Below are 288,358 nucleotides of genomic sequence, written 5' to 3' on the forward strand. Positions count from 1 at the left end.
AGAATGACCATTAGTGCCCATTTACCACAAGACAGACTTATAGGATTCACTATGAAAAGTCTTCTGCAAGTTGTATTTTGCCTGGTGCGGTGTAAAGGTCACTCATAGTATGACGTGTCAGTACTCAGAAGCTCTCTTGTGTTGCTTGGCAGGCACCAGGATGCTCTCTGTATTATATGGATGTCACTATGATGCTCTCTCTATTATATGACGGTCTCTAGGATGCAATCTTAATATTGCACAAAGATGTCCTCTGTATTTTTTGGTGCTCACTAGGATGTTCTAAGTTTTGGGTACAGATAGACAGATGCAATGTGATTTTTATTTTTCGTTTAAACAGATAGGAAACACTTTAACCCCACCTATTTTGTGTTGGCTCCGTTCATAGTTGATTCGGTCCAGTCTATATTTCACAAGTTTTTTTCCAGTAAGTTTAAATTCCCCAACTGCTCCTGACCATAAGTGCTTATTGCAACAAAGAAAATGTTATCAACACAAAATATTTATTTTATATACATGTAAAAGTAACAAATTTAGTTTATCTAGTTCAAATGAGAAATATGCAAATAGATTCCATTATATTAAATGCAACAAAAATAAAACTATAAAATCACTTATAAAACTTGGAAACAATTTAATCCATACAAATATATAAATAGTTGGAAAAACATTTACAAACTTAATAACTATTAATGTTCATTGTGCACTGCTTGACGAAGTCCTGCGCATAAATTGGGCTCAAGTTGGAGGCTGCATGGAAGAGTAATTATGATCATCTAGTGGCTGAGTCCCTGGAAAGCTGGATGTCGATAGAGGAGGTGAAGGGAAGGACCTCTCTACAGAATCAGGTGTTGTCGTCACAGTCTCAATCAATAGGTTGACTTTCCTATGTTGCTCCTCTAAGAGTGCCATCAGTCTCACCTGTCCTTGGAGGAGACTGTCTACCTTATGCTCCAGTCTGCTGTAACAGGGACAGTGATTATCGCACTGCTTCAAGCCTGCAAAATGACAAAAATCATGAGTCTAGAATCAAAAGGTCCTATATACTAAGTCATAGGTTGTGCTTTGTGTAAAACCAAGGGGAATACCCCGTCAATTCAGACTTTAGAACACAACTGAACATGGGTCCACAATCAATGTTTTTTCCCCCAGAAGTATAGAAACCCCGGATTTACTTTACTTTCGAACCCTTCGCAAAGCCGCCCAATTAATGGACCTGTCTCTGGCAGATTAGTCTGAGGCAAGCACTGCAAAGATTACCAGGGATTCCAGCCCTGGGCTGACCAGTCTGGAGCTGTTTTAACATTATGGCAGGAGGACCCCACACTGTATATCTATCTCCTATAGTGTCACCAGTCCAGGCTTGTTAAGCGTAGTGCCGGTTATTGAGAGATAGTGTGGACCCAACGCAGTTTGTGCAGCATATTTTTCGATAGTAGCCTAGGTAAATAAGCCTGGGGCTGGTTATTTTTTAGGATGACCCAACACCGTTTTTGCTTTTTATTTAACTCATTTTTATACTGTTAACTAAATCAAAGCCTGTACAGATCACAGCGATCTGTGTAGAAATCTATGAAGTGCTTAAAACCCGCCGCTGATTGACGCCGGATTTTCACTGGATACGGGCTTCAAATTTGATGTGCGACTCTGGCACATTTTCAATGTCATTCAAATCCGATGCATAGCAAATAATTTAACTTTAGACACAAAACCACCATGGATGACCATCTGGTTTGAAATGACAGCAAAACTGAGGCTTAGTAAATTTAGCCCAAATTGTTCATTACCAATCAGTCTATAATTTAGCAGGCTGACCTCTAATTCATTAATTTTGTTGTCCACACTCTTAAGAATGTAGGAATGTGATGAAATCAATATATCCTGTTTTGCCAGATCAGTCATTTTATGTATTTATTTATTTATTTATTTTGCTGACAAATGAATTTTTAGGAAATTGCTACAATAACAGTATTGCAACAATAACGTTTCTGTCAGCAATAGCATGAATAATATACTGAGATAAACAAACTGACTCATCAACAATCTTGATGGTGATACAGTATGTTGAAACACAGCAGGTGCAGGGTGCTGCAATGAAATATTATGCTACATTTTAATCGGTGTATGGAATTTCTGTGATTTTCAATACAATGGAACAAAACACAGATTTGTGTGCAAACAAAGGAATCAGAAATTTGCCAAAGACAAGAATCAGTTGTTGTACCTAGCAGACTGTTACAGACTATTTGGTAAACTCGTGTGATTGGCCAATGAACCTACTTAAATCATATTTTATGCACAGTTACATGAGTAAGGATAACACGTCCTGTTTAATCCATTTTTTTATTTTCACTCCTCACCATTTATGTTTGTCTAATCTTTTCATTAAACATTATCTCTTGATATTGTTACAGATAACAAACATAGAAATTAAATGGGACCGCACCGCCCATTAGGTAACTATACATTTAAGGGCCCCCTTCACTAGAACGAAAATGCCCGACTTCATCTGGTTTCGACCTTTCAGGCAGATAAATCGGATGAAAAGTGGCAAATCGGATGTGTTTTACATCCGATCCGATGTCACGTGAGCATTGGATCAGAGCCCCTAGGTCGTTAATGCTGCACTCGTGAGATGTCGGATCCCGCAGGCATGGGCGGAATCACATACGATACATCGTATGCAAAAGGACCGTATGCGATTCAAAGAAAATCGCATCCAACTTTAGCCTCAGACATGTCGCTGTAGTGTATGGGGTCCTTTAGATCTTGACTTTCTCTGATCTATGCGTTTCGGTATGAGCACAATATAGATTATACTATCAAACCCATCTAGATTGTGAGCTAGTGCAATTTTTGTTTCTCTCTTTGGGTGAGATGTACTATGCCTTGGGGAGTGAGAAAGTGGAGAGTGATAAAGTACCAGCCAATCAGCTTTTAACTGTCATTCTTCAAATACAGCCTGTAACATGGCAGTTAAGAGCTGATTTGTGGGTTCTTTCATTCTCCAAAGCTTAGTACATCTCCCCCTTTATGTTTTGTGTGCCAACACAGCTGACATTTTAATATCCACTTTGTGTGTTAACCAAACTTATACATGACTACCAGCTAACACAGCTTATATTTCAACTACTTTAAAATTGTCAAAAGGGTTCTAGGTGCCACATAGAACCTTGTGGCATAATTATTTATCAATCATGAGTGACTATGATGGAATCAGAGCTGCGTGACCTAGTGTGTGCACTATGCAGATGCAGGCAGCAACATTAGGAGAATCTACGTCTATTTTCTGCCAAAATTGGACATTATGGTGCTCACGCTGAATGGGGCGTATAAGCCAACTTGCTTAGAATTAAACAGGCAAAAATAAGTGCATGCCTACACCCGTATGCAGATTTTGGAACATCTGAGACTTGTGCATCTTTACACTTGGGAGAGGCTGAAAGGGATGGGAATGAGAGGTCCGCACTTTCCATATACAGTAAATTCACATAATTGCAACTGGATCTTTAATATTATAATGTTCAATAACTAGGCTGAAACTTGGTCAAATAACATTACAAGGTCTAGTACGGATTTAATCAGCTGGGATCAGTGGTGCAAGTGGGCGGGTACGGGTGGGTACGGCGTACCCGTAAGAATTTAGCCGTGGGTACGCCGTACCCACACCGACGGGCCGCCGCTCCTCGCACCGCCGCTGATGTGAGGGAAGGAGAGCGCAGCCTGTGCCTCTCCTTCCCCTCAGTCTCCGGCGGCTGTCATAGTTTAATTCAGCGCCGATCCGTGAGCCAATCAGAGCTCGCGGTGCGAGCTCTGATTGGCTCACGGATCGGCGCTGAATTAAACTGTGAGACACCCGCCGGAGACTGAGGGGAAGGAGAGGCACAGGCTGCGCTCTCCTTCCCTCACACAGGACGGCAGCGGCCAGCGGCAGCGGTGAGCAGGGAAGGGGGGGGGGGGGTTATACCTGGCACTGGGGGATATCTGGCACTGGGGGGGCATTTCTATCTGGCACTGGGGGATATCTGGCACTGGGGGGCATATATACCTGGCACTGGGGGGCATATATACCTGGCACTGGGGGATATCTGGCACTGGGGGGCATATATACCTGGCACTGGGGGATATCTGGCACTGGGGGGCATATATACCTGGCACTGGGGGATATCTGGCACTGGGGGGCATATATACCTGGCACTGGGGGATATCTGGCACTGGGGGGCATATATACCTGGCACTGGGGGGCATATATACCTGGCACTGGGGGATATCTGGCACTGGGGGGCATATATACCTGGCACTGGGGGATATCTGGCACTGGGAGGCATAAAGCCTGGCACTGGGGGATATCTGGCACTGGGGGGCATATATACCTGGCACTGGGGGGCATATATACCTGGCACTGGGGGATATCTGGCACTGGGGGGCATATATACCTGGCACTGGGGGATATCTGGCACAGGGGGGCATGTATACCTGGCACTGGGGGATATCTGGCACAGGGGGGCATGTATACCTGGCACTGGGGGATATCTGGCACAGGGGGGCATGTATACCTGGCACTGGGGGATATCTGGCACTGGGGGGGCATGTATACCTGGCACTGGGGGATATCTGGCACTGGGGGCATATCTGGCACTGTAGGGGCATTTCTGTATCTGGCACGGGGGGCAATGTATATCTGACACAGTGGGGGCATTTGTGTATCTGGCACTGTGGGGCAATGTGTATCTGGCACTGTGGGGCAATGTATATCTGGCACTGTGGGGCAACGTGTATCTGACACTGCGAGGCAACGTATATCTGGCACTCTGGGGGCATTTCTGTATCTGGCACTGTGGGGCAATGTGTATCTGGCACTGTTAGTCAATGTGTATCTGGCACTGTGGGGCAATGTATATCTGTCACTGTGGGGCAATGTGTATCTGACACTGCGAGGCAATGTATATCTGGCACTCTGGGGGCATTTCTGTATCTGGCACTGTGGGGCAATGTGTATCTGGCACTGTGGGGCAATGTATATCTGGCACTGTGGGGCAATGTATATCTGGCACTGTGGGGCAACGTGTATCTGACACTGCGAGGCAACGTATATCTGGCACTCTGGGGGCATTTCTGTATCTGGCACTGTGGGGCAATGTGTATCTGGCACTGTTAGTCAATGTGTATCTGGCACTGTGGGGCAATGTATATCTGTCACTGTGGGGCAATGTGTATCTGACACTGCGAGGCAATGTATATCTGGCACTCTGGGGGCATTTCTGTATCTGGCACTGTGGGGCAATGTGTATCTGGCACTGTGGGGCAATGTATATCTGGCACTGTGGGGCAATGTATATCTGGCACTGTGGGGCAACGTGTATCTGACACTGCGAGGCAATGTATATCTGGCACTCTGGGGGCATTTCTGTATCTGGCACTGTGGGGCAATGTATATCTGTCACTGTGGGGCAATGTGTATCTGGCACTGTGGGGCAATGTATATCTGGCACTGTGGGGCAACGTGTATCTGGCACTATTGGGGTCATACGTGTATCTGCCCCTCCCCCATATGTGTATCACGCCCCCATTTCCATTGGCCACGCCCCATGTGGCATTTGGCCACACCCATTTTTTTGCGCGCGCGCCTTCGGCGCGCGCACACAGTACCCGTAGGACATTTTTTCTACTTGCACCACTGGCTGGGATGTACTATAAGAGTAGCCAGGGATACAGTAAATGGCAGTGTGCGAATACCCCTCTACCTTAATTCCTCTCTGGAACCACCCCATCTACATGGAGCACTGCGGGACTCCCACACAATAAAGCAATCATCCAGATCTCAGGAGGTAAACAATATCAGTTACTAAACAGTGAGGTTTTGCCGGCAAGGATTATTTAAGCAAGAAAAATAAGTAGTTTTACTGTATGTGTAAACTTGGTTAGGCTAACAAAGTACAAATTTGTCATTGAGATACTGCATTATTGGTTGAGTGTCACGGGCACTGGAGGTAGGAGCTGGGACTTACCCGTCCGGGTGTTATGGACGGGTCCTGCCTGCGGCAGCTGGTGGTATGTAAGTGCGGGCAGCATCAGTGGGAGGTTCGGCGGCCAGGAGGGGGGTCAGCGGGCCGCAGGGGTGTAGTGCTGTGTGTGCTCTAGCAGCTCCGGGGTCTGAGCTGCGCCATCTTGGATGCGTCTCACATGATCAGTGTGACCAATCCAGTGGCAGCTTATCCAGCTAGCTCCGATAGCTAATCCCAGGTGAGGGTAGGGTATTTCTGGGTCCTGCTCTGCGCAGTCAGACACCAGTGCAACGTCTGATGCAGCTAGCCTGCATGCTAGTGCTCTGTGTTCCCAGAATCTAGAGTTCTGCTCTTAGAACTCGGTTCCTGCTCGTATTTCTCAGCTCTGTTGTAGGCTTTCACCCCGCGTGCTTACGCACCCCCAGACCTCTGCTGTCACTCCAATTCTCATTTAGCTGGCGTAACTGCCCATTACAGCGCCTGTCTAACCGCCTCCGCTAACCGTGTCAGGCCATGGCCACCTGGTGTCGCCCAGGATCACGGTATACCAGCTCCAGTACCGCCTCTAACTCGCAAGGCCAAGGACGAACCCCAGGTGAAATGCACCGCCTAGTGCTATCTTCTTATATTCTTCCCCACTCACAATCCACCCTATTCCTGAGTACTGTCTCACTTCATGCGAAGGAACTTTATTCAGCCAGCTCGCTAACAGCCCGGAGAGTCCGCCTCTCAACCCGAACCCACCTCGGAAATCACCAGCTTCAGCTAGTAAAACCGTGACGGTGAGATTGGAATGATTAAATAAGAATATGCATGAAAGGTATAAAACACGTGCAGTATGTTCTTAGCATTAGTTATGTTTAACATGTGGAACATTTAAAAGATGTAAACTAGGGATACCATCCAAACTATTGCTATTTATGGGGCTGATGCAGTTACTAGCAAACAGGGGCGTAAATTGCTCCCAAGCCTATAGCTGCGCATTTGCTAAGCTGCACACATTGTAATATGCATACACTCCACAGCAGCCTAGGTACTACAAGTCATCATTATCAGTATGCACTAGCGGCTGTCCTATAGCAGATGCAAAAGAAACGCCTCCTAACAGGCGCACATGAGCATAATTCCTGACCTGCATCAGCCACATTAGGGGCACGCTCTCACTGAACTTTGCTATGTCACAAAGCAAAGCTTCTTCTCGACTCTAGTTCTGACTCTATGGTCATAAGGTTAGATGCAAGCCAAACACATAGGGGCCTGCATGAGCACATGTGTGTCATTTCCATTCTGGGCATGTGTAATGTGAACATGAAAATTCCTCAATCCCCTCCGTCCCCCTCCAGTAATGAGCATAGGCACGTAACTGATGTTATTCATTGGGATCAGTATGATATTCCGGCTGTCAGGAGACCGACGTTGGGATCCCGACAGCCAGAATCCTGGCAGCGAGCGCAGCGTGGCCCCTCGCGTGCTCGCTGTGCTTGCCATGCTTCGGGCCCGGTGGCGACCTTCGGGTGCCACAGGGTTATATTCCCCATCGGGTGGTGGCGTTAGACCACCACCCGAGTGGGGATTCCGACCACCGGTATTTCACTGGCTGTCGGGATCCCAGCGTTGGCCTCCTGACAGCCAGGATCCTGACAACTGGCAAATGTACTGCCTTCCCTTTCGTCATATCATTTACAGGCTGGCTGTACTGGTAGGTACAGATGGCATCCTCCAACTACCATTGGCGCCCACGCTACTCCCCTGCTACTAATGGGTGCCAGTGCGGACACCCTGCACAGATGTGTGCATGCCACCTGAAATACAGGTAGCATCATAAGTGATAAATGTGTATCACCAAAGACAGCGTATGCACCAAATCAGTAGTCAAAACAATTAAGAACAATTTAATAATAAATTTCAGCAACATATAGAAAACAACATGAATATTTCAAGAGTTGGACAACTCTGAAATCCCCCTGCAGCACCACAGGAGAGATACCCTGGCCCTGGGGGACAGGGTGATCATCTGATGAATCTGTAGATGTGACCCGGACCACTTGTCCAGAAGGTCCCACTGAAAGGTTCTCGCATGGAACCTGCCGAATGGAATGGCCTCGTAAGTCGCCACCATCTTTCCCAGAACTTGAGTGCAGTGATGCACCGACACCCTCGTTGGCTTCAATAGTTCCCTGACCAAAGACATGAGTTCTTGGGGCTTTTCCATCGGAAGATAAACCCTTTTCTGGTCTGTATCCAGAATCATGCATAAGAAGGGCAAACGAGTCGTTGGAATCAACTGTGACTTCGGGATATTGAGAATCCAGCCGTGCTGTTGCAACACCCTCAGGGAGAGTGATACGCTGTTCAGCAACTGTTCTCTCGATCTCGCTTTTATTAGGAGATCGTCCAAGTATGGGATAAATGTGACACCCTGCTTGCGCAGGAGTACCATCATTTCCGCCAGTACCTTGGTGAAAATCCTCGGGGCCATGGAAAGCCCAAACGGCAACGTCTGAAATTGGTAATGACAATCCTGTACAGCAAACCTCAGGAACGCCTGATGAGGTGGATATATGGGGACATGAAGGTATGCATCCTGTATGTCCAGGGACACCATATAATCCCCCCTTCCAGGCTGGCGATGACCGCTCTGAGCGACTCCATCTTGAACTTGAACCTTTTTAAGTATATGTTTAAGGATTTTAAATTCAAAATGGGCCTGACCGAACCGTCCGGTTTCGGGACTACAAACAGGGTTGAGTAATACCCCATCCCCTGCTGCAGCAGGGGGACTTTGACCACCACTTGTTGAAGACACAATTTTTGAATAGCTTTTAACACTGTCTCCCTCTCTGGGGGAGAAGCCGGCAGGGCCGATTTGAAAAACCGGCGAGGAGGCACCTCTTCGAATTCCAGCTTGTAACCCTGGGAAACAATTTCTATTGCCCAGGGATCCACCTGTGATTGAACCCAGATGTGGCTGAAAAATCGAAGACGTGCCCCCACTGGGGCGAACTCCCTCAGCGGAGCCCCAGCATCATGCGGTGGATTTTGTAGAGGCCGGGGAGGACTTCTGCTCCTGGGAACTAGCTGTGGCTGGCAGCTTTTTCCCCTTGCCCTTACCTCTGGCAAGAAAGGAAGATCCCTGCACTCTCTTGGGTTTATGCGAACGAAAGGACTGCATCTGATAATTTTAGCGTTTTCTTAGGCTGTGAGGAAACATAAGGCAAAAAAGTTGATTTACCTGCCGTAGCCGTGGAAACTAGGTCCGTGAGACCTTCCCCAAATAATTCCTCACCCTTGTAAGGTAAAACCTCCATATGCCTCTTCGAGTTGGCATCGCCCGTCCATTGTCGGGTCCATAGGGTTCGCCTAGCCGAAATCGCCATAGCGTTGGCCCTGGAACCCAGTAGGCCAATGTCTCTCTGAGCATCTCTCATATATAGGACAGCATCTTTAATATGACCCAGGGTCAATAAAATGGTTTCCTTATCCAGCGAATCTATATCAGCAGATAAGGTATCTGTCCACGCCACTACAGCGCTACAAACCCAAGCCGACGCTATCGCCGGTCTGAGTAAGGTACCAGTATGTGTGTAAATAGACTTCAAGGTAGTCTCCTGCCTGCGATCAGCAGGATCCTTGAGGGTTGCCGTATCTTGAGATGGCAGCGCTACCTTTTTGGATAAGCGTGTCAACGCTTTGTCCACCCTTGGGGAGGATTCCCACCGTATCCTGTCCTTAGTCGGGAAAGGATACGCCATAAGAATCCTTTTGGGAATCTGCAGTTTTTTATCTGGAGATTTCCAAGCCTTTTCAAATAATTCGTTCAGCTCAAGAGATGGAGGAAAGGTTACCTCAGGTTTCTTTTCTTTAAACATGTGGACCCTCGTGTCAGGGACAGAGGGTTCATCTGTGATATGCAACACCTCTTTTATAGCAATAATCATATAATGAATACTTTTAGCCAATTTTGGCTGCAACTTTGCATCATCGTAGTCGACACTGGAATCAGAATCCGTGTCGGTATCCATGTCTATTATTTGGGATAGTGGGCGCTTTTGAGACCCAGGTGGTCTTTGTGGCATAGTGAAAGGCAGGGCTAAACTCCCTGTACCTTCCCTGGACTCAGCTTTGTCCAACCTTTTGTGCAATAAATTCACATTTGCATTTAAAATATTCCACATACCCAAACAGTCAGGTGTCGGCGTTGCCGACGGAGACACCACACTCATTTGCTCCACCTCCTCCCTAGAAGAGCCTTCCGCTTCAGACATGCCGACACACGCGTACCGACACACCACACACCCAGGGAATTCTCTATCTGGAGACAGTTCCCCCACAAGGCCCTTTGGAGAGACAGAGAGAGAGTATGCCAGCACACACCCAGCGCCAATGACCCAGGAAAAAAATTACCCAGATAGCGCTCTATTTCTCATATATATATATAACACTGTGCCAAATTATGTGCCCCCCCCCCCCCCCCCTTCTTTCAAACCCTCTGTCACCATGTTCAGCAGGGGAGAGTCCGGAGAGCTAGCTTCTCAGCGGTGTGCTGTGGAGAAAATGGCGCTGGTGAGTGCTGAGGATCAAGCTCCGCCCCCTCAGCGGCGGGCTTCGGTCCCGCTCGATTTCTTTTAAAACTGGCGGGGGATGTCTGAATATACAGTGCAGAGCCCATATATGTCCCTATATTGCCAGAACAGAGGTTTAAATTGCTGCCCAGGGCGCTCCCCCTGCGCCCTGTACCCTTACAGTGCCTGCCGTGTGTGTGTTGTGTGGGAGCAATGGCGCGCAGCGTTACCGCTGCGCGTTACCTCTATGAAGATCTGAAGTCTTCTGCCGCCTTTGAAGTCTTCTTCTTATACTCACCCGGCTTCTATCTTCCGTCTCTGTGAGGAGGACGGCGGCGCGGCTCTGGGACGAACAGCTAGGAGAGACCTGCGTTCCGACTCCCTCTGGAGCTAATGGTGTCCAGTAGCCTAAGAAGCAGAGCCTAGCAGTTAAGTAGGTCTGCTTCTCTCTCCTCAGTCCCTCGATGCAGGGAGCCTGTTGCCAGCAGGCTCCCTGAAAATAAAAAAACCTAACAAAAATTATTTCTTTCAGGAAACTCAGGAGAGCTCCCTGTAATGCACCCAGTCTCCACTGGGCACAGTTTCAAACTGAGGTCTGGAGGAGGGGCATAGAGGGAGGAGCCAGTGCACACCCATATCTAAAGTTCTTTTTAGTGCCCATGTCTCCTGCGGAGCCCGTCTATCCCCATGGTCCTTACGGAATCCCCAGCATCCTCTAGGACGTAAGAGAAATATTCTGTTGACAGATGAAACCAAACTTGAGTTTGGAAGGAACACATGTGTGGTAAAAAAAGGCACAGCACACCAACATCAAAAACTCATCCCAACTGTGAAGTATGGTGGAGGGGGCATCATGGTATGGGACTGCTTTGCTGCCTCAGGGCCTGGACAGATTGCTATCATCGACGGAAAAATTAATTCCCAAGTTTATCAATACACTTTGCAGGAGAATCTGTCCACCAATTGAAGCTCAACAGAAGATGGGTGATGCAACAGGACAGCAACCCAAAGCACAGAAGTAGATCAACAACAGAATGGCTTCAACAGAAGAAAATACACCTTCTGGAGTGGCCCGGTCAGAGTCCTGACCTCAATACAATTGAGATGCTGTGGCATGACCTCAAGAGAGAGATTCACACCAGACAACCCAAGAATATTGCTGAACTGAAACAGTTTTGTAAAGAGGAATGGTCCAAAATTCCCCCTGACCGTTGTGCAGATCTGATATGCAACTATAGGAAATGTTTGGTCGAGGTTATTGCTGCCAAAGGAAGGTCAACCAGTTATTAAATCCAAGGGTTCACATACTTTGTCCACCCTGCACTGTGAATGTTTACATGGTATGTTCAATAAAAACATGAGAACATATAATTGTTTGTGTGGTATTAGTTTCAGCAGACTGTGTTTGTCTATTGTTGTGACTTAGATGAAGGTCAGAACACATTTTATGACCAATTTATGCAGAAATCCAGGAAATTCCAAAGGGTTCACATACTTTTTCTTGCAACTGTATCACATTAAATGTCATTTGTTTCTTAGGAAACAGCATCAATCTGCTTATGCTTAAGGGGATTATCAGTTCTAATTAACTATATTATACTATTTTATATTTATAAAACTTGCGCCTGACTCCATTATTTTTTAGCATCACAAGTATGTAGCTACAGATCACTATTGTTACACAAACACTACAGTTTGAGAGTGCAGAAGCAAGTTCACAGGATCGCTAGCAATGACATAGTGAACTGTGCTAGGACAGACCCCTTTATAAAATGATCAGAGGCATTCATAAGAGCCTCCGCGGCCCACACATGCAAAGATGCATTCCCTGGGCACCAAGGCACCATGCCGATGAGTAAACCTCAGTTTGTTCTCGCAGCAAAAATAGGATTTTAATACCTACCGTTAAATCCTTTTCTCTTAGTCCGTAGAGGATGCTGGGGTCATCATAGAACCATGGGGTATAGACGGGATCCGCAGGAGACATGGGCACTTTAAGACTTTGAAAGGGTGTGAACTGGCTCTTCCCTCAATGCCCCTCCTCCAGACTCCAGTTATAGGAACAGTGCCCAGGGAGACGGACATTTCGAGGAAAGGATATATTGTTAAACTAAGGTGAGATTCATACCAGCTCACACCTCAAGCATGCCGCACAATGTGGCATTCAACAGAACACAAGCCAACGGCATGAACACTTGCAGCAACATGCTGACAATAACGTAACACAACATGTGTGTAACCACAACTAATAACTGCAGATACAGTACGCACTGGGACGGGCTCCCAGCATCCTCTACGGACTAAGAGAAAAGAATTTACTGGTAGGTATTAAAATCCTATTTTCTCATACGTCCTAGAGGATCCAGGGGTCATCATAGAACCATGGGGTTATACCAAAGCTCTAGAATGGGCGGGAGAGTGTGGATGACTCTGCAGCACCGATTGACCAAACTTAAGGTCTTCATCGGCCAAGGTGTCAAACTTGTAGAACTTTCCAAATGTGTTTGACCCTGCCCAAGTAGCTTCTCGGCAAAGTTGCAATGCCGAGACCCCCCGGGCAGCCGCCCAGGATGAGCCCACCTTTCTAGTAGAATGGGCTTTCACCGATTCCGGTAACGGCAATCCAGCCGTGGAATGAGCGTGCTGAATCGTGTTACAGATCCAGCGTGCAATGGTCTGCTTGGAAGCAGGACACCCAACCTTGTTGGGAGCATACAGGACAAACAGAGCCTCTGTTTTCCTAATCTGAGCCGTTCTGGCGACATAAATCTTCAAAGCTCTGACCACATCCAGAGATTTTGACTCAGCGAAGGCATCATTAGCCACAGGCACCACAATAGGTTGGTTCATGTGGAAAGAGGAAACCACCTTCGGTAGAAATTGTTGACGTGTCCTCAATTCAGCTCTATTCTCATGGAAGATCAAATAAGGGCTCTTGTGAGACAAGGCCGCTAACTCAGACACCCGCCTTGCAGATGCCAAGGCCAACAGGATGACCACTTTCCAAGTGAGGCATTTCAACTCCACCTTCCGTAAAGGTTCAAACCAATGTGATTGAAGGAACTGCAACACCACATTAAGATCCCATGGTGCCACAAATGGAGGTTGGATGTGCAACACGCCTTTCACGAAAGCCTGAACTTCTGGAAGGAAGGCCAATTGTTTCTGAAAGAAAACCGATAAGGCCGAAATCTGTACCTTAATTGAGCCCAACTTTAGGCCCACATCCACACCTGCTTGTAGAAAATGGATAAAACGTCCTAGTCGAAACTCTTCCGTAGGAGCCCCCTTGGATTCACACCAAGAAACATATTTTCTCCAAATACGGTGGTAATGTTTAGACGTTACCCCTTTTCCGGCCTGAATAAGTGTGGGAATGACTTCACTGGGAATACCCTTACGGGCTAGGATTTTGCGCTCAACCGCCATGCCATCAAGCGTAGCCGCGGTAAGTCCTGATACACGCACGGCCCCTGTTGTAACAGGTCCTCGCGCAGAGGAAGAGGCCAGGGTTCTCCTATGAGTAATTCCTGTAGATCTGGATACCAAGCCCTCCTTGGCCAGTCTGGGACAATGAGGATCGCCCAGATCTTTGTTCTTATGATCTTTAGAACCTTTGGAATGAGAGGAAGTGGAGGGAATACATACACCGACTGAAACTCCCACGGTGTTACCAGTGCATCCACCGATACTGCTTGAGGGTCCCTTGACCTGGAATAATATCTCTGAAGCTTCTTGTTGAGACGAGATGCCATCATGTCTACTTGAGGAACTCCCCAACGACTTGTCACCACTGCGAAGACTTCTTGGTGGAGGCCCCACTCTCCTGGATGGAGATCGTGTCTGCTGAGGAAGTCTGCTTCCCAGTTGTCCACTCCTGGAATGAAGATCGCTGACAGAGCGCTTGTATGCTTTTCCGCCCAGCGGCAACATCCTTGTGGCTTCTGCCATTGCCGCTCTGCTTTCCGTTCCACCCTGACGGTTTATGGGGGTAATTCCAAGTTGATCGCAGCAGGAAATTTTTTAGCAATTGGGCAAAACCATGTGCACTGCAGGGGGGGGGGGGGCAGATATAACATTTGCAGAGAGAGTTAGATTTGGGTGTGGTGTGTTCAATCTACAATCTAATTTGCAGTGTAAAAATAAAGCAGCTAGTATTGATCCAGCACAGAAATAAAATAACCCACCCAAATCTAACTCTCTCTGCAAATGAAATATCTGCCACACCTGCACTGCACATGGGGGGTCATTCCGAGTTGTTCGCTCGGTAAATTTCTTCGCATCGCAGCGTTTTTCCGCTTAGTGCGCATGCGCAATGTTCGCACTAGTAAATTTGCTATGCAGTTAGGATTTTTACTCACGGCTTTTTCTTCGTTCTGGTGATCGTAATGTGATTGACAGGAAGTGGGTGTTTCTGGGCGGAAACTGGCCGTTTTATGGGAGTGTGTGAAAAAACGCTACTGTATCTGTGAAAAACGCGGGAGTGGCCGGAGAAACGGAGGAGTGTCTGGGCGAACGCTGGGTGTGTTTGTGACATCAAACCAGGAACGACAAGCACTGAACTGATCGCAGATGCCGAGTAAGTCTGGAGCTACTCAGAAACTGCTAAGAGAGGTGTAATCGCAATATTGCGAATACGTCGAAAGCAATTTTAAGAAGCTAAGATTCACTCCCAGTAGGCGGCGGCTTAGCGTGAGTAAATCTGCTAAAAGCAGCTTGCGAGCGAACAACTCGGAATGAGGGCCATGGTTTTGCCCAATTGCTAACTTTCTTGCTGCTGCGATCAACTCAGAATTACCCCAAATGTACGCTACTGCTGTTACATTGTCCGACTGGATCAGTACAGGCAGATCTCGAAGATGTTACGCTTGCAGAAGGCCGTTGTAAATGGCCCTTAACTCCAGAACATTTATGTGGAGACAAGTTTCCTGACTTGACCATCTTCCTTGGAAGTTTTCTCCCAATGTGACTGCCCCCCAGCCTCGGAGGCTTGCATCCGTGGTCACCAGGATCCAGTCCTGTATCCCGAACCTGCTGCCCTCTAGGAGGCGAGAGCTGTGCAGCCACCACATGAGTGATATCCTGGTCTTGGAAGACAGGATTATCCTCCGGTGCATGTGTAGGTGGGACTCGGACCACTTGTCCAACAGGTCCCACTGGAACACTGGCATGGAACCTGCCAAATTGAATGGCCTCGTAGGCCGCAACCATCTTACCCAGCAACCTAATGCATTGATGGATTGACACTCTTGCTGGTTTCAGAATTTGTTTGACCAGACTCTGAAGTTCCAGAGCCTTGTCCACTGGAAGAAAGACTCTCTGTAGTTCTGTGTCCAATATCATTCCCAAAAACGACAACCGCGTCGTCGGAATCAACTGTGATTTTGGCAAATTTAGGAGCCAACCATGTTGCTGAAGAACTGTCAAGGAGAGTGCAACGTTTTGCACCAACTGGTCCCTGGATCTCGCCTTTATCAGGAGATCGTCCAAGTATGGGATAATTGAGACTCCTTGCTTGTGAAGGAGAACCATCATCTCCGCCATCACTTTGGTGAAAATCCTCGGAGCCCTGGACAGACCAAACAACAACGTTTGAAATTGGTAATGACAATCCTGAATTGCAAACCTCAGGTAAGCCTGATGCGGAGGATAAATGGGAACATGTAAGTAGGCATCTTTTATGTCCACCGACACCATAAAATCCCCTTCCTCCAGACTGGAGATCACTGCTCGGAGAGACTCCATCTTGAATTTGAATTTCTTTAGGTAGAAATTTAGGGATTTCAGGTTTAGGATTGGTCTGACCGAGCCATCCGGCTTCGGGACCACAAACAAGCTCGAATAAAAGCCTTCTCTCTGTTGTGACTGGGGAACCCTGACGATAACTTGATTTTGACACAACTTTTGTATTGTGTCGCAAACTACCTCCCTGTCCAGAAGAGAAGCTGGTAAGGCCGATTTGAAAAAACGGCGAGGGGGAACGTCTTGAAACTCCAGCTTGTACCCTTGGGATACTATTTGTAAAACCCATGGGTCTAGGTCCGAACGAACCCAAAACTGACTGAAGAGTTTGAGATGTGCCCCCACCGGTGCGGACTCCCGCATAGGAGCCCCAACGTCATGGGTGGAATTGGCAGAAGCCTGGGATGACTGGTGATCGTTTACGTCTTCCCCTTTCTCTAGTAGCAAGGAAGGAAGAACCTCGGCCCTTTCTGTATTTATTGGGCCGAAAGTACTGCATCTGATAGTGATGCGGTTTCTTTTGTTGTGGAGGAACATAAGGTAAAAAGGATGACTTACCCGCGGTAGCTGTAGACACCAAATCATCAAGGCCGTCACCAAATAAGGCCTTACCTTTATATGGTAGAGATTCCATACTTTTCTTGGAATCAGCATCAGCATTCCATTGGTGTATCCACAACGCTCGTCTAGCTGAGACTGCCATGGCATTGGCCTTAGATCCCAAAAGACCAATATCTCTCGCAGCTTCCTTAAGGTATGCTGCAACGTCCTTGATATAACCCAGGGTCAAGAGAATGCTATCCCTATCTAGGGTATCTATTTCAGAAGACAAGTTGTCTGCCCACTTTTCGATAGCACTACTTACCCACGCAGACGCAATGACCGGTCTGAGTAGCATACCTGTGGTTGCATAAATGGACTTGAACGCAGTTTCCTGTTTACAATCCGCAGGATCCTTAAGGGCCGCCGTGTCAGGTGACGGGAGAGCCACCTTTTTAGACAAACGTGACAGGGCCTTGTCCACGGTGGGGGGTGACTCCCACTTTTCCCTATCCGCCGAGGGAAACGGATAAGCTACCGTAATTCTTTTGGGAATCTGAAATTTTTGTCAGGAGCTTCCCAGAGTTTTTCAAATAGCGTGTTCAGTTCATGAAGGGGAGGAAACGTTACCTCAGGTTTCCTTTCCTTATACATACAGACCCTTTTATCAGGGACAGCAGGGTCCTCAGTGATATGTAGTACCTCTTTAACTGCCACAATCATGTACTGAATGCTTTTTGCCAATTTTGGATCTAATCTGGAATCGCTATAGTCGACACTGGAATCAGAATCTGTGTCGGTATCAGTGGCTGCCAATTGAGCCAGCGTACGTTTCTGTGACCCTGAGGGGACCTGACTTTGCAATAACATATCTTCTACAGATTTCTTCCATGCCTGGGTCTGAGACTCAGACTTATCTAGCCTCTTACTAATAAGCAGTGGTTAAAGTGGGGCGGAACGGGGCGGAACTGCGTTCCGACACTTCTAATTGAAGGCGGAACCAGTTCCGCCTCCGCCCGGCCACCAAAAAGTGAAAGCTTCAGGACCCTGCTTTACTTTAAAGTTAATATCTGCATAAGCATCTTCCAGCCAATCTCTCCTCCAGCTTCAGAGCCAATCACGGCTCGTGGACCGCCAGCCAATGAGAAGCTGCAAAGTGGCAGTTTTTCATTGGCTGAAGGTCAGGCGATCCGTGATTGCTTCGAAAGAGCGGCCCCTTTTGAATAGCAGGCAGTGCGCCAGGCAGCCGATCTGTGACAGTAATGTCAGGACTGTCTGGCGGCGCTGCCAATAGCCGCGTCATGATGCTCCAGGCTCCGACGAGGAGGGGATGTGGAGAACGAGTACGAGCGGGGAGATTAGAGCAGCAGGGGTTGAGATAGCGGGGCCAGGAGGATCATGAAAAAGCCAGAGGCAAGATGGGCCGAGGGGATGATTAGAGGAGCAGGGAGTGAGATAGGTGGGGGGATGAGGAGAGGAGCAGAAGTGAGAGCAGGGGATAATGAGAGTAGCAGGGAGTGAGATAGGTGGGGGGATGAGGAGAGGAGCAGAAGTGAGACAGCAGGAGATAATGAGAGGAGCAGAAGTGAGACGGCAGGGGATTATGAGAGGAGCAGGAGTGAGACGGCAGGGGATTATGAGAGGAGCAGGGGATGAGATGGCAGGTGATGATGAGAGGAGCAGAAGTGAGACGGCAGGGGATGATGAGAGGAACAGGGAGTGAGACGGCGGGGGATGATGAGAGGAGCAGGAGTGAGACAGCAGGGGATAATGAGAGGAGCAGGAGTGAGACAGCAGGGGATAATGAGAGGAGCAGGAGTGAGACAGCAGGGGATAATGAGAGGAGCAGGAGTGAGACAGCAGGGGATGATGAGGAGCAGGAGTGAGACGGCAGGGGATTATGAGAGGAGCAGGGGATGAGATGGCAGGTGATGAGAGGAGCAGGAGTGAGACGGCAGGGGATAATGAGAGGAGCAGGAGTGAGACGGCAGGGGATAATGAGAGGAGCAGGAGTGAGACGGCAGGGGATGAGGAGAGGAGCAGAAGTGAGACGGCAGGGGATGATGAGAGGAGCAGGAGTGAGACAGCAGGGGATAATGAGAGGAGCAGGAGTGAGACAGCAGGGGATAATGAGAGGAGCAGGAGTGAGACAGCAGGGGATAATGAGAGGAGCAGGAGTGAGACAGCAGGGGATGATGAGAGGAGCAGAAGTGAGACGGCAGGGGATGATGAGAGGAGTAGGAGTGAGACGCAGGGGATGATGAGAGGAGCAGGAGTGAGACGGCAGGGGATAATGAGAGGAGCAGGAGTGAGACAGCAGGGGATAATGAGAGGAGCAGGAGTGAGACGGCAGGGGATAATGAGAGGAGCAGGAGTGAGACAGCAGGGGATGATGAGAGAAACAGAAGTGAGATGGCAGGGGATGATGAGAGGAGCAGAAGTGAGATGGCAGGGGATGATGAGAGGAGCAGAAGTGAGATGGCAGGGGATGATGAGAGGAGCAGGAGTGAGACGGCAGGGGATGATGAGAGGAGCAGGGGGTGAGATGGCAGGGGATGATGAGAGGAGCAGGAGTGAGACGGCAGGGGATGATGAGAAGAGCAGGAGTGAGACGGCAGGGGATGATGAGAGGAGCAGGGGGTGAGATTGGGGTGGGGGTGGTGAGAGAAGCAGGGTGTGAGATGGGAGAGTAAGAGAAGCTGGGGCTGAGATGGGGAATGAGAGGAGCATAGAGTGAGAGGCTCGGGGGGAGAGATGGGAGAGTGAGAGGCACAGGGGTGAGATAGAAGCAGTGGCGGAAAGGGTAGTAGGGAGTGAGAGGTGTAGGGGTTAAGTAAAGGAAAGAAAGATTCAGGTGATCAGACAGAAAGGGAATTCGGGTTGTCTAGGATGAAGATATGGACACAAGGAGAGTGACAAAGGAAACAAGAAAGCAGAAAGGACACATGGAAGACACAGAGGTGAGCAAAGGTTGTACATATCCTGATACATTGCGCATTTCTACATTTAAACACATTATAAAAATACCTATAGATTCAGTGGGGCACTTTTACTACTGTGGGCATTGTGTGTGTAAAAGGCACTAATATGTGGGGCAATGTGAATTAGATTGTGCTACTGTGAGGCGTTATTTTAAATTGGTACTATTGTGTGGCCACGCCCATTCCTAGTGAGGTCACACCCCTTTGTTGCAGCGTGCGCCTTTGGAGCGCGAGTGATGAGTTCCCCCACCTCTCCAGGACCACTTTAAGCCCTGCTAATAAGAGCCACATTAGCATTCAAGGCGTTCAACACATTTACCCGATCCGGCGTCGGCGGTGCCGACAGGGCCACCCCCGCAGCCGTTTGTGTCCCTAAAACAGCCTCCTCCTGGGAAGAGCCTTCAGCCTCAGACATGTCAACACACGTGCACCAAACACCCACAGACACACCGGATATATAGGGGACAGACCCACAGTAAAGCATGTCAGAGAGACACAGAGGGGATTTGCCAGCTCACACCCCAGCGCCCAATCAGCGGTTCTGAAGCGCCCAATAAACGCCCCAGACCTATAGCGCTTTTTATATAAAGTATATTGCACCAAATTTAGCCAGTGCCCCTCTCCCCCCCCTCCCCGTTTTGCACCCTGATACTTGTCAGTGTGAAGGAAGGACCAGCGTCTCTGCAGCCTGATGGAGAGAAAATGGCGCAGCGTGAGCTGTGAGGAGGAAGCTCCGCCCCCTTAATGGCGCGCTTCCGTCCCGCTTCTTGTATGATTATACTGGCGGGGGTTTTGGGACAGTGCCTCGGCACTAATGTCCCCTCTTGCAAGATGTCCACTGAGGATTTATTAGCTGCCCAGGGTGCCCCCCCGCACGCTGTAGTGCTGTATGTATGTGGGAGCTTGGCGCGCAGCGTCCGCGCGCTGCCGTACCTCAGATAAATGCCGTCACTGAAGTCTTCTTTTCTTCATCTACTCACCTGTCTTCTGACTTCTGGCTCTGTAAGGGGGTGACGGCAGGGTGCGGGAGTGAGCATCTAGGCGTACCCAGCGATCAGCACCCTCAGGAGCTATTGGTGTCCTGTAGCCAGAAGCAGCGCCCTTGAACTCACTGGAAGTGGGTCATACTCCTCTCCCCTAAGTCCCACGAGGGAGGAGCCAGTTCACACCCTTTCAAAGTCTTAAAGTGCCCATGTCTCCTGCGGATCCCGTCTATACCCCATGGTTCTATGATGACCCCAGCATCCTCTAGGACGTATGAGAAATATGGTTAAATCTCTCAGAGGCATACGGCTTTCCCCAATTTTCAAAATAGCAGATCTGCACAGGGAAAGTCATACATCCAGCAGCAGACAGAGCACACGGCCGGACAATTACTGATGCTTTTTTACTATTTAAATTAAACGTAATAGTGAATGTTTTTTCTCTGGCAAAACAAAACTTTCTCTTCTTTTATGAGCTGGTTGGATGTAAGTGTATTGGATGTGTTTGTAAGAGCATGCTGGCACTTGTGGTTCTCCAGTGCCGCAGCTTGTATCAATGAGCCCATGTGCTTGAATTAAGCCTTAGGTGCAGGCCCACCATCAGGGTAAGTACTAACAGCTGCATATCAGGAAAATCCCAAAAGAACTGCAGTATTGGAGATGCTCTGATCATCTAGCCATCATAATTTGGCCCTAGTCAAAGAGGGAATGTAAAAAAATAATAATAATAATAAATACCTGAGCTGCTTTGCTTTTCATCCACTTCATTCAAATATTTCTGAGTCTGGAAAATGTAAATTGTTAAGAAGAAAATCTACATTAAATTGCTTCCATTGTAGCAGGCTAAGGTCAGTTATTTTTGAATATCATTATTTCTGATTTTCAAGTATTCTGGTTATGAGGTTTGGGCAAGAGGTGAAGGTTTATAACATAAAAGTTAAACTAGTCTTATGTTGGGCATGAACTGTTCAACTATTGTCCGGATCAGCCAATAATCATCTGCTTGGATCAATAATTGAACAGTGTATTGCTGCAGTAATTATTGGTCTGTCAGACATGCAATGTCGTCCAGCATGTCCGAAGATCCAATAATGGGTGGTCTGATTTCAACTGTCTGACATGCTGAAAGCATCCAATATCGTTGCCAAAATTTGACAATTATGGGAATGATATTAGGTGTTGTCTCCATATCAGATAATTGGTCTGTCAGTCTAACATTTTAATCTGTAGGTTTTAAATCTATGGTTTTGAAGCAGAAAAATTATTCATGCAATCATGTTAATAAATGTTTTATGTATTAAGGAGCCTACTTATGAAACACTGACAGCCCTTACATCCTGCAAAAACTGTAGTTTCCGTATCGCTTTTACGGGTTTGGTATGATTTACGGGCGCTCGGGATGCTGAATGTCAGTATAGTGACATTGGCATCCCGAGTAGTGGAATGCCCGCAGGGAGGCGAGCGCAACTAAGCCCCTTGCAGTGTCGCTGCACTCGCCACACTGCAGGTTCGGTGGCGAGCGAAAAATCTATTCTCCCTCAATGGGTGTCATCGACACCCATAGCGGGGGAATCACCTACCTCGCTGGTATACCAGCGGCGGAATGGTGCCCCCATCAGGATATAGGCGTCTGTATTGTGACCGCCGAGATCCCGACGTTCGGTGTGCCAACCGCATACCACTTTTTACCATGAGATACTGGAAATCTTTCCTGCATTCACTACTAAACGGATTGCAAGAGCCCTCCCCATAGTTCTCTAGGGGGACAGCAAAATGGGGCCATTTAAAATCTGCGAAAAAAGCTTAGGCTTTCTGAATATGGGGCCCGATTCAGACCAGATTTCTGCTGTGCATTTTTGCACAGTAGGCGATTATCGAACTACTGCGCATGCGTATGCACCGCTATGCACACGCGCATCACCAAATAGCGACAGGATGGTGTGAAAATTTCAATCGCACAGGTATTTGCAAGGTGACTGACAGGAATCGGACGTTTGTGGGTTGTAACTGCCCATTTTCTGGGAGTGTCAGGAAAAACATAGGCGTTCCCAAGCGTTTTCAGGGTGAGTGTGTGACGTCAGCTCCGGCCTCGATCTGTCTGATTTCTTTGCACTGGAGGAGTAAGTATTGAGCTACGCACAGACTGCACACACTGCACAGAATGGAAAAAACATTAGATGGCGAGTGGGATCTGAACGGATTTGCAGCTGTCTGCTGACTGAGGGGAATTTTTGCACAGCGTACACATGCACACACTTGCATGGGGCGAATTTTCACTCCTCCTGGGCGGCGACTATCTGATCGCAGGACAGTGTAATTTGCAGCACAGCGATCAGGTCTGAATTAGGCCCACTGTGTTAGCAGCTCTCACCATTAGTTAAAGCCCAGCCAGAGAAGGATCTTGTGTTCCTTGCCAGCAGGCTGAACTCTCCTCCCTGTAAATGGTTTCTGATACGCATGCACCATTAATAAGCCAGAAGACTAGCTATCACTATAGACTATTCACTGCTACAGTCTCTTATCAGTTGCGCTGTAACAGCATGAGTTTATTAATAAATTGGTCTATTTCTTCATAAATAGGGCCTTAGGACGAACAGACTGGGAAGTATAATAGGAACCTTACCGCTTCAGAAGAAGGACCAGGTCTTGGAGAGTTTTCAGATGTGACTTGATCTGCACATATAAAATCATGTTATTCCTATGAGGTTAATAAGTTAGCAAGGGATAGAAAGAGTTGCATGCAATGGGGCTTATGTAATAGCCTGCGAGCTGCAGGCTGTGCGGCAATTCCAGGCGAGTTTGTTCGTATTTTTAAGCTGAAATCATTTAAAAGGCAGATCCAGGTTGGTTTTGCCTTTTAAACGCCGCCTTAAAAATACGGGCAGACTCACCGTAATTCCCGCATAGCCTGCAGCTTGCAGGCTATTACATAAGGCCCCCATGTATTCCTTATACATATATGTGCCAACACAAACACTTTTCAATGTTGAAACGTTTGAAATATTTATATATAGATTGATTTGGGTTTTTTTATTTGAACTTTTTTTTTTATCCAGTATTTAGCTTACAAAGCCCACGTCTGGTCACGAATGTGCATATCCCTTGAAACTGGCCTGGTGAGCGGTAAGCTCATTGGTTACAGGCAAGTATTGTCAAAGCAGATAAATATCACTATCTTAGAAATGGAACTCAAGTGTAAACGCAGAATACATTTATGTTTCATAACGACCTTATACAGTAGATCATTTTATACAATATTTAACAATGTTATGCATTAAACAAAGTTTGTGTACATTAAACCATCAGAAAACAAATGTGTCACTGTCTCAGTTTTGCTAAAAAAATTCTGCATTTCTGAATATTTAGGTACAGTATTTTGGAATTTTCGATATGGGAGACTTAACCTGTATTTCTAGACCAATGGATATCAATGGAAGTTGACAATGACGGGACTGCACTGTCATGGCTACATTTCAGAACATGGGGGCACATGTATGAAGCCTGGAGAAGTGATAAAGTGGATGGAGATAAAGTACCAGCCAATCAGCTCCTAACTGTCAAGTTACAGGCTGGGTTTGAAAAAATGACAGGAGCTGACTGGCTGGTGCTTTATTACTTCTCCAGGCTTAATACATCTGCCTCATGATTTTTAGGGAACACAATGATATGGGAGACATGCTATGACAAGGTTGTGTATGATATTGGGGAGGATTGATGAGGATACAAAGGAACTGATGACATGAAGATTAAGATGGGACTGCTGTCAGTGTCTAAATAAATATAATATTGTTATGCAATTCACAATTTGGACACCGAAAACAATGGCACACTACCAGTTGGAAGGCCCAGAACAATGAATGACACAGTGACAGTTGAAAGGCCCATAACAATAAACAATGACACATTGACAGTTGGAAGGCCCAGACCAATGACACACTGACAGTTGGAAGGCCCAGACCAATGACACACTGACAGTTGGAAGGCCCAGACCAATGACACACTGACAGTTGGAAGGCCCAGACCAATGACACACTGACAGTTGGAAGGCCCAGACCAATGGCACACTACCAGTTGGAAAACCCAGAACAATGACACATGACAGTTGGAAGGACCATAACAATGACACACTGACAGCTGGAAGGCCCAGACCAATGACACACTGGCAGCTGGAAGGCCCAGACCAATGACACACTGACAGTTGGAAGGCCCAGACCAATGACACCCTGACAGCTGGAAGGCCAAGACCAATGGCACCCTGACAGCTGTAAGGCCAAGACCAATGACACACTGACAGCTGAAAGGCCAAGACCAATGGCACACTGACAGTTGGAAAACCCAGAACAATGACACAGTGGCAGCTGGCAGGCCCAGACCAATGACACCCTGACAGCTGGAAGGCCCACACCAATGACACACTGACAGTTGGGAGGCCCAGACCAATGGCACACTACCAATTGGAAAACCCAGAACAATGACACAGTGACAGTTGGAAGGACCGTAACAATGAACAATGACACACTGCCAGTTGGAAGGCCCAGACCAATGACACACTGACAGTTGGAAGGCCCAGACCAATGACACACTGACAGCTGGAAGGCCAAGACCAATGACACACTGACAGTTGGAAGGCCCAGACCAATGACACACTGACAGTTGGAAGGCCCTGACCAATGACACCCTGACAGCTGGAAGGCCAAGACCAATGACACACTGACAGTTGGAAGGCCCAGACCAATGACACACTGACAGTGGGAAGGCCCAGACCAATAACACACTGACAGTAGGAAGGCCCAGACCAATGACACACTGACAGTTGGAAGGCCCAGACCAATGACACACTGACAGTTGGAAGGCCCTGACCAATGACACCCTGACAGCTGGAACGCCAAGACCAATGACACACTGACAGTTGGAAGGCCCAGACCAATGACACACTGACAGTTGGGAGGCCCTGACCAATGACACCCTGACAGCTGGAAGGCCAAGACCAATGACACACTGACAGTTGGAAGGCCCAGACCAATGACACACTGACAGTTGGAAGGCCCAGACCAATGACACACTGACAGATGCAAGGCCAAGACCAATGACACACTGACAGTTGGAAGGCCTAGACCAATGACACACTGACAGTTGGAAGGCCCAGACCAATGACACACTGACAGTTGGAAGGCCCAGACCAATGACACACTGACAGTTGGAAGGCCCTGACCAATGACACCCTGACAGCTGGAAGGCCCAGACCAATGACACACTGACAGTTGGAAGGCCCAGACCAATGACACACTGACAGTTGGAAGGCCCAGACCAATGACACCCTGACAGTTGGAAGGCCAAGACCAATGGAACACTGACAGTTGGAAGGCCCAGACCAATGACACACTGACAGTTGGAAGGCCCAGATCAATGACACACTGACAGTTGGAAGGCCCAGACCAATGACACACTGACAGTTGGAAGGCCCAGACCAATGACACAGTGACAGTTGGAAGGCCCAGACCAATGACACACTGACAGTTGGAAGGCCCATAACAATGAACAATGACATACTGACAGTTGGAAGGCTAAGAACAATGGCACACTGACAGCTGGAAGGCCCAGACCAATGATACACTGACAGTTGGTAGGCCCAGACCAATGATACACTGACAGTTGGTAGGCCCAGACCAGTGACACACTGACAATTGGAAGGCCCAGAACAATGACACACTGACAGTTGGAAGGCCCAGACCAATGACACACTGACAGATGGAAGGCCAAGACCAATGACACACTGACAGTTGGAAGGCCCAGACCAATGACACACTGACAGTTGGAAGGCCCATAACAATGAACAATGACATACTGACAGTTGGAAGGCTAAGAACAATGGCACACTGACAGCTGGAAGGCCCAGACCAATGATACACTGACAGTTGGTAGGCCCAGACCAATGATACACTGACAGTTGGTAGGCCCAGACCAGTGACACACTGACAATTGGAAGGCCCAGAATAATGACACACTGATAGTTGGAAGGCCCAGACCAATGACACACTGACAATTGGAAGACCCATAACAATGAACAATGACACACTGACAGTTGGAAGACCCAGACCAACGGCACACTGACAGTTGGAAGGCCCAGAACAATGAACAGTGACAGTTGGAAGGCCTAGACCAATGACACAGTGACAGTTGGAAGGCCCAGACCAATGACACACTGACAGTTGGAAGGCCCAGACCAATGACACAGTGACAGTTGGAAGGCCCAGACCAATGACACACTGACAGTTGGAAGGCCCATAACAATGAACAATGACATACTGACAGTTGGAAGGCTAAGAACAATGGCACACTGACAGCTGGAAGGCCCAGACCAATGATACACTGACAGTTGGTAGGCCCAGACCAATGATACACTGACAGTTGGTAGGCCCAGACCAGTGACACACTGACAATTGGAAGGCCCAGAACAATGACACACTGACAGTTGGAAGGCCCAGACCAATGACACACTGACAGATGGAAGGCCAAGACCAATGACACACTGACAGTTGGAAGGCCCAGACCAATGACACACTGACAGTTGGAAGGCCCATAACAATGAACAATGACATACTGACAGTTGGAAGGCTAAGAACAATGGCACACTGACAGCTGGAAGGCCCAGACCAATGATACACTGACAGTTGGTAGGCCCAGACCAATGATACACTGACAGTTGGTAGGCCCAGACCAGTGACACACTGACAATTGGAAGGCCCAGAATAATGACACACTGATAGTTGGAAGGCCCAGACCAATGACACACTGACAATTGGAAGACCCATAACAATGAACAATGACACACTGACAGTTGGAAGACCCAGACCAACGGCACACTGACACTTGGAAGGCCCAAAACAATGACACAGTGACAGTCGGAAGGCCCAGAACAATGACACAGTGACACATTGACAGTTGGAAGGCTAAGAACAATGGCACACTGACAGTTTGAAGGCCCAGACCAATGACACACTGACAGTTGGAAGGCCCAGAACAATGAACAGTGACAGTTGGAAGGCCCAGACCAATGAACAGTGACAGTTGGAAGGCCCAGACCAATGACACACTGACAGTTGGAAGGCCCAGACCAATGACACACTGACAGTCGGAAGGCCCAGACCAATGACACACTGACAGTTGGAAGGCCCAGACCAATGACAAACTGACAGTTGGAAGGCCCAGACCAATGACACCCTGACAGATGGAAGGCCAAGACCAATGACACACTGACAGTTGGAAGGCCCAGACCAATGACACACTGACAGTTGGAAGGCCCAGACCAATGACACACTGACAGTTGGAAGGCCCTGACCAATGACACCCTGACAGCTGGAGGGCCCATAACAATGACACACTGACAGTTGGAAGGCCCAGACCAATGACACCCTGACAGCTGGAAGGCCAAGACCAATGACACACTGACAGTTGGAAGGCCCAGACCAATGACACACTGACTGACAGTTGGAAGGCCCAGACCAATGACACAGTGACAGTTGGAAGGCCCAGACTAATGACACAGTGACAGTTGGAAGGCCCAGACCAATGACACAGTGACAGTTGGAAGGCCCATAACAATGAACAATGACATACTGACAGTTGGAAGGCTAAGAACAATGGCACACTGACAGCTGGAAGGCCCAGACCAATGACACACAGAGTTGGAAGGCCCAGACCAATGATACACTGACAGTTGGTAGGCCCAGACCAATGATACACTGACAGTTGGTAGGCCCAGACCAGTGACACACTGACAATTGGAAGGCCCAGAATAATGACACACTGATAGTTGGAAGGCCCAGACCAATGACACACTGACAATTGGAAGACCCATAACAATGAACAATGACACACTGACAGTTGGAAGACCCAGACCAACGGCACACTGACACTTGGAAGGCCCAAAACAATGACACAGTGACAGTTGGAAGGCCCAGAACAATGACACAGTGACACATTGACAGTTGGAAGGCTAAGAACAATGGCACACTGACAGTTTGAAGGCCCAGACCAATGACACACTGACAGTTGGAAGGCCCAGAACAATGAACAGTGACAGTTGGAAGGCCCAGACCAATGAACAGTGACAGTTGGAAGGCCCAGACCAATGACACACTGACAGTTGGAAGGCCCAGACCAATGACACACTGACAGTCGGAAGGCCCAGACCAATGACACACTGACAGTTGGAAGGCCCAGACCAATGACAAACTGACAGTTGGAAGGCCCAGACCAATGACACCCTGACAGATGGAAGGCCAAGACCAATGACACACTGACAGTTGGAAGGCCCAGACCAATGACACACTGACAGTTGGAAGGCCCAGACCAATGACACACTGACAGTTGGAAGGCCCTGACCAATGACACCCTGACAGCTGGAGGGCCCATAACAATGACACACTGACAGTTGGAAGGCCCAGACCAATGACACCCTGACAGCTGGAAGGCCAAGACCAATGACACACTGACAGTTGGAAGGCCCAGACCAATGACACACTGACAGTTGGAAGGCCCAGACCAATGACACAGTGACAGTTGGAAGGCCCAGACTAATGACACAGTGACAGTTGGAAGGCCCAGACCAATGACACAGTGACAGTTGGAAGGCCCATAACAATGAACAATGACATACTGACAGTTGGAAGGCTAAGAACAATGGCACACTGACAGCTGGAAGGCCCAGACCAATGACACACAGAGTTGGAAGGCCCAGACCAATGATACACTGACAGTTGGTAGGCCCAGACCAGTGACACACTAACAATTGGAAGACCCATAACAATGAACAATGACACACTGACAGTTGGAAGGCCCAGACCAACGACACACTGACAGTTGGAAGACCCAGACCAACGGCACACTGACAGTTGGAAGGCCCAAAACAATGACACAGTGACAGTTGGAAGGCCCAGAACAATGACACAGTAACACATTGACAGTTGGAAGGCTAAGAACAATGGAAAACTGACAGTTTGAGGCCCAGACCAATGACACACTGACAGTTGGAAGGCCCAGAACAATGACACACTAACAGTTGGAAGGCCCAGACCAATGACACACTGACAGTTGGAAGGCCCTGACCAATGACACCCTGACAGATGGAAGGCCAAGACCAATGACACACTGACAGTTGGAAGGCCCAGACCAATGACACACTGACAGTTGGAAGGCCCAGACCAATGACACACTGACAGCTGGAAGGCCAAGACCAATGACACACTGACAGTTGGAAGGCCCAGACCAATCACACACAGAGTTGGAAGGCCCAGACCAATGCTACACTGACAGTTGGAAGGCCCAGACCAATGACACACTGACAGTTGGAAGGCCCAGAACAATGAACAGTGACAGTTGGAAGGCCTAGAAAAAATGACACAGTGACAGTTTGACAGTTGGAAGGCCCTGACCAATGACACACTGACAGCTGGAAGGCCCAGACCAATGACACACTGACAGTTGGAAGGCCCAGAACAATGACACACTGACAGTTGGAAGGCCCAGACCAATGACACCCTGACAGCTGGAAGGCCCAGACCAATGACACACTGACAGTTGGAAGGCCCAGACCAATGACACACTGACAGTTGGAAGGCCCAGACCAATGACACACTGACACTTGGAAGGCCCAGACCAATGACACACTGACAGTTGGAAGGCCCAGACCAATGACACACTGACAGCTGGAAGGCCAAGACCAATGACACACTGACAGTTGGAAGGCCCAGACCAATCACACACAGAGTTGGAAGGCCCAGACCAATGCTACACTGACAGTTGGAAAGCCCAGACCAATGACACACTGACAGTTGGAAGGCCCAGACCAATGACACACTGACAGTTGGAAGGCCCAGAACAATGAACAGTGACAGTTGGAAGGCCTAGAAAAAATGACACAGTGACAGTTGGAAGACCCAGACCAACGGCACACTGACAGTTGGAAGGCCCAAAACAATGACACAGTGACAGTTGGAAGGCCCAGAACAATGACACAGTGACACATTGACAGTTGGAAGGCTAAGAACAATGGCACACTGACAGTTTGAAGGCCCAGACCAATGACACACTGACAGTTGGAAGGCCCAGAACAATGAACAGTGACAGTTGGAAGGCCCAGAACAATGACACAGTGACAGTTGGAAGGCCCATAACAATGAACAATGACATACTGACAGAAATAGCAAAAGACGGGATAACTTGAAAGATGATGTCGTTAACTTCCGAGCTTCACACCAAGCTATATAGGCACGCCAAATTCTGTAATAATGAGCTGCCGTAACTGGCTTCCTAGCTCGTAGCATGGTTGGTATAACCGATTCTGGAATGCCCTCTCGTCTTAAGAGGGCGGTCTCAACAGCCACCCCGTCAAACGCAGCCGTGGTAAATCGGGGTAAAGGAATGGACCCTGTTGTAACAGGTCCGGATGAAGTGGGAGTGGCCAAGGATCGTCTGTGAGTAGTCCGCAGAGATCAGAGAACCAAGCTCTCCGAGGCCAATGAGGCGCCACTAGTATGACTGTGGCGGACTCTCTTTTGATCCGTTTTAGCAACAGAGGGAGTAGCGGAAACGGTGGAAACAGATACACGAGGCTGTACGGCCACGCGATTGTGAGAGCATCCACCCCCACTGCCTTTGGATCTCGCGTTCTGGACACATACTGGGGTGTTTGGTGATTGTGGCGAGATGCCATCAGGTCCACTTGAGGGTAACCCCACCTCTGGACCAACATGTGAAACACTTCTGGATTTAATGCCCATTCTCCTGGATGAAAATCCAGACGGCTGAGATAATCCGCCTTCCAGTTGTCCACTCCCGGAATGAACACTGCCGACAATATCACTTGGTGATGCTCGGCCCAATTGAGGATTCGAGCTACTTCCCGCATTGCCATGCGGCTTCTCGTTCCTCCTTGTTTGTTGATGTACGCGACCGTTGTCGCGTTGTCTGACTGCACCTGGACAGTCTGAGACCGAATCATGTGCACTGCTTGTCGTAGCGCATTGTAAATTGCCCGGAGTTCCAGGACATTTATAGACAGCAATCTTTCGTGATCCGCCCAGAGACCCCGGAGCTGACAATTTTGAACTACAGCTCCCCAACCTCTGAGACTCGCGTCCGTCGTTAGAATTATCCAATTCCAGGCGCCGAACCGTTTCCCTGCGGTTAGATTGTGTACTTTGAGCCACCAGAGTAGAGATACCCTGGCCCGTGGCGACAACCTCACCCTGTGGTGAATCTGCAGATGCGAGCCCGACCACTGTGCGAGCACATCCAGTTGAAAAGGACGTGAGTGAAATCTTCCGAACTGAAGCGCTTCGAAAGCCGCCACCATTGTGCCTAAGAGGCGAATGCACAAATGTACCGAGACTGTGCGTGGCTTGAGCACTAATTGTACCAGATGACGAATAATCTGTACTTTCTGTTCTGGCAGGTAAATTCTTTGATTTACCGTATCGAGAATCATACCTAGGAATTGAAGTCGTTGAGACGGAATTAGATGTGATTTCTTGAAGTTGACAATCCAACCGTGCTGAACTAGTACATTGTACGTTAGCAACGCATGTTGGAGGAGCATCTGTTGAGACGGAGCTTTGATGAGCAGATCGTCCAAGTACGGAACTATTATCACTCCCAGGGATCTGAGCTATCATCACAGACATCACTTTGGTGAATACCCGAGGCGCTGACGAGGGGCCAAACGGTAGAGCCTGAAACTGGTAATGGTTCTGCCATATCGCAAAACGCAAGAACCTCTGATGAGGTGGCCAAATCGGAATGTGTAAGTACGTATCCTTGAGATCTAGCACAATCATGAATTCCTGTGGCTCTAAACCTGCAATTACTGACCGCAGAGATTCCATCTTGAATCTGTAGTAAGTGACATACTGATTGAGACCCTTTAGGTTCAATATTGGCCTGACGGAGCCATCCGGCTTTGGTACCACAAACAGACTGGAATAATAACCCTGACCTTGTTGTTGTACAGGGACCGGAATCCAAACTGCTGAATCCAGCAGGGACTGAATGGCAATTTGCAGAACCGCCCTCTTGTCGTCCGACAGAGGTAGGCCTGTTTTGAAAAACCGCAGTGGCGGGAGAAAGTCGAACTCTATTTTGTAACCTTTTAACACTAAATTGCGGATCCACCCATCGGTGGATGTCTGAAACCATGCCAAATGGAACGTCTGAAGGCGTGCTCCCACAATTGGAGATCCGAGATGGGCTGGGAGCCCGTCATGCCACTGGCTTGTCGGTGACCTTAGCGTCCTGACGACTGGTGTTGGTTTGTTGGAAACCACGTCCTCGACCTCGTCTACCAGGCGTGGTTGTTCCTCTACCACGGCCTCGAAAGGGCTGAGGTCTAAAGGATTTGAACGCCGGAGTATTTCCGTCTAGGTACCGTTGGAGGCAATGGTAGGAAAACAGATTTTCCTCCAGTGGCCTCAGAAATCCATTTGTCCAATTCAGTACCAAACAAGTTCTCGCCACCGTAAGGTAACGCCTCTATACCTCTTTTGACCTCTGCCTCCGCTTGCCAAGAACGCAGCCAGAGTGCTCGTCGTACTGTAACTAGCGACGATGAAATGCGAGAAGTGAGCTGACAGACGTCAGTAGAAGCTGTACATAGATACTCAGCAGCTTCACAAATTTGATCAGCAAGAAGTATAAGGTGATCGTCATGTAGGGCAGACTTGAGTTCTGTTATCCATACAATTAGCGCCTTTGTGACCCAAATGCCAACCAACCCAGGTCTAAGCAACACTCCTGCTGCTATATACATGGACTTTAGCATAGCTTCTATTTTACGGTCTGAAGGGTCTTTAAGCGTAGTAGCCGTTGGTACTGGTATGGTTAATTTCTTTGTAAGTTTTGACACAGACGAATCCACCATTGGCGGATTCTCCCATGTACATGTCACAGACTCTGGAAACGGGTAACTAGACTTAAATCTGCAAGGTATAGAAAACAGTTTATCTGGATTCTTTCGTGTTTCTACTAACATCTTATTAAGAGATTCCGAAACAGGAAAACACATTGGAGATCTCTTTCGTTTAGTAAAGACGACTTCATCATTTGTCAGAGGCTCCCCATTTCTGTAAACTTCAGAGACTGACGCACCGCTCTGATGAGATTATCAATGCCTGGGCTGTCAAAATCTTCACTATCTGACTGCTGGTCTACTTCGCCCTCCTCACCCTCATCTTGCGCAGTGAGGTCTGGCATAGAATCGTCAGAATGCAACATAGCAGAAACTGGTAGATCATAAGACAAATGAAATTTATCCCTTCTACCCAAAATGGATTTGGACTTTTGGCAAGGCTGAGACGCCTCCGGTAGTTCTGGCGGTCTCAGACGAGACTCAGATCTTGCCGCTTCCCGCTCTTGTCGAGCGGCGGCCAATTCTGATTGCAATCCAGCCATGACATCTGTTAGCATAGCCCATGGAGGGTCCGGAAATGAAACCGGCTTTGAAACCGGAGCGGAAATTGTATTCGTTGCTGAATTCACAAAACATACTGTACATGTGGTAGATCCATCCGGTAACACACTGTTACAGACTTTGCAGTGAAACTGCTTTTTAGTTTTTGCTGGTGCCTTACTCATTATGCAGACAGACAATACAATACACAAAAACAGACAACTTGCACGACTCAGTAAAAGTGTACTAAGGTGTGTCTATATATATATATATCTGGCCAAGTGCAGTACACATGGCCAGTACTACATGAAATCTGATCCCAAATTCCCACTAACACCCCTGCGCCTCCGGTGGAGTAGAGATGTAGGACAGGAACGTTCTGGAATCACAAACAGGAAGAACAGGAAGCATGGTTAAAATGGCCCCCATGCCATGCTTACACCTATAATCACAGTACAGGTTATAAATTGTAAAAAACATATATCTCCTGGGAATAATTTGTTTAATAACAAATCCTGTTAATAAAGGCTTAATAGCCTATGCTGTCTTATAACCCATGCAGCGTTTCATACTGCTGCTGCTATGGGTTTTCTCCCCCCCCCCCCCCCCCCCGTGCAGCTGCGTGTGCTGTGAGACTTCTCCCCCCCCCCCCCCCCTGTGCTCCTTGTACCACTGTCTAGTACACGGAGCAAGGGAACGTACAAATAACCGGGGCGTGCTGTAGAGGGAGCCGGGGAGCGCGCTCCATAGAGCCGTGAAGCGGCGTGCAGCCGGCGCGGCTCTGAGCGGCAGGACTAAGCGGCTTAACAGCAATCAGCGGCGGCGGGCGGCTTACATAGCGGCGGGCGGCGCTTCACAAAACAGAGTCCCCCAACATACCTGGACGCCTGTGGTGAGGGATATGACGGGGCTTCTCTGCAAGCTCCGTACAGCCTTTTCTGCAGGTAGTCTGCACTTGGCTGTGAGGGTGCTCTGTAGTGAGGACCGACACGCAAGAGCTGCTTGTAGCAGCTTCCACTATCCCGGACCCTCGCCTTTTGGAAGGGGGGAAGGGATGTGGATAAAGTGAAAAATAAAAATAAAAAATAAAATAAAAATAAAAATATATTTAAAATAAGTGTGGAAGCTCCACACAAGCCTGTTGCTACGTCGAGCACAGAAAAAACACAGAGGTACTCTGGGATACGGAGGGGTGGAGAGTTCTAAATTTAAATATTCAGTGCCCTGTTCCTGCGGAAGCTGTCCATATCCCAAGAGTACTCCAGTGACCCCTAGTAGATGAAAAAGAAATTAGCTCGGTGTTGCTGCCAAGAGCCTGCGTGTAGGTCGGCTGGGCGTCATAATTCTGCAGTACATTATTATACATAGATTACAGTATATTCGTGTGTGCCCATGTGTTACATGCATTGTGTTATCCCCCTTATGTACCACACAGTGAGCTGCTCCTGTCTATACATACAGTGTCACTGAGCACAGCAGCGTCACTTCCAGGGCCTGCCAGGAAGGGGGTGTTAGGTTAAGCACCACCAGGGCGAGGTTAGGGTCAGGCACTAAGGGGGAGGTAACGGGTAGGCTGCAGAAACGAAGGGTTAGGGGAGAGGGGAGAACAGTTTACCTCCCCTCTGTCGGGATTTACACTATCTGAATGCTGGCATTGGTATTCTGACCGCCAGCCGGGATATCATAACAATTCCGTATATACAGATGGGTCCACGGTTATCTTGGCTAGTTTGCTAGGCACAACATGGTTTATTAACATAAACCCTTCATCTATTGTTCTCAGCTGCAATACAATACAGAGAACAATACAGCAGGGGATTAAGTCATTACAGCAGGGGATTAAGTCCGACTGGCCAGTCTCAGTTAATCCTATTAAAGGTCAAGATAAACATGGACCCATCTGTACATATGTATATTCCCCACAATGTTACTGTGTCCTCAGAAGGCCAGGCCATTACGTAAATTGTAGGATTATTTGGAGCATTTCACAACAACGATCTGCCAGTGTACGGACTAAAAGATCAATTGGCCAATGTCTTCGCAACAGATATATCTTTAGATAGTAATGATGGTTGGTTAGTGTGTATGAACAACCACCATCGGCAGATATATCTGCAGATTGGTTGATCTGCAGATACTGTATATTTTTAAGTGTGTACCCATCCTGACAGTTGGAAGGCCCAGAAAAATAGCACACTGACATTCTGAAGGCTCAAAACAGTGATACACTCACAACTGGAAGTATCCGATAAATGACATGCAATGACAACTGAGACACCCACAACATGGCATGCTGACAGTTGGGACACCCAGAACTTGGCATGCTGACATTTTGGACCACCAGAACTTGGTATGCGGACAGTTGGGACACCCAGAACTTGGCATGCTGACATTTTGGACAACCAGAACTTGGTATGCGGACAGTTGGGACACCCAGAACTTAGCATGCTGACAGTTGGGACACCCAGAAAAATGGATTGATCTGGGTCATCCAACTGCCACTGTGTCATTGTGCCAGAATAAATGCACACTGTTGGAAGGTCCAGAACGGTCAGTGTGTAGAACAACGGCACACTAACAGTTGGAAGGCCCAGAACAGTAGCACACTGACAGTTGGAAGACCCAGAACTGTCAGTGTGCAGAAAAATGGTACACTAACAGTTGGAAGGCCTAGAACAATGGCACACTGGTAGTTCAAAGGTCCAGAACAATGGCACACTGACTGTTGGAAGGCCCTAACATTGATACACTCACTGTTGGAAGTCTCAGAATGGGATGTAGTCAGCAGTGTAGATGCTGGCGGTCAGGTGACCGAAGCCAGAATCCTGATACCACTCGGAATCCTGGCGCAGGAATCCTGACCAACCAGCATCCCGATAGTAAGTATTAGGGTGAGGGTAGGCACCGGGGAAGAGGGTTAGGCACCACAGCCGTAGCCGCCGCCCCCCGGGGCTTAGCCATAGCTGTCACCCCTTGTAATTAGCCGTAGACGCCAGCACAGGGGCAGGTGTTAAATTAATTACCCCTTCTCCTGTGGGCATTTTAAAAAAACTGGATGCCACAGTTGGTCCTGTCGGCACCGACATCCCAAACGTCGGCTTTTCATATTACATTCCTCAGAACAATGACAGTTGGGATACACAGAATATTGCATGCTGAGAGTTGGGAAACCTTGAAAAATGGGCACACTGACAGCTGGAAGTCACAGAACAATGGCAGAGATCTCCCAAAACTTGTTAGCTACTATAAGGTTGATGCTTGCAATATGTTTCATGTTATTTATCAGCAATTGCTGTATGTCCTAAAGGGATTTAGATTTTTTGCCAGTGTCATTAAACTCACTTACCGTCTTTGCTGTGTGACAGAGCACTTTTGGCAGACCTTAAGGGACTTTTAATCTAAAACAAAGAATATAAAGTATGATGGTCATAAGTAAAGAATATTTTTCAAATGGGCTAATCACTCGCTAGTTCCTCTACTGCTTTGGTGAAACGTGACAAGTGAAGAGTGGTGGTGATATAGCATGTGAGACAAGGTGTGAAGCACTTGTTTTGCACAAAGCACAACTAAATTCATAAAACACTGCTGTCTAGACTGACTATACTGTAAGTGTGAAATTTAGGTAGGTGTGAGGTTTGCAGTGAAGGGAATAGCTCTGTGTTTTATACCCGCACATTAAACCCGTAAAATGTGGAATCTAACGGGTTTCCCTGTATGTTAAATGCTGAAGGGTGCATTTACTGTAGAATTTGCCCTTGCAGTTCCTGACGCTGCAAGAAAAAAATCCTGCCTCTAGGGATTAGAGTGCGGTATTCCCGCAGCTAATTGGATTGGGCGGCGCTAAATCTGTTCCTAACTGCATCTCCCCCCCTTCCCCCCAAAGAGTTTATTTGGATATGGTTGGAGGCTTATAGAACTTACTATCAACACTCCTTTAAAAAGAGAGAACACAGTATAAGAATTTAAACAAGTGACTCTAGGGGGCACATTTTCCAAGCGGCACTTTTCAAAGCCACCGCGTCTTTGGTTGTTATGGCAATATTATTGCCTCTTTAAACATTTTTCTATTTCAAATCCAATTTTTTTTTTTTTATTACATACTTATGTAAGCTTTAACTGTAAAATGTTACACTGTGTATTTGCCCAATGCAGAAACTGATTGCCATTATAAAATCGGAATGTAGTCCTAATGTCAACACTGAACATGTCTGCATGTGCAGAATGTCAACTTGGTCAGAATGTCAACATTCTGCACGGACCGAAAGCGGAGGGTTAGAGTTAGGCTACGGGAGGATAGGGTTAGGCACTAGGGTAAGAGTTAGGGGTCAGCCATATGTAGCGCCAGAAGCATTGCAAGTTCTGTGCAAGTCATCCTGATGTCATCCCTGGCCCAGGAAGACATTGATGGAGCCACCGGACCTGCCATACCAGTTAAGTCACCAACAGACCACCAGGGATGTTTCCATCAATGTCGGCATGACAAGCATTATGAATGTTGACATCATGCATGTCAATAAAATATACCACACTCTATAAAATTGCCTGTTTTGCTAGGTCTTAAAACACCACCTGGCATGACCCTGCATCAGTGGTCTCCCACCTATGGTTAATTGCTTAGCTTGGTGCAAGTGATTTTGTTCTGTGTGAAATATACGTTATGGTAAGAACTTACCGTTGATAACGGTATTTCTCCTAAGTCCACAGGATAACAATGGGATATGATGGAGCGACAGCGGATTGGCACCAAACGATCAAAGCTTTCCGGCCTCCCAGGAGGCAACGGGCCCATCCATATATCCTGCCCCCTGGCTCAGGCAAATCAGTTGTATTCCAAAGCACAAGACAGGAGCATCATCTAGAGCCCTAATCAGGCGAGAAGAACACGCATGCACACCCTTCCATACAAGAAGGAAGTGGTTAGTAAGTAGAAGGATCCTTAAATCAGGTGCGTCAGGGTGGGATCCCTGTAGAACATGTGGACTTAGGAGAAATTCCGTTATCAACGGTAAGTTGTTACCATAAAACGTATATTTCTCCGGCAGGGACCACAGGTTATCCACAGGATAATAATGGGATTTCCCAAAGCAATTTCGTGGTGGAGACGCTCCTGATTGGACAGGAGAACCTTGCGCCCGATTTCAGCGTCATGAGAGGCAAAAGTATCCAAGGCATAATGTCTAATGAATGTGTTAATGGAAGACCATGTGGCTGCATTACATATCTGTTCTGCTGAAGCACCATGTTGTGCTGCCCATGAAGGACCTACCTTACGAGTAAAGTGAGCAGAGACATTTGCCGGAACAGAGAGATCAGCTTGAGAGTATGCTTCTGAAATCGTCATTCGAAGCCATCTTGCCAGCGGCTGTTTAGTAGCAGGCCATCCACTCTTGTGAAATCCGTAGAGAATGAAGAGAGAATCGGTCTTTCTGATGGCACTGGTACGATCCACGTAGATCCTTAATGCCCGGACCACGTCCAGCGACGAATCTTCCGCAGAAAGTCCCGATACCTGAAAAGCCGGGACTACAATTTCTTCATTAAAGGTGGAATTTAGACACCCCCTTAGAAAGAGACCCAGACCTAATTGTAAGAACTGCTTTATCTGGATAAAAAAAAATCAGAAAAGGAGAACGACATGACAGTGCTCCTAAATCTGACACTCTTCTAGCTGATGCCATAGTCAGTAGAAAGAGAACTTTAGCTGTCAATCATTTAAGATCCACTTTATTGAGTGGTTCAAACAGCGCAACTTGCAAAGCTTTGAGGACTAGACTTAAGTCCCAAGATGCTGTAGGAGGAACAAAAGGAGGTTGAATGCACAGCATTCCCTGGAAAAAAGTACGCACATCCTGTAAATTGGCAATTTTCTTTTGGAACCATACAGTCAATGCTGATACTTGAACTCTCATGGAAGCCACCTTCAAACCCTTATCCATTCCTGCCTGAAGGAAAGCTAAGACCCTGGAAACTCTGAAGTATTTCGGGTCCATACTTCTCTCACTGCACCAATGAATATAGGCCTGCCATATTCTGTGATAAATACGAGCTGAGGAGGGTTTCCTTGCTCTGAGCATTGTTTGAATTACCTGTTGTGAGAATCCTCTTAACTTCAGGATAGAGGTTTCAAGAGCCACGCCGTCAAAGACAGTCGATCCAGATGTCGGTGATAACACGGACCATGCATTAGTAGATCTGGACGTTGAAGGAGCATCCATCAACATTCTCTGCAGATCTGTATACCAATGCCTTCTGGGCCAAGCCGGAGCTATTAGAATCACGGCACCCTTTGCTTGCTTTATTTTCCTCACCACCCTGGGTAACAGGTTGATCGGAGGAAACAGATATGCCAGATGAAATTCCCATTTCACTGACAAGGAATCCACAAAGATCGCTTTGGGATCCTTTGTTCTTGACCCATATGCGGGCACTTTGTTGTTCAGACGGGACGCCATGAGATCTATCTCTGGCAATCCCCACTTGTCTACTAGAGTCTGAAAAACGTCCGGGAGTAGAGTCCATTCGCTTGCCTGAAAGGCGTATCGACTGAGAAAATCCGCTTCCCAGTTTAGGACTCCTGGAACGCATACTGCGGACAAGGCTGGGAGATGGAGTTCTGCCCACTTTAGAATGTGACTTACCTCCTTCATTGCTGTTTGGCTGCGGGTTCCTCGATGGTTGAGGTACGCTACTGCTGTTGCATTGTCCGAGCGGATCTGCACTGGTTTTCCTTGAAGAGTGTCCTTTGCCTGAATCAGTGCCATGCATATGGGCCGAAGTTCTAACAGGTTTATTGGCAGGCAACTTTCTTCTGTGGTCCAATGTCCCTGGAATCATAATTTTCCAGACACTGCTCCCCAGCCCTGAAGACTGGCATCTGTTGTCAGGATCTCCCAATCTGATATCCAAAAGGGTCTCCCCTTGTCTAGATGGGCTGTCTGTAGCCACCAGACTAATGACTTTCTTACCTTTACTGGAAGTATCATCGTCTGTTTCTTTATTGTCTGATGTACTCCATTCCATCTGGCCAGAATCAGACACTGCAGAGGCCTCGAGTGGAATTGCGCATACTCCACCATGTTGAATGTTGACACCATCAAACCCATCACTCGCATTGCTGCGTGAATTGATACTGTTTGACTGTTTAACAACTCCTGAATCTTTGACTGTACCTCGGATATCTTGTTCCGAGGTAAAAATACCTTCTGCAGACTTGAATCCAGTACAGCCCCCAAGTGAGTCATACGTTGTGACGGATCCAGAGACGACTTTGCCCAATTTATGAGCCACCCTTTCCTCTGCAGACATGTTATTGTCTGTTGAAGATGGCACAGGAGCAATTCCTGTGATTGTGCCAGGATTAAAAGGTCGTCGAGGTATGGAAAAATTCTTATCCCCTGCTTGCGGAGATCAGCTGCTATGACCACCATAATCTTGGTAAATACTTTTCGAGCTGTGGATAACACAAAGGGTAGGGCCTGGAACTGAAAATGCTGCTGGAGGATAGCGAACCTGAGATAACACTGATGAGACAGTGCTATAGGAACATGTTGGTAAGCATCCTGAATATCCAGGAATACCATATAATCCCCTGGTTCCATGGCCAAAACTATGGAGCGTAAAGTCTCCATGTGGAATTTCAGCACCCAAATATATTTGTTTAGCATTTTGAGATTGAGAATGGGCCGAAATTAACCATTTGGCTTCTGGACCAAAAATAGGATGGAGTTAAAACCCTGCCCCAGTTGTGCCGGGGGTACTGGAATGATTATTCCTGGCTGAAGCAATTTCTGAACTGCTTCTTGCAAAGCCCTGGCCTTTGTCTCTACCCGAGATGGGTTGGTCCAGAAGAACCTTAGAGGAGGATGCTTCTTGAAGGGAAAAACATAACCTAGAGATATCGCTTCCTGCACCCAGGCATCTGCTGTAGATTGTCGCCAGATCTGTGCAAACTGAAGGAGGAGTCGGCACCCCACCCTGGGATCCCCCAGGTGGAAGCCCGCACCATCATGCTGATGGCTTATCATATGGTTTGGAAGCTGTCCCTCTGGTAGCCCAATGCTTTTTTGATTTCCCAAACTTATTGTATTGGGACTGTTTGCGATCACTTTTTCCCTTTGGTTTTCCTTGAGCCCGAAAGGGCCGGAAGCTTGGGCCCCTAGGTCTGGGGTTATATGTGGAAGGAAACTTGACCTTCTTGGAGTCTGCTTCTGACTCCAGAATATCTGTCAATTCTTTACCAAACAGAATATTTCCCGAAAAAGGCAAAGATTCCAAAACTTTCTTGGATTCTGAATCAGCTTTCCAAGTACGTAACCAAACTGCTCTGCGAGCAGCTATCGTTGAGGCTAATGCCCTAGAAGCAATAGTACCCATATCTAGTGCAGCTTCTTCTAAGAATACTGCTGCTTGTTTAATATGGGCTAAATAGGATGTTTGCTCTCTAGAAGCTGATTAAAAATCACCTTCCAATGCCTCAGCCGAGGCAGCCACTGCCTTTGCTATCCAAGCAGAAGCCATGGCTGGCCTTATGACTGCTCCAGACAGGGAAAATATGGTTTTTAGAAAACCATCCACTCTCCTATCTGTGACATCATTTAAAGATGTTGATGGCAAAGGCAATATAGATTTTCGCACTAATCGAATCACGTGCGTATCTACCTTAGGAGCTACCTCCCTTTTTAAACAGTCCCCGGATGGAAAAGGATAATTAGAATCCCATTTTTTGGGAATTCTATATTTTTTGTTGGGTGTTGACCAAGCCTCTTCCATAATTTCCGTCAGTTGGTCTGACCCTGGAAACTCAGTCTTAACTGTCTTGGGACGTTTAAACACAGGTGCCTTGGTTTTTAACACAGGCTCTGCTGAATCTTCTAAGGACAGAATGACCTTCATTGCTCTAATTCATTCAGCTACATCCACTGAGCTGAGAGCTTCTTCCTCCTCTTCGTATACTGAAGTAGAATAAATAGAGCTTTCATCATCCGATGAATCATCATGTGTAGCCTGTGAAGGTGAAGATTTACTTACCATCGGTTTATCAGCTCGTTTCATTTGAGAAGCTGCTGGGGGAAATGATATACCGTAGGTAGGAAGCTGCATGTATGGGTACCCTATACCTGGTACCGAAGCTGTAGGAATTATCCGTTCAGCTATACTGGACGGTTCCATCTGTACCTGATGTTGTACAGGGATCTGCCTTGTGTTCTGCTGAAAAGCAAAACAATTTGCACATAAACTATCTTGAACCAGATCCTGAGAGGATAATACAGTTTTGCAAGACAAACATGATATGAGTGTTGCCGTGAGTGTACCTTCGTCACCTTTGCCGCTCTTAGACATGATAATTAATCAGCACTTTCACAGTGTACTACACAATTTGTGACTGTAATCACTTTAACCTTCTAAAGTGATATCAATCTGACCCTACCCATGCACCAGCATTGAGGATCAGAAGAAACAACTGACAAACATATATTAAAGTCAGCAATCACACTAGCAGTCAGTCACGTTATATATTAGTCATATGAGCATATCATCAGCTACAAACACTTTTTAAAGTATGTAGGCGAACATTTACTGAATCCTGTATAAACAGATCTAACATATTCAGACGCAATGCGAAGAAAACCAAGTAAATGTACACAGACTTATATGCAATAGGCACTTAACTATTCGTACTTGACAAAGTAGATAGAAACTCAGTGCTGTATAGCCCGTGCTCAGAGTGGGATACAGGGAGACTCAACTCGCTTTCAGTGATTGATCAATACGTTAGCGAACGCTGAGTGAATCCAGACACTACTAGTGTACACTGCCGCTCCAGGAACCTATAGAGGACACAGACACTCACTGAACACAGACGCACCGGTCTTATGATAACGTTCAGTGAATACAGACGCAGTGATCACACAGCCGACTATGATGCGACCGGATCTCCCGTGGAAGCGCTTAGTGAACACTGACGCAGCGGCCTATACTGCGACCGAGTCCCCACTGGTAGCGTCTGAGACGGAAGCGAGGAAACAGTTTATGGCGGGAGACTCAACGGAAACTGGTCATGAACCGGGGGGAGGAGCGACCAGGAGAGCGTCTGACTCCCCACCGCTGACATCAACCCTAGGGATCACGGCCTCATGCTATTCCTGGTGCCTCTGATCCCTAAGGCCTAGCGCTGGAGCACCCGTGGTGGCGGCGCGTCAGCTACTGTTTGGTAGTCTCCTCCCAAAACAGCGCGGCTGTGTCCGTATTCCATCTACTAAGCAGAATCGATGCCTTATCTTCCTTCCGTCCTCTGGCCACAGCCTGGTAACGTCTGATGGACCTGCTAGTATATCCGACCCAGACGCCTGCCGAAACAGCACTGTACTCGTGGGAAAGCGCGGTCGCGACTCGGCGGAGAGTTGTTGGAGCGACTCTTTCCAATATGCGTATAAGACGCTGTTTGGAAAGATCACTCAAAAAAAACGTAAGACTATAAAAATAAAATAAGAAAGCTTTAGCAGCCCTCTGACCATGGTCCGGCTCCTGCTGCACCAAACAATAAAACGATTTGCCTGAGCCAGGGAGCGGGATATATGGATGGGCCCGTTGCATCCTGGTAGGCCGGAAAGCTTTGATCGTTTGGTGCCAATCCGCTGTCGCTCCATCATATCCCACTGTTATCCTGTGGATAACCTGTGGACCCTGACGGAGAAAGTTCCTTTATTTTAGTCTAATGCAAGGAAACACAGATCACGTGAAATATGTGGATTTCTATATAGTTTTACACATACAAATAGGCACAACAATGAATATTTTACATTTGTAACCTGTGTCCATGACATAACGTGTGTTAAGCATACATGCTGTAATAAGCTACTTTAAATGGCCACATACCTGCATTGCAATGTTGCTGAAGTTGAACTTCTTAGCAAGAGCCCCTGGAAAAAAAAAATTAAATGTACACACTGAAATAGTACAGAAAAATACAGACAGAAAAAGTGCAAGAAAATATTTGCAGTAAAGTCTTTTGTAAAGTCTCCAATATCTGCAACAGTCACTCCACTGGCAACAGCAAAGCAGCCCCCGATGCATTCCCGAGCTTGGCCCTGGTCTGTAACGTCATCTGAATATGGCGTTAGCGTAAAAGTTACAGTAGAGCAAATTGTACCAGAGAGGGTGTGCCACTGCTTTGCTTCTTGGGGTCATGGCCAGGGTCACCATAAGGAGAGCACAGCCAGTACTCCTGTACCAGGCCCGGACAGCGCAGGGGGCTTGGCCACCTGCAGAGTTAATTGTATTATCATTATACTTATACAGGACAGTGAAAGCTGATAGCGCTGGCCGGAGAGTTCTATGAATGACTAAGCTGTGTGAGGAGTCATTTAAACTTCCCCCAGCCATTGCGCACAGGACTCCAGGAGCTAGCACTGTCGGATGCAAGATTCCAGATCTTGTAATCGGCACTGAAGGTCAGGACATTTTTCATGCACACATCCCACTACCCAGGAAGAATGCTCCAGACGCAGCACAGTAAGTAGTACACCCTCAATGTCTGTCCCTGTCTCCCCAGTGTTTGTCTCTACACTATTCAGCTTAGTATGTTACCTCTGCCCCCCTTCCCTCCATATTCTGCCTTGCACCTCTATAAGTGCCTCTATCCCCTCCTCTCCCTATGAATGCCTCTTGCTCCACCCCACATTTATGTGCCTCTGCCTCCTACTCCACACCCCATTTGTGCTTCTGACACTCTCCCCTCATTCCCCTCGAGTGCATCTGAATCCTTCCATCCCTAGGGAGCCTCCCTCCCCTCCACATGATTACCTCTGAACCCTTCCCTTTAAACAGAGAAACACAGAATTTTATGGCAGATAAGAACCACTTGGCCCATCTAGTCGCCCCCTTTTTTTTATCCTTTAAGTAATCTCAACCCTTTTTGAACCTTAATTCTTTGTAAGGATATTCATATTCGAATCCCAAGCATGTTTAAATTGCTCTACAGTCTTAGCCTCGACCACCTCTGATGGGAGGCTATTCCACTTGTCCACTACCCTTTCTGTGAAGTAATTTTTCCTTAAATTTTCCCTGAACCTGCCTCCCTCCAGTTTCCACTTTCAATGTGTGCCTCTGTCCCTCCTCCCCATGAGTGTCTCTGTCCCTCATCCTCTCCACATCTGTGCCTCTGACTCCTGTCAATTTCTTTTTTTCTTGGTCACGTTATCCCACCTTTCTCCCAATCCCATCTGTTCCACCTTCTTCTCCTATCTGCCCCCAACATTCACTTTCCTCTTATGCCATGCCTCCCCCCCCCCCCGTATCTTACACTTCTCCCCTCTCCCTTATCTTACACTTCTACACCCTATATGTCTTTCCATCCTCATCTTCTGACTGCTGTACATACTGTAGTACCGTACCATGGTGTTGGCTGTCAATCTGAAGAGGTGTGGATGAAGGAAAGCACAAACAAGTTCAACGCCACATATCTGAATCTAAGGGTGGCATGTAAGTACAGTTCTCATTTGTTAAATAACTCAGCACTCCACGCTACACTTTTGCACCCTCCGTGCCTTGGGAGGTGGGATGGAAGAGGGCTCCCTGCATGATCCACTTGTACTGGGCCCCATGATTCAGGATGGCAGCCCTGGTCATGGCAAGCCTAGGTCGCACAATTTTGTAACTGCCCCCCTCACTTGGCATTCCTGAGTTAAAGCAGTGTAAATAAAGGCTATGGGGGTAATTCAAGATGACTTACTGCAGAGATTGCTAGATGCCATTGCATTTCTGCTAAACTTTTCAACTGGTTTTATTTTACAGGATTTTAGCCTGGCAGATGTGCAAAAAATCAAGATGGACAACCAAAGGTCAACAATCATATTTAGGTACTGTAGGTGATTTGGCATATAGAAAAAAAGCACTTATTTAGATAAACAAAAGTAAAGTAGTCAAGGAAAGCAAATAGCTTTTACTTCCAAGGTATGGGAAGGGCTGGTTCAAGGTGATGCTAGCTTAGATTGTTAATAAATAGATGTACAGTATTGTAATATGTAGAATTTAGGTGTTTGCATTGCACCTACCTGTTGTAATTTACTCCTAAGAATGTCCAGTAGATTCTGGAATTTCCGTGAGCTCTCCCTAATTCCCACGAGAGAAGCAACCCCTTCTAGGATCTTATCCTACTACATAGAGATGTGGGCACGCATTGATGATGCAATTTCTTGCAAATTGCTCATCATGAACCTGCCCTTTTTAGTGTGACAATATTGAAGTCATTATACAGCAGGGGCAGTGACATGATGAAGCAGATCTCACTGACACACTACTTGCACTTGCCACTTGGACCTCCTCTTTTCGACATCCCAGAGGGAAGGTCTAAAACTCTGCAAGTATGCCTAAGCATTATCCAGTGTCGGACTGGGGCATGAAGGGCCCACCAGTGGAAAGCAGTGTTAGGGACCCAAGTATAAAGGGTGTGGCCAGCCACCAGAGGGGGTGTGGCCATCTGACAGTACATGTATGATTATGTATTGTAGTGAATACACCCTAATCCCGGAAATGCAGTATAATGTAACATACTGTATGTATAATTTAGCACAATATGTTGACCCTATTTATATATGCCACCTTAACGCACTGTACATGTTATAGGGGACCCTGGTACTGACCTGCCAGTGTCTATTATTTATTTATTACCAGTTATTTATATAGCGCACACATATTCCGCAGCGCTGTACAGAGAATATTTTGCCCATTCACATCAGTCCCTGCCCCAGTGAAGCTTACACTCTATATTCCCTACCACATGTAAACGCACACATTCACGCTAAGGTTAATTTTGTTGGGATCCAATTAACCTACCAGTATATTTTTGGATTGTGGGAGGAAACCGGAGTACCCGGAGGAAACCCACGCAAGTACGGGGATAATATACAAACTCCACACAGTTAGGGCCATGGTGGGAATCGAACCCATGACCTCAGTGCTGTGAGGCAGTAATGCTAACCATTACACCATCCGTACTGCCCCTCTATAACTCAGTAAGCACTGCATTTTGTCTACTACTGATAAAATACATGCCATTATAAAAAAAATTAAACTAAGCTCTTTTATTGGGATGACTTCTATGTAGAGCTACAATGCCATTCAAATCACTGGCAGGAACTGTGTTCATTATCCTAAATCCATAGCCAACAAGAGGATGAAACAGGGGTGTGTCGTGACCACCTACTTTGATTGGCGGGGGGTGAATCTTGGTAAAGTTCTATGGAAGTGAACTAAGCACCAATGTTCATCAGTGATGACGATCTACCAGGTAAATTACCCTCTAATAGAGTAACAGTATATAATATGAGTGCACTATCTGGAACCTCATCTCCTAAGGAGGTGGTGGGCACTCAGGCATTGGGGCGCACTTGGGATTTACCTTGCACATTTATGGGCCAGTCTGACCCTGGTATCACCTAAGTACTACAGTAAAGTATACAATTTCTATTATGGCTAGGTATGTCACACCAAATATGGATAATTCCATGTATGAGCAAGAAGCTCCTGAAACAGTTACATATCTATATACCAGTCCCTTCTCAAATCCAGTCCTCGGTATACACTAACAGAGCATGTTTTCCAGGTATCCTTACAGAATCACAAGTGAAATAATTAGAACGACCTGTGGGCCTTGTACAATGTCAGTCGGAAGTGGCGTCGGAATGAAGGGGGAGGGGGGGACAAGGGGGCATGCCCCCTTCCCCAAATACGACAGGTGCAGGCGCAGGTGAGGGGGGAGCGCTTACCTCCGATACCTGTGGTGACCTTTTTAAAAAAAAAAGTCTGCTGGTGCACAGCCGCAGCGTGCTAAGCTGTGCGCTGCCCAAGCCGGCTCTTCACTGATGCATTACTGGGAGGGGGCATGGCCATGCTGAGACTGCCTCCTCCCAGTAATGCATAAGTGAAGAGCCGGCTTGTCCAACACACAGCATAGCACACTGCAGCTGTGCGGCAGCAGACTTAAAAAAAAAAAAACAAGTCACCACAGGTATCGGAGGTAAGCGCTGGGGGGAGCGCCAATATGCATGTTTTTCTGCGCCCCCCCCCCCTCCCCTCCCCCACCTCAAAACATTCTGGTGCCCCTGTCAGTCGGTAATGAAAATACCTGTGGTCCAGCATGGAAATTTGGTAAATGTGCACTGTTGGTGAGTCCCACGGACTGGATTTGAGAAGCACTGTTATATACTGGACAATTCAGGGCAGTCTAAGGTGTGACCTACTTGAGAACATAAAAAAATCTTCACAAACCTGTTACAAGTTTTGCTGACATATCTGATATCGTCTCTGGACTGAGAAAATATGAAAGTCGTGCTTCTTTATCTGTTTCTGGTGCACTGACATCAGGACATGTAAAAGCTTGAGGTAGATCTTCCAAAGATGTGTCATCTATGCCATTGAGACTTGTGGTTGGTTGTTCAACATGTACATCTTGGGCAATAGGAGAGACTAACAGGCATGTTCCTGATGCAACACCATATATGTTTTGTGCAAGAGGAGAGACTGATGGGCATGTTCTTGATGTGCCAACATGTACATCTTGTGCAAGGGAAGTGACTAATGGACCTGTTCCTGATGTGTCACCATATACATCTTGTGCAAGAGGAGAGACTGATGGATATGTTTCTGATGTGCCACTATATACGTCTTGTGCAAGAGGAGTGAATGATGGACATGTTCCCGATGTGCCACCACCTACATCTTTTGCAAGAAGAGAGACTGATGGATATGTTTCTGATGTGGCACCACATACATCTTGTGCTAGAGGAGAGACTGATGGGCAGGTTCCTGATGTACCCAAAAGTCCATATTGTGCAACAGGAGAAACTGAAGCATATGTTCCTGATATGCCGACATGTCCATACTGTGCAAGAGGAGAGACTGATAGACTTGTTCCTGATGTGCCACCATATACGTCTTGTGCAAGAGGAGAGGCTGATGGATATCTTTCTGATATGACTTGTGTATTGGAGATCTTAGTTGATTGTTCATTTAAAAGCGTCAATTGGCGTATCAGCTGTACAGCAAAAGGTGTGAAAACATTAGGATAAACCCCAGCCTTTTCATCGGTTGAGCTATTATAGTTGATGTAGCCCATAGGTTCTGTATGTGATGACTTATTAAAAAAGTTCTCCGGCTTTATCACCGGTATATCTTCACCATCAAAAGAACCTACAAGCTGTGCCACATACGTATTTTCACTATATGAAGAATCTATAGGTTGTGTGGCTGGCCTATCTTTACCACTGATAGAGATTATTGGTTGTGCTGTTGACTCGTTACCATCACAATAATCTATAGACTGTACAGCTGGTCCATCTAAATAATGATCAGCACTTGTGGATCCATCAAGTGAACTCATATGGGATCTGCCATTTGTATTAGTGGTGTTTGGGGGCCGTGTGATTAATCTTCTTCTCAGACGTGAAAGAATTTTTATTTTTTCTTGTTTTTCTCTTATATTACGAAAGGCAATAGTCTCTTTAACTGAACAGCCAACAGTTTGCTCTTCTAAGCACTGTTTTATTACAGGAGACGTTCTTGAAGGACTTGAAATGACTGTGTCGACAGGAACATTAGTAGCAGGCTGCTCCTCTGGACTCATTTCTAATAACGGATCAAAAGACGGTGCTTCGTCTGTGACTACTGTATTTCCAGTCATTTTATCGTCTTCTTCCATGTCTTCTTTCTGAAAGAAATTTAATTCCACTAAGAATATTTCTGTATGCTTCAAACCCAAATTTATGAAGTTTAGAAATCTATATATATAAGCAATACTAAACCTCAATAATTACCTGGAAAAAAAACCCAAGCTTTAATTTAAGCAGAATAAAAAAATTAAAATAAAAGCTAAATGTCTTAGTTAATAATGTGGTACTCATGTTAGAAAGGTTTACATGTTATTTCTCAAACTTGCATGAAAAATGTTAACAAGCAGTCACTTATATTTAATACATATTACAAATGTTTATAGGATAAGGCCCAAATGTACAGTAATAGCGGATGAATTGCAGGCTAAAGCAAGATGTTGATGATTTACCTGGTAGATATAGAGCAGCAATTTTTTTAAAAGGCAAAACGAGTTTTAAAATACCGGCTAAACCGCTAAAATCTCACTTCTGTCCAAGAATAAGCATTAAATTAAAGAAAACGTTAATTTGTAATAAAGTAGAGTTCTAATATGATGCCCAAAAATAAGATTTTACTCACCGGTAAATCTATTTCTCGTAGTCCGTAGTGGATGCTGGGGACTCCGTAAGGACCATGGGGAACAGACGGCTCCGCAGGAGACTGGGCACTCTAAAGAAAGATCTAGGACTATCTGGTGTGCACTGGCTCCTCCCCCTATGACCCTCCTCCAAGCCTCAGTTAGGAACTGTGCCCGGAAGAGCTGACACAATAAGGAAGGATTTTGAATCCCGGGTAAGCCACACCAATCACACCATATAACACGTGATAGGAACCCCGGTTAACAGTATGATAACAATTGGAGCCTCTGAAGAGATGGCTCACAACAAAACCCGATTTTTGTAACAATAACTATGTACAAATATTGCAGACAATCCGCACTTGGGATGGGCGCCCAGCATCCACTACGGACTACGAGAAATAGATTTACCGGTGAGTAAAATCTTATTTTCTCTGACGTCCTAGTGGATGCTGGGGACTCCGTAAGGACCATGGGGATTATACCAAAGCTCCCAAACGGGCGGGAGAGTGCGGATGACTCTGCAGCACCAAATGAGAGAACTCCAGGTCCTCCTCAGCCAGGGAATCAATTTTGTAGAATTTAGCAAACGTGTTTGCCCCTGACCAAGTAGCTGCTCGGCAAAGTTGTAAAGCCGAGACCCCTCGGGCAGCCGCCCAAGATGAGCCCACCTTCCTTGTGGAATGGGCTTTTATTGATTTAGGCTGCGGTAATCCTACCGCAGAATGCGCCAGCTGAATAGTGCTACAAATCCAGCGCGCAATAGACTGCTTAGAAGCAGGAGCACCCAGCTTGTTGGGTGCATACAGGATAAACAGCGAGTCAGTTTTTCTGACTCCAGCCGTCCTGGAAACATAAATTTTCAGGGCCCTGACTACGTCCAGCAACTTGGAATCCTCCAAGTCCCTAGTAGCCGCAGGCAACACAATAGGTTGGTTCAAGTGAAAAGCTGAGACCACCTTCGGGAGAAACTGAGGACGAGTCCTCAATTCTGCCCTATCCATCTGGAAAATCAGATAAGGGCTTTTTCAAGACAAAGCCGCCAATTCTGAAACCCGCCTGGCCGAAGCCAGGGCCAACAGTATGACCACTTTCCACGTGAGATATTTTAATTCCACAGTCTTGAGTGGTTCGAACCAATGTGATTTCAGGAATGCCAAAACCACATTGAGATCCCAAGGTGCCACTGGGGGCACAAAAGGAGGCTGAATATGCAGAACTCCTTTGACAAAAGTCTGAACTTCAGGCAGTGAAGCCAGTTCTTTCTGGAAGAAAATCGACAGAGCCGAAATCTGGACCTTGATGGACCCCAATTTGAGGCCCAAACGTCACCCCTGCTTGCAGGAAGTGTAGGAATCGACCCAGTTGAAATTCCTCCTTCGGGGCCTTCATGGCCTCACACCAAGCAACATATTTCCGCCAAATGCGGTAATAATGTCTTGCGGTGACATCCTTCCTGGCTTTGATCAGGGTAGGGATGACTTCCTCCGGAATACCCTTTTGCTTTAGGATCCGGTGTTCAACCGCCATGCCGTCAAACGCAGCCGCGGTAAGTCTTGGAACAGACAGGGTCCCTGCTGCAGCAGGTCTTGTCTGAGCGGCAGAGGCCAAGGGTCCTCTGCCAGCATCTCTTGACGTTCCGGGTACCAAGCTCTTCTTGGCCAATCTGGAACCACGAGTATGGTTTTCACTCCTCGCATTCTTATTATTCTCAGTACCTAGGGTATGAGAGGTAGAGGAGGAAACACCTAAACTGACTGGTACACCCACGGTGTCACTAGAGCGTCCACAGCGATCGCTTGAGGGTCCCTTGACCTGGCGCAATATCTTTTCAACTTTTTGTTGAGGCGGGACGCCATCATGTCCACCCGTGGTCATCCCCAACGGTTTACCCGCATTTGGAAAACTTCTGGAAGAAGTCCCCATTCTCCCGGGTGTAGGTCGCCCATCGGAGAATCCTTGTGGCTTCTGCCATCGCCATCCTGCTTCTTGTGCCGCCCTGTCTGTTTACATGGGCGACCGCCGTGATGTTGTCTGATTGGATCAGTACCGGCTGGTTCTGAAGCAGGGGCCTTGCTTGGCTTAGGGCATTGTAAATGGCCCTTAGCTCCAGAATATTTATGTGAAGCGAAATCTCCTTGGAAATTTCTTCCCTGTGTGACTGCACCCCAGCCCCGAAGGCTGGCCTCCGTGGTCACCAGGACCCAGTCCTGTATTCCGAATCTGCGGCCCTCTAGTAGATGAGCCCTCTGCAGCCACCACAGCAGCGACACCCTGTTTCTTGCCGACAGGGTTATCCGCTGTTGTATCTGTAGATGGGACCCGGACCATTTGTCCCACAGGTCCCACTGGAACGTCCTTGCGTGGAACCTTCCGAATGGAATTATGCTTCGTACGAAGCTACCATTTTTTCCAGGACTCGTGTGCTTCCACTGGAAGAAACACTCTTTTCTGGTCCGTGTCCAGAATCATTCCCAGGAACAGAAGACGTGTCGTCGGGACCAGCTGTGACTTTGGAATATTGAGAATCCAGTCGTGCTGTTGTAGCACTTCCCGAGAGAGTGCTACCCCCACTACCAACTGTTCTTTGGACCTCGCCTTTATCAGGAGATCGTCCAAGTACGGGATAATAAAAACTTCCTTCTTGCGAAGGAGTATCATCATTTCGGCCATTACCTTGGTAAAGACCTTCGGTGCCGTGGACAACTCCAACGGCCGCGTCTGGAACTGATAGTGACAGTCCTGTACCACACATCTGAGGTACTCCTGGTGAGGAGGGTAAATGGGGACATGCAGGTACGCATCCTTGATGTCCAGGGAGACCCTGTAATCCCCCTCGTCCAGGCTCGTAATAACCGCCCTGAGCGATTCCATCTTGAACTTGAATCTTCTGATATAAAAGTTCAAGTATTTTAATTTTAAGATGGGTCTCACCGAACCGTTCTGTTTCGGTACCACAACCATTGTGGAATAGTAACCCCTTCCTTGCTGAAGGAGGGTCACCTTGACAATCACTTGTTGTGATTATAGTGTTGAATAGCCACCAACACCGCCTCCCTGGCAGAGGGAGGTGCCGGTAAGGCAGATTTTAGGAAACGGCGGGGGGAAGAACGTCTCGAACTCCAGCCTGTACCCCTGAGATACTACTTGAAGGACCCAGGGATCCATGAGACAGAGCCCACTGGGCGCTGAAATTTCTGAGACGGGCCCCCACCGTACCCGGGTCCGCCTGAGCAGCCCCAGCGTCATGCTGTGGACTTACCGGACGCAGGGAGGACTTCTGCTCTTGGGAACTAGCTGTGTGCTGCAGCTTTTTCCTCTACCTTTGCCTCTCGGCAGAAAGGATGAGCCTCTAGCCCTCTTGCTTTTCTGGGGCCGAAAGGACTGTACTTGATGATACGGTGCTTTCTTTTGTTGTGGGGTAGCCTGTGGCAAAAAAGTCGATTTCCCAGCAGTAGCTGTGGAAACGAGGTCTGAAAGACCATCCCCAAACAGTTTTACCCCCTTATAGGGCATAACTTCCATGTGCCGATTCGAGTCGGCATCGCCTGACCATTGCCGAGTCCATAACCCCCGTCTGGCGGCAATGGGCCTAGCGCTTATTTTTGATGCCAGCCGGCAAATATCCCTCTGTGCATCACGCATGTATAAGACCACGTCTTTTATATGCTCTATTGTCAGCAACATATTGTTCCGACAGGGAATCTGACCACGCAGCGGGAGCACTGCACATCCATGCCGAAGCAATGGCTGGTCGCAATATAATGCCCGAGTGTGTGACTATATCTTTCAGGGTAACCCCCTGCTTTTTATCAGCAGGTTCCTTCAGGGCGGCCGTATCCGGAGACGGTAGTGCCACCTTTTCTGATAAGCGTGTAAGCGCTGTATCTACCCTATGGGGTGTTTCCCAACGTGACCTATCCTCTGGCGGGAAAGGGTATGCTGCCAATAACCGTTTAGAAATTATCAATTTCTTATCGGGGGAAGACCACGCTTCCTCACACACCTCATTTAATTTCTCAGATGCAGGAAAAACTACTGGTAGTTTTCTCTCACCAAACATAATACCCTTTTATGTGGTACCTGGGGTATTATCATAAATGTGTAATACATTTTTCATTGCCTCAATCATGTAACGGGTGGACCTATTTTGAGGGTACACTAGTCTCATCGTCGTCGATACTGGAGTCGGTATCCGTGTCGACATCTGTTTCTGCCATCTGAGGTAGCGGGCGTTTTTAGAGCCCCCCATGACATTTGAGACGCTGGAACAGGCACAAGCTGAGTAGCCGGCTGTTCTGTGTCGTCGACCTTTTGTGTAAGGAGTTGACACTTTCACGTAATCCTTCCATAATTCCAACCACACCGGTGTCGATCCCGCAGGGGGTGACATCACATTTACAGGCATTCGCTCCGCCTCCACCTCATTATCCTCCTCATACATGTCGACACAGCCGTACCGACACACAGCACACACACAGGGAATGCTCTGACAGAGGACAGGACCCCACAAAGCCCTTTGGGGAGACAGAGGGAGAGTATGCCAGCACACACCAGGGCGCTATATATCACAGGGATATCACATATAAAGAGTGTTTTCCCTTATAGCTGCCTATATATATTGTATACTGCGCCTAAATTGTGCCCCCCCTCTCTTTTTAACCCTTTCTGTAGTGTATTGACTGCAGGGGAGAGCCAGGGAGCTTCCCTCCAACGGAGCTGTGAGGGAAAATGGCGCCAGTGTGCTGAAGGAGATAGCTCCGCCCCTTTTTCGCGGACTTTCTCCCGCATTTTTATGGATTCTGGCAGGGGTTAAAAAGCACCTATATAGCCTCTGGGGCTATATATGGTGCCAGTTTGCCAGCCAAGGTGTCAGTATTGCTGCTCAGGGCGCCCCCCCCCAGCGCCCTGCACCCATCAGTGACCGGAGTGTGAGGTGTGCATGAGGAGCAATGGCGCACAGCTGCAGTGCTGTGCGCTACCTTGGAGAAGACAGAAGTCTTCAGCCGCCGATTTTCCGGACCACCTTCTTGCTTCTGGCTCTGTAAGGGGGACGGCGGCGCGGCTCCGGGAACGGACGACGAGGTCGGGTCCTGTGTTCGATCCCTCTGGAGCTAATGGTGTCCAGTAGCCTAAGAAGCCCAAGCTACCACCACTTAGGTAGGTTCGCTTCTTCTCCCCTTAGTCCCTCGATGCAGTGAGCCTGTTGCCAGCAGGTCTCACTAAAAATAAAAAACCTAACAAACACTTTCTTCCTAGGAGCTCAGGAGAGCCCCTAGTGTGCATCCAGCTCAGCCGGGCACAGAAATCTAACTGAGGCTTGGAGGAGGGTCATAGGGGGAGGAGCCAGTGCACACCAGATAGTCCTAAATCTTTCTTTAGAGTGCCCAGTCTCCTGCGGAGCCGTCTATTCCCCATGGTCCTTACGGAGTCCCCAGCATCCACTAGGACGTCAGAGAAATACAATTAGACCAAGCACTTGGAGATTAAATATCTCCTAGACATGCATTTTTAAACGGCGATCGGATCAGATACCAAATGTATTTATTTATTACCAGATTAATTATATAGTGCACACATAGGGGGCTATCCAGAGAAGGACGCAGCCGCTGCGTTCGCATGCAGCGGCCATGTCCATCGGATCTGCGTGGCCAGTCACCATGCGGCCACATCCCGGAAAGATGTGTCTGGACCGTTTTTAGGGCAGCTGTGCAACGTCGCATGTAACCTCTTCGGAAAAAAAATGGCGCTGGAGCGCCTGCCAGCGCAGCCAGGCTGTACAGGCAGGGGTTGTCCTCAAATCAATGCGTTCGCAAATTAAAATGTGCGGGCGCAACACTCATGCTGGACAGCCTTGCCCTGTGCTGTAGGAGCTCACAGGGCTCACTACAGCCATGTCCCCTGATATTTACCCTCCTCTTCCACAGTCAAAATAGCAGTGTAGTTACTGATTGCCCAGACAGTTGCTGATTTTCACTTCACAAAGCTCAATGCTTTGTGTACAGAACTCTATTGTATGCAGACAGTGCTCAGTGCTCACTGCAGTGCAGCACTTCCTTCTCTCATGGTCCTTTCCCTAGTAATAGTGACGGGTTCACTACGGCTGGCCGGCGGTCGGGCTCCCGGCGACCAGCATACCGGCGCCGGGAGGCCGACCGCCGGCTTACCAACAGTGTGGCGAGCGCAAATGAGCCCCTTGCGGGCTCGCTGCGCTCGCCACGCTACGGGCACGGTGGCGCTGAGCGCGCCACACTATTTTATTCTCCCTCTATGGGGGTCGTGGACCCCCACGAGGGAAAATAAGTGTCGGTATGCCGGCTGTCGGGCTCCCGGCGCCGGTATACTGAGCGCCGGGAGCCCGACCGCCGGCATATAGAAGACCACCCAATAGTGACGATGCTCAAAAGGAACGTCCATCTCCTGCTGGTACCTCCTCAAGAACTGTTAACAAAATTTGTTTTAATGTTTATTATTAAATTATTGTTAAATAATTTTAGATAAGTCCTAATTAAATTTAAAGTTTTAGAGTTCAAATTCATTAATTTGAAAAAAAAAATCACATATTATACTGCATCTAAAAAAGACATTTAAATATGTGTTTTAAACAGATGTCCTTTACCTAATTAAATCATTAAAAAAAATCTACAATTTAGTAGAGATGAGCGGGTTCGGTTCCTCGGAATCCGAACCCGCCCGAACTTCATGTTTTTTTACACGGGTCCGAGCGACTCGGATCTTCCCGCCTTGCTCGGTTAACCCGAGCGCGCCCGAACGTCATCATGACGCTGTCGGATTCTCGCGAGACTCGGATTCTATATAAGGAGCCGCGCGTCGCCGCCATTTTCACACGTGCATTGAGATTGATAGGGAGAGGACGTGGCTGGCGTCCTCTCCATTTAGATTAGAAGAGAGAGAGTGAGATTGATTTGAGACAGAGACACTTGATTTACTGGAGCTTAGGAGTACTGTAGAGAGTGCAGAGTTTAGTAGTGACTGACCACAGTGACAACCAGACAGTGCAGTTTTATTTAATATAATCCGTTCTCTGCCTGAAAAAAACGATACACAGTGACTCAGTCACATACCATATCTGTGTGCACTGCTCAGCCCAGTGTGCTGCATCATCTATGTATATATCTGACTGTGCTCACACAGCTTATAATTGTGGGGGAGACTGGGGAGCAGTGCCAGTTATAGGTTATAGCAGGAGCCAAGAGTACATATTATTAAAATTAAACAGTGCACACTTTTGCTGCAGGAGTGCCACTGCCAGTGTGACTGACCAGTGACCTGACCACACTGACCACCAGTATAGTTAGTAGTATACTATATTGTGATTGCCTGAAAAAGTTAAACACTCGTCGTGTGACTTGTGTGGTGTTTTTTTTTTTATTCTATAAAAAACTCATTCTGCTGACAGACAGTGTCCAGCAGGTCCGTCATTATATAATATATACCTGTCCGGCTGCAGTAGTGATATATATATATTTTTTATATCATTATTTATCATCCAGTCGCAGCAGACACAGTACGGTAGTTCACGGCTGTAGCTACCTCTGTGTCGGCACTCGGCAGTCCATCCATAATTGTATACCACCTACCCGTGGTTTTTTTTTCTTTCTTCTTTATACATACATACTACATCTCTTTATCAACCAGTCTATATTAGCAGCAGACACAGTACAGTAGTCCACGGCTGTAGCTACCTCTGTGTCGGCACTCGGCAGTCCATCCATAATTGTATACCACCTACCCGTGGTTTTTTTTTCTTTCTTCTTTATACATACATACTACATCTCTTTATCAACCAGTCTATATTAGCAGCAGACACAGTACAGTACGGTAGTCCACGGCTGTAGCTACCTCTGTGTCGGCACTCGGCAGTCCGTCCATAATTGTATACCACCTACCCGTGGTTTTTTTTTCTTTCTTCTTTATACATACATACTACATCTCTTTATCAACCAGTCTATATTAGCAGCAGACACAGTACAGTAGTCCACGGCTGTAGCTACCTCTGTGTCGGCACTCGGCAGTCCATCCATAATTGTATACCACCTACCCGTGGTTTTTTTTTCTTTCTTCTTTATACATACATACTACATCTCTTTATCAACCAGTCTATATTAGCAGCAGACACAGTACAGTACGGTAGTCCACGGCTGTAGCTACCTCTGTGTCGGCACTTGGCAGTCCGTCCATAATTGTATACCACCTACCCGTGGTTTTTTTTCTTTCTTCTTTATACATACATACTACATCTCTTTATCAACCAGTCTATATTAGCAGCAGACACAGTACAGTAGTCCACGGCTGTAGCTACCTCTGTGTCGGCACTCGGCAGTCCATCCATAATTGTATACCACCTACCCGTGGTTTTTTTTTCTTTCTTCTTTATACATACATACTACATCTCTTTATCAACCAGTCTATATTAGCAGCAGACACAGTACAGTAGTCCACGGCTGTAGCTACCTCTGTGTCGGCACTCGGCAGTCCATCCATAATTGTATACCACCTACCCGTGGTTTTTTTCTCTCTTTCTTCTTTATACATACTACAACTCATTATCAACCAGTCTATATTAGCAGCAGACACAGTACGGTAGTCCACGGCTGTAGCTACCTGTGTCGGCACTCGGCAGTCCGTCCATAATTGTATACCACCTACCCGTGGTTTTTTTTTCTTTCTTCTTTATACATACTACATCTCATTATCAACCAGTCTATATTAGCAGCAGACACAGTACGGTAGTCCACGGCTGTAGCTACCTCTGTGTCGGCACTCGGCAGTCCATCCATAATTGTATACCACCTACCCGTGGTTTTTTTTTCTTTCTTCTTTATACATACTACATCTCATTATCATCCAGTCTATATTAGCAGCAGACACAGTACAGTACGGTAGTCCACGGCTGTAGCTACCTCTGTGTCGGCACTCGGCAGTCCGTCCATAATTGTATACCACCTACCCGTGTTTTTTTTCTTTCTTTCTTCTTTATACATACTACATCTCATTATCAACCAGTCTATATTAGCAGCAGACACAGTACGGTAGTCCACGGCTGTAGCTACCTCTGTGTCGGCACTCGGCAGTCCATCCATAATTGTATACCACCTACCCGTGGTTTTTTTTTCTTTCTTCTTTATACATACATACTACATCTCATTATCATCCAGTCTATATTAGCAGCAGACACAGTACAGTACAATAGTCCACGTCTGTAGCTACCTCTGTGTCGGCACTCGGCAGTCCATCCATAATTGTATACTAGTATCCATCCATCTCCATTGTTTACCTGAGGTGCCTTTTAGTTGTGCCTATTAAAATATGGAGAACAAAAATGTTGAGGTTCCAAAATTAGGGAAAGATCAAGATCCACTTCCACCTCGTGCTGAAGCTGCTGCCACTAGTCATGGCCGAGACGATGAAATGCCAGCAACGTCGTCTGCCAAGGCCGATGCCCAATGTCATAGTACAGAGCATGTCAAATCCAAAACACCAAATATCAGTAAAAAAAGGACTCCAAAACCTAAAATAAAATTGTCGGAGGAGAAGCGTAAACTTGCCAATATGCCATTTACCACACGGAGTGGCAAGGAACGGCTGAGGCCCTGGCCTATGTTCATGGCTAGTGGTTCAGCTTCACATGAGGATGGAAGCACTCAGCCTCTCGCTAGAAAACTGAAAAGACTCAAGCTGGCAAAAGCACCGCAAAGAACTGTGCGTTCTTCGAAATCCCAAATCCACAAGGAGAGTCCAATTGTGTCGGTTGCGATGCCTGACCTTCCCAACACTGGACGTGAAGAGCATGCGCCTTCCACCATTTGCACGCCCCCTGCAAGTGCTGGAAGGAGCACCCGCAGTCCAGTTCCTGATAGTCAGATTGAAGATGTCAGTGTTGAAGTACACCAGGATGAGGAGGATATGGGTGTTGCTGGCGCTGGGGAGGAAATTGACCAGGAGGATTCTGATGGTGAGGTGGTTTGTTTAAGTCAGGCACCCGGGGAGACACCTGTTGTCCGTGGGAGGAATATGGCCGTTGACATGCCTGGTGAAAATACCAAAAAAATCAGCTCTTCGGTGTGGAAGTATTTCACCAGAAATGCGGACAACATTTGTCAAGCCGTGTGTTCCCTTTGTCAAGCTGTAATAAGTAGGGGTAAGGACGTTAACCACCTCGGAACATCCTCCCTTATACGTCACCTGCAGCGCATTCATAATAAGTCAGTGACAAGTTCAAAAACTTTGGGCGACAGCGGAAGCAGTCCACTGACCAGTAAATCCCTTCCTCTTGTAACCAAGCTCACGCAAACCACCCCACCAACTCCCTCAGTGTCAATTTCCTCCTTCCCCAGGAATGCCAATAGTCCTGCAGGCCATGTCACTGGCAATTCTGACGAGTCCTCTCCTGCCTGGGATTCCTCCGATGCATCCTTGCGTGTAACGCCTACTGCTGCTGGCGCTGCTGTTGTTGCTGCTGGGAGTCGATGGTCATCCCAGAGGGGAAGTCGTAAGCCCACTTGTACTACTTCCAGTAAGCAATTGACTGTCCAACAGTCCTTTGCGAGGAAGATGAAATATCACAGCAGTCATCCTGCTGCAAAGCGGATAACTGAGGCCTTGACAACTATGTTGGTGTTAGACGTGCGTCCGGTATCCGCCGTTAGTTCACAGGGAACTAGACAATTTATTGAGGCAGTGTGCCCCCGTTACCAAATACCATCTAGGTTCCACTTCTCTAGGCAGGCGATACCGAGAATGTACACGGACGTCAGAAAAAGACTCACCAGTGTCCTAAAAAATGCAGTTGTACCCAATGTCCACTTAACCACGGACATGTGGACAAGTGGAGCAGGGCAGGGTCAGGACTATATGACTGTGACAGCCCACTGGGTAGATGTATGGACTCCCGCCGCAAGAACAGCAGCGGCGGCACCAGTAGCAGCATCTCGCAAACGCCAACTCTTTCCTAGGCAGGCTACGCTTTGTATCACCGCTTTCCAGAATACGCACACAGCTAAAAACTTCTTACGGCAACTGAGGAAGATCATCGCAGAATGGCTTACCCCAATTGGACTCTCCTGTGGATTTGTGGCATCGGACAACGCCAACAATATTGTGTGTGCATTAAATATGGGCAAATTCCAGCACGTCCCATGTTTTGCACATACCTTGAATTTGGTGGTGCAGAATTTTTTAAAAAACGACAGGGGCGTGCAAGAGATGCTGTCGGTGGCCAGAAGAATTGCGGGACACTTTCGGCGTACAGGCACCACGTACAGAAGACTGGAGCACCACCAAAAACTACTGAACCTGCCCTGCCATCATCTGAAGCAAGAAGTGGTAACGAGGTGGAATTCAACCCTCTATATGCTTCAGAGGTTGGAGGAGCAGCAAAAGGCCATTCAAGCCTATACAATTGAGCACGATATAGGAGGTGGAATGCACCTGTCTCAAGTGCAGTGGAGAATGATTTCAACGTTGTGCAAGGTTCTGATGCCCTTTGAACTTGCCACACGTGAAGTCAGTTCAGACACTGCCAGCCTGAGTCAGGTCATTCCCCTCATCAAGCTTTTGCAGAAGAAGCTGGAGACATTGAAGGAGGAGCTAACACGGAGCGATTCCGCTAGGCATGTGGGACTTGTGGATGGAGCCCTTAATTCGCTTAACAAGGATTCACGGGTGGTCAATCTGTTGAAATCAGAGCACTACATTTTGGCCACCGTGCTCGATCCTAGATTTAAAACCTACCTTGGATCTCTCTTTCCGGCAGACACAAGTCTGCTGGGGTTGAAAGACCTGCTGGTGAGAAAATTGTCAAGTCAAGCGGAACGCGACCTGTCAACATCTCCTCCTTCACATTCTCCCGCAACTGGGGGTGCGAGGAAAAGGCTCAGAATTCCGAGCCCACCCGCTGGCGGTGATGCAGGGCAGTCTGGAGCGACTGCTGATGCTGACATCTGGTCCGGACTGAAGGACCTGACAACGATTACGGACATGTCGTCTACTGTCACTGCATATGATTCTCTCAACATTGAAAGAATGGTGGAGGATTATATGAGTGACCGCATCCAAGTAGGCACGTCACACAGTCCGTACTTATACTGGCAGGAAAAAGAGGCAATTTGGAGGCCCTTGCACAAACTGGCTTTATTCTACCTAAGTTGCCCTCCCACAAGTGTGTACTCCGAAAGAGTGTTTAGTGCCGCCGCTCACCTTGTCAGCAATCGGCGTACGAGGTTACATCCAGAAAATGTGGAGAAGATGATGTTCATTAAAATGAATTATAATCAATTCCTCCGCGGAGACATTGACCAGCAGCAATTGCCTCCACAAAGTACACAGGGAGCTGAGATGGTGGATTCCAGTGGGGACGAATTGATAATCTGTGAGGAGGGGGATGTACACGGTGATATATCGGAGGATGATGAGGAGGTGGACATCTTGCCTCTGTAGAGCCAGTTTGTGCAAGGAGAGATTAATTGCTTCTTTTTTGGGGGGGGGTCCAAACCAACCGGTCATATCAGTCACAGTCGTGTGGCAGACCCTGTCACTGAAATGATGGGTTGGTTAAAGTGTGCATGTCCTGTTTATACAACATAAGGGTGGGTGGGAGGGCCCAAGGACAATTCCATCTTGCACCTCTTTTTTCTTTTATTTTTCTTTGCGTCATGTGCTGTTTGGGGAGGGTTTTTTGGAAGGGCCATCCTGCGTGACACTGCAGTGCCACTCCTAGATGGGCCCGGTGTTTGTGTCGGCCACTAGGGTCGCTTATCTTACTCACACAGTCAGCTACCTCATTGCGCCTCTTTTTTTCTTTGCGTCATGTGCTGTTTGGGGAGGGTTTTTTGGAAGGGCCATCCTGCGTGACACTGCAGTGCCACTCCTAGATGGGCCCGGTGTTTGTGTCGGCCACTAGGGTCGCTTATCTTACTCACACAGTCAGCTACCTCATTGCGCCTCTTTTTTTCTTTGCGTCATGTGCTGTTTGGGGAGGGTTTTTTGGAAGGGCCATCCTGCGTGACACTGCAGTGCCACTCCTAGATGGGCCCGGTGTTTGTGTCGGCCACTAGGGTCGCTTATCTTACTCACACAGTCAGCTACCTCATTGCGCCTCTTTTTTTCTTTGAGTCATGTGCTGTTTGGGGAGGGTTTTTTGGAAGGGCCATCCTGCGTGACACTGCAGTGCCACTCCTAGATGGGCCCGGTGTTTGTGTCGGCCACTAGGGTCGCTTATCTTACTCACACAGTCAGCTACCTCATTGCGCCTCTTTTTTTCTTTGCGTCATGTGCTGTTTGGGGAGGGTTTTTTGGAAGGGACATCCTGCGTGACACTGCAGTGCCACTCCTAGATGGGCCCGGTGTTTGTGTCGGCCACTAGGGTCGCTTATCTTACTCACACAGTCAGCTACCTCATTGCGCCTCTTTTTTTCTTTGCGTCATGTGCTGTTTGGGGAGGGTTTTTTGGAAGGGACATCCTGCGTGACACTGCAGTGCCACTCCTAGATGGGCTCGGTGTTTGTGTCGGCCACTAGGGTCGCTTATCTTACTCACACAGCGACCTCGGTGCAAATTTTAGGACTAAAAATAATATTGTGAGGTGTGAGGTATTCAGAATAGACTGAAAATGAGTGTAAATTATGGTTTTTGAGGTTAATAATACTTTGGGATCAAAATGACCCCCAAATTCTATGATTTAAGCAGTTTTTTAGGGTTTTTTGAAAAAAACACCCGAATCCGACAAAAAAAATTCGGTGAGGTTTTGCCAAAACGCGGTCGAACCCAAAACCAAAACACAAAACCCGAAAAATTTCCGGCGCTCATCTCTACAATTTAGGAGCAATTTGTAGAAAAAATATTAGCTCATTGCGTGATTAAAGGGTGTGTTATTAAACATATCTCCAAGCAGACACATTTCACACACTGTACTGAGATGCACATATTTTAAAATACTTGCAACTTACAATAAACATGTAATGTGCGCATTTCATGCGACACGCAGTTTAAGGGAAGAGTTTTAGATCCAAAAAAAGCACAACTCTACATGAGGCCTAAAGCTGCAGGAAATAAGTAGTAATCAGGAAGGGGTCAGTATGATTAACCGACAGACACAATACCGACGGTCATAATCCCGGCAGGCATTGATATACAGTTAGAATACCGACACGGTCAAAATACCGACATTCTTGGTGCTGAATTGTTTAAAATGCCGACATAGGGGGTAATTCCAAGTTGATCGCAGCAGGATTTTTGATAGCAATTGGGCAAAACCATGTGCACTGCAGGGGAGGCAGATATAACATGTGCAGAAAGAGTTAGATTTGGGTGGGTAATTTTATTTCTGTGCAGGATAAATACTGGCTGCTTTATTTTTACACTGCAAATTAGATTGCAGATTGAACACACCCCACCCAAATTTAACGCTCTCTGCACATGTTATATCTGCCTCCCCTGTGTCACGATCCAGGTAATTCCTTATTAGTATTTACCTTCCAAATGCCTCCTGAGACTGTCCCAGTGTCCCAAGCCTACGCCTCTTTTTTTCTTTGCGTCATGTGCTGTTTGGGGAGGGTTTTTTGGAAGGGCCATCCTGCGTGACACTGCAGTGCCACTCCTAGATGGGCCCGGTGTTTGTGTCGGCCACTAGGGTCGCTTATCTTACTCACACAGTCAGCTACCTCATTGCGCCTCTTTTTTTCTTTGCGTCATGTGCTGTTTGGGGAGGGTTTTTTGGAAGGGCCATCCTGCGTGACACTGCAGTGCCACTCCTAGATGGGCCCGGTGTTTGTGTCGGCCACTAGGGTCGCTTATCTTACTCACACAGTCAGCTACCTCATTGCGCCTCTTTTTTTCTTTGCGTCATGTGCTGTTTGGGGAGGGTTTTTTGGAAGGGACATCCTGCGTGACACTGCAGTGCCACTCCTAGATGGGCCCGGTGTTTGTGTCGGCCACTAGGGTCGCTTATCTTACTCACACAGCTACCTCATTGCGCCTCTTTTTTTCTTTGCGTCATGTGCTGTTTGGGGAGGGTTTTTTGGAAGGGACATCCTGCGTGACACTGCAGTGCCACTCCTAGATGGGCTCGGTGTTTGTGTCGGCCACTAGGGTCGCTTATCTTACTCACACAGCGACCTCGGTGCAAATTTTAGGACTAAAAATAATATTGTGAGGTGTGAGGTATTCAGAATAGACTGAAAATGAGTGTAAATTATGGTTTTTGAGGTTAATAATACTTTGGGATCAAAATGACCCCCAAATTCTATGATTTAAGCAGTTTTTTAGGGTTTTTTGAAAAAAACACCCGAATCCGACAAAAAAAATTCGGTGAGGTTTTGCCAAAACGCGGTCGAACCCAAAACCAAAACACAAAACCCGAAAAATTTCCGGCGCTCATCTCTACAATTTAGGAGCAATTTGTAGAAAAAATATTAGCTCATTGCGTGATTAAAGGGTGTGTTATTAAACATATCTCCAAGCAGACACATTTCACACACTGTACTGAGATGCACATATTTTAAAATACTTGCAACTTACAATAAACATGTAATGTGCGCATTTCATGCGACACGCAGTTTAAGGGAAGAGTTTTAGATCCAAAAAAAGCACAACTCTACATGAGGCCTAAAGCTGCAGGAAATAAGTAGTAATCAGGAAGGGGTCAGTATGATTAACCGACAGACACAATACCGACGGTCATAATCCCGGCAGGCATTGATATACAGTTAGAATACCGACACGGTCAAAATACCGACATTCTTGGTGCTGAATTGTTTAAAATGCCGACATAGGGGGTAATTCCAAGTTGATCGCAGCAGGATTTTTGATAGCAATTGGGCAAAACCATGTGCACTGCAGGGGAGGCAGATATAACATGTGCAGAAAGAGTTAGATTTGGGTGGGTAATTTTATTTCTGTGCAGGATAAATACTGGCTGCTTTATTTTTACACTGCAAATTAGATTGCAGATTGAACACACCCCACCCAAATTTAACGCTCTCTGCACATGTTATATCTGCCTCCCCTGTGTCACGATCCAGGTAATTCCTTATTAGTATTTACCTTCCAAATGCCTCCTGAGACTGTCCCAGTGTCCCAAGCCTGCATTCCATCTGCACTGTCTGTGTGCAGCATGCTGCATCTCATTGTCATCTGTGATTCCAGCATACAAGCTTCACTACAGATTTTCTCCTGCAATTCCATTCTGCAGATCAGCCTGACTTCCCTGGTGATTACACTCTGCCTGTGTAACCCGACTCTCCAGTGTTAACCCCTACAGCCTACTTTGGATTCTTGTGTTTGAACTTTTGCTTTGCAGTAATCATCCTTCATTCTTCAGTTCCTGCGTACTCCAGTTTCATTCCTCATCTTCCAGTGAACCCCAGCCTCATTTATTGTTTACAGGACTTTCTTCCATATTCCAGGTTACTGGCCTTCACCGATTGTGAACTTAATTAACACGTGTGACTTTATATTATTCTTTTGCACGTTATTTGACTTTTTATTTAATAAAAGCACTTAAGGAATTCCCAGTTGTCGTGGTCACGCCCTCGGGCATTCTTTGCTGCTGTCAATACGTATGTCCAGGAGTCACATAGCTCCTCCTAAATTTAAGTACCCGTCAGCCCCTACAACTGAGGCTCCCAGTCACGGTCCCCAGCCCTCAGTTGTGACACCCTGCAGTGCACATGGTTTTGCCCAATTGCTAACAAAAATCCTGCTGCGATCAACTTGGAATTACCCCCATAGTCAGAATACAGCCATTTGAAATGCCAACATGTTAAAATATCATCCTAAGCTTTTCTGGGGGGGGGGGGCAGTCAATGTCGACATAGGTCAACACACTCAGCTCGGCACACTATTATATTCCCCCTCCAGGTCCACTGGGATGGCAAAGTATGAACAAGTCTGTTTTGAGGCAAAAATTCCTTAAAAACGCATGTCGGCATTTTGACATATCGACATTTCAAATGTCAATATTCTGGCTATGTGTCGGCATTTTGAACATATCTGCATAATGAATGTTGGTATTTTGACCGTGTCGGTATTTTGACTATAGGCCAATGGCTATCGGGATTATGAACGTCGGGTATTGTGTTCGTCAGTAAATCAAGTGCTACCCATCAGGACCAGCCTGACTTGAGGGATTCCATGGGTAATAGATTTAACCTTATCAACTAAAAATGAGAAAATAACTCCTATTTACATCTGAGTGATAGGCTTTTTCGGGGAATTGCAAGTGAGCAAGGATTTCTTATTTTGTGGCTTGTTCTGTTACACTGTGTAATTAAAGCCCTGAAGCCAATTGAATCCACCTTAATTTTATACATTGAAGGACTGTGTGATTTTGCCAATCGCAAGAGAAACCATTAGCAAGAGCAAGGAGTCTTTGTCACAGTATGCAATCAGATGTTAATACCTGCAGATCAGTGCTTCTCTCTGATATTTGCTTCCTGTCCTTTTCTGGAAGTCCACCTATGAAAATGCATTAATAATGAAACAAAATGAATAGTAAAAGTATAGTACATAGGGGTTGATGTATCAATCATGAAAAGAGCGAAGTGGATCTTAAAACACCCACTTTTGTTTAAATAAGTTATATATATGCAGCTAGTCTTTGTTACTTGTCTCATAATTTTGGGAATAATGATTGTGGAATTCTGCGGATATATTATCAAAACTACCACTTGAGCGTGGGTGGGGAGGTGGACCTCCTGTGTACCGGGAGAACTGCTTTAGCAGCGCTATTGAAGTATGTAAGTAGTAATTTCTTGTAGTTGGGCCCTGTAATCAAATGCAAGGACCAAAAGGAATGATCTGTAGCAGGTGGGCCTTTCAGAAAGAATTTAAGTGAGTAATAAATTGGAGAACGAGGTCAGGAAGTAATATTTTCTTTCCACGTGCACTACAGGTGCTATCAAGCTATGTATGCCATGGCATGCTAGCAATTATGGTTCTGACAGATTGGGCATGACAGAGCAAGCTGGGGCCTGTAGTTCTCCACTAAATAAGAATATTAATATATATTTTTTTTAAATTCAGTAAAAACTTAGGTGATGGGGAGTGATATCAGAACATAACAACCAGAACTAAACATGAAATACTGTACTCACTGAGGACATAAGTCTCAAATCTTTTTGGACTCAATAAGGATTCACTAGATTCCGAACTACTTCTAGATGGGCTGAAAAAAAATAATAGTTATTTTAGTACTGAGTGTTTCTCAATGTCCTTACCTTACTCAGATAAAATAACAATACCATATTATACAGTAAATATATCATTTAGTTTTCAGTTTATCTATAGCAGAAATGTAAAAAGGTTTCTTTCCCAGGGCCGTACTGACGGTGGTGCCCCCCCATGTTGCTAAGCCACGAACGTGGCAAGGTTGCCGACTTGACAGTATCACAAAGTGTCTAATTCCCAGCTTCTTACTCCTGCCCCACCTCTTCTGTGATGTAATGATGTTATGTGCACTGGGGCGGTGAACAGACCAGGGTGCAGATGTGCCCTGGTACAGCAGTATTCTTTGTATTAATCTGATAAAACAACAAGCTCTGCGGTATTATCTGCACTGGATACAGCTGTGAGTATAGAAGGAAGCCAGAAGGAATGGAAGCAAAGTATTTTGTTGTAGAACATATGCAGGTCGACCCCTTGAAAGCTGGTTATGACTTATCTTGTTAATCTAATTCTTGTCTAACCCGTACAAACATGGAACTACAAGAAGAGCTCATAGTGCTTCAGGATTGCCACTATGGGGTATATGCAATTCCGGACGAATTGCGTCTTTTTTTCTCCCGTTTTTAAATTCGACACAATTCGACCGTCGAATCCCGGCCGGCGGGTGCCGAAATTCTACATATTCAATTAAAAACGGATTCGACAGTCCCGCTGTCGAAAAACGAACCAATTGACGGATAAGTGCGTCCTGGATTCGACTTTTCGGACGGCCCTAAAATGGTTAAAAAACCCTAAAAAAATTGCGTGGGGTCCCCCCTCCTAAGCATAACCAGCCTCGGGCTCTTTGAGCCGGTCCTGGTTGTAAAAATACGGGGGGGAAATTGACAGGGGATCCCCCGTATTTTTAGAACCAGCACCGGGCTCTGCGTCCGGTCCTGGTGCAAAAAATAGGGGGGACAAAAAGCGTAGGGGTCCCCCGTATTTTTAACACCAGCACCGGGCTCCACTAGCTGGAGAGATAATGCCACAGCCGGGGGACACTTTTATACCGGTCCCTGCGGCCGTGGCATTAAATCCCCAACTAGTCACCCCTGGCCGGGGTACCCTGGAGGAGTGGGGACCCCTTAAATCAAGCCCCCCCCCCCCTCCAGCCACCAAGGGCCAGCGGTGAAGCCCGAGGCTGTCCCCCCCATCCATGGGCTGCGGATGGGGGGCTGATAGCCTTGTGTAAAATAAAAGAATATTGTTTTTTGCAGAAGAACTACAAGTCCCAGCAAGCTTCCCCCGCAAGCTGGTACTTGGAGAACCACAAGTACCAGGAATGCGGGGGTAAAATGGGCCCGCTGGTACCTGTAGTTCTTCTGCAAAGAAAATACCCAAATAAAAACAGGACACGCACACGGTGTACCTGAAAATTTTATTTTCAGGTACACCGTGGATTCTACTTGGAGAAGTGGACAGAGGTCGGCGTGTGAACATAGGTAAGTATGTGTGTGTCGGCATGTATGTAATAAAGTTTTATTTTCACGGTGTGCGTGTCCTGTTTTTATTTGGGTATTTTTTTTTTCAGAAGAACTACAGGTACCAGCGGGCCAGTTCCCCCCCCCCCCCCCCGCACGCTGGTACTTGTGGTTCTCCAAGTACCAGCTTGCGGGGGAGGCTTGCTGGGACTTGTAGTTCTGCTGCAAAAAACAATATTCTTTTATTTGTCACAAGGCTATCAGCCCCCCATCCGCAGCCCATGGATGGGGGGGACAGCCTCGGGCTTCACCGCTGGTCCTTGGGTGGCGGGAGGGGGGGACCCCTTGATTTAAGGGGTCCCCACTCCTCCAGGGTACCCCGGCCAGGGGTGACTAGTTGGGGATTTAATGCCACGGCCGCAGGGACCGGTATAAAAGTGTCCCCCGGCTGTGGCATTATCTCTCCAGCTAGTGGAGCCCGGTGCTGGTGTTAAAAATACAGGGGACCCCTATGTCTTTTGTCCCCCGTATTTTTTGCACCAGGACCGGACGCAGAGTCCGGTGCTGGTTCTAAAAATACGGGGGATCCCCTGTCAATTTCCCCCCCGTATTTTTACAACCAGGACCGGCTCAAAGAGCCCGAGGCTTGTTATGCTAGGAGGGGGGACCCCACGCATTTTTTTTTCAGGATTTTAACCCATTCCCACCCCTTCCCACTGAAAACCATGCTCTCTCTATTAGTCAGTTAAAAAAAAAAAATCTTTTAAAAAATATATAAATAATACTTGTGTCTCCTAATAGACAAACCAAGTACATAATCCCTTCTAATATAAATAGATATGCTATTAGCAATAAAAAAACACAAAAAAACATGTTTTTAATTTTTTTTATTAGATTCTGCCAGCAAAGTGAGGCGGAATGAAATTGACGAAATTACTGTCGAAAAGCACTGTTGTCGAATCGACATTCTTCAATTGAATGTACTTTTGTCGAAAAGCCGCATTTTTACCACTGCAGACATGTCGAATTTTAAAAATGTCGAATTGCAAAAAGTCGAATCTGAAACGTCCGTTTTTTTGTCGAAAAGTACTGTATTGCATTGTCGAATCCAATTCGACATTTTTTTTTGTCGAAATTGCCCCGTTTTTCGACTTTTGCGGCAATTCGACCGCAATTGCATATACCCCTACATCCTTCTGAAATAAAGCAGCAACCTAGAAACTGTCCTGAGCGTAGTACTGGCATCAGACAACGGCCACTGTCGGGATCAACATTTGTCAACTGGCAATTATGGCTGTCAGTGCACTTGCACAATAACCAAGTAAAACTTACCATCTATAAGGAGATTGATGGAGGCCTTCCTACAAATGTAAAAGGAAAATACTTACTTTATATTCATAATAACTCTATATTTTACTTATGACACTCGGGGATCATACAGTAAGTGGGAATACACAGAAATACAAAGCAAATATATTATGGGTGGAATTCAATTGTTTGAAATGTCTGTTGGGTGTCTGTTTTTTCCTGTCTATTAGATAGGACAAAACAGACTCCCAACTGACTTTTCAAACAATTGAATACCCCCCTATAACTCCAAAAGTATGGCGTTTCATGTAAGCTTGTTATCTACATTCCCGCCAACTACTGTTCTCTGCTTACTGCCATATTATGGATACAAACAATTATCACATACATAAGAGGATCAGAAAAGTAGAAGTGGATAGTGGGAAACTTTCCTGCAAGTTACTTGTAAATATACAGTAAAGGAGAACATCACAACATCAATCATCTATTTACAGGTATTGATAAAGTAAGTAGGTTGATGATTGTGCATTAATAACATTTTTTACTATTTACTTACTTTTATTTGTTGAGAAGACTGACTCGTGATAGACTCATCACAGCGTTTCTCGGGTGTCTTTTCTAAAAGTCAGTTAGGAATTAAAAGTTTTCATATATTTCTCATGAAAGCACATTGTACAACATGAAACAGTTTTAATCCTTACAATACACTTGACCATTTTTGTAGATGAGTAGTTGGTGGGCCCATATTTTTGTCCAAAAATATGGCAAGCACCTCAAGTTTATTATTATAATTTAGTTTATTATAACTATTCAGTTCAGTGTTTAGTATTTAGAGTGTGCAAAAAGTATTTATAATAGACCAATAGATCGGTATATTATAAGAACGGGCGCTTGAACAGAGCTGTGTTTCTAAAAGCTGCTGCTATAATAGGTGATAGTCAGTCACCACATGAAAAAACACCAAAGAATATAAAAACAGCGCTACCAGGTGCTGATATTAAATCATTAAAAATATTTAATACAAATAAATTAATAACATATAAACAAATTGAATAAAATAAGCCTCATGAGCCAGTATTATGACCAAACAGTGGATTTATCCATGGACTCTTATTAAGGCCAAATAGTTGTAAGTGTTCCAATGCTTTTGAGATATCGTATCCTGTATGGATATACGTATGATAGTTACCAGATCCCAAGTGGAAAGGCAGGGTATTCCACCTAGCGCGGTACTGATGGTGCTGTCCTGCGCAAAAGTGAATGGTGGTTCTCCCTTTATATTGCTGTATGTCCACAGTTGCGGATCGGTCTCCAGACGGGTGAGCGTGAGATGGATCAAGGCTCTAAAGACCACTGCGGGTCCAATCAAACGTCGGAGTCCAATTTTAGAGAAAAGCAATGGATGGAAGATTCCATAGACTCACTGGCCTTGGCGGTGTCCTGGTCATAGACTGGCAACCTAACGCGTTTCACTGTCTGTTTGGCAGCTTTATCAAAGGTAGTGTACTAGAGGCTCACTTCCCCTTATATAGGGGATTTAATGAGAGAATACTCAGCACCTGGACCAACATTAATTGCATACATTTGTTTAAAACAATCTCAAATTGTCTAAATAGCAGCAGGAGAACAGACTAAATAATACATATATCTTTTATTCAAAAAACGAAGTTCACAAATAACTTAAAAAAGACTTTTATTATTTTTCATAATCAAACTCACGATCATGTGATCTTAGTCAGATGACCGCTCTAACCCTTATCATAGGCTGTAAACCACCAACTGGAGACGTTGCTATAACAACCATGTAAACATGGTTCGGGCCGTCGGGTAACTATGACCATATTAGGACTTCCGGCAACGTCATATTTCCGGTCACATGTTATAAACACGTGAGCGGACGCGTTGCCATGGTTACAATACAATGCTTATTTCCACTCTCGTGCTTGGATGTCTCGCGGTATAGTCATTCCGGTCACGTGTTTACAATCACGTGATCGGACCAAACCATACGACCTTGTTAAACAACTCTTTATTTACACCACAAAACTACGAATACCCAATATTATGTCTCCCATTCTATAAGTCTAGTACTCTTATCAGACGGGGACCTTTAACATACATGAAAATAAATAACAAATATATAGATAACCGAATGGCAGTAAAGGCATTGGTGAGGGTAGTTCTTCTCCCTCTTATACGGCTTCCGATGGTATCGTCCGACTGATCAAACTAAGCCTTAAAAAAGTTTTATCTATAAATATAATTCATGAAAAACAATAAAACAATAAAGGAAAAACATTTTACATCTTACAATACAGGTGTGCTTTTTCTTTTGCTTTTAAATATTATTGAGACGAAAAAATTATATATAAACAAATAAATAAACACTATGACAAGGATAAACAGCATAACCCCAATCTATGAATATAAATAATGTGAAAACACACTAAACTAATGTGTTTTTATTCATATTGAGAACATATTCCCAGAAGCGATGGCTCATAGAACCGAATTCAATTCCATTGCTTCGTTAAGTCCTTGGGGATGAAGGGAACTGAGTTTAAATATCCAATAGACCTCTTGTCTACAAAGGGTTTTGAACCTGTCGCCTCCTCGTTTTGTTTTTAAGATCTGTTTTTAAGTGTTTAGTATTTAGAGTGTGCACCTGCATTTTGTCTTCTTTCTGTGTGGAACTACAAGTCTCAGCATGGTAGTGCCTCTCATTTTAGAATTAGGGTGTGCCATCCACGGCCCCCCTTCCATAGAGCCAACTAATTGCATGATGTTTTACAATGTTCCTTAAAATCGCCAGAATTTATTGGGGCATGGATTCAACAAGGTGAGAAAGTGAAAAGTAGGGTGCTAAGATGCCGGCTCTTGTGTCCCATAGTTGTCATACATTTGCTTGAGGCAGATCCCTGCTCTGAATATCTCATTCCATTTAACTACACAGAAACTGGATTGAGATCTGTTCGCTCCGAAATCCACTTCAACAGCCTTGTGGCATACAGAGTTATCCTACAGAATGTGACTACTTGCAGCAGTGACGTGTGGTGAGGTCAGGGCCTGGGGAGGCACTGCAGCTAAACTCGCCCCCCCCCCCCCCCCCAAAAAAAAAAAAGGGCAGTCCCCCCCACACCACTAAAACCAGCACCAGGCAGAACCAGCCAGGGGGGATAATGCCATAGCAGGGGAAACACTCAGTGTGGGGTCCCCCTGCCATGCTATGCCCCGCACCCCTGGTGGCGGTGGGTGCGGGGTTCATTGTATGTTCTGTTCTTTACAGGTGGCCTACAGATCCCAGCAAGCCTGCCCCAGCATGCTGTCACTTGGAGAACCACAAGTGCCAGCATGCCCGAACATATAGGGCCCGCTGGCACCTGTAGTCCACCTGCAAAGAATAGTAATATTGTTCTTTACAGGTGGCCTACAGGTCCCAGCAAGCCTGCCCCAGCATGCTGGCACTTGGAGAACCACAAGTGCCAGCATGCCCGGACATAAAGGGCCCGCTGGCACCTGTAGTCCACCTGTAAAGAAAATATTTTAAAAAAAACACAACACATTCTTTAAAAAATCCTTTATTAAACTGGGTCTTCACCTGGGGGCAGCGGCCTTTAAGCTCTTTTGCATGGCCGCCGCCTTCCCAGGGCTTCCGGCGTCTTCACCTGGGAGGGCGCCACCTCCCCAGGACTTCTGTGGTCTTCCTCCGGCGTCTTCACCTGGTGGGCTGCGGCTGCTAAGCTCTTTTGCATAGCCGCCGCCCATCCAGGACTTCCACGACGTCTTCACCTGGGAGGCGGCGGCCTTTAAGCTCTTTTGCATGGCCGCCGCCTTCCCAGGACTTCCAGCATCTTCACCTGGTGGGCGGCGGCTGCTAAGCTCTTTTGCATAGCCGCCGCCCATCCAGGACTTCCACGGCGTCTTCAGGAGCTCTTCTCCGCTCCTCCTCCGCCGTCGGACTGACAGCCGCTGCCTCGCGCTGACTTATATAAGTCAGCGGGAGGGGGCGGGGCGATGACGCGGCGAGCCATGATTGGCTCGCGGTGGCCATCTTGAATTTCAAAAATGACGCTGAGGCGCCATTTTTGAAATGGGTACCGCTTCCGCTGCCAAAACTCTGCTACCGCCGCCGCTACCGCCGCCCGCCTCTCCGCATCCCGTACCTCCGCATCCCGTACCTCCGCCGCCCGGCCCGCCGCTTCCCGTACCTCCGCCGCCGCACCTCCGCAGGTAACGATGCCGCCCCATACAGTGATTGACAGCGGATCCAGTGACGGATCCGCTGGCCAATCACTGTGGCCTCACTCACAGGGACGTGCTTTCATAGGTTGAAAGCACGTCCCTGTAGGAAAGCGGCACCACTAATGGTGCCGCTTTCCCATGTTATTTCAATGGGCTTTTCCAGCCCATTGCTAGGGCCCGCCTGTGCCCGCCCCCCGCTCCCCATACTTTTCCTAATCACTACGGGAGGCACCACGATCGGTGCCTCCCAAAGTGATTTTAACATATATAATGATAGGTAAAATAATAAAGAAGATACTTATGTGTCATAAGTATCTTCTTTGTATTATTTTACTCATTAATGACAGGGGAGGCACTGCCTCCCCTGCCTGCACGTCCCTGACTTGCAGATGGGCAAGTAACTGTCATAGAGGAATGCACATGACAGACAAAGCTGTTCAGCCTGATTAATAAGCACTGCCAGCAAATATTAAGCTGTCAATAAATTAGCAGTCAACATGTATATATAGATCTACGATGAAGTCTATGTCACAAATGAAATGCATCTTTTCTACACCTGGATCCTTTGTTGGACAGATAAGAACATATTTTTATAGCGTTTGATATTTACTAGTGTCTCCTGTATGGATGTCTGTGTTAATACATTTTATGTCTAAAATTTGAAACACTTGTGGGCAGAGCCGGCCCTAACCAATATGATGCCCTAGGCAAGATTTTGGCTGGTGCCCCCTAGCACCGCCACTAGTTCTGTAGGAGATGCCTGGCATGAGTCATCTGGCAGCTCTGCTAACGTCTGGCGCCTTTTGTTTCTGAAAATGCATCTTATTTGCATTACTATGTGGGTAGGATGCGCAAGCAGCTTCTGCTGATTAAAATAATATGCAGCATGCCTATATTCTGTGTGCGACTGCGGCTGTATCTGCATACGAAATGCCACATTACAGTGATTTCCAGGAATACACTGCAACGTAGCATTTCGTATGCGGATACAGCCGCAGTCACACACAGAATATAGGCATGCCGCATATCATTTTAATCAGCAGAAGCTGCTGGTGCCCCTAAGCATACCAAATGCCCTAGGCATTTGCTTAGTTTACCTATGCCTAAGGCCAGCTCTGCTTGTGGGAAGCGGCCTGTAAGACTTTTTAAATGGCCGCAACACAAAAGGACTTCCTTTGGCGTCTTATCTTCGGAAGCTCTTACTTGCTCCCCCTCCATCATTGGACTGACACCCGCAGCCTCACGCTAATATTAGCTGACAAAAGGGGGCGGGGCAATAATGCACCTCACCGCGGCTATTTTTAAAGCGGGAAGCGCTGCCATAGCACATCCGCTGCCAAACTCTGCACTAACTGCTGGTGGGAACTGGATCTTCCAGGATCCAGCCCAGCTGTCATACCTGCTTTGCCCCACCACCACACCTACCAGAGCTGTGTCACAACGGGTCCCACAGCATCAGCGGACGGTCGCAATCAGCACTGGCTATCACCACGCTGATGTGCAGGACTGCTGGGACCGGTAATCAATCACCTGCTCCGGTCTGAGCAGCATACACACTTGTATATTGGTCGGCGGTCAGGTCTCCAGGATTTTAAGAATTTTTAAAATCCAAGACCCTGACAGGCGTCCAGGATCGGGTGTATGTGTCGGCAAGCGGAGGGTACACACTTGTCCAATGCCGGACAAACCGTTCGGTCAACAGTATGATATGCTGAGGATCAGACAAGTGTGAACGTAGCCTAAGTGATTATGAAGTAGTGACAGCTCTGATGGGGGAATTACTTGACTTCATACAACATATTAACAACGACAGGAAGCTCACTTTTACCACCTACAGCCAATAGAAAGTAGACTTTATTGATCTAAGAATCTACATAGACAACAACTAGTTTGAACCCAAAACATTCCACAAAAGTGTCGATGTCAATAGCTGCACACTCTCATCTAGCGGACACCACTCCAACTGGCTCACCAATATCACACTAGGACAGAGGTTCTCAAACTCGGTCCTCAGGACCCCACACAGTGCATGTTTTGCAGGTAACCCAGCAAGTGCACAGGTGTATTCATTACTCACTGACACATTTTAAAAGGTCCACAGGTGAAGCTAATTGTTCCACTTGTGATTCTGTGAGGAGACCTGCAAAACATGCACTGTGTGGGGTCCTGAGGACCGAGTTTGAGAACCTGTGCACTAGGACAATTCAAGTCACAGACTATTCTGAACAAGTTCAAAGGCAAAGCGCAATGTCAGAGACAAAGCATTTAAAGATACAGTACAGAATAAATTAACAGAGAGGACCTACATACTTATAATACCAACAGGAAACCAAACAAGGAACAGAGCGAAGATGTCTATTTCATAACATACAGTACTGTGCAAAAGCTTTAGGCAGGTGTGGAAAAAATGCTGCAAAGTAAGAAATGCTTTCAAAAATAGAGGCGTTAATAGTTTATTTTTATCAATTAACAAAATGCAAAGTGAATGAACAGAAGAGAACTCTAAATCAAAATCAATATTTGGTGTGACCACCATTTGCCTTCAAAACAGCATCAATTCTTTTAGGTACACTTGCATACAGTTTTTGAAGGAACTCGTCATGGAGGTTGTTTCAAACATCTTGGAGAACTAACCACAGATCTTTTGTGGATGTAGGCTTGCTCAAATCCTTCTGTCTCTAAATGATGTTGAGATCAGGACTCTATGGGTGCCATAACACCACTTTCAGTACTCCTTGTTCTTCTTAACGCTGAAGATAGTTCTTAATGACATTGGCTGTATGTTTGAGGTTGTTGTCCTGCTGCAGAATAAGTTTGGAGCCAATCAGACGCCTCCCTGATGGTATTACATGATGGATAAGTACCTGCCTGTATTTCTCAGCATTGAGGACACCATTAATCCTGACCAAATCCCAAACTCCATTTGCTGAAATGCAGACCCAAACTTGCAAGGAACTTCCACCATGCTTCATTGTTGCCTGCAGACACTCATTATTGTACCTCTCTCCAGCCCTTCAGCGAACAAACTGCTTTCTGATACAGCCAAATATTTTGCATTTTGTCTCATCAGTCCAGAGCACCAGCTGCCATTTTTCTGCACCCTAATTTCTATGTTTTCATGCATAGTTGAGTCGATTGGTCTTGTTTCCGTGTCAAAGGTATGGCTTTCTGGCTGCAATTCTTCCAGGAAGACCACTTCTGGACAGATTTCTCCGAACAGTAGATGGGCGTACCTGGGTCCCACTGGTTTCTGCCAGTTCTAAGCTGATGGCACTGTTAGACATCTTCCGATTTCATCTGATGCACTAAGTTTCTTTGGTCGACCACTGTGTCTACATTGCCTGTTTGTTTGTGCTTCAATGCTGAGAAATACAGGCAGGTACTTATCTATCATGTAATACCATCAGATAGGAGTCTGATTGACTCCAAATTTAAAGAAGAACAAGGAGTCCTGGTAGCGATGATATGGCCCCACAGAGCCCTGATCTAATCATCATGATTTGGAAGTAAAGCAAAAAAAAAAGAAGAAAAATAAAGAAACTGCTCCTGGGCCAAACCATGTTGCCCTGTAGGTGGGGCAGATGTAAAATGTGCATAGAGATATAGATTTGGATGGGATGTGTCTAAACTGAAATCTAAAGCTGTGTAAAAATAAAGCTCTGTGGGCTTCATGCAAAAGCAGCCAGTATTTACCGTGCACAGAAAATATATAAATGTATTTGCTCCCCTTGCATTGCAATATTGATTGTTCCAGATACAAAGTTACTGGCTTTTTATTGCTTTACGTCAAAATCAGGCCCATAGACATAATTAGTCAAAAATCATAAACCACCGACCACACACATACAAACACATATCAGTACACAAAATCTGGGTTCCACTACTATGGTCAATACATAAGATGCAAAAGACAGAAAAGACTAAGGCCGGGTACCCGTCAGAACGATGTGTTCAAAGCTGATACATGGTATTGACCATACACACCAGAATGATTTAATGAACGATTGAACAATCGCTCCTTCTGTCCTTCATTAAACTGCACATAGTGTTGCATGCAATATCTTCTGCAGCACAAAATGTCTTTCAGATTTGTCTGGAAACAATATATTGTGACGTTATCGGTATAGTGTGTACTCACCCTTTCCATCGTCAGTTACTGGAAATATACATAAACTAAAACAACAAGATCCGTGTGCGACTGAGTCTGTATCTGGAGTATAGTACCACAAGCTATACCTTATAAAAGAAGTTCCCAAAAGAAGCCCTCATCTCTTCATCCTACGGTTATAATAGATGTCTGATGCCGCAAACTGCAATGTGTATTCCAATAGGATACATCTGATTGGGTGGTCTTCAGTTTGCCGACTGACGGGATCCCGGCGCACAGTATACCGGCGCCAGAATCCCGACAGCCGGCATTCCGACACTTATTCTCCCTTGTGGGGGTCCACGACCCCCCTGGAGGGAGAATAAAATAGCGTGGCGGCTCATTTGCACTCGCCACACTGTCGGTAAGCCGGCGGTCGGGCTCCCGGGGCCGGTATTCTGGTCGCCGGGAGCCCGACCGCCAGCATACCATACTACACCCATCTGATTTACCTCTTCCACTCATTAAAAAGAGGTCTCCAAATAGGACTGTGTCAGTACAGGTCTACCAACACCTTCAGGGTCATTTTCCCCCAAGTGCCTGCTCCCCATGACTGCTGTAACCAGACCATCATCACTTTTCTTTTGTACCAGACTGAACTCTAGAACCCATGTTACTGGCACTCCATCTATAATATATGTCTCTTACACAGAAACATAGAATTTGACGGCAGATAAGAACCACTTGGCCCATAGAAGATACGGTAAAACATAATATTATACTGCATGTTACTGACATGTGTGGTCTGTCCCCACTACATCTATCTGTACACATGTAATTCTCTATTATCAGTGACTGCATCATTTTGTTGTTGTGTTTTTGTTCCATTGTCTAAGTGCACACATTTTGTATTTATCACAAAAAAGGCTTGAAATAAAAAGTTTGAAACCAAACTAATTCATTTTAGCAATCCACAATGAGCTACGAAGTAAATGCTTACGGCTCTGTGAGATATTGCAGCCATCAAAAACGGGTAGATCTGAATCATCAGAATCAGAATCGCTTCTCAGCACCCTCTGTCTGCAGAAAGGAGATCAGGGTTTGATATTAGCACCTCTGCATTTTAACTGGAAGTATGGTGACCTGTGATATATTATAGAAACCTGTCACTTCCAAACAACTGTATAAAACGGTTTCAGTATGATATCCCGGCGGTCAGGAGACTGACGCTGGGATCCCGCCAGCCGGAATACCGGCGGAGAGCACAGCATGTCCCCTTGTGGGCTTGCTGCGCTCGCCAAGCTTCAGGCCCGGTGGATGCCTTTGGTCACCACATGGTTATATTCCCCCTCGGGGGTGGCGTGGACCACCACCCGAGTGGGGATTCTGGCCGGCGGGATTCCGACCGCCGGCATTTCACCGGGTGTTTGGATTCCGGCATCGGTAACATGACAGCCAGGATCCCGACAGCCGGCAAACTAAATGCGTCCGGTATAAAACACACTTAGGTCACATGATACTCCCTCTCACACCTTCTACAAACACGCTTCCACATACAGTATCTACCTGTGGAGTTACAATATCTCACTATCAGCTGCTGAATAAACACTCTCAGTGACTATGGGGCTGATTCTGAGTCAGACGCCTCTGTGGCTGCTTTTCCCTATGGTCGTGGCATTGAATGTACTTTCATAAGCTAGTACAACAATACTCCATTACCTTACCTGTACACACGACTCAGAAGAGCACAGAGATGTGCATACACATACACAACGCTCCCATCAGAAATTGACGCTTCGTGGAACTTGATACTCACAGATCAAGCACCACCCAGAGACACGTACTTCACGTTAGTCTCCATTTGCACAAGATGTGCCACATACGCATCTACTTGTAACTTCGGACACATCATGCAATGTGTTTTGCGATTTAAGGTAGGTCCACACCTGGCGGATATTGGCACGTTATGTAGTTTCTAGCCGGAATAGATATTGTGCATATCGGGCAATGGGGGTCATTCCGAGTTGTTCTCTCGTTGACGATTTTCGCTATGCTGCGATTTGTTGCTAACTGAGCATGCGCATGGTACACAGAGCGCATGCGCTAAGTTATTTAACACAAAACTTAGTAGATTTGCTGGTGTTCGAGCGACGATTTTCAGTCGCACTGCTGATCGGTAAATGATTGACAGGAAAGGGGCATTTCTGGGTGGTAACTGAGCGTTTTCCGGGAGTGTGCTAAAAAACGCAGGCGTGTCAGGGGAAAAAGGCGGGAGTGTCTGGAGAAACGGGGGAGTGGCTGGCCGAACGCAGGGCGTGTTTGTGACGTCAAACCAAGAACTAAATGGACTGAGCTGATCGCAATCTGTGAGTAGGTCTGGAGCTACTCAGAAACTGCAAAGAATTATTTAGTAGCAGTTTTGCTAACCTTTCGTTCGCAATTCTGCTATGCTAAGATACACTCCCAGAGGGCGGCGGCCTAGCGTGTGCAATGCTGCTAAAAGCAGCTAGCGAGCGAACAACTCAGAATGAGGGCCAATGTGTATGCCCGATTGGGCGTTCCCAAATGTTGCATGCATTATGTTCTGGTCGGTCGTGTTGTACAGCCAACCGGAAGATATCGCATGTGACGCGGTGCACTGTAATGAGGGCAGTACAGTGATCGTTCCGTCCTTCATTACATTGTTCTGATATGTACCGCAGATGCGATAGGTCGATCCATCGGCCGGCATATTGGCCAGGTACACGTTTCTGATGTGTAGCCGGCATTAGAGAGATGCGTCAGTGTTCACAGATGCGTCTGACTCACAATCACTGCCTCTATATCCTAACTGCATTTATTACTTTCTGGCCATTAGAAAAGGAAAACTCACCGAGCGGATGCAGATGTTCCAGGTACTTCCTAAACATAAAGACACATTGATAGTTACTATTATTATAAGACATGAAGATCACAGTAGTCTTAAAACCATGCCCAGTAACAAGATTTCACATGCAGGTATTTGCACTAGCCACGGCTATGGGGGTATTTCAGATCTGACCGCTGCTGTTCGTTTTTGCACAGCGTGCGATCAGATCTGAACTACGTAAGCGTGTGAGCCGCAATAAACCGGCGCATCACACAAAAGCACCGGGCATCGGTGCCTAGCGATGGAATGGTGCGAAAAATCCGAAAGCACAGGAGTTTGCAAGAAGACTGACAGGAAGAGGCCGATTGTGGGGGACAACTGACCGTTTTACAGGAGTGTCCGGAAAAAGAAGGCGGAATCAGGCGTTTTTAGGGAGGGTGTCTGACGTCAGCTCCGGCCCAGATCAGCAGGAAACAATCACAGCAGCTAAGTCCTGTGCTGTGCAGAAACGTGCAGCTCTACTACAAAAGCGAACGCACACCTGCGCAGACCTAATACCCTCCCCCTGTAGGCGGCGACTTTATGATGGCAGGGCAGCAAAAAACGCAGCCCAGCGATTAGATCTGAATTAGGCCCTATGTTACTAAAAGCAGTAGCTACAACTCTGGGCGGGTACATTTCAAAAGCAGAGATTTGGTAAAAATAGGATTTTAATTACCTACCAGTAAATCCCTTTCTCGTAGTCCGTAGAGGATACTGGGGTTTCATTTAGTACCATGGGGTATAGACGGGTCCACTAGGAGCCATGGGCACTTTAAGAATTTGATAGTGTGGGCTGGCTCCTCCCTCTATGCCCCTCCTACCAGACTCAGTCTAGGAAACTGTGCCCGAGGAGACAGACATACTTTGAGAGAAGGCTAGATAAAGATAGTGGTGAGATTCCGAACCAGCACACACAACAAGAGGAAAGCCATGCTAACCCAACCTTAAACAGGAACAGCAACAGCTGTACCAACAATACTTAACCAAGTAACAGTGCAGGAAGAACGAAGCACCGGGCGGCACCCAGTATCCTCTATGGACTACAAGAAAAGGATTTACCGGTAGGTAATTAAAATCCTATTTTCTCTTACGTCCTAGAGGATACTGGGGTTCCATTTAGTACCATGGGGATGTACCAAAGCTCCCAAACCGGGTGGGAGAGTGCTGATGTTCTTGCAGAACTGATTGACCAAACTGAAGGTCCGCAGAGGTCAAATTATCGAACTTGTAGAACTTAGCAAACGTGTACGAACCTGACCAAGAAGCTGCTCAGCAGAGCTGTAAAGCCGAGAAAACCCCAGGCAGCCACCCAGGAAGAACACATGACCTAGTAGAGTAGGCCTGTACAGATTTCGGAACCGGCAAACCTGCCGTGGAATAAGCATTCTGGATTGTGAACCTGATCCAGCATGCAATTGTCTGCTTTGAAGTAGGACACCCAATTTTACTGGGATCACATAGAACGAACAGCGAGTCGGATTTCCTGTGACGAGCTGTTCTCTTTACATACACCTTCAAAGCCCTCACAACATCCAAAGACTTTGAAATAGCAGAGGTGTCCATAACAGCCAAAACCACAATAGGTTGGTTGATGTGAAAAGCGGACACCACCTTAGGAAGATATTGCTGACAAGTTCTGAGTTCAGCTCTGTCCTCATGAAAAATTAAGTAGGGACTCTTGTGAGACAACGCCCCTAGCTCCGACACATGTCTTGCTGAAGCCAAGGCCAACAGTGTGACGGTACTTTACGTCAACCTCCTGTAACGGTTCAAACCAGTCCGATTGAAGGAACTGCAGCACCAATTTGAGATCCCAAGGTGCCGTGGGAGGCACAAAGGGAGGTTGGATTTCCTGTGACGAGCTGTTCTCTTTACATACACCTTCAAAGCCCTCACAACATCCAAAGACTTTGAAATAGCAGAGGTGTCCATAACAGCTGGAACCACACCTTTGATAACATGTGATGTGGAAGCTTTATACTCCAATATCCCACATGATTTGGGTTTGGAGGCGGTGAAATATTACCTTGATACAGATGAGGAAATGTCCGACTCCCTGCGTGGTTTTATTTTAAATTCAATAGATTTCATTTTAAAGCACAATCATTTTTTGTTTCACAATAAAATATATTTACAGACACGGGGGACTGCGATGGGGATGAGATTCGCGCCGAGCTTCGCCAACCTGTACATGGGGGGGTTTGAGGAGGAACATGTGTGGGGGGGGGGCGGATTCGGTGCGAGTCTCGTCCTCTACGGCAGATTTATAGATGATTTATTTATTATTTGGGAGGGTGATGCACTTTCGATAGACACTTATTTCCAGAAGATAAATCAGAATGAATATGGTTTGAAATTCACATGCAATCAAAGTAAAACAAGGTTGAGTTTTTTGGATATTGCACTATCAGTGGAGGGGGGACAAATTTCAACGGAAACGTATATTAAACCGGTAGATCAGAGTAGATATTTAAATTATAGAAGTTCTCATGCTAAAGTATGGAAAATCAATATTCCAAAAGGGCAGCTAATCAGAATTAAACGTAACTGCTCTAATCGGGAGTCATTCGAGAGACAAGCTGGTCTTTTATGTGGGTCCTTTTTGGAGCAGGGCTACCCAGAAGAAATTCTGCAGAAAGCTCTAAGGGAAGTGGAAATGTTGGGGAGAGAGGAGTTGCTTGCTATGGATAAAATAAGTTTACAGCATGTACCAAAAAAGGGAAAGAAGGAAGATAGATCATCCCTATTTATAACAAAATATAACAACTATTCATCTGACATTAAAAAGATAATTAAAAAGAACTCAGAACTTTTGAAGCTAGATGCAGTATTAAGTAAGACCGTGGATCTTAATGGGAAGGTGGTGTTCAGGAAATCAGATAATTTAAAACAGAGGCTAACAAGGAGTCATTTTAACCCAAAGAAGACCGAGGTAGGACAGACAGGAAGTAACTGGATACCCACAAGACCGATAGGCTTTCATAAATGTGGCACTGATAAATGTACTACTTGTCTACATACAAATAGGAAAATCACTGAATTTAGTTCAAATAAAAATGGAGAAAAATTTCAGATAAAAAGTTTTATTAACTGTAGATCAAAGTTTGTTATATACGTTGTGCAGTGTGGTTGTGGGAAACAATATGTGGGGCGTACGACACGTATGCTCCATACGAGATTTATGGAGCATTGGAGGAATATAAATAAGAATGTAAGAACGCATCCCCTGTCCAACCACATTGCACAATGTAGTATATGTACACTTGGTAATGTAAAAATAATAGGTATCGAACAAGTGAAGATTACTGTACGTGGGAGGGGATAGGTTCAATACTCTCTGTCGAAACAAGGCTTTTTGGATTTTCAGATTGGGGACCATGTGTCCTGACGGTCTGAACGACACGGTCGAATTGAATCACATCAGTTAAACCGGGGTTAAATGGGACTATGGTGGTCTGTGAGAACTCTTTTATAGTTGAGATGGGAGGGACTAGTTTAGTGATTGACATATAAATTAATAACTGAAAATTAAATCAAACTAGATATGACTTGTTTGTTTGTGAGAATTTATTAACAGTTGGTTTTGGGTAGGTATTGATTAATAATCTTTTCTAAAAAATGATTATAGGAATGAAAAAAGTAATTAATAAGTAAAGTACATAGTTATTAAATAGGTTGTTCAGGGGGATAGGTAACGAAGTGAAGACCTCTAGGTGGGGTCGAGTTTTAGATCTATACCCCGAATTAATTGTCTAATTATGTATTTACTACGGAAGGTGCGTGGTCCAATTAATTAATTTTATTGGCTGTTATTTATTCCTACAATAAGATTCTGAATCGGATCACTGAATGTGTAAAAATAAAATAAGGGATAAAGCAAAAGGAAAAAATCAATATAATTAATAATGCAAATAAAAATAAAAATAAACATAAAAATATATTATATATATATATATACTTCTCTATATAGGATCCCGGATTTAACAGGTAAATGGAGTTAATAGATTGAATATAACCATTGCCCCTTTTTAGATGGTTTAAATACATAGATCCATGGAAGTTATAACCTGATTTATATATCCATCCGTATATTTAGATAGGTAATATGACTTATGAATTTGGTATTTACGGTATAAAAATAGGAAGCTCTAAGAGCCATATAGACTATGGCGTGTATATGTCTCATAGGAAAGTATTGTGTTTTTTCAAATGTAATCTTAGCTAAATATTGCTCTGCTCCCAGATAAAGGGTTGTGGTATACTATATTGTGTATATATTACTAATGAGTTCTGAGTCCGCTGAGTCCCAATACAAGCACTACGTGTCCAAATAACTGAGGTAAATAGCTGTGTGATATTAATGGAGCACAAATAGCCGTTACTGATGGGCTGTGATCTGATCGAGCCACACACAGCTGGGTATTATTAAGTTCAGAAACACTGATGTGAACAATAAGAGAACGAGATGTGGAGCGCATGAAAGATGCGCCGACGCACTGGAGAAATCACTGGGATAAAAAGGAGCAGGGCGGCGGATGTCCGACATCAGACTGAGGAAGCTGCCGATGCCAGTAGGCAGTGAAACGCATCTCTGTATCTTACCTGCCAGCGACAACTCAATCTACCACTTGAGTCCAGCATCAGGAGGAATTTGGACGTATCTCCGGATAAGGCTCGTCTTGAAAGGTTAATTGGCACCAGAGCCGGGAGAACTACAAAAACGGAACCCTGAAGGCGCAGTGGTAATCAAAATATAACATGGCCATGTTTTACAAAATTCGTGATGATATTCATTAATTTTACTGCTCAAAGCACTTTACATGACTAATCTATTGCTGCTAACTAGATCAGCGTCAATTTAAAGGGAGCCAAAAAGCGGCTGAATATTGGCCCTCATTCCGAGTCGTTCGCTCTGTATTTTTCATCGCATCGCAGTGAAATTCCGCTTAGTGCGCATGCGCAATATTCGCACTGCGACTGCGCCAAGTATCTTTGCTATGAAGAAAGTATTTTTACTCACGGCTTTTTCATCGCTCCGGCGATCGTAATGTGATTGACAGGAAATGGGTGTTACTGGGCGGAAACACGGCGTTTTATGGGCGTGTGGCTGAAAACGCTACCGTTTCCGGAAAAAACGCAGGAGTGGCCGGAGAAACGGGGGAGTGTCTGGGCGAACGCTGGGTGTGTTTATGACGTCAAACCAGGAACGACAAGCACTGAACTGAACGCAGATGCCGAGTAAGTCTGAAGCTACTCTGAAACTGCTAAGTAGTTTGTAATCGCAATATTGCGAATACATCGGTCGCAATTTTAAGAAGCTAAGATACACTCCCAGTAGGCGTAGGCTTAGCGTGAGCAACTCTGCTAAATTCGCCTTGCGACCGATCAACTCGGAATGAGGGCCATTATACGTATTATGTGCTATTGAAAGCAAACCCTATTCTATATATTTTCTATCTGATTCAGTGCTATAACATCTACCCTATGACTAAATCACTAAGGAAAGGATACAGCATTAAACCGAGTGAAAACAAGTAACCAAACAACGGACTCAGCTGTTGTAGCTTTGTAGCAATTAAGTGAAACACTACGATTTATTGTAACTATTGTATCTCTTTTGCACTAAGAGGGTTAGTTTAACCAATGTATGGAGCAATGCATTGAATTATTTTATTGTATGTATCATGAATTATTAACTTATGTTAATGTGGTTTTAGTCTTTTATTTCTGCATGCAAATTTGTTGCTGAGGCAAGGGAAAGATATTTTATTATTCTACATTTTGGTACTATAAGGGTACTATTGGAGAATTATTATTGAGATAAAGCTAATTAATAAATTTATTATTATAATAAGAAGTCTGCAAGCGCTGTCTGTATTTTTTCTTTTTCTAGTCTCTTTATACCACGTGTAGGGGGTTGGGAAATCCCCCTGTGTATAGTGAGCTGCATGCAGACTTGGGACATATACATTTAATTAATTGAATTAGCGCCAGGGGGGCTACTTTATTGTAGGTGTTTTTGTATTGGGAACCACAATAGGTTGGTTGATGTGAAAAGCGGACATCACCTTAGGAAGATATTGCTGACAAGTTCTGAGTTCAGCTCTGTCCTCATGAAAAATTAAGTAGGGACTCTTGTGAGACAACGCCCCTAGCTCCGACACACGTCTTGCTGAAGCCAAGGCCAACAGTGTGACGGTACTTTACGTCAACCTCCTGTAACGGTTCAGACCAGTCCGATTGGAGGAAATGCAGCACCAATTTGAGATCCCAAGGTGCCGTGGGAGGCACAAAGGGAGTTTGGATGCGCAGAACACCTTTCAAAAAGGTCTGGAACTCAGGGAGAGAAGCCAATTGTTTTTGAAAGAAAATGGACAAGGCTGAAATCTGGACTTTTATGGAGCCCAGACATAGGCCAACATCCACACCTGCCTGCAGAAAAAGCAGGAAACGACCCAAGTGAAATTCCACCGCAGAATATTTTCTGCCCTCACACCAAGAGACGTATTTCTTCTGGGTGTGGTATGGTATGCCGGCGGCCGGGCTCCCGGCGACCAGCATACCGGCGCCGGAAGCCCGACCGCTGGCATAACGACAGCGTGGCGAGCGCAAATGAGCCACTTGCGGGCTCGGTGGCGCTACGCATGCCACGCTATTTGTTCTCCCTCCAGGGAAGCCGTGGACCCCCACGAGGGAGAAAAACAATTGGTATGCCGGCTGTCGGGATTCTGGCGCCGGTATACTGTGCGCCGGAATCCTGACAGTCGGCAACCTGAAGACCACACGTTTCTTCCAAATACGGTGGTAATGTTTAGACGTTACCCCCTTCCTGGCCGTCAAACGTAGCTGTGATAAGTCCTGACAGTTGCAGAAGATCCTTGTGAAAAGGTAGAGGCCACGGATCGTCGAGGAGTATATGCAGGAGGTACGCGGACCAGGCCCTTCTTGGTCAGTCTGGAGCAATGAGAATTGCCTGAACCTTTTCCCTTTTATTCTTTTCAGAATTCTTGGGATCAGAGGAAGTGGAGGAAACACATACACCATCTGATAGACCCAAGGAGTCATCAGAACATCCACCACCACTGCCTGTGGGTCTCTCAACCTAGAACAACACTGCTTGAGCTTCTTGTTGAGACAAGAGGCCATCATGTCGATGTGTGGACATCCCCACCGACGTGTCAAGCACCTGAACACATCTGGGTGAAGGCCCCACTCCCCCGGGTGCAGGTCGTGTCTGCTGAGGAAGTCTGCTTCCCAGTTGTCTACTCCCGGAATGAAGACCGCTGACAACGCCACAGCGTTTTTTTCTGCTCAGAGGAGAATTCTTGACACCTCTGACATTGCTGCTCTACTTTTTGTTCCGCCCTGTCGGTTTATGTACGTCACTGCCGTCACATTGTCCGACTGGACCTGAATGGCCTGATCCTTAAGAAGATATATGAGGCCTGAAGAAGGGCGTTGTATATGGCCCCGAGTTCCAGAATGTTGACTGGAAGGGTGACTTCCTGTCTTGACCATCTTCCTTCAAACTGCACCCCCTGGGTGACTGCTCCCAAACCTCTGAGGCTTGCGTTCAGGGTTAACAGGATCCATTCCTGAATTCCGAACCTTCGACCCTCGATGAGATGAGAAATCTCTAGCTACCACAGAAGGAAGATCCTGGCTTTTGGCGACAGACGGATCCTCTGGTGTGTGTGAAGATGCGATCCGGACCATTTGTCCAACAGATCGAGCTGGAAGGGTCTTGCGTGAAACCTTACGCATTGAAGCGCCTCGTAAGAGGCCACCATTTTCCCCAGAAGTCGAATGCATAGATGCACGGATAACCGGGTTGGCTTCAGGACATCCTGAACCATTGACTGGATTAGCAAAGCCTTTTCCAACGGAAGAAACACTTTCTGCGACTCAGTGTCCAGTATCATTCCCAGGAATGGAAGCCTCCGTGTTAGCTCTAGGTGAGATTTCGGAAGGTTCAGAATCCACCCATGATCCTGGAGAAGGATCATTGGTTGAGAGGCCAATGTCTTCCAGCAACCTCTCCGTGGACGGTGCCTTTATCAGAAGATCATCCAGGAACGGAATTATGCACACTCCCTGATTGCAAAGAAGATCATCATCTCTGCCATCACTTTGGTGATTACCCTCGGTGCCATGGAGAGACCAAATGGCAGGGCCTGAAACTGGTAGTGACAGTCCTGTAGTGCAAACTGTAGATAAGCCTGATGAAGCATCCAGATCGGAATGTGAAGGTACGCATCCTTGATATCCAGAGACACAAGGAATTCCCCTTCCTCCAGACCTGAGATCACCGCTCTGAGACTCAATCTTGAACTTGAACACTCTTAAGAACGGATTCAAGGACTTGAGGTTCAGAAATGGTCGTACTGAACCGTCCGGTTTCCGTACTACAAACAAGTTGGAATAGTATTCCTAGTTGTGCAGATGAGGTGGAATTGGAACAATGACTTGAGTCTGTACCAGTTTTTGGATGCCTGCTGTAAAGTTATACTTGCCTCTTGTGAAGCTGGTAAGCCTGATTTGAATAATCTGTGAGGTGGGAGGTCTTGGAACCCAGGGATGCCGGCACGAACTTGACCAGATGTGACTGAAGAATTTTAGTCAGGCTCCCACCTGACAGCTCTCTAGGCCTCGCGGTCCACCGTCATGCTGAAGGCTTTGAGGAAGCAGAGCCTGAGCTCTGTTCCCGAGCACCTGCAGTTGCTGGTTTGAGTGGTTTACCTCTTGCACCTCTGGAAGATGTAGAAGCGCCTCTGGATTTTCCCTTAAACTTGGCCGTCCGAAATACTGTGAATTTGAAGCTGAATAAGCTTTCCTGGCTGGGGGAGCTGCGGAAGGAAGATACGTAGACTTACCCGCAGTAGCTGTGGAGATCCATTTGTCTAGTTCGTCTCCAAACAAGGCTCCTGCTGTGAATGGCAGGCCTTCCACGCCTTTCCTGGAGTCCGCATCAGCAGTCCACTGGCGTAGCCACAAGCACCTGCGTGCTGATACTGCCATAGCGGTGCCGTGTGCATTGAGCAAACCAATCTGTTTTATGGCCTCCACCATACAGTTCTCAGAGTCCTGTATATGCTGCAGGAGTAAAAGAACATCCACCCTAGACAAGGAATCTAACCCCTCAATTAGGTTAAATTACCTGACCATTTAGCAATGGCTTTTGTGATCCACGCAATGCAATTGTGGGTCTTTGGGCCACCCCAGCAGCTGTGTACAATGATTTGAGTGTAGTCTCAATTTTACGATCAGCCATATCTTTTATGGAGGCTGCACCACGGACAGGCATTCCAATTTTACGTGGCAGCCTGATGCGTCCACGATCGTGGATTTTCCCATTTTTTCCTATCCTCTAGTCTAGTGGAAAAGGAAAAGATGAGAGCAACCTTTTAGGGATTTTAAATTTCTTATCAGGATTAACCCACGGTTCTTCATACAGGGTATTCAATTCCTTTGACGCAGGAAAGATAAGAATCCTCACACTCCTCTGACACCTTATCAGGAATTTGCAGAAAAACTCTGATAGCTTCTATAAGAGCCTCTATTCCCTGTGACATAGCAGCATCACCCCCCCCCCCCTCCAAATCCACCTCACCCTCCTCCATGTCTGACTCATCAGCGTCAGAGTCAAACTGCAGGATATGGGCCAGAGATTGTGTTTGCCGACAAATGGAAGGGGATTGAGACGCTGGTTTGGAGTCTCTATTCATAAACTTATCCACAGTCTGTCTTAAGTATTGCGTCTCTTTCTCATTGCGGAATAGCTTTGTAGAAATATTTGAGATCATTCCCTTAATGGAAGTAATCCAATCCGGTTCAGCCCAGCTATTCTGGGAGGGTTCACTGCCTTGAGTACCCAGCAGTGAGCCCCCTGGTGAAGAGGAACACTCCGCTGTACAAGAAACACACTCTTTGCCTGACATAATGTAAATGTGACAGCACACACACACACACACACACACACACACACACACAGGAAAAGGTTAAGCACAATTAACCCACAAAGAGCCCTTCAGGGAGACACAGAGTTATTTGGAGCAAGCCTCCACCTCTCACTTATCGCTAATGCCAAGCTTAGTCGGGTCGCAGACTAAGTATCCTGATAGGGGTACTGGTACCGTTGAGGTAATCTGGAGTCTCTCCGGAAGAGCTGTGCGTCCCTGTCAGTCAGCGTCTGTGTCCACTGCAGAGGGAAAATGGCACTGGTGAGCTGCTGGATCCTCTCATAGTGAAGGCCCGCCCCTTCAATGGCGCGGCCTTCCCGCTTTTTTTATACTGGTTAAGGTAATCTGGTGCTTAAAATGGAAAGAAAACCATTTTAAGGCTATTTTTGTCAGTGTGGGTACTGTGTACAGTATACTGAGACGCAGCTGTGTACTGTGTCTGGAGAGAAATTCCGCCCCGATTAGAAACCGTGCATCTCCATACCCTCATACCACCATATTGGCTTAGTACTCACCACTCTTCTTTCTTCTGGCTCTGTTAGGGGTGGCGGCGTGCTGCGGGAATGTGGTAGGGCTTGTGAATAGATCCCTCAGGAGCTCAGTGTCCTGTCAGTGGGAAACGGAACCATTAACCCTTCAAGAGGTTGGGCCATCCCCCCCTCCTCCCCACCTAAGTCCCACGAAGCAGGCAGGCTGGTGCCAACCAGCCCTGCCTGAAAATAACAAACATATAAAATAAATGCAGAAAACTCTTCAGGAGCTTCCATAAGCGTCACCGGCTCCTCCAGGTACATTTTCTAAACTGAGTCTGGTAGGAGGGGCATAGAGGGAGGAGCCAGCCCACACTATCAAATTCTTAAAGTACTCATGCCTCCTAGTGGACCCGTCTATACCCTATGGTACTAAATGGAACCCCAGTATCCTCTAGGACCTAAGAGAAACTGTTATTTTGGCAGATTAAAAAAAAAATATGACTTTTTATTTTTTTTAAGTCAAAACTACTGTAAATGTACTGGCAAAACAGCGCTGAGAAACCCAACAGCTGCAAATTGGTCTCCAGACTTTTTACATGTTGAGGACACAAATCCATCAAATTTATTAGGCTGCGGTTTCCCAAACCACTTGAGAACCTGCTGGGAAATCCTGCCAAACAAACCAGGTGTCTAGCAGGAAAGAAAGCTGACACTGCACACAACTGGCCTGTTACCTAAAGGCTGATGATGATAGCCATATATAGATGGAAGCAAAGGAGGGAGCGCTATGAGAGTCTAATAGTTAAATTTATTAAAACAATGTTTCAAATGCCACATAGCTCATAATGGATATAAAAAGGTAAATACATTTATTTAATAAAATAAACAAGACATTGCAGCTGCAATATAACACCTGAATTGATAGAATTGTTATAAATAATCACTTTTAAGAACCAGTGTTGCGGTGAATGAGGCTACTGGCCTGGAATCACTGGTGTTTATAGTGACTTATTTTTAAGTACCGACCTCATCATCTGTCATTTGTGTAACTGCTGAATAATTTGCCAGGACAGTATCTGACTGTTTCCTCCTTTTGACATCCTGCATGACTCCTGCAAAACAATGTGCAATATAAATTATAGAAATCCATAAGGAGCATTCTCCATAACCCAGAAGGGCGTTTGTTTGTAAATGAGTCTTTGGGCGGTAACCTATTAGCTGCGGTAATTTACGAAAGCGAATTACCACACCCAGGTTTATCCAATTAGCCCCAATGCCGGCACTTACCTGGGATTTTGTTCCACCTGACGAAACCATATCCATGATAATTATGCATTTTGTTGAAAATCATGGCTGCGAAAATACATAAGTCCGTGACTTTTCACAAGTTCCAATATGTTTTTGCACAAAAAAAGGAAAACTTTTTGTGCTGAAAAAAATGGGAGCTAATTGGATAGCCCCCCCAAAAAAATTGGCGCAATATAAAAAATTGCAAAACCCCCTTCTACAGTATGTTACTGATAAATCACAGGTAACTGCAGATACAACACAAACAGCACATTTCATTTTGCTCAACTTCTCATAATCATCGTCATCACACCATTTTGTATTTAACTCAATAATCTAAATACAATCCAACAAAAGTCTATTAACACTTGAATAATAAATCCATTACTTACTGTATAAAATAAAAATTATAATATTTATTCTTTATGTCTCAGCAAGACCCCATAATTAAATATTGCTACAGTCTCAACAGCATGTTGGGTAACAAAGAATGGAGATAAAAGAATATACAGTAATGTGACACAGCAGAATTTTACAGTCCTGAGGTGGCAGTGACTTGGGGCTGGACATTGCTATCAGTGTGCTTCCATTTGTGCCATTCAGATTTGCCTTTTTTATATTTGACAGAACATTGGGGCAGATGTATTAAGCCTGTAGTAGGGATAAAGAAGTGATAAGTGCAAGATGACAACGCACCAGACAGTCAGCTCCTGTCATTTTTCAAATCCGTAATGGTGCATTTATCACTTCTTTATCCCTTCTCCAGGTTACTACATCTGCCCCATTATATGTATATTATTATTTTTATTTTCTTTAAAGATGAGTTGTTAATGAGCAGTGTACTTTAGGAGAAAAACTGAAAACTTGAGCAAAAGCACTAGTAGGCAGCACCTTCCGACACAGTACACACTGGGGAAACGGGCATATCTGTGCAACAATATACTCTGCAAATCTGCATTCTATGAGGATTATAAATTACCTTAATGGTGTAGTTGTTCATATTCCATACCTACAGCTAATTAAGTAATGCAGCTGATAAAACAATTGCAAAATCTATATCCATAAAAATATAGAAACTAACGGACATCTCACCAGCACTATATTCTGTTTTCATTTTCTTCCTATATCAAAAGAAATAAAAAAATATTAATAATACCAAGTGTAATGTCTCATAAGATTCTAAGTTAAAAAATGTTACTATTACATAACTAAAACCCAGAGACATAGGGTGGCATATTGTCAATTATCTCCTGGGGAAAAAATATTTTCTGAATCCATTAGTGTGGCAAAGTACATGTATGATTGTAGCCAGAACACTAAGGTACTGATAGTAAGGGATTCTTTTTAAATTGGGACCAAGAAATTAATATGATTTATATGAACAAGTGCTGCTGAATGTACGTATGTAAGGACAATGCCCTAAACCAAAGAATATGAGGTATACATATCGTAACCACAGAATATTTATAATTTGCTGTCATATTATATCACCTAATAGTTGAAAGATTAAAAGTACTTGAAAACACATTAATGTTGCTCACAAGCATTTATTAAACCAAAGCCATTGTTGAAATGCTTCGTTAAGAGCTTAAGGGGTATATGCAATTGCGGTCGAATTGCCGCAAATGTCGAAAAACGGGGCATTTTCAACAAAACAAAAAAAATCAGTTGAATTGGATTCGACAATGCAATACAGTACTTTTTCGACAAAAAACCTGCCGTTTCAGATTCGACTTTTTGCAATTCGACATTTGTCAAATTCGACATGTCTGCAATGGTAAAAATGCGGCTTTTCAACAAAAGTATATTCAACTGAAGAATGTTGATTCGACAACAGTGCTTTTCGACAGTCTTTTCGTCAATTTCATTCCGCCTCATTTTGCTGTCGTGATCTAATAAAAATTTTTAAAAACATGTTTTTTTTTGGTGTTTTTTTTGATTGCTAATAGCATATCTATTTATATTAGAAGGGATTATCTACTTGGTTTGTCTATTTATGAGCCACAAGTATTATTTAATAGATCTACACTGGATTGTTGTGAGTATAATTTTATTTACAGGTACCCCGTGGACTCTACGTGGACAAGGGGACTGACACTTCGTGTCAACATAGGTAAGTATGTGTGTATGTAGGTGTGCATGTATGTAATAAAGTTATACTGTCACGGTGTGTGTGTACTGTTTTTATTTGGGTATTTTTTTGTAGTAGAACTACAGGTACCAGCGGGCCCATCCCTCCCCCCCCCCGCATGCTAGTACTTGTGGTTCTCTAAGTACCAGCTTGCGGGGGAGGCTTGCTGGGACTTGTAGTTCTGCTACAAAAAACAATATTCTTTTTTATGACACAAGGCTATCAGCCCATCCGCCGCCCTTGGATGGGGGGGCAGCCTCGGGCTTCACCCCTGGCCCTTGGGTGGCTGGAGGGGGGGGACCCCTTGATTTAAGGGGTCCCCACTCCTCCAGGGTAACCCGGCCAGGGGTGACTAGTTGAGGATTTAATGCCAGGGCCGCAGGGACCTATATAAAAGTGTCCCCCGGCTGTGGCATTATCTCTCTGACTAGTGGAGCCCGGTGCTGGTGTGAAAAATATGGGGGACCCCTACGTGTTTTGTCCCCCGTATTTTTGGCACCAGGACCAGGCGCAGAGCCCAGTGCTGGTTGTTAAAATAGGCGGGAACTCCTGTCATTTTTCCCCCCGTATTTTTACAACCAGGACCGGCTCAAAGAGCCCGAGGCTGGTTATGCTTAGGAGGGGGGACCCCACGCATTTTTTTTTCAAGATTATTGAACACTTTTGTGCCGTCCATGAAGTCGAATCCAGGACGCACACTATCGTCAATTGGTCCGTTTTTCGACAGCGGGACTGTCGAATCCGTTTTTTATTGAATATGTCGAATTCGGATCCCGGCGGGAGGGTTTGTGACTGTCGAATTGTGTCGAATTAAAAAACGGCAATTGCATACACCCCTCTATTTAGTAAATATAATTGGCATCATTGATATGGGATTCAGTAAAAGGGGGTACACTCGGAGAGATCCTTGCTTAAATTCTAAGCAATGTGACTAGATTGCTTAAAAATTAAGCACGGATCTCTCCGTGTGTATGCCCATCGCTGACTCTAGATTGCCAAATCTAGTTAGACCGCTCATTTCACCGCTGGGTGAAATGAGCGCCCGCCTCCCGCTCAAGACACATCGCGCTGAATTTGAAGGTTAGTAAATCAGGGGATCTTATGTTCGTCTATAATACCCCTTTCACATCGCACAAATAACCCGGTATCGACCAGGTATATTGCCGGGTCGTCGCGGGTCACTGTGCGATGTGAAAGGGGCTGCGACGAATTCCCTGACTTGGTAATTCAACCCGGGTAATAAGAAGGTTGAATACTGGGTCAGTGGCAGTGTGAACAGGTTGCCGGGTCGATGCGACCCGTTCACTACACAGCTCATCTCCCAGCGCCGCCTTCGCCCCCCGCCGCTATGGCAACCCGAACCAGCATATTGCCGGTTTGGGAAGCCAGATCTTAGGGTTCAATGCCGGATCCCACCCGGGAAGGACCAGTTTCCAATTCCCAGGTCGGATCCGGCATTGGAGATGTGAAAGGGGCTTATGAAAGTACCAATGTTTTGCCTATATTCAATTTTACCTTTAGTAAATCTCCAAATGCAAAAACAAATGCAAAATCACCCGAAACCCAATATTGAACATTAGTAAATATACCCCCTTGTATCAACTTATAACTTTGAGTATTGATACCTTTTCTATGAATACTTGTGCTTTCTTCCATTAAAAAAAGCACTGGACACAATCATCGTGGAAAACGTATCAATTAAGGGTCATCTGCCCATGAATGCCACAGTAAGATGTTTCCATTTCTCCAATTCTGTTTTGAGTTTCTTACTCATCTGCAAAGTATTGCTGACGAAGAGCTGTGAAAGATAGCTAGGGATTCTGGTGGTCATTCCGAGTTGATCGCTAGCTGCATTTGTTCGCAGCGCAGCGATCAGGCTAAAAAATGGTAGTTCTGCACATGCGTATGCGGCGCAATGCGCACGTTCGTCGTACGGGCACAACGAACGATGTAGTTTTGTACAGGGTCTAGCGAAGCATTTCAGTCACATTGCTTGCCGCAGAGTGATTGACATGAAGTGGGCGTTTCTGGGTGTCAACTGACCATTTTCAGGGAGTGTTTGTAAAAATTCAGGCATGGCTGGGCGAACGCAGGGCTTGTTCATGACGTCAAAACAGGAACTGAACAGTCTGAAGTGATCGCAAGTGCTGAGTAGGTTTTGAGCTACTCTGAAAGTGCACAAAAAAAAGCATTGTAGCCGCTCTGCGATACATTCGTTCGCACTCCTGCTAAGCTAAAATACACTCCCAGAGGGTGGCGGCATAGCATTTGCACGGCTGCTAAAAACTGCTAGCGAGCGATCAACTCGGAATGACCCCCTGAGTCTTAAATATTTTAATTGATGTTGTGGCCCACTTACAGGGAAAGGTGTGCGTTTCCACCCTCTCCTTATCGCTGGTAGTAGTGCCAGTGGTTCTGTTTTGTTAGATTTAACTGTAATTCTAATATCCTCCACACTTCGCCAGTGAAATGAGTTGGGCTCCTAAAGCCATTGAGAATGTAAAAATGGGTACAAAGTATAGCATATGTACTTGTTCTGATCTTGTTAATGATAATTTGCTAGATTTGTTCCCCAACGAAAAAGATTTCTCTCTCTAAACGAGTTTGGGTTCCCTCTGAACTCAGCGCTTTAGGTGCTTTGTATCTTCTTTTATTACACATGTCCACATACACCTATCATCACATTGCGCCAAATAGAACTGTTTAGCACGCCACGGACTTTGTGACTTAGCCACGCAAAAACAATAAACCTGTGTGCCTAGTACACTATATGCTAAGATAGCTGGCCACATGCGTGGTCCATGTATGGTCGCAATGTTGTATCTGAGCTTGCGACGTTGGTCGCAGTGCTGGGATTGAAGCTATATGCAGGAGGCGACTCTTCTACTGGAGACATCTCCTGTATGTCCCTTCTTCAGATCGGATGGGAATACAATGCTGCTTATATGCAGTATTGCATTTTCGTCCATCTCTGAATCAGGCCCTAATTCCTTTGCGACAAATAAACCAATCCTCAGTACCTAGTACGCTAAGGGCCTGATTCTGATTTGGGAATAAAGTAAGAAAGAGCAAGTAAATGTGCACCTGGGCAAAACCATGTTGCACTGCAGGTGAGTCAGACTGAAAAATGTGCAGAGAGATTTAGATAACAGGGGAACGTGTCCAAACTCAAATCTAAATTGCAGTGTAAAAATAAAGCTGTCCAACATTTGTTGGCTACATGCAAAAGTAGCCAATATTTACCCTGCATGCAAAAACAATGTATGTGTTTGCACCCCTTACAGTGCAACATGGTCTGCTCAAGTACAAAGTTACTTGCTCTTTCTTACATTATTCCCAGCATCACTCCCTACTGTATATGCGAACTAAGGGGGTTAATTCAGACCTGATCGCTCATCTGCGAATTTGCAGAGGTCTGCGATCAGATAGTCGCCGCCCAGACAGAGTTATAACCTGCCCTGTGCAAGTCTGCGTTCGGCATGCGAAAAATAAGATTTTACTTACCGATAAATCTATTTCTCGTAGTCCGTAGTGGATGCTGGGGACTCCGTCAGGACCATGGGGAATAGCGGCTCCGCAGGAGACAGGGCACAAAAGCAAGCTTTTAGGATCACATGGTGTGTACTGGCTCCTCCCCCTATGACCCTCCTCCAAGCCTCAGTTAGGTACTGTGCCCGGACGAGCGTACACAATAAGGAAGGATCTTGAATCCCGGGTAAGACCCAAACCAGCCACACCAATCACACCGTACAACTTGTGATCTGAACCCAGTTAACAGTATGATAACAATGAAGTAGCCTCTAAAAAAGATGGCTCACAACAATAATAACCCGATTTTTGTAACAATAACTATGTACAAGTAATGCAGACAATCCGCACTTGGGATGGGCGCCCAGCATCCACTACGGACTACGAGAAATAGATTTATCGGTAAGTAAAATCTTATTTTCTCTAACGTCCTAGTGGATGCTGGGGACTCCGTCAGGACCATGGGGATTATACCAAAGCTCCCAAACGGGCGGGAGAGTGCGGGTGACTCTGCAGCACCGAATGAGAGAACTCCAGGTCCTCCTCAGCCAGGGTATCAAATTTGTAGAATTTTACAAACGTGTTCCCCCCTGACCACGTAGCTGCTCGGCAAAATTTTAAAGCCGAGACCCCCTCGGGCATCCGCCCAAGATGAGCCCACCTTCCTTGTGGAATGGGCATTGACAGATTTTGGCTGTGGCAGGCCTGCCACAGACTGTGCAAGCTGAATTGTACTACAAATCCAACGAGCAATAGTCTGCTTAGAAGCAGGAGCACCCATCTTTTGGGGTGCATACAATATAAACAGCAAGTCAGACTTTCTGACTCCAGCCGTCCTGGAAATATATATATATATATATATCTATTTTTAGGGCCCCGACAACGTCTAGCAACTTGGAGTCCTCCAAGTCCCTAGTAGCCGCAGGCACCACAATATGTTGTTTCACGCGAAACGCTGACACCACCTTAGGAAGAAACTGGGGACGAGTCCGCAGTTCTGCCCTGTCCGATATGGAAAACAAATATGAGCTTTTTTTAAGACAAAGCCCCCAATTCTGACAATCGCCTGGCCGAGGCCAGGGCCACAACATGGTCCCTTTCCATGTGAGATATTTCAAATCCACAGATTTGATCTGTTCAAACCAATATGATTTGAGGAATCCCAACACTACGTTGAGATCCCACGGTGCCACTGGAGGCACACAAGGGGCTGTATATGCAATACTCCCTTGACAAACGTCTGGACTTCAGGAACTGAAGCCAATTTTTTCTGGAAGAAAATCTACAGGGCCGAAACTTGAACCTTAATGGACCCCAATTTGAGGCTCATAGACACTCCTGTTTTCAGGAAGTGCAGGAATCGACCTAGTTGAAATTTTTTCGTGGGGCCTTCCTGGCCTCACCCACGCAACATATTTTCACCACATGTGGTGATAACGTTGTGCGGTCACCTCCTTCCTGGCTTTGACCAGGGTAGGTATGACCTCTTCCGGAATGCCAGTCGCGGTAAGTCTTGGAACAGACAAGGTCCCTGCTGGAGCAGGTCCTTTCTTAGAGGCAGATGCCACGGTTCCTCTTGGAACAGACATGGTTCTTGCTGAAAGCAAATCCCATCTTAGCTCCCGAGGCCATTAGTCCTCTGTGAGCATCTCTTGAAGTTCCGGGTACCAAGTCCCTCTTGGCCAATCCGGAGCCACGAGTATAGTTCTTACTCCTCTACGTCTTATAATTCTCAATACCTTGGTTATGAGAAGCAGAAGAGGGAACACATACACCGACTGTTACACCCACGGTGTTACCAGGACGTCCACAGCTATCGCCTGAAGGTCTCGTGACCTGGCGCAATACCTGTCCCGTTTTTTGTTCGGGCGGGACGCCATCATTTCCACCTTTGGTCTTTCCCAACGGTTCACAATCATGCGGAAAACTTCCCGATGAAGTTCCCACTCTCCCGGGTGGAGGTCGTGCCTGCTGAGGAAGTCTGCTTCCCAGTCGTCCACTCCCGGAATGAACACTGCTGACAGTGCTATCACATGATTTTCCGTCTAGCGAAAAATCCTTGCAGTTTTGACCACTGCCCTCCTGCTTCTTGTGCCGCCCTATCTGTTTACGTGGGCGACTGCCGTGATGTTATCCCACTGGATCAATACCGGCTGACCTTGAAGCAGAGGCCTTGCTAAGCTTATAGCATTACAAATTTGCTCTTAGCTCCAGTATATTTATGTGGAGAGAATTCTCCAGACTTGATCACACTCCCTGGAAATTTTTTCCCTGTGTGACTGCTCCCCAGCCTCTCAGGCTGGCCTCCGTGGTTACCAGCATCCAATCCTGAATGCCGAATCTGCGGCCCTCTAGAAGATGAGCACTCTGTAATCACCACAGGAGAGACACCCTTGTCCTTGGATATAGGGTTATCCGCTGATGCATCTGAAGATGCGATCCGGACCATTTGTCCAGCAGATCCCACTGAAGAGTTCTTGCGTGAAATCTGCCGAATGGAAGCGCTTCGTAATAAGCCACCATTTTTTACCAGGACTCTTGTGCAATGATGCACTGACACTTTTCCTGGTTTTAGGAGGATCCCGATTAGCTCGGATAACTCCCTGGCTTTCTCCTCTGGGAGAAACACCCTTTTCCTGGACTGTGTCCAGAATCATCCCTAGGACCAGCAGACGTGTCGTCGGAACAACTGCGGTTTTGGAATATTTAGAATCCACCCGTGCTGTCGTAGAACTACTTGAGATAGTGCTACTCCGACCTCCAACTGTTCTCTGGACCTTGTTCTTATCAGGAGGTCGTCCATTTTCTTTGAAGACGAATCCTCATTTCGGTCATTACCTTGGTAAAGACCCGGGGTGCCTTGGACACTCCAACGGCATCATCTGAAACTGATAGTGACAGTTCTGTACCACGAACCTGAGGTACCCTTGGTGAGAAAAGCAAATTTTGGGACATGGAGGTAAGCATCCCTGATGTCCCGGGACACCATATAGTCCCCTTGTTCCCAGTTCGCTATCACTGCTCTGAGTGACTCCATCTGGATTTGAACCTTTGTAAGTGTTCAAATTTTTCAGATTTAGAATCGGTCTCACCTAGCCTTCTGGCTTCAGTACCACCCTATAGTGTGGAACAATACCCCTTTCCTTGTTGTAGGAGGGGTAATTTTATTATCACCTGCTGGGAATACAGCTTGTGAATTGTTTTCAATACTGCCTCCCTGTCGGAGGGGGACATTGGTACAGCAGACTACAGGAACCTGCGAGGGGGGAAACGCCTCGACATTCCAATCTGTGCCCCTTTGATACTACTTGTAGGATCCAGGGGTCCTGTACGGTCCCAGCGTCATGCTGAGAACTTAGTAGAAGCGGTGGAGGGCTTCTGTTACTGGGAATGGACTGCCTGCTGCAGTCTTCTTCCCTTTCCTCTATCCCTGGGCAGATATCTTATAGGGACGAAAAGACTGAGGCTGAAAAGACGGTGTCTTTTTCTGCAGAGATGTGACTTCGGGTAAAAAACGGTGGATCTTCCAGCAGTTGCCGTGGCCACCAGGTCCCATGGACCGACCCCAAATAACTCCTCCCCTTTTATACGGCAATACATCTTTGTGCCGTTTGGAATCTGCATCCCCTGACCACTGTCGTGTCCATAAACATCTTCTTGCAGATATGGACATCGCATTTACTCTTGATGCCAGAGTGCAAATATCCCTCTGCGCATCTCGTATATATAGAAATGCATCCTTTAAATGCTCTATAGTCAATAAAATACTGTCCCTGTCAAGGGTATCAATATTTTTAGTCAGCGAATCCGACCAAGCCACCTCAGCTCTGCACATCCAGGCTGAGGCGATCGCTGGTCACAGTATAACACCAGCATGTGTGTGTATACTTTTTAGGATATTTTTCTGATAAGCATGTGAGCGCCTTATCCACCCTGAGGGGTGTTTCCCAATGCGCCTTAACTTCTGGCGGGAAAGGGTATACCGCCAATAATTTTCTATCGGGGGAAACCCACGCATCATCACACACTTCATTTAATTTATCTGATTCAGGAAAAACTACAGGTAGTTTTTTCACCTCACACATAATACCCTTCTTTGTGGTACTTGGAGTATCAGAAATATGTAACACCTCCTTCATTGCCCTTAACGTGTGGCCCTAAAGGAAAATACGTTTGTTTCTTCACCGTCGACACTGAAATCAGTGTCCGTGTCTGGGTCTATGTCGACCGACTGAGGTAATGGGCGTTTTTACAAGCCCTTGACGGTGTCTGAGACGCCTGGACCGGTACTAATTTGTTCGCCGGCCGTCTCATGTCGTCAACCCACTTGCAGCGTGTTGACCTTATCACGTAATTCCATAAGTAAGCCATCCATTCCGGTGTCGACTCCCTAGAGAGTGACATCACCATTACAGGCAATTTGCTCCGCCTCCTCACCAACATTTTCCTCATACATGTCGACACACACGTACCGACATACAGCACACACATAGGGAATGCTCTGATAGAGGACAGGACCCACTAGCCCTTTGGGGAGACAGAGGGAGAGTTTGCCAGCACACACCAAAATGCTATAATTATACAGGGACAACCCTTATATAAGTGTTCCTCCCATATAGCATTTAATATATATGTATATCGCCAAATCAGTGCCCCCCCTCTCTGTTTTAACCCTGTTTCTGTAGTGCAGTGCAGGGGAGAGCCTGGGAGCCTTCCCCTCAGTCTTTCTGTGAGGGAAAATGGCGCTGTGTGCTGAGGAGAATAGGCCCCGCCCCCTTTTCGGCGGGCTTCTTCTCCGGAGATTGTGAAGTCTGGCAGGGGTTAAATACATCCATATAGCCTCAAGGGCTATATGTGATGTATTTTTCGCCATACAGGTATTCTACATTGCTGCCAGGGCGCCCCCCCCCCGCGCCCTGCACCCTCCGTGATCGCTGTGGGAAGTGTGCTGACAGACAATGGCGCACAGCTGCAGTGCTGTGCGCTACCTGAGGAAGACTGAAAAGTCTTCTGCCGCCTGGTTCCGGACCTCTTCAATCTTCAGCATCTGCAAGGGGGTCGGCGGCGCGGCTCCGGGACGAACCCCAGGGCGAGACCTGTGTTCCGACTCCCTCTGAAGCTAATGGTGTCCAGTAGCCTAAGAATCCAATCCATCCTGCACGCAGGTGAGTTGAAATTCTCTCCCCTAAGTCCCTCGATGCAGTGAGCCTGTTGCCAGCAGGACTCACTGAAAATAAAGAACCTAAAAACTTTTTCTAAGCAACTCTTTAAGAGAGCCACCTAGATTGCACCCTTCTCGGACGGGCACAAAAACCTAACTGAGGCTTGGAGGAGGGTCATAGGGGGAGGAGCCAGTACACACCATGTGATCCTAAAAGCTTGCTTTTGTGCCCTGTCTCCTGCGGAGCCGCTATTCCCCATGGTCCTGACGGAGTCCCCAGCATCCACTAGGACGTTAGAGAAATCTTGGTGATTGCCGGTCAGCTGCAAATCCATTCGCAACTCACTCACCATGAAATGATTTTTCCAGTCTGTGCGAAGCCCAGGAAGTACTCCTACAGTGCGATGAGAACAGGCTGATCAGCGCCGGAGCTGACGTCACACACGCTCCCTGAAAACGATTGGCCATGCCTGCGTTTTTCCTGACACTCACAGAAAACGGCCAGTTACCACGCCCAAATGCCCGCATACTGTCAATCAACCTGGTTACGCCTAGCGATCCAAAAAGTTGCTGGATTTTTTTGCTGTTTGGCCTTGCGCATGAGTACTACGATCTGTAAGCATGCGCAGTCTAGCGATAATTGGCCGGCTTGTAAATTCGCACAAAAGCATTCAGGTTTGAATAACCCCCTAAGGCCCTTATTCAGGTGGCATCGCTACTTTCCGAAAATCGCTCGTTTGCAAACTGTACATGCGTTGCGGCTGCATGGCGCATGCTTACAAATTCACAGTGTGATCGCATCCCTGAACGATGCGATTACACTATGATTGACAGCGGTGGCTGTTTAGTGAAGCAGCATTTCGGTGTTGCAAAGGAGTGGCCCGGCCAACGCAGGCTTGGTGAGACCATTTTCGAGGCTCTGATGAAGAAAATGGTGGTGGACTGCCTGCTGCATATGCCCGGGGTCATCATGAATTCTGGATTCAGCGATGCGATCGTAACTGTTTTGCAATCGCATCGCTGGACGCCCGTAAGCATGCAGGGTGGCCTTAACCTGCGCGGTCCCCAGCATGCTATAGTAGCAGTTGTAGAATCTGCAACTGAACCTGAATAGGGTCTAAGACACAAAATTGAGGAAAAATAGCAAAATGGAGGAAAAAGTGTACAGCGTGGGAATCACGCAAGGCATGGTTTTGCCTTGTAAGCAATTGCCCCTTTAAAAAAAAAAAAGGTCCAAGTTCAGCCGGCATCCCGCACGGCCGCAGAACACGGTTGTCATTACATACCGCCCAGAATCTGAGATAACAATTTCCTATGATGTTTTTTGTAGCCCTATGTAGCAGAGCCGTAACTAGACATTTTGGTGCCCTGTTCCAGAAAGAGAAATGGTGCGCAATCCCCCCCTTCCCCATCCATACTTAAAATTGGGCCAGTGCCTATGTGCTGTGGGCTGAGCACACTCAGCACACACCTAGTTATGGCCCTGCTGACACACACCGCTACCATCATGTACTAAATAGCCTCCCCCCCTGCAGTGCAGCACCACCACACTACACTACAGCACATTTGCCACACATACAGTGCATCTTGTTACAGAAGCCTTGCCGGGGAACTGAAGAAGAGTGCATTGCGGGACAGCTCTCAGAGTCCCAGAGGAACGGACCGCATGCTGCCGCTGCAGGAAGCTTCTCTATCTGCGCTCTCACTGAGGAGATACGAGAAGCAGCTGTCACGTCACATGGCTTGGCTTCAAAGGATAACAAAAACCTGCCAGCGGCGATGGATCAGCAGGGGGAATCCGTTGCCTCGCAGGAGGGAGGGGGAGGCGTTGCAGAGGATTCACTGCGGCTGAAGAAGGGGCAGCCGGGAGAGGCATGCAGCAGTGTATGTAACACTGTGTATCACACTGTGAGCTGCTGGCATGCCCCAGCCCCTCTATCTCTGTGAATAGACACTGTATGCGCATGCGCACAGCGTCTATTCACCACTGTTCTACAGCAGAGCAGTGATTGGCAGAAGCTTCCCAAAAAATTGGGACAGTTGGTAATATTATATATATATATATATATATATATATATATATACACACACACACACACACACACACACACACATACATACATATACACACACACAAACACATACCTCCCAACTGTCCCGATTTTCGCAGGACAGTCTCGTTTTTTGAGGACTGTCCCGCTGTCCCACCCGCGGGCCGCAGTGTCCCGCGGTGGTGGCGGGAAGGGGGGGCAGTTGGTAGGTTCTGTGTCTCGCTGCCCTGCTTAGCAGAGCAGCGGTGAATAGAGGCTGTGCGTCTATTCACTGGAGTCAGAGGGAGAGGGGGCATGCCAGCGGCTCACAGAGCGCTGGGCATGCCCCATAGTGATGAAAGCGGGGGCATGGCTCACGATTGTGGGTCCTCCGTGAAGCCACGCCCACTTTCTTAGGACACACCCCTTTTCGGGCTTCGCCGCACGTGTGTCCCTCTTTGAAGAAATGAAAAATTGGGAGGTATGCAAACATATAATGGAAATTGATTAATTCAGCCTGTTAGATAAAGAACTTTATATCCTTATAAAATATAAGTGGTGATTAAGGGGGACATGTACTAAGCAGTTATAAAAGTGGAGAAGTGAGCCAGTGAAGAAATTTACCATGGCAACTAATCAGCTGCTCCATACAATTCTATAGTATGCAAATTAGAAATGTCACGGCAATGCTGATTGGTTGCCATGGGTAACTTCTCCACTGGCTCACTTCTCCACGTTTATCACTGCTTAGTACATGTCCTCCTTAGTCTAGAAATCCCTTTCACTTATATTTTCCCTTTTCCTATGTATTGAGGCACTCTGTACAACATTGCCTTATAGTTAATTTTCTACTCTAGTCTCATTTTTTTTTAAACTAGAAATTCATGCAAATCCTGTTATAATTGATGTATAACATGTATATGTAAGATAGCTGTAACTTGGTAGCTTTGCTGCTAGTTACTGTAACATCACACCTAGCCTGTGACATCACTAGCCTGTGACATCACAATGCTTCATCCTGTAACATTCTATCTACAGCTACTGAAGTTTCCAGTTACCATGCAGGAAGACAGGTAGGAGGAGGTGAGTTCTACATATTAGGATATGATGGAGGGTATCAGTTTGGCAGGTCGACCCTACTTAGGACGTCAGTCACTAGGTCGATCACTATTGGCCAACATGGACAAATGGTCGACACATGGAAAGTTCGACATGGCTTTTTATTAAAAAATTATTTTTTTACTTTTTCATACTTTACCATCCACGTGGACTATTTGTCCATGTCGACCATGTCAATGTCGACCAATAGTGGTTGACCTAATGACTGTCGACCTTAACATGGTTGACCATTCATACCGGAACCATGATGGAGGGGGGTAAGGAAGACAGAGTGCTGTATAGTCAACTGAAAGGCAAGACAAGATACACAGAACAGGGAATATAGGTACAAGGACACATAATTAGGAGAAGCTCAGGAAGGATGGACATATTTAGGAATATAAATGTAGCGTTACAGAAATAAAGAGGGCAGTATGGAGGATAAGCACACATACAGGGGATGCAGATAAGTCTCTACGAGGCAGGATCTTGAATTGGGATGAAAAACTAAATACAATTGCTAAATGACAAAGTATGTTTGGATTTAAGGAAAATTGGAAAAGTGGTTGACTCATGGACATTTTATTGTACTTCTATTTCTATTATACTTAAACTAGTACTATGCTAAAGTATAGTCTTTTGTGTTTTTTCATCATTTGGCAAAGTTCTGGCAAAGAGATTTGCAGAGTGTCAGGTGACCGGCAAAGAGATCTGCAAAGTGTCAGTTGAAGATGACGGGAGGGGTCGCACAGACAGCAAGGACTGGAGGATAACATGCACAAGGTAAGTTACCATACTTGTGTAATTGTGTGTGTGGTGAGGGGTATTGAGAGCACAGTACAAAACAGAGACTATGGTGGGGGGGGAGACATGCAGAAAGGGGCAGCTCAGTATAGGACATACAGATGGTGTGGGGGCAGGGGTGGTGCTAGGGTGTTCGTCAACCCCCTGCAAACTATAACTTTGAGCCCTCCAGTCTTAGTTACTGTAGGTCGCGAGTAGAGTGGGTTAGGCACGGGGGTGGTTATGCTACAGGGGAGGGAGGGTTAGGTTTAGGCAGCGGGGACGGAGGTTAGGATTAGGCACCTTCGCGGGAGGGCTAGAGTTAGGCACAAAGGGGCGAGGTTAGTGTTAGGCTGCGGACAGGGAGAGTTAAGGGGTGGGGAGAACGCCCTTTACTCACCCCTGTCGGTCTTTTTTGAACTGGGATCCCAGCATCAGTATTATGACCACCAGGATCCCGTGCGTAGGGATACCATACTGACACCTCTTAATGCCCAGAGGGAAGGGCGATCTTGAGGCCATGGTTCCCCAGAGGTTTTCCCCAAGGGGGTTTTTCCTCTCCTGAGTGCTGAAGGATGACTCTTCGTGAGTCCAGAGGTGTAGCTTTTATGCCATAATCAATCCCATGCCCATCCCTGCAATGTATAAGAAGCAAAATAATCGCTAATGCAATCACTTTACTTCTGGGTTTAGACCCCAGCTGCGCTACATCACACGTGCATTCATCAGACTGCGTACGTGAGAGCAGACAGTAATACAGAGGGATCCCAAGGATCCTTCTCCTGGGAAGAATTGCATAATGTAGCCCACGGTATACGAACGAGATGCTGGGCCAAGCTCAGAAATGCTTTACATTCTGGAGCTTGGTGAGATTCGCAGTTTAGCAAATGCAGTAGAAACTTTTGGTTAGAGATGAGCGCCTGAAATTTTTCGGGTTTTGTGTTTTGGTTTTGGGTTCGGTTCCGCGGCCGTGTTTTGGGTTCGAACGCGTTTTGGCAAAACCTCACCGAATTTTTTTTGTCGGATTCGGGTGTGTTTTGGATTCGGGTGTTTTTTTCCAAAAACACTAAAAAACAGCTTAAATCATAGAATTTGGGGGTCATTTTGATCCCAAAGTATTATTAACCTCAAAAACCATAATTTACACTCATTTTCAGTCTATTCTGAATACCTCACACCTCACAATATTATTTTTAGTCCTAAAATTTGCACCGAGGTCGCTGTGTGAGTAAGATAAGCGACCCTAGTGGCCGACACAAACACCGGGCCCATCTAGGAGTGGCACTGCAGTGTCACGCAGGATGTCCCTTCCAAAAAACCCTCCCCAAACAGCACATGACGCAAAGAAAAAAAGAGGCGCAATGAGGTAGCTGTGTGAGTAAGATTAGCGACCCTAGTGGCCGACACAAACACCGGGCCCATCTAGGAGTGGCACTGCAGTGTCACGCAGGATGGCCCTTCCAAAAAACCCTCCCCAAACAGCACATGACGCAAAGAAAAAAAGAGGCGCAATGAGGTAGCTGTGTGAGTAAGATTAGCGACCCTAGTGGCCGACACAAACACCGGGCCCATCTAGGAGTGGCACTGCAGTGTCACGCAGGATGTCCCTTCCAAAAAACCCTCCCCAATCAGCACATGATGCAAAGAAAAAGAAAAGAAAAAAGAGGTGCAAGATGGAATTGTCCTTGGGCCCTCCCACCCACCCTTATGTTGTATAAACAAAACAGGACATGCACACTTTAACCAACCCATCATTTCAGTGACAGGGTCTGCCACACGACTGTGACTGATATGACGGGTTGGTTTGGACCCCCCCCAAAAAAGAAGCAATTAATCTCTCCTTGCACAAACTGGCTCTACAGAGGCAAGATGTCCACCTCATCTTCACCCTCCGATATATCACCGTGTACATCCCCCTCCTCACAGATTATCAATTCGTCCCCACTGGAATCCACCATCTCAGCTCCCTGTGTACTTTGTGGAGGCAATTGCTGCTGGTCAATGTCTCCGCGGAGGAATTGATTATAATTCATTTTAATGAACATCATCTTCTCCACATTTTCTGGATGTAACCTCGTACGCCGATTGCTGACAAGGTGAGCGGCGGCACTAAACACTCTTTCGGAGTACACACTTGTGGGAGGGCAACTTAGGTAGAATAAAGCCAGTTTGTGCAAGGGCCTCCAAATTGCCTCTTTTTCCTGCCAGTATAAGTACGGACTGTGTGACGTGCCTACTTGGATGCGGTCACTCATATAATCCTCCACCATTCTATCAATGTTGAGAGAATCATATGCAGTGACAGTAGACGACATGTCCGTAATCGTTGTCAGGTCCTTCAGTCCGGACCAGATGTCAGCATCAGCAGTCGCTCCAGACTGCCCTGCATCACCGCCAGCGGGTGGGCTCGGAATTCTGAGCCTTTTCCTCGCACCCCCAGTTGCGGGAGAATGTGAAGGAGGAGATGTTGACAGGTCGCGTTCCGCTTGACTTGACAATTTTGTCACCAGCAGGTCTTTCAACCCCAGCAGACCTGTGTCTGCCGGAAAGAGAGATCCAAGGTAGGCTTTAAATCTAGGATCGAGCACGGTGGCCAAAATGTAGTGCTCTGATTTCAACAGATTGACCACCCGTGAATCCTTGTTAAGCGAATTAAGGGCTGCATCCACAAGTCCCACATGCCTAGCGGAATCGCTCCGTGTTAGCTCCTCCTTCAATGCCTCCAGCTTCTTCTGCAAAAGCCTGATGAGGGGAATGACCTGACTCAGGCTGGCAGTGTCTGAACTGACTTCACGTGTGGCAAGTTCAAAGGGCATCAGAACCTTGCACAACGTTGAAATCATTCTCCACTGCACTTGAGACAGGTGCATTCCACCTACTATATCGTGCTCAATTGTATAGGCTTGAATGGCCTTTTGCTGCTCCTCCAACCTCTGAAGCATATAGAGGGTTGAATTCCACCTCGTTACCACTTCTTGCTTCAGATGATGGCAGGGCAGGTTCAGTAGTTTTTGGTGGTGCTCCAGTCTTCTGTACGTGGTGCCTGTACGCCGAAAGTGTCCCGCAATTTTTCTGGCCACCGACAGCATCTCTTGCACGCCCCTGTCGTTTTTTTAAAAATTCTCCACCACCAAATTCAAGGTATGTGCAAAACATGGGACGTGCTGGAATTTGCCCATATTTAATGCACACACAATATTGCTGGCGTTGTCCGATGCCACAAATCCACAGGAGAGTCCAATTGGGGTAAGCCATTCCGCGATGATCTTCCTCAGTTGCCGTAAGAGGTTTTCAGCTGTGTGCGTATTCTGGAAAGCGGTGATACAAAGCGTAGCCTGCCTAGGAAAGAGTTGGCGTTTGCGAGATGCTGCTACTGGTGCCGCCGCTGCTGTTCTTGCGGCGGGAGTCCATACATCTACCCAGTGGGCTGTCACAGTCATATAGTCCTGACCCTGCCCTGCTCCACTTGTCCACATGTCCGTGGTTAAGTGGACATTGGGTACAACTGCATTTTTTAGGACACTGGTGAGTCTTTTTCTGACGTCCGTGTACATTCTCGGTATCGCCTGCCTAGAGAAGTGGAACCTAGATGGTATTTGGTAACGGGGGCACACTGCCTCAATAAATTGTCTAGTTCCCTGTGAACTAACGGCGGATACCGGACGCACGTCTAACACCAACATAGTTGTCAAGGACTCAGTTATCCGCTTTGCAGTAGGATGACTGCTGTGATATTTCATCTTCCTCGCAAAGGACTGTTGAACAGTCAATTGCTTACTGGAAGTAGTACAAGTGGGCTTACGACTTCCCCTCTGGGATGACCATCGACTCCCAGCGGCAACAACAGCAGCGCCAGCAGCAGTAGGCGTTACACGCAAGGATGCATCGGAGGAATCCCAGGCAGGAGAGGACTCGTCAGAATTGCCAGTGACATGGCCTGCAGGACTATTGGCATTCCTGGGGAAGGAGGAAATTGACACTGAGGGAGTTGGTGGGGTGGTTTGCGTGAGCTTGGTTACAAGAGGAAGGGATTTACTGGTCAGTGGACTGCTTCCGCTGTCACCCAAAGTTTTTGAACTTGTCACTGACTTATTATGAATGCGCTGCAGGTGACGTATAAGGGAGGATGTTCCGAGGTGGTTAACGTCCTTACCCCTACTTATTACAGCTTGACAAAGGGAACACACGGCTTGACACCTGTTGTCCGCATTTCTGGTGAAATACCTCCACACCGAAGAGCTGATTTTTTTGGTATTTTCACCTGGCATGTCAACGGCCATATTCCTCCCACGGACAACAGGTGTCTCCCCGGGTGCCTGACTTAAACAAACCACCTCACCATCAGAATCCTCCTGGTCAATTTCCTCCCCAGCGCCAGCAACACCCATATCCTCCTCATCCTGGTGTACTTCAACACTGACATCTTCAATCTGACTATCAGGAACTGGACTGCGGGTGCTCCTTCCAGCACTTGCAGGGGGCGTGCAAATGGTGGAAGGCGCATGCTCTTCACGTCCAGTGTTGGGAAGGTCAGGCATCGCAACCGACACAATTGGACTCTCCTTGTGGATTTGGGATTTCAAAGAACGCACAGTTCTTTGCGGTGCTTTTGCCAGCTTGAGTCTTTTCAGTTTTCTAGCGAGAGGCTGAGTGCTTCCATCCTCATGTGAAGCTGAACCACTAGCCATGAACATAGGCCAGGGCCTCAGCCGTTCCTTGCCACTCCGTGTGGTAAATGGCATATTGGCAAGTTTACGCTTCTCCTCCGACAATTTTATTTTAGGTTTTGGAGTCCTTTTTTTACTGATATTTGGTGTTTTGGTTTTGACATGCTCTGTACTATGCCATTGGGCATCGGCCTTGGCAGACGACGTTGCTGGCATTTCATCGTCTCGGCCATGACTAGTGGCAGCAGCTTCAGCACGAGGTGGAAGTGGATCTTGATCTTTCCCTAATTTTGGAACCTCAACATTTTTGTTCTCCATATTTTAATAGGCACAACTAAAAGGCACCTCAGGTAAACAATGGAGATGGATGGATTGGATACTAGTATACAATTATGGACGGGCTGCCGAGTGCCGACACAGAGGTAGCCACAGCCGTGAACTACCGCACTGTACTGTGTCTGCTGCTAATATATAGACTGGTTGATAAAGAGATATTATACTCGTAACTAGTATGTATGTATAAAGAAAGAAAAAAAAACACGGTTAGGTGGTATATACAATTATGGACGGGCTGCCGAGTGCCGACACAGAGGTAGCCACAGCCGTGAACTACCGCACTGTACTGTGTCTGCTGCTAATATATAGACTGGTTGATAAAGAGATAGTATACTCGTAACTAGTATGTATGTATAAAGAAAGAAAAAAAAACCACGGTTAGGTGGTATATACAATTATGGACGGGCTGCCGAGTGCCGACACAGAGGTAGCCACAGCCGTGAACTACCGCACTGTACTGTGTCTGCTGCTAATATATAGACTGGTTGATAAAGAGATAGTATACTCGTAACTAGTATGTATGTATAAAGAAAGAAAAAAAAACCACGGTTAGGTGGTATATACAATTATGGACGGGCTGCCGAGTGCCGACACAGAGGTAGCCACAGCCGTGAACTACCGCACTGTACTGTGTCTGCTGCTAATATATAGACTGGTTGATAAAGAGATAGTATACTCGTAACTAGTATGTATGTATAAAGAAAGAAAAAAAAACCACGGTTAGGTGGTATATACAATTATGGACGGGCTGCCGAGTGCCGACACAGAGGTAGCCACAGCCGTGAACTACCGCACTGTACTGTGTCTGCTGCTAATATATAGACTGGTTGATAAAGAGATAGTATACTCGTAACTAGTATGTATGTATAAAGAAAGAAAAAAAAACCACGGTTAGGTGGTATATACAATTATGGACGGGCTGCCGAGTGCCGACACAGAGGTAGCCACAGCCGTGAACTACCGCACTGTACTGTGTCTGCTGCTAATATATAGACTGGTTGATAAAGAGATAGTATACTCGTAACTAGTATGTATGTATAAAGAAAGAAAAAAAAACCACGGTTAGGTGGTATATACAATTATGGACGGGCTGCCGAGTGCCGACACAGAGGTAGCCACAGCCGTGAACTACCGCACTGTACTGTGTCTGCTGCTAATATATAGACTGGTTGATAAAGAGATAGTATACTCGTAACTAGTATGTATGTATAAAGAAAGAAAAAAAAACCACGGTTAGGTGGTATATACAATTATGGACGGGCTGCCGAGTGCCGACACAGAGGTAGCCACAGCCGTGAACTACCGCACTGTACTGTGTCTGCTGCTAATATATAGACTGGTTGATAAAGAGATAGTATACTCGTAACTAGTATGTATGTATAAAGAAAGAAAAAAAAACCACGGTTAGGTCACTGGTATATACAATTATGGACGGGCTGCCGAGTGCCGACACAGAGGTAGCCACAGCCGTGAACTACCGCACTGTACTGTGTCTGCTGCTAATATAGACTGGTTGATAAAGAGATAGTATACTACTAATATTATATACTGGTGGTCAGGTCACTGGTCACTAGTCACACTGGCAGTGGCACTCCTGCAGCAAAAGTGTGCACTGTTTAATTTTAATATAATATTATGTACTCCTGGCTCCTGCTATAACCTATAACTGGCACTGCAGTAGTGCTCCCCAGTCTCCCCCACAATTATAAGCTGTGTGAGCTGAGCAGTCAGACAGATATATAATATATATAGATGATGCAGCACACTGGCCTGAGCCTGAGCAGTGCACACAGATATGGTATGTGACTGAGTCACTGTGTGCTGTGTATCGCTTTTTTCAGGCAGAGAACGGATTATAAATAAAAGTGGTGGTCACTGGTCACTATCAGCAAAACTCTGCACTGTACACTACTGAGTACTCCTAATGCTCCCCAAAATTAGTAAATCAAGTGTCTCTCTAATCTATTCTAATTCTAAACGGAGAGGACGCCAGCCACGTCCTCTCCCTATCAATCTCAATGCACGTGTGAAAATGGCGGCGACGCGCGGCTCCTTATATAGAATCCGAGTCTCGCGATAGAATCCGAGCCTCGCGAGAATCCGACAGCGTCATGATGACGTTCGGGCGCGCTCGGGTTAACCGAGCAAGGCGGGAAGATCCGAGTCGCTCGGACCCGTGAAAAAAAACATGAAGTTCTGGCGGGTTCGGATTCAGAGAAACCGAACCCGCTCATCTCTACTTTTGGTGGCTGCTTTTGTGATCAAAATAGGAGGAACGCAACAGATATCTCCAATATCCATTGCAGTCCCCAATACATTCATTCAGGGCCTGTATAATATTTGTGGGCAGCCACCAAAACTGACTATTTTCGGAGATGTCTCGATTTATCATTCATATTTCTCTTATGCCAGACAGGGATGGATTGGGAACGTAAAGTGGCCCTGGAAAAATATGAAAAGTGGCCTCGTGTAGATTGGAGTAAGTCAGCTATAAGCGGGGCCCAACACAAACTGTGGAATAGCAAATTGTTAGCATTAGCCACAATGGGGGTCATTCAGAGTTGATCGCTCGCTAGCAACTTTTTGCTGTGTTGCGATCAGATAGTCGTCACAAACTTTTTAGAAGGTTTGCTACATCTCTCCCTTGCCCATCAGGGCACATATCGGGCACTTATGGTAGTGCCCAAATCTCAGGTACTCTCTCGCTCTCCCATGTTGTAATGCCGGTAGGACATGATGTGCCGTTGGAGCCCCTGAACTGCATGGCCCTGTCTGGCTCAGATTAGGCCAAAGATAAAAGAAAAATGTCATGTTACAGAACAGTGTTATTAGCTAATAGGGGGACATATTTGGTTATACATATAGAGCCTGATTCTGAGATTTACATAAATCTCTGATGTTTAATGAGCTGCGCATGAGTGGGCACCGCACTGCACATGTGCAGATCTGGTCATTACTAGATGTCATATGTGCACGCAGATGATCTTGTGCTGCCGCTTCAGATGCAGCAGCACATTAAAGAATCCTGGGCTACTTTTTTACTTAATAAACCTCATGTAGCTTTTACATTATTCTGCACAACTGCAGAGGTGCCATTAGCATCCACCTCTGAATCAGCCCCATAATTATATAGAGGCAGGGGCGTAACTAGAACTTTGTGGGCCCCATAGCAACATTTTTAAGGGGCCCCCCCAACTCAGGTCTACAGAGAGAGAATGGCAGCAAGGACACAGAGAGAGGGTGCCGGCAAAGACATAGGGAAAAGGATAGGCAGCAAGAATGTAGGGACAGATAGAGAGGAAGCAGGGACATTAAGATAGATAGAGGGTCAGCAGGGACGTAGGGAGATGCAGTTGGGACGAAGAGAGGCAGCAGGAACATAGAGACAGAGAGAGTGGCAGCAGAGACACAGAGACAATGGCAGCAGGGACACAGAGATAGAGTGGCAGCAGGGACACAGAGAGTGCCGGCAAAGACAGAGGGACAGAGATAGGCAGCAGAGACTTAGGGACAGAAAGAGGAAGCAGGGACATAGAAACAAAGAAGGCAGCAAGGACATAGGGACAGAGAGAGGGAGCATGGACAGATAGAGAAGCAGCATGGACATAGGGACAGATACTGTAGAGAGGAAGCAGGGATGTAGGGACAGATAGAGAGGCAGCAGAGACAGATAGAGAGGCAGCAGGGATGTAGGGACATAGATAGACAGCAGAGAGTTAAGGACAGAGTGAGAGGCAGCAGGGACATAGGGACAGAGAGAGAGGCAGCAGGGGCGTAAAAAGAGAGAGGCAGCAGAGACGTAGAGACAGACAGAGATAGAGAGAGAGAGAGAGAGAGAGAGAGGCAGCAGGGGCGTAGGGACAGATAGAGCTAATTGCAATATGCAATAAAATTAAAAAAAAGCGCACGCAGGGCCTGATGATTCACCCAGTAGGTGCTGTGTTTGGGGTAGTGCGTGGGTGGGGGTCCGTAGCCACCGTGGGTGGGGGAGGAGCGGTTGATGGGGGAGGGGGTCCGGAGCCACCGCGGGTGCAGGAGGGTGTGTGGGGGGGTGCTGCGGATGGGTCCCGTAGTTACTGCGAGTGGGGAAGGGGCGGGTAATGCTTCTCCTCCTGGAAGCAGCTAAGCTGCTGTTCTCCCTATTCCCCTTCTAAGCGGAACCGATGCCTTACCTTCTCCCCATGCTCCGGCCACAGCATGGTAACGTCTGCTGGACCTGCTAGTATATCCGACACAGACGTCCGCCGAAAGAGCACTGTACGCGTGGGTAAGCGTTGTCGCGACCCAGCGGAGAGTTGTTGGAGCGACTCTTTCTAAGGTACATATAAGACGCTGTTTAGAAAGATCACAAAAAAATAGTAAGACTATAAAAATAAATTAAGAAAGCTTAGGGCTGATAAAAACCAGCAGCCCTCTGACCATGGTCCGGCTCCTGCCGCACCAAACAAAAACTGATTTGCCTAAGCAAGGAGGCGGGGATATGTGGACGGTCCCGTTGCATGCTGGGAGGCCGGAAAATCTTTGACCGATTGGTGCAAATCTGCTGTTGCTTCATCATATCCCATTGTTATCCTCTGGATAACCTGTGGACCCTGCCGGAGAAACACACTGTTGCCCTGGAGATGGGAACTGTTTACGGTCACATGATCTAGAGGAGATCTATGATTGGAGAGAGACCAGATTCAGCCTACTTTTTTAGTACGGGGAAGTGAAGGGATTGGATATTATGGGCATATAAGGATTGTTTGGATGGACTAGCAACACTCATTACCTTTAAAAAGACCTCAGAGGTGGTTGAAACACGTTAGTGGGATAAGGCGACTGGGGAGTGCAAGGAGGACATTACCTTAAGGAACAGAGTGCCTCGAGTCTACCCGGAATACCGCATGGTGATATATCATCCTCCCTATGCCCTTTTGGAACGGATTAAAACCCAGTTCCAAGATTTCTGGTAATTACCCATTTGCAATCACTGCCTGTCTGATCCCATTCTTCAGTGTTGTGTACATGTAAGTTTGGACTTATTTTATTGTATGATGTGTGCTTTTTTAATCATAAAAAAACGTATTATCATTATGCTATGAATTTTTTCACTCTTTCTTGTACTGAAAAAATATGTGACATCATTGAAAGAGGCATTTGGCACAGTACTGATGAAATTTCTATTGGAAATAAACAAAATATATATATATATATATATATATATATATATATTATATATACAGGTTGAGTATCCCATATCCAAATATTCCGAAATACGGACTTTTCTGAGTGAGAGTGAGATAGTGAAACCTTTGTTTTTTGATGGCTCAATGTACACAAACTTTGTTTAATACACAAAGTTATTAAAAATATTGTATTAAATTACCTTCAGGCTGTGTGTATAAGGTGTATATGAAACATAAATGAATTGTGTGAATGTACACACACTTTGTTTAATGCACAAAGTTATAAAAAATATTAGCTAAATTGACCTTCAGACTGTGTGTATAAGGTGTATATGTAACATAAATGCATTCTGTGCTTAGATTTAGGTCCCATCACCATGATATCTCATTATGGTATGTAATTATTCCAAAATACGGAAAAATCCGATATCCAAAATACCTCTGGTCCCAAGGATTTTGGATAAGGGATACTCAACCTGTATTTATAGAGAGAGATATATATATATATATATATATATATATATATGTGTGTATGTATGTAGGAATAGGGGTAACAGCGACCGACAGTGTTAAAAAATGTTGTTTAGTTGGAAAGAAGGCTTAAAAGTATGGGGAGAGTGATTATACAACTAGAAGATATAAAAAATTCTTTATTACTTTATAAAGATTGAGGCAAATCCACTTTTTAAAAAATATATATAACAATTTTTATTCTAAGAATAGAGGTAGAGACCAACAAAATATGTATGTATGTATGTATGTATGTATGTATGTATGTATGTATATATGTATGTATTCTAGGACAAAGATACTCCCGCACCAGATTTCACCCATAAAAAAATCACACAGGGAATATTAATGGCGTGACAATCTATGTTGGTAAATCAAGTGTTCCAACATAACGAACATATACATGGTGCTGCTTGTTGATTGTATATTATGTACTACAGGTTGAGTATCCCATATCCAAATATTCCGAAATACGGAATATTCCGAAATACGGACTTTTTTGAGTGAGACTGAGATAGTGAAACCTTTGTTTTTTTGATGGCTCAATGTACACAAACTTTGTTTAATACACAAAGTTATTCAAAATATTGTATTAAATGACCTTCAGGCTGTGTGCATAAGTTGTATATGAAACATAAATGAATTGTGTGAATGTACACACACTTTGTTTAATGCACAAAGTTATAAAAATGATTGGCTAAAATTACCTTCAGTCTGTGTGTATAAGGGGTATATGTAACATAAATGCATTCTGTGCTTAGACTTGGGTTCCATCACCATGATATCTCATTATGGTATGCAATTATTCCAAAATACGGAAAAATCCGATATCCAAAATTCCTCTGGTCCCAAGCATTTTGGATAAGGGATACTCAACCTGTAATTTAAAAAAAAGAGAAGTCAATCAACTTGAATAGCAGCACTCTTCCCTTTCAACAAAAGTTTCTATTCTTCTTTAATGAAAGAAACCAAAATTTTTTATACTTTATTATTAAAATTAAGGTTACGAGACCCATATGTGATGTACATGTATTTATTATTACCACATATGATGTATTACGTCCTTTTAGAGAGGGACATATATAAGTGAAATAGAAAATCAATAGAGACAGAATAACGTGTAAGATATTGTAACAGTCAGCAATAGTCTTGAGTGATTATCTCACTACTTCTTCTATCATAGGTGTTGGTTAAAATTACAGAATAAAGACAACACACAAGCATTTTCTTTTAATAAAATGTATTCACGTAAAAAGTAAAAAAAAAATATTTTTCCTTCTTACACGTTATTCTGTCTCTATTGATTTATATTTCACTTATATATGTCCCTCTCTAAAAGGACGTAATACATCATATGTGGTAATAATAAATACATGTACATCACATATGGGTATCGTAACCTTAATTGTAATAATAAAGTATAAAAAATGTTGGTTTCTTTCATTAAAGAAGAATAGAAACTTTTGTTGAAAGGGAAGAGTGCTGCTATTCAAGTTGATTGACTTCTCTTTTTTTAAAATATGTATGTATATGTATATATATTTTATATATATATATATATATATATATATATATATAATGCCAGCACTCTCTCCTAAAGAAGATAGATGCCCGGGTGCCTCCAAACAGGTCTTACAGCCGCATGTACAGATATAGGTGACAGTGGCACTCACAGGACTTTCATATACCAGAAAAAAGGACGGACACAGTGGTCTCTAATCCATCAACGTTTGGGGTAATTTAATACCTTCGTCAGGAACAACATAATAACCGTGCAATACAAGTTTAAATACCCTCTTACCTCTCCCAGTGCATCCCCGCCATTGTCCCGGCCGCCGGGTCCTCTGACGGCACTTCTTGTACGCCCGGCTGCTCGGGCGGTAGCCTAGCAACAAAAAAAAACAGTGACAACTAACATACATAGCAAGAACACTGATGGCAATACAATTTCAGCTTAGTAATGCATAGTTCTGGAAAGGATGCTCCGGACACCACATGCTGTATTTGTAATGATCAGTTAGGGAGCAACCATGAACATATATAAATTACTATAATCCACATTAATCTAAATAATTTAGTGTACTACCAAAGGAGCACAATTATATCAAGCACTGTAAAAAATATTAGTAACTGCACTGGAACCGCTAGATGGTCCTCTAAATCTGATAATCAAACTTACACAAAAAAGTGTATTCAATATATATCTAAAAAAAGGAAACTAGGGCTAATATTCCCCAATTACAGGAAACTATTAAGTGGCAAATGCTCGTTCAAGCCCCTAGGCGCAATGGTGTTCAACCGGTGTATCCACTGCGATTCTCTTTGTAACAGGGCTTTGCCTCTGTCTCCCCCTCTCTACCTTACGGGGACAGAATATCACCCCATTTGTTCAGCAGTACAACACCTCCAGTATTGCTATCACCAAGGCAGTAAAAAGTCTATGGCCGATAGTGACCTTGAATCCTGAACTGACTACGCTCAGTAATCCAAACTGATGCCTAGCTATGTAAGGAATCGAAATTTAAAAGATTGGCTGGTCAAAAATTATATATCTGCAGTTAAACCAAGTGGTCCAGCTAATTTTCTGACGAGGAAACATGGATGCTATCGTTGTACTGGCTGCACTACGTGCAGTTTTCTGGAGTATGGCAGTTCGTTTTCTCACCCGCATACTGGTGAGCGCATTGCCATATCACAGGTGCTGACATGCAGCAGTACCTATGCTATATACATCATCCGCTGTCCTTCTCCTTCTCTATGTTGGGAAGATCACAAGACAGTTCGAAGAACGTATGGCACTCCATAGGTCAGCCATACGCCAGGTTTTGGAAGGGGGTAATAGTGGCCAGAATCAACCTGTGGCTCGACACTTTAAGTCCCAGAATCATGGATTGGCTACTTTGAGATACAAGATCATAGATTCTGTCCCCAAAAGGTTTGCGCCTAGGGGCTTAAACGAGCATTTGCCACTTGTTTCCTGCAATTGGGGAATATTAGCCCTAGTCTCCATAATATATATATATATATATATATATATATATATATATATATGTACATACATACACGCTCACACACACACACATATATATATATATATATATATATATATATATATATATATACACACATACACACACACACATACATATACACTGAATACACTTTTTTGTGTAAGTTTATTTATCGGATTTAGAGGACCATCTAGCGCAGGGGTGGGGAACCTTTTTTCTACCAAGGGCCATTTGGATATTTACAAAATCCTTCGGGGACCATACAAAAATCATCAACTTAAAAATTAGCCTGCCCCCAGTAGTTATGCCCCCAGTCAGTAGTTATGCCCCCAGTATATACCCCAGCATTTATGCCCCAGTAAGTATGCCTCCAGCACATACTGTATGCCCCATTAGATATGGCCCCAGTCAGTTGTTATGTCCTATTAGATATGCCCACAGTCAGTTGCTATGCCCCATTAGATATGCCCCCTAGTAGCGCCGCTTACACACACACACACATTAAAAGGAAAAAAAAACCACAATACTCAACAGCCCTGCTCCTGCTTCCGGACCGTTGCTCTCCACCTGGCCGCCCTCTCCCATAGTTCTGAGGAGCGACGTCATGACATCTCTCCCATAGCACCGCACATGCTCACTGCCAGAGCCGGAGCTCAGGAGTGAGCTCCTGCCTCCGGCTGCTGCTGAAGGGAAGAGGCTGGGCGCCCACTAGTAACAAAATCTCAGCAGGCGCTCGGCATCGCCCTTGGTTAAGTGATCCTGGCCGGGCCAGATCAAGTGGCTCTGCGGGCCTTATACGGCCCGCGGGCCTGAGGTTCCCCACCCCTGATCTAGCGGTTCCAGTGCAGTTACTAATATTTTTTACAGTGCTTGATAGCTTGATATAATTGTGCTCCTTTGGTAGTACACTAAATTATTTAGATTAATGTGGATTATAGTAATTTATATATGTTCATGGTTGCTCCCTAACTGATCATTACAAATACAGCATGTGGTGTCCGCAGCATCCTTTCCAGAACTATGCATTACTAAGCTGAAATTGTATTGCCATCAGTGTTCTTGCTATGTATGTTAGTTGTCACAGTTTTTTTTGTTGCTAGGCTACCGCCCGAGCAGCCGGGCGCACAAGAAGTGTCGTCAGAGGACCCGGCGGCCGGGACAATGGCGGGGATGCACTGGGAGAGGTAAGAGGGTATTTATACTTCTATTGCACGGTTATTATGTTGATCCTGACGAAGGTATTAAATTACCGAAACGTTGATGGATTAGAGACCACTGTGTCCGTCCTTTTTTCTGGTATATGAAAGTCCTGTGAATGCCACCTTCACTATATATGCATATATATACACACACACACACACACACACACACACACACACACACACACACACACATATATATACACATATATATATATATATATATACATACATACATACATACACACACACTGCTCAAAAAAATAAAGGGAACACTAAAATAACACATCCTAGATCTGAATGAATGAAATATTCTTATTAAATACTTTGTTCTTTACATAGTTGAATGTGCTGACAACAAAATCACACAAAAATTATCAATGGAAATCAAATTTATTAACCCATGGAGGTCTGGATTTGGAGTCGCATTCAAAATCAAAGTGGAAAAACACACTACAGGCTAATCCAACTTTGATGTAATGTCCTTAAAACAAGTCAAAATGAGGCTCAGTAGTGTGTGTGGCCTCCACGTGCCTGTATGACCTCCCTACAACGCCTGGGCATGCTCCTGATGAGGTGGCGGATGGTCTCCTGAGGGATCTCCTCCCAGACCTAGACTATAGCATCCGCCAACTCCTGGACAGTCTGTGGTGCAACGTGGCGTTGGTGGATGGAGCGAGACATGATGTCCCAGATGTGCTCAATTGGATTCAGGTCTGGGGAGCGGGCGAGCCAGTCCATAGCATCAATGCCTTCGTCTTGCAGGAACTGCTGACACACTCCAGCCACATGAGGTCTAGCATTGTCTTGCATTAGGAGGAACCCAGGGCCAACCACACCAGCATATGGTCTCACAAGGGGTCTGAGGATCTCATCTCGGTACCTAATGGCAGTCAGGCTACCTCTGGCGAGCACATGGAGGGCTGTGCGGCCCCCCAAAGAAATGCCACCCCACACCATTACTGACCCACTGCCAAACCGGTCATACTGGAGGATGTTGCAGGCAGCAGAACGTTCTCCTTGGCATTTCCAAACTCTGTCACGTCTGTCACATGTGCTCAGTGAGAAACTGCTTTCATCTGTGAAGAGCACAGGGCGCCAGTGGCGAATTTGCCAATCTTGGTGTTCTCTGGCAAATGCCAAACGTCCTGCACGGTGTTGGGCTGTAAGCACAACCCCCACCTGTGGACGTCGGGCCCTCATACCACCCTCATGGAGTCTGTTTCTGATCGTTTGAGTAGACACATGCACATTTGTGGCTTGCTGGAGGTCATTTTGCAGGGCTCTGGCAGTGCTCCTCCTGTTCCTCCTTGCACAAAGGCGGAGGTAGCGGTACTGCTGCTGGGTTGTTGCCCTCCTACGGCCTCCTCCACGTCTCCTGATGTACTGGCCTGTCTCCTGGCAGCGCCTCCATGCTCTGGACACTACGCTGACAGACACAGCAAACCTTCTTGCCACAGCTCGCATTGATGTGCCATCCTGGATGAGCTGCACTACCTGAGCCACTTGTGTGGGTTGTAGACTCCGTCTCATGCTACCACTAGAGTGAAAGCACCGCCAGCTTTCAAAAGTGACCAAAACATCAGCTAGAAAGCATAGGAGCTGAGAAGTGGTCTGTGGTCACCACCTGCAGAACAACTCCTTTATTGGGGGTGTCTTGCTAATTGCCTGTACTTCCCACCTGTTGTCTATTCCATTTGCACAACAGCATGTGAAATTGATTGTCAATCAGTGTTGCTTCCTAAGTGGACAGTTTGATTTCACAGAAGTGTGATTGACGTGGAATTACATTGTGTTAAGTGCTCCCTTTATTTTTTTGAGCAGTGTATATACACACATACACACACACACACACACACACACACACCGGAGTTTTTTCATCATGGGTGCAATGTGTGCGGTGCACACGGGCCCCTGGATCAAAGGGGGCCCACACTGCACACATTGTTTTATACTTACCTTGCCAGAGTCCCGCAACAGGTGCTGCAGCGGATTCGAATCCCAGGCACATCGGCATCCCAAAATATTATAAAGGACAGTGTGGCTGAACAACAAGGAGCTATCAAGTCAAGTCCATGAATGCTGTATAGCAGACACGTCAAGCTCAAATGATCTTCTGGGCCGAATTATCAAGGTCCAAGTCTTGTGTGGGCCACAAGAAAGATATTTATATATACGTATCCTTGAGAAAGGGAATGCCGCCCGAAACTCATTGGTTAACATACATTAGAGACACCAGCCACAGCCCCCGGAGGAAACAAGTCCAATATTTGCCGCCGACGGGCATACGGGAGAAGCTGCAAGAAGGGAACCAGCTGGTAACTGCTTATTATACAAGCATCCAGGATTTACCGCCGACAGGTGCACAGGAGTAGCCGTAAGAGGGAACCAGCCGGGAACCGCTGACTATACAGGTACTCCCACTCATCCACCAACAGTAATACATTGGAACCCTTAAAGCTTTTAATCTGTGGACTGTCTAATCATCACACTTAAAAGAGCTGTTAGAGGTATTTTCTATCAATTTCTTTCCCACAGGTTTGCGTTCACATACAAACAAGCGCTCTGCTATTAATAGGGACACCACTGGGTTGCCAGAAGCGGGGCCGGGTGATATAAGAGGCCGGGCAGGTGAACAGAGCCGCACCGTGCTGCAGGTGAGATGCTGGGCGGGAGGTGATGGAGTTTCTCTCCTGCTCGCCGAGTTGTGTGTGCTGGGGGCCATGCCGCTGGCCTGTGCCGGGAGCCTCCTCCTCAGCCTGCTGCCCCACTCCAGCCGACTCCCTTGCTCGCTCTCTGCTGCTTTACGGAGCCCGATCCTACCCACGGTGCTGCTGCTGCCACCACCGCTGGGGCTGGGGGGTGGCGGCTGCTGAGCCGGCCCCTGGTCATCCTATGGGGCTTGGACAAGGTGGGCTACATCCCGGCGCTAATCTAGTCAGCGTTCTGGCTCAATTCCCTGACAATGGACTACATAAGGACCCATGGCCAGGGGCCGCGAATTTAACACCCTTGCTGTACAGGTATTAACGACAGAATGGGTAGGGGTAGGAGACAGGAGCGGTCAGGAGATGCTGGGCTTCAAAAAGGGGAAAGCTGCAAGTGAAAGTAATTAAAACAGGTAATTAACAAGTGCTGCCAACAGCGCCCCCTACCCTGCAGCGCTATGAGTGGTGCCCCTTCTGCACACACCTAGTTACGGCCCGCTATGTAATAAGTAGTGTATTAGATGTATAACATGGATGTAAATGGAAAGTATATGGTCTCTATTGGGTTTTGATATTGCCATAGGCCTGTGAGGAAATCTGTGGGTGCTTACTCTGTTAATTTGAAATGTCTATTAATGAGTTTCTTGTGCCTCTTCACATTATATGACCTTATTCTGCCCATCTGTTTCGTTTGCTTTGTTATTCTGCAACAAAAAAAAAAAAAACCTATTAGAAACCATTGGTGCATATAAGATAGACATGGTGAATGTTTCAATGTCAATAGTAGTTATATGAAAAACATTTTTTTCCACTTTCTTGATCACAAATACCACATTCAGATCACAAATGCCGGATCCCACCCGGTAAGAGAAACGTGTCCTTACCGGGTGGGATCCGGCATTTGCTCTGCTATGGTGGCTTTCCGACCCGGCAATATACCGGGTCGGTTGCCATAGCAGCAGTGGGGCGCAGCAGCAGCTGGGCGGGGTTGGAGGCGGCGCTGGGAGATGAGCTCATCTCCTGCGCCGCCTCTCCCTATGCTGTGAATGGGAACCGTGTCGCATCGACGCGGCTCCCATTCACACTGCACCTGACCCGGTATTCAACCCGGGTATAATCCTACTTTTATACCGGGTTGAATTACCGGGTCAGGCGACCCGCTAATTCCGGCAGAGTGCTTTCACATCGCACACTGACCCGTGTCGACACGGCAATATGCCATGCCGATACCGGGTTATTTGTGCGATGTGAAAGGGGTAAAAGGGTGTTGTGTACAATAGGCCTTATTCAGGTCTGTTAGCTAACCAAAAAACACACTAGTGGGCACTGCAGGCGGAGCAGATTAACGGGATCTGGTCTCTAGGTCGACAAGACTCAGGTCAACAGTGTCTAGGTCGACAGCAAGTAGGTCGACATGGTTTCTAGGTCGACAGGTACTCTAGGTTGACATGTTCGAGGTCGACATGACAAAAGGTTCACATGAGTTTTTCACTTTTTTTTCTTTTTAACTTTTTCATACTTTACAATCCACGTGGACTACAGTTAGGAACGGTAACCTGTGCCGAGCGCAGCGGTAGCAGAGCGAGCCATGCAAGGGGACACGGTGCACCAATTGGGTTTCCCTGTCACTCTACGAAGAAAACAATTTTTTTTTTTTTAAATTCGTGTCGACCGAGTACATGTTGACCTAGAGTCCCTGTCGACCAACTTACTGTCGACCTAAGTCTATTCTATCTAACATACCACACCCAATGTAACATGTGCAGAGAGATTTAGATATGGGTGTGGTGTGTTCACACAGTGTGCTTTTTTGGTTTGATAACAAACCTGAATAACCCCCAATATACTGCATATGTTTACTAAATACATTTGACTCTACTTTATTTACTTTATATACTTTATTTTGTGTTATAAGATGCTTATATGTATTGGTTTAACTATATTTTTCAATACACTGGGTTATACTTTGCGCCTATAGACTTTTGTAATAAAGTACAGGTTGAGTATCCCATATCCAAATATTCCGAAATACGGAATATTCCGAAATACGGACTTTTTTGAGTGAGATTGAGATAGTGAAACCTTTGTTTTCTGATGGCTCAGTGTACACAAACTTTGTTTAATACTCAAAGTTATTAAAAATATTGTATTAAATGACCTTCAGGCTGTGTGTATAAGGTGTATATGAAACATAAATGAATTGTGTGAATGTACACACACTTTGTTTAATGCACAAAGTTATAAAAAATATTGGCTAAAATTACCTTCAGGCTGTGTGTATAAGGTGTATATGTAACATAAATGCATTCTGTGCTTAGACTTGGGTCCCATCGCCATGATATCTCATTATGGTATGCAATTATTCCAAAATACGGAAAAATCCCATATCCAAAATTCCTCTGGTCCCAAGCATTTTGGATAAGGGATACTCAACCTGTATTATTATTATTATCCTTGATTTATATGGTGCCACAAGGGATCCGTAGCACCAGCTACATATAAACAAATGAGCAAAACAAGACAATATAGGACAAGTACAGTGTATATATACACAGCTACATCAGCAGATAACACTGAAATTAGTATCAGGGTGGCAGAAAACCGAGGGATTTGGTGCAGTCAAATGGAGTATGGAGTAGAAGATGGTTTAAGTAAAAGAAGGAAAGGCACATGAGGGAAGAGCCGTGGCATCACTAGGTGGGTGCGGGCCACATCCGGGTGTTACCCGCAGAGGGTTGGTTGACATCAAAGTGCTGACTCCTGCTCAGTGACATGAGCAGAATACTGAACTGTAGCATTACGTGCAGCACCCAGCTCCTGTCACAGTGTAAGAACCGACACTGCAGCCACAGAAGTCTCCAAGGGCAGCCCGCATTTCCCGGACCACCTGCTCGTGACAGCTTACATTCTAAAGGAAAGGGGCAGACAGACAGGGGTGACACAGATGGGGTAGACAGTTAGTGTGGAACAGAGGTTTAGGATGAGCGTTGTATGGGTTTGGTGAAAAAGTGGGTCTTGAGAGCCCGTTTAAAGTTTTGGAAAGAGTCTGATAGGGAGAGGTAGAGAATTCCAGAGATAGGGAGCAGCACGTGAAAAATCTTGGAGGTAGGAGTTGCAGGAAGTAATCAGTACTTTGATTTGAAAAAAATTTAAAGAACTTAATTCATATTTTCAAAGAAATAATATTTGTCAAAAGCCAAGTAGGTGACAAATGCACAAATGTGTATACAAGACACCAAGTGGACAATTGAACTGGTTTAACTTTTCTTATGCTGCTGTAATATTTCTTTGAGTGTTGTGTTGAAAGCTTCAGTAGTCCATGAACCCAATTTTGTCCTTGTGTTATCCCATACAGTATCAGTAAAGCTGGGTACACACTAGACGATGTGTATCCAGCCAGACATCGGCAGCGACAGGACCTGGCAGGGGAGCTGGCACTTTTGTTTTACCATGGAAAAGACAAACGTTACCTTCCCGAATTGGTCTTTCCATATTTCCTTTCTTTGTATTTCTTTATGGTTTTCTTTATGGTTTTCTTAAACAAAAAAAAAGAAAAAGGAAAATGTTTTACATAGTTCAATTCTTGGACAAGATAAGAGTGAATGTAGATACTAACATCCAGACCGATCTTCATATTTTTGTGATGTGTTAGTAAAGCTGGGTATACTATTGTATATAAATGTAGATTAAATATAGCTTTCAGCGTAATTAGAATGCACATCATCAGCAAATCCCTCATCACCAGTTACACGTAGACCAGTTCAGCTCATCCAATCAATGCCGTCTATCAGTACATGTGTCTGCATCAGGGGATTTTACCTCTGGCCAATGGGCACCACATTATATTCATGTTATGACTACAACACCTCTGTAATGGCTGCTCAGTAACGCTGTCAATGCAGGGAGTCAGCAGCACAGACAGGTACCGTTGTTATGTTGGGCCCGATTCAGACCTGGTCGCTGTTGTGCGAATTTGCACAGCAGCCGATTATCGAATGACTGCGCATGCGTATGCACCGCAATGTGCAGGCGCGTCGCCAAACGGCAATAGGATGGTGCGCAAAGTTTGATGCAAGGCGTTCGCAAGGTGGATTGACAGGAAGAGGTCGTTTGTGGGTGGTAACTGCCCGTTTCAGGGAGTGTCAGGAAAAACGCAGGCGTTCCCAAACATTTTCAGGGCGGGTGTGTGACATTAGCTCCGGACCCGATCAGCCTGTTTGTATCGCACTGTAGGAGTAAGTCCTGGGCTACGCACAGACTGGAAAAATCATTAGATGGTGAGTGAGTTGGGAACGGATTTGCAGATATCCGCTGTCTGGTGGAGATTTCTCATGGCATACACGTATCCGCACACTTGCCCGGGGCGGGTTTTCACTCTCCCTGGGCGGCTACTATCTGATCGCAATCAGGTCTGAATTAGGCCCGTTATTAGGTGCAGCAGGAGAACCTGACAGCTCAAGGACAGACCAGCCTTGACAATACTGATTGGCCCTATAATGGACATTACAGGCCAGCACGTGTCTGCGATCAACATCCAAAATGCCCCTGAATTGCAGCCTGGCAGTCTTCCCTCACAGGCCTGGAGGACTGAGAGGATGAAAACCCAGGGTTAGGTGCCATCAAAGGGAGTATGGAGTATAAGATAGTGTAAGCAAGAAAAGGAAAGGCACATGAGGAAAAAAGTCCATGCTCTTGCGAGCTTACAATCTAAATAGTGAAGGGCTAACAGACCGGGGTGACACAGAAGGGGTAGACAGTGAGCACAGACAAGAGAGAGGTACTGAATGTGTGGTTTGAAGGAGAGGGAGAAGTCAAGGATTACTCCAAGACATCGCACTTGGGGGCTAGAGGAGATAGTTGTGCCATCAATGGATAATGAAATTTCATGGGAGGTGAGGTTATGCGGGAGGAAGGGAAGATGATCAGCTCAGTCTTAGACATATTAAGTTTAAGAAAGTGCTGGGACATCCAGGAGGAGATAGCAGAGAGACAGTTGGAGATACGAGTGAGGAGAGCAGGGGAGAGGTCAGGGGAGGAAAGGTAGATTTGAGTATCATCAGCGCAGAGATGATATTTTAAGTAAAAAAAACTAATGAGCACACCTAATGAGAATGTGTGGAGAGAAAAGGAGAGACCCCAGAACAGAACCTTGGGGGACACCTACTGGTAGAGGAAGTTGGGGCGAGGTGGAGTCATGAGAGGAGACAGAGAAGGAACGGTCAGAAAGGTAGGAGGACAGCCAGGAGAGAGCAGTATCACGCAAACCAAGGGACTAAAGAATTTGCAGGAAAAGAGGGTGGTCTACAGTGTCAAAAGCAGTAGAGAGGTCAAGGAGAATAATCAGAGAGTAGTTACCCCTGAATTTAGCAGCAAGGAGGTCATTGCAGACTTTCGTGAGGGCAGTTTCAGTGGAGTGCAGAGGATGGAAACCAGACTGGAAAGGTTCAAGAAGTGAGTGGGAAGAAAGAAAGACAGTGAGGCGGTTGTAGACAATACGCTCAAGGAGTTTGGAGGCAAAAGGGAGAAGAGAGATGGGTCGGTAATTGGAGAGATTGGTTGGATCAAGGGTAGGTTTTTTAAGAATACGGGAGACAAGCGCATGCTTGAAGGCAGAAGGGACAGTGCCTGATGAGAGTGAGAGATTGAGTAGATGGGCAGGATAGGAACAGGCAGAAGAAGACAGGAAGCGGAAAAGGCGGGAGGGAATAGGGTCAAGTAGGGAGGTGGAGGGGGGTGAGGACCGGTTGAGGACCATGACTTCCTCTCCAGATACAGGGAAGAAAGATGTCAGAGTTGGTAGGAGGAAAGGAGAGGGGGGTTGCTCAGGTTCTGGTGGGATGTTATGTCCTGTCAAATGGAGTCAATTTTGGATGTGAAGTAGGTAGCAAAGTCAAGAGCAGAAAGTGAAGAGGGAAGTTGAGGCGGGGGTGGGCAGAGGAGCAAGTTGACAGTGGCAAAGAGGCGCCGGGGATTTGAGGATTGGGAGGAGATTAGGTTTTTGAAGTAAGATTGTTTAGAGAGAGTAAAGGAAGCAAAGTAGGATGAGAGCATAAATTTGTAGTGGAGGAAGTCTGCCTTAGAGCGTGATTTCCTCCACTCAAATTAAACCATTTAATTCTCACGTAGTTATTTACGTTCTTTATTGAACCCAAAATCCTGCAAGCCCCATGCTACATGCAAATGTGTGAAGTTATTATTTGAATATCAACAACTATAGGTTGAAGCGGAGGGCTTACTGGTGACAGACCACTGATCTCACCTTGTTGGTGGTAGTTCAGTTGTGTTATTAGCTGTAAGGGTATCTGGTCTTTAGGTCGACCTCACTTAGGTTTACAGTCCTAAGTCGACCAATATTGGTCATTAGGTCAACATGGCCAGTAGGTCGACACATAAAAAGGGTCGACATGAGTTTTAAAAAAAATAAAAAAATTTAAAAACTTTCTTACTTTACGATCCATGTGGACTACGATTGAGAATAGTAACCTGCCCGAAGCATGGCGAGCGAAACAAGCCATGCGAGGGGACACGGTGCACTAAACCTCCAAATACGCATGTCGACCTTTTCTGCGTTGACCTCATGACACACAAGACACAGCAAAAACTCTAATCCATGCTCTCATTGGGGGTCATTGCGAGTTGATCTCTCGCTAGCAACTTTTTGCAGCGCTACGATCAGGTTAAATCTCGGCAAAACTGCGCATGCACCGCATTGCGCAGACGCGTCGTACGGGTACAAAGAGGATCGGTGCTGTGCAATGGATTTAACAAAGAATCCATTCACACAGCCGATCGCAAGGTGATTGACAGAAAGCAGGCGTTTGTGGGTGTCCACTGACCGTTTTCTGGGAGTGTTTGCAAAAACACAGGCATGTCCAAGCGTTTACAGGGCGTGTGTCGGACGTCAATTCCGCGACCAAAAAGACTGAAGTAATCGCAGCGGCTGAGTAAGTCCAGAGCTACTCAAACTGCAAAAAACGTTTTTGTGCCGTCAGCTGCAAAAGTGTTCGCACACTCGCAAAGCTAAAATACACTCCCCCATAGGCGGCGACTATCTGATCACAGCGCTGCAAAAAGTTGCTAGCGAGCGATCAACTCGGAAAGATCCCTTTATCTCCCGCATTGATTATTGTAACAGTCTCCTTACTGGTCTTCCCAAACACAGGCTAATCTTCCTCGCTAGACGTTCATCGTCTGCACATCCGCTCTGTCAGTCCCCCATTGGTTACCGTTATTCTACCAAATTAAAATAAGATTTTACTTACCGGTAAATCTATTTCTCGTAGTCCGTAGAGGATGCTGGGGACTCCATAAGGACCATGGGGAATAGACGGGCTCCGCAGGAGATAGGGCACTTTAAGAAGGCTTTGGACTCTGGGTGTGCACTGGCTCCTCCCTCTATGCCCCTCCTCCAGACCTCAGTTAGGGAAACTGTGCCCAGAGGAGATGGACAGTACGAGGAAGGATTTTTGTAAATCTAAGGGCGAGATTCATACCAGCCACACCAATCACACCGTATAACTTGTAATAAACTTACCCATTTAACAGTATGAACAACAACATAGCCACGGTACCACCGAAAACTATAACATAACCCTTATGTAAGCAATAACTATATACAAGTATTGCAGAAGAAGTCCGCACTTGGGACGGGCGCCCAGCATCCTCTACGGACTACGAGAAATAGATTTACCGGTAACTAAAATCTTATTTTCTCTAACGTCCTAGAGGATGCTGGGGACTCCATAAGGACCATGGGGATTATACCAAAGCTCCCAAACGGGCGGGAGAGTGCGGATGACTCTGCAGCACCGATTGAGCAAACAGCAGGTCCTCCTCAGCCAGGGTATCAAACTTATAGAACTTTGCAAAGGTGTTTGTACCCGACCAAGTAGCTGCTCGGCACAACTGTAATGCCGAGACCCCTCGGGCAGCCGCCCAAGAAGAGCCCACTTTCCTAGTGGAGTGGGCCTTAACCGATTTCGGTAACGGCAATCCTGCCATAGAATGCGCCTGCTGAATCGTATTACAGATCCAGCGAGCAATAGTCTGCTTTGAAGCAGGAGCGCCAACCTTGTTGGCCGCATACAGAACGAACAAATCTTCAGTCTTCCTGATTCTAGCCGTTCTGGTCACATAAATCTTCAAAGCCCTGACTACATCCAGGGACTCGGAATCATCCAAGTCCCATGTAGCCACAGGCACAACAATAGGTTGGTTCACATGAAAAGAGGAGACCACTTTTGGCAGAAAGTGAGGGCGAGTCCTCAACTCTGCCCTATCCACGTGAAAAACCAAGTATGGGCTTTTATGTGATAAAGCCGCCAATTCGGAAACACGTCTTGCCGAAGCTAACGCCAACAACATGACCACTTTCCACGTGAGGTATTTCAACTCCACAGTTTTGAGTGGTTCAAACCAAGGTGACTTGAGGTACCGTAACACCACATTAAGATCCCAAGGCGCCGCCGGAGGCACAAAAGGAGGCTGAATATGCAGCACTCACTTCACAAACGTCTGTACTTCAGGAATAGAGGCCAATTCTCTTTGAAAGAAAATGGATAAGGCCGAAAATCTGGACCTTTATGGACCCTAGTTTTAGGCCCAAAGTCACTCCTGTTTGAAGGAAGTGGAGTAGACGGCCCAAATGGAACTCCTCCGTAGGAGCGGCTCTGGCCTCACACCAAGAAACATATTTCCGCCATATACGGTGATAATGTTTTAACGTCACGTCATTCCTAGCCTTGATCAGGGTAGGAATGACCTCCTCCGGAATCCCTTTTTCCGCTAGGATCCGGCGTTCAACCGCCATGCCGTCAAACGCAGCCGCGGTAAGTCTTGGAACAGACAGGGCCCCTGCCGCAGCAGGTCCTGCCTTAGAGGAAGAGGCCACGGATCCCCTGCGAGCAACATTGCAGCTCCGGATACCAAGTCCTCCGTGGCCAATCAGGAACAATGAGTATAGTTCTGACCCTGCTTCTTCGTATTATTCTCAACACCTTGGGTATGAGAGGAAGAGGAGGAAACACATAGACCGATCTGAACACCCAAGGTGTCACCAGAGCATCTACCGCTACCGCCTGAGGGTCCCTTGACCTGGCGCAATACCGCTTTAGCTTTTTGTTGAGACGGGATGCCATCATGTTGATTTGAGGCAGTCCCCAACGATCCGTGATCTGTGCGAAGACTTCTTGATTAAGTCCCCACTCTCCCGGATGCAGGTCATGCCTGCTGAGGAAGTCCGCCTCCCAGTTGTCCACCCCCGGGATGAACACCGCTGACAGCGCGCTTACATGGCCTTCCGCCCAGCGTAGAATCCTGGTCGCTTCTGCCATGGCCATTCTGCTCCTTGTTCCGCCTTGGCGGTTTATATGAGCCACTGCCGTTCCATTGTCTGACTGAATCAGAACCGGTTTTCTCCGAAGCAATTCCTCCGCTTGACACAGGGCGTTGTATATGGCCCTCAACTCCAGGACGTTGATGTGGAGACAAGACTCTAGGCTTGACCAGAGACCTTGGAAATTTCTTCCCAGTGTCACTGCTCCCCAGCCTCGGAGGCTTGCATCCGTGGTCACCAGAACCCAGTCCTGAATGCCGAACCTGCGACCTTCTAGTAGGTGAGCACTGTTCAGCCACCACAGGAGAGATACCCTGGTCCTGGGAGACAATGTGATCTTTTGATGCATTTGTAGATGGGACCCGGACCACTTGTCCAAAAGGTCCCATTGAAAGGTCCTCGTATGGAACCTGCCGAAAGGGATGGCCTCGTAGGAAGCCACCATCTTCCCCAGTACCCGCGTGCAATGATGCACTGAAACCTTTTTTGGTTTTAATAGGTTCCTGACCATGGCTATGAGTTCCTGAACCTTTTCGATCGGAAGAAAAACCTTTTTCTGGTCTGTGTCTAGAATCAGCCCCAAAAAGGTCAGACGCGTTGTAGGGACTAGCTGGGACTTCGGTATATTGAGAATCCAGCCGTGTAACTGCAACGTCTTCATGGACAGAGACACGCTGTCCAGCAACCTCTCCCGAGATCTTGGCTTTATGAGGAGATCGTCCAAGTATGGGATAATTGTGACCCCCTGCCTGCGCAGGAGCACCATCATTTCCACCATTAACTTGGTGAAAATTCTCGGGGACGTGGAAAGCCCAAACGGCAACGTCTGAAATTGGTAGTGACAGTCCTGCACTGCAAATCTCAGGAACGCCTGCTGCCGGGGGAATATCGGAACATGAAGGTAAGCATCCTTTATGTCCAGGGACACCATCCAATCCCCCCCCTCCAGGCTGGCGATGACCGCCATGAGTGATTCCATTTTGAACGTGAACCTCTTCAAGTACAGGTTCAGAGATTTCAGGTTTAAAATGGGTCTGACCGAACCGTCCGGTTTCGGGACCACAAACAGGGTTGAGTAATATCCCTCTCCTTGCTGGAGATGAGGAACTGTGACAATCACCTATTGAATATACAATTTTTGGATTGCTGTCAACACTAGCTCCCCTCTCTGACGGGGAAGCCGGCAGAGCCGATTTGAAAAATCGGCGAGGAGGCAAGTCTTCGAATTCCAGCCTGTACCCCTGGGAAACAATCTCTAATGCCTAGGGATCCACCTGCGAGTGAACTCAGACGTGGCTGAAAAATCGAAGACGAGCCCCCACCAGATCTGCCTCCCCCCGGAAAGCCCCAGCGTAATGCGGTGGACTTTGCCGACGCGGGGGAGGACTTCTGCTCTTGGGAACTAGCTGTGTGCAGCTTTTTTCCCCTACCTTTCCCTCTGGCAACAAATGATGATCCACGTACCTTCTTGTTTTTATTGGAACGAAAGGACTGCATTTGATAATGAGGTGCCTTTTTTGTATGTTGCGGGGGGACATAAGGTAAGAAATTTGACTTACCAGCCGTAGCCGTAGAGACCAGATCCGAGAGGCCGTCTCCAAACAACTCCACCCCCTTGTAAGGCAAGGACTCCATATGCCGCTTTGAATCGGCATCTCCCGTCCACTGTCGGGTCCACAAGAGCCGCCTAGCAGAAATAGACATAGCATTTATTCTGGAGCTTAATAAACAAATGTCTCTCTGAGCATCCCTCATATACAAGGCAGCATCTCTGATATGCTCTATGGTCATTTGAATGGCGTCCCTATCTAAGGTGTCAATTTCCGTAGATAAGGAATCTGCCCATGCTACAACCACACTACAAACCCAGGCCGACGCCATAGCCGGTCGAGCAATAGTACCGGAATGATTGTAAATGTGCTTTAAGGTAATTTCCTGCCTGCGATCAGCAGGTTCCTTGAGGGAAGCAGTATCCTGAGAAGCCAGTGCCACCTTTTTGGACAAACGTGTCAGCGCCTTGTCAACTTTTGGCGAAGATTCCCAGTGTATCCTATCAGTTTGTGGAAAAGGATACGCCATGAGAATCCTTTTGGGAACTTGTGGTCTCCTATCCGAAGATTCCCAAGCCTTTTCGCACAAGTCACTTAATTCAAATGAGGATGGGAAAGTGACTTCAGGCTTTTTCCCTTTATACATGTGTACCCTCGTGTCAGGTACAGGGGGTTCCTCAGTAATATGCAAAACCTCTTTAATGGCCATAATCATGTACCGTATACCCTTAGCCATCTTTGGCTGTAATTTTGCATCTTCATAGTCGACACTAGAGTCAGTATCTGTGTCATCGATCTGGGATATGGTGCGCTTCTGAGACCCCGAAGGACCTGGCGCCCCAGGGACAGGCATGGACTGGCTACCTGACTGATCCCTAGCTTCTGCTTTGTCTAATCTTTTATGCAATAGATTGACATTTGCATTCAAGACATTCAGCATATCCACCCATTCCGGTGTCGGCGTTGCCGATGGCGACCTGACATTCAAGCACTCCCCCTCCACATTAAGCGAGCCTTCCTCGTCAAACATGTCGACACACGCGTACCGACACTTCACACACACACAGGGAACCCCTTTCCTGAAGATAGTATCCCTGTCAAGGCCCTTTGGAGAGACAGAGAGAGAGTAAGCCAGCACACACCCCAGCGCAATAACCCTGGAGACCAACACAAATTGTTTTTCCCCAGCAGCGCTGTATAATATGTAAACCGCCAATTATGTCCCCCCCTCTCTTTTAAGCACCCTTTCACCGTGTGTAAGCAGGGAAGAGTCCGGGGAGCTTCCTCAGAGCAGTGCTGTGGAGAGAAAATGGCGCTGGTGAGTGCTGAGGGAGAAGCCCCGCCCCCTCAGGAGCCAGTGCACACCCAGAGTCCAAAACTTTTTTAAAGTGCCCTATCTCCTGCGGAGCCCGTCTATTCCCCATGGTCCTTACGGAGTCCCCAGCATCCTCTAGGACGTTAGAGAAATATAAAATACTCTTACATACATACATACATACATACATATATACAAGGCTGTTAACCAAACTGCACCAACATACATCTCTTCACTCATATTAAAATATCTCCATACCCGACCTCTCCGCTTTGCACAAGATCTGCGTCTCCCATCCACACGTATTATTTCTTCCCACTCAAAATTACAGGACTTTGGGGCTAATTCAGTAAGGATTGCAAATTCTGCAAATTAGCAGAATTTGTAATCCTTTTGTTAGCATGCTGGGGGCCGTCCAGCACGCTGACCACTGCCTCCAACCCCCTTCAACACGCCCCCGTTTGTGCCGCACCGCCCCTCGTTTGACAGGCTACGCCCCCGCAATGCTCCATCTCTGTCCTGGAAACGAAGAGTTTATGCAAGCGCCCGCCTCTGCCTGATTGACAGGCAGAGGCGATCGCATTTTTTTCTAATTTTTTGCGGTTGGATCGCACAATGTGATCCAACCTGAATGACCCCCTTTATCTGGGCTTCAACCACTCTGTGGAATGACCTCCCACACACAATAAGACTCACCTCTAGTCTGCAAACCTTTAAACGTTCCCTGAAAACTCACCTCTTCAGACAAGCCTATCAAATTCCAGACTCACCCACATAACCTTCAGTGTTTCCCTATCTAATTACATCCTCTCTGTGCAGTACACACAACCTAACATATCTTGTCTTTCTTTACTCTCACACCCTCCTGACACTTGGCCAACATGGGGGGTAATTCAGTTTTGATCGTAGATGTGCTAAATTTAGCACATCTACGATCATTTACTCAGACATGCGGGGGGGACGCCCAGCACAAGCTAATCCACCCCGCATGTCTGGCTCTGCCCCCTCCCCCAGCAAGGGTGCAAAAGCTTTCACCTGGCGAGTAGCTCCCTGCCTGTGCAACTCCTGCCCCCACAATGATCCGGACACACCTGTGTTGTCCGGACCGCGCCCTGCCAATAGCGTTTGAACACCACTGGCATGCCCCCTCCTGCCCCGCCTGTCAATCAGGTAGAGGCGATCGCATCCCAGAGATGCTGTTAGCATCTTACTGGGCTCTTGAGGTGTGCATGCACTTCACAGCAGCGATCCAGTCTGAATTACCCCCATTGCTGGGTGATCATATACAACCCATTAAGAATGTAGCAATCTTGTGGACCATTATGCAATGGGTAGCACCTATCCTGTGTATCAATGCCTATTTCCATATAGATAGTAAGCTTGCGAGCAGGGCCTTCCTACCTCTATGTCTGTTTTTGCCCAGTTTTGTTCTTTTACTGTTGTTCTAATTTTCTAATTATAAAGTGCAACAGAATATGCTGCGCTATATAAGAAACTGTTAATAAATAAATAAATAAATGACTGTGTCGACCTTTTCCAGGTGTCGACCTAGTCACTGTCGACCAATAGTGGTCGTCCTAATGACTGTCGACCTAGTTAAGGTTGACCCAATAATCCACACCCAGCCGTAAGTGCCAACACAACCAATACCATGGACAGCGGTTCCTCATAGGTGAACAGAGCATCAGGCTCATATAGCTCTAATGCAGGAGGATCAGTGTGTGGGATCCCTGGAACAGCTGCAACTAGTAGTACGCTATGAGTAGTAGACTAGTAGGATTCAGTATGAATTACCGGCGACCGTGATGCCAGCCGTCAGTATATAGACAGCGGCATCCCATGGAGCGGGGTGAGCACTGGAAAGCCCCTTGCGGGCTTGCTGCACTCGCCACGCTGCGGGCACGGTGGCTTGCAACAGGTTATATTCTTCCTCTATAGGTGTCGCGGACACCCACAGAGGGAGAATAGCCTGTGGTGCGCCTGTATTCCGGCAGCTGGATTTCACCACTGGCCGGGCTTCTGGCGTCGGGATCCCGACTAGCGGTATTTTAACTGCTTCCCGGCTAGTATTAGGCTCTGACAGGCTGGTCTGGTTGCAGTATAATTGGGGGATCCTGCAAATTGGGACCCTCCTGTCATAGCGGGGACACAGCATAAGCGGGTTTAGCATGAGCCTGAATTAACGAAGTGAATATGAGTCACAAAAAAACACCTAGGGGAATCCAGGCCCATGCTAGCAGTACTGGGGATGATCCCATCAATCCTGAGAAGTGGATGCTGGGGTAGTTATTGCAAGCAGTAAAATCAAATGCCTTTAAATATGTGGCAATACTGGCGTATGCCAATCCAGACTATAATCTACTTGGGTATGCCAGCGCTTAAGCACAGCGGGCCATTAAGAACTACGACATCCAGAGCTCGATGTTACCTGTAATGGAACATAGTAAAAGTACTAAAAAAAAAAAAATCATAACACTCACATCATATTAAAAGTACTTCACTTTAAATAAACATGCCCCAATCCCTCGTTCACCATTTTATTATAACCCGAACTCCTAAGGGATGCACTTTATCCTAGCAAAGGTGGGGAGCGTGGGTGCATTTCTCCTAGCAAATTCAGCCCTGTGCTTAATAGTCTGGGCTGTGTCCCACTATGACACGAGGGTACCCCAGATGTGTGCATCTCTGTTAAGGGCCCCATACACTAATGCGACCTCATGTCGCAGGTGACCCCGGCAGCCTCCCGGACGGCAGGATCGCATAAGATACATATGCGGTCCTTTTGATTACGATGTATCTTGTGCGATCCCAGCCAAGCCTGCGGGGTCCGACATATCGTGAGTGCAGCACAGTCAATCTAGGGGATCCGATCCGATACTCACGGGACCGCGCATCGGATCGGATTGAATGTAAAACACATCCGAAATGCCCGATTTCATCCGATATATCAGCCCGAATGGCTGAAATCGGGCATTATCTTTCTAGTGTATTGGGCCCTTTATAGTATGACTAGCCCAGCTTATCGTAGCCTGGCGCTGGTTGAGACTTTTGCAAACTATTCATCCTCTTGCATTAGCAGTAACAAGACTATGAGAGCTAAGGCTTAGACAACTTTTGTTGGTGGGGTGTATGCTGTTATTGTTTTACGACTGATTTAACACTGCAAAGATCAGTGATAATTCTAATCATGAACAAAGATCTTTGCACCAGTACTTCAGCACCCACAATAATCAAGCCTCCTCCATCTGTGTCCAGGTCTACCTCACTCACATGTACTGCCCTTACTGTATAGCCTCTCTGTGTAAAAAGTGCATCTTTGCACATAACTATTTATTTGGTATGTATGTGCAGTATGGAAATGTAGATTTTGTGCAAATTAAGACAGACGTACTTCCAAATTTACATAAGGCCCATGCTATGTAAAAAAAATAAAAAAATAAAAATGAAATGAGGCTAAACACCAGTGCTAATTTAATGTCTACATGGACCTGCTGAAATTTATGAAAGGTCTATTGTGTGCCACTGCAGGCGGAGTGACTATTGATGAGGGGGCATGACCAGTGTGGTGTGGGTGAGGTCTATATAGGGGTGTGGCCTGTGCTGTGGGTGTGACTATCTCCATGGAAGTCATAGCTAGCACCTACCTTCAACCACTTTATAATGGAGCTATAACAAGTAAAAGCTTGTGACCACCATATAATACAAAGAGCATCAGTGACCGCCATATAATACAGAAAAAGTTACAATCACCAAATTATAATACAGCGAGCATCGCAGTGACTGCCATATAATGCAGAAAGCATTACAATGACCTCCATATAATACACCAAGCATTCAAGTGACCTCCATACACTACAAAGAACTTTGCAATGAGTGCCACATAATATAGGGAACTCCAATGACCACCATAAAATGCAGAGGACATCACAGCTAGGTGGTGTGACATAGGGCAGTGTGGGATAAGACTGAGGGCAGATGACTCTGAGGAGACAGGAGTGTGCGGATAGGAGCGGAGGTCTGAGGCACAGGCAGTCTGGAATATTGCTAGACTGGGTGCTACTATGGGTGTGAGCAGGTTTATGAATGAAGGGACAGGGTGTAGGGGTAAGGTGAGGGTCTCTGGATGAAGGGACAGGGTGTATGGATGAGGTGACATTCATTGGATGGAGGGACAGGGTGTAGGAGTAATGTTATGTAGATGCAGAGACAGGGTGTATGTAGGCAGGGCTGTAACAAGGGGTGTGTGAGCGGTGAAGCCGCACAGAGCACAGGATCCTGTGGGCAGCCATCTCGCTGTCCCACAGTAGCTGCATTTGGCTTGCAGGGTGCTTGGAACCGCACCCTGCAACCACTAGCGCTATTGCTGTGCTCTACTTACCAGAGCCAGCAGCAGTGTCGGCAGCCCCACCCGTAGTGGTTAATGGTGGGATCAATGACAGACAGACACATATGACATGTATCCCTATAAACCCTACAGGCCATAAAATAAATATCGGTAAGCTTACACTGTACAAGAGGTGACGGGATGGTCAGCTGCATTTTATTTTCTATTTTTGAAAAATGTTTCCCTGTGATGTCAGGCCTGCCATCACTGGCCTTTATAAGTGTTCATATTAGAATAATATTGTCTGCTCAAGATATGTCTGTAAAATTTATAACCAGGCCTGAGTCATGTGTGTAAAGACGATACTCTGTGCAGGTAACACGATACTCTATGGGGGAAATTTACTAAGCTCCCGATTTTGACCGAGATGGCGTTTTTTCATCAAAGTGTCATCTCGGTAATTTACTAAGCACTAATCACGGCAGTGATGAGGGCATTCGTAATTTTTTGCAAGTTCAGGTAAAAAATTACAAATGAATACACCATCGGTCAAAACGCGGCTGTTTAAGTATGAATCTCGGTCATTTACTAAGAAGTGCAAAGCAAAAAACAAACAAACACTGCCGTGAAAAATTACAACTCGTAAAAAAGTGCTAAAAAAAAACAGACCTACTTTTTTTTTCCGTGATTGGATAGGCATGCAGGGATCCATGAGATCCGTGCATGTATATCAGTGGGAAGGGGTGGGAAAGTTGTTATTTTATTAAAAAAAATTGGTGGGGTCCCCCCTCCTAAGCATAACCAGCCTCGGGCTCTTTGAGCCGATCCTGGTTGCAGAAATATGGGAAAAAAAATGACAGGGGTTCCCCCATATTTAAGCAACCAGCATCGGGCTCTGCGCCTGGTCCTGGTCCCAAAAATACGGGGGACAAAAAGAGTAGGGGTCCCCCGTATTTTTAAAACCAGCACCGGGCTCCACTAGCTGGACAGATAATGCCACAGCCGGGGGTCACTTTTATATAGTGCCCTGCGGCCGTGGCATCAAAAATCCAACTAGTCACTCCTGGCCGGGGTACCCTGGGGGAGTGGGGACCCCTTCAATCAAGGGCCCCCCCCCCCCCAGCCACCCAAGGGCCAGGGGTGAAGCCCGAGGCTGTCCCCCCCCATCCAATGGGCTGCGGATGGGGAGGCTGATAGCCTTTGTTGTAAAAGAAAAGATATTGTTTTTAGTAGCAGTACTACAAGGCCCAGCAAGCCTCCCCCGCATGCTGGTACTTGGAGAACCACAAGTACCAGCATGCGACGGAAAAACGGGCCCGCTGGTACCTGTAGTACTACTACTAAAAAAATACCCAAAAAAAGACAAGACACACACACCGTGAAAGTATAATTTTATTACATACATACACACATACATACATACATACTTACCTTAAGTTCCCACGCAGGTCGGTCCTCTTCTCCAGTAGAATCCAAGGGGTACCTGTTGAAGAAATTATACTCACGAGATCCAGGGGTCCAGGCTCCTTGGGAAATCCAGGGGTAATCCACGTACTTGACAAAAAAAAAAAAACGGTGTCCCGACCACGAACTGAAAGGGGACCCATGTTTGCACATGGGTCACCTTTCCACGAATGCCAGAAAGCCACTCTGACTTCTGTCTAAGTGGGTTTCTTCAGCCAATCAGGGAGCGCCACGTTGTAGCACTCTCCTGATCAGCTGTGTGGTCCTGTCCTCACTGACAGGCAGCACACGGCAGTGTTACAATGTAGCGCCTATGCGCTACATTGTAACCAATGATGGGAACTTTCTGCCCTGCGGTTGACCTAAAGTGACGTCACCGCTGAGCAGAAAGTTCCCATCATTGGTTACAATGTAGCGCATAGGCGCTACATTGTAACACTGCCGTGTGCTGCCTGTCAGTGAGGACAGGACCACACAGCTGATCAGGAGAGTGCTACAACGTGGCGCTCCCTGATTGGCTGAAGAAACCCACTTAGACAGAAGTCAGAGTGGCTTTCTGGCATTCGTGGAAAGGTGACCCATGTGCAAACATGGGTCCCCTTTCAGTTCGTGGTCGGGACACCGTTTTGTTTTTTTTGTCAAGTACGTGGATTACCCATGGATTTCCCGAGGAGCCTGGACCCCTGGATCTCGTGAGTATAATTTCTTCAACAGGTACCCCTTGGATTCTACTGGAGAAGAGGACCGACCTGCGTGGGAACTTAAGGTAAGTATGTATGTATGTGTGTATGTATGTAATAAAATTATACTTTCACGGTGTGTGTGTCTTGTCTTTTTTTGGGTATTTTTTTAGTAGTAGTACTACAGGTACCAGCGGGCCCGTTTTTCCGTCGCATGCTGGTACTTGTGGTTCTCCAAGTACCAGCATGCGGGGGAGGCTTGCTGGGCCTTGTAGTACTGCTACTAAAAACAATATCTTTTCTTTTACAACAAAGGCTATCAGCCTCCCCATCCGCAGCCCATTGGATGGGGGGGGACAGCCTCGGGCTTCACCCCTGGCCCTTGGGTGGCTGGGGGGGGGGGACCCCTTGATTGAAGGGGTCCCCACTCCCCCAGGGTACCCCGGCCAGGGGTGACTAGTTGGATTTTTGATGCCACGGCCGCAGGGCACTATATAAAAGTGACCCCCGGCTGTGGCATTATCTGTCCAGCTAGTGGAGCCCGGTGCTGGTTTTAAAAATACGGGGGACCCCTACTCTTTTTGTCCCCCGTATTTTTGGGACCAGGACCAGGCGCAGAGCCCGATGCTGGTTGCTTAAATATGGGGGAACCCCTGTCATTTTTTCCCCCATATTTCTGCAACCAGGATCGGCTCAAAGAGCCCGAGGCTGGTTATGCTTAGGAGGGGGGACCCCACGCATTTTTTTAAATTATTTTACAGTGTTTAATTAAAAAATAAAATAAAAATAAACCCCAGCACGGATCACACAGATCCGGCCGAGATTGATTGTAAAAAAAGTCGGCAGTGTTTTGCTAATCACTGCCGTAAAAATAGGTAAAAAACCACGAATGACATCGACATCGGAAGAAAAGAAAAACCCGAATACGACAGCTTAGTAAATCCATCGTAATCAATTCAAAAAGTTGCAATTTTACACTGTCGATGTCATTCGTGATTGAACTTGGACATGAATTTGGAAAATACGAATCTTAGTAAATGTACCCCTATGTAGGGAACACGATACTCTATGCAGGGAACGTCATATGGGGGTAGTTACCTACTTACAACACTTCTATAAATTGAGCAAAATTGACAATGAAGACATTGTATACCCCTTGCTGTGGATGGAGCTGTTCTCTTTCTTGGGTGATAAATAGAATAAAATCCTCCTTTCCGCATGTTCTCTCTTTGGTGATAAAAATAATAGTTTGAAAAAAATGGATCCCATTCCCAAGAAACTCTACATTGTGCCCCACTGCTCCCTATACTACCACCAACACAAATCTTACAAGCTTACTTCTCTCATAACGTTAGCTGGGCTAAAGATGTGGTACTGGTGCTGACACAAATAGGACTAGATAGATATACGTGGCTGAGCAAGGATATTACTGACAGAGAAATGTATGAGTGCAGGATTGCTTCTTAAATAGTGTAATCATTATGGAGAAGCAGAGACAACTGGAGAGCAGTATACAATAACAACGCAACGTTATAAACAGACATACCAAGCACCAGGAAGAAACATGCAGCAAGAACGGACATATGCATCTGCTGCACATTGGAACCGATTCAGTAAGGATTGCAAATTCTGCTAAGTAGAAGAATTTGCAATCCTTTTGATTGCATGCTGGGGGCCGCCTATCACAGGGCAAGGCCGCCCAGCATGCTATCCGCCCAGTAGGCCCTGCGTATGCGCCCACATCCTTTTTGTAATTTTTGTGGTTGATAGGGCCCATTGTGCCAAAAACTCCACAAAACTAGCTAAAAGTACGGACAGAGGTTGATTGGAAACACGTAGGTTTAGTAAATGTGGTCTATTGTTTTCCCAACAGGCTATTCTGATTGATAAAAATAAACTTTTTAAAATAGCTGGAGATGTGTAATAGCACATTTCTCCTACCTGCCCCGTTTCTCTGTGAAATTCCTCAGGTGTGCCGGATTGTTCACTAGTGTCAGAGTCTTCATCCAATTGGCTGTCTAAGGGTGAAACACAAGTTTTAGTGCTTTCAAAAACGATGGGCCTGATTCAGAGGCGGACCCAATGCAACGTTTGCGGATCTCAGCAATGTTTTTTGGACTGTGTACGTGTCACATTGGCTCAGCACACGCGAGACGATTGATTAGCGACGTCAGTCTAGCTTGTCAACTGCAGGCGTGTCCCACCCAGTAACTGTAAAATCATTCCCAGCTGTACTGGCCACGGCGTCTTAGTTCTGACGGTCATTCTGAACAACCAATAAGGTTGCTCAGAAGTCTGATGTTACGACCAGTTGAGACTTTTATACGTAAGTCTCTGTACAAATACCTGCCGCTGCAGCATTAGCATATTTCTGAAGATCCGCTGAGTATGGGATTACAGTAGCGATGGCACTTGCATCCACCTCTCAATCAGCCCTTTTTTCAGTAAAGCAAACGTTAACATTTTTTTTAAATCTTTTTAGATTATTTTACGTTTGGAAAAGCAGGAATACATAACAATTGATGGGAAAAGCGTATAGTCCAGTATATCTACTGCATTGGGCAGAAATCCAGGATAATAATTCCGCTTATGCTCTTTAATAAATAGAAACTATTTGCATGTTTATGACCAACACACGAACTGCGGCTTTTTTGACTATTGGGGTATATGCAATTGCGGTCGAATTGCCGCAAATGTCGAAAAACGGGGCATTTTCGACACAAAAAAATGATTCGACAATGCAATACAGTACTTTTCGACAAAAAAACGGCCGTTTCAAATTCGACTTTTTGCAATTCGACAGTTGTCAAATTCGACATGTCTGCAATGGTAAAAATGCGGCTTTTCGACAAAAGTGTATTCAATTGAAGAATGTCGATTCGACAACAGTGCTTTTCGACAGTCATTTTGTCAATTTTTTTTTTTTGTGTTTTTATGCTAATAGCATATCTATCTATATTAGTAGGGATTATGTACTTGGTTTGTCTATTAGGAGCCACAAGTATTATTTATATATTTTTTAAAAGAATATATATTTTTTTTAACTGACTAAAATAATATGGAGAGATCAGAGCATGTTTTTCAGTGGGAAGGGGTGGGAATGTGTAAAAAATCCTGGAAAAAAATGCGTGGGGTCCTCCCTCCCAAGCATAACCAGCCTCGGGCTCATTGAGCCGGTCCCGGTTGTAAAAAGACGGGGGGGAAATTGACAGGGGATCCCCCGTATTTTAACAACCAGCACCGGGCTCTGCGTCCGGTCCTGGTGCAAAAAGTACGGGGGGACAAAAGACGTAGGGGTCCCCCGTATTTTTAACACCAGCACCGGGCTCCACTAGCTGGAGAGATAATGCCACAGCCGGGGGACACTTTTATACCGGTCCCTGCGGCCGTAGCATTAAATCCCCAACTAGTCACCCCTGGCCGGGGTACCCTGGAGGAGTGGGGACCCCTTAAATCAAGGGGTCCCCCCCTCCAGCCACCCAAGGGCCAAGGGTGAAGCTCGAGGCTGTCCCCCCATCCAAGGGCTGAGGATGGGAGGCTGAAAGCCTTGTGTCAAAATAAAGAATATTGTTTTTTTGTAGCAGAACTACAAGTCCCAGCAAGCCTCCCTCGCAAGCTGGTACTTGGAGAACCACAAGTACCAGCATGCGGGGGGAAACAGGCCCGCTGGTACCTGTAGTTCTACTGCAAAAAAATACCCAAATAAAAACAGTACACGCACACCGTGAAAGTAAAACTTTATTACATACATGCACGCCAACACACACATACTTACCTATGTTCACACGCCGACTCGGTCCCCTTCACCAGTAGAATCCATGGGGTACCTGAAAATAAAATTATACTCACCAAAATCCTGTGTAGATCTGTCCTCTTCTACTTGTAATCCACGTACTTGGCAAAATAATAAAACGCATTACCCGGACCACGCACTGAAAGGGGTCCCATGTTTACACATGGTACCCCTTTCCCCGACTGCTGAGACCCCCCGTGACTCCTGTCACAGAGGGTCCCCTTCAGCCAATCAGGGAGCGCCACGTCGTGGCACTCTCCTGACTGGCTGTGCGCGTCTGAGCTGTCAGACGGCGCATAGCACTATGCCGCTCCATTATCTTCAATGGTGGGAACTTTGCGGTCAGCGGTGAGGTTACTCGCGGTCAACCGCTGACCGCAAGGGGTGTGTGACTGTCGAATTGTGTCGAATTAAAAAACGGTCGAATTCCAGCTGCAATTCGACCGCAATTGCATATACCCCTATAGCTTTTTCATGTTTTAGTTTAATCAAGCAAATGCTATACTGTATGACGCTATTTACAGTAGGTGTTTGTCTTAGGGTGGAACTAGAGCGACGGCCGGTTGTCTTGATGGTCTGGCCGAATTCACTTTGCTCCGGGCCATGTGAAATTGGCTTTACACACGACATGATGTAATAAACGATTGGACTTGCAGCACGGTCGACCAAAAGATGTTGCATGTGACCAGCAGGAACACACAACGATTTGTAATTCCAATATGGCAAATCGTTCCGATATCGTTCTAGTGTGTACCCACCCTTAGTAACATTTGATAAGATAACTTTTTCCAAAGAAAAATATGGAATAGTCCAAAATTGCTACAATGTGGAACAAAGATGGCAGCCTCCTCCGAGATCACTTGCTGTTAGCAAGGGTAACAATCTGGAAATTAATAGTATACACAATAAGCTTTGATGGTATAGTGTACTGTTTAAATTGTAACCGTGTGCCACAGGAAAAATTATTTGCTTATATATCTATAAATCTATTCAACGTATCGTGAGCTTTGTTTAGCCATTCAATTTATCCATCTATTGCAACACAGAGTGTCCTCATACACCTACTGTTTCTCCGCAATACTGCGTGGGATAACTGGCACGTCTTATATGCCACGCTATGATGCATCATGGCATACTAAGAGGCAGATTCAGACCTGGACGCTGCTACGGCAGTGGTCGCAGACTGAAGTCTGGTATAGTGTGCGCACGCGCAGCACCCGCACTGCGCTTGTGCACACAGTGAGATGCAACGGCATCTCACTTCTGCGATCACCTCTTCCTGACTGACAGGCAGAGGTGGTCGTAGGGCAGGAGGTGGCATTGTGGTAGCATTGGGGGGGGACGAGGCCCAGACAACGCAGGCATGTCCGGATCGTTTGTGGGGCGGGCCGTGGCAGCTATGTGATGTCCCTGCAACCCTTAACACTGCGTGTAGCCATCTGCTTCACGGCTAGGCTGCGCAGGCAGAGGGCTACTCGAATCATGCGAGAGCATCGCTGCTTGCATGCACCAAGTAGCTCACGCAGTAGATTGAGGCAGCGCTGTAGCGAGCCAGTTGCAAGACAGCAGCCGTCATGTGGACATTCTGTATAATGTAAGGACTGCAGCTGGCAGTTACCACATATTTATACGGGTTGGGTATGGAATCCCCGGCGGTCAAAATACTAATGCCGGAATCCTGTCAGAATGCTGGCAGGGGGGGGGCGACCGGGCTACGTTCGCCACGCTGTGGGCTTGGTGGCTTGCCACAAGTTCTATTCCCACTTCATGGCGTGGACACCCAGGAGTGGGAATAGCTGTGGCGGCACTGCCGCCATTCTGGTCGGGATTCCGACCGCCGGGATTCCAACTACATCCCATTTATACGCTGATGATTTTTTTGCCCCTTCATTGTTGTTCAACAATTTAGAAAATCTAAGTATTCTGCACATTCTCTGTCCAAGTACGTACAGTACAGTCAATAGGTGAAAATGTCACTAGCCGTGAATAGGTATACACTGACTGGCCCGAGAGTGGCTGCTCTGCCCAATTAGCGCTGTCCTAGTTATTCCTATTGACTGTCAGTGACAATTCTCAGCATCAGGCTAAAGGTTCCGTGTATTGTTATTTTACTGGGTCTAGCGCGCCGGCAACGAATGGCATTAACTGATTAAATATGGAGACCAGGTACTGTTAAAATAGAATGAGACAAACAGACAATAGAACTCTAGCAAGCAAGAATATTTAATCTACATCTAAGATAGAAATGTTGACAGAACAAAATCTGTACATAAAACTTACTGTTTGCAGCCTTCGCTTGTTCCTTATGCTCTGCACAAAAAGCACTGTCATAGGGCAAGAAACAATGAACAAATGAATGTGCTAATATCAGTCACGGTACACTATGAGCTAAGTGATGTAGAGTATATGAACAAAGTCACATAAATCTAGGAAAACAATAAAGAGATCTTGGAAAATGTTTGACGTTTACAGGAAAATATCAGACACACACTGGTCACCTGCCTTTTTAAAACTTAATTGTATAAAAGTTATCTAGGACTAGATATTTATAATACCATCAGTATACATATGTACCTGACATCATCTAATTTGTATAACATAAAGGGCTAAATATTACAGCCTCTGAGTTGCCGGAGGTGCAGGATTTTCTGCGAGTCTGCCCGTTTTTTTTTTTAAAGCGCCAATCATTTACATGGCAAAACCAACCTGGAAAGTCCCACACCTCTGACAACTTGGAGGCTATTACATTTAGCCCAAAGGCTTTGTCTCATTTATTTTTTTAAGTACTGTTTGGGCATCCTAAAAAAAAATAAAAAATAAAAATAGGAATTTTATACCTTCCGGTAATTTCTGTTAGTCCGTAGTGGATACTGAGGAACTGTACTTTAGTACCTTGGGGTATAGATCGGGTCCATTGGAGCCTGGCACTTTAAAACCTTTAGTGTGTGTATGTGTGTGCTGGCTCCTCCCCTCTATGCCCTTCCTACCAGACTCAGTCTAGGAAAACTGTGCCCGAGGAGACGGACATACCACGAGAGAAGGAATAAACACAACAGCGGTGAGGCAACAAGACAACACAACCATAACCAAAAGGAGAGCGCTAACCAGAACAGAGGATAGCAACACCAACCCAACCAGGATGGAACAGCTATCCCAACAACCTAAAGGAACCTAAACGGCGGACCAACCAAATACTTACTCAAGTAAGCAGTAATCGAAGCACTGAGACGGGCGCCCAGTATACACTACGGACTACGAGAAAAGGAATTACCGGTAGGTATTAAATTCCTATTTTCTCTAACGTCCTAGTGGATAATGGGGAACTGTACTTTAGTACCATGGGGAAGTCCCAAAGCCACCAAACGGGTGGGAGAGTGCCGAGACCCCTGTAAAACCGCCTGACCAAACTGAAGGTCATCCCTGGCCAAGGTGTCGAACCGATAGAATTTCACTAAAGTGTTAGAACCAGAGTAGCAGCTCGGCACAACTGCAAGGCCAAGACACCCCGGGCAGCCGCCCAGTAAAAGCCCACAGACCTCGTCGAGTGGGCCTTAATAGACGTCAGCAAAGGCAGAGCCGTCGAAGTATAGGCCTGTTGAATGGTCAACCTGAGCCAACGTGTAATGGATTGCTTGAAAGCCAGACAACCAATCTTGGTGGCATCATAAAGGACAAACAGCGAATAAGATTTCCGATAACGAGCCGTCCTCTTGACATAAATCTTCAGAACCCTCACTACATCCAAGGACTCTGGCCCAATGGAAGTGTCAGACAACACCAGAACCACAATGGGTTGATTGACATGAAAAGCTGAAACCACTTTTAGCAAAAACTAAGGACAGGTCCCGAGTTCCACCCTGTCTTCATAAAAAAACAAATAAGGGCTCTTACAGGATAAGGCCCCCCAATACAGGCATGTCTTGCAAACGCCAATGCTAATAACATCACCGTTTTCCGGATAAGAAATGTTAACTCCACCCTATGTAAGGGTTCAAACCAGTCAGATTGAAGAAAGGACAGAACCACATTGAGATCTCATGGAGCCGTGGGAGGTACGAAAGGCGGTTGCATATGAAGAACTCCTTTGAGGAAAGTATGAACTTCCGGCAACAATGCAAGTTTCTGGAAGAAAATAGAGAGCGCCAAAATCTGGACTTTGATGGAGCCTAAACGTAGGCCCATATCCACACCCGCTTGCAGGAAAAGTAGAAAACGACCAATTCTAAATTCCACGTGAGACACCTTTCTACTTTCACACCAGCAAACATACTTCTTCCAAATACGATGATAATGTTTTGACGTCACCATCTTCCTGACTTGGACCAAGGCGGAAATAACCCGGAAGGGAAGACCCTTTCTTGCTAGAATCTCCCTCTCAACTTCCAAGCCATCAAACGTAGCCGCTATAAGTCTGGATACACGAACGGACCTTGTTAAAGAAGATCCTTTTGGAGCGGTAGAGGCCAGGGATCCTCCAGAGTCATGGTTAGGAGGTCCGAGTACCACACCCGTCGAGGACAATCCGGGGCAATTAGAATTGCCTGAATGCTTTCCCTTCTTAGTCTTTTAGAACTGTTGGGATTAGCGGTAGAGGAGAGAACAGGTACACAACTGGTACGTCCATGGCGTCGTCAGCGCATCCACTGCTACAGCCTACGGATTCCTTGTTCTGGAAAAAAAGGATTTTGGTACTTACCAGGTAAATCCTTTTCTTTGAATCCATAGGGGGCACTGGAGTACTCTTGGGATATGGACGGTGCGTAGCAGGGAAGGCACATTTAAATATTTAAATGAGCAACCCTCCTCTTCCTTCCTCCATACTCCCAGGGTCCTCAGTGTTTTTTACTGAGCCGAATAGGAGCGACAGAGAAGTGAACAATGGAGAATTACATATAACATTATAAAATAACGGACAACAATAAAGTTGACACATAACGTTACTGACAACTAAACAGATGACACCATAACCGATAGAACTTGAAACTTTGAACCAGTCGGTGAGAATGTGTTACCATAAGATCCCCTGAACTTACCACAAACCAGGTAAAACTGCTCTGGGTGGGCATCCAGTGCCCCCTATGGATTCAAAGAAAAGGATTTACCTGGTAAGTACCAAAATCCTATTTTCTTTTTCATCCACTAGGGGTCACTGGAGTACTCTTGGGACGTACCAAAGCTTCCCCCGTGGGCAGGAGAGCTGTTTGGCACCTGTAACACTAGGCGACCAAAGCTAGAAGCTGATGCTGCAAACGTATCAAACATGTAAAAGCGCACAAACGTGTGCACTGCTGACCATGTAGCTGCACGGAAAAGCTGCGTCGTAGAAGCCCCACGACCAGCTGCCCATGAAGTACCCCCAGAACGTGTGGAATGAGCTGTTACTAATGTAGGCGGCTGTAACCTAGCATAAAGGTAAGCCTGACGTATGGTCAGTTTAATCCATCTGAATAAGGTCTGCTTAGAAGCTGGCCAACCCATATTGGCAGTATTATAGAGAACCAACAACGTATCCATCTTACGAACTGTAGACGTTCGGGATACATAAACGCGTAATGCGCGTGCCACATCCAAAGTTCCAGACTTTCCTGTTAACACAGGAACTACTATTGGTTGACTGATGTGAAAAAGATGACACTACCATTGGCAAGAAAGCGGGATTTGTCCGAAGTTCCGCTCTGTCATCATGAAACACCAAATACGGTGGCTTGCATAACAAGGCACCCAAATCTGAAACACGCCCTGCCGAAGCTAAGGCTAGAAGAAAAATAGTTTCCCCAGTGAGAAACTTAATATCCACTTGTTGAAAGGGTTCAAAATATGAAGACTGTAAGAAATCTAAAACCAGAATCAAGTTCATGGCGCTGTAGGTGGAATGAATGGAGGCTGTACTCTGAGGAAACCTTGCAGAAAAGTGTGTACAGACGGCAATAGAGCCCAAACGTCTTTGAAAGTAAATTGACAAAGCAGATACCTGAACCTTTAGTGTAGATAAACGCAGTCCTCCATCTAACCCCGTCTGCAGAAATAACAAAAGACGGAATAACTTGAAAGATGATGTCTGAAACTTCCGAGCTTCACACCAACCTATATAGGCACGCCAAACTCTGTAATAATGAGCTGCCGTAACTGGCTTACTAGCACGTAACATGGTTGGTATAACCGATTCTGGAATGCCGTCCCTACTTAAGAGGGCGGCTCAACAGCCACCCCGTCAAACGCTGCCGCGCTAAATCAGGGTAAAGGAACGGACTCTGTTGTAACAGGTCCAGACGTAGTAGGAGCGGCAAGGATCGTCTGCGAGTAGTCCGCGGAGATCCGAGAACCAAGCTCTCCGAGACCAATGAGGCGCTACTAGTATGACTGTGGCGGCCTCTCTTGTGATCCGTTTTAGCAACCGAGGGAGGAGCGGAACGGTGGAAATAGATACATGAGGCTGTACGGCCACGAGATTGTGAAAGCATCCGCCGCCCCTGCCGTTGGATATCGCGTTCTGGACACATACTGGGGCGTTTGGTGATTGTGGCGAGATGCCATCAGGTCCACTTGAGGGTAACCCCCCCTCTGGACCAGCATGTGAAACACTTCTGGATTTAATGCCCATTCTCCCGGATGAAAATCCCGACGGCTGAGATAATCCGCCTCCCAGTTGTCCACTCCCGGAATGAACACTGCCGACAATATCACTTGGTGATGCTCGGCCCAATTGAGGATTCGAGCTACTTCCCGCATTGCCACGCGGCTTCTCGTTCCTCCTTGTTTGTTGATGTACGCGACCGCCGTCGCGTTGACTGACTACACCTAGACAGTCTGAGACCGAAGCATGTGCACTGCTTGCCGTAGCGCACTGTAAATTGCCCGGAGTTCCAGGACATTTATAGACAGCAATCTTTCGTGATCCGCCCAGAGACCCTGGAGCTGACAATTTTGAACTACAGCTCCCCAACCTCTGAGGCTCGCGTCCGCCGTTAGAATTATCCAATTCCAGGCGCCGGATCGTTTTCCTGCGGTTAGATTGTGTACCTTGAGCCACCAGAGTAGAGATACTCTGACCCGTGGCGACAACCTCACCCTGTGGTGAGTCTGCAGATGCGAGCCCGACCACTGTGCGAGCACATCCAGTTGAAAAGGACGTGAGTGAAAACTTCCGAACTGAAGCGCTTCGAAAGCCGTCACCATTGTGCCTAAGAGGCGAATGCACAAAAGTACCAAGACTGTGCGTGGTACCAGATGACGAATACTCTGTACTTTCTGTTCTGGTAGATAATTCCTTGATCTACCGTATCGAGAATCATTCCCAGGAATTGAAGTCGTCGAGACGAATTTAGATGTGATTTCTTGAAGTTGACAATCCCACCGTGCTGAACCAGTACATTGTACGTTAGTAATGTATTTAGGAGTCTTTGTCGAACTGGAGCTGTGATGTAGAAGGTTATCTAAGCACAGAACCATTATCACCACCCGGGATCTGAGAATAACTTATCACAGACATCAGCCTTGTGACAACCCGAGGCGCTGATGAGAAACCAAACAGGAGAGCTTGAATGGTGGACTGCCAACGTTTAAGTATGCCAGATGTAGTGGCAAAATTTTGAACGCGTAAGAACGCATCCTTGAGTTTTTAGGGAGAATATGATTACAGTGGTTGTAAACCTGCAATCACTGATCGCATGAATTCCACTGATTGAGCCTCTTTCGGTTTAATATGGAATATAACAGTCGGCCGGCTGCGGTACTACAAACAAAATTGAAATAACCTTGAATCTATGAGAGACTGAATAGCGGTCTATAGAGCTGCCCTTTGTGTCCTCTGACACAGGTTGGCTAGTTTTGGATCTAGCCTTGACAAACCACCGCAAAGGTGGTAGACAATGGAACTCTATGTGTGATTGACACTAATTATGTTACCGCAGATCTGTGGATTTGAGTAATAATGTCGAATGAGACATCAGAAGAAATGCTCGCCCAAAAGAAGGAACAAGGCAATTAAAAACTTGCCATGCCATTGGCTTGACAGCAGCCGTTGTGTCCGAACGACAATTAAACCACCTTCTCGACCACGTGTAGTCATGTCGTGTGTTGTAGGACCTACTGGAAAAGACTGAGGTTTAAAAGATTTGAACCCTGGTGCAGTTTTCCTTGTAAGAACTGTAAATAGACTCTCATGCTGGAGCGTGAAAACTTTAACTTCTTAATTTAGGAGTAAATAACACATTTTCGCGTAAGGCCACGCAAAGCGTCCGTCAACCACAAAGAGAACTAACATGGCTGACATCTATAGCAGACATGCGGAAATCCTCAGGCGATATACCAATGTGAGTAACAAGCCGTCGAAACTGTTCTGAGGCCAGAACTGGCTATTAACTACGTTATTTATGCGACTATAACGTCGGTAACCCAAACACCAACTACAGCATAGACATTGCCTTTAGCATAGCTTGAATGTCCACTCTGACTAGTCATTAAGTGTAGTTGTAGGTGGGACCTGGAAAGATTTGACACCCAGAAATGTTGTCATAGACTCTGGTATAGTGAATGGCTTAATAATAGAATTAGAACAATGGACACACACACACATACCCGCACAGGCGCTCGCTGCGTTCTATCTTATAGAAACGCTTGCATTTGAAATAGGTTCCTTAGTGGCATTAAAACTTAGAACCTTGCGTCTGGCATTGAATCGTTTTGTACCACACAGCCGATGTTAGCATGCGCCCTCTGATGGGTACTATTTATTTATATTTATCATCAGCCATTCACACAGCGCACACACACTCCGCAGCGCTCCCACAGAGAACACATGACCCTCCAGAAGAGTATGTGACTTTGTTATAAACAGTTAGATGTAGCCGCCCAAATAGGATTAGTATAGATGTCCGATGCGGACTGGTATTCCCACTGTGCACGTGGATTCCCTTAGATATCTTAAGTAACGTGTACATAAACTATAAAAGTATTGCTGCATACCTTCCTGTGACAGAAAATTCCTAACACCACCCCTGCTTCTCTAGTGGGGAAGTGTTGTAGGACCGCAGAAACATGTCCTGGATAAAGAAACAGGAAATTGAGTTAAAATGGTGTCCAGCCATGTGCGTAGTGCCATGTGCTTCCACCATATGTTATTTTATTTTTATTAACTTCAATCAGATGGGACATGCAAAAATTGAGATAAAACTCAGTTTTGCTCCTCTCCACGGAAATCTTTAGTAAAAGGCGAAAGATTTGTTCGTTCCGAAGAGAAACCAGAGCATAAGAAAAAATAAACAATACAAATCAATTTCCAACTTACAGTAATGTTAGTCACAACAGATCAGGTATACATTACATATTACCGCCTATATCTGCAAGATATACATATGTAATATACTTCCTACGTATATATGACATACTACAACATCTACATGCCATCTATACATCTGTAATAAATCACCATGCATATATTAGATACTACAACATATGCATATTATCCATAACATATGCATGCAATCGGGACCTGTACATATGAGATACTCTCCTGCTTACGAGACAGGCGCTTTAACCACTAAGCCACCACAACACATCGGGTATAATCATCCCCCCCCTGTGTCCCGCGAATTCCCCATGTGCAGCCATAGTGCTCTCCCGTTTCCCACTGACATAGCTAGCGGAAGGGAGCCGGAGAGCAGCGGGGGACGGATGCAGAAGCCCAGCGACGGCAGCCTGTCTGTCCGCGGCTGGGCTGAATAGCGGGCAGCGGGAGCGCACTGTGATCAGTGCGCGACCGCTGAGCACAACGTGCGGCCTGACTGTATGTAGCGGCGGCCAGCGGGGAGCATGGAGCGGGCGGCCATCGTGGTGTCCGTAGCGGCGGCCAGCGGGGAGCATGGAGCGGGCGGCCAGCGGCGGAAGACCACGCTCCCAGCACCTGCTGTGTGTCTGGGAGCGTGCAGTACTGGGGGAGTGCACTAACCTTGCGGAAGCTGTGGAAGCTAACCGCATGTAGCCTCCTCCTTCGTCTTGCGGCAGCAGCGCTGAAAGCGCCTGTTAGAAAAAATATGACTCCTCTGAAATCTCCTCCACCCAGCGTGTACATGTGGAGGAGATGGCCGCTCAATCCCGGACCCTCACTTCTCTGTAAGTGGGGAAGGGACCGCATGTTGCCTGGCTGACACGGCCGTGCTTTTCCTACAAGCGCCCATGTGTCAGCAGCGGCTGGAGGCAGTACAATCCCGGACCCACACTTCTTAGTAAGTGGGGAAGGTATTGTCTGTAAAATCAAAATCAAAAATAAAAGTGTAAAAAGTAAAATAAAAAATTGAGCTTTCAGCTCATGATGTGCTTCCCTGAGGCACATAAAAAACACTGAGGATCCTGGGAGTATGGAGGAAGGAAGAGGAGGGTTGCTCATTTAAATATTTAAATGTGCCTTCCCTGCTACGCACCGTCCATATCCCAAGAGTACTCCATTGACCCCTAGTGGATGAACAAGAAAGTAACGATATAGCTTCTTGCTGAGATGAGAAGCCATCAGATCAATCTGCGGACAGTCCCACCGGTGAATTAACTGTTGAAACAACTGGGGATGTAGGCCCCATTCCCTCGTATGGAGGTTGTGTCTGCTGAGGAAGTCCGCTACCTAGTTGTCTATTCCTGGAATGAATATGGCTGAGATGGCCCTTGCGTTGGCCTCTGCCCAGAGGAGGATTATTGACACTTCTCGCATCACTGCTCTGCTTCTTGTTACCCCTTGTCGGTTTATGTATGGCACCGCCGTGGCGTTGTCCGATTGAACCTGGATCGCCCGATCACTCAAGAAATGGGAAACTTGCAGAAGGGCATTGTAAATTGCCCTGACTTCCAGGACGTTTATCAGCAGAGTAGATTCCTGAACTTGACCATATTTCCTGGAACTGGGCCCCTTGGGTCACAGCACCCCAACCCCGGAGGCTGGCATCCATGACTGGATATTGAAATTCCTGCCTTCCACCAGGGAAGGAACTTGTAGCCACCAAAATAGAGAAATCCGGGCTTTCGGAGATAAGGTCACTTCCTGATGCATGTGAAGGTGAGACCCCGACTATTTGTCCAGCAGATCCAGCTGAAATGGCCGGGCATGAAATCTGCCGTATTGGACTGCCTCGTAAGCAGCAACCATCTTGCTTAGCAAACGTATGCAAAGATGTATGGACACCTTGCGAGGATGGAGCACTGAGCGGACCAAAGCCTGGATAGCCAAGGCGATGTCCATCGGAAGAAACACCTTTTGAGACACTGGGGTAAATTTACTAAGATTCGTAATTTCCGAAAAAAGGTCAAAGTTCAATCACGAATGACATCGACAGTGTAAAACTGCAACTTTTTGAATTGATTACGATGGATTTACTAAGCTGTCGTATTCGGGTTTTTCTTTTCTTCCGATGTCGATGTCATTCGTTTTTTTTTACCTATTTTTACGGCAGTGATTAGCAAAACACTGCCGTTTTTTTTTACAATCAATCTCGGCCGGATCTGTGTGATCCGTGCTGGGGTTCTTATTTTTTTTTTTTTTAATTAAACAATGTAAAATCCCAAAAAAAAATGCGTGGGGTCCCCCCTCCTAAGCATAACCAGCCTCGGGCTCTTTGAGCCGATCCTGGTTGCAGAAATATGGGGAAAAAAATGACAGGGGTTCCCCCATATTTAAGCAACCAGCATCGGGCTCTGCGCCTGGTCCTGGTCCCAAAAATACGGGGGACAAAAAGAGTAGGGGTCCCCCGTATTTTTAAAACCAGCACCGGGCTCCACTAGCTGGACAGATAATGCCACAGCCGGGGGTCACTTTTATATAGTGCCCTGCGGCCGTGGCATCAAAAATCCAACTAGTCACCCCTGGCCGGGGTACCCTGGGGGAGTGGGGACCCCTTCAATCAAGGGGTCCCCCCCCCCAGCCACCCAAGGGCCAGGGGTGAAGCCCGAGGCTGTCCCCCCCCATCCAATGGGCTGCGGATGGGGAGGCTGATAGCCTTTGTTGTAAAAGAAAAGATATTGTTTTTAGTAGCAGTACTACAAGGCCCAGCAAGCCTCCCCCGCATGCTGGTACTTGGAGAACCACAAGTACCAGCATGCGACGGAAAAATGGGCCCGCTGGTACCTGTAGTACTACTACTAAAAAAATACCCAAAAAAAGACAAGACACACACACCGTGAAAGTATAATTTTATTACATACATACACACATACATACATACTTACCTTAAGTTCCCACGCAGGTCGGTCCTCTTCTCCAGTAGAATCCAAGGGGTACCTGTTGAAGAAATTATACTCACGAGATCCAGGGGTCCAGGCTCCTCGGGAAATCCAGGGGTAATCCACGTACTTGACAAAAAAAACAAAACGGTGTCCCGACCACGAACTGAAAGGGGACCCATGTTTGCACATGGGTCACCTTTCCACGAATGCCAGAAAGCCACTCTGACTTCTGTCTAAGTGGGTTTCTTCAGCCAATCAGGGAGTGCCACGTTGTAGCACTCTCCTGATCAGCTGTGTGGTCCTGTCCTCACTGACAGGCAGCACACGGCAGTGTTACAATGTAGCGCCTATGCGCTACATTGTAACCAATGATGGGAACTTTCAGCTCAGCGGTGACGTCACTTTAGGTCAACCGCAGGGCAGAAAGTTCCCATCATTGGTTACAATGTAGCGCATAGGCGCTACATTGTAACACTGCCGTGTGCTGCCTGTCAGTGAGGACAGGACCACACAGCTGATCAGGAGAGTGCTACAACGTGGCACTCCCTGATTGGCTGAAGAAACCCACTTAGACAGAAGTCAAAGTGGCTTTCTGGCATTCGTGGAAAGGTGACCCATGTGCAAACATGGGTCCCCTTTCAGTTCGTGGTCGGGACACCGTTTTGTTTTTTTTGTCAAGTACGTGGATTACCCCTGGATTTCCCGAGGAGCCTGGACCCCTGGATCTCGTGAGTATAATTTCTTCAACAGGTACCCCTTGGATTCTACTGGAGAAGAGGACCGACCTGCGTGGGAACTTAAGGTAAGTATGTATGTATGTGTGTATGTATGTAATAAAATTATACTTTCACGGTGTGTGTGTCTTGTCTTTTTTTGGGTATTTTTTTAGTAGTAGTACTACAGGTACCAGCGGGCCCGTTTTTCCGTCGCATGCTGGTACTTGTGGTTCTCCAAGTACCAGCATGCGGGGGAGGCTTGCTGGGCCTTGTAGTACTGCTACTAAAAACAATATCTTTTCTTTTACAACAAAGGCTATCAGCCTCCCCATCCGCAGCCCATTGGATGGGGGGGGACAGCCTCGGGCTTCACCCCTGGCCCTTGGGTGGCTGGGGGGGGGGACCCCTTGATTGAAGGGGTCCCCACTCCCCCAGGGTACCCCGGCCAGGGGTGACTAGTTGGATTTTTGATGCCACGGCCGCAGGGCACTATATAAAAGTGACCCCCGGCTGTGGCATTATCTGTCCAGCTAGTGGAGCCCGGTGCTGGTTTTAAAAATACGGGGGACCCCTACTCTTTTTGTCCCCCGTATTTTTGGGACCAGGACCAGGCGCAGAGCCCGATGCTGGTTGCTTAAATATGGGGGAACCCCTGTCATTTTTTTCCCCATATTTCTGCAACCAGGATCGGCTCAAAGAGCCCGAGGCTGGTTATGCTTAGGAGGGGGGACCCCACGCAATTTTTTTTGAAAAAATAATCACTTTCCCACCCCTTCCCACTGATATACATGCACGGATCTCATGGATCCGTGCATGCCTATCCAATCACGAATAAAAAAAGCAGGTCTGTTTTTTTTTAGCACTTTTTTACGAGTTGTAATTTTTCACGGCAGTGTTTGTTCTTTTTTTGCTTTGCACTTCTTAGTAAATGACCGAGATTCATACTTAAACAGCCGCGTTTTGACCGATGGTGTATTCATTCGTAATTTTTTACCTGAACTTGCAAAAAATTACGAATGCCCTCATCACTGCCGTGATTAGTGCTTAGTAAATTACCGAGATGACACTTTGATGAAAAAACGGCATCTCGGTCAAAATCGGGAGCTTAGTAAATTTACCCCACTGTATCCAGTATCATTCCCAGGAATTGGAGACGTTGGGTTGGTTCCAGGTGAGATTTCTGGAAGTTTAGGATCCACCCATGATCCATAAGCAGGCGAGTTGTCAGATCGAGGCTGTGCAATAGACGCTTCCTGGACATAGCCTTTATCAGGAGATCGTTCAAGTAGGCGACTATGTTGACTCCCATCCTGTGCAGTTGCAGCATCATCTCCGCCATGACTTTGGTGAAGACCCTCGGAGCTGTGGACAGCCCAAAGGGCAAGGCCTGAAACTGGAAATGGTCGTCCAAGATGGTGAACCTGAGGTAAACCTGATGAGGGTGCCACATGGGAATGTGTAGATAAGCATCATTGACATCTAGGGATACCAAGAATTCCCCCTCCTCCAGACCGGACACCACTGCCCGCAGGGATTCCATCTTGAATTTGAACACCCGCAGATACGGGTTTAGAAACGTCAGGTTTAAAATGGGTCGCACCGAACCGTCCGGTTTTGAAACGACAAAAAGACTGGAGTAAAACCCCCTTTTGTGTAACGGAGGAAGTACTGGAACCACCACCCCTGTCCGTAAAAGTTTTTAAATTGCCTCTTGCAAAGTTATTTTTGCAGCGGGCAAAACTGGTAAGCCCGATTTGAAAAATCTGTGATGAGGAAGTGCTTGAAATTCCAGCCGGTATCCCTGGGAAATGAGGTCCCTCACCCAAGGATCCCGGCAGGACTTCGCCCACACGTGGGCGAAGTGTTGAAGGCGAGCACCCACCTGAAAGTCGCCTTGCTGCTGGGGCCAACCATCACGCGGAACGCTTAGCGGCAGGGGATCCGGTAGTCTGGTCCAAGGACGTAGCAGATGCAGTCTTACGGGACTTAACATGAGATCCTCTAGGAGTGGTGGAGACCCCTCGGCCCCTGCCTTTGACCCTTGCCACACGAAAGGACTGCAAGGAGGGTCCTGTGTAAGAACGTCTAGCAGGTGGCGCAGCCGATGGCAGATAGGTAGACTTACTCGTCGTTGCCTGGGAGATCCATTTATTTAATTTGTCCCCAAACAAGTCATCACCTTTAAAGGGAAGATTTTCAACACCCTTTTTGGAATCAGCGTCCGCTGACCATTGACACAACCACAGAGCTCTGCGTGCCGAACCTGCCATAGCAGTAATGCGGCCATTTATCTTACACAATTCCTTTATAGCTTCGCTCATAAAATTTGCAGCATCCTGTATGTGTTGCAGCAGAGTAATGACCTCATCCTGGGGCAAATTGTCTAATCCATTAATAATATTATCGGACCACTTGACCATTGCCCTGGAAATCCACCCACAAACTATTGTAGGGTGCTGAGCTACGCCCACTGTCGTATAAATTGCCTTGAGAGTGGTCTCAATTTTACAGTCAGCCGGCTCTTTTAGTGATATAGCCCTTGGCACCGGCAGTACCAATTTCTTAGACAGTCTGGATACAGACGTATCAACTGACGGGGTCTTTTTCCATACCTTCCTGTCCTCAGCTGGTAGGGGAAAGGTTGCTAAAAACCTCTGAGAAATTTAAAATTTCTTACCAGGGTTTAATCATGTTTCCCTGGCCAGGGAGTTTAACTCTTTAGACAAAGGAAAAAGTTACTGAGGTCTTAGGTCTAACATTAAAGTACAACTACTCATCTGGTTCTGACTCCTAATCCGATATGTTAAGAACCTCTCTTACAGGAAAAATGAGGACCTCCACCCCTGCGGACAGAGAGCTGTCCTCATCCATATCATCATCATCATCCACATCGGGCTGATCAGAATCAGACTGGAGCACCTGTGGCAGTGAGCGTTTATGTGAAACCAACAGAGGGGGCTGAGAAGACTTTCTGGTATCTGCTGCTTTTGCCATATAATCAACAGACTGTTTTAACACCGGTCTCTACTTTTTAGCTACAGCTAATTCTGAATTAACATTCTGAGTCATGCTTTTAAAGGTATCTAGATAGTCAGGTGCCTGTGAACCGTGTCCATGAGGAGATAAGGAACATTGCTCACACATGAGGGAACCATGTCAACAGACATCTTGACACAACTGTAATATAGCACAGCTCACTGGAAAACATCCCCACACAGACCCTAGAAAGCCCCTGGAGTGACACTGAGGAGCGGAGACCAGCACACAGAACACAGCAGCACAGTGTGTAAAAAAGTGTGTATAACCCAGTGGTTCCCAAACTGTGTGTCTAGGCACCTTGGGGTGCCTCAGGACACTAGCAGGAGTGCCTTAGATTGGTGATCCAGGAACAATTCAAACTATTTTTGGTCAAAGTAATAGACAAAACCAGTGCTGGTGGTCCCACAACACACTAAAAAAAAACAAAAACAAACGGTGACACATAAACATAATTTACTTATTGTTTTCTAAAATTCTCAAAGAAACTTTTGGCCTAGAGGTGCCGTGAAAAAAAATCTAATACTCTAGGGCGCCATGATTAAAAAACGTTTGGGAACCACTGGTATAACCTGATAAAAGTGTAGCAGCGCTTTTTGGTCCCGCTCCGGGAAGCCCCGCCCCTTGCAATGGCGCGCGGTGCCTCACATTATTATATTGGCCATGTGTATATTTCATATAGATAACAGCACAGACAAGCCCAAAGGGGAAGTGAGCACTGCGGGGCACGAGCACTGAGACAGTTTTGTCTGCGGCGGGCACTGCAGCTCGTGGCTTGTGACGGCGATATGTGGGTCCCCACCGCGCGATATGCTGCCAAAACTGCACCTGGGACCCGCTAACCCGGACCCTGGTGTAACACTCACCGCACCTCAATCTTCGGCATCTGTTAGAGGGTGGCGGCTAGCTGCTGGCGTGGGCATACATACTAACGATGTGTGATCAGCACCTCAGGAGCTCAGTGTCCTGTCAGCTGAGACTATGAACCATTAACCCTCAGGAGGTTGGTTCGGTGTCCCCTCTAAGTCCCACGAAGCAGGTAACTTGGATGCCAACCAGGACTACCTGAAAATAATAAACTAAAACAAAAATTAAAGGGAACTCTCTGGAGCTCCAGAGAAATGCACCCGGTTCCTTGGGCACATTTTTCTAAGCTGAGTCTGGTAGGAGGGGCATAGAAGGGAGGAGCCACACACACATACACACAATAAAGGTTTTAAAGTGCCAGACTCCAGTGTACCCGATCTATACCCCAAGGTACTAAAGTACAGTTCCTCAGTATCCACTAGGACAGGGGTGGGGAACCTTTGGCCCTCCAGCTGTTGAACTACACATACCAGCATGCCCTGCAACAGTTTTTCTATTTGGCCATGCTAAAACTGTTGCAGGGCATGCAGGGATATGTAGTTCAACAACAGCTGGAGGGCCAAAGGTCCCCCACCCTGCACTAGGAAGTAAGAGAAAAAACTTCTCTATCAATTATAACAGTCTATAAAACAATTTCCAAGTATTTTAATACAACAGAGTTATGGCATGGAACAACTTCTATATAATCTCCACACTAAAGTTGTCATTAACCATTTAACTGTCTCATAATCTGAACAAACTTTATTATAATTTGTCAATTTAAAGATTTTTTGTAATGTATGATATATTTTGAAACATTGTATTTGGGGCTTATTCAGGCCCAGCCCCCCGATTTGGTCGCAATTGAGAGATGTTTTCGGGACTGTGCATGCACCAGAGCTGTAGTGTGCATGTGCTGCACTGTTAGATGATTGAACAACACAGGACAGAAAAAGATTGTCTCTTTTGTTGGCGCACTTAGAAAAGAAGAGAAGATTTTACATTTACTTTTACTATAAGTATGTCGTGTTAAAATATAACTTTTATTAATACTAACTTAAAAACTTGCAATTGAGAAAAATAAATGTGAAAAAATGTGTATATTCGTGTAAATTTTGTGAATAAATTCAATAGTGTGAACAAATAAAAACTGATTCACTGTGCCTGAATTTTCTGCTCCATTAATTGTATCATGAATTTTCAGTTGGAGAGTAGTGGGTATTGCACAATAACTGTGTGTAGGGTTGGGTAGCATGAACTTCTCACATAGGCGGCAAGAAAAGGTGTCTAAAGTCACATAACAATAAGTGATGTAGAAATAGATTGATAAATGTTTTATTTCTTAAAGGACACACTGGGATAGTCCCACAACCATCTTTTATTTAATTCCCATTATTTATTGCGAAATCTGCCTATGATATTGTGGTTATCTGGACCGGTTGCTACTGACTACTGACATTGTTGTACCATAGTTTGGTTATTCATGTATAATGGGGCCGCAGATGATTGTCCAAGTCTGCTTAATATTGGTCCCTGAATAATATGTTATTTCAACTGTTTTATGTCACGTCAATTTTGCAAAAAGGTCCTATACGCCCCTTCCCATATCAGGTAGACACTTATGCTTATGGATATTTAAATATAGACGGCTGCTGCTGTTCCCGCATCCGGATTCTCTGTGAATACTATAGTAGTTATTGTATCTGGAATGCGATCTGGGAACGCAATGGCTATATTGCCTGTCCCCTGATATGGTCGGCAGCTATATCCCAGAAATTGTTGGTATTAAGGGTTAAAAAAGGTATACCCCCATTGCAGTCCTTAATATAGTAATTTTTAACCATATAGGTTTAAATGAAAATTATAGACAATTCCCTCTCACCGACCAATGGGGGTAATTCCAAGTTGATCGCAGCAGAAATTTAGTTAGCAATTGGGCAAAACCATGTGCACTGCAGGGGAGGCAGATATAACATGTGCAGAGAGAGTTAGATTTGGGTGGGTTATTTTATTTCTGTGCAGGGTAAATACTGGCTGCTTTATTTTTACACTGCAAATTAGATTGCAGATAGAACACACAAATCTAACTCTCTCTGCACATGTTAAATCTGCCTCCCCTGCAGTGCACATGGTTTTGCCCAATTGCTAACTAAATTCCTGCTGCGATCAACTTGGAATTACCCCCAATGTGTATACAATGTGCTTATTGATTGCCACTGCACTTATATCAATTGATTAATGGTAGGTTCAAAAATGCGAGCTCCGCATCTTATACATGAATAACCAAACTATGGTACAACAATGTCAGTAGTCAGTAGCAACCGGTCCAGATAACCACAATATCATAGGCAGATTTCGCAATAAATAATGGGAATTAAATAAAAGATAGTTGTGGGACTATCCCAGTGTGTCCTTTAAGAAATAAAACATTTATCAATCTATTTCTACATCACTTATTGTTATGTGACTTTAGACACCTTTTCTTGCCGCCTATATGTGAGAAGTTCATGCTACCCAACCCTACATACAGTTATTGTGCAATACCCATTACTCTCCAACTGAAAATTCATGATACAATTAATGGAGCAGAAAATTCAGGCACAGTGAATCAGTTTTTATTTGTTCACACTATTGAATTTATTCACAAAATTTACACGAATATACACATTTTTCCACATTTATGTTTCTCAATTGCAAGTTTTTAAGCTAGTATTAATAAAAGTTATATTTTAACACAACATACTTATAGTAAAAGTAAATGTAAAATCTTCTCTTCTTTTCTAAGTGCGCCAACAAAAGAGACAATCTTTTTCTGTCCTGTGTTGTTCTGTAATTTATTGTCTAAGGCAGCACCCCCTACGAGGAATGATAATAAAACTTTTTGCAATCATAAAATTTGGGGAATTTTTCAACAAAATGAAAAATATCAGTATCTCTCTAGTGCAGAGGACATCCTTATTCCCCATTTCCCTTATATGTACTGTTAGATGATTGGCATGCTGCAGGCATTTGAGGGAGCGTGTAAAAAAAAAACGGGGCGGGGGGGGGGGGGGGGGGGGGTAAGTCAACTCCGTTTGAGCATGCCAAAAGGCAATGGCTGTATCCTCGGACTCCGTTTTGCTGGCAGTGGCAGCATGGAGAGGTTGATATGGCCTAATTGTGTGTATATTTTCCCTGTACTTGCGTGGGTTTCCTCTGGGTACTCCGGTTTATTCCCACAATCCAAAAATATACTGGTATCCACTGGGGCAGGGACTGATGTGAATGGCTAAATATTCTCTGTAAAGCACTGCGGAATATGCTTTGCACAGCTCCATTGATTCTTGTTGCATGTGAAGCAGACAGGGCTAGTGACAGGGCTATCTAAGATAACAGAAGGGAGGGAGCCGAGAGTATGAGGAAGGAATCGGAGAGCAGGAGGGAGAGGGCCCTACAGTCCACCCCTTCCCTCCTGCTCTATGTCTCCTCCCTCCTGCTCTCTGCCCCCTCCCTTCTGTTATATTAGATAGCAGAGTTGTACTAGTAGCCCTGTTTGCTTCACATGCAACAAGAATGAATGGAGCTGTGTGATTACTACTTTACATACTCCCCAGCTGAGCTGATTTTCGGGGCGGGGCCTGGGCTTGTCTAAATGTTGTGTTTTCACTAAACAAGACGGCAGCTCCCTGACATCGGTGCTCAGTAAGATATTTGGGTCCCTGCCACGCCAACTACTGACCCCCCACCACCACCACAGTCAGCGCCATCTGACGGTTGTACCTGACAATTTGAACGGGGGCTCTGGCTCTATCTACAGGATACCCCCAATAAAGTGGCTGTGATTCTCCACATTATACGGTAGGCTATGCTGGGGACTCCGTAAGGACCATGGGGTATAGACGGGCTCCGCAGGAGACATGGGCACTATAAAGAACTTTAGAATGGGTGTGCACTGGCTCCTCCCTCTATGCCCCTCCTCCAGACCTCAGTTATACCCCTTTTCCACTTACGATCACGGGTCGCAGCCGGGAGCCTGACACGGGAGCTGCCCCCTGCTGCGACCCGTGCTCGTCCCCTTTCCCATCAGCAGTCACAACCCGGCATATGCCGGGTTGGTGACGCTTCTAGTGACGCGGCAGGGGCGGCGCAGGGAGATCACATGATCTCCCAGCGCCGCCCTTCCATACAGTGTAAACGGGAGCCGTGTCGCATCGACACGGCTCCCGTTTACACTAGAACCCTACCCGGATCATTCCCGTGTCCTACCCAGGTAAATAGCCGGGTAGGATTCACGGGTCACTTGATCCGGGTTGACCCTTTTCCACTTGCCAAAAACACGGGTAAATGCGCGCCCCCGTGCATTTACCCGTGTTTTTTGAGCTAGTGGAAAAGGGGTATTAGAGAAACTGTGCCCAGAGGAGATGGACAATATGAGGAAAGGATTTTGTTAATCTAAGGGCAAGATTTATACCAGCCCACACCATCCACACCGTACAACATGGAATATACACAACCAGTTAACAATATGAACAAAACAGTATCAGCTAAACACTGATCTCAACTGTAACATAACCCTTATGTAAGCTACAACTATATACAAGCCTTGCAGAATTTGTCCGCACTGGGACGGGCGCCCAGCATCCTCTACGGACTAGGAGAAAAAGATTTACCGGTAGGTTTAAAATCTTATTTTCTCTTACGTCCTAGAGGATGCTGGGGACTTCGTAAGGACCATGGGGACTATACCAAAGCTCCAAAACGGGCGGGAGAGTGCGGATGACTCTGCAGCACAGATTGAGCAAACATGATGTCCTCATCAGCCAGGGTATCAAACTTGTAGAATTTTGCAAAGGTGTTTGAACCCAACCAAGTAGCAGCTCGGCAAAGCTGTAATGCCGAGACGCCTCGGGCAGCCGCCCAAGAAGAGCCCACCTTCCTAGTGGAATGGGCCTTTACCGAATTTGGTAACGGCAATCCAGCCGTAGAATGAGCCTGCTGAATCGTGTTACAGATCCAGCGAGCAATAGTCTGCTTAGAAGCAGGAGCGCCAACCTTATTGGCTGCATACAGGACAAACAGTGCCTCGGTTTTCCTAACCCGAGCCGTTCTGGCTACATAAATTTTCAAAGCCCTGACCACATCAAGGGACTCGGAATCCTCCAAGTCCCGCGTAGCCACAGGCACCACAATAGGTTGGTTCATATGAAAAGATGAAACCACCTTAGGCAAAAATTGAGGACGAGTCCGCAACTTAGCTCTATCCACATGGAAAATCAAATAGGGGCTTTTATGAGACAAAGCCGCCAACTTAGACACTCGCCTTCGATGCCAAGGCCAACAACATGACCACCTTCCAAGTGAGATACTTTCATTCCACGGATTGAAGAGGCTCAAACCAGGGAGACTTAAGGAATCGTAACACCACGTTAAGGTCCCATGGTGCCACTGGAGGCACAAAAAGAGGCTGGATATGCAGCACTCCCTTCACAAAAGTCTGGACGTCTGGGAGTGAAGCCAATTCCTTCTGAAAGAAAATGGATAGGGCCGAAATCTGAACCTTAATGGAGCCTAATTTTAGGCCCATATTCACCCCAGTCTGTAGGAAGTGGAGAAAACGGCCCAGATGGAAATCTTCCGGAGGAGCATTCTTGGTTTCACACCAAGAGACATACTTCCTCCAGATACGGTGATAATGTTTCGCTGTCACCTCCTTCCTACCCTTTATCAGAGTAGGGATGACCTCGTCCGGAATGCCCTTCCTAGCTAGGATCTGGCGTTCAACCGCCATGCCGTCAAACGCAGCAAGTCTTGGAACAGACAGGGCCCCTGTTGCAACAGTACCTCTCCGAGAGGAAGCGGCCACGGAGCTTCTGTGAGCATTCCTGCAGATCCGGATACCAGGCCCTTCGAGGCCAATCTGGAACAATGAGAATTGTCTGTACTCCTTTTCGTCTTATGATTCTCAATACTTTGAGATGAGAGGAAGAGGAGGGAACACATAGACAGACTGAAACACCCACGGTGTCACCAGGGCGTCCACTGCTACTGCCTGAGGGTCCCTTGACCTGGCACAATACCTCAGAAGCTTTTTGTTGAGGCGTGACGCCATCATGTCTATTTGAGGAAGTCCCCAAAGACTTGCTATTTCTGCAAAGACTTCTTGATGAAGGCCCTACTCTCCTGGATGGAGATCGTGTCTGCTGAGGAAGTCTGCTTCCCAGTTGTCCACTCCCGGAATGAATACCGCTGACAGATCGCTTACGTGATTTTCCGCCCAGCGCAGAATCCTGGTGGCTTCCGCCATTGCCACTCTGCTCCTTGTCCCGCCTTGGCGGTTTATATGAGCCATGGCTGTGACGTTGTCTGATTGAATCAGAACCGGTAGATCGCGAAGAAGATTCTCCGCTTGACGGAGGCCATTGTATATGGCCCTCAAGTCCAGTACGTTGATGTGTAGACAAGCCTCCTGGCTTGACCACATTCCCTGGAAGTTTCTTCCCAGTGTGACTGCTCCCCATCCTCGGAGGCTCGCGTCCGTGGTCACCACAACCCAGTCTTGAATGCCGAACCTGCGACCCTCTAGAAGGGGAGTACTCTGCAGCCACCACAAGAGAGATACCCTGGCCCTGGGGGACAGGCTGATCTTCTGATGAATATGTAGATGGGACCCGGACCACTTGTCCAGAAGGTCCCACTGAAAAGTCCTCGCATGGAACCTGCCGAAGGGAATGGCCTCGTAAGACGCCACCATCTTTCCCAGAACTCGAGTGCATTGATGGACCGACATCCTTTTCGGCTTCAACAGGTCCCTGACCAAGCTCTGGAGTTCCAGGGCCTTTTCCATCGGGAAAAAACCCTTTTTTGTTCCGTGTCCAGAATCATGCCTAAGAAAGGCAATCGGGTCGTTGGAACCAACTGTGACTTTGGTAGATTGAGAATCCAGCCGTGCTGCTGCAAAACCCTCAGGGAGAGTGACAAGTTGTTCAGCAACTGTTCTCTCGATCTCGCTTTTATCAGGAGATCGTCTAAGTACGGGATAATTGTGACTCCCTGCTTGCGCAAGAGCACCATCATTTCCGCCATTACCTTGGTGAAAATCCTCGGGGCCGTGGAAAGTCCAAACGGCAACGTCTGGAATTGGTAATGACAATCCTGTACAGCAAACCTCAGGAACGCCTGATGAGGAGGATATATGGGGACATGAAGGTATGCATCCTTTAAGTCCAGAGACACCATATAATCCCCCCCTTCCAGGCTGGCGATGACCGCTCTGAGCGATTCCATCTTGAATTTGAACCTGTTCAAGTATAGGTTTAATGATTTTAAATTCAGAATAGGTCTGACCGAACCGTCCGGTTTCGGGACCACAAACAGGGTTGAGTAGTACCCCGTCCCCTGTTGAAGCAGGGGAACTTTGACCACCACTTGTTGAAGACACAGTTTTTGAATTGCACTTAACACTACCTCCCTCTCTGGGGAAGAAGCTGGTAGGGCCGATTTGAAAAACCGGCGAGGAGGCACATCTTCGAATTCCAGCTCGTAACCCTGGGAAACAATTTCTATTGCCCAGGGATCCACCTGTGATTGAACCCAGACATGGCTGAAAAGTCGAAGACGTGCCCCCACAGGGGAGGGCTCCCTCAGCGGAGCCCCAGCGTCATGCGGTGGATTTAGTAGAAGCAGGGGATGACTTCTGCTCCTGGGAACTAGCTGTAGCTGGCAGCTTTTTCCCTCTGCCCTTACCTCTGGCGAGAAAGGAAGATCCCCGTCCTCTTTTGGATTTATGCGACCGAAAGGACTGCATCTGATAATGTGGCGTTTTCTTTGGCTGTGAGGAAACATAAGGTAAAAAAGCGGATTTACCTGCGGTAGGTGTGGAAACCAGGGCCCTCATTCCGAGTTGTTCGCTCGGAGATTTTCATCGCATCGCAGTGAGAATTCTCTTAGTGCGCATGCGCAATGTTCGCACTGCGACTGCGCCAAGTAACTTTACTATGAAGAAAGTAAGTTTACTCACGGCATTTTCTTCGCTCCGACGTTCGCATTGTGATTGACAGGAAATGGGTGTTACTGGGCGGATGCACGGCGTTTCAGGGGCGTGTGGCTGAAAACGCTACCGTTTCCGGGAAAAACGCAGGAGTGGCCGGAGAAACGGTGGGAGTGCCTGGGCGAACGCTGGGTGTGTTTATGACGTCAGCCAGGAACGAAAAGCACTGAACTGATCGCACAGGCAGAGTAAGTCTGAAGCTACTCAGAAACTGCTAACTCGTTTGTAATCGCAATATTGCGCGTACGTCGGTCGCAATTTTAAGAAGCTAAGATTCACTCCCAGTAGGCGGCGGCTTAGCGTGTGTAACTCTGCTACATTCGCCTTGCGAGCGAACAACTCGGAATGAGGGCCCAGGTCTGTGAGACCTTCCCCAAATAAGTCCTCACCCTTGTAAGGCAAAACCTCCATATGCCTCTTCGAGTCGGCATCACCCGTCCATTGGCGGGTCCACAGGGCTCGCCTAGCAGAAATCGCCATGGCGTTGGCTCTGGAACCCAGTAGGCCAACGTCTCTCTGAGCATCTCTCATATATAGGACAGCATCCTTTATATGACCCAAGGTCAGTAAAATGGTATCTTTATCCAGGGTAATCAATGTCAGCAGACAAGGTATCTGTCAACGCTGCTACAGCGCTACAAACCCAAGCCGACGCTATCGCCGGTCTGAGCAAGGTACCAGTATGTGTATAAATTGACTTCAAGGTAGCCTCCTGCTTGCGATCAGCAGGATCCTTGAGGGCTGCGGTATCTTGCGACGGCAGCGCCACCTTTTTGGATAAGCGCGTTAGCGCCTTGTCCACCCTGGGTGAGGATTCCCACCGTATCCTGTCCTTAGCCGGGAAAGGATACGCCATAAGAATCCTTTTGGGAATCTGCAGTTTCTTGTCCGGAGTTTCCCAAGCCCTTTCAAACAACTCATTTAACTCATGGGAAGGGGGGAAAGTAACCTCTGGTTTCTTTTCTTTAAACATGTGGACCCTCGTGTCAGGTACAGAGGGGTCATCCGTGATATGCAACACATCTTTTATTGCAATAATCATATAATGAATACTTTTTGCCAACTTTGGCTGCAACCTCGCATCATCGTAGTCGACACTGGAGTCAGAGTCCGTGTCGGTATCAGTGTCTGCAATTTGGGATAGTGGGCGTTTCTGAGACCCAGAAGGGCCCTGTGACATAGTAAAAGGCAAGGATGGACTCCCTGCATTTTCCCTGGACTCCGCTTTGTCCAACCTTTTATGTAATAAATTCACATTTGCATTTAAAACATTCCACATATCCAACCAATCAGGTGTCGGCGTTGCCGACGGAGACACTACATTCATTTGCTCCACCTCCTCCCTAGAAGAGCCTTCCGCTTCAGACATGCCAACACACGCGTACCGACACCCCCACACACTCAGGGAAATATCCAATCTGAAGACAGTCCCCCAATAAGGCCCTTTGGAGAGACAGAGAGAGAGTATGCCAGCACACACCCAGCGCCAATGACCCTGGAAAACAATTTCCTAGACACACAGCGCTTTAATATTATTCAATATACCTTCACTGCCAAATTAAGTGCCCCCCCCTCCGCCCCGCCTCTTTTTAAGCCCTCTGTCACCGTGGGGAGAGTCCGGGGAGCCAGCTTCTCTGCAGTGTGCTGTGGAGAAAAAGGCGCTGGTCAGTGCTGTGGAATCAAGCTCCGCCCCCTCAGCAGCGGGCTTCGGTCCCGCTCAAAAATACAATACTGGCGTGGGATTTGTATATATATTGCCTCTGCAGCCCATATATACTAAAATGCCAGCCTAGAGGTTTTATATTGCTGCCCAGGGCGCCCCCCCCTGCTCCCTGCACCCATCCGTGCCTCAGTGTGTGTTGTGTGTGGGAGCAATGGCGCGCAGCGTTACCGCTGCGCGTTACCTCAGTGAAGATCAGAAGACTTCTGCCACCTGTGATGTCTTCTTTCTTCTAATACTCACCCGGCTTCTATCTTCCGGCTCTGCAAGGAGAACGGCGGCGTGGCTCTGGGATGAACGGCGAGGGTGAGACCTACGTTCCGATCCCTCTGGAGCTAATGGTGTCCAGTAGCCTAAGAAGCAGAGCCTATCACTTAAGTAGGTCTGCTTCTCTCTCCTCAGTCCCACGATGCAGGGAGCCTGTTGCCAGCAGTGCTCCCTGAAAATAAAAAAACCTAACAAAATTCTTTTAATCAGAGAAACTCAGGAGAGCTCCCCTGTAATGCACCCAATCTCCTCTGGGCACAGGATCTAACTGAGGTCTAGAGGAGGGGCATAGAGGGAGGAGCCAGTGCACACCCATTCTAAAGTTCTTTATAGTGCCCAAGTCTCCTGCGGAGCCCGTCTATACCCCATGGTCCTTACGGAGTCCCCAGCATCCTCTAGGACGTAAGAGAATTAAGGATACCCACAATATAGGAAGGGGTGAAAGCAGCAGATATCTGAGATTTGAACCATCATTAAAGTGATAGCATGATAAAATAAGAATTTACTTACCGATAATTCTATTTCTCGGAGTCCGTAGTGGATGCTGGGGTTCCTGAAAGGACCATGGGGAATAGCGGCTCCGCAGGAGACAGGGCACAAAAGTAAAGCTTTCCGATCAGGTGGTGTGCACTGGCTCCTCCCCCTATGACCCTCCTCCAAGCCAGTTAGGTACTGTGCCCGGACGAGCGTACACAATAAGGGAGGAATTTTGAATCCCGGGTAAGACTCATACCAGCCACACCAATCACACCGTACAACTTGTGATCAAAACCAGTTAACAGTATGGTAACAGAGGAGCCTCTGAAAGATGGCTTCTTAACAATAACCCGAATTAGTTAACAATAACTATGTACAATTATTGCAGATAATCCGCACTTGGGATGGGCGCCCAGCATCCACTACGGACTCCGAGAAATAGAATTATCGGTAAGTAAATTCTTATTTTCTCTATCGTCCTAGTGGATGCTGGGGTTCCTGAAAGGACCATGGGGATTATACCAAAGCTCCCAAACGGGCGGGAGAGTGCGGATGACTCTGCAGCACCGAATGAGAGAACTCCAGGTCCTCCTTAGCCAGAGTATCAAATTTGTAAAATTTTACAAACGTGTTCTCCCCTGACCACGTAGCTGCTCGGCAAAGTTGTAATGCCGAGACCCCTCGGGCAGCCGCCCAAGATGAGCCCACCTTCCTTGTGGAGTGGGCCTTTACAGATTTAGGCTGTGGCAGGCCTGCCACAGAATGTGCAAGTTGGATTGTGCTACAGATCCAACGAGCAATCGTCTGCTTAGACGCAGGAGCACCCATCTTGTTGGGTGCATACAATATAAACAACGAGTCAGATTTTCTGACTCCAGCTGTCCTTGCAATATATATTTTTAATGCTCTGACAACGTCCAGTAACTTGGAGTCCTCCAAGTCACTTGTAGCCGCAGGCACTACAATAGGCTGGTTCAGATGAAATGCTGACACCACCTTAGGGAGAAAATGCGGACGAGTCCGCAGTTCTGCCCTGTCCGAATGGAAAATCAGATATGGGCTTTTGTAAGATAAAGCTGCCAGTTCTGACACTCTCCTGGCCGAAGCCAGGGCTAGTAACATGGTCACTTTCCATGTGAGATATTTTAAATCCACCTTTTTTAGTGGTTCAAACCAATGAGATTTTAGAAATTCCAAAACCACATTGAGATCCCACGGTGCCACTGGAGGCACCACAGGAGGCTGTATATGCAGCACTCCCTTAACAAAAGTCTGGACTTCAGGAACTGAAGCCAATTCTTTTTGAAAGAAAATCGACAGGGCCGAAATTTGAACCTTAATAGATCCCAATTTGAGACCCATAGACAATCCTGATTGCAGGAAATGTAGGAATCGACCCAGTTGAAATTCCTCCGTCGGAGCACTCCGATCCTCGCACCACGCAACATATCTTCGCCAAATGCGGTGATAGTGTTGCACGGTTACTTCCTTCCTTGCTTTAATCAAAGTAGGAATGACTTCTTCCGGCATGCCTTTTTCCTTTAGGATCCGGCGTTCAACCGCCATGCCGTCAAACGCAGCCGCGGTAAGTCTTGAAACAGACAGGGACCCTGCTGAAGCAAGTCCCTCCTTAGAGGTAGAGGCCACGGATCTTCCGTGATCATCTCTTGAAGTTCCGGGTACCAAGTCCTTCTTGGCCAATCCGGAACCACTAGTATCGTTCTTACGCCTCTTTGCCGTATAATTCTCAATACTTTTGGTATGAGAGGCAGAGGAGGAAACACATACACCGACTGGTACACCCAAGGCGTTACCAGCGCGTCCACAGCTATTGCCTGCGGATCTCTTGACCTGGCGCAATACCTGTCCAGTTTTTTGTTGAGGCGAGACGCCATCATGTCCACCATTGGTCTTTCCCAACGGGTTACCAGCATGTGGAAGACTTCCGGATGAAGTCCCCACTCTCCCGGGTGAAGGTCGTGTCTGCTGAGGAAGTCTGCTTCCCAGTTGTCCACTCCCGGGATGAACACTGCTGACAGTGCTATCACATGATTCTCTGCCCAGCGAAGAATCCTTGCAGCTTCTGCCATTGCACTCCTGCTTCTTGTGCCGCCCTGTCTGTTCACATGGGCGACTGCCGTGATGTTGTCCGACTGGATCAACACCGGTTTTCCTTGAAGCAGAGGTTCTGCCTGGCTTAGAGCATTGTAGATTGCTCTTAGTTCCAGAATGTTTATGTGAAGAGACGTTTCCAGGCTCGTCCACACTCCCTGGAAGTTTCTTCCTTGTGTGACTGCTCCCCAGCCTCTCAGGCTGGCGTCCGTGGTCACCAGGATCCAATCCTGTATGCCGAATCTGCGGCCCTCCAATAGATGAGCACTCTGCAACCACCACAGAAGAGATACCCTTGTCCTTGGAGACAGGGTTATCCGCTGGTGCATCTGAAGATGCGACCCTGACCATTTGTCTAACAGATCCCTCTGGAAAATTCGTGCATGGAATCTGCCGAATGGAATTGCTTCGTAAGAAGCCACCATTTTTCCCAGGACTCTTGTGCATTGATGTACAGACACCTTTCCTGGTTTTAGGAGGTTCCTGACAAGCTCGGACAACTCCTTGGCTTTTTCCTCCGGGAGAAAAACCTTTTTCTGAACCGTGTCCAGAATCATCCCTAGGAACAGCAGACGAGTTGTCGGCATTAACTGGGATTTTGGAATATTCAGAATCCAGCCGTGCTGTTTTAGCACTTCTTGAGACAGTGCTAATCCCCTCTCTAGCTGTTCTCTGGACCTTGCCCTTATTAGGAGATCGTCCAAGTATGGGATAATTAATACGCCTTTTCTTCGAAGAAGAATCATCATCTCGGCCATTACCTTTGTAAAGACCCGAGGTGCCGTGGACAATCCGAACGGCAGCGTCTGAAACTGATAGTGACAGTTTTGTACAACGAACCTGAGGTACCCCTGGTGTGAGGGGTAAATTGGAACGTGGAGGTACGCATCCTTGATGTCCAAGGACACCATAAAGTCCCCTTCTTCCAGGTTCGCTATCACTGCTCTGAGTGACTCCATTTTGAACTTGAACTTCTTTATGTACAGGTTCAAGGACTTCAGATTTAGAATAGGTCTTACCGAGCCGTCCGGCTTCGGTACCACAAATAGAGTGGAATAATACCCCTTTCCCTGTTGTAGAAGAGGTACCTTGACTATCACCTGCTGAGAGTACAGCTTGTGAATGGCTTCCAAAACCGTCTCCCTTTCGGAGGGGGACGTTGGTAAAGCAGACTTCAGGAAACGGCGAGGCGGATCTGTCTCTAGTTCCAACCTGTACCCCTGAGATATTATCTGCAGGATCCAGGGATCTACCTGCGAGTGAGCCCACTGCGCGCTGAAATGCTTGAGACGACCGCCCACCGCCCCCGAGTCCGCTTGAGAAGCCCCAGCGTCATGCTGAGGCTTTTGTAGAAGCGGGGGAGGGCTTCTGTTCCTGGGAAGGAGCTGCCTGTTGGTGTCTCTTCCCCCTTCCTCTGCCTCGTGGCAGATATGAATATCCCTTTGCTCTCTTGTTTTTAAAGGAACGAAAGGACTGCGGTTGAAAAGTCGGTGTCTTTTTCTGTTGGGGAGTAGCTTGAGGTAAAAAGGTGGATTTCCCGGCTGTAGCCGTGGCCACCAAATCTGATAGACCGACTCCAAATAACTCCTCCCCTTTATACGGCAAAACTTCCATATGCCGTTTTGAGTCCGCATCGCCTGACCACTGTCGCGTCCATAAACTTCTTCTGGCCGAAATGGACATAGCACTTACCCGTGATGCCAGTGTGCAGATATCCCTCTGTGCATCACGCATATAAAGAAATGCATCCTTTATTTGCTCTAAAGACAGTAAAACATTGTCCCTATCCAGGGTATCAATATTTTCAATCAGGGACTCTGACCAAACTACTCCAGCACTGCACATCCAGGCTGACGCTATAGCTGGTCGTAGTATAACACCTGTATGTGTGTATATACTTTTTTGGATATTTTCCATCCTCCTATCTGTTGGATCTTTAAGTGCGGCCGTCTCAGGAGAGGGTAACGCCACTTGTTTAGATAAGCGTGTGAGCGCCTTATCCACCCTAGGAGGTGTTTCCCAGCGCGCCCTAACCTCTGACGGGAAAGGGTATAAAGCTAATAACTTCTTTGAAATTAGCATCTTTTTATCGGGGGCAACCCACGCTTCATCACATACATCATTTAGTTCTTCTGATTCAGGAAAAACTATAGGTAGTTTTTTCACACCCCACATAATACCCTGTTTAGTGGTACCAGTAGTATCAGCTAAATGTAACGCCTCCTTCATTGCCAAAATCATATAACGTGTGGCCCTACTGGAAAATACGGTTGATTCGTCACCGTCGCCACTGGAATCAGTGCCTGTGTCTGGGTCTGTGTCGACCGACTGAGGCAAAGGGCGTTTTACAGCCCCTGACGGTGTTTGAGGCGCCTGGACAGGCACTAACTGATTGTCCGGCCGTCTCATGTCGACAAACGACTGCTTTAGCGTGTTGACACTATCCCGTAATTCCATAAATAAAGGCATCCATTCTGGTGTCGACCCCCTAGGAGGTGACATCCCCATATTTGGCAATTGCTCCGCCTCCACACCAATATCGTCCTCATACATGTCGACACACACGTACCGACACACAGCAGACACACAGGGAATGCTCTTAACGAAGACAGGACCCCACTAGCCCTTTGGGGAGACAGAGGGAGAGTTTGCCAGCACACACCAAAAGCGCTATATATGACAGGGATAGCTTTATAATAAGTGCTCCCTGTATAGCTGCTTTTATAATATAATTTTTGCCACTATTTTGCCCCCCCTCTCTTGTTTTACCCTGTTTCTGTAGTGCAGTGCAGGGGAGAGACCTGGGAGCCGTCCTGACCAGCGGAGCTGTGTAAGGAAAATGGCGCTGTGTGCTGAGGAGATAGGCCCCGCCCCTTTTCCGGCGGGCTCGTCTCCCGCTCTTTAGTGTATTCTGGCAGGGGTTAAATATCTCCATATAGCCCCGGAGGCTATATGTGAGGTATTTTTTTAGCCAAATAGGTTTTCATTTGCCTCCCAGGGCGCTCCCCTCCCAGCGCCCTGCACCCTCAGTGACTGCCGTGTGAAGTGTGCTGAGAGGAAAATGGCGCACAGCTGCAGTGCTGTGCGCTACCTTTAGAAGACTGAGGAGTCTTCTGCCGCCGATTCTGGACCTCTTCATGTTTCAGCATCTGCAAGGGGGCCGGCGGCGAGGCTCCGGTGACCATCCAGGCTGTACCTGTGATCGTCCCTCTGGAGCTGATGTCCAGTAGCCAAGAAGCCAATCCATCCTGCACGCAGGTGAGTTCACTTCTTCTCCCCTAAGTCCCTCGTTGCAGTGATCCTGTTGCCAGCAGGACTCACTGTAAAATAAAAAACCTAAGCTAAACTTTCTCTAAGCAGCTCTTTAGGAGAGCCACCTAGATTGCACCCTTCTCGGCCGGGCACAAAAATCTAACTGGCTTGGAGGAGGGTCATAGGGGGAGGAGCCAGTGCACACCACCTGATCGGAAAGCTTTACTTTTGTGCCCTGTCTCCTGCGGAGCCGCTATTCCCCATGGTCCTTTCAGGAACCCCAGCATCCACTAGGACGATAGAGAAATATAACCTTTTACACTTCTCAGGCCTGACTTCTATCATGTCCCTGTTTGTTTTTGAAACAATTCCCTGGTCATTAATTTTTTTATTGCTGCAAAATTTTAATTATCAGGTCTAAAATGCAAATCGAAGCAAATATGCCTCTACAGTAAGTCGATTATATGACATAATGATATAGGATAGGTGGCACAGGAACAGAATGGTGTAATACCATGTACTTTACTGAACATTCACATTAGAAACTGCATGGAGTTGAGATGTCGTGAGAAAGAGAGCATTTTAAAGAGTTGAAAATTAATCACCGACAACCCAGCTGTCCATGGTCCAATGAGATGCGACCATGGGCCTAATTCAGACCTGATCGCAGCAGAAAATTTGTTAGCAAATGGGCAAAACCATGTGCACTGCAGGGGTGGGCAGATATAACATGTGCAGAGCGAGTTAGATTTGGGTGAGTTATTTTGTTTCTGTTCAGGGTAAATACTGGCTGCTTTATTTTTACACTGCAATTTAGATTTCAGTTTGAACACACCCCACCCAAATCTAACTCTCTCTGCACATGTTATATCTGCCCCCCCCCCCTTCAGTGCACATGTTTTTGACCATTTGCTAACAAATTTGCTGCTGCGATCAGGTCTGAATTAGGCCCCGTGCCTGCTAACTGGGTAATAAAGTGGTGTAATTGCATTGAGAGTACTGATTGGATTGGAAAATTTGCTGCTATGTTATGCAGGGATTGTTTCATTAAAAAAACATCATTGATTAAAAACCACTTTAGCATGGAGTTTATCTATGAACAGAAGTTAGCAATGTAATGTCAAATTAATATGTGCTCCTGTGTATGAATAAGTAAACACAAAAGAAATGTTACTTACATATATATTTGTTTTTTAGAATTTTCAATGCATTTACCATCTGCATCTTCTACACATTCATAGTGATAGGATTTTTTGCATCTTCCTATATCACAGCCAACAGACGCTCCATTTTTGTTGCAATGAGAACATTTCTACCATTTGAAAAAAAAATATTTACTGTTATTATTTATCCTACAGGGAGAGAAAATCAACAAAATGTAACAAAAACACACAACACCCGGGACTATAAAACAAAAAGCATACAACTGTTTGGCACAGTTTCACTCACAGGATCAGAAGAGTTTGTATAAGTTAATACAGAGGACCTAATTTTTCACTCGATGCATGCACAACACAGAAAAGCAGTCATGATATAAAATGTTTACAGCAATATACCTCAAAGGGATAGGTCTCAGGCTTTGGAGAGAGAAAAAGTGAAGAAGTTGGCCAAAGCAACCAGTCAGCATAAGTCATTTATCTAGCACTGTTTTTTTTATTTTTAGGTTGAGTAATTTTTATTGACTTTTGCATAACAAAACAAACAAAAAGAAATCAAAGAACAGAACACGAACAGAACAAAAGTGCATAGTGACAGTGTTGCAAACGGGACAGACTATTAACTACGAAAATATGACTCCAATATTATGCAACAACAAAATAGGAGATTTATTGTAGACTTACCATTGTTAAATCTCTTTCTGCAAGGTACACTGGATTCCACAGGGAATAACATCGGGGTGTAGTTGGATCTTGAACCGAGGCACCAACAGGCTAAAAACTTTGACTGTTCCCAGGATGCACTACACCGCCTCCTCTATATAACCCCTCCTCCGTGCACAGGAGCTCAGTTTTGTTAACCAGTCCAATGCAGTAGCAGGTAAAGAGACAGCAGATGTTAGTCACATAGAACCACGTTCTCACGACAGGAGAAGGGACCAGCGGCTAATGCCATACAAATCCAAAGAAGCTAAGTGCGTCAGGGTGGGCTGCATGTGGAATCCAGTGTACCTCGCAGAAAGATTTAACAATGGTAAGTCTTACCATAAATCTCCTTTTCTGCAGCGGGGTACACTGGTATTCCACAGGGAATAACATTGGGGATGTCCTAAAGCAGTTTCTCATGGGAGGGGACGCACTGTAGCGGGCACAAGAACCCTGCGTCCAAAGGAGGCATCCTGGGAGGTGGAAGTATCAAAGACATAGAACCTGATGAACGTGTTCACAGAGGACCACGTTGTTACGATTCACCTGCCTCTAATGTTTGGCAGGTGAATTACAAGGAGAGAATTACTACTGGAGGTGCAGGCAGATGCAGTGTGACATAGAAATGGTTAACCAGACTTGACTGGGGAATACAGTAATAACTTGAGCACGTTGTAGCAGAATTAAAGGTTAGCAGACTATGGACTCTCCCTTTAATACTGAAATGTGCAGCAGCACACTTTACACTGATTATGGACAGCAGGTGAGTAATATAACACAGCTAAGAGCCAGGACTTGATTACAGGACTAGAATGTATAACAATCACTGTTGCAGGAAATGAATGTCCACAGAAGTGCAGGAATACTAAGTATTTATTATAGCAGTGGTATAATGAGGTATGGCAGATGAATCACAGTAACAATCCAGGGTACAATATGAGCTAAGAGTAAATGGGTTTGCAGACTGAGAATTGCAGCAGAGTAATGAGACAGTTGAATAAGGAATCAGAGTAATATAATCCACGGAACTGATTGCAGGATTTGTATAATACAGCGTAACAGCATGCAGGCATAGAGGAAGTCCATAGTAAGTTACATGTAACACAAGTAGTGAATACTAGAGAATCCACAGAGCACAGTGAAAGTCCATAATACTTAACTAAATAGTTCTGGCATGAACATGAGCTGGCAAGAATGGTTGTGGCAGGATAACATGAACTGGAAAACCAGGCTTCTCGGCATGAACAGGAGCTAGGACGAAGACACCAGACAATGCAGGAAAGTAGTATAATATCACTGGCGTCTGAGAACTCAGCTAGCTGGCCTTTAACAGCCACACTAACCAATGAACAAGGCCAGGCTGGGAGTGTTAACTCTAATTACAAACCCTGTGCACCTGCTGAGCTGCATGTACACAGAGCCAAAGGAACAGAACACATATGGATCAGCTGACACCAGATACATACTGAACAGAATCCTAACACATGTAGCCGCCTTGCACAATTGTTACGCGGACGCGCCACGGCGAGCCGGTCAAGGTGGTCCAACAGACCGAGTAGAATGGGCCTTGATAGCAGAAGGAGCTGGTAGACCAGCCTGCGCATAAGCTTGTGCAATCACCATTCTAATCCATCTACCCAAAGTTTGCTTGTTTGCAGGCCAGCCACGTTTGTGAAAACCAAACAGTACGAAGAGGGAATCAGACCTCCGAATGGAGGCAGTCCTCTCCACATACATACGGAAAGCCATTACCACATCCAAAGACCTTTCTTTGGAAGACAAACCAGGATAGATAAAGGCTGGAACCACAATCTCTTGGTTAAGGTGGAAAGATGACACCACCTTAGGCAGATAACCAGGGCGAGTACTGAGAACTGCCCTGTCACAATGAAATATCAGGAAGGGCGGACGACAGGACAAAGCGCCTAAGTCCGACACTTTTCTAGCAGAGGCAATAGCCAACAGGAATAGAACCTTAATAGTAAGCCATTTCAGGTCCACCGAATCAAGAGGCTCAAAGGGAGACCCTTGCAGGGCATTAAGGACAACAGACAGATCCCATGGAGCCACAGGGGGGACACAGGGAGGTTGTATACGCAAGACACCCTGAGTGAAGGTATGAACGTCAGGAATAGACGCAAGTTACCTCTGAAACCACACCGACAAGGCAGGTATATGAACATTGAGGGAGGCCAGACGAAGGCCTAAGTCCACGCCCTGTTGCAGAAAAGCCAGAAGCCATAGGGTTCTGAACTTCTAAACATCGTAGTTCTTAGCAGCACACCAGGTCAAGTAAGAGTTCCAGACCCTGTAGTAAATCAGAGCCGAAGCCAGTTTACGGGCCTTCAACATGGTTTGGATGACCGCCTCAGAGAAACCTTTTGCCCTTAGGAGTGACGATTCAAGAGCCACGCCGTCAAAGCCAGTCTGGCCAGGTCTGGGTAGACACAAAGGCCCTGAATGAGGAGGTCTGGGCGTTGAGGAAGTAGTAGAGGACGTTCCATCGATAGACCCTGCAGGTCTGAGAACCAATGCCGTCTGGGCCACGCTGAAGCAACTAGAAGTAGCATTCCTCCTTCTTGTTTGAACTTTCGCAGAACTCTGGGCAGGAGTGACACCGGAGGGAACACCTGTGGCAGTCGAAATGTCCATGGAATTGCCAGTGCGTCCATGAATGCTGCTTGAGGATCCCTTGTCCGTGATCCGAAGACCGGAACTTTGTGATTGTGTTGAGACGCCATCAGGTCTACGTCTGGTAGGCCCCACTTGTGCACTAGGAGTTGAAACACCTCCGGATGAAGGCTCCACTCTCCAGCATGTACGTCCTGACGACTGAGGAAATCCGCTTCCCAGTTGAGGTCACCCGGAATGAACACTGCCGATATTGCTGGCAGATGGCGTTCCACTCATTGAAGAATTCTGGAAACTTCCATCATTGCTTTTCGTCTTCGAGTGCTGCCTTGATGATTTATGTACGCCACCGCGGTGGTATTGTCCGACTGTACTTGAACAGGCCTGCTCCTTAACAGAGGCAGGGCTAGTGTCAAGGCACTGAACACTGTTCACAGTTCCAGAATGTTGATGGGGAGGAGAGACTCCTCCTTGGTCCAGCGACCGTGGAGAGTGTGTTGCTCGAACACCGCGCCCCATCCCCGCGTCCATCGTCAGGAGGACCCAGTGGGGAATCCAGAAGGGATGGCCCCTGCTCAACTGTTGATCCTGGAGCCACCAGCACAGGGATAAGCGGACCTCCGGAGTCAGGACCATCATTTGAGACATGAGCCGCTGAGGCAGACCGTCCCACTTGGATAGGATTAAACGGAATTGAACATACTCCAACATGTCGAAAATCAACACCATCAGGCCTAGTACTTGCATGGACGAGTGAATAGACACTTTTGGGCGAGAGAGGAACTATTTGATCCTGCCCTGAAGCCTCACGACCTTCTCTGGAGACAGAAACAGCCTCTGGCTGTGCTTATCCAGCAGGGTCCCCAGGTGCTCCATGCGCCGTGCAGGGACCGGGGAGGACTTTTTCCAATTGATCAGCCATCCGTGGGCTGTGAGGAATTGCACCATCAGCTGGAGATGACTCAGGAGGACATCTTGGGAGCTTGCCAGGATCAGCAGGTCGTCCAGATACGGCAGGATCCCGATTCCATGTTGACTGAGATGAGCTGTCATCAAGGCCATGACCTTGGTGAAAATCCGAGGGGCAGTAGTCAGTCAAAACGGCAGAGCCCTGAATTGATAATGGAGGTTGCCAATAGCAAACCGCAGATATTGCTGATGCGAAATGGCAATAGGTATATGCAGGTAAGCATCGTGTATATCCAGGGATACCATGTAGTCCCCAGGTTCCATGGCCAGTACAATGGAGCGCAGTGTTTCCATACGGAACTTGGAAACTCTCACAAACTTGTTCAGTCCCTGCTGAGACCTGGCGCCATCCCCTTAGAATGTAAGCTCTCACGAGTAGGGCCCTCTTCCCTCATGTGCTTATCCTTTTCTTACTTTAATAATCCTCAACTGCCCAAATCACGCAGTTTTTTGGCCACCTGGAACTTATCTCTGTCATTTACTAGTGTAGTTATGCTTAGTTACCCTGCACTTGTCCTAAATTGTCTTCAACTGTAAGTCACTGTTTTCCTGTTTTGATTATGTGCATTTGTACTCTGTAATTGGGCGCTGCGGAACCCTTGTGGCGCCATATAAATAAAGGATAATAATAAATAATAATAATGTATCCAGAGTATAAGTGAGGTTCTTAGCACGTTTGGCTAAAAATGTGGGCCCATCCTTCAAGTCAGGTAGAACCCCACCAGGTAGGACCTTAATATTTCTAATACTGTACTTACACATTGGGGGGAATGTAATAGGGTGTGAGAATCTGAAAGTGAAAGATTTTGTGAGAGTTCTCCTGTTTTTTTTTAAAGTAAAAATAAGATTTTAAACCTACCAGAAAATTTTTTTCTCCTAGTCCGTAGAGGATGCTGGGGACTCCGTAAGGATCATGGGGATAGACGGGCTCCGCAGGAGACATGGGCACTAAGAAAGAACTTTAGGTATGGGTGTGCACTGGCTCCTCCCTCTATGCCCCTCCTCCAGACCTTAGTTAGAGAAACTGTGCCCAGAGGAGACGGACAGTACGAGGAAAGGATTTTAGTTAATCTAAGGGCAAGATTCATACCAGCCCACACCATCCACACCGTATAACATGGGATATACGAACCAGTTAACAGTATGAAACAACACAGCATCAGTCCGAGACTGAGGAAAACTGTAACATAACCCTTATGTAAGCAAAAACTATATACAAGTCTTGCAGAAGTAGTCCGCACTTGGGACGGGCGCCCAGCATCCTCTACGGACTAGGAGAAAAAGATTTACCGGTAGGTTTAAAATCTTATTTTCTCTTACGTCCTAGAGGATGCTGGGGACTCCGTAAGGACCATGGGGATTATACCAAAGCTCCCAAACGGGCGGGAGAGTGCGGATGACTCTGCAGCACAGATTGAGCAAATATGAGGTCCTCCTCAGCCAGGGTATCAAACTTGTAGAATTTTGCAAAAGTGTTTGAACCCAACCAAGTAGCAGCTCGGCACAGCTGTAATGCAGAGACCCCTCTGGCAGCCGCCCAAGAAGAGCCCACTTTCCTGGTGGAATGGGCCTTTATTGATTTTGGTAACGGCAATCCAGCCGTAGAATGAGCCTGCTGAATCGTGTTACAGATCCAGCGAGCAATAGTCTGCTTGGAAGCAGGAGCGCCAACCTTCTCGGCTGCATACAGGATAAACAGTGCTTCTGTTTTCCTGACCCTAGCCGTTCTGGCCACGTAAAGTTTCAAAGCCCTGACCACATCAAGGGACTCGGAATCCTCCAAGTCTCGCGTAGCCACAGGCACCACAATAGGTTGGTTCATATGAAAAGACGAAACCACATTTGGCAAGAATTGAGGACGGGTCCGCAATTCCGCTCTATCCACATGGAAAACTAAATAGGGGCTTTTATAAGACAAAGCCGCCAACTCTGACACTCGCCTACCCGAAGCCTAGGCTAACAACATGACCACTTTCCAAGTGAGATATTTTAACTCCACCGTTTGAAGTGGTTCAAACCGGTGCGACTTAAGGAAACTCAATACCACGTTCAGGTCCCAAGGTGCCACTGGAGGTACAAAAGGAGGCTGAATATGCAGCACTCCCTTGACAAAAGTCTGTACTTCTGGGAGAGAAGCCAATTCCTTCTGAAAGAAAATGGATAGGGCCGAAATCTGAACCTTAATGGAGCCTAATTTTAGGCCCATATTCACCCCAGTCTGTAGGAAGTGGAGAAAACGGCCCAGATGGAAATCTTCCGGAGGAGCATTCCTGGCCTCACACCAAGAAACATATTTCCGCCATATACGGTGATAATGTTTAGCTGTCACGTCCTTCCTAGCCTTTATCAGAGTAGGAATTACCTCATCCGGAATGCCCTTATCCGCTAGGATCCGGCGTTCAACCGCCATGCCGTCAAACGCAGCCGCGGTAAGTCTTGGAACACACAGGGCCCCTGTTGTAACAGGTCCTGTCTTAGGGGAAGAGGCCACGGATCTTCTGTGAGCATTTCCTGCAGATCCGGATACCAGGTCCTTCGTGGCCAATCTGGAACAATGAGAATTGTCTGTACTCCTCTTTTTCTTATTATTCTCAACACCTTGGGTATGAGAGGAAGAGGAGGAAACACATAGACCGACTGGAACACCCACGGTGTCACGAGGGCATCCACTGCCACCGCCTGAGGGTCTCTTGACCTGGCGCAATACATCTGTAGTTTTTTGGTTGAGGCGGGACGCCATCATGTCTATCTGGGGCAGTCCCCACTGACTTGCAATCTGTGCGAAGACTTCCTGATGAAGTCCCCACTCTCCTGGATGTAGATTGTGTCTGCTGAGGAAGCCTGCTTCCCAGTTGTCCATTCCCGGAATGAACACTGCTGACAATGCGCTTACATGATTTTCCGCCCAGCGAAGAATCCTGGTGGCTTCCGCCATTGCCACTCTGCTCCTTGTGCCGCCTTGGTGATGTTGTCTGACTGAATCAGAACCGGTAGGTCGCGAAGCAAAGTCTCCGCTTGACAAAGGGCGTTGTATATGGCCCTCAGCTCCAGGATGTTGATGTGAAGACAAGTCTCCTGGCTTGACCAAAGACCTTGGAAGTTTCTTCCCTGTGTGACTGCTCCCCAACCTCGGAGGCTCGCGTCCGTTCTTACCAGAATCCAGTCCTGAATGGCGAACCTGCGACCCTCTAGAAGGTGAGCACTCTGTAGCCACCACAGGAGAGACACCCTTGCCCTGGGGGACAGGGTGATCAACTGATGAATCTGTAGATGTGACCCGGACCACTTGTCCAGTAGGTCCCATTGGAAGGTCCTCGCATGGAACCTGCCGAAGGGAATGGCCTCGTAAGATGCCTCCATCTTTCCCAGTTGTAACACTGTAGGGGTGCAAGGCGCCTCTTCCTGGGGAATATGGCAGCACGCAGCAGCTGAGAAACAACACAAGTCCAGTTTCTGGTACAACTGGCCCCGGCCAGTTTTATTGAAACAGAAAATAAAACAAACACCAAAAGAAAATACTTTGCCTGTCCGGCACTAACTAAACACAAGATGTTCCTAACTATCACTAAACAAAAACACAGGGTTCTCCAGTAAACACTGTATAGCTCACTTGTATCCAGAAGCGTGTTTCTCTCACACAGATCCCTCTAGTCTTCCCAGGCAGTCTGCCCATACTAATCAGGCTAGCAGCCCTATAACACTCTTACACAGCTGAAACCCTGATTAGCCCTCTGTGAGGCCAAAGACCCGAACTGGGCCCAATGTCTAGAACTCGCCTTATCTCTCTCTCAGAGCCTTTACCCAGCTTTTACAGCAAACTGAAAAGGTTCTGACAAAACAAAAGCATTTTTCCTAGAAGTTTTCATTTTCTAAAACATGTAAGACAAGAATCTGGGACAAACATACCTGCCCTCAAACACTATCCCAGTGTTCTTGTCACATATCCCCCTCCCCTGTTTCGACCTAGGGGCCGGAACACTTGTAGCCCCCAAACAGAAGATGCGAGACAATGCATCTGCGTTGGCCAATTGTGTTCCCGGTCTATGTTCGACCGTAAACTTAAAGTCCTGCAACGCTAGAAACCATCTAGTTACACGAGCATTCTTGCCTCTATTTACATACATCCATTTTAAAGGGGCATGGTCTGTCACTAGTCTGAATTGTCTACCCAAGAGGTAATATCTCAAGGTATCTAGTGCCCACTTAATGGCCAAAGCCTCCTTTTCCACAATGGCATACCTTTTTTCATGCTCATTGAGTTTCCTACTCAAATAAATGATAGGGTGTTCGTCCCCATCTCTGGTTTGGGACAGCACAGCACCTATCCCTACCTCTGAGGCATCTGTCTGTACCACAAATTCTTTTGAAAAATCTGGTGTTATCAACACCGGTTGTGAACACAAAGCCACTTTTAACGCTTGGAACGCTTTTTCTGCATCAGGGTTCCATTTCACCATATTTGACTGCTTCCCTTTGGTAAGGTCTGACAACGGCACCGCTGTGGTCGCAAAATTGGGAATAAACCGTCTATAGTACCCAGTAATTCCCAAAAAAGCCCTTACCTGTTTTTTATTCACTGGACGAGGCCAGTTTTGAATAGCATCAATTTTATTCAATTGGGGCCTAATCAGACCTCTGCCTATGGTGAAGCCCAAGTATTTGACCTCCTCCATTGCGAGGCAGCACTTCTTTGGGTTAGCAGTTAACCCTGCCTCTCTGATTGAGTCCAGTACTGCTTGTACTTTAACCAAATGGGACCCCCAGTCTGTACTGTGAATTACCACATCATCCAAATAGGCAGCTGCATATTTTCTATGGGGCCTCAAAATTTTATCCATCGCCCGTTGAAAGGTTGCTGGAGCCCCATGCAACCCAAAGGGTAACATCTTATACTGGTACAGCCCCTCCGGAACCGAGAAGGCTGTTTTTTCTTTGGCGCTATCAGATAAAGGTATTTGCCAGTAACCTTTGGTTAGGTCCAATGTGGTGAGAAACCTGGCTGTTCCCAGCCTTTCTACAAGCTCATCCACACGGGGCATGGGGTATGCGTCAAACTTGGACACCTCATTTAACTTACGAAAGTCATTACAGAAGCGTATGCTACCGTCGGGCTTCGGGATGAGCACTATGGGACTGGACCACTCACTGTTAGACTCCAAGTTCTAACATGGTTTTAACTTCCTTAGAAATAGCTTCTCGCTGAGCTTCAGGAATCCTATATGGCTTTAAATGAACCCTGACCCCTGGTTCTGTGACAATGTCATGTTTTATTATGGTCGTTTGGCCAGGCAGCTCTGAAAATATCTCCCTATTTTGGATGAGAAATTCTTTAACCTGATTGTTCTGATCAGCTGATAATGTCTCTGACACCTTCACTGCGGGAAGTAACCGGGGTGAAGACACCGAAGGGCAAGGCTCCGCTGACAGAGACAACCTATCTTTCCAGGGTTTGATTAAGTTAACATGGTAGATCTGTTCGGGTTTTCTCTTTCCCGGCTGGTATACTTTGTAATTAACCTCATTCACTTTTTCCCTAATCTCAAATGGACCCTGCCATTTAGCTAGGAATTTGCTTTCCACAGTGGGTACCAAAACAAGAACTCTATCTCCAGGAGCAAATTCCCGTATCTTGGCACTCCGGTTATAGACCCTCTGTTGAGCACTTTGGGCCTGTTCCATGTGCTCTCTGACAACAGGTACCACGGCTGCAATCCTATCCTGCATTTGTGTTACATGTTCAATAACGCTCCTATAAGGAGTGGGCTGTCCTTCCCACGTCTCTTTGGCAATGTCCAACAGCCCTCTGGGGTGTCTACCATACAACAAATCAAATGGAGAAAACCCCGTAGAGGACTGAGGAACTTCTCTGATGGCCATTAACAAGTAGGGCAACAAACAATCCCAGTTTTTCCCATCTCTCTCAACAACCTTTTTTAACATACTTTTTAATGTTTTATTAAACCTTTCCACCAACCCGTCAGTTTGGGGATGGTAGATGGACGTCCTGAGGTGAGTGACCTTAAATAATTTGCACAATTCTTTCATGATCCTTGACATAAATGGAGTACCTTGGTCAGTCAAAATTTCTTTTGGTATTCCCACTCTACTAAATACCTGCACCAGCTCCCTAGCTATCGCCTTGGTTGTGATAGTGCGTAAAGGGACAGCCTCAGGATATCGAGTGGCATAGTCCATAATTACCAGGATATACTGATGGCCCCGAGCAGACTTTAACAAGGGCCCCACGAGATCCATGGCTATTCTGTCAAACGGGACCTCTATAATAGGCATGGGAACTAGTGGGCTCCTAAAATGGGGTCTAGGGGCATGATACTGGCATTCAGGACAGGAAGAACAATATTCAGACACTTCTTTATAAACCCCTGGCCAAAAGAACCTTTGTAAAACTCTTTCAGTGGTTTTTTCTGCCCCTAAATGTCCTGCGGTAACGTGACTATGAGCTAAATCTAGTACCGTTCTCCGATAAGGCTGGGGAACTACCAGCTGTTCCACCACATCCTCACCCTTTTTGACAATGTGGTACAAGAGCTCATTACAGATGGCCATGTGGGGATACGTAACCCTGTCACCTGGTACCACAGGCTCCCCATTAACAATCTTAACATTCTCTCTAGCCTTTATCAAGGTAGGATCCTTTAACTGTTCAGATGCAAACAGATCCTTTTTTACCTCCAGGTCAGGCACACTTTCGTTTCTAACCACTATGTCTCTGTTCCCAGCAAGAGGGTCCTCACTGGACTCCCCGTCTGTCACTTCCCCAGCCAAACTGGCAAAAGGCAAAGGGTCAGAAAGTTCCGAAGACACACGTACATCCATACAATCACCGGTATTACCAACTGGCTCTTCACTTCTCACATCTGTTGATAAACGTGATTCCCACAGTTTCCAAAAATGAGGAAAATCCCTCCCTATTATGGCCTTATGCACCAAGGTGGGGACCAGTCCTACTTTAACCATTGCTGACCCACAACAAGTTTCTATATTCACTTCAGCAGTGACATAATATTGGGTATCCCCATGTATGCAAGTTACCCCAATAGGTATTTGCTGGACCTTTAAGGGGTTCACTAACCCAGCTTTCACGAGGGTAACTAAACTTCCTGAATCTAGCAAGGCCTCTACCCGGTTACCCTCTAAGAACACATCACACATTTGTTTTTCCAGCTCAGGTGAAGGTACCACAGTACAGGCTAACCTAGCAAAGAAAGACATTCTGCGACATTCAAAGGCAGCATCACATTGCATGGGTTCTTGTATGACTGGGCAATTGGCAATAACATGACCTGGCATACCACATCTAAAACATTTAACCACACGATTATCAACCCGTTTGGGCAACATAGACCGTTTTAGCCCCATTGGCCTGTCTCCAGGGCCAGTGTTTACAGTCTCTCCAGCCTTGCGTTCTCTTAACCGCCCAGCAACGTTTTCCCACGGAACAGTCTTACCAGTCTTTACTGAAGGGCGCTGTCGAGGATCTATGGGTTGCTGGGTGGTCATCAGTAGTTCCTCTGCTGCCAAATACCGCTCTACCATGTCCACTAATTGGTCAGCAGTACCCGGGTTTCCATGGCTCACCCACTTGCGCAGGACCATGGGCAAAGATCTCAAGTAGCGGTCCATGACGACTCTTTCAACCATCTGGGGACCAGTTAATGTCTCTGGCTGTAGCCATTTTTTTGTTAGCTGAATAAGGTCGTGCATCTGGGAGCGCGGAGGCTTCTCCATGGCGTACACCCAACGGTGCACCCGTTGTGCTCGTACTGACAGCGTGACTCCCAGGCGGGTCAGGATCTCAGTCTTTAGTTTATCATAGTCCCGAGCCTCAGCAGGGCTTAAATCAAAGTACGCTTTTTGGGGCTCACCTGACAAAAAAGGTGCCAGCAGACTGGCCCACTGCGCTTTCGGCCAGTTCTCGCGCTCGGCAGTCCTTTCAAACGTGGTCAGGTAGGCCTCCACATCATCAGCCTCTGTCATTTTCTGCAGGAAGTGACTGGCCCGTATAGAACTAGAGCTGGTCGGAGCACTGACAGCCACATCTCCAACCCGAGCTGCAAGTCTCTGCACCACTTCTGCTAAGGCCTCTCTATCCTGACGCTGTTGCCTCCAATTTTCCTCCATTGCCACCTGCTGCTGTCTGATGGCCTCCTGCTGTGCCGCTGTAGCTTGCAGCAGGGCTTTAAGCAGTTCCTCCATGTCGACAGATTTTTCAGGCGGCTTTGTAGCTGCTTTCACCCAGGACATATATCAAACCCTCGGGGTGAGTCTCAGCAACTTCACACTGGGCTGTATCTGCATAAACCACCGTGTTTTGCAGGCCTCATAAAGCTGCTGCTTTCACTTATGCGCAGAGCGGCATGCTCGCATTCTCCACCAAGTTGTAACACTGTAGGGGTGCAAGGCGCCTCTTCCTGGGGAATATGGCAGCACGCAGCAGCTGAGAAACAACACAAGTCCAGTTTCTGGTACAACTGGCCCCGGCCAGTTTTATTGAAAAAGAAAATAAAACAAACACCAAAAGAAAATACCTTGCCTGTCCGGCACTAACTAAACACAAAATGTTCCTAACTATCACTAAACAAAAACACAGGGTTCTCCAGTAAACACTGTATAGCTCACTTGTATCCAGAAGCGTGTTTCTCTCACACAGATCCCTCTAGTCTTCCCAGGCAGTCTGCCCATACTAATCAGGCTAGCAGCCCTATAACACTCTTACACAGCTGAAACCGTGATTAGCCCTCTGTGAGGCCAAAGACCCGAACTGGGCCCAATGTCTAGAACTCGCCTTATCTCTCTCTCAGAGCCTTTACCCAGCTTTTACAGCAAACTGAAAAGGTTCTGACAAAACAAAAGCATTTTTCCTAGAAGTTTTCATTTTCTAAAACATGTAAGACAAGAACCTGGGACAAACATACCTGCCCTCAAACACTATCCCAGTGTTCTTGTCACACAGGACTCGAGTGCAGCGATGCACTGACACCTGTTTTGGCTTCAATAGGTCCCTGACCAGAGTCATGAGTTCCTGGGCCTTTTCCATCGGAAGATAAACCCTTTTCTGGTCCGTATCCAGAATCATGCCTAAGAAGGTCAAACGAGTCGTAGGAACTAACTGTGACTTCGGGATATTGAGAATCCAGCCGTGTTGTTGTAAAACCTTCAGTGAAAGTGACACGCTGATCAACAACTGCTCTCGCGATCTCGCTTTTTTGAGGAGATCGTCCAAGTACGGGATAATTGTGATACCCTGCTTGCGCAGGAGCACCATCATTTCCGCCATTACCTTGGTGAAAATCCTCGGGGCCGTGGAAAGCCCAAACGGCAACGTCTGAAATTGGTAATGACAATCCTGTACCGCAAATCTCAGGTACGCCTGATGAGGTGGATATATGGGAACATGAAGGTACGCATCCTTTATGTCCAGGGATACCATAAAATCCCCCCCTTCTAGGCTGGCGATGACCGCTCTGAGCGATTCCATCTTGAACTTGAACCTTTTCAAGTATAGGTTCAAGGATTCTAAATGTAAAATGGGTCTGAGGGGAGAGAAACAGACCTACTTAGGCTTGTATCCCTGAGATACTATATCTAGGACCCAAGGATGCAGGTCTGATTGAACCTAGACCTGACTGAAGATCCGCAGACGGTCCCCCACCGGTCAGGACTCCCCCAGGGAAGCCCCGGCATCATGCGGTGGACTTGGTAGAGGCAGCGGAGGACTTTTGGTCCTGGGCGCCTGATACTGCAGGCGACTTTTTTCCCCTTCATCTACCCTTTGAAGCGAGGAAGGACAAACCTTTTCCACGCTTGTATTTATTGGGACGAAAGGACTGCATCTGCTGATGTGGTGTCTTTTTCTGTTGTGTGGGAACATAAGGAAGAAAAGATGACTTACCTGCCGTCGCGGTAGACACCAGATCAGCTAAGCAGTCACCAAACAAGACATTACCTTTGAAAGGGAGAGCTTCCATAGCTCTCTTGGAGTCGTCATCAGCATTCCATTGATAAATCCACAGCGCTCTCCTGGCCGAGATCGCCATGGCATTGGCCCTTGATCCCAAGAGACTAACATCCCTCGTCGCATCCTTCACGTAATCTGCAGCGTCCTTGATATAACCAAGAGTTAAAAGAACATTATCTTTATCAAGCGTATCCATATCAGCAGCTAAATTCTCAGCTCATTTAGCAATAGCACTACTCACCCATACCGACGCCACAGCAGGTCTGAGCAATGCACCAGTATTAGCGAAAATGGACTTCAGAGACGTCTCCAGCTTGCGATCCGCCGGATCCTTGAGAGCTGCCGTGTCAGGAGACGGAAGCGCCACCTTCTTAGACAACCGGGATAGAGCCTTGTCGACATTTGGAGAAGACACCCATTTTTCCCTGTCATCAGAGGGGAAAGGATACGCCATGTAAATCCTCTTGGGAATCTGCCATTTCTTATCCGGCGACTCCCAAGCCTTTTCGCAAAGAGTATTCATTTCATGAGAGGGGGGAAACTTCACCTCAGGTTTTTTCCCTTTGAACAAGCAAATCCTTGTTTCCTGCACCGCAGGTTCGTCAGAAATATGTAAAACATCCTTTATAGCCACAATCATGTACTGAATACTCTTAACTAACCGTGGATGTAAAACTGCCTCAGTGAAGTCGACATCGGAATCAGAATCCGTGTCGGTATCCGTATCTACCAACTGAGTAAAAGGCCGCTTTTGCGACCCTGATGGGGTCTGCACCTGAGACAAAGCATCCTCCATGGATTTCCTGCATACCTGAGTCTGAGACTCCGATTTATCCAACCTTTTAGACAAAGGGGCCACATTTGTATTAAGCGTACTTAACATTGTAAGTAAATCAGGTGTCGGCTGCGCCGACAGGGCCAACTCCAGACCCACATCTGCTCCCCCAGCAACCTCCTCCGGGGAATAACACTCAGCCTCAGACATGCCGACACGGAGTATCGACACACCGACACACACACACCGCCTCAGCTAGGGGACAGACCCACAAGGAAGCCTAGATAGAGAAACACAGAGGGAGTATGCCAGCTCACACCCCAGCGCCCATATATCCCAGAACACAATATATGTTGAAAGCGCTGCTATGGAAAACAATAATTATGCACCAATAATGCTGCTTTCAGATCACAAATGCCGGATCCTACCCGGTAAGAGAAACGTGTCCTTACCGGGTGGGATCCGGCATTTGCTCTCCTCTGCTGGCTTTCCGACGCGGCAATATACCGGGTCGGTTGCCATAGCAGCGGGGGGCGCAGCAGCAGCAGGGGCGGGGGTAGAGGCGGCGCTGGGAGATGAGCTCATCTCCTGCGCCGCCTCTCCCTATGCTGTGAATGGGAGCCGCGTCGCATCGAAACGGCTCCCATTCACACTGCACCTGACCCGGTATTCAACCCGGTAATAACCCTTCTTTTTAACCGGGTTGAATTACCGGGTCAGGCGACCCGCTAATTCGGCAAAGGTGCTTTCACATCGCACACTGACCCGTTTCGACACGGCAATATGCCGTGTCGATACCGGGTTATTTGTGCGATGTGAAAGGGGTATAACTGTGCCCTCCCCCCCCCCCCCCCCGATCAGCTCCCTGTTACTTGTAGTGGAGCTTGGAGGTCCCGGGCCAGCGTTCTCTGCAGCGGCGTGGATGAGAGAAAATGGTGCTGGTGAGCTGTGCGGCTAAGCCCCACCCCTTTCCGGCGCGCTTTAGCCCACTAAAATTTGAAAAATGAAAATGCTGGCGGGGGTCTGAAAAACGGTGCCGAGGCACCGAAAAAGCCTTTTGCCAGCTTCCCAGACCCAGTACTATGCTGCCCAGGGGGCTCCCCCCCCCCCACCGCCCTGCACCCTGTGAGTGCCGTTGGTGAAGTGTGTGGGAGCATGGAGCGCAGTGCTACCGCTGCGCAGTACCCCGTTACTGGAGTCTTTTGCCGTCACTGAAGTCTTCTGTCTTCTGCATACTCACCCGGCTTCTTTCTTCTGGCTTCTGTGAGGGGGGTGACGGCGTGGCTCCGGGAACAAGCAGCTAGGCGCACCAAGTGATCGAACCCTCTGGAGCTAATGGTGTCCAGTAGCCTAAGAAGCAGAGCCCTAAGTAGAAGTAGGTCTGACTTCTTTCCCCTTAGTCCCTCGATGCAGGGAGCCTGTAGCCAGCAGGTCTCCCTGAAAATAAAAAAACTAACAAAGTCTTTTCTAGAGAAACTCAGGAGAGCTCCCCTAGTGAGTGTCCAGTCAGTCCTGGGCACAAAGTCTAACTGAGGTCTGGAGGAGGGGCATAGAGGGAGGAGCCAGTTCACACCCAGTCAAAGTCTTTTCAGTGTGCCCAAGCTCCTGCGGATCCCGTCTATACCCCATGGTCCTTTTGGAGTCCCCAGCATCCTCTAGGACGTAAGAGAAAATCCTTTACAAGGCAAAATCAACCTGGTTTTGCCATGTAATTGGGTGAGCCTGAAAGTATTGTCTTTATAAGTGAAACTTTTCGGCTTTACTTTTCTATTACGATCAGGGACGGTGCTAGGGTGTTTGGTGCCCCACGGCAAACTATAAATTTGCGCCCTCCCATTCTTTACAAAGGGTGCACACCGAAAAAGGAGTGTGGTTTTACACGGAAGGGGCATGGCCACACAATAGTACCCCCATTTCAAATTACGCCACAGTAGCACAATCTTATTCACATAACAACGCACAAATTAGTACTTCTTATACACAAAATCCCCTCTGTAGTAGTGTCGCTTACACAAAAGCCCCCCTGTAGTAGTGTCGCTTACACAAAATCCCCCCTGTCGTAATGCCGCTTACACAAAATCCCCCCTGTAGTAGTGTCGCTTACACACATTTTGCACACCTAGTCACACACACACACACACACACACATATACATACACACACTCTCTTTCTCAATCTCACTCCCCCTTTACATCTTCTTACCAAAATGAAGTCTGGCTGGCCGTTGCTGTCCATCCTCCTGTTCCTCCTCATGATCAGCCTGGTCCCGTGTAGCTCCACCCCTCTGTTCCATGTAGTCCCCCCCACCCTTTCGGGTTTTCTTTCCTGGCCTGCACAGTGCACACTATGGCTTTGCGCTGTCACACAGTCAGGGAGGAGGAGAGGAAGCTGAAAGCTGCCGACGCCGCTGCTTGTCACAGTGTGACAGGCACAGCAGCCGGCAGCAGCAGGGGGACAGGCAGCGCAGCAGCTGAGCAGCGGGGATGCAGGGCATTTAGAGCACCTCTCCTGTCTGGCGCCTACCTGCACTGCATCCCTTTGCTGAGCGGGTAGTGCTGGGCCTGATCACGATCCTAAGATCTTGTACCTGTTACACAGGATTGGATTTCCAGTAGCTGGAGACAGACAAAAGCCAGACACTCTCTGTAAATGGCAATACCAATTAGTCAAGCAGTGAGGACATACACTGGGAACATAGCAGGATTCTTGAGTGATGGTTGGCACACAGCTCCATACAATGGCACAGCAGTAAGAGTGTCCCAGAGATGTGGCTACATGTAATACTAAGTGTGGTGGTCAGTGAATCAGCTCAGAGGTAAAAGAGCAGATAAAGAGTATTCTGGGTGGTGTGGTCAGAGACCGTGAGCAGGACTTTGTACACAGTGGAGTTGTCGTGTCTCTGCCAACTAAATTTTCCACTATTGGATATATTCTATGTCATTGTACATTTGGGGTGGGATGTCATGGCATCCGAGATCGCCGAAGGTGTGGGATGCTGGCTGATCTCGGGTGGTTTTTTAAAGGGGCAATCACTTACAAGGCAAGACCATGCCTTATAAGTGATTGCCCCTTTAAAAAAAAAAAAAAAAGTCTGAGCTCGGCCGACACCCAGAATCTCCGGCGATCTCAGATGCCATTACATTCCGCCATTTGAAATCAATTTCAGCATATCAGCATAAGGACTATTATTACTTGATTGGTCACTGCAGGAGTAACTATACAAAATAATGCGTTTTTTTCCTGGAGATCGTTATCTGACGGGTCACACAAACCTCTGTATATCATAGCAATTGCATAACATAGTAAATTATATCAATTATATCACATAACATAGTAACATAGTTGTTGAGGTTGAAAAAAAAAAAAGACAATTGTCCATCGAAGTCAACCTATAGAGCTATATACTTCATTACTATTTTTTTTAACAGATTATATCCTTGGATGCTATGGTCGACTAAAAATGTGTCATAGTACATATACTGTAGCTACCTAGGATGGGTGTACTACGATATCCCGACTGTCGGGATCCCGGCGCCCAGCATATCGGCGCCGGGATCCAGACCGCCAGAAAGCGGACACTGGGGTAAGTGCAAAAGAGCCCCTTGCGAGCTGACTGCGCTCGCCACACTGCGGGCACGGTGGCGCGCTACATGCACCACGCTATTTATTCTCCCTCCAGGGGTGTCGTGGACACCCCAAGAGGGAGAATAGTTGTCGGTATCCCGGCGGTGGTTCGCTGAGCCGGGATATCGAATGCTTCCCACCTAGGACAACTTCCACATTATACTTTTTAGTTGAAATATCTGCTCAGTACAGCAGTTCCAATTTGTAGTTTTAAAATAAATTATTGTTTTTCCGGCATATATAAACCAGAGAATTGTGGTGAGGTAAATGGCTCAGGAGGCACTGGCTAGCACCACAGCCAGATTTATACACACTATATGAGCCATGGGGTGAATGTGGGAATTACACACCGGTGCTGCACTATAAACTCCTGGAAATTTAGACAGTGGAAGCAGAGTTTTGGCTATAAGAATGATTACAATAATACAAAGATATTTCAAAATTTTCTTTCTATTTTTTATATACTTTATACAATCAAAACTCTGGCACAAACCAAGGTATGATAGGAAAGGCTCTGCCTCACCCACCTCACATCACTGATATATACGATATACCACAGGCCTAATTCAGCACTGGACGCAGAAGTGCAGAAATCTCTATTAGGCGATTTCCACAGTTCTACACGCCGCTGTGTGCATGCGCGAGGACTTAGATTGTGGTTGTACGTAGGCGATTGCAATCTAAGTCCTGGCAGTGAACAGGGCATGTTCGCAGCATTTTAGGGGTGTTGTGTTGCCGTTGTCAGGGCAGTCCGGACCGTTTGTGGGGCGGGCCGCAGCGGCTGCGTGACATCACACGCAGCCGCAGCGACCAGAAACATGGCAGCCCGGCAACTGCCTTCACAGCTAGGCTGAGAAGGCAGGGGGCAACCCTTAAGATGCAAGTGCCTCCCTGTTTAGCGAAGCGCTCGCATTTCAGTGAGGGGGGGCGGGGGGAATGGGAGGACCCAGCATGCGGGGAGGCCTTGCCCTGTCCTGGGTGGCTCCTGTCATGCTAGCGAAATTAGTTGTAGTTTTGCGATTTCTCAAAAAAACTACAACTGATGCTGAATTAGGCCCCAAATTTGAGAACCACTGATCTAGAAGTTGAGTATTAGACTTCCCATTTTTCCATATAAAGTGTACAGTGCATTCAATCCACCAAATAATCAGCCAACCGCTTAATACAAAGCGTCTCTGACCATGGTTTGTGGAAGCAGCTGAATATCGGAAAAGGTGATTTATGGTAAGAACTTACCGTTGTTAAATCTCTTTCTGCGAGGTACACTGGATTCCATAGGGAATAACATCAGGGTGTAGAGTTGGATCTTGATCCGAGGCACCAACAGGCTAAAGCTTTGACTGTTCCCAGGATGCACTGCCCGCCTCCTCTATATCCCCGCCTCCAGGCACTGGAGCTCAGTTTTGTTAACCAGTCCAATGCAGTAGCAGATAAAAGAGACGACAACATTTAGTAGCCACAGATAACCACATTCTCACGACAGGAGAAGGTACCAGCAGCTTATGCCATACAAACCCAAAGAAGCTAAGTGCGTCAGGGTGGGCGCCCTGCGGAATCCAGTTTACCTCGCAGAAAGAGATTTAACAATGGTAAGTTCTTACCATAAATCTCATTTTCTGCAGTGGGGTACACTGGTGTTCCACAGGGAACAACATCGGGGATGTCCTAAAGCAGTTCCTCAAGGGACAGGACGCACTGTAGCGGGCACAAGAACCCGGCTTCCAAAGGAAGCATCCTGGGAGGCGGAAGTATCAAAGGCATAGAAACTGATGAACGTGTTCACGAGGACAACGTAGCCGCCTTGCACAATTGTTCTAGGGGCGGGCCGCCCAAGAAGGTCCTACAGACCGAGTAGAATGGGCCTTGATGGTAGCAGGAACTGGTAGTCCAGCCTGTACATAAGCTTGTGCAATCACCATTCAAATCCATCTGGCCAAGGTTTGCTTATTCGCAGGCCAGCCACGTTTGTGAAAACCAAAAAGGTGAAAAAGAGGCGGTCCTCTTCACGTATATACGGAGAGCCCGTACCACATCCAAAGACCGTTCTTTGGAGGACAAACCAGGAGAGATAAAGGCCGGAACCACAATATCTTGGTTAAGGTGGAAAGACAAACAACAGACAAAGAGGAAGGGGGGTGCAAATCCCCACCCCCAAATTCCCTTCCGCACACTGAAAATTACCTGTAACAATCCCTGAACCTATCTGGTAATAAAATTCAGAGAATTCGTCACAAATGTTTGCAAACACATGTTTAGCTGCTGGCCACTTCACGGCTTCTCTGATACAGCAGTCCTAACCTACATAATAGCAGTGCCCACATAGGGCCATGTAATTTGTCACAGTACGCCTCATGATAAAGGCTATTACTAAAACATTTCCAGACAGAGAGCTAACTTACCCAGGAGCCACCCCCAGGATCTCCCATTGGCACTACAAGGAACAGCATGCCTTCCAAATGCTGCTCCCATTCAATGCCTCATGCACACAAGCAGACAAACAATTTGGAAGCTGCTCAATCATACTTGGAGGTAATTATATATCAGGTGCTGGAAGGGGGAGGGGTCACAGACAAACAACAGACAAAGAGGAAGGGGGGTGCAAATCCCCACCCCCAAATTCCCTTCCGCACACTGAAAATTACCTGTAACAATCCCTGAACCTAAGGTGGAAAGACGACACCACATTAGGCAGATAACCAGGGCAACTTCTAAGTACCGCACGGTCACAGTGAAAAATCAGAAAGGGTGACCGACAGGATAAGGCACCCAAGTCTGAAACTCTTCTATCAGAGGCAATAGCCAGCAAAAATAAGACCTTAAGTGTAAGCCATTTAGGGTCCACAGACTCAAGAGGGTCAAACAAAGACTCTTGTAGGGCATCCAGAACAACTGACAAATCCCAAGGAGCCACAGGAGGAACAAAGGGAGGTTGAATCCGCAAAACACCCTGAGTGAAAGTATGAACGTCAGGCAGAGTCGCAATTCCTCTCTGAAACCATACAGACAATGCTGAAATATGAACCTTGAGGGAGGCCAGATGGAGACCTAAGTCCAGGCCCTGTTGCAGAAAAACCAAAAGTTTGGCAGTACTGAACTTGTATGCATCATAATTCTTAGCCGCACACCAAGTGAGGAAGAATTCCAGACCCTTTAATAAATCCAAGCTAAAGGCAGTTTACGGGCTTTCAACATAGTTTGAATGACCGCCTCAGAAAATCCTTTGGCCCTCAGAAATGAAGCTTCAAGAGCCACTCCATCAAAGCCAGTCAGGTCAGATCCTGGTAGACATAAGGGTCCTGAACGAGAAGGTCTGGGCGTTACGTAAGTAGAAGAGGACGCTCTATCGAGAGACCCTACAGGTCTGAGAACCAATGCTGTCTGGGTCACGCTGGAGCGATTAAAAGTAGTAATCCTCCTTGCTTAAACTTCCTTATTACCCTGGGCAGGAGTGACACCGGAGGGAACACATACGGCAGCCAAAAGTTCCATGGAATTGCCAGCGAGTCCACGAACGATGCGTGAAGATCCCTTGTCCTTTCTCCGAAGACCGGAACCTTGTGATTGTGTCGAGACACCATCAGGCCTACATCTGGTAGGCCCCACTTGTCCACTAGGAGTTGAAAGACTTCCGGACGAAGGCTCCACTCTCCGGCGTGTACACCCTGACGACTGAGGAAGTCCGCTTCCCAGTTGAGGACCCCCCGAATGAACACTGCTGATATGGCTGGCAGATGGTGTTCCGCCCATAGAAGAATCTTTGACACTTTCATCATTGCCATGCAACTTCGAGTGCCGCCTTGATGATTTATGTACACCACAGTGGTGGCATTGTCTGACTGTACTTGAACAGGCCTGTTCTGTACTAGAGACAGGGCCAGTTTCAGAGCATTGAACACTGCCCGCAACTCCAGAATGTTTATCGGAAGGAGAGATTCCTCCCTGGTCCACCGTCCCTGAAGAGTGTTGCTTCAACAACGCGCCACAACCCCGCAGACTGGTATCCGTCATTAGGAGGACCCAGTTGGAGATCCAGAAGGGATGACCCCTGCTCAATCATTGGTCCTGGAGCCACCAGCTCAGAGACAGACGAACTACCGGAGTCAAGGACATCATGTGAGACCTGATCCAGTGAAGCAGGCCATCCCACTTGGAAAAGATTAACCGCTGCAGAGGGAGAGAATGAAATCGAGCATACTCTACCATGTTGAAAGCAGACACCATGAGGCCTAGTACTTGCATCGCAGAGTGTATCGACACACGTGGGCGAGATAGGAAGCATCTTATCTTGTCCTGAAGTTTCAGGACCTTCTCCGGAGACAAGAACAAACCTTTGTTGTGTGTGTGTGTCCAATAATGCCCCCAGGTGCACCATGCTCTGAGCAGGGACCAAATGAGGATTTCTTCCAGTTGATGAGCACCCGTGGGCTTGCAGGAATTGTACTGTCAGTTCCATATGACTGAGGAGAACCTCTGGGAAGTTTTCAAGGATCAACAAGTCATCCAGATACAGCAGGATCCTGATACCTTGACGGCGGAGAAGGGCCGTCATGACCTTAGTGAAGATTCGCGGAGCCATGGTCAGTCCAAAAGGCAAGACCTGGAATTGATAATGTAGGTTTCCAATAGCAAACTGCAGATATTGCTGATACGACATGGCAATAGATATATGTAGGTAAGCATCCTGTATGTCCAGGGATACCATATAGTCCTTGGGCTCCAAGGCCAGAACAATAGAGCGAAGAGTTTCCATACGTAATTTGGATACCTTCACAAATTTGTTCAAAGACTTGAGGTTGAGAATGGGCCGGAAGGTACCATTCGGTTTCTGAACTAGGAACAACGTTGAATAGTACCCCCTGCCTCTCTGAGCCAGAGGCACCGGCACTATCACTGCTGTGTCCATGAGGGATTGTACCACCAAATGTAGAGTTTTTGCTTTCAACGAATCCAAAGGGATATTTGTCGAGCAAAACTGGCGAGGGGGACGTTTCTTGAAAGAAAGAGATGGCGTATCCGTGAGTGACGACTTCCCTTACCCAGGTGTCTGAAGTGGTCTGTAACCATATCTGGGCGAATCGCAGAAGTCTGCCTCCCACCCTGGGGTCCCCCAGGGGGAGGCCCGCCCCGTCATGCAGCAAGCTTATCTGGTTTGGAAGCAGGCTGACAGGCAGCCCAGGAACGTTTAGGTTTGGGCTTAGAGGTTTTGGAAGTGCAAGCCTGTTTCGGTTACGCCTGACCCGTTGCTTTACTTGGAGGTCGAAAGGAACGAAAGGTGGTACTTTTAGCCTTCGGAGATGAAGGATTAGTACTCGGCAGACATGCAGTTTTAGCAGACGCTAAGTCAGCAACAATCTTGTTCAGATATTCCCCAAAAAGGATGTTTCCCTTAAAAGAGATCACCTCCAAGGTCTTTATAGAGTCCAGATCCACAGACCAGGACCGCAACCACAGAATCCAGCGAGCCAGAATGGACGTAGTATATGCTTTGGCTGCCAGGACACCGGCATCAGAGGCCGCCTCCTGAATGTAATGGGAGGCTGTGGTAATATATGAAAGATACTGTCTGGCATTATCAGAAAAATTAGAAGTAGCTCTGCTTCAACTTCTTGAACCCAGGCTTCAATAGCTTTTGCAGCCCAAGAAGCCGCTATAGTAGGTCTATGCACAGCACCCACAAGAGTGTAAATAGACTTCAAGCAACCCTCCACACGCTTATCCGTTGGTCCTTCAGAGTGGTGACGGTAGTGACAGGCAGAGTAGATAACACCACCAGACTTGCGACATGCGAGTTCACCGGCGGCGGGGTTTCCCAATTTTTACTTAACTCTGCAGAGGGGATAACGAGCTAGAATCTTTTTAGACTGGGAGAATTTCTTTCCTGGAAACTCCCAGGATTCCTGACGCATGTCAACTAAATGGTCAGAATGTGGCAAAACTAATTTAGTAACCTTCTGACGTTTGAACTTCTCAGGTTTCTGGAGGTTCAGTTTCATCATCGATCTGAAGAATTACTTTGATAGCCTCCAAGAGGTCAGGAACATCCACCTGTGTTGTAGATTCCCCATCAGAAGCATCTGCATCAGTGTCTGATGGGTCAGTATATACGCCATCTTCATCAGATGAAGTATCCGAAACATGCGTGGATTGTGAGGAAGAAATGGCCCACTTAGATGACCCTTTGGTCGTTCGGAGGAAAGGCTCAGGCTTTTGTTTAACCAAAGACTGATTTAACTGCTGTAACCGAGTCGAGAAAGATTCCACCCATGGTGGATTTACTACAGGGACAATGATTGTACAGGCACAGGAGGTCCCACAGGGGGCGCAAGTCTCATTACTAGCGTAGTAAGTAAATTAGAAAAAGCAGCCCATGGTGGGTCTTTGTTTGCCACCGATGCTGCAGGCTGACTGAGGGGTACAGAACCCCCAATACCTGGACCCTCAGCTGGAATATTTTCCTCAGATAAATCTGCGGCGTCAGCACTGCATGACGCAGGATCAGCCACGGATCTCCCGCCCTGTGACGCAGACATTATTGGAGAATGTAGCTCTAGGGCGTAACAGTACAATATAGCCAGACACAGTACATGACAAAAAAAAACCTGTGGCGTGTGATTGCAATGCAGATCACAAACAGAGGATTTAAGTTGTATAAGGTGACTGATATAAACACAGAGAAAAATACCAAACAGTATATCCTGTGAAACGTGGCGCCTGGGGCTGGGGGAGGGGCTACAGGTCAGAACCTTATCCCCTCTGCTGGACTTCACCACCGGGCACTATGGAGCCTGTACTAAACGGATTTTAGTAAAACCGACCTGTGCTCCTTGCCCTGGTGGATATAGTGGGATCCCTGCATGGCCACAGTGTCCATGCCAGCGGTGCGGTCCATCTCCGGAGACCGCATCACGATTTCAGCGGGTCCCGCCTGGGGGACCCTCTTACCTCCTCCCTATCGTGCGGCCACGCGATCCAGGAGAGCAGCAGAGGTATGTGTGCCTGATGAGACCAGAGCGCCTCCGCTGTAAGTACCCGGTAACCAGGGCATGGGAGTATACAGCGTCGTTGCGGGAGGGGAGGGAGCCGCAGCACGATATGTCAGTATGACATAGAGCACCAAGTGCCTATGCTGCGGCCCTTGAAGTCTTCTATCTTGTCAGAAAAGCTCTTTTCAGGGCTGCCTAGCGCAGCCCTCCCTGTGCACTGCAGGCACCAACTTACAAACTGAGCTCCTGTGTCTGGAGGCGGGGATATAGAGGAGGCGGGCAGTGCATCCTGGGAACAGTCAAAGCTTTAGCCTGTTGGTGCCTCGGATCAAGATCCAACTCTACACCCCAATGTTATTCCCTGTGGAATACCAGTGTACCTCGCTGGAAAAATAAACATAAGGTTGTATATATAGTGTAATATGTAAATGTGTGTTATTGTGATTGGGATGCAGTTATCATGTTAATGGTCACAAAATGTCAGCATATGCAAAACGTTAACATGGTCACAATGTCGACATCATAAATAACAACAAGTGAAATGCAGACATTAGGTTTAGGAATAGGGACATAGTTACTGCCACAACCGCAGTTTTGCAACATTAGCTGCAACCACCGGCACACTAGCTGCAGCTGCCACATTAGGGTTAGCATGTCAACATTCCATCAATGTCGACGTGCTCAGTGTTGGCATGGCCAATGTTGATGTGTTGAACATGTCAACTTTATGACCATATTGACATGATGAATGTCGGCTTTCAAACCGGTGACAGAATACATTGAACCCTTGTGAATAACTTTTTGTTTAGCAGTTTGAAGGCTGTGACTGCACTCTGGCCCAGCACCCCTCCTATTTATTCCCAAGTGGTTTAAACTCATTTCAGCTAGGTCCTACCAGCATGATCTATGACCTGTATGCAGATGTAATACATAGCACATTAATAAGTTCTTACCAGTTTGTTTGCCCTTTTTATCTCCTTTTTCACAGTTTCAATATCAAATCCTCCGAAGTCATCTTCCGAGTCTGACTTTGCTGAAACCACTTTAGGTGAGAAGAGCTGGAAAAAAACAGACAGTTCTTACACCAGCTCCTGGGGGAAAGTTATATTTTTATGTATTTGCAGTACACATATGTAGCTGTACCAAGACTGATGCCCATTATAAATCTGACTTTCTGGGGGTGATTCAATGGTGGACGTAGTTGCAGTAGCGGCTGTGACTTTATGTTAAAGCCAGGGGTGGATTGGCCATAGAGCTCACCAGGAAGATTCCTGGTAGGCTGACGTGTCTTTGGGGCCTGTTTTGTGTGTTATGTGGCCCCACCCGCCACATGACAGGCAGCCCACCGCACTCCGTACACTGCATTGTCCCCATTCATTGTTATTCCATCTCTGCAGTACAGTAACTCTGCCATCCAGTGATGCTGCCCATACCTCTTGTGCTGCCCATGTCAGGCCACTTCTACAAAATTTTACAGGGACACTTTTAGTTCCCAAATCTGCCCCTGGTCTCAGACACATCTTACGCAAAAGACGCAAGGAAGGGCGCAGTTGCGTACAATCAGACTCTATGAGGAGGGATCCCGCCCCCTCATCAGACCACACTCCCATTAGGGCTGCTTCCATAAATTTCCCGGGCTGGTTTTCCATCCCAATCCGCCCCTGGTTAAAGCCATGGCATTGTGCATCCTATTGTGCCACTCGCCAACAGCAGGACGAATCCACGGATGTGCATACAAACACACACTATAGGCAAACCACCGGCTGCACTATTGGACACTGCACCCTTATGCCTGCACCTGTTAGCTTCCATCCCCAGTTACCACACACAAGTGCCCACTGAAATTGCATGCATCTCCATGCAGTATCAATCTGTGTCCCCAATGGTGACCATCGAGACGCATGTGCAGAGGTAAAACTTTCTCTGCGTCCGATTCAAAATAACCACTTTTATGTTCCATTTCATGCACTCAACTGTTATTTCCTGAATCTTTCCTGATTCCTGTGCTGTCAGTATACAATGCCAATACTGTGGGAACAGCTCAAGGCAGCTGATGTAGTAAATATACCGGCTGTCGGGATTCAGACACTGAAATCCAGAGAGCCGGTAAAATGCCAGCGGATGAAATACCGAGTACCCCCCACACCATATTCCCACTCAGGTGGTGGATCCATGTCACCACCCAAGTGAGAATAGAACACATAGCGAGCAAAGTGCACCACCTGGCCTGAAGTATGGCGAGCGCAGCAATCCCGCAAGGGTACTTGATGCGCTCTCTGACAGTATTATGGCTGGCAGTATGCCGTCAGCCAGGATACTGTATCCAACCCCATGGCAGAGCATGTAAAGAAAGGCAATGCAGAATACGCTGCCACCATATAAAATATAACAACAACAACAACCTGATGTGTCCGGTTTAAATTGGGCAAAGGTTTGCTGGGCAGAACATTTGACCCCTTTTCATCCCCTTAGGAGTGGAATTTTTTAAAGTAACTGCTTAATGGGTGGCTGCTAATAACAGTACCACTCTGTACACAATAGGCTGTATTCAGAGTTGGGAGGTAAGAAAAAAAAAAGGATTGGATTAAGAAGTGTTAGATCATAGATAAAATCATGTATCAAGCCAACATCAAAATGTTAGATTAACCCTTCGGTTCGTAATACAGTTATTACATGGTTGGCGGTGCTCCCAGAAATTAGTTCAGAAAAAATAGGATTTTAAATTACCTACCGGTAAATCCTTTTCTCGTAGTCCGTAGAGGATACTGGGGTTCCATTTAGTACCATGGCGGTATAGACGGGTCCACTATGAGCCATGAGCACTTTAAGAATTTGATAGTGTGGGCTGGCTCCTCCCTCTATGCCCCTCCTACCAGACTCAGTCTAGGAAACTGTGCCCGAGGAGACGGACATAATTTGAGAGGAGGATATAAAAAGATAGTGGTGAGATTCCGAACCAGCACACACAAAACAGAGGAAAGCTATGCTAACCAAACTTGAAACAGGAACAGCAACAGCTGAACCAAACAACAATACTTAACCAAGTAACAGTGCAGGACTAACGAAGCACTGGGTGGGTGCCCAGTATCCTCTACGGACTACGAGAAAAGGATTTCTAATTTCTCTTACGTCCTAGAGGATACTAGTGGACCCATTTAGTACCATGGGGAAGTACCAAAGCTCCCAAATTGGGTGGGAGAGTGCTGATGTTCCTGCAGAACTGATTGACCAAACTGAAGGTCCTCAGAGGCCAAAGTATCGAACTTGTAGAACTTTGCAAACGTGTTCGAACCTGACCAAGTAGCTGCTCGGCAGAGCTGTAAAGCAGAGACACCGCGGGCAGCCGCCCAAGAAGAACCCACCGACCTAATCGAGTGGGCCTGTACAGATTTAGGAACCGGCAATCCTGCCGTGGAATAAGCATGCAGGATAGTGAGCCTGATCCAGCGCGCAATTGACTGCTCTGAAGCAGGAAACCCAATCTTGTTAGGATCGTAAAGAACAAACAGTGAGTCCGATTTCCTGTGACAAGCTGTTCTCTTCACATACACCTTCAAAGCCCTCACAACATCCAAAGACTGAAGAAACAGAGGTGTCGGTTACAACCGGAACCACAATTGGTTGGTTGATGTGAAATGCCAACAGCACCTTAGGAAGAAATTGCTGACGTGTCCTGAGTTCAGCTCTGTCCTCATGGAAGATTAAATAGGGGCTCCTGCGAGACAATGCCCCCAGCTCCGACACACGTCTTGCAGAAGCAAAGGCCAACAGTGTGACGGTTTTCCACGTAAGATATTTTACATCTACCTCCTGTAACGGTTCAAACCAGTCCGATTGGAGGAACTGCAGCACCAAACTGAGATCCCAAGGTGCCGTGGGAGGCACAAAGGAAGGCTGGATGTGCAGAACCCCTTTCATGAACATCTGGATCTCAGGAAGAGACGCCAATGGTTTCTGAAAGAAAACAGACAAGGACGAAATCTGGACTTTTATGGATCCCAGACGTAGGCCCACATCCACACCCGACTGCAGAAAAAGCAGGAAGCGACCCAGGTGAAATTCCATCGCAGAATATTTTCTGCTCTCACACCAAGAGACATATTTCTTCCAAATACGGTGGTAATGTTTAGACATTACCCCCTTCCTGGCTTGGATCTTAGTCGAGATAACCTTGTCAGAAATCTCTCTCATGGCTAGAATCAACCGTTCAACTTCCATGCCGTCAAACGTAGCTGTGTTAAGTCTTGATAAACGAACGGCCCCTCTTGCAGGAGATCCTCGTGAAGAGGTAGAGGCCACGGATCTTCTAGGAGCATCTCCAGAAGGTCCGCGTACCAGGCCCTTCTTGGCCAATCCGGAGCAATGAGAATTGCTTGAACTTTTTCCCTTTTTATTCTTTTCAGAATTCTTGAGATCAGCGGAAGTGGAGGGAACACGTACACCATCTGATAGACCCATGGAGTTGTCAGAGCATCCACTGCCACTGCCTGTGGGTCTCTCGACCTCGAACAATACTGCCTGAGCTTCTTGTTGAGATGAGAGGCCATCATGTCGATTTGTGGACATGCCCATCGACGTGTCAAGCACCTGAACATCTCCGGGTGAAGGCCCCACTTTCCCGGGTGCAGGTCGTGTCTGCTGAGGAAGTCTGCTTCCCAGGTGTCTACTCCCAGAATGAAGACCGCCGACAACGCCGCGGTGTGTTTTTCTGCCCAGAGGAGAATTCTTGATACCTCTGACATCACTGCTCTGCTTCTCGTTCCTCCCTGTCTGTTTATGTACGTTACTGCCGTCACATTGTTCGACTGAACCTGAATGGCCCGATCTTGAAGAAGATATGAAGCCTGCAGAAGGGTGTTGTATACAGCCCCGAGTTCCAGAATGTTGATTGGAAGGACGAATTCCTGATTTGACCATCTTCCTTGAAACTGCACCCCCTGGGTGACCGCTCCCCAACCTCTGAGGATTGCGTATGTGGTTAGCAGAATCAAATTCTGAATCCCGACCCTTCACCCCTCGATTAGGTGAGAAGTCTGTAGCCACGACAGAAGGGAAATCCTGGCCTTTGGTCACACGCACCAGAGGATCTGTCTGTCAAGATGCGATCCGGACCATTTGTCCAACAGATCCAGCTGGAAGTGCCTTGCATGAAACCTTCCAAACTGAAGCGCCTCGTAAGAGGCCACCATTTTCCCCAGAATGCGAATGCATAGATGCACAGATATCCGGGTTGGCTTCAGGACAGCCCGAACCAATCGACTGGATTACCAATGCCCTTTCCAATAGAAGAAAATTTTGCGACTATGTGTCCAGTATCATTCCCAGAAATGGGAGCCTCCGAGTTGGCTCTAAATAAGATTTCAGGAGTTTTAGAATCCACCTGTGATCCAGGAGTAGTTTGGTTGTGAGACTAATGCTGCTCAACAATCTCTCCCTGGACGGTGCCTTTATCAGAAGATCGTCCAGGTACGGAATTATGTTCACTTCCTGCTTGCGAAGGAGAAACATCATCTCTGCCATCACCTTGGTGAACACCCTCGGTGCCGTGGAGAGACCAAATAGCAGGGCCTGGAACCAGTAGTGACAGTCCTGTAGTGTAAAACATAGATAAGCCTAGTGAGGCGGCCAGATTGGAATGTGAAGGTATGCATCCTTGATATCCAGAGACACTACAAATTCCTCCTTCTCCAGACCTAAGATCACTGCTCTCAGAGACTCCATCTTGAATTTGAACACTCGTAAGTATGGGTTCAACGATTTTAGATTCAAAATCGGTCTCACCAAACCGTCCGGTTTCGGTACTACAAACTGGAATAGTACCCCTTGTTTTGCAGATGAGGTGGAACTGGAACAATGATCCGAGTCTGTACCAGTTTTTGAATGGCATCCTCTAAGGTTATACTTGCCTCTTGTGAAGCTGGTAAGCCTGATTTGAAGAATCTATGAGGCGGGAGCTCCTTGAACTCCAGTCTGTAGCCCTGGGAAATAAGATCTAGGACCCAGGGATCCTGGCATGATGCTGTCTAGATGTGACTGAAATTTCTTAGTCGGGCTCCCACCTGCAAGTCTTCCAGGCCACGCAGCCCACCGTCAAGAAGGGTTTGAGGAAGCAGAACTGGAGCGCTGTTCCTGAGAACCGGCAGTTGCTGGTTTACATGGTTTACCTCTAGTGCCTCTGTTGACAGTAGAAGATCCTCTGACTTTGCCCTTAAACTTGGCAGTCTGAAAGGACTGTAGGGTAGGCAGGGCCGGTTCCAGGCCTACTAGTACCCTGAGCGAGAACATGTAAAAGCCCCCCCCCCCACCACCCCTATGTGTGCGCCGTAGGCGCGCGCTCCATGAAAAGTGGGCGTGGCCCCTGGAAAAGTGGGCGTGGTCTCATAACGTCATATTATTAGACTATAAATAAATATATTTTCACACCCCCTCTACGCACACAATTAGCAGCCTTACACATAACAGCCACAGTAGGGTTCCTTACACACAATGTCTCCAGTATAGTGTCAGATACACATAATGTGCAGTGCCAGATAGACATGATATGCCCCCCATCAGTGCCAGCTACACATGACATGCCCCCCAGCAGTGCCAGCTACACACAATATGCCCCCCAGCAGTGCCAGCTACACATGATAGTGTTCACTTTTTAGGGCAGGGTGCTGATCACAGGGAGGGCACATTTTTAAGTTAGGAGGGCAAAATGATGTACATACTGTAATGCTTGGTGCCCATCTACCTACACGGGAAAGCATGGACAGTGCGCGCCGAAGGCGCGCAGCAAAAATTTAGGGGTGTTGCTTCGTGGGAAAGGTGCGTGGCCACATAATAGTGGCAATTCGCATTACACCACACAGTAGTGCAGTTAATACACACTGCACCAGGTAGAACCTCCTAGACACTTTGCGCCAGGCAGAGCACGTTAGACACTTTGCGCCAGGCAGAGCACTGAGAGTCATTGCCTAGCCACAGACGCCTAGCGGGAACACTACATGATATGCTCACCAGCCGTGCCAGCTACACATGACATGCCCCCCCAGCAGTGCCAGATACAGAAATTCTCCCACAGTGCCATAAATGCCCCCACAGTGCCAGATACATAAATGCCCCCACAGTGCCATAAATGCCCCCACAGTGCCAGATACATAAATGCCCCCAGAGTGCCAGATATGTCCCCACAGTTCCAGATACATAAATGCCCCCACAGTGCCAGATACAGAAATGCCCCCACAGTGCCAGATATGTCCCCACAGTTCCAGATACATAAATGACCCCACAGTGCCAGATACAGAAATGCCCCTACAGTGCCAGAAATGCCCCCACAGTGCCAGAAATGCCCCCACAGTGCCAGATACAGAAATGCCCCCACAGTGCCAGATAAATGCCCCCACAGTGCCAGATAAATGCCCCCACAGTGCAGATATGCCCCCACAGTGCCAGATAAATGCCCCCACAGTGCCAGATAAATGCCCCCACAGTGCCAGATAAATTCCCCCACAGTGCAGATGTGACCCCACAGTGCCAGATAAATGCCCCCACAGTGCCATCCATAAATGTGCCCCCCACCCCCAAATACCTGCGGTGCTGGGATGGGGAGGAGTACTGCTGTCCGAGTGCGGGCGGGTGCAGTTCCGGGTCCGGGTGCGGGTGGGCGGGTGTGGGTCCGGGCGGCCTCCAAAGCGCTTGTGTGCGCTATGCGCGCTGCCGGTGTCTGACGTTAGACACCGGCACCGCACAGCGCGCATATCGCACACAAGAGGTCACGGCCGGGCCAATTCTGCACAGGGCCGGCTCCAGGTTCGAATATGGCGGCGCCAGCGTGCGGCCCCCATTAAGGGTGGCGCCCTGCGCGGCCGCTCTATTCGAACATGCCTGGAGCCAGCCCTGAGGGTAGATCCCGAGTAAGGTCTTCCTGGTTGGGGGAGCTGCAGAAGGAAGATATGAGGACTTACCCGCAGTAGGTGTGGAGATCAATTTGTCCAGTTCATCTCCAAATAAGGCCTCTCCTGTGAAGGGTAGGCCTTCCACGCCTTTCCTGGAGTCCACAGTCCACTGATGTAACCATAAGCCTCTGCGTGCTGATACTGCCATAGCAGTAGTGCGTGCATTAAGCAAACCTACTTCTTTTATGGTTTCCACCATAAAGTTCGCAGAATCCTGTATATGTTGTAGGAGCAACCCAATCTCCCCCCTAGATAAGGAATCCAACCCTTCAATAAGGTTACCCGACCATTTAGCAATGGCTTTAGTAATCCACGCACATGTTATAGTGGGTCTCTGAGCCACCCCAGCAGCTGTGTACAAGGATTTGAGTGTAGTCTCAATCTACAATCAGCTGTGTCTTTCTGGCTGCACCAGGGACGGGTAACACAATCTTCCGTGACAACCTGGATACGGATGCATCCACTATCGGTGGACTTTTCCATTTTTCCCTATCCTCAGGGAGGAAAAGAAAAAGATGAGAGAGTAACCTTTTAGGAATATGAAATTTGTTATCAGGATTAACCCACGGTTCTTCAAACAGGGTGTTCAATTCCTTTGACACAGGAAAAGTGACAGAGGACTTTTTTTTTTTTTTTAAGATTAAAGTAAGATTCCTCACACTCCTCTGTCACCTTATCAGGAATTTGCAGCACATCCCTGATAACTTCTATAAGAGCCTGCATTCCCTGTGACAGAGCAGCATCCCCCTCCCCCCCTTCTGAATCCACCTCCCCCTCCTCCATGTCTGACTCCTCAGCGTCAGAGTCAGACTGCAGGATATGGGCCAGAGTTCATTTTGTGGACAAATGGCAAGGGACTGAGAAACTTGTTTGGGGACAGAGTCTATGTTCATAATCTCATCCACAGACTGTCTTAAGTATTGCGTCTCTTTCTCATTGCGGGACAATTTATTAGAGATATTAGAAATCATTCCTTTGAGGGAATCCAGCCACACTGGTTCAGCCCAGCTAGCCTGAGAAGGTGCACTACACTGAGTGCATAGTAGTGAGCTCCCTTGGGAAGAGGAACACTCTGCCGTACACAAAACACACTCTTTGCCTGACATATTGTAAATGTGACGGCACACACACACAGGAAAGGTTAAAAACACAATTAACCCACAAAGAGCCCTTCCAGCGAAACACAGAGGTATTTGGAGCCAGCACACCGCGCCCTTATTACTAATGCCAAGTTTAGCCGGATCGCAGACTAAGCACTCAGATTAGGGATTTAGTATACTTATAATCGCTCCACCCCTACTATGACACCCTGGTACTGCTTAGGTAATCTGGAGTCACACCGGAGGAGCTGCGCTTCCCTGTCAGTCAGCGTCTGTGTCCACTGCAGAAGGAAAATGGCGCTGGTGGATCTTCTCATAGTGAAGCCTCGCCCCCTTCAATGGCGTGCGGTCTTTCAGCTTTTTTTTATACTGGCTGAGGTAATTTGTGCTTAAATGGAGACAGAACCATTTTAAGGCTTTGTTTGTCAGTGTGGGTACTGTGTACAGTGTACCGAGACGCAGTTGTGTACCGAGTCTGGAGACGCAATCCACCCCAGTTAGAAGCCGCGTGTCTCTGTACCCTCATGCCGCCATAAGGGCAGTCAACTTACTAACCGGGACGCCAGCATAGTACTCACCACTCTTCTTTCTTCTGGCTCCGTTAGGGGTGGCGGCATGCTGCAGAATGTACGTTCGCCGTGGTGGGGCTTGCAAATAGTTCCCTCAGAAGCTAGTGTCCTGTCAGCAGGGAACGGGGCCATTAACCCTTCAAGAGGTTGTGCCGTTCCCCTCCTAAGTCCCACGTCATTAACTGTTGGTACTTTTTCTTATTCTGTTTTTCGGTTGGTATGTGATCAAATCTGACGTTTAACTGAATTGGTATCTTGAGAAAAAAAATAGTCAAAATGAGAATCGGAAAGAATACCAGACACTTCTGCTTTTACTCATCTATTGCCATCGAATGAGCAATGAGAGGGTGTGTATGCGCCAAAGTCCTTGGTATTGAAAGAAGTATAGTACACTTCTGCTTTCCCAGGTATTAATAATAGTTCAGCTTGTATATTGGCCCTCATTCCGAGTTGATCGGTCGCAAGGCGAATTTAGCAGAGTTACACACGCTAAGCCGCCGCCTACTGGGAGTGAATCTTAGCTTCTTAAAATTGCGACCGATGTATTCGCAATATTGCGATTACTAACTACTTAGCAGTTTCTGAGTAGCTCCAGACTTACTCTGCCTGTGCGATCATTTCAGTGCTTGTCGTTCCTGGTTGACGTCACAAACACACCCAGCGTTCGCCCAGGCACTCCCACCGTTTCCCCGGCCACTCCTGCGTTTTTTCCGGAAACTGTAGCGTTTTCAGCCACACGCCCCTGAAACGCCGTGTTTCCGCCCAGTAACACCCATTTCCTGTCAATCACATTACGATCGCCGGAGCGAAGAAAAAGCCGTGAGTAAAAATACTTTCTTCATAGTAAAGTTACTTGGCGCAGTCGCAGTGCGAACATTGCGCATGCGTACTAAGCGGATTTTCACTGCGATGCGATGAAAAATACCGAGCGAACAACTCGGAATGAGGGCCATTGTTCTACAATACCTGATATTCCCAGAAGGCCCCCCTTTCCGGTACTGATCAGGCCCAACACTGCTTGGCTTCCAAGATCAGATGAGATTGAGCATATCCAGAGTGGTATGACTGCAGATAATCAATGAGCGTCACTATTGATCGCCTATGCTTACCCGTATGGGATGAGAGAGTGTGTGATGAAGGTAATGGGACAGGAAGCAATCCCAAATAGGATAGTAGGGAAAAAAAGAAAAGCACTACACTTCTGCTGTCCAATGAGAAGTCTTTGTTATCTACATCGACATTGCAGAGTACAACCTTATATTGGATGAGAGAGTGTGAAAGTCAGGAGACGTAGACAAAGAGGATCAGAAAATGAAAATGATCTCATTAAAAGTTAACCTAAAAGGATCACGTTGCAATTGTCACATACCAATAGTTAATCTGCTATCGTGAAAACTCAGAACAGCAGGTTATGTGTCTCATAAATGTAGTCGACATCTATTCAGCAGGTAAAAGGTGGTAATTGTGATAATCAGCCGTGGAGAAGAACATAGGAGGTTTTGCCTGCAATAAGACAAGTACAATCTCCAAGTTGCAGGTCAGCTATTTATATGTAGCAATTGCAACATTAACAAATATAAACAGCAGGCTATGTTTCCCCGACAGTGGAACTGATACATATTCAACAGGTAAAAGGAGAATAATTGTAATAATCAACCACAGTGAGGGACACGGATAGCTTGCTTGGAATAGAGTAGTACATAAATATGCATCAACAGGCTATGCAATCCTCTCTGTCACAGAAATGTGATTGAAACAGAGAAAAAAAAAATAGTAGTATTGCAGGATCCTGATTACAGCCATCCACTGTATATCTCCGTTTGAAATGATTCCACCACTGTTTAAGTTTGTGCAGGAAAATGGTCCTTAATTATGAGTATTGTAATTGTGGCAATCAGCTATAAAGTAATTGAACCTCTCAAAAGTTACAATTATTACATACAAACAGTTTATCTGCTATGTAATTTTAAAAAAAATAATAATCACGACAGCAGGCTATGTCTCTTATAAATGTAACCAGCACATATTCAACAGGTGAGAAATGGTCATTGCAATAGTCAGCTGCAGAGAAAAACATAAGTGGTTTTGCCTGAAAAATAGACAAAGTACACTTTCCCAGTTGCAATTGTTACATATAGCTAGCCTGCAACAGTAACAAATCCAAAACAACAGACTATTTTTACCAACGGTGACACCGATACATAATCAGCAAGTGGAAGAAGAGTAATTGTAACACTCAGCCACAGAAACATAGATAGTTTGCCTGAAATAAAAAGGTTCGTAGATATAAATCAGCAGGCTGTACAATCCTCTTTGTTCTAGAAATGTGACTGAAAAAGAAAATTGTATTGAAAGATGATATATATATCCTAATGAATACCGTATGATTGGTGTGTATAATCAATCACATAAGAGTATATACCAACAGGTAAATCTGAAAATATATGCTGGGGATATCACTATATGTGGTTCAGCCCCTTAATTCCATCTATTGTGTTTTTGAATAATACCAATATCCCACGATCTGGTTTGGAAAAAGTGCGCTATGCAAAAACAAATAACATCTAAATCCATATGGTCATATTGCATATATGCCAATTAAATTAACAAAGTTATATTGAAAGGTTTCCGCACTTTTGAATGCTGGGGATATATACAGCCGTTGGCGGTGCCCGCCGGGGGTTCCGTGGGACTCAGTATCCGAATAGATGTGCTGAGCCAGTGCACTCCATTCAGTGTCTGCCAGGACAATCGTGAGGTGCCTGATAATGCACCAGGAAGAAAACCAATTCAGTTAAACGTCAGATTTGATCACATACCAACAGAAAAACAGAATAAGAAAAAAGTACCAACAGTTAATGGCTTGTTGGCTTGTGAGAGGAACAGCCCATTTTTTGTTCTCTTCAATAATATTCTAATTAATGTCTTAATGTCTTTAGATCAGGCATGTCCAAACTGCGGCCCTCCAGCTGTTGAGAAACTACACATCCCAGCATGCCCTGACACAGCTTTATCATTCTCTGACAGCAAAACTGTGTCAGGGCATGCTGGGATATGTAGTTTCACAACAGCTGGAGGGCCGCAGTTTGGACATGCCTGCTTTAGATTGTAAGCTCTCACGAGCAGGGCCCTCTTCCCTCATGTGCTTATCCTTTGTCTTACTTTAATAATGTTCAACTGTACCACATCCAGCAGTCTTCTGCCACCTGATACTTATTCCAGTGTCATCTGCTGATGTAACTATGTTTATTTACCCTGTACTTGTCCTATACTGTCATCAACTGTAAGTTGCTGTTTTTCCTGTTTGATTATTTATGTACTCTGTAATTGGGCGCTCCGGAACCCTTGTGGCGCCATATAAATAAAGGATAATAATAAATAATAATAATGTTGGGAAAAGAGAACAAAATATTTGAGATTTTCGCTTTGATCAGTGTCACCGTGATTATTTACTCTCAAGTATCTTCTTCATGTTATGATGTGTAACATATTAGATATTGACTATATATACACACACAAATCATCATAGGAAGAAACACTGGGAGTCACATATGAAATAATTTAATAATAATTTTTTTATTGCATTTAGAATGATATACAGTTTTTGATCGTTCAGAAATTTTAATAGACAGCAATAAATGTTACGTTTTACTTTTGACAGTAATTCTTCATCACATTACAACAAAAGTGTAACCCAGAAAGACCAAACAGCCTTTTGCGTCTAGGCAAAACCCCAGCGAATAAAGTTTAAAAAAAAGGGGACCAAAAAAAAAAACAAAAAAAAAGGATTTGCATCGAATTAAAACCAATTTGCACTGCAGATGGGGCAGATTTGAAATGTGTGAAGGGAAATAAAGTTGTTTCTTATATTCAAATGTTAGTGTATAAACAAAGCTCAGTATTTGTTTAGTACATGCAAAATCAGCCAATGTTATACTGGCATATATATATTAAAAAAAAAAAAAAGTATTACATATATCTTGCATCTAGGAGGAAAATGCTTGTTTGCTCCTTTTTTAATTATTTGCTTTAACTTTGATTCAGGCTCATACTGTTTGTGATTTTTAAGCCTTGTTACAGTATTGTTACAGTATTTTTTTATATATGAATTTTTTACTTACTTTTATAAACAGTTAAAACAAAAAAACAGTGACAAAATTTGCAAAAACAAAATCAGAATACAATTTGTAACATACAAATTCAAAAGAAGACTAATGTAATTACAAAATTATTATTCTGAAATGGCGTTATATAAAGTATATTTTTATCGGGAAGTTTGTGCACAATCCTGACTAAAATCATATCATTTGGTGACTTACCTCTGCCATCAGTCCTGTAATCTTCATGTTTTCTGCTGGCTGGTGCAAACAGCTCACCAGCTCCGTGAGTTCCCAGTGTGCTGAGTTCACTCTCTGCAAACGAGCTGCATCTGTATTGATTACCTTCTGTGTGAATTCTGAACTCAGCAAGTGTCTGCATGGTGTGTCTGCACAGCAATCATTGAGGATTCTTCATGCTGTCCTATACTTCCGTGCCAGCATACACAAGTCCAGTGGTCACCAGACACACCTCCCTGTGCTCTCAGGACCTGCAGCCATTACGGTCTGTCTCTTCCATAGGTCTGCAAACTTGGTCTTCATTACCCCACACAGCGCATGTTTTGCAGGACTCCTCACAGAATCACAAGTGAAATAATTAACTCCACCTGCGGACCTTTTAAAATGTGTCTTTGAGTAATTAATACACCTGTGCACCTGCTGGGTTACCTCCAAAACATGCACTGTGTGGGGTAATGAGGACAGAGTTTGCAGACCTATGGTCTATTCACACACACTAAGCCGGAGTTCCCTCTAAAACCAGCTATGGACATCGACATGACAGCCTCCAGTCACCTGATCTTCCAGGAGCCAATCCGGATTCACTTCCGCATCATGTGAGCCACTCATCCACTCAGCAGTAAGCACTGGAGATAAGTTCCAGGTCTCAGCATTAGCAAGCTGTCAGTGCTTTGGTGTCTCTCAGCCTGGAATGAGCTCCAGAATCTCCTGCTACAGTAGTAATAGACTTGGTACAAGTTACCATTCCCTGCACTGCCTGACTCCCTGGATGATTTAAAGGGCTATTGCTGACACTACATCCTGGCATCTCCAGACTCACTGGAAGTCCAACAGTGATCCAGAAGAACAATCCTATACCCCTAGCAGCTTTAGAGACTCTGCTAGTTCTTGCCAGCTTCCAGTTCATCTCTGCGCAAGGTAGCGCACTGTTGTGTCCGGAAAACCTGCTACTGCTGTCTACTACATTGCAGTATCCATTGTGCAGAACTACCGATTCACAGCTACTGTGAAACCAGCAGTGCCGACACTGCACAGCATATGAACTTCCTATTGCGTTACCTCAGCTGCCCAGCATCTGGAAACCAGCGTTGCCGACATCCTCTGCTTCGTCTGCAGGCGTTGCCGACGTCCTCTGCTTCGTCTGCAGGCGTTGCCGACGTCCTCTGCTTCGTCTGCAGGCGTTGCCAACGTCCTCCGCTACGTCGACAGCTATCACACTGGTTCCAGCCAGTGATTTGTGACTTTCCTGCATTGTTGATCCTCCCAGCATTCCGTCAACTCACCAATTCTCACGTGACTCTCCATTAGGCGACAACCCAGCTACCCATTGCACTGCTGGCTTCCACCACCAGTGTTCCAGTACCCGTAGCTGGTCACCTTTCCTCATAGAGTATACTGCCTGACTGCCATGTCTGGATGAGCAGATCATTCATTAAGCCAGCCCGATTCTGTCCACTGTGCTCAAGACCGAACCCAGTGTCCAGTACTAGTCCAGGTTCACAAACAAACTCAGTTTGTGACAGTTTGACGTTTTAATGTTTGCCGAATATCATAAAACGTTAAACCACTATAGAGAGCAATGGATTGCTCCCTACTGTGTGATGCTCAGCTAGATGGTGTTAACGGAGCAAATAATGAAATTATCTTGTCCGGTAACCCTCTGATGAACAGCAGGGTCAGGTTAAAAATGCAGAAACACCCGCATTTTTTTATGTGAAGTTTAACGTCTTGAATAGAGCCCAATGTACTGTGCACACTTGCATACTGAAACTGAAGGAACGTATATTCAGGGGAAATTTAAGGAAAAATTACTTTACAGAAAGGGCAATGGATAAGTGAAATCTCCTCCAATCAGAGGCTAAAAGCCAGGACACACGGGGTCTAGCACAGACTGCTCAACACCCATCTCTCCCCTGCTCAGCACACACCACGATGTGTGCTGAGCGAAGAGGAGCCTCATTTCACCCAACGGTGAAATAAGCGATGTGCTAGATTGTGTACGCAGGCACAATCTAGTACCAGCGATAGTGAAGCGCAGGGCCGCGCAACACTATCGCTGTGGGATATACACACGGAGAGATCTGTGCTTAACTTCTAAGAAATCTAGTCAGATTGCTTAGAATTTAAGCATGGATCTATCTGTGTGTACCCCCCTTAAGACTGTAGAGCAATTTAAACATGCTTGGGATAGGCATATGAATATCCTTACAAAGAACTAAGGATCAAAAAGTGTTGAGATTACCTAAAAGATAAAAAAAGGGGCAGACTAGATTGGCAAAGTGGTTCTTATCTGCCGTCAAATTCTATGTTACTGTTTAACCTGTGTTATTCCATAAATTAACTAGGTTGAGTGGTTAATGAATCTACTTTGTGGACTGACCTCTATCGTACACCACTGATACCTATACCAACAACCATAGGTTCTGCCAATAAATAGAGTTAAGTCTGTATACAGTGGCTATAAGGGTTCCCTGCTGTATTGCATAGGATAAACTCAAGCACGTAACTTGCTCTGTATCTTACTCCATACACAAGTGACGGCCAGGGGAGTGATGCTGCTTCTCCTGGACATGGACAGTCTGGGAACAAGTCATCACTGATGTTCTCTGCTCCCAGCCAATCAGTGACTCTGGGCAGCAGCGCGGAGGGGATCCCACCCTCTGCCTGCTACCTAACAATAATGTTACATACACAAACATAATATATAGAGACCCTCTACTACAGTCAATATGAAGACAGCAGCTACACTAAATAATAAAGGGGAACTGCTTGGGACAACATAAAAATATATACATACTGAATGTTTAGCAAATATAACATGTCATGCTTCAATATGCAGTGAAAAACAAATGCAAAAATCCAGTCCCACATGTGCCGATATCTTATATTAGTAATTTTCACATTTAGGGCAGAATTCAATTACAGGTAAATCCATTCACATGGCCGCATCAGGCATGGTCTCCAGGTCGACATGATTTTTTCACAATTTTCCCCCCCTTTTTTTTGATCTTTTTCATACTTAACGATCCACGCGGACTACGACTGGTAATAGTAACCTTGCCCGAAGCATGGCGAGCGAAGTAGGTGCACTAATTGGGGTTCCCGGTCACTGTACGGAGAAAACTACACCAAAAAAACATAAAAAACTCATGTCGACCTTTTGACCTGTCAACCTAGACACTGTCGACCTAGTTACTGTCAACCACTAGTGGTCGACCTAGTAATACCCCTTTCAGACTGACAATAGCCGTGTCGCACCCGGGAATGTGTACACGGGTGCTTCCCAGGTGCGACCCGGCTTGAGACCCCTTCAGACTTGCGGCCCGACCCGGCATATTGCCGGGTTGGTGACATCACCGCTGATGGCACCGGAGGCGGTGCTTGGAAACAATCATCTCCAAGCACCGCCTCCTCCTATGCAGAGAACGGGTGCCGGGTCGCCCTGACCCGGCATATCCGTTCACACTGCACTGCATCCCGGGACAATCCCAGATTCAACCCTGGTTGAGACCTGGGATGAAATACCGGGACGCTCGTCCTGGGATATTGATCCTGTACCCTTTCACACTGAGCAATTTCCCGGGTTGATGCACGTTCATGTGCAATAAGCCGGGAATTTTTTGTCAGTCTGAAAGGGGTATTACCATCTACCTTCCAAACCACACCCAGCCAGCTGTACAGAAACCTGATCTCACACAAAAGTCTTGGCTGACCCATAGGGTAGGGGGTATTTTGTGCAAATTTGGCATTTGGCCGGGCTAACAGTGCGAGATGGGGTGCTGCTGGAATTTAAACGGCAATTCAAACCCTTCGCCCAGAACTTAATTCCCCCCATTTTGCTTTTATTCAATAAGTAGGATAGGCTATACAGGGATTGTATAATGTATAATATAAGCTCAACCGTGTTGCTGCAGATACTGTAAATATAAACAGCACTAGAAACGTGCTTGGAAGATATAAGAAATACTTCACATAATCAGATCGCCAGTACATTCCTGGCCTGTGCCCGGTCTCTGTATGGGCGGCACATGATCTGGGGCACAGTAGCGGCTATGGGGGTGAGAGACTTATCATGTGCGCGTCAGGCGCAGTGTGGTCGGAGTATCTCGCACATAGAGAAGCGCTGGCTGTCACCGGCAGCACAGGCATGTAGCGCCTTACCGTGCAGTTGTAGTGGGCCGTGATCTCGCCGTCAGCCGTCCTCAGCATCTGCCCGGTCCTTGCGTTTGCATGACGCTGGCGGCAGAAAGCGCAGACCCCCGCGGAGGACATGGGCCAGCAGAGTCGCACACAAGTCGCTGCGATAGCTGTCCCGTCTCACCAGTGAGAAACGCCAAGTTCTGTTTACGGCGCTGCTGCAGACACTTTCAGTTTCGAATCGCACTGTCACAGTGATGGAGCTGCCGGGGCAGTGGCTATGCCTGTGGGATGGGCTATGGAAAGTCTCACAGACACAGATACATATTTATGGTTCCCAGGAGCTGTTGAAAATAATAGTAGAACACGCAGTGCCCCGGGTTATCTATCTCTGACTCATAGACGAGGCTGAAGTTACCTTATTATTCGCCCAGCTTCTTATTCACTTCTTATTCGAGCTCCAGCTTCTTATTCTGAAAATTTAGTTTTGCAAGGTTTAGCCAGTCTTGGGCCACAAATTTGACACCTGAAATCAACAGAGGGTGGTCACTTACATATGACCCACTTCCATACCTCCCAACATGACCCTCTCCAGGAGGGACACAATGCTCTGCTCCTGGACTTCCCTCTTAATGTATGATTGCCAGCACCTGTGCTGAAACACCTTTCTTATCCATTAACCTGTTCAACACAGGTGAGGGCAATCATAATTAAGAAAAAAGTCCAGGAGCAGAGTATTCTGTCCCTCCTGGAGAGGGTCATGTTGGGAGGTATGCACTTCAGTGGCATGCGGTGAGGTCATTGGCTGGTGAGGTACTGCAGCCATAATGATCTGCAAAGTCCAGCGATGAACCTTACCGCCACTTGTGATGTCATGGAAGTAGGCTGACAGTGCCTGCCTACTTCTATTTTTTTATTTAAAAATTTATTTATTTTTTGAAAATATGTGTTTTAGGTAGCCCTTGAGTTGAAATAGTTGGGGCATTGGGATCAGAGGTACCCCTTTTTTACATATTACGGCAGACAGCGTCCCCTTTTTTACACATTACGGCAGACAGCACCCCTTTTTACACATTACGGCAGACAGCGTCCCTTTTTTACACATTACGGCCGACAGCGTCCCCTTTTTTACACATTACAGCAGACAGCGTCCCCCTTTGTTACACATTACGGCAGACCGTCCCCCTTTTTTACACATTACGGCAGACAACGTCCCCTTTTTACACATTACGGCAGACAGTCCCCCTTTTTTACACATTACGGCAGAGAGCGACCCTCTTTTTTACACATTACGGCAGACAGCGTCCCCCTTTTTACACATTATGGCAGACAGCGTCCCCCTTTGTTACACATTACGGCAGACAGCGTCCCCTTTGTTACACGTTACGGCAGACAGCGTCCCCTTTGTTACACGCTACGGCAGACAACGTCCCCTTTGTTACACGTTACGGCAAAAAGCGTCCCCTTTGTTACACATTACGGCAGAAAGCGTCCCCTTTGTTACACGCTACGGCAGACAACGTCCCCTTTGTTACACATTACGTCAGAAAGCGTCCCCTTTGTTACACACTGCGGCAGACAGCGTCCCCCTTTTTATTTTTTTTACACATTACATCAGCAGACGAGAGAGAAAGAGAGAGTGAGTGAGAGACAGTGAGAGTAAGAGTGAGTGTGTGAGTGTGTTGTTGGTACTCGCCTTGGAGGAGGGGGGGGTCACAATCCACCATCCACAGACACTCTCCTCGTGTCCTGGCAGCTGCGGCGACGCTCCGGACCAGACAGCCGGCGGCAGCAGGAAGCAGGTCTCAGGGGCTGAGTAGGGACGGCGGCGACGGGACTCAGGTACGGCGGCGACGGAACAAGGCAAGGGGAAGGCGCGCCGCACAGTCGTAACGGCGGCGGGACAGAGACTTGGGCAGAGACCGGGACTCGCAGCTCCCCTCCTGCTCTGCGGATCCCGGCCTGACAGAGGCAGCCGGCAAGTTCCCGCTCCACCGCTGCTGCTGCTGTTGTGGTCAGTCTTAGCGACAGGGGCGTGCTATGGGTTTAAAGCATGCCCCTGTCACTCCCCTGTCAAAGCAGCACTTCCACTAAGTGCCGCTTCAGCTTTATTTTTTAATGGGCTTTCACTGCCCAATTCTTGGTCCCGCCTCCCCGCTTCCTGCCCTCTGCACTGACAGCGGGAGGCACCGACAGCGGTGCCTCCTAACCTCATTTAAACAAGTATTTTACACACTAGGAATCATTAAAATAATATAAAGCCTAACGCACATACTTATGACACAGAATATGTGTCATAAGTATTTTCTTTATATTATTTTAATGATTATGACAGGGGAGGCGCTGCCTCCCTTGACTGCACGTCCCTGACCCACTTGTATTTTGCCTGGCTCAACGCTGTTTTGGGCATGAAATACACTGGCAAAGTGGGCACAAACACCATTTTATAAATTGCCATTTTGAGTAAGTAGCTGTAGTTTTGCAAGGGTTAACTAGTCTTGGGCCACAAATTTGACACCTGAAATCAACAGAGGGTGGTCACTTACATATGACCCACTTGTATTTTGCTTGGCCCAACGCTGGTTTGGGCATGAAATACACTGGCAAAGTGGGCACACACACCATAATTTACCATTTTGAATAAGTAGCTGTAGTTTTGCAAGGGTTAACCAGTCTAGGGCCACAAATCTGACACCTGAAATCAGGAGCCTGCAATACAGGCTCTGCGCACAAAGCTTTTCTTAAATTCTGCAAAGCAGTCTCTGCGGGCCTAGGGGGTAATTCAGACTGCATCACTGCAGCAGCAGCGATCGCAGTCAGAATTACTTTGTGGAGTGCGCCCTGCGCATGCGCACCCCGGGAGCCTAGTGAGATTCTATCAGCATCTCAGGGCTTCGATCGTCTCTACCTGATTGACAGGCAGAGGCGGTCACGTGGCGGGAAGGGGCATGCCACCGTCTTTAGAACCACGGTCCGGACAACGGAGGCCTGTCTGGACCATTGGGGGCGGCCCGCGGCAGCTATGTGATGTCACACACAACCTCTGCGACCCGGGATGTGGCGAGTAGTGGACTGCCAGTGTGCAGGAGCTTTGCTTGCAGGGAGCTACCCTGGCAATGGTTTTGTACCTGTGCGAGGGGGGGGGGGGGGGCTAGGGCCAGTCATGCGGGGCGGACTAGACCTGTGCTGGGCAATCCACCCGCATGTCAGAGTAAATGATCGTAGATGTGCTACATTTAGCACATCTGCGATTAGATCTTGTCTGGGGACTGTTTCCTCAGACATTCAGTGAATGATGCTGCCCTGTGGCAAATTCGCGTATGAACCTACGCAGTGGCGGAACAAGACCATGGTGGGCCCAGGTGCAACAAAATGCATTGCCCCAGCCCCCCCAAGATCCAAAACATGTGTGTCAAAAAATAAGATTTTACTTACCGGTAAATCTATTTCTCGTAGTCCGTAGTGGATGCTGGGGACTCCGTAAGGACCATGGGGAATAGACGGGCTCCGCAGGAGACAGGGCACTTTAAGAAAGAATTTGGGGGCTTAGGGGAGAGAAGCAGCCCTACTCACTGAAGATAGGTCCTGCTTCTTAGGCTACTGGACACCATTAGCTACAGAGGGATCGTACACAGGATCTCACCCTTTGTCGTCCGATCCCGGAGCCGCGCCGCCGTCCCCCTCGCAGAAGCCGGTGACAGAAGCAAGTAGACTGTCCATGTCCATATGGAAAACCAGATAGGGGCTTTTATGTGACAAAGCCGCTAATTCTGACACACGCCTAGCTGAAGCCAAGGCTAATAGCATGACCACCTTCCACGTGAGAAATTTTAATTCCACGGTTTTTGGGGGCCAATGTGTTTTTTTTCCCGTGGCGCACTGATGGTATGTCTTGGCAATTTAAAAATCTTATGAGTGTGCCGCGAGTTGAAAAAGGTTGAAAATCACTGCTCTATGCTGTGCTGTGTTATATGTCACTGCACAGTCACCATTACTGTTTGCAGAGAGACAAGCTTACTGTAACAACCCCGCCCACCACCTCCCAATCTCCGCCCCCTCAATGTAGGCTCCGCCTCTTCGAGGTCCGCGATTCTGAGTTTCCAGGATGAAATGTACAATTAGAAAAATGTATAATAAAATAAAAATAAATAAACACACAGCTGGCTGACCACCTTACAAGGAATGCTGCTGCATTACCTCAGATACTCTACAGTTTGGCCGCATGGTCACGTGATGCTCCGGCGCCGGTAGCAAATAGAAACAGCTGGGCTGTCTGTGAATGAGAGGGGAAGATAGCCCCTTCTCCTTCTCCAGACTCCTCCACTGCATCCTCCTCCCCCTCTGGCCAGACCGCAGCTCTGCACACCAGCTCAGCCTCATTCTGTTAAGGGGAACCGGCGGCTTGCAGCGCGCCGGCGGGTGGCATGTAATGAGTCAGTCTGACTCAATGTAGTGCCTCCTGCTGTGGGCCCCTTCATCGTGGAGGGGCCCTGGTGCATTGCACCGGTTGCACCACTGCAAGTTCTGCCCCTGAACCTACGTTAATAGCCCACCAGACTAAAGAATGTCCTGAGTTGCGACTTACATTTTAGCTTAGGCCATGTGAGGATTGTTTCCACCTTGCTGGGTTGAGGTTTAACTTACCCTTGGCATACAATAAACCCCAGATACTTTGCCTTCACAGTTATGATGGCACACTTCTCCAGGTTAGCTGTGAACCCTTGTGCCTGTAGACTCTACAGTGTAGAGACTGTAATACTGCATCCACCTTTGGGAGGTGCGACTTTATACTGGAACAAACCCACTGTGGTAGAGAAGGCTGTTGTTGCTTTGGCAGCTTCCATCAGAGGAATATGCCAGTACCCCATCAGTATATCTAGCGTAGTTAGATACTGGCTTATTGCTAAGTTTTCTACCAGTTCATCAACCCGGGGCATAGGATAGGAATCAAACCGAGGAACTTTATTTAACTTTCTGAAGTCATTACAGAATCTCAAAGCTCCAAAAGGCTTGGGCTCTAAAAAAATAAGATTTTACTTACCGATAAATCTATTTCTCGGAGTCCGTAGTGGATGCTGGGGTTCCTGAAAGGACCATGGGGAATAGCGGCTCCGCAGGAGACAGGGCACAAAAAGTAAAGCTTTTTCAGATCAGGTGGTGTGCACTGGCTCCTCCCCCTATGACCCTCCTCCAGACTCCAGTTAGGTACTGTGCCCGGACGAGCGTACACAATAAGGGAGGATTTTGAATCCCGGGTAAGACTCATACCAGCCACACCAATCACACCGTACAACCTGTGATCTAAACCCAGTTAACAGTATGATAACAGCGGAGCCTCTGAAAGATGGCTTCCTTCAACAATAACCCGAATTAGTTAACAATAACTATGTACAATTTATGCAGATAATCCGCACTTGGGATGGGCGCCCAGCATCCACTACGGACTCCGAGAAATAGATTTATCGGTAAGTAAAATCTTATTTTCTCTATCGTCCTAGTGGATGCTGGGGTTCCTGAAAGGACCATGGGGATTATACCAAAGCTCCCAAACGGGCGGGAGAGTGCGGATGACTCTGCAGCACCGAATGAGAGAACTCCAGGTCCTCCTTAGCCAGAGTATCAAATTTGTAAAATTTTACAAACGTGTTCTCCCCTGACCACGTAGCTGCTCGGCAAAGTTGTAATGCCGAGACCCCTCGGGCAGCCGCCCAAGATGAGCCCACCTTCCTTGTGGAGTGGGCCTTTACAGATTTAGGCTGTGGCAGGCCTGCCACAGAATGTGCAAGTTGGATTGTGCTACAGATCCAACGAGCAATCGTCTGCTTAGACGCAGGAGCACCCATCTTGTTGGGTGCATACAATATAAACAACGAGTCAGATTTTCTGACTCCAGCTGTCCTTGCAATATATATTTTTAATGCTCTGACAACGTCCAGTAACTTGGAGTCCTCCAAGTCACTTGTAGCCGCAGGCACTACAATAGGCTGGTTCAGATGACATGCTGACACCACCTTAGGGAGAAAATGCGGACGAGTCCGCAGTTCTGCCCTGTCCGAATGGAAAATCAGATATGGGCTTTTGTAAGATAAAGCTGCCAATTCTGATACTCTCCTGGCAGAAGCCAGGGCTAGAAGCATGGTCACTTTCCAAGTGAGATATTTCAAATCCACCTTATTTAGTGGTTCAAACCAATGAGATTTTAGAAAGTCCAAAACCACATTGAGATCCCACGGTGCCACTGGAGGCACCACAGGAGGCTGTATATGCAGCACTCCCTTAACAAAGGTCTGGACTTCAGGGACTGAAGCCAATTCTTTTTGAAAGAAAATCGACAGGGCCGAAATTTGAACCTTAATAGATCCCAATTTGAGACCCATAGACAATCCTGATTGCAGGAAATGTAGGAATCGACCCAGTTGAAATTCCTCCGTCGGAGCACTCCGATCTTCGCACCACGCAACATATTTTCGCCAAATTCGGTGATAATGTTGCACGGTTACTTCCTTCCTTGCTTTAATCAAAGTAGGAATGACTTCTTCCGGCATGCCTTTTTCCTTTAGGATCCGGCGTTCAACCGCCATGCCGTCAAACGCAGCCGCGGTAAGTCTTGAAACAGACAGGGACCCTGCTGAAGCAAGTCCCTCCTTAGAGGTAGAGGCCACGGATCTTCCGTGATCATCTCTTGAAGTTCCGGGTACCAAGTCCTTCTTGGCCAATCCGGAACCACTAGTATCGTTCTTACGCCTCTTTGCCGTATAATTCTCAATACTTTTGGTATGAGAGGCAGAGGAGGAAACACATACACCGACTGGTACACCCAAGGCGTTACCAGCGCGTCCACAGCTATTGCCTGCGGATCTCTTGACCTGGCGCAATACCTGTCCAGTTTTTTGTTGAGGCGAGACGCCATCATGTCCACCATTGGTCTTTCCCAACGGGTTACCAGCATGTGGAAGACTTCCGGATGAAGTCCCCACTCTCCCGGGTGAAGATCGTGTCTGTTGAGGAAGTCTGCTTCCCAGTTGCCCACTCCCGGGATGAACACTGCTGACAGTGCTATCACATGATTCTCTGCCCAGCGAAGAATCCTTGCAGCTTCTGCCATTGCACTCCTGCTTCTTGTGCCGCCCTGTCTGTTCACATGGGCGACTGCCGTGATGTTGTCCGACTGGATCAACACCGGTTTTCCCTGAAGCAGAGGTTCTGCCTGGCTTAGAGCATTGTATATTGCTCTTAGTTCCAGAATGTTTATGTGAAGAGACGTTTCCAGGCTCGTCCATACTCCCTGGAAGTTTCTTCCTTGTGTGACTGCTCCCCAGCCTCTCAGGCTGGCGTCCGTGGTCACCAGGATCCAATCCTGTATGCCGAATCTGCGGCCCTCCAATAGATGAGGACTCTGCAACCACCACAGAAGAGACACCCTTGTCCTTGGAGACAGGGTTATCCGTAGGTGCATCTGAAGATGCAACCCTGACCATTTGTCCAACAGATCCCTTTGGAAAATTCTTGCGTGGAATCTGCCGAATGGAATTGCTTCGTAAGAAGCCACCATTTTTCCCAGGACTCTTGTGCATTGATGTACAGACACCTTTCCTGGTTTTAGGAGGTTCCTGACAAGGTCGGATAACTCCTTGGCTTTTTCCTCCGGGAGAAAAACCTTTTTCTGAACCGTGTCCAGAATCATCCCTAGGAACAGCAGACGAGTTGTCGGCATTAACTGGGATTTTGGAATATTCAGAATCCACCCGTGCTGTTTTAGCACTTCTTGAGACAGTGCTAATCCCATCTCTAGCTGTTCTCTGGACCTCGCCCTTATTAGGAGATCGTCCAAGTATGGGATAATTAATATGCCTTTTCTTCGAAGAAGAATCATCATCTCGGCCATTACCTTTGTAAAGATCCGAGGTGCCGTGGACAATCCGAACGGCAGCGTCTGAAACTGATAGTGACAGTTTTGTACAACGAACCTGAGGTACCCCTGGTGTGAGGGGTAAATTGGAACGTGGAGATACGCATCCTTGATGTCCAAGGATACCATAAAGTCCCCCTCTTCCAGGTTCGCTATCACTGCTCTGAGTGACTCCATCTTGAACTTGAACTTCTTTATGTACAGGTTCAAGGACTTCAGATTTAGAATAGGCCTTATCGAGCCATCCGGCTTCGGTACCACAAAAAGAGTGGAATAATACCCCTTCCCTTGTTGTAGAAGAGGTACCTTGACTATCACCTGCTGAGAGTACAGCTTGTGAATGGCTTCCAAAACCGTCTCCCTTTCGGAGGGGGACGTTGGTAAAGCAGACTTCAGGAAACGGCGAGGTGGATCTGTCTCTAATTCCAACCTGTACCCTTGAGATATTATCTGCAGGATCCAGGGATCTACCTGCGAGTGAGCCCACTGCGCGCTGTAATTTTTGAGACGACCGCCCACCGTCCCCGAGTCCGCTTGAGAAGCCCCAGCGTCATGCTGAGGCTTTTGTAGAAGCCGGGGAGGGCTTCTGTTCCTGGGAAGGAGCTGCGTGTTGCTGTCTCTTCCCTCGACCTCTGCCTCGTGGCAGATATGAATAGCCCTTTGCTCTCTTATTTTTAAAAGAACGAAAGGGCTGCGGTTGAAAAGTCGGTGCCTTTTTCTGTTGGGGAGTGACTTGAGGTAGAAAGGTGGATTTCCCGGCTGTAGCCGTGGCCACCAAATCTGATAGACCGACTCCAAATAACTCCTCCCCTTTATACGGCAAAACTTCCATATGCCGTTTTGAATCCGCATCGCCTGTCCACTGTCGCGTCCATAAAGCTCTCTGGCCGAAATGGACATAGCACTTACCCGTGATGCCAGTGTGCAGATATCCCTCTGTGCATCACGCATATAAAGAAATGCATCCTTTATTTGTTCTAACGACAGTAAAATATTGTCCCTGTCCAGGGTATCAATATTTTCAATCAGGGACTCTGACCAAACTACCCCAGCACTGCCCATCCAGGCAGTCGCTACAGCTGGTCGTAGTATAACACCTGCATGTGTGTATATACTTTTTTGGATATTTTCCATCCTCCTATCTGATGGATCTTTAAGTGCGGCCGTCTCAGGAGAGGGTAACGCCACTTGTTTAGATAAGCGTGTTAGCGCCTTGTCCACCCTAGGAGGTGTTTCCCAGCGCTCCCTAACCTCTGGCGGGAAAGGGTATAATGCCAATAATTTCTTTGAAATTATCAGCTTTTTATCAGGGGCAACCCACGCTTCATTACACACGTCATTTAATTCTTCTGATTCAGGAAAAACTATAGGTAGTTTTTTCATACCCCACATAATACCCTGTTTAGTGGTACCTGTAGTATCAGCTAAATGTAACGCCTCCTTCATTGCCAAAATCATATAACGTGTGGCCCTACTGGAAAATACGGTTGAATCGTCACCGTCACCACTGGAGTCAGTGCCTGCGTCTGGGTCTGTGTCGACCGACTGAGGCAAAGGGCGTTTCACAGCCCCTGACGGTGTTTGAGTCGCCTGGACAGGCACTAATTGATTGTCCGGCCGCCTCATGTCGTCAAACGACTGCTTTAGCGTGTTGACACTATCCCGTAGTTCCATAAATAAAGGCATCCATTCTGGTGTCGACTCCCTAGGGGGTGACATCCTCATATTTGGCAATTGCTCCGCCTCCACACCAATATCGTCCTCATACATGTCGACACACACGTACCGACACACAGCAGACACACAGGGAATGCTCCTAACGAAGACAGGACCCACTAGCCCTTTGGGGAGACAGAGGGAGAGTTTGCCAGCACACACCAAAAGCGCTATATATATATATCAGGGATAGCCTTATAATAAGTGCTCCCTTATAGCTGCTTTGTTATATCAAAATATCGCCATAACTTTGCCCCCCCCCTCTCTGTTTTACCCTGTTTCTGTAGTGCAGTGCAGGGGAGAGACTTGGGAGCCGTCCTGACCAGCGGAGCTGTGAGAGGAAATGGCGCCGTGTGCTGAGGATATAGGCCCCGCCCCTTTTCTGGCGGGCTCGTCTCCCGCTATTTAGAAAAATCAGGCAGGGGTTAAATATCTCCATATAGCCTCTAGGGGCTATATGTGAGGTATTTTTAGCCTTTATAGGTATTCATTTGCCTCCCAGGGCGCCCCCCTCCCAGCGCCCTGCACCCTCAGTGACTGCCGTGTGAAGTGTGCTGAGAGGAAAATGGCGCACAGCTGCAGTGCTGTGCGCTACCTTTAGAAGACTGCAGGAGTCTTCAGCCGCCGATTCTGGACCTCTTCTGATTCAGCATCTGCAAGGGGGCCGGCGGCGCGGCTCCGGTGACCATCCAGGCTGTACCTGTGATCGTCCCTCTGGAGCTTGATGTCCAGTAGCCAAGAAGCCAATCCATCCTGCACGCAGGTGAGTTGACTCCTTCTCCCCTCAGTCCCTCGCTGCAGTGATCCTGTTGCCAGCAGGAATCACTGTAAAATAAAAAACCTAGCTAAACTTTTTCTAAGCAGCTCTTTAGGAGAGCCACCTAGATTGCACCCTTCTCGGCCGGGCACAAAAATCTAACTGGAGTCTGGAGGAGGGTCATAGGGGGAGGAGCCAGTGCACACCACCTGATCTGAAAAAGCTTTACTTTTTGTGCCCTGTCTCCTGCGGAGCCGCTATTCCCCATGGTCCTTTCAGGAACCCCAGCATCCACTAGGACGATAGAGAAAATGGGATTATTCCATTCACTGTTTGACTACTCTATGACCCCCAAGCGCCGCATCACTTCTAGTTCCCGTTTTACTTCTGCCTGTTGGGCCTCAGATATACAATACGGCCTTTGTTTTATCACCACTCCGGGTGGAGTAACATTGTCATGCTGTATGATTTGAGTTTTCCCCAGGAGGGCAGAGAACACAACCTGGTACTGTGCTACTAAGTTTACCACTTCTTGTTTCTGGCTAGGACTCAAAGTTACTTCAGTAGGCACCTGACATTCTGGGGTTTTCCCGGCCACTAAAGAGGGCTGACTGGCACTTTCCAAGGCTTCAACAAATTCACATGGTAGACTTTTACCTCTTTCCTTCTACCTTCCTGCCGTACCTAGACACAAGTATCAGTACCTTGTCGCCCCTATTAAAAGTCTGGTTGACGGCAGTAACGCCATGACTGCGTTTTTGATCCTGTTGAGCTCTTACCATATGCTTGGTCAGAAGTGGCGCAATTTGCCTTAGACAGCCATACAATTGGGACACAAACTGAACGATGTTAGGCTCTTGGGACAATTGCTGCTCCCACCCATCTTTTAATAGATCTAGTATTCCTCTGCGTTGTCTACTATAGAGGAGTTTGAAGGGTCTAAACCCCATACAGTCTCTATATAAAGTCTCTATATAAATAAAGGATAATAATAATAATAATAATAATAAAAGAGGCTTGGGGTACCTCTCAAACTGCAAACATTAGCTAAGGTAAGAGTAGGTCCTAATCTCGCTTCTCCTGTGACACTGCCCTTTTCATCATCTGCATAAGGGTTCTGTTAAAGCATTCAACCAAGCTGTCTGTCTGTGGGTGGTAAACAGAAGTGGTAATTCTATCCACCTTTAACAGGCGACACAGGTATTTCATTAATTTAGACACAAAAGGGGTACCTTAAGTCGGTCAGGACCTCTTTTGGTATTCCTAGACGGGTATACAGCATCAAGAACTCCTCGACAATAGTGCTAGATTTCATGTTACATAGTGGTATGGCCTCCAGGTACCCAGTGGAGTAGTCCACTGTCACCAATATATACTGATGCCCATGATCCGATTTTTCTACTGGCCCTATCAGATCTATAAAAATTGGCTCAATAGGCATGGAAATTATAGTCAGGAAAACCAAGGGCGCCCTAAATTCTGTCTGGGGTGCATTCTTTTGGTACACTGGGCATTCCTGACAATATTTTTTTTACTGCAGCATGAATGCCTGGCCAGGAGAACCATAGCTGGAGAGTTTTCTCCTCCCCTAAATGGCCACCCCATAAATGCATGTGAGCCGCCCTCAATACCAGCTGCTCGTGTTTTCGGGGAATCAGCAACGGGTCTACCCTTTTACCTTGCAAATAAGTTACAAGGTAAAACAAAATTGTTTTTCACATAAAGTAAAATACACCTTCAGGTGGTAAAGCAGAGGTTACCTTCCCATCTACCACTACCACATTTTAAAAAGTATTGGACAAGTTGCCATCGTTATGTTGATCTCGCCTAAAGTCCTGCAAAGACACTCTTTCACCAATGGGGGACCAATGTGTCTCAATCTCACTGGCAAGAGAAGGCTTTACAGTCATACAACCTTGGATTCCAGTAGATCTTGGCCCCTGCGACAGCTCAACCTCTGCCTGTCTGCCAATGTCATGCCAGGTAACAAACTCCTGCAACAGTGGGAAGTCCTGGCCCAGGATTAGTGGATAAGGAGGTTTGGAAGCTACTGTGGCTACCATTTTTACTGGTCTTCCTTTAATCACCACTGGCAGGTGCACTCATGGGCATTCTTCTATGTCACCAAGCATACATAGCACCTTTACCAGAAGCACAACCTGGCAAGACCCGGGAAGAACCAGGTTAGCAGAGATGATAGACAATTCATTGCCAGTATCAACCAAGGCCCAGATATCCCAGCCTTCAATCTGTACCATAAGACAAAACACGGTAGTTTCAGCTGCGGAAATAATTCCAGGCGCCATACTGAATACAGGTTGTGCTGTTTTCCCTGAGCTGCAATCCACTAGCTCACCCTGCTTTAGGAAGTACCGCTGTGCATGACTGGGCTCTCTGCACTCAAAACATATGACTGGAGACGGGCTGTTTGGTTTAACAATGTGGATCTAGGTACTGGGCTTAGGTACTGGCTGTAACCCTTGCTTGGCTTTATTAAATGTTCCCAGGATCAGGTACCTCTCAAACCACTGCTAGCTCCTCAATTGTCTGGGGGTCAGCCTGCAAAGGCCCAGTGTTTTACACCACGGCCTAATACCCATATAGCCTGGTCTAGAGCTATCACTTCCACTACCCACTGAGAAGAGTTTTTATCTGTCTGTAACCAGGTTTTACTCAGTCTGGCCAGTTATGCCAGTTTGACCATTGGAGGCTCAGATGGGTTCAGCTGCAACTCATAATATTCTTGGGCAATCCCATACTTGCCTACCTGACCCTCTCCATGAGGGAGAAAATGCTCTGTTCCTGGACTTTCCTGGTAATGTATGATTGCCATCACCTGTGGTGAAGCACCTTTCTTATCAATTAACTAGCTCACCACAGGTGATGGCAATCATACATTACCAGGAAAGTCCAGGGACAGAGCATTTTCTCCCTCATGGAGAGGGTCAGGTAGGCAAGTATGCCCAATCCTGCTGAGTATAGCTTCCTTCAAGCAAGGATAGGAGCTGCCTTCAGACAACTTTGACTCAACATAGGCTCTCTGTGACTCCCCTGAGCGACAAGGAGCTAATCTAACCCTTGATTTCTGGTATCAAATATGTCGCCCAAGACTAGTTAACCCTTGCAAAACTACAGCTACATATTCAAAATGGTAAATTATAATATGGTGATTGTGCCCACTTTGCCAGCGTATTTGATTCAAAAATCAATGTTGGGCCAGGCAGAATACAACTGGGTGATATGTAAGTGACCACATTCTGTTGATTGCAGGTCTCACAATCGTGTCCCAAGACTAGTTAACTCTTGCAAAACTACAGCTACTCATTCAAAATGGTAAAATATGGTGTTTGTGCCCACTTTGCCAGTGTATTTCATTCCCAAAACAGCGTTGGGCCAGGCAGAATACAAGTGGGTCATATGTAAGTGACCACCCTCTGTTGATTTCAGGTGTCAAATTTGTGGCCCAAGACTGGTTAACCCTTGCAAAACTACAGCTACTTATTCAAAATGGTAAAATATGGTGTGTGTGCCCACTTTGCCAGTGTATTACATGCCCAAAACAGCGTTGGGCCAGGCAAAATACAAGTGGGTCATATGTAAGGTGACCACCCTCTGTTGATTTCAGGTGTCAAATTTGTGGCCCAAGACTAGTTAACCCTTGCAAAACTACAGCTACGTATTCACAATGGCAATTTATAAAATGGTGTTTGTGCCCACTTTGCCAGTGTATTTCATGCCCAAAACAGCGTTGGGCCAAGCAAAATACAAGTGGGTCACATGTAAGTGATAACGCTTTGTTGATTTCAGGTGTCAAATTTGTGGCCCAAGACTAGTTAACCCTTGCAAAACTACAGCTACTTATTCAAAATGGCAATTTATAAAATGGTGTTTGTGCCCAATTTGCCTGTGTATTTCATGCCCAAAACAGCGTTGGGCCAAGCAAAATACAAGTGCATCATATGTAAGTGACCACCCTCTGTTGATTTATTTCAGGTGTCAAATTTGTGGCCCAAGACTAGTTAACCCTTGCAAAACTACAGCTACTTATGCAAAATGGTAAATTATTGTGTTTGTGCCCACTTTGCCAGTGTATTTCATGCCCAAAACAGCGTTGGGCCAAGCAAAATACAAGTGCATCATATGTAAGTGACCACCCTCTGTTGATTTCAGGTGTCAAATTTGTTGCCCAAGACTAGTTAACCCTTGCAAAACTACAGCTACTTATGCAAAATGGTAAATTATGGTGTTTGTGACCACTTTGCCAGTGTATTTCATGCCCAAAACAGCGTTGGGCCAAGCAAAATACAAGTGCATCATATGTAAGTGACCACCCTCTGTTGATTTCAGGTGTCAAATTTGTGGCCCAAGACTAGTTAACCCTTGCAAAACTACAGCTACTTATGCAAAATGGTAAATTATGGTGTTTGTGACCACTTTGCCAGTGTATTTCATGCCCAAAACAGCGTTGGGCCAAGCAAAATACAAGTGGGTCATATGTAAGTGACCACCCTCTGTTGATTTCAGGTGTCAAATTTGTGGCCCAAGACTAATTAACCCTTGCAAAACTGAATGATCTGAATAAGAAGCTGCAGTTCGAATAAGAAGTGAATAAGAAGCTGGCCTAATAAGAAGCTAACTTCAGCCTCGTGATCTGCAGCCAGATACATGGAAAGTGCGGGGAATGTAGGGATCACCTCATCCCTCCCCATACACAGCTTACACATTTACCAAATGATTATTCAGTATCTCGCAAACAAGTATGAAATCAATTAAAATGTAGACTGTGCCATGAATATGAATCAAATTCCAATCATCAAACCTCATTATTCTGCACCCCCATCAGTATGTGCCACATAAAGTAAACACAGTGTTATTTAACCCGGCACATAACTTCCATAACTAATATTATGGCATAGTTAAGACTGAAATATATTGTTATGATAAGATAAATGTGCATAGTGATGAGATTATAAAAGTGAATTCAGTTGCATCATTTACAGTTAATTTGAATGTATTCCTGGAATTTAACTAATGCTTTTAACTCCTCAGTGTTCCACGAAAGAAAAGCCAGTGATAACCAGGACAGTATAATATAACATTTATTTCTATTGATGGAACAGTCATTAACTGTGAGTGTCCATGTTAGGAATATTCCCTGTAATTGTTGAGATTACTTTTATTCCTTGAACATCGTATCCATTGTTGAAAGGTATTCTTTGATAAACTAGCACAAGAAATACACGTGGTTTCTACATTTGTATGGTCAATACACATTTACTCACCTCTCTGTGAAGAAAAAAACATTGGAGGATTGAGAAGAGCAATCCAAGGTAATTATAGAAATGCTTACCAACGTTTCATACTTGTAAATCCTTCATCAAACCAACTATGGACCTAATTCAGCATAAATCGTTTATCTGAGAAATTGCATTTGTTTGCGAGTAGAGCGCCGCCCTGACAGAAAGAAAAACGCCCCATGCAAATTTGCGAATGCATCGCAGATCGCTATCCACAGATTCATACACAATTTCCGGAACATTGAAGAGGTTTTGCCGTCTGAGCAAATGTGAGTAGGTGTGAGGATGCAATCAATCCGCGACTGAGACGGGCTCGAAGTGGTCTGCGCTGACATCAGACATCCTTCCCAAAAACACCTGGGCATGCCTGCGTTTTTTGACACACCCAGAAAACATCAGGTTTCTGCCCAGAAACGCTGGATTCCTGTCAGACAAACAGCGGTTACAGTGTAACATGTAATTGAGACTATGGGGGTAATTCCAAGTTGATCGCAGCAGGAAATTTTTTTAGCAGTTGGGCAAAACCATGTGCACTGGCGGGGGGGGTGGGGGGGAGCAGATATAACATTTGCAGAGAGAGTTAGATTTGGGTGGGTTATCTTGTTTCTGTGCTGGGTAAATACTGGCTGTTTTGTTTTTACACTGCAATTTAGATTACAGATTGAACTCACCACACCCAAATCTAACTCTCTCTGCACATGTTATATCTGCCTCCCCTGCAGTGCAGACGGTTTTGCCCAACTGCTAAAAATATTCCTGCTGCGATCAACTTGGAATTACCCCCTATATTGGCATACCAAATTATGTTACTGTGTTTGGCTGGAAAACACTGTACCATAACATTTTGTGACTAGATACACTTGCAATTATACACAAAATTTTACTCATGTCACATATCACTGGATTCAGCTGGATCTGCTTGTGCGGTTTAGTACACCTATTTGCGGCCAAGACACATTTTGTTTGGGGGAAATATGAAAACAATTGATATGTACAGTGCGTGGAACATTTGTACAGATCAAAGTCTTTTTTTGGGGGGGAGGGGTTGGAAATGTTAAAATGAATTGTACAGTGTTTATTTGTGCAAATGTGCTTAAAAAGTGTACTTATAATTGATTTTCAACATTTTCAAAACCGACTCTGTATTCTCTGAGAGATCCGTTTTGTGTCCAACAATATCAGACTCCATTACATCGGCCGAGTTGTAAACTTAACCTGGGCAAAACATCTGGATCCAATTTTTATCAGGTGCTCTACTCTAGAGCAGAAAGCGTCTGAAAAATCGTGTATTCGCCCGCTAATACATTAGCTGACATTTTGCAGTTATTGGCTCCCATTACAACCCACCTATAGATCTACTGTGGGTTCCTCAGTGATAGTGAGAACAACTTGTCTGCTATATAAACAGACAGTTGATTACTGTATATAATATAGTGCAATCAGATTATTTTCTGTTTTACATCACACAAGTTTTATGTCCTGGCAACGGTGATGTAGTTAAAAAAACAACGCCGGAATCCCGAACGACGGCATAAAGCCGCCATCAAAATCCCAACAGAGGTCGGGCTCCCGGCATCAAAATACCAACGCCAGGAATCCCGATTTCCCTGCCATGGGGGGTAGGAGGTTAGGTTTAGGCATTAAAAGGGGGGTTAGGGTGCAGGGAGAGGAAGGTTATGGTTAGGTACCGGGGAGTGGGGGTTATGGTTATGCACTAAGAAGGGGAGGTTAGGGTTAGGCAGTGGGGAAGAGAGGGATAGAGTAGGGGGCAGGGGAGTGTTAGGGTACTTTCTGGGGGGCTGTTGGGATTCTGATGGTCAGGATGACACTGTCGGGATTCTGACCGCCGGCATCCCGTCCATCAGGATATCATACTGAATCCCTGGCAACTGGTAAATATTATTTTAGACCAGGTGTGTTTACAAGGACCTACAAATAGTGATTAGGGACTAATCACTGATGTACAGGTTCAGAAAATAAATGTAACTCTGCATTATAAACATTGATTCATTCTAGACTATGACATTGCCCACGTACGTTCTCTTTGATTTGCCACATATTTCCTCACTTCTACAAATCTCTGTATTTCACTGCTTAAACAAAAGTAACTATATAACTATTTTTAAACAAAAATACAAAAGTTTTCTTTTAGTCATAATGCACCAGTGGGTCTCAAGGGAATCGTCTGGTCTCTTCTTCTTTTCCGTGTATGACATCATGACCCCTTTCCCCAACCCTTCCTCATCCAAAAAGAATCTAATCTAAAGGCATTACTGAATATAGGGTAAGGGTGCCTTTTCTATATTATAGCAGTCACAGAGTTTGGATAGTGCAGTTCCAATCTGTTTTTTTTAAAGAATTATATTATCCCTATACACAGTCACATTATTATGATCACCTCCTACAGTTGACGCCGGCATCGCGTAGCTCATGAAGTACGTCACGTATTGTGCTCCAGCTTGGTGGGTATATAAGGTGTGCGATAGACCATCTGCACACATATCACTCGTTGCTATTATGGGTAATAGGGGCAAATTAGCCGAGATGCAAAAAGGGATGATTATCGACTTTCAGGCTACGAGTGGTGGTATTCGTCAAACAGCGCAGTTTGTGAACTGTTCACGTGCTACTGCGGTGAAGGTGTATCGTGACTGGACAAATGGTACCATTTTGAATATCCGACGTGGAAACTGCGGTGCACCAAGTTCCATTGATGTGAGAGGTGAACGTTGGCTACGAAGGTGCATGTGAGAGCCGACCGACACGCTGCAGTGGAGCAGCTCAGTCAAAATTAACCTGGGGGCTACCAGATGTGTCTAAAATGACCGTCTAGCTGCTGTCCGTGCTGCACACGGCAGTTACTATTAGGCTATTAGCTGGTGGTCATAATAATGTGACTCGACTGTGTATTAGAGTCATATTATTAGCCACAGATCTAGACCAATTGCTTGTTGTGGGTTTTAAACTACAGAAACAGATGACATTATTTTTATTTAAAATTAAGTACAATTCATACATTTGAAAACTTCCCAAGAAGCTTCTCAGACCTACAGCAAATATTAACTACTCTTGTTAAGCTCAAACTTTAGGAATAGTTTAGAAATAATGATGATGAAATGTCCACTTTTTAAACATGCCGCTAAAGAACTGTTCATCAACACTGATCTTGGAAGAAGTAAACCAGTCTGAATAAGGAGGAGGGGCACCTAAAGGTCCTCAAGAAGAAACAGAAAAGATCTCTCATTGGCCATAAATTCAACAATATGGCTCAAAACCTTTGCCTTGCAATAAACCAGTGCAGTGCAACCAGAACTGTGATTAGGTCAAGGACAATGAATCATTACCTTCTTTACATATAGAGTTTGCTATATACAATTTTAATAATAGGGGGAGATGTATCAAGCATTGGAGAGAGAGAGATAATAGAGAGAGATAAAGTATGAACCTATCAGCTTGTCAATTTTTCAAACACAGGCTGTAAAACAAGTTAGCAGTTAGTACGTTCTCTCTCTCTATGGCTTCATACATCTCCCCCTTATGTAGGGCATGCACGACCAGATAACATGCCTGTCAGACTGGCAGTCATTTTATCTGCCAGCCTGGAACCCTGCAGATATCATGGCCATACACAGTGAGATCTCTCACAGTTTGGTAGTCACAATATCTGTGATCCTCTCCTGAGGAGGAGACATTTCCCCGTTCCTTCCCATTTGACTGTTGATCACTCTTCTCATACAAACACTACAATCCCTAGGTCTTCCGGACACAGCCCTTTCTTGGTTCTCATCCTACCTATCTAATTGCTCTTTCAGTGTTCGTTTCTTTGAATCCACCTCCTCTTCGCTACCTTTATCAGTTGGGGTACCACAAGACTTAGGTCCTCTGCTTTTCTCAATCTATACCACATCGTTTTGCAGACTAATCAGCTGTTTCGGATTTCAGTACCATCTGTAAGTGAATCATACTCAAATCTACCTATCCTCCCCAGATTTGTCACCATCTATATTGGTCCGTGTCTCTGAATGCCTCTCTGCCATTTCATCTTGGATGTCATCTTGTCACCTCAAACTTAAAATTTCCAAAACAGAATTAATTATATTTCCACCGGCCAATAGTAGTTACCAACCTGATATCTCTATCACTGTTGATAACTCAACAATTAACCCTACCCCGCAAGCTCGCTGCCTAGGTGTCACACTTGACTCTGAACTGTCCTTTGTTCCCCCCAATCTGTCTCAAAATCATGTTACATACATCTAAAAAAAAAACATATCCAAAATATAACCAGACACTGCAAAAACTCTAATCCATGCACTCATCTCCCGCTTTGATTATTGCAATAGTCTCCTTCCCCAAAATAGACTCTCTCCAGTACAATCCATTTTGAATGCAGCTGTGAGGCTGATCTTCCTCACAAATCGTTCATCTGCTGATCTGCTTTGTCAGTCTGCCCATTGGTCACCGGTATTCTACCGTATTTAATATAAAATACTTTTACTAAAACATAAGGCTATTAACCAAGCTGCACCAACATACATCTCTTTGCTTATCTCAAAATATCTCCTACACCACTGCTCCGCTCTACACAAGATCTGTATCTCATTCACACACATTACTTGCTCCCACTCACAATTACAGGCCATTTTTCAGGCCGTATCCACTCTGTGGAATGCCTTCCCATGAACAATACTTTCCTCTAGTCTCCAAACATTCCAGGTTTCCCTGAAAACCCACCTCTTTAGGCAAGCTTATCAGATTCCAGAACCACCCACATAACCTTCATAAACTATCCTACCCAAATACATTACCTCCATACAGTCCACATATAACCTCACTTTTTTTTTCTTCACTTTCAAATCCTCCTGACACCAAACCAACTTTGCTGTGTGACCATATTATACAGGCCGTTAAGAACCTATGCAACCGGGTAGTACCATTATGCAATAGGTAGCATCTATTCTTTGTGTATCAATGCCTATTTCCCTATAAATTTTAAGCTTGTGAGAAGGGCCTTCCTACCTCTATGTCTGAATGTTTTTACACAGTTTTGTTCGATTATTGTTTTTCCAATTGTAAAGCGCAACAGAATATGCTGCGCTATAAAAGAAGAAACAGTTAATAATAATAACTGTAATAATAATTTGAAGGAACAGGGGACATGTCCGTCGGTGGAATATGGCAGGGAATACACTGCCTGATGTGACCAACTTTAAACGTAAAAAATATTGCATTGGACGGACATGCTGGACTTTCCAGCACGGCCGACTGATCGATATTTACAGACCGATCTACTGCATACACGCTACTATTATCTGGGTGATCCGCTAATATTGGGCGGATCGGCCAGATAATTGTAGAGTGTATGTCTAACAGTGTATTATAGTTGATTTCAGTATTTTATTAGGATTCCTATTGTGATAGCTGCCATTCTCACAAAATATTCCATAGATCTAAAGATCATATAACACCGGAATGTGAGGAGCAAAAGTGACTCATGGTCCAAGATAGTGGGATTTGTACATTATGTTATAACAGACTTCCTTGTCACTAGAAGCCACCTTCCCCAAAAAGCAGTCACCCACCGTTGCAGTTAAACATTCCCAATCAGCTACATTTTAACCACTTAACTGTCAAATTTGTTATCCAAAAATCACCCAGAAATTACAGGGTTGTTTTCAATTATTGAATTAGGGGGGTAATTCCAAGTTGATAGCAGCAGGAATTTAGTTAGCAGTTGGGCAAAACCATGTGCACTGCAGGGGAGGCAGATGTAACATTTGTAGAGAGAGTTAGATTTGGGTGGGTTATTTTGTTTCTGTGCAGGGTAAGTACTGGCTGCTTTAGTTTTACACTGCAAATTAGATTGCAGATTGAACATACCCCACCCAAATGTAACTCTCTCTGCACATGTTATATCTGCCTCCCCTGCAGTGCACATGGTTTTGCCCAATTGCTAACTAAATTCCTGCTGCGATCAACTTGGAATTACCCCCTAGGTCAGGAACATATATGTAAAACTTATCCAAAACAATTTTCTGGAAAAAAAAACACTTAAAAAAAAAAAAGTTTGTAAAATATTGGGGTATATGCAATTGCGGTCGAATTCCCGAAATTGTCAAAAAACGGGACTTTTTCGCCAAAAAAAAATAAAAAATCGACAATGCAATTCAGTACTTTCCGTAAAAAAAACGGACTTTCAAAATTCTACATTTGTCAAATTCGACATTTCTGCAATGGTACAAATGCAGCAATTCGCCAAAAGTATATTCAATTGAAGTTTGGAAATTCGACAACAGTGCTTTTAGACAGTAAATTCGTCATTTTCAATCCGCCACACTTTGGTGGGGGAATCTAATAAAAAAAAATTAAAACATGTTTTTTTTGGGGTTTTTTTTATTGGTAATAGCATATCTATTTATATTAGAAGGGATTAGGTACTTGGTTTGTCTATTTTGGAGGCACAAGTATTATTTATATATTCTTAAAAATATTATTATTATTTTTTTTTAAATGGAATGGTAAAATCCCGAAAAAAAATGGCGTGGGGTCCCCCCTCCAAAGCATAACCAGCCTCGGGCTCTTCGAGCCGGTCCTGGTTCTAAAAATCCGGGGGGAGAAAATGACAGGGGATCCTCCGTATTTTTAAAACCAGCACCGGGCTCTGCGCCTGGTGCTGGTGCAAAAAATACGGGGGACAAAAAGAGTAGGGGTCCCCCGTATTTTTTACACCAGCATCGGGCTCCACTAGCTGGACAGATAATGCCACAGCCGGGGGTCACTTTTATACAGCGCCCTGCGGCCGTGGCATTAAATATCCAACTAGTCACCCCCCCATCCAAGGGCTGCGGATCCCTTGGATGGGGGGGGGGGGGGGGGACAGCCTCGGGCTTCACCCCTGGCCCTTGGGTGGCTGGGGGGGGGGGGACCCCTTGATTGAAGGGGTCCCCACTCCCCCAGGGTACCCCGGCCAGGGGTGACTAGTTGGATATTTAATGCCACGGCCGCATTGCGCTGTATAAAAGTGACCCCTGGCTGTGGCATTATCTGTCCAGCTAGAGGAGCCCGATGCTGGTGTAAAAAATACGGGGGACCCCTACTCTTTTTGTCCCCCGTATTTTTTGCACCAGCACCAGGCGCAGAGCCCGGTGCTGGTTTTAAAAATACGGGGGATCCCATGACATTTTTCCCCCCGGATTTTTAGAACCAGGACCGGCTCGAAGAGCCCGAGGCTGGTTATGCTTTGGAGGGGGGACCCCACGCAAATTTTTTCCCCGTTTTTTAAAAATCGGAACAAAATCCGTCAAATCGGCCGTTTTTCGTCAGCGGGACTGTCGAATCCGTTTTTCATTGAATATGGTCAATTTTGGCACCCACTTGCCGAAGTTAGACGGTCGAATTAAAAAACGGCCGAAAAATTGCCGCGATTCGCCGCTAATTGCATATACCCCATTGTGTTTTCAAACATCAGAACAGTGGAATATCACCATCAGAACATTGCGACCAACGCAATTTTGATTTCCCCAGCGGCTGCACCCACCAGGTACACACTAGGTGGCAGAGATTAGCTGACTGACCAGCAGTGACTGGCATCATGGTAGCCACTGGGGGGAGGGCCCAGGGAAGCAGAGGGACCGTGAGGTCCCTCTGTGATTTGCGGCTGCAGAAAGATTATCTTCCGGCAACCGGCCACTGTGTTTCTGACTGGTCGCATGGTTTGTGACCAGGTGAGATAATGCACAGTCAGGTGTTGTCGCAAACGAAGCGATCCAACCAATCAAATGGTGAAAACCCAATTCCCCTAAGAAACCTCACCGTAAAAGCATGGACATGTGCCCTTTTTATGCCCCCCCTCCCCCCCCAAAAAAAAAACAACAACAACCCAACCTAATCTCTACAATAACCATATCCTGCTGTATAGAGATCCTTTTTGAAGATAATTTCATCCTAAATCACTGACATTAATGTTCGTGTATGGGACCATACAAAAGATTTCACTTCTAGACACATTTATTCAAGTCCTTTTTTAATATAAAGCATTGCATAAACGGACAATTACACTGCATGTTAGATTATCTGTAATGCTTTGTGCATGATTAATGATGACAATTTATATTCATGATGGAGATGCAAACATGATATATATTTTTTATAAAATACTGTTTGCTTTCTTTTTAGTTCACACAAAAAAATGACAGAAGACACAAAAAAGAAATGAATAAATTACACACTTATAGGTATCTAAAAGTGAAATAGGAAAGTTTATCACAAAATGAAAACAAAGAGAAAAAAAAAAAAGTATTTACAGGACAATATTTTGTAACATCTGTTACAAGATATCTCCGTCATATAGTTATACTTTTGCAGGCTTTCATACCACACAAGCAAGGAATTTCATTTTCAGGAGCACTTCCAATTTGGTAGTTATATTCCCAAGTTAACTCAGTACCGGCTTTTAGAAAGCTGAAAAAAATACATGAAAAACAGTTAAATGAACATAAAAAGGAGTGGTAGATAGATAGAGAGGCATGTCCAGACAGTCTCTTGCAGCAATGAGACTACGTACTCACTGGTACTAAAACAGCCTGTCTAACAAGTTATATTTATTAAGTGCAAACAGATTTGGGAATATTAATAGTACTAAATTAAACCATACAAAATTGCATTTTTACAAATTACCACCCCACACATAACTTTCCATAGCGTCTATTTAGAGCAGAGTGCTGATCATCTATGAGGGCAAATCTGCGCATGTGCACGCAAAGGGGATGTGGCCGTGTGGCATGTTCCCTTTTCTATGTGATGCTTATTTTTCTTGGTTTTATTTCTCTTTGAAACTTGCAATCATTTAAATGGGAGTGCATTGCAAAAGCTAAGAGAGTCTGTAAGGAGGCATTTCCATGTGTGTTTTACATGAACATGATCAATTCCTGTTTTCTCAGACGCTTGTATAAAAGCACATATTGGACATACTTGTAAATGCATCTAAACTGCATACCACACTCATACGTAATGCTAAACAGACAGAAACACCCTTGTGCACTTAGCTGGCCATGTACACCCTGGCATTTGCCATGTGCAATTTGTAGCTCATGATCATTCTTTAACAAAATTCTGCATATAGGGGGGAATTCAATTAGCTGGGGAAAAGTACAGCGGCTAATTTATCGGGATACATACGATATCCCGACGGATGGTATGCCGGTGGTCATATGACCGATACAGCATCCCGAAACAGAGAGTCCGGACAGGGGTCGGGTAGGTATGTATACCCCCCACCTCCTACCCTACCCCTCCCTTCCAGCAGCCTAAACATAACCCTAACCCTCCCTGGTGGTTCCTAAACCTAACGCCCCTCCCCCCCCCCTTTCCTGCAGCCTAAACCTAAATCTCCGACCCCCGCAGCCTAACCCTAACCGGGGGTGCCTAACCCCCCCCCCCGCGCAGCCTGACCCTAAGACTCCCCGCCACCACCACCTGTGCTTACCAATGACAAGTCCCGGCAGAACTCGTTCAGGATCCTGGTACCGACATTTTCGATCCATGTCGGGATTCCAGCATCGGCATTCCGACTGCCGGGATGCCAAAAGCCAGTATCCAGAACGGATCCCAATTTATCCCTGGCAATAATTCAATTATCCTCAATAGTTGGCACTATTGGGGATTTTGCTTCACCTGCCCGGAGACAGGAGAAACAAAATCTGCAATAAATATGGTTTTTCACAGCTGTGATCGCGAAAACACAAGGATCCAGGATAACTTCCCCGATCCCTGTGTTTCGCATGATAACAGATAAAATTTACTGCAAATGAACGGGCTTTTATTGAATTACCTTAGAGGATTACAATCTGATTATTTCCTGTTTTATATGATACCAGATTTGTGTCTCGGCAGCTGGCAAATATTATTATAGACCAAGTATTTTTAACTTGTGTATTACAATAATATATTGTATCTCCAAATAGTAAAATGAGTCTGTCTCAAAGTAAAATTATGGTCACAGAACGCCTCAGTGACTTAGAATATTATTATATTTTACAGCAGGGAGCACATCTTAAGCCCAGTACACACTAAGCAATCCCCACCCACATCGATATTGGCAGCGGCAGGGACCCGGTTGGGTGCCAGGATCGGCAAGTGCATACACACTTGCCGATGCCGGCGAAAAGGGAGCGACGGCGGGATTAAGGCGGCGTGGGGAACGACGCCTTCCCTCGTCTGTACATGTTCAGAAGAGGGAGGGGGTCGTTAACAATGCGTGGGAGCGTGCATTGTTAACGAATTGATGTACACACTGGGCGAGACTGTAAAATATCTTGCTCAGATCGGCCCTCCTGAGCGAGATCTTTCACTTTGTCGTCTAGTCTGTATGGGGCTTAACCCTTATAAGGCAAAAATAGAAAATGTTACATAATCAAAAAGCGACTTCAACCCATTATTATTACAGAGTTATCCATTCCTATGTTCTGCAAACTGGAAGAGAAGTCACCTTGAATCAAAACACCTTTATTATAACTTAGTGAGGTAATATTTTACGTGCAATAAATCTTGGCTGCTACAGGCAGTACTTCCTGGTTCCATCCAGTCATGTGATTATCTCTACGCCTAGTTCTGCTGTAACATTTATTAATATATAGCGATAAAGCATGGTACAAACCTTTTGGTGAAAAATGCTACCCACGGGAAGCTTTTACAATGGGTTTCTACAAATACTTGCTGCACAAACAGGTTTGGAGAACAGCTATGCTGTATTATGGAGGGAAAACAAAACAAGGAGTTAGTTACTTTGTGAAAATATTCTTAAAAAATGTATTGCCCTTATAACAATGTAAAAGGTGGGTACACACTGGACGATATATCGTCCGTTCTATTGAACGGACGATATATCGCGGGTCCGTCGGCTAGTGTGTATGGGCGATAAGTCTGTGAACTCCGTCGTTCACAGACATATCGCGTCAGCCCCGCAGCACAGCCGACGGCCAATATATCTACCAACATACTGGCGCATCGCAGTGTGTGTACGGGCGACAAGCCGGCCGCCCATACACATGCTACGGTGGCCGGTGGTGATTGACAGCTGAACTGGGCGGGCGTGTGTACACGCCCGCCCACTTCCAGGCGTTAGTCCCAGACGGATCGGGCCGTGTGTATGCACAGCACACTGCCCGATCCGTCCATAGATATATCTGCAGATCAATTGATCTGCAGATATATCTATCAGTGTGTACCCACCTTAAGATATAATGTGGATGTGCCTTGTACATCTGATTAAGATGCCTTAGCAATGCCACATATATCCAGCACCAATGAATAACTACCCATGAACACACTTTGCACCTTGATAAACCACTGACATAGTGGTTCCTTTAGAATTAATAAAATAAATTGATTTACTGAGCAATGCTAAGCATTAATTTGGTGCCAAGAATTTGTGACGGCTTTCCTTTACACAAAATGTTCTATGACTGCACAAACGTACAGTACTTAAGGACATAGGTGTGTGCTAAGTTTTTAAAAACAAACAAGCAAATATCTAAAATGCTTCAAGTGTAACAAGAATATTGCCTGTACAACTTACACAATGATGTACTTACATTAAAAAATCGGGCAACGTTTCCTTCTTTTGAAGCATCTAAGATACAAGTACACTCATCTAAACTTGGACCAAGAGACACAGCCTGTTTCGGAGGGCAAACACCAAGTTGGGCAGATGAGCAGCTCTCATCAGACACGTAACCAGCCTCATCGGTTTGTACTGTGCCTCCGTCCCCAGCTGTGTGTACCGTTCTCTTACTTTCGCCATAGTCCTGTTTATCCCCTTACAGGAAGAAAGTTTGACATTTACTACATAAGCAGCACACAGATATCCCTGATTACTTTATTTTACTATGAATGTTTAGTAAAACATGTAAACTATTCAAAAGATCTAATATCTATACCATAACTCTTTATATCTATTCGGAATAACATGCTGCTTGCTCAATGGAGTAATATGACATATCAACTACAGACTCCAAGGAAAAAAAGAGGATTTTGGTACTTACCGATAAATACATTTCTCTGAATCCACTCGGGGACACTGGAACAGCTTATACAGTAGGGGTGTGAAGCTTGCAACCGGAGGTGTGGCACAATCTAAAAATGAAACATTGTCTGCACAGCCGGCTCCTCCCCTTCACGCCCCTCATCCCTCAGTTTGAAAAATTTGACGGAGAGAATAGGACATGAGACACAAACCAATGGCGAGGAGCCCACCGTAACAACAAATCAAACAGCATCTAAGAACTCTGTTAACAGAAACTAATGCTGTTTTCACGAACTGTTTAACAAGAACTTTGAACACAGCAGGTTGACTGCACCGAGGCGGGCGTCCAGTGTCCCCGAGTGGATTCAGAGAAATGGATTTATCGGTAAGTACCAAAATCCTCTTTTCTCTTTCATCCACTAGGGGACACTGGAACAGCTTATACAGTAGGGGACGTCCCAAAGTTACTCCCAAGGGTGGGAGTGCTGTCAATGGCCTGCAAAACTAAACGTCCAAACTTTGAACCTCTGGACGCAAAGTATCAAACTCGTAGAACGTCTGTGCTGACGACCACGTTGCCGCTCTGCCACGTTGAGTATTATAGGTACCTCTGGCTATCGCCTGGGAGGCACCCAACGATCTGGTAGTATGGGCCTCTACCTGAAAAGGGACCTAGATATATATATATAGATATATATATATATATATATATGCCTATGAAATGGTAAGCCCAATCCATCTGGTCAGTGGCTGCTGAGATGCTGGCCAATCCTTCTTCGGACCATCAGAAAGATCAAGCAAATGGTTTAGGCCTCCTGAAGGCTGACGTAACCTGTACGTAAACTGTATATTCTGTGCTCTTACCACTCCTAAAGACACGTCTCCTTCTGCAAATCCTTGAAAGAACGGGACCACAAAAGGGCTAAATATTTAAAATTCTGTCATACCCAGGATTCAAACAATGACCCTGCGAGTTTCCGTGAGACGCCTCACTCATGGAGCCGACGTATCCTGTTCTACCAATGGAAGGAACTCTGCCCTCGCACGGAGCGCTGCCCTATCGTCCTGGAAACGTAGTAAAGGACCATTACACAATAAGGCTCCCAGCTCAGGGACCCGTTTGGCTGAAGCTAAAGCTAATAACAAAGTGATCTTCAAGGAGTGAAAGTCCATTCTGCTCCTTCCGAAGGTTAAAAGGTTGTTGATCTCAGATATTCTAACACTAAGTTGTGGGAGAACGGAAAGGGAGGTTGTACCCTTAGAACTCCCCGCAACGTTTAAACTCCCTGTAGGGATGTTAAACGCGGTTGAACATAGGATGGAGAGAGACGAAATCTGAACCTTCAAGGAACCTAAACGTAGGCCTCCATCTAAGCCGGCTTGGAGGACACGTAGAAAACTAGACAGGTCAGATTCCTTTGAATTCCACCTCCTTTCCTGACCCCACTCCATGCATCTTTTCCATATCCTACAGTAGTGACTGGCATCCGAGTGGCGATCATCCTAGGAACAACCACTGTCGGTATCCCCTTATTTCACAGAGTCCATAACTCAATAGCCACTGCGTTAAACTCAACCTGGTCAGGGCAGGTGTAAGAATGGCCCTTGTGACAGTAAGTCTTCTCTCTGAGGTAACCGCAAAGGTTTCTCCGCTAGTAACCCCCTGAAGTTTGAGTGCCAACTCTTGCTGTACCAGTCTGGTGCGATCAGCGTTCTCCATACTCTTTTCCGTGTCCCATCTTCAGTACCCTGGGTATGAGAGAGAATGTTGGAAAAATGTAAACCCCTTTGTAAGACCCTTAAAGTGTCAACGCGTCCCCTCCATCCGCTGCTGGATCTCTTGGACCGGACACATACCTGGGCAACTGATGATTGTTTCGGGACGCCATTAGGTCTACCTGAGGAAAACCCCACATCCGCACTACCAACACAAAGACTAGTGGGTGTAGACACCACTCTCCTGGATGCATATCCTGGCGACTGCGATAGTCTGTCTCCTAGTTGTTATTAGAATGAACAAAACTGAGAGAACGACGTTGCGTCTGACTGTCCCCAACAAGATCTGTGTGGCCTCTTTTAACTCTATCTTGCCTCTTGTTTCTGTCTGAGGGTTTAAGTATGCTGTTTTCGATAGTTTCTGTAAGTGGTCTCAGCTTGAGAATATTGTTGTGTGGCGTCCATCTGTCCTGAAACTGATGTTTTAGTAGAAAGGCACCCCAAATTTCGTGTCCGTCGTGAGGATCCTTCAATTGTAAATACAGAATCTCTTGCCTGCTACGAGATTTCTGTGTAATGACCACCAAATTAGCGAGGTACGGACCTGTGCCGACTGCCAGATTCCTCGATGTAGAAATCAGTGCGAATCTGCTCCCTGAGCAAAGAGGTTTTGGAAAGGCCTGGAGTGAAGTCTGCCGTACTGTAGGGCCTCGAAAGATGCCACCATCTTCCCGAGAAGCTGTACCCATAGATGTAAGGAAACCATTTGGTTTCTTAATATCTGATCCGCCAACTACTTTATGCCTTGGATCTTGGTCTCTGGCAGTAACATCCTCAATTGTATCATGCGCAATATGAGAGCTAACAATGTAATCTTCTGCGTTGGTATCAGGCTTGATTTCTTGAAGGTGACATCCAGCCGTGTTGAATAAGAAATTGAGGAGTCGTCAGAGGATCTCTGAACTGCTGTTCCTGCTAAAGTGCCTTGATCAGCAGATCGTCCAGGTAGGGTATAATCGTGTTCCCAAATGCTCTCAAACCTGCGACCATTATTGACATGATCGTTGTAAAAACTCTCGGGCTGATGAAAGACCGAAAGGCAAGGGCCTGAACTAGTAGTAATCTTTCTCCCATGCGAAATGCATGTAGTGGTGAGGGGTTCAAATTGGAACATGAAGATATGCATCCTTTATGTCCAGAGACACCTTGAACTGTTCTTGATCTAAACCTGCTATAAACCGACCGGATTGATTCCAGTTTGAATCTGGAAACATTTAGAAACTGTTTTAAAACTGTTAAATTGAGGATTGGTCTGACCAACCCGTCCTGTATTGGTACGGCCAAAAAATTTGAATAAAAACCTGTTCGTCCTTGAGAATCCGGGACAGGCAGAACTACTCTTGTGTAGTAATTTCTGAATTACCATTTGTAATGACCTCTCCTTCTGAGGACACCGAGACAACCTTGAGGTAAATAAACGACTGTGATGACGCTTCAAAATCTATCTGATAACCCTTGCGCCCACCCGGGGAACCCCAGGTGAGTTGGGAGACCGTCATGCTACGGTCTTGACAGCCAGCTTGAGGTCTTGCTTTTTTGGTTTCTGGGAACGACCTCTACCTGATTCCGCGAGATTTCTCAAAAGAACTTCTAAATGACTTTTCACTGGACCAGAGTAACCTCTTCTAATCTGTGGAGAGTGTCTCGGGTAAGCGGTAGATAAAAATAAAGAAATAAATAGATTTCCTTGTCTTGTATGTAAAATCCTCCTGTCCAACTTAGGACCAACTAACCGTTCTCCTCCAAAGGGAAAAACCTTTACAACCTTCTTGGAGTCAGAGTCCATTTGTCATTCTCGGAGTCCTAGAATCAGTCTCGCCAATGTCGAGATGCGTGACTAGCATCCTGTGAAGCCTTGCACATATATGTAGCCAACTCTCAGATATGCTCCGCTAGGTGAGCAATTTCCTTCCCTGTACAATATACCCACAGTCCATGCTACTATGGCCCTGTTTACCAAAGCACTGATATTGTAGGCTGTGATGTACCAGTCGGCACAATATAGATGTCACTGTCCTGAGTACTGACATCCAAAGTAGTTTCAATTAATTTACCTTCCATTGGTATAGGTAAAATTGCTTATGATAGGTTTACCTAGATAGTGTAAGACCTGCACTATACCAACTGAATTTTGGAATTGGAATAAATCAAACCTCTCTGGCTTCTTAACTTCTCTTTGAAGTTTAGAAGTTCAATTACCAAAAAAAAACAAAAAACTTCCTCCTCCTTTAGTAGGACGTGGAGGGGTCTCATAGCCGCCTTACAGACATTTTGAACAGCCTGTGTAGGTGGGTTAAATTGATCAGAAAATCTCTTAGAAAAATCCCACAGCTCATTTTGAATACTGTTTTCGGGATTCCGCCATCTGGAAATATCTGCCAGGGCTGTTCCCATGAACCAGACGGAGTACCGCTCTTGGGTTGAGCGTCCTTTGCACACCCTGGAGCTTGTAACGTTCTTATTACACTTTACAAAAGTAATCTATTCTAGTGTTCTTGGCTGTTGCTTTAGACTGGAACAGCACGCCCACATACCGAACACTCAGCGGTACTTTCACCCTTTAATATAGGAAGAGAAAGACCATATGGATGGTGGAAGCAAATCTGTCTGGGTTACACTAAAATAATAATTAAAAAAAATAAAAATAATAATAATAATAATAATAATAATAATAAAATAAATTTCTTTATACCAGCCTTCTAACAACCCTCGCACACCCAACTGTGAATCAGCTTGATGATCGGGGTTGATGTTCAGTCACTTCCATTTATTTTCCCAGGATCTTTTAAATAGAAGTCCTTGAAAATATAAAGCATAAAAATGCATTATTAATACTGGAAAATCCTTTGCAGCAGAGACCACTATTCACCAGAAGAGGGAGCCTTTGTATTTTAAACTAGGGATGTGCACTTGAAATTTTTCGGGTTTTGTTTTGGTTTTGGGTTCGGTTCCGCGGCCGTGTTTTGGGTTCGACCGCGTTTTGGCAAAACCTCACCGAATTTTTTTTGTCGGATTCGGGTGTGTTTTGGATTCGGGTGTTTTTTTTCAAAAAACCCTAAAAAACAGCTTAAATCATAGAATTTGGGGGTCATTTTGATCCCAAAGTATTATTAACCTCAAAAACCATAATTTCCACTCATTTTCAGTCTATTCTGAATACCTCACACCTCACAATATTATTTTTAGTCCTAAAATTTGCACCGAGGTCGCTGGATGACTAAGCTAAGCGACCCTAGTGGCCGACACAAACACCTGGCCCATCTAGGAGTGGCACTGCAGTGTCACGCAGGATGGCCCTTCCAAAAAACACTCCCCAAACAGCACATGACGCAAAGAAGAAAAAAAGAGGCGCAATGAGGTAGCTGTGTGAGTAAGATAAGTGACCCTAGTGGCCGACACAAACACCTGGCCCATCTAGGAGTGGCACTGCAGTGTCACGCAGGATGGCCCTTCCAAAAAACACTCCCCAAACAGCACATGACGCAAAGAAGAAAAAAAGAGGCGCAATGAGGTAGCTGTGTGAGTAAGCTAAGCGACCCTAGTGGCCGACACAAACACCTGGCCCATCTAGGAGTGGCACTGCAGTGTCACGCAGGATGGCCCTTCCAAAAAACACTCCCCAAACAGCACATGACGCAAAGAAGAAAAAAAGAGGCGCAATGAGGTAGCTGTGTGAGTAAGATAAGCGACCCTAGTGGCCGACACAAACACCTGGCCCATCTAGGAGTGGCACTGCAGTGTCACGCAGGATGGCCCTTCCAAAAAACACTCCCCAAACAGCACATGACGCAAAGAAGAAAAAAAGAGGCGCAATGAGGTAGCTGTGTGAGTAAGCTAAGCGACCCTAGTGGCCGACACAAACACCTGGCCCATCTAGGAGTGGCACTGCAGTGTCACGCAGGATGGCCCTTCCAAAAAACACTCCCCAAACAGCACATGACGCAAAGAAAAATGAAAGAAAAAAGAGGTGCAAGATGGAATTGTCCTTGGGCCCTCCCACCCACCCTTATGTTGTATAAACAGGACATGCACACTTTAACCAACCCATCATTTCAGTGACAGGGTCTGCCACACGACTGTGACTGAAATGACGGGTTGGTTTGGACCCCCACCGAAAAAGAAGCAATTAATCTCTCCTTGCACAAACTGGCTCTACAGAGGCAAGATGTCCACCTCATCATCATCCTCCGATATATCACCGTGTACATCCCGCTCCTCACAGATTATCAATTCGTCCCCACTGGAATCCACCATCTCAGCTACCTGTGTACTTTGTGGAGGCAATTGCTGCTGGTCAATGTCTCCACGGAGGAATTGATTATAATTCATTTTAATGAACATCATCTTCTCCACATTTTCTGGAAGTAACCTCGTACGCAGATTGCTGACAAGGTGAGCGGCGGCACTAAACACTCTTTCGGAGTACACACTTGTGGGAGGGCAACTTAGGTAGAATAAAGCCAGTTTGTGCAAGGGCCTCCAAATTGCCTCTTTTTCCTGCCAGTATTAGTACGGACTGTCTGACGTGCCTACTTGGATGCGGTCACTCATATAATCCTCCACCATTCTTTCAATGGTGAGAGAATTATATGCAGTGACAGTAGACGACATGTCCGTAATCGTTGTCAGGTCCTTCAGTCCGGACCAGATGTCAGCATCAGCAGTCGCTCCAAACTGCCCTGCATCACCGCCAGCGGGTGGGCTCGGAATTCTGAGCCTTTTCCTCGCACCCCCAGTTGCGGGAGAATGTGAAGGAGATGTTGACAGGTCGCGTTCCGCTTGACTTGACAATTTTGTCACCAGCAGGTCTTTGAACCCCAGCAGACTTGTGTCTGCCGGAAAGAGAGATCCAAGGTAGGTTTTAAATCTAGGATCGAGCACGGTGGCCAAAATGTAGTGCTCTGATTTCAACAGATTGACCACCCGTGAATCCTTGTTAAGCGAATTAAGGGCTCCATCCACAAGTCCCACATGTCTAGCGGAATCGCTCCCTTTTAGCTCCTCCTTCAATACCTCCAGCTTCTTCTGCAAAAGCCTGATGAGGGGAATGACCTGACTCAGGCTGGCAGTGTCTGAACTGACTTCACGTGTGGCAAGTTCAAAAGGTTGCAGAACCTTGCACAACGTTGAAATCATTCTCCACTGCGCTTGAGACAGGTACATTCCACCTCCTATATCGTGCTCAATTGTATAGGCTTGAATGGCCTTTTGCTGCTCCTCCAACCTCTGAAGCATATAGAGGGTTGAATTCCACCTCGTTACCACTTCTTGCTTCAGATGATGGCAGGGCAGGTTCAGGCGTTTTTGGTGGTGCTCCAGTCTTCTGTACGTGGTGCCTGTACGCCGAAAGTGTCCCGCAATTCTTCTGGCCACCGACAGCATCTCTTGCACGCCCCTGTCGTTTTTTAAAAAATTCTGGACCACCAAATTCAAGGTATGTGCAAAACATGGGACGTGCTAGAATTTGCCCATATTTAATGCACACACAATATTGCTGGCGTTGTCCGATGCCACAAATCCACAGGAGAGTCCAATTGGGGTAAGCCATTCCGCGATGATCTTCCTCAGTTGCCGTAAGAGGTTTTCAGCTGTGTGCGTATTCTGGAAACCGGTGATACAAAGCGTAGCCTGCCTAGGAAAGAGTTGGCGTTTGCGAGATGCTGCTACTGGTGCCGCCGCTGCTGTTCTTGCGGCGGGAGTCCATACATCTACCCAGTGGGCTGTCACAGTCATATAGTCCTGACCCTGCCCTGCTCCACTTGTCCGTGGTTAAGTGGACATTGGGTACAACTGCATTTTTTAGGACACTGGTGAGTCTTTTTCTGACGTCCGTGTACATTCTCGGTATCGCCTGCCTAGAGAAGTGGAACCTAGATGGTATTTGGTAACGGGGGCACACTACCTCAAGAAATTGTCTAGTTCCCTGTGAACTAACGGCGGATACCGGACGCACGTCTAACACCAACATAGTTGTCAAGGCCTCAGTTATCCGCTTTGCAACAGGATGACTGCTGTGATATTTCATCTTCCTCGCAAAGGACTGTTGGACAGTCAATTGCTTGGTGGAAGTAGTAAAAGTGGGCTTACGACTTCCCCTCTGGGATGACCATCGACTCCCAGCAGCAACAACAGCAGCGCCAGCAGCAGTAGGCGTTACACGCAAGGATGCATCGGAGGAATCCCAGGCAGGAGAGGACTCGTCAGAATTGCCAGTGACATGGCCTGCAGGACTATTGGCATTCCTGGGGAAGGAGGAAATTGACACTGAGGGAGTTGGTGGGGTGGTTTGCGTGAGCTTGGTTACAAGAGGAAGGGATTTACTGGTCAGTGGACTGCTTCCGCTGTCGCCCAAAGTTTTTGAACTTGTCACTGACTTATTATGAATGCGCTGCAGGTGACGTATAAGGGAGGATGTTCCGAGGTGGTTAACGTCCTTACCCCTACTTATTACAGCTTGACAAAGGCAACACACGGCTTGACAAATGTTGTCCGCATTTCTAGTGAAATACTTCCACACCGAAGAGCTGATTTTTTTGGTATTTTCACCAGGCATGTCAACGGCCCTATTCCTCCCACGGACAACAGGTGTCTCCCCGGGTGCCTGACTTAAACAAACCACCTCACCATCAGAATCCTCCTTGTCAATTTCCTCCCCAGCGCCAGCAACACCCATATCCTCCTCATCCTGGTGTACTTCAACACTGACATCTTCAATCTGACTATCAGGAACTGGACTGCGGGTGCTCCTTCCAGCACTTGCAGGGGGCGTGCAAATGGTGGAAGGCGCATGCTCTTCACGTCCAGTGTTGGGAAGGTCAGGCATCGCAACCGACACAATTGGACTCTCCTTGTGGATTTGGGATTTCGAAGAACGCACAGTTCTTTGCGGTGCTTTTGCCAGCTTGAGTCTTTTCATTTTTCTAGCGAGAGGCTGAGTGCTTCCATCCTCATGTGAAGCTGAACCACTAGCCATGAACATAGGCCAGGGCCTCAGCCGTTCCTTGCCACTCCGTGTGGTAAATGGCATATTGGCAAGTTTACGCTTCTCCTCCGACAATTTTATTTTAGATTTTGGAGTCCTTTTTTTACTGATATTTGGTGTTTTGGATTTTACATGCTCTGTACTATGACATTGGGCATCGGCCTTGGCAGACGACGTTGCTGGCATTTCATCGTCTCGGCCATGACTAGTGGCAGCAGCTTCAGCACGAGGTGGAAGTGGATCTTGATCTTTCCCTAATTTTGGAACCTCAACATTTTTGTTCTCCATATTTTAATAGGCACAACTAAAAGACACAGAGGTAGCTACAGCCGTGGACTACCGTACTGTGTCTGCTGCTAATATAGACTGGATGATAATGAGATGAAATCAATATATATTATATCACACTAGTACTGCAGCCGGACAGGTAGATATATTTATTATGTAATGACTGATGACGGACCTGCTGGACACTGTCAGCTCAGCAGCACCGCAGACTGCTACAGTAAGCTACTATAGTAGTATGTATAAAGAAGAAAGAAAAGAAAAAAACCACGGGTAGGTGGTATACAATTATGGATGGACGAGCGACTGCCGACACAGAGGTAGCTACAGCGGTGGACTACCGTACTGTGTCTGCTGCTAATATAGACTGGATGATAATGAGATGAAATCAATATATATATATATAATATCACTAGTACTGCAGCCGGACAGGTAGATATATTTATTATGTAATGACTGATGACGGACCTGCTGGACACTGTCAGCTCAGCAGCACCGCAGACTGCTACAGTAAGCTACTATAGTAGTATGTATAAAGAAGAAAGAAAAAAAAAAACCACGGGTAGGTGGTATAACATTATGGATGGACGAGCGACTGCCGACACAGAGGTAGCTACAGCCGTGGACTACCGTACTGTGTCTGCTGCTAATATAGACTGGATGATAATGAGATGAAATCAATATATATATATATAATATCACTAGTACTGCAGCCGGACAGGTAGATATATTTATTATGTAATGACTGATGACGGACCTGCTGGACACTGTCAGCTCAGCAGCACCGCAGACTGCTACAGTAAGCTACTATAGTAGTATGTATAAAGAAGAAAGAAAAAAAAAACCACGGGTAGGTGGTATACAATTATGGATGGACGAGCGACTGCCGACACAGAGGTAGCTACAGCCGTGGACTACCGTACTGTGTCTGCTGCTAATATAGACTGGATGATAATGAGATGAAATCAATATATATATATATATATATATATATATAATATCACTAGTACTGCAGCCGGACAGGTAGATATATTTATTATGTAATGACTGATGACGGACCTGCTGGACACTGTCAGCTCAGCAGCACCGCAGACTGCTACAGTAAGCTACTATAGTAGTATGTATAAAGAAGAAAGAAAAAAAAAAAACCACGGGTAGGTGGTATACAATTATGGATGGACGAGCGACTGCCGACACAGAGGTAGCTACAGCCGTGGACTACCGTACTGTGTCTGCTGCTAATATAGACTGGATGATAATGAGATGAAATCAATATATATATATATAATATCACTAGTACTGCAGCCGGACAGGTAGATATATTTATTATGTAATGACTGATGACGGACCTGCTGGACACTGTCAGCTCAGCAGCACCGCAGACTGCTACAGTAAGCTACTATAGTAGTATGTATAAAGAAGAAAGAAAAAAAAAAAACACGGGTAGGTGGTATACAATTATGGATGGACGAGCGACTGCCGACACAGAGGTAGCTACAGCCGTGGACTACCGTACTGTGTCTGCTGCTATATAGACTGGATGATAATGAGATGAAATCAATATATATATATATATATAATATCACTAGTACTGCAGCCGGACAGGTAGATATATTTATTATGTAATGACTGATGACGGACCTGCTGGACACTGTCAGCTCAGCAGCACCGCAGACTGCTACAGTAAGCTACTATAGTAGTATGTATAAAGAAGAAAGAAAGAAAAAAAAAAACCACGGGTAGGTGGTATACAATATTATATATATATTATATACAATTATATATATATATATATATATATATATATATATATATATTAAACTCACTGGTGGTGATTATTAAACTGGTGGTCAGGTCACTGGTCACACTATCAGCAACTTGCAAGTAGTACTCCTAAGCAGACAATCACAATATATATTATACTGGTGGTCAGTGTGGCACTCTGGCAGCAAAAGTGTGCACTGTACGTTATATGTACTCCTGAGTCCTGCTCTCAGACTCTAACTGCTCCCCACTGTCAGTGTCTCCCCCACAAGTCAGATAATACAGTCACACTATCTATCACTTCAGCAAGTAACTACTAGTACTCCTCCTAATGCTCCCCAAAATTACTACTGCGTCTCTCTCTACTGTCTCACTCTCTTCTCTATAAACGGAGAGGACGCCAGCCACGTCCTCTCCCTATGAATCTCAATGCACGTGTGAAAATGGCGGCGACGCGCGGCTCCTTATATAGAATCCGAGTCTCGCGATAGAATCCGAGCCTCGCGAGAATCCGACAGCGGGATGATGACGTTCGGGCGCGCTCGGGTTAACCGAGCAAGGCGGGAAGATCCGAGTCGCTCGGCCCCGTGTAAAAAAAACTGAAGTTCGGGCGGGTTCGGATTCCGAGGAACCGAACCCGCTCATCCCTACTTTAAACTGGCCAAATGTCTTATCAGTAGAGGGAGCAAACTCATCTATTTTAATTAAGGTCCCTCCCTCTATTTTCTGGCCAGATTTCATGTCCCCACTAAGAGGGGCGTGTTCTGATCATATCTCAGTTCGGCACCTTTTATTTCATTAAAAATGGCCGCCATTTAAAATTCCATAAGCATAATTAAACTCCCCTAATGTTTTAGCGCTTCTAAAATATCATTATCTGCGCCTGATTAGAGCCCAAGTACTAGATATCTGGTACTTGCCAACCTGCTCCCCGTTTTTTTTTTTTTTTTTTTAAACACTGGCGCCCCTGTGGCCGCCTGACCTCGTCCCGCGGTGAGACGCCTCCTGTGCTCTGTGGCCGCCATGCCCTGTGAGTCACCCCCCCCCCCGGCGTATAGTTAATACTCTCCCCCGGCCTCCTGTACTGAGCGCGGAGTTTGCCGTGAGTGTGTCACAGCGCTCCACTGTCTGCGGAAACGGCTGTAAATAAATGATTAGTGGGAGGCTGGATCTCCGGCGCTGTGCTGAGCGCACGGTGAGCTGTGGGAGGGGGGGTCGAGCAGGGGATGCGCTGCTTGCACTGCTCTCGGTCTTAACGCTGCTGCCGCGTCTCTGGGAGCCGGGAGAAATAATCATAGCACCTCAGAGCTTAAAATAGTTCAGAGTGGGACACGAACTCAGGGTCTCTGCCTTAAATTGGTATTAGTGCACTGAGCCACACTGGCTCTGCATTGCTACACTAGCTGTGGATCTAGTTAATAACTCTCTCCTCTAAAACTAGGGCCCCTTTGAACAACCAGTAGTCACTCTACTTTTGTCTGCTCTGCTGCTCCGGATCTCCTGTGGAGAGATGCAGATCCCTTTTATTAGGAATCATTGTCTCTCTAGTCTTAAGACATTTTTGTCCCCCTTTTAATTAGGTTGACTCAGTCTTGTTTAAAGTATCTTTGAAATGGAGCAGGAGCTCCGATTGTACTTGTACCTCCTAGGCACAATTTTTCAAACGGAGGGATGAGGGGCGTGAAGGGGAGGAGCCGGCTGTGCAGACAATGTTTAATTTTTAGATTGTGCCACACCTCCGGTTGCAAGCTTCACACCCCTACTGTATAAGCTGTTCCAGTGTCCCCTAGTGGATGAAAGAGAAATATTCGTTATGGTAAGAACTTACTGTTGATAACGTTATTTCTCCTAAGTCCACAGGATCTACGGGATAACATTGGGATATGATGACGCGACAGTGGATTTGCACCAATCGGTCAAAGCTTTCAGCCTCCCAGCATGCAACTGGCCCATCCATATATCCCCACCTCCTGGCTCAGGCAAATCAGTTGTTTTTCCAAAGCTCAAGGCAGGAGCATCATAGAGAGCCCTAATTAGGCAAGAACACACATGCACACCCTTCCGTACAAGAAGGAAGAGGTTAGTGAGTGAAGATATCCTCAAATCACGTGCGTCAGGGTGGTATCCCTGTGGATCCTGTGGTTTATGAGAAATAACGTCATCATTGGTAAGTTCTTACCATAACGAATATTTCTCTGGCAGGGTCCACAGGTTATCCACAGGATAACATTGGGAAGTCCCAAAGCAATTTAGTGGCGGGGACGCTCCTGATTGGACAGGACAATCCTTCGCCCGAATTCAGCATCCTGAGAGGCAAATGTATCAAAGGCATAATGTCTAATGATTGTGTTAACGGAAAACCATGTGGCTGCCTTACATATCTGTTGTGGACCTACTTACGAGTAGAGTGAGCAGAGACATTAGCCGGAACAGGGAGATCAGCTTGAGAATATGCTTCTGAAATAGTCATCCGAAGCCACATAGCCCGTGTCTGACACTTGTACTCTCAAGGAGCCATCCGCAGACCTTAGTCCATTCCTGCCTAAAGAAATGCTAAGACTCTAAAAAAAATTTAACCTAAGGTCAAATTTCCAGTCACTGCACCATTGAATATAGGTTTGCCATATTCGGTGATAATGCGAGTTAAGGAAGGCTTCCTTACTCTGAGCATTTTTTTTAAATTACATGTAGTGAGATCCTCTTGCTTTCAGGATTGAAGTTTCAAGAGCCATGTCGTCAAAGACAGTTGATCAAAGTGATTGTAATAGCAAGGACCCTGAACCAGTAAATCTGAATGTTGAGGGAGTAGGAATGGAGAATCCTCTGCAGATCTGTGTAATACTGCTATCTGGACCAAGCAGGAGCTATTAGTATCACGGCACCTTTACCTTGTCTTACCTTTCGCATCACCCTGGTTTACAGGGCGATTGGTGGAAAAACATGAGCCAGACGAAAGTTCCACTTCATTGATAGGTCATCCACAAAGGTCACTCTGTGATCCTTTGTTCTTGACCCGTATTCGGAAACTTTGTTGTTCTGACGGGACGCCATGAGATCTATCTCCGGTAACCCCCATTGTCTACCAGAGTTTGAAAGACTTTGGAGTATAAAGTCTATTTGTGCATGAATGGCGTGTCTACTGAGAAAATCCGCTTCCCAGTTTAGGACTCCCGGAATGAATACTGCAGACAAGATTGGATAATGAAGTTCTGCCCACCTTAACGTGTGACTTAACTTCTTCACTGTGTTTTGGCTGCGAGTTCCTCACTATAGTTTAGGTACGCTGCTGCCATTGCAATGTCCGAGCAGATTCAAACTGGTTTACCCTGAAGGATGTTCTTTGCCTGAATAAATTTTATATATATATATATATATATATATATATATATATCCCGAAGTTCCAATATATTTGTTGGCAGGCAACTTTCTTCCTTGGTCCTCTGCTCCTGGAACCAACTCCTTCCTGACACTGCTCCCCAGCCCTGAAGGCTGGCATCCATTGTCCGAGTTTCCCAATCTGATATCCAAAGCAGTCTCCCTTTGTTCAGATAGGATGTCTGTAGGCACCAGGCTAATGACCTCCTAACTTCCAGAGGAAAGACAATAATCTGCGCTTTTATTGTCTGATAAAAACCATTCCACTTGGAAAAGATCAGACGTTGCATATGTATCGAGTGGAACTGAGTATACTCCATCCTTAAATGACTTTTGGATATTTTGTTCAGAGGTAAATTACTCTCTGAATACCCAATTCTAACACAGCCCCCAAGTGAGTCATCCGTTATGACTGAACCAAAGACCACTTTGCCCAATTTATGAGCCAACCGTGTCTCTGTAAACAGGATATTTGGTCATTCCGAGTTGTTCGCTCGCAAGCTGCTTTTAGCAGCTTTGCACACGCTAAGCCGCCGCCTACTGGGAGTGAATCTTAGCTTATCAAAATTGCGAACGAAAGATTAGCAAAATTGCGAATAGACACTTCTTAGCAGTTTCTGAGTAGCTTCAAACTTACTCTGCATCTGCGATCAGTTCAGTGCTTGTCGTTCCTGGTTTGACGTCATAAACACACCCAGCGTTCGCCCAGACACTCCTCCGTTTCTCCAGCCACTCCCGTGTTTTTCCCAGAAACTGTAGCGTTTTTTCACACACTCCCATAAAACGGCCTGTTTCCGCCCAGAAACACCCACTTCCTGTCAATCACACTCCGATCACCAGAACGAAGAAAAAACCTCGTAATGCCGTGAGTAAAATACCTAACTGCATAGCAAATTTACTTGGCGCAGTGAGAACATTGCGCATGCGCAGTTAGCGGAAAATCGCTGCGATGCGAAGAAAAATACCGAGCGAACAACTCGGAATGACCACCATTGTCTGTTGCATGTGTATGAAAGGTGGTGGGTCCCTAATGTGCGAAAATGATAGCAGCCAAATAAGAAATTACTAATAGGAGGATTCCTCCACAACTCCTAAAGTATAGATATGTATGAACAATTGGTAAGTATTTTCACATCGGCGCTAACTCTAATAATCAAAGAGTGTATACATTCCTTCACTCCGTGTATCAAGGCGATGTATGGTCACAAACTCATCTTTCTCCCTCCTTGTACTGATCATCATTCAGTTACTCAGATAAGATCTCCGCCACATTCAGCATGAAATGTAAAAGATAGAGAAAAACACATAGTACAGGTTGAGTATCCCTTATCCAAAATGCTTGGGACCAGAGGTATTTTGGATATCGGATTTTTCCGTATTTTGGAATAATTGCATACCATAATGAGATATCATGGTGATAGGACCTAAATCTAAGCACAGAATGCATTTTTGTTACATATACACCTTATACACACAGCCTGAAGGTAATTTTAGCCAATATTTTTTGTAACTTTGTGCATTGAACAAAGTGTGTGTACATTCACACAATTAATTTATGTTTCATATACACCTTATACACACAGCCTGAAGGTCATTTAATACAATAGTTTTAAGAACTTTGTGTATTAAACAAAGTTTGTGTACATTGAGCCATCAAAAAACAAAGGTTTCACTATCTCACTCTCACTCAAAAAAGTCCGTATTTCGGAATATTCCGTATTTCGGAATATTTGGATATGGGATACTCAACCTGTATAATAAGTTTTTTTAATGACACACACACACTTAACTAAAAACAACACATGATCCCTTTTGGAATCCAGATGGTATGACCAAAGCAATTACCAGATGGCAATTGAAATTCAGCAGTTAAAACATTAAAATCCACAATCCTCCTCAAAGCAGTAACACTCAAGTCATTGGGGACAGCTAAGGTGATGATAGAATTCAATCAATTACCAGAAGCAGAGAAAAGGCTTGCAAAAGTCAATCTCTTGAAGTAAGAGGAATGTTATATCACCAGTCAGCATTCCGGACCCGCTCCCTGGACCTCTGTCTCCACCTGGCAAATGTAGAACCTGTGTCACCGCTGCTGCACCCCCACCAACGCGTTCCAAACCTTTTCTTGGGTCTTTTTCTGTTGCAGATGACACTGAAGCCATTCCTGAGACTGTGCCAGGATTAATAAATCGTCAAGGTATGGAAAAATCCATATCCCCTGCTAATGGAGATAAGATGCCATCACCACCATAATTTTGCTGAATACACTGGGAGCTGTGGTCAGTTCAAATGGTAGGGTCTGAAACTGAAAATGATGCTGGAGGATAACAAACCTGAGAGAGCGCTGATGAGACTGTGCTATATGAACATGTAGGCAAGCATCCTGGATATCCAGGTATACCATAAAATCCTCCGGCTCCATGGCCAAAATAATGGAACGTAAAGTCTCCATATGAAAACCGACGCACTGAAATGTACTTGTTCAGCGTTTTGAAATTGAGTATGGGCCGGAACGACCCATTTGGCTTCTGGACTAAAAACAGGTTGCAATAAAAACCTTGGGGCAGATGTATTAACCCGGAGAAGGCATAAGGAAGTGATAAACCAGTGATATGTGCAAGGTGAAAAAGGCACCAGCCAATCAGCTCCAATATGTAAATTAACAGTTAGAATCTGATTGGCTGGTTTGTTTATCACCTTGCACATATCACTGGTTTATCACTTCCTTATGCCTTCTCCAGGTTAATACATCTGCCCCCTTGTTCTCATTGCACAGGAGGAACTGGAATTATCACTCCTGACTGAAGCAACTTCTGTAATGCCTCTTACAAAGCCCTGGCCTTCGTTTCCACTCAAGACGGGCTGGTACAAACCCTTTGACTCCCCACTGCTGACATCAACCCTAGGGATCGCAGCCTCATACTACCCCTGGTGCCTATGATCCCTAGGGCCTAGCGCTGGTGCACCCTAGGGGGCAGCCGCATCAGCGACTGTTTGGTAGTCTCCTCCCAAAACAGTGTAGCTGTGTCCGTGTTCCCCCTCTAAGCGGAACCGATGCCTTACCTTCTCCCCGTGCTCTGGCCACAGCCTGGTAACGTCTCCTGGACTTGCTAGTATATCCAACACAGACGCCCGCCGAAACAGCAGTGTACTCGTGGGTAAGCGTTGTCGCGGGAGTTGTTGGAGCGACTCTTTCTAAGGTACGTATAAGACGCTTTTTAGAAAGATCGCTCAAAGAAATAGTAAGACTATAAAAATAAAATAAAAAAAGCTTATGGCTGCAAAAAAACCAGCAGCCCTCTTGACCATGGTCCGGCTCCTGCCGCACCAAACAATGGACATATGGACGGGCCCGTTGCATGTTGGGAGGCCGAAAGCTTTGACCGATTACTGCAAAACCGCTGCCGCATCATATCCCAATGTTATCCTGTGGATAACCTGTGGACCCTGCCGGAGAAATGCCCCTGAGAACACAAGAAATTGCTCTACCTGGCATTATTATGGATATATTACAGAGTACTCTAACTCCTACAAAACATATGCTTGCAAGTATTTATTCAAGAGAATTAGAGTTATACCAATAAATTATTACAGGTAATTTTGTTTCCTTGATCAGGGAAGCAGATATTTTGGTTTGACGTAAGGCATATAAAGTCACACCTCCTTCACCTAGGTGCCTTCTGACTTTCCCTGAGCTATGAGAAATATCAAATATATATATCTTAACAACAAATCACATGTACAAGTATAGAGTAACAGAAATGGGAACTAGTCGCCGTAAAGATAAGTAAAAGAGGATTTTGGTACTTACCGATAAATCCATTTCTCTGAATCCTCTAGGGGACACTGGAGTCATATACAGTAGGGGTGTGAAGCCCTGAACCGGAGGTGTGGCACAATCCAAAACTAGCATTGTCTGCACAGCCGGCTAATCCCCCTTCACATCACTCCTCCCTCAGTTTGAAAAATGTGACTGAAAGACTAGGACATGACACTATAGCCCATGGCGAGGAACCGAACCGTACAACATATCAAACAGCGGCCAAGAACTCTTAACCGAACAACTAACGCCGTTTGCACGAACTGTTTAAAACAAGAACTTTGAACACAGCAGGTTGACAGCACCGAGGCGGGCGTCCAGTGTCCCCTAGAGGATTCAGAGAAATGGATTTATCGGTAAGTACCAAAATCCTCTTTTCTCTTTCATCCACTAGGGGACACTGGAGTCCTATACAGTAGGGGACGTCCCAAAGTTTTCCCCCAGGGAGGGAGTGCTGTTGGTAGCCTGCAAAACTAAACGTCCAAACTTAGATTCTCCGGACGCAAAAGTATCAAACTTGTAAAATCTTGCGAACGTGTGGGCTGAAGACCACGTCGCCGCTCTGCAAAGTTGAGTAGTGGAAGCACCTCTGGCAGCCGCCCACGAGGCACCCACTGATCGGGTAGTATGAGCACCCGTCTGAACTGGAACCTGTTTGCCACAGGATATATAAGCTTGCCGAATGGCAAGTCTAATCCATCTAGACAGAGTCTGCTTAGATGCCGGCCAACCCTTCTTTGGCCAATCATAAAGAACAAACAAATGGTCCGACTTTCTGAAAGACGACGTAACCTGTACGTATACCCGTAAAGCTCGGACAACATCCAATGACACGTCCACAGCTGTGAGACCCTGGAAGGATCGGACCACTATTGGCTGGTTTACGTGAAACCCCAAAACCACTTTCGGAAGGAAGTCTGCTCTTGTACGGAGTTCCGCCCTATCCTCATGAAAAACCAAGAAAGGACTCTTACAGGATAAGGCTCCCAACTCAGAAACCCGCCTAGCCGAAGCCAAGGCAAGCAATAACGTGACCTTCCAAGAGAGATATTTCAGGTCTGTTCTTGTCAACGGCTCAAAAATCGGTGACTTCAAATATTCTAACACCAAATTCAAGTCCCATGGTGCCGTGGGAGGACGAAAAGGGGGTTGAATCCTCAGAACCCCCTGTAAAAAGGTTTGAATCTCTGGCAAGGATGCTAGCCGCTGTTGAAAAAGAATGGAGAGAGCCGAAATCTGAACCTTCAGAGAGCCCAGTCTGAGCCCTCCCTCTAGACCGGCCTGAAGGAAAAGTAGAAGTCGAGATAAATGGAAGTTCGTTGAATTCAATCCCCGCTCCTGACACCAAGCCATGTACCGTCTCCAAATCCTGTAGTAGTGCCTGGCTGTGACCGGTTTTCTAGCGACAATCATTGTAGGGATGGCCGTTCGTGGAATCCTTCTGTTTCTTAAGATCCGGGTTTCAATAGCCACGCCGTCAAACGCAGCCTGTTCAGGTTGGGGTGTAGGAACGGTCCCTGAGATAGCAGGTCCTCTCTCTGAGGTAACCTCCAAGGATCTTCCGCAAGTAACCCCCGCAGATCGGAGAACCAACTCCTGCGGGGCCAATCTGGTGCGATTAGAATGGCCCACACTCGTTCCCGTTTTACCCTTTTCAGAACCCTAGGTATGAGTGGGAATGGTGGAAATATGTAAACCCTCCTGTAACACCAAGGAAGTGTTAATGCGTCCACTCCTTCTGCCTCTGGATCTCGCGTCCTTGACACATATCTGGGCAGCTGATGGTTTTGTCGAGACGCCATTAGGTCCACCTGAGGTAGACCCCATCTTTTCACAATCATGTTGAAAATCCGTGGGTGAAGGCACCACTCTCCCGGATGCATGTCCTGGCGACTGAGGTAATCTGCTTCCCAGTTCTCCACACCTGGAATGAACACTGCCGAGAAAATTATGTCTTTTCTTTCCGCCCACAACAAGATCTTTGTGGCTTCCTTTAACGCCATCCTGCTCTTTGTTCCTCCTTGACGGTTTATATAAGCTGTCGTCGTGACATTGTCTGACTGAATTCTGATGTGTTGATTCACGACTAGATCTTCTGCTAAGAGAAGTGCATTGTAAACTGCTCTTAGTTCGAGGATATTTATGGGTAGTTTGCTCTCCTGTAGCGTCCACCGTCCTTGAAACTGATGGTCGTCTAGGACGGCTCCCCAACCTCCGAAACTGGCATCCGTCGTCAGGATCCTCCAATCCCAAATGCCGCATTTCTTGCCGGCTGCAAGGTTCTTGTGTAACGACCACCATATCAGGGAGACCCGTACTTGCGGGTGAAGTCGGATTCTCCGATGGAGAAGCCAGTGCGAGCCTGCTCCCTGAGCAATCAGATTCATTTGGAATGGTCGTGAATGAAGTCTACCGTACTGGAGAGCTTCGAACAACGCCACCATCTTCCCGAGAAGTTGCACACAGAGGTGCAGAGAAACGGTTTGCGTCCTCAGTACCTGAGCCACTAATCTCTGTAGGTCCTGGACCTTGTTCTCTGGTAGGAACACCCGTAATAGGACCGTGTCCAAGATGAGACCGAGGAATTGAATCCGTTGAGTCGGTATGTGGTTGGACCTTTGGAAATTGACAATCCATCCATGCTGCATTAGAAATTGATGGGATGTCTGAACATCCTTGAGCAGTCGATTCTGAGATGGAGCCTTGATCAATAAATCGTCCAGATAAGGTATAATCGTAACCCCCAACAGTCTCAGTCCTGCAACCATGATCGCCATGATCTTTGTGAAAATTCTTGGGGCTGATGCTAGGCCGAACGGCAATGCCCGGAATTGGTAGTGATCCGCCACCAGTGCGAACCTTAAGTAAGCCTGGTGAGGAGTCCAGATTGGAATATGCAGATATGCATCCTTTATGTCCATGGATACCATGAACTCGCCCTGTTCTAAGCCTGCAATGACTGATTGGATTGATTCCATCTTGAATTTGTAGACTCTTAAAAACTGGTTGAAAACTTTTAAATTGAGTATTGGTCTGACCGTCCCGTCTGGCTTTGGCACGACAAAAAGATTGGAATAGAACCCCGTTCCTCTCTGAGAAGCGGGAACCGGAATAATGACCTCTGCATGTAGCAATTTGAGAATTGCTGCCCGTAGTGCCCTTGCTTTCTGAGGGCACTGAGGCAATCCTGTTGTAAAAAACTGACTATGAGGCCTCTGTTGAAATTCCAGTTTGTATCCCTGAGAGATCAAGTTGTTCACCCAAAGTTCTGGTGAGGTTCTGACCGAGATGTCCTGAAAACCTTCCAGTTGGCCGCCCACCAAGGGGGACCCCAGGTGAGCTGGGAGGCCGTCATGCCACGGTCTTGTCAGCAGGTTTATCCTGCTTTCTGGTTGCTGCTTGTGAGCGGCCTCTACCTCTGCCCCCACGTGCTTGTGTACCGAAACCCCTTCCTCTGGCTCGAAAGGACTGAGATCTAAATGAAGTAAATGCTGGTCCCGAATAACCTCTCCTAGTTTGTGGAGCGGTTCTCGTATAAGGAGTAGGCAGAAAAGTGGACTTGCTCGCTGTAGCCTGCGAAATCCACTTGTCCAACTCTGGTCCGAACAGCATTTCACCCCCAAAGGGGATGGATTCTACTGCCTTTTTGGTGTCACAGTCTCCTTGCCATTCTCTGAGCCATAAAATCCTTCTAGCCGATATGGCCGATGCAGATATGCGTGATGCGATTCTGCTAATATCCTTAGAAGCCTGACACAAGTATGAAGCAGATTCTCGAATGTGTTCCGCCAGTTGGGTAATCTCTTCTAAGCTATTTTCCTCCTCAATAGCTTGTACAATACGTCCAAACCATGCACCCATGGCCTTGTTAACCCAAGCACAGACGATTGCAGGTGTCTGCGCTGCACCGGCTGCTACGAAAATTTACTTTAACGCTGTGTCAACCTTACGGTCTGACGCATCCTTTAAAGTAGTTACGTTAGGAATTGGTAAGATTGTCTTCTTTGACAACCTTCTTAGGGAAGCATCCACTACCGGCGGATTCTCCCACTTGTCCATTACACCCCTAGGTAGGGGATAAGTTATCTGAAACCGTTTCGGAAATTGAAATCGTTTGTCAGGTTGTTTCCAAGCCTCCTCCATCTGAGACTGGAGGGATTTAGGTATGGGAAACACTGCTGAACTCGGCTTCTGGGATTCGAACAAATTGAAATCTTCCGGCTCCCGTATTTCTTCCACCTGAAAGTTTAAGATCTCCTTTACCACGTCAATCAAGGAGTCCAGACCAGAGATTGCCGTGTCCTCCTCTGGAAAATCGGCATCTAGGTTAGGTTCAATTAACTCACCTTCCTCCGTATCAAGAAGAAAAACCTCTTCCTCCTCTGATTCCGGTATAATAGGAAGCGTTCTTTTAACTGCCTTGTGCACACTCGTTTCTGCGTGTGCGGGCGGCGTTTACCTGATGAGAAATTCCTCCATCGTCTTTGAGAATCCTGCAGCCCATTCCGATTGCTGCTTGCGCGATTCTGCCATCTCCTTGGAGATTCTATTAGCAAGGTTGTCTTCCCATGCCTTAGCCAGAGCACTGCTCCCAGGTGGAGCGTCCTTGTCTAAGCAGGAGTCGCAGACCCCTGAGCTGCCAACCCGCGTGTTCTTCTTGTTACATTTCGTACAGACATAACAGGTATTTGAGGTCTTGGTTGCCTTAGACATGTTGTTTCTAAAACCCTCTACCGGGTTACTACGCAGCGCTTTCACCCTTTAAACTAGGAAGAGAGACTGGGAGATGACGGAAGCGAAGGTAATGGATCCGGCTGGAAATTTTTTATCAGCCCTCTCTTATAGAGAAGGGGCAGGTCAATTATTTTTACAGAAAAAAAAAAAAAATTAAAAAGAAAATAAAAACACCAGCCGACTCTCAACCCCCACACCCCAACCGTATAGCAGCTACGATGCTAGAGTTGGTATCCGCCTGCTTCCGTGTATTTTCTTCAGGATCTTTGAAATAGAAGTCCCTTGAAAATATAAATTGTAAAGCATGATTACTTTTCAGGAGACCCTCATATATATTTATTTTCACCAGCAGAGGGAGCTGTTTAGCAGAATATCTCTACTGTTATTAATATATGCACTATCCAAACAGTGCAGCAGGGGGAGTAGTTGTGTAATAAAAACAAAATTCCCTTCTTTACTGAGGGAGAGAGGGGGGGGGGGGGGGTGGAAGGAGGTCCCTTCTTTACACAGACTGACACCATGCATTTTACCGCCATCCTGCAACTAAACATGGCCCCCACTAAACGCTAAGACATACAGCTTTGTTTTCCCCCAGTGATTGAAAACAATCTCTACTGCTCTCTTGTAATATACATTATTCTCTTAACGCCGCGCGCTTGTTTAGCCGCGCGGCGTACGTCTATCTGAGGCTCCCACTCCCTCCCGCTGGCTGGCACGCGCCGCTTCCCCTGGCTGACGCACACCGGGGCGGTTTCCCGAAGCGGTGCCTGTGCACCGCTTCGTCTCCGTGTAGCGCGCCGATCAGCCGTCTCCCCCTGCTCACAGGTAAAAGACTCTGAGTCACGCGCCGCACTTGGCTCCCGCGCGCCGGCCGCTGAAAACACTGTAGTTAGAGAGAGTGAGAGCCATCCTAAGGGAGCTTCCTAGAGAGGAGAGAGAGAGAAAAAAAAAATTAATAAAGAATTATACCTAAAAGACCCTATGCTACTTTACCAGTACTCACTATTTAGAGGACTCTGGAGGATCTCCTGCGGAGAGATGCAGGTCCCTTCAATAGGGATCTTTGTCTCTCCAATATCAAGCAGCCTTGTCCCCCTTTTGTTAGGTTGACGCAGCTCTTTTCAGATTTTTAGTCAGGAGCTCAGTTGCTTCACGTGCTGTGCCTCCAGCACAATTTTTCAAACTGAGGGAGGGATGTGAAGGGGGACGAGCCGGCTGTGCAGACAATGCTAGTTTTGGATTGTGCCACACCTCCGGTTCAGGGCTTCACACCCCTACTGTATAGGACTCCAGTGTCCCCTAGTGGATGAAAGAGAAATACAATTAATGTTAATAATTTATTAGTTTACTCGTCCACCTCGCTGACAGCAAATGCTAAAGGAGTAATAATCAGAAGGTAATTCAGTAAGTAGGCCTCCTACACAATTATAGGGCCTAATTCATGTTTGTACACAGTGGCCGATTATCACGCAATGGAGCGATTCTCGGCACGCTGCGCATGTGCCGCAATGGACATGCACCAAGGTGCCACTGCGATCTCGCTTGCAATGAGGATTATACCGCAAAGTGATAGACAAGAAGTGACCGTTTGGAGGTGTCAGGAGTTTGCAGGAAGTGCTTGGCAAGATGTGTCATGGCCGTTTCTGGGGCGTGCACCTGATGTCAGCTGTTAGCTCATACGTACAAATACATGGCTCCTGCGTCACTACTGCTGTGTTCAGTCTGCATAGCCGTATGGCTACCCTTAACCTTGATGTTTCTTATTCTTGTGTAAGGCTTCAAATGTGTGCTAATGTGATTGAGTTTGAGATGGCTCCTGTGAGCGTTTCTGTTCATTCCTGTGTGACAACTTCACTTGCCAACATTAGCAGTTCCATAACCTAGAAAATAACAATTGCATTTTTGTACAAACATGAATTAAGCTCATAGTCCAAATGTACATCATTCATGTATTACAGAGATACATACTGTTAAAGTCAGGGCAGGAATATCATGAGAAATATACTCCATTAATAATATTTTGACTATTTCAAATATTTTTTTTAATTTAGGTCATTAAGGGCAGGTATAGGGGCTAATTCAGGTTGGATCGCAGAGTGCGATCCAACCGGAATTTTTGCTGAAAAGATGCAGGCAGCAGAAAAGGGGTGGGGGTCGGCAACACCCCATTTCTAGGGAGGAGACAGAGCGTTGCGGGGGCAGTGTGTCGTGAACGGGGGGCGGAGACGGACGAACGTGGGCGTGATCACGGCGGCTACGTGACGTCACACGCAGCCGATGCGATCAGGAAATTAGCGGCGAGTCTCCTGCGGCGACAACTAAGCTGCGCCGGCAGGAGGCTCCCACAGTTTCTGCTAATAAGCAGAAATTGCGAATGCTTCGCAATTTCTGCTTGTTCAGCGGGGGGAGGCTCTGGTAAGCATGCTGGGCGGCCTTGCCCAGCGATGGGCGGCCCCCAGCATGTGATACAAAGGGTAGCAAATTTGCTATCCTTACTGAATTAGCCCTATAATCTGAATTAGGTGGCAGTATCTGCATTTGGTGAGATTGTGTTATCCTGTGATGCATAAGAGTTACCACCTGAAAGGGTTATTTCCGCCTTCTATCAAGGAAGATCATTTTTACATATCCATATGGTTAGTATTACTGCCTCACAGCACTGAGGTCATGGGTTCGATTTCCACCATGGCCCTGTGTGGAGTTTGTATAGTCTCCCTGTGCTTGCATGGGTTTTCTCACGGCTCCCACTGCTAGGGAGATGAGACTGACATTAGTCTAGCAGGAGTAGAGGAAGAACACGCTGATGGGCACACAGTAAGTATGTGGGCAGGACAGAGCAGGGTGAAGGAAAGGGGGCAAAGCAGTTGGCAGACACTTAGGTGACCTGGCATATGCCGGGTCCCTTTAATAGGCAGCAAAAAGTGGCGGATCGGGGCACAGGGAAAGAACCTGCAGTTCCTTCCGACAGGTGGCTGACACGGTTTGCTGGGCTGGCAGATACTGCCCACCGGTCGAGGTCGATATGTAGATCAGCCAGTGTAGGTTGCAGCACTTCCGGAATCTGCGTTCCACTGTGGAATGCAAACCGGAAGGTGTCATCTGCTCTGGCTAGCGGACACTTGCAGATGTCATTAGCTAGGAGCAGCAGCGGCGGACTGTATGGAGCTTGGGCTCCGAAAAGGAGGGGGAGGGGGGGGGGCTGGTGCGGCGACAGAATAACTAGCATTACACACTGGCCACAGAGAGTAGCTCTGGAACTCTAACTATCCGAGTCTTTTATTTTGCTCTGCATTATTATGCTGTTAGGTAAGAATCCAGAACACCGTTGTCAATATCCTTACCAATTGGTTGCTGCTTTGCTTATGTGTTTAACAGTGTAAACGGGATATTAAATAAAGGAATCACATTCTGGGGGCCCAATGTGTTTTATTTTTCCAGTGTGGGTTTTATTTTTTCTGTTGGGAGTTAATGTGTTTCTTTTTTCTTGTCGGGAGCCAGTGTGTTTTTAATTATCGTGCCGGGGTCCAAAGTGTTTCTTTTCATCCTGTCTGGAGACAATGTGTTTCTTATCCTGTCGGGGGACAATGTGTTTTTGTTTTTTACCTGTTGGGGGCCAATGTATTTTTTTTTTTTTGAGCCCATGTGTTTGTTCTTTTTTTCTGTAGGGTCCAATGTGTTTTATGGTTTTCTGTAGGGGACAATGTGTTTGTTTTTCTCTCTCGTCTGTGCATGCATCCTGATGGTGTTCGTACAGTGATGCAATACTGATTCAGACGCACGCACCAAGTACATTAGAAATGTGTTGGGCATTTCTAGGCAGTTACAGATGGATGGCTAATCAGATGCAACATAGTATAGGCGTGTTGCTGAAAGTGGTTGCGTATAGAGATGCTGAATTGCTCACATTTGAGGCCGTACTCAGACGGCTGTTCTGCACCTAGCATAGGTCTGAATGAATGCTAATTTATACTCCAGTATAATAAACAATACCAGTAATTGAATATTATTATTACCAGTTATTTATATAGGGCACACATATTCTGCAGTGTTTTACAGAAAGTATTTGGCCATTCACAGCAGCTTATAAAATATACCACATTGGTGGTCATTCCGAGTTGTTCGCTCGCAAGCTGCTTTTAGCAGCATTGCACACGCTAAGCCGCCGCCTACTGGGAGTGAATCTTAGCTTAGCTAAATTGCAAACGAAAGATTCTCTAAATTGCGAATAGAAATTTCTTTGCAGTTTCTGAGTAGCTCGATACTTACTCTGCCACTGCGATCAGTTCAGTCAGTTTCGTTCCTGGTTTGACGTCACAAACACACCCAGCGTTCGCCCCAGACACTCCCCCGTTTCTCCAGCCACTCCCGCTTTTCCCCCAGAAACGGTAGCGTTTTTTCACACACACCCATAAAACGGCCAGTTTCCGCCCAGAAACACCCACTTCCTGTCAATCACACTACGATCACCAGAACGAAGAAAAAACCTCGTAATGCCGTGAGTAAAATACCAAACTTCTTAGCAAATTTACTTGGCGCAGTCGCAGTGCGAACATTGCGCATGCGCAATTAGCGGAAAATCGCTGCGATGCGAAGAAAATTACCGAGCGAACAACTCGGAATGAGGGCCATTATGTACTAGTAAAAAGTGATACTGGATATGCAGGGGCACCTCAGTCTGTCCTCGGCTCCACCTCGCCATCCACTCCCAACCACACTCCCTTTACATCCGTTGCTCTCATCCCGCTCGTCTAAACATCCTTTTTTATGAGCTCAAAAGTGACCTATTTAGAGTTAATTATATAACTTCAGCATATTCCGTTTTCCTGTAGTATGAGATGATCTGGACTTAATGAGAAAACCTAGAAAATGTATACCCCATTTAAAAGCAATATAATATATGAAAAACTTCAGGAGGACTTGAGACATCCTCCATAAGACAGCAAACACTTCGAGTCTCTCCACTAAACCCTGGGCCTAATTCTCTGCACATCTTACCAAGTCCTGCTGTGCCCAGATATCTAGTATGTTCAATTCTAAGCAGCTAATAGCTTCAGGTCTCAGCGGAAAGGTAATTCTCCTGTCTGGATCACTACCTTCAGCAAAGAGCATCCACCTCCTCCTGGTATGTAGGCATCATATCCATAGGAAAGGCCCTAGATACAAATCCTATATCTACCTGCGGCAGAGTCAGCGCAGGACTGAAAAATGAACCCACCTGGAGAAACGAAGAGTGACCTTGTATACATTACAAGAGTAACACTCCTAAATAAACATGAATGATGCATAAGATGCATCATAAATACAGGAGATATTTATTTGAACATTTGGTTAGAGCCCATATTCTATGGGTGGTTGTTTTAGCTTTGACTATCAGGACAAATGTTCCCTACATGAAATATATTCTCTGCACAGTAACTTTTATAGATCCAGACCTGTAGCGCTGAAGGTCTGTCCACTTCCTGACCCCCCCCACAACCCTTCCCCTTATACACCAGATAATGAATGGAGTACTGACATGGTCAACCACGTGTGCAGTGCACCAGCGGAAAGCTTGGGAGAACAGAGTGTTCCAGCAGGGCTTCTCAGTAAAGCTCTGCATAGGACCAGGAGCTGTGGTATCCCTAAGGGTGATAAATAAAAACAATTTTATATTTAGTAGTTACTGTCCTTTATAGAATTGTATTCATAGGACTATACTCCACACTGGGCCACTTCTGCTAGCAAAGGTTTATGTTGCTTTTGGTATTTTATAATATATTTATTTCCATATTTAAACAAAAAGAAATCCTGATACGAGACTGATGGCAATCTCCTATAGTAACTCTGTGAATCCATTATCAATAACAAACAGTGGATATTTAAATAAAAGGTTAATAATGTTAGAAAAATAAATGATAATATATGATTAAGGCTGAGGGGTGGCGATTTCTATTATGAATACAGATTTTGCAATATAGATGTTAATTATAACATATATGTATACATATGATCACCTGAGTCACTGAAGTGCAAATGTTTAGGAGTACCAGGAGGTGTGGAACGCTCATCATCTGAACTGTGCTGTAACGTCACTGCTCCCTGGGATTAAACACAACATATTAACATACACAGAACTATGGGGGATAGCCAATTATCCCCGGTAAAACATCGGGTTCGAAAAACGTCCGTTTTCCAGACTTTTTTCCGATGTTTCACCAGTTTTTTTCTTACAGGCTATCCAAATTGATCACCTGTAAAAAACAAAACAAAAGACCTTTCTCCCGAAAACACCCAACTTCAGTGAAACCTGTGTGTTTTCGTGTGAAACAGCCCCGTTTTCGGACGAAAACGGGGCTGTTTCCGGGGATTCTGCTTCGACGGCCAGAGGCAGGTGAAACAAAATCCCTGATAAGCCGCGGCACGTGCCAGCTTATCGGGACTAATTATGGGTCCTTCAATAGTCGTCTGAAAATGTACTGTACCATGGGCGGAATGCACTCTGCTAAGTGCACTGGAATAGTCACAGCAGAGATTTTTTAGGCTACAAAGTTTTTAAAAAGCCGAATAAAAAAAACAAAACTGGTTATTGCAATGTTTCCGGGGGGAAGACACCAGGACAGACAGTGTGACTGCACACACATTACAGCGACTTGTCCCTTGTGACTTTATTGGCTGAGTGATTAGGAATATTGCATCAGCCTACAGACTGGGTTTACTTTAAATACAGAACTACAGGATCTATTTTAGACCAATCAAATGAAATAAATATTACATCTATTGTTTCATATCAAGAATACATTTTTTTAGTGTGGCCCCCCCCCCCCCCCCCATTACTGCCCAACAGTGATTGGATACATTTGCTAGTTGAAGGGTACTGGATGCGTCAACCTGGCCACATGTGTAGCCAAGACTGGCCAGGAGCTTTTGCTAGGACATTAGATTCTAGTCTGTGGTCATCATTCATGCACCCTGTTACCTACACACGGTTGACTTAGAAAAAGCTGACATCGTATACATATAAACATGTAACTGTTATCAGCTGTTCTCTGAACGTTACCTCTTCCATTAGTTGCCGTCTACGTTTCTGCAGCATGGAGGTCTTTGTTTTAGGTCTCTTAATGGATGTAAAGTCTAAATTCCCACCTTTGGCAATGCATACTGTTTTCCTAAAGAGCAAAAAGGGAATAATATGTACATCCAAGGGTATTCGACAGTACACTTTGGGTTATTGCTGTTTCCAATACACATTATTTAAAATAAATAAATAAATAAAAAATTAGATCTATATATCTCATGCGTGTTCGGTGGTATACAGGATTCAAACCACAGGCATCCGCTTCAACGTTTCCTGATGACGATGGAATAAACCATCGAAACGTTGAAGCCAACGCCTGTGGTTTGAACTTTTTATTGCCAAGTGCCACCAAACACACATGCTATTATTGGGCTTCGGGTTAGGGAGCACTCCTGCTAGTAATATACACCCTGATGTGAACCGCATCGTGATACTTCATTAGAAATATTAAACATCCTGTATACGGAGGACAAGCCCGAAATTGGTCCTCAGTGCGCTGTTTAAAGAGTCAACACAGATATAAGCATACCCAGCCTATATGTTAAAAGGGATATGAACCCGCAGCATTTATACTGACCCATGGAGGACAGTTTACAAAAATAATCACTAACCATACAAAAAATACACCTAACAAACACACTACATATATGGTACACATAACATTATATAGCATAGAAAAACATATATCTTAAAAAACAGGGATGGTGGAGTATCAAAAAAACTCGCTTTTATAGTGCCAAGCCATTACACGATCAGATCCTGAGAATTAGCTCAAATAGACATAGAAAGAGAATTATTTTCATTTAGCCCTTTAGGGGCAACAGTATCCAAAAAATGGATCCATCTCGCTTCACATTTCAAAAGTGCCAGTGCACGGTCGCCTCCTCTTTCTATAAGTGGTATCCAGTCGATAATCATATATCTTAATGTGGCTAATTGATTATTATTTTTTTATCCAAAAAATGCTGAGCCACTGGCTTATCTGTATTGCCAGAGGCATATGCCAACCTGAGAGCTGACCTATGTTGGTTCATTCTCTCACGAAACGTCCGAATCGTCTAGCCAACATACAGTACATGAGTCAGCAAGGGCAGGTGAGGATATAGATAATATGATCCATCTGACAGGACAATCGATGTTTTAGGTAATCTTCCTCCCATTGTGGGGATGACAGAAGAATTTTCCAGTCAGCATTGCGTGGCATGTAGTGTATCCTAGGCACCGATAACATCCTTTTGCTGCGACAGCCAATTATCCACTGAATCCCTTTCAGGGCGCATATTTGGTTGTAGCAGTATGTCCTTTAGATTCCTTCCTCTGCTCACACTGAGTAGCGGTTTAGATCTTTTAAGTTTTTTAAACGCAGTATCAGTGGCTACCAGCGGCCAATGCTTCCGAATGGCATCCTGGACCGTCTTATGGTTGGTATCACATCTGGTTCCCAAAATAATGCGTTCAGTAGATGTCTTATTTTGGCATAAACGGGATTGTCCACTCTCAAAACGTGCTTTAGCACTGGCGAGGGCAACTCTCAATGGTGAAGGATTTGTAGCCACATTCACAAAAACGCTCACAGCATTCTCGTAGTTGGATTTCAACAAGATCTGTTCTTAAGTTGTTCCTCATTATCCGTAAAAATTGCGAAATAGGTAAGTTGGATTAAAAGTGAGAGTGCGGTCTATTTGGACTTATATATATATATATAAATCATACAAATTCGGCACTCACCAAATATTAACACTTCAAACTGTAATTCATCTGAATTCTGGGAATGTTGGTTCCAAAATATTGCAATAGTTTAAGCTGTCCAGCCACTTCACGGCCATTCCCATTTGGTCAGTTCCTACACTGACTTTCAAAAATCTGAGCATTGCTCTCAGGCATCTTTTGGATTTTAAATACACAGTATGCTTCTATCATGGGTCTAGGCCAGAGGTTCTCAAACTCGGTCCTCGGGAGCCCACACAGTGCATGTTTTGCAGGTAACCCAGCAGGTGCACAGGTGTATTAATTACTCACGGACACATTTTAAAAGGTCCACAGGTGGAGCTAATTATTTCACTTGCGATTCTGTGAGGAGACCTGCAAAACATGCACTGTATGGGCCCCCGAGGACCGAGTTTGAGAACCTCTGGTCTAGGCCCTGTCTCACTCTTTGAAAGAGACAGGAACCACACCCAAGCATATCAGTTAATAAACACCAGGGGGATTTCTTAACATTTAATTTAACATTTACTGCACTCATACATCCGCGGTGCCAGTGGTATTTGTGACCACACCATGTACATAAAAAAAATCATACAAATTCAGCACTCACCTAATTATTAACTAGTGAAAGTCAGTGTAGGGACTGACCAAATGGGAATGGTATTGTGTGTAGAATTCTGAGGGAAAAAAATAATTTATTCATTTTTCCCCCTCAGAATTCTACACACAATACCCCATAATGACAACTTGAATTTTTTTTTCTTCTGATTTTTGCAAATTTATTAAAAATAAAAAACTAAGAAATCACATGTACATAAGTATTCACAGCCTTTCCCATGAAGCTCAAAATTGAGCTCAGGTGCATCCTGTTTCCACTGAACATCCTTGAGATGTTACTACAGCTTAATTGGAGTCCACCTGTAGTAAATTCAGTTAATTGGACATAATTTGGAAAGACACACACCTGTCTATATAAGGTCCCACACTTGACAGTGCATGTCTGAGGACAAACCAAGCATGAAGTTACAGGAACTGTTTGTAAACCTCTGAGACGGGATTATCTCAAAGCACAAATCTGGGGAAGGGTACAGAAAAATATCTGCTGCTGTGAAGGTCCCAATGAGCACAGTGGCCTCCACCATCCGTAAATGGAAGAAGTTCGTAACCACCAGGACTCTTCCTAGAGCTGGCCGGCCGTCTAAACTGAGTGACAGGGGGAGAAGGACCCTAGTCAGGGAGGTGACCAAGAAGCTGATGGTCACTCTGTCAGAGCTACAGCATTCCTCTGTGGAGAGAGGAGAACCTTCCAGAAGGACAACCATCTCTGCAGCAATCCACCAATCAGGCCTGTATGGTAGAGACGGAAGCCACTCCTTACTAAAAAGCACATGGCAGCCCGCCTGGAGTTTGCCAAAATGCACCTGAAGGACTCTCAGAC

General features: G+C 46.4%; 2 protein-coding genes, 1 non-coding gene and 1 pseudogene across 7 annotated transcripts in view; all 4 read right to left on the reverse strand.

Moving 5' to 3' along the window:
* Positions 1–484: 484 nt before the first annotated feature.
* LOC135006096 (uncharacterized) lies at positions 485–228,033 on the reverse strand. Of its 5 annotated transcripts, XM_063951989.1 has the most exons (22): positions 227,747–228,033; positions 210,593–210,697; positions 183,995–184,128; positions 152,441–152,484; positions 148,309–148,385; positions 131,171–131,235; positions 128,312–128,404; positions 122,584–122,667; positions 96,463–96,491; positions 95,110–95,195; positions 83,634–83,662; positions 81,762–81,841; positions 72,989–73,050; positions 72,457–72,485; positions 69,595–69,665; positions 68,901–68,956; positions 49,525–50,962; positions 45,133–45,176; positions 37,604–37,655; positions 23,437–23,486; positions 21,552–21,597; positions 485–998 (listed from the first exon to the last, which is right to left on the reverse strand). In XM_063951989.1, exons 1-22 carry the CDS (start codon positions 227,855–227,857, stop codon positions 739–741), a joined length of 3,045 nt encoding a protein of 1,014 aa, XP_063808059.1. In that variant the 5' UTR covers positions 227,858–228,033; the 3' UTR covers positions 485–738. The 5 variants fall into 5 exon arrangements, with proteins under 5 accessions (XP_063808059.1, XP_063808060.1, XP_063808061.1 ...); XM_063951990.1 differs by lacking the exon at positions 122,584–122,667; XM_063951991.1 differs by lacking the exons at positions 122,584–122,667; positions 128,312–128,404.
* LOC135054103 (U5 spliceosomal RNA) lies at positions 159,293–159,408 on the reverse strand. The gene has a single exon (XR_010243356.1). It is a non-coding gene; the product is annotated as a U5 spliceosomal RNA (small nuclear RNA).
* LOC135053292 (5S ribosomal RNA) lies at positions 220,203–220,321 on the reverse strand (annotated as a pseudogene).
* A 23,374-nt stretch (positions 228,034–251,407) lies between the features above and the next one.
* Positions 251,408–288,358, reverse strand: part of SETDB2 (SET domain bifurcated histone lysine methyltransferase 2) — a 104,541-nt gene continuing 67,590 nt past the window's right edge. The window contains exons 7-11 of the mRNA XM_063950720.1: positions 285,196–285,304; positions 284,153–284,237; positions 254,993–255,216; positions 254,056–254,144; positions 251,408–251,861 (exon numbers count right to left, since the gene is read on the reverse strand). Of these exons, the coding sequence (XP_063806790.1) occupies positions 251,744–251,861; positions 254,056–254,144; positions 254,993–255,216; positions 284,153–284,237; positions 285,196–285,304 (625 nt within the window). The 3' untranslated portion in view covers positions 251,408–251,743. The remainder of the gene's footprint in view (positions 251,862–254,055; positions 254,145–254,992; positions 255,217–284,152; positions 284,238–285,195; positions 285,305–288,358) is intronic.

Source organism: Pseudophryne corroboree, chromosome 2, assembly GCF_028390025.1.
Source record: "Pseudophryne corroboree isolate aPseCor3 chromosome 2, aPseCor3.hap2, whole genome shotgun sequence".
In the NCBI taxonomy this organism is placed as follows: Eukaryota; Metazoa; Chordata; class Amphibia; order Anura; family Myobatrachidae; genus Pseudophryne; species Pseudophryne corroboree.

Bases quoted from the DNA above. Each gene is read 5' to 3' on its own strand.
- LOC135006096 (XM_063951989.1), bottom strand. From the start codon at position 227,857: ATGTCCTCCGCGGGGGTCTGCGCTTTCTGCCGCCAGCGTCATGCAAAC. The intron at 148,386-152,440 runs GTAAGTTTTATG...TTTCACCCTTAG, and splicing joins ACAAGCGAAGGCTGCAAACA to ACAGCCAATTGGATGAAGAC. The intron at 50,963-68,900 runs GTATTAACATCT...AATTTCTTTCAG, and splicing joins AGAGAAGCACTGATCTGCAG to AAAGAAGACATGGAAGAAGA.